A 288,358-nucleotide genomic window follows, 5' to 3' on the forward strand; every position below is an offset into this window, starting at 1 on the left:
GGGCGGGGGAGAGGCGGAGATACGCGCATGGAGGCAGAGCTGCAGCTGAAAGCTCTGCCTCCCGGGTCAGAAAAATCCACGACCAAGAAAGCTGTGGATTTTGCGGGGAGGGGGGGGCAGGATTTAGAGCTCAGCCACGGGGATGCAGCTTTTTGTGGAAAACAATTTTTATTTTTGAAAAACATACAAACTTTACAAGACAAAACATCTATATCTCCCCCCCCCCCCCCCCCCCCATTTCCCCCCTCCCTCAGTTCGGTTCCAATTGTATAAGTAAGAATATTTAGAGTCCATAGACATGAGTACGAAATTAAACATCTGTAGGTAAGCGTAATTTGACAACGTTTGTGATAATAGTAAGTTACACACATCATAATATTCAGTTTACAGTATAATAAAGAACAAAAATGGTAATCATGGAATAAGAGGAGCCTTAGATATCAATCTTGAACTTAGACATCCACTTGGTCCATTTAGTTAGGGCAATCATGTTAGAGATTTTTTTATTATAAAAACATGATTTTTTATGAAACTTCAGAGTCTCTTTAAGGTCTTGTTCAGATTATAAATCGCCAGCGCAGTCCCAAGCGCTGAGCGCTTTTCCTTGCGCTTTCAGAGTGATTTGTGCTTTAAGCACTTTTCTAAGTGCTTTTGTCCAGCAATTTGGGTTTTTCTTCCAGAAAACAATCGGAAAGTGAACTCTTTGACCTGGAGCAGAATGTATCTAATGTACATTGTGGGCAAAATCGCTTTTCAATGTGCTTTTTCAAGCGCTTTGTGATTTCCCTATACTTTGTATTGAAGTGCATTAAACACTCAGGAAATGGTGCAGGACCCACATTTGCGCTCGGAAAGAAAGCTCATCGCGCATGTGAGAACACTCACATAGAGCATCATTGCACAAGTGCTTTTATGCACCAGCACTTAAAAAACGAACAAAACAAAAACTACACTACAAGAGCTTTTTAAGCGCTAGGGTATTCATTTTGTGAATGGCATAAGTAATTTGCACTTGCAGCTGGCTAATTCTAGGTTCACATGAGATAAGTCTTTAGAAAATGAAAGCTCTGAGGCCAATATTACCACCTCCGTGTAGTATGAGAGCGTACTCTACACAACCTGCTCATAGCATTCAAAATCTTTTGGCCCTCTTACTACGTGGAGGTGGTAAAATTGGTCAGTGATTTTCCAATTATAATTGAAAGTGTGTACTTAGCTTAACACTGTAGACTGAAATGGGAAGAGCATTTTAATAAAAATATAAAATGACTTGTTTAGCACCGATAGTTTTTAATATTAATTTTAAAAAGGAAGGTGGAATTAAATTTTTGTAACCATTTACACTGTTCCTGGTTAAAGTGAACCTCCAGACTAAAAATCTACTCAGCAGCACTGAAAAGGCTTGCTGTTAAATCTGTTTCATGGCATCAGAACTTTGTTTTAATTACCTAACCCTGATTATTAGCTATATAGAAGCTAAGCTCCGCCCCATCAAATAAAACTGCCCAGGCTTTTTTCCCCTGATGCTGTGCAAAGCATGATGGGATTTCCTGTTGTTGTTCACGTTGCCTAGCAACTGGGAGGGGTGATCAGGACACAGGACAGTTGAAACTGTGTCTCATGCTCCCTGTCACCTCCTTTCAACCAAAAAGATGGCAGCCCTCATGAAATCAAACATTTGCCTGTTCTTTTAAAACAGGGTGGGTAAGAGATTATATCACCTATCTATTTTAATTAACATAACTAATGTAACTTAATGACAGTATGTTTGTTTAGGCTGAAGTTCCTCTTTAAGTTATGGTGAACCAAACTTAGGCCCAGTGAACACCAAAAACCTCTAGCAGATCTGCAAAACGCTAGAGGTTTTTGAAGCAGATTTCAGAGCGAGAGGTTTTCTAAACATCCCTAGCGGTTTTTGGAGCGTTGTTGTTGTTGTTGTGTAGCAGATTCCTATACTTTACATTGAGGCAGAAACGCATCTGCAAACTGCAAAAATGCTGCAGGAGCCACATTTGTGGTTTGCTAAAAACCTCACACCGCCGGTGTGCACCATCCCATAGAGATACATTAGCCAAGCGTTTTCACAGGCGGCAGCGGTTTTGAAACTGCTACCAAAAACTATTTGTGTGCACCAGCCCTCACTATGATTTTGTGACTAAAAAAAAATAAATCCTAAAAGCCGCCTAAATATAAATCTGACATCTTTTAAAAACAGAAGGCATTTGCAGTTATTCAGCTTTATGTGAGCAAGCAGGAATACCCAGGATGCATCAGTTCTGCACTATGAATTAATCTGCAAATCATTCCTTTACTATAGAGTTGTATTAATCCATGCCTTGCACCGATGAGGGTCAATCTAGCTGAAAACAGCTCTGTGAAATGTAATAGGCTACAGGCACAGTGTACACCAGCATCTCTCTATTTACAGCTTTCAGGGACATAATGGAATGATTTGTATTGTCACTCTTACAGCTGCACTTATAAAGCTGCACACATAATTGCACACACCTTATAGGACTCACAAGGCAAGAAAATAAATGTACTTTTACTGACCTGAGGTTTATTCCATACCCTAGAAGTCAGTTGTGTCCCTCGCCGCAGCTCCTGTCCTCTCCGGGGTCCCACCGGCCGCCTGTAAGGATCGTCGTCCTCATGGGTCAGCGCCTTCTGCACACCCCCGGGAGTGTACTGCGCCTGCACAGATTACCGCACTGGCACAGTATGCTCCCGAGTAACCTGGGTGCTCACCCACGCAAGCGCTGAAGGCGCCAATCCATCGGAGGTCCCCCAGAGAGGACAGGAGCTGCACAGAGGGACACAAATGACTTCTAGGGTCATTTTTCATGTTCTGGTAAACCTTAAGAAAGCAAATTTATATGTAAATGAAAATTGAAAGTATCCACCAGAGGGAAGCATTGAGCTGTGCCTATACAGAAGTGCAAGTTTGTTTGTGAAAACTGGTAGAGCTGATCAGTAAGATGATAATTTTCGGAGTCGATGCAGATTGCTTAGAATTGGGCACGTCAGCTGTAACCAATTTGGATTGTCCCAATTCCAGCCTGCATACAAATTGCAACAAAATATCTATCAAATAGATAAATTAGCTGGTTTGTCTCTGCTGGAGACCATGCAGAAATCAAGGGAAACATGTTTACACTTGAAAGCATTGCAGCAGCCCATTTTTTATGTACATGATTGTAAATGTACATTTATAGGCAGTGCACAGAGTTTTGTGGATTGCAGGTCTGTGCTTTTTGCAATAAATACATATGTAAAATACCCGTCTCTGGCTCCTACAGTCTCAATTGTCAAGTTAAATATCGTATGTCACAAGTGTCTGTATGGATGTGACGGGTTAGGGCCTGAGCCCACTGATGCAGCTGTGTCCGCTTTTCAGTTACACATCAATGTTACAGACGCTGAAAAGCAAAACATTGGTTTGTATTTAAAATGAATTTCAACTGAAAAAAATTCTTACCTGCGCAGTAGAGCAGATACGACCTGGCTCAGCTGTTTTTGCCTTAGCCTAATGAAGAGCTGCTACTGCGCCTGCGCAGGCTCACGGTAGCTAAATCTTTCCATCACTGCTGTTCATGGAGTCGCAGTGCTGGATTGCCAGGAGGCCTCCAACCTCAAACCACACCCCCCGCCCCCCCAATGTTTTTTTTAAGTTACAGGTTTTCTTTAAAGCGGTATAAAACCCTGACATAACATTCAATAAAAACATGTTTTCCTACTTTTTGTATCCCATACGGTTATCATATTTGCATTTGTGCATTAGTATTATTCATTTAGAAATTACAAGTTCCCAAAAGTACAGTTTTTTTGCTTTATAAGCGGACTTTTTGTATTTTATTCATAACTGGTTTTATTAATTTATGTATTGAAGGCAGAAATGCTTTGAGTGCCTGTCTGTGTCCAGCAGCTTCTGCACAGTCAGAGAATGTGTCACATTCCTCACTTGATACAATTAAGTAAACACAAGATAACATTATCTAAACTTCAGATGCATCCAGATTTCTCTGCACTGAACTTTCAAGTCCTGTGTGTAACCCTTTGAATGCTGTTCAGTAAAAAAAAAAAAAAAAGCTGGTTGTATATAATATGCTGTATATAATTTTTTAGAGCAAAGAAGAAATTCTGGGTTTCATTCCTCTTAAGGTGGCGATTAATGATCCAATCTTTTTCATTAAATTTTACCATTTCTATGAAATATAAGGGAACTGCCTAAAGTATGAATTTAATATATTCACTCAGTTTACCCTTAGACTTCTTTCCCACTGAGACGTTGCGTTAGATGCCACGTTAAGGTCACATAACGTGCCCCTAACGCAACGCCTGGTGGTGTTGGACCTGGACGCTACCAAAAGCAGCTCTTAAGCAGACGTTAAAAGCAGCTCTTGGTGCGCCTGCTCTGTCGGAGGCACTGCGGAGACCACGTGAGCGGAGCTCTCCGCATCACGTGGTCCCGCCAGCCAATCAGCGGCCGCTCCTGGAAGTAAACACTGCAAGTGCAGTGAATATAAAGAAGCCATGTGCCAGGCTACATAGGGCCTCTCCCCGCCTCCTCTCCGCCCATAAAATAAAAAAAAAAACACCCATACTGAGCATGTGCAAATAGTCTAACGCGGCTTAAGCCGCTAGAACGCACAGTATGCTGCACTTCAAAAGAACGCAACGTGTAACGCAACGTGGGCACTGTGAACAGCCCATTCATTTTTCATTGCTGTGCGGTGGGCTGCGTTACAGGCTGCTCTAACGTGCGCCTGTAACGTCCCACTGTGAAAGCAGCCTTACACTACATAGATTTGGTAAGATTGGACAATAAGGATTGGATCATTAGTGTGAGATGTGCAATGCAGAGCGAGGGTTATACATCTTCCTTCCATCACCACCCACAACAATCAGACAAAGTACATTCACTGATTTTTTTTTTTTTTTTTAAATATTTTATAATGGTTTAATGCGCTCAGTCAGAGAAGAGGGTGTACCAAGTGATTGATAAAAGATCAGCAGAGTGATCCCATCTAGGGATGGTGAATAAGATTCAAATAATTCTGAGTTAATACAAGATTATGCAAATGTATGCAGGTTCAAAATAGACCAATCATATCTTACCCTAAGGCCTTATTTCCACGAGCAATTGGTAGGCAGTGAAAAGTCTCTCAAACTATCACAACTGCTTGCTGTTGCCTGGCAACTGCTCACTGCCACCTTGTTACTGCTTGCTGAGCACACAGTTCAACTGCCAGTGGAAAGAACACCTGAACTAAGAGGGATGTGGAGGCTGCCATACATTTCCTTGCAATACCAGTTGCCTGGCAGTCCTGTTGATCCTCTGCCTCTAATACTCTCAACCATAGACCCTGAACAAGCATGCAGATGTTTCTGACTGGATTAGCTACGTGCTTGCTTCAAGTGTGATCCAGACAATACTGCAGCCAAATAGATCAGCAGGGCTACTTGGCAACTGGTATTGTTTAACCTCCTTGGCGGTATGGACGAGCTCAGCTCGTCCATGACCGCCGGAGGGCGCCGCTCAGGCCTTGCTGGGCCGATTTACACAATTATTTTTTTTGTAAAACACGCAGCAAGCACTTTGCTTGCTGCGTGTTGATGATGATCGCCGTCGATGCGCCACTACCAGCCGCATAACGGCGCCCCTCCCCCGCCGAGACCCCTGCGCAGCCTGGCCAATCAGTGCCAGGCACCGCTGAGGGGTGGATCAGGACCTCGTCTGACATCATGACGTCTGACGTCATCGCGATCATCGTCATGGCGACGGGGTAAGCCCTAAAGGAAATCCCGTTCAGAACGGGATTTCCTTACGTGGGTACGCGCCGGCGGCGATCGAGCGGACGCAGCAGGGAGGGGGGCATCATGTAGCTAACGCTAGCTACATGATTTTTAAAAAAAAAAAATTTAAAACTGCTGCGCTACCACCCTGGCGCAGTTAATAGAAGGCCAGGGTCGTTAAAAGGAAATAAATATGGCAGTCTCCATATCCTTCTCGCTTCAGGTGTCTTTTAAGCTCCATTCAATTCATCTATTTTCAAGGTGCATAATTCTGCATCAACTCAGAATTATTTGTTTAATATCCAAGTCTCCACCACCCAGGAAGCAGAAGAAGCAGTTAGCAAAAGCTAACTACCTGCTGTTAACCTCCTGAGCGGTATGGACGAGCTCAGCTCGTCCATCACCGCCGGAGGCTGCCGCTCAGGCCCTGCTGGGCCGATTTTCTTCAAATAAAGTGCAGCACACGCAGCCGGCACTTTGCCAGCCGCGTGTGCTGCCTGATCGCCGCCGCTTTGCGGCGATTCGCCGCGAGCAGCGGCGAAAGAGGGTCCCCCCAGCCGCCTGAGCCCAGCGTAGCCGGAACAAAAAGTTCCGGCCAGCGCTAAGGGCTGGATCGGAGTCGGCTGACGTCCATGACGTCACTCCGCTCGTCGCTATGGCGACGATCTAAGCAAAACAAGGAAGGCCGCTCATTGCGGCCTTCCTTGTTTATTCTGGGCGCCGGAGGCGATCGGAAGAACGCCTCCGGAGCGCCCTCTAGTGGGCTTTCATGCAGCCAACTTTCAGTTGGCTGCATGAAATAGTTTTTTTTTAATTAAAAAAAAACCCTCCCGCAGCCTCCCTGGCGATCTCAATAGAACGCCGGGGAGGTTAAAGGGACACTGAGCAGTAACTTAAAATAGCCAAATAAAGTTACCTGGGGTTTACTGCAGCCCCTGGTAGCTTTTGAGGTCCCTGTGCATCCTCCCCCTCACTTTAACGGAGTTGCCGGAGGATGAATTGCACGTACACAGAACACTTATCGCAACAGGCAAGTGAGACAAGTAGCGCATGCACAGTGGCGCACAACGTTAAAGTCACCGCTTTAATGGACCCACCGGAGGCAGAACAGAGGGAGCACGGAGGAAGCCCCAGGTAAGTTAATTTGGCCATTTTAAGTTACTGCTTAGAGTCTCTTTAACCAATCAGCTGCCAGCTAATTGATGACTAGTGGCTTTGATTTGCTAGCCACCTCTTCCTGGCTGATGAAGAGTTGCATATGTACCAAATTTTCAGTGTATCAATGCTGTACAAATAGGCGACACGTGTGGCCAAAAGTCTTTCAGTACTTCTAAAAATTGTGCAATATGCAACCCTACATGTCTACACACTGAGCAGATAAACGTAGCTAAGTCTGACTTAACGATTAATACCCAGTGATTCCAGGACAGCTGGTAGACATTTTACCCTAACAATCTGCTAGGTTGGGCCTCAGGAGACGTAATCACATGGCTGTGACGATCCTAACAGAGACTTGCACATCACTTACATTTGATAGGGTGCTTTATTTTGTACTTCTTTGAATAGCGGTTTGTGATCATGTGATCAAAAGTCTCACATCTGTTTCCTGCGCAGGGAAATAGTGGAAGTAAAAGTAAGACATGATGGTAATCAGATAATTGAATGTACAAATTCATATCGCTCCAGGAATTCAAGCTAATTTTATGTATAACAAATGGAACGGATCAGCACAATGTGTTACTTTACTCGATCAATGGGGTACAAGGTCCGTTAGAGAAATTGAGTCCGGTCCATTATTATCTTTATGTGGATGAGCTGCTTCGGGTCTTTCTTTTTGTTGAATTCTTGAATCTGTCACAAGAACCAGCCCAGGGTTCTGGCCATCAGAGCTGCTCTTATGTGGCACGACTCATGGGCAAGCATTTCATCATGTGACAGTTTGTAAGGCTCTGATTTGCTGAGATCACTGCTTTAGCCCACCTGATACATAATCAAGACCATCAAATCAGAACCTACCACATGATCACCATGATTTTCTTTGAGTCCTGAACCCAAGGCAATCCGAAGGTAAAAAAAAAAACAAAAAACTGATACTGGTACCTAAGAAGAGGGAAGTTTCAGGATCCTCCAGAGGCTTCCTACATCCTCCTCCAGACCACCACCGCTGCCTGGAATTGTGACTGTGCTCCTCTTCATGCACGAGTGCAGCCATGCTACACCCGTGCAAGTACACCTGCCCACGCACGTGCATGAAGAAGAGTGCAGTCATTGTAAGTAACTGATAAGCTCTTGTTGGATTTCTTTTGGGGGTTTGTGCACGGCAATGGTGGGGGCCAGGAGGATGTGGTAGATTTCTGCAGGATCCAGCGGCTTCCTTCTTCTTAGGCAAGTATCTGTTTTGTTTTAACCTTAAGGCTCACTTTGGGTACACAGGTTTACTGATGATACAGTACGATAATGGGGGTGTGAGCCACGACTGTATTTTCCTGTGTCACGGCCGGGCAATCAGTCGTGTTTCTGTGCTTTGTGTAGAAGGCCACCGTTTCCCTGTTACAGTTCCATTCAGGATGGGTCGGTCCAGGAAGCGGAGCACTGGCCAGTCTGGTGCAGCTTCCAGTTCCAGGAGGGTGATGCGGTTCGTGTGGGACATGCTCAGAAAGCTGCTGGGCACATACAGGGTGATCTGCGGCCCTCGGGCGGGCCAGTATCTGCCAACATTAAAACCGTTTATCCACACCTGTCCCTGGGAGGAGAACAACAATAATGAGCCAGAGAACAACAATTTAAGTGTATTTGTTTATATCATTTTACAATAAAATGCTATCCGAGGCTAAGTTAAGAGTTATGTAACTGGGGTGAAATTAATATCCATTCATCTACTTATATCACACTGGTATATTTATTTAAAGTGAACCTACAAGGACACATAAGTGATCTCGCACTGCTGAAGAGCCACTATGGTGAAAATATTGACATACTGCCACGTATAGAACAGCAGCAGAGTGAATTCCTAAGGCTCGGAGCACACTTTGCAGAACTGCATGCTCCCAGCCTCAGCATAACTTACACAGAGAAAAAAATTGAATAAACTGATGTGTATGTAGGGCAGGCCTGCAGAATAACTTGTTCTCCGATGGTATGTAAACCCAAAGAACCTTACAAAGTCCCCGAGCCAAAACTCGGGTACCCATAATTAGATACTTACCTAAAGAGAGGGAAGCCTCAGGATCCTTTTGAGGCTTCCCTCCCTGCTGTGTTGTGCCCAGCTCTGAGCACAGCCCCCCAGAAGATTAGTGACAATGCCTTATCACCAATCCTAACAGGGCCGCGCAGCTCTTCCTGTTACAACGTGGCTGCGCAATAGCTGACCCAGCCCACCCGCACATGTGCAGTAAGCCAAAACTGAGGGCTCCATCCAGGGGTCTAGTCCTGGGAAAAGAAGTGAGTGGACTCAGAGAACTTACGCGCGGCGTGCCAAAAAATGGGCGTGGTCATGGGTGGGGCCAAATATACATGACCTTAGCAGTGATGTAAAAGGTCTGCCGAGGAAGTTTGAGCTCTGCTGTAGTGTATCCCCCCAAAATAGATATAATCTGACAGCATTTCACCAAAAAGACACATAATCTGGTAGAAGTTCCTCCAAAATACAGATAATATGGCAGTGGTTCCCCCAAAATAGACAATGTGGCAGCAGCAGTTCCACCAACATACACATAATTAGGAAGCAGTTCCCCAAAATACGCGAAACCTGGCAGCGGATCACCCAAAATACACGTAACACCCAAAATACATATAATCTGGCAGCAGTGGTCCCCCAAACAAACACAATATGGCAGCATTTCCCCAAAATACATATAATCTGGCAGCAGTGGTCCCCCAAACATACACATAATCTGGCAGCAGCCGTTACCCTAACATACACATAATCTGGCAGCTGTTCCCCAAAATACACGTAATCTGGCAGCAGCCGTTCCCCTAACATACACATAATCTGGCAGCTGTGCCCCAAAACACATAACAGCGGTTCCACAAAAATGCAGATAATCTGACAGCAGTTCCCCCAAAATAGGTACCCCCAGCATAGGTAGCCAGGTCTATAGGTGTCCCCAGTATAAGTAGCCATGAGTATAGTAGTCCCCAGTATATGTAGCCAGGGGTATATGTGCCCAGTATATGTAGCCAGTGGGATATGTCCCCAGTATATGTAGGCAGGGGTATATGTGCCCAGTATATGTAGCTAGGGGTATATATGCCCAGTATATGTAGCTAGGGGTATATATGCCCAGTATATGTAGCCAGGGGTATATGTGCCTAGCATATGTAGCCAGGGGTATATGTGCCCAGTATATGTAGCTAGGGGTATATATGCCCAGTATATGTAGCCAGGGGTATATGTGCCTAGCATATGTAGCCAGGGGTATATGTGCCCAGTATATGTAGCCAGGGGTATATGTGCCTAGCATATGTAGCCAGGGGTATATGTAGCCAGTGGGATATGTCCCCAGTATATATAGCCAGGGGTATATGTGCCCAGTATATATAGCCAGGGGTATATGTGCCCAGTATATATAGCCAGGGGTATATGTGCCCAGTATATATAGCCAGGGGTATATGTGCCCAGTATATATAGCCAGGGGTATATGTGCCCAGTATATATAGGCAGGGGTATATATGCCCAGTATATGTAGCTAGGGGTATATATGCCCAGTATATGTAGCCAGGGGTATATGTGCCCAGTATATGTAGCCAGGGGTATATGTGCCTAGCATATGTAGTCAGGGGTATATGTGCCCAGTATATGTAGCCAGTGGGATATGTCCCCAGTATATGTGCCCAGTATATATAGCCAGGGGTATATGTGCCCAGTATATATAGGCAGGGGTATATGTGCCCAGTATATGTAGCCAGAGGTATATGTGCCCAGTATATATAGGCAGGGGTATATGTGCCCAGTATATGTAGGCAGGGGGTATATGTGCCCAGTATATGTAGCTAAGGGTATATATGCCTAGTATATGTAGGCAGGGGTATATGTGCACAGGTAGCCAGGTGTGCCATCAGCAGGAGGGGAGCAGCGCAGAGAAGGAGAGCTATGGGGACAACAGGGATGGGTGGACATCTCCCCCCCCCCCCATCCCTCACCTTCGTGCTCCCCTTCCTGCCTCTCCCCTCCAGTGTTTTGAAGTGTCGGGCCCGGCGGCGAAAGTGGGCGGAGACTTACCGCTTTCCAGTTGCAAGGGACGCTCCGCTCTGTTTGCGGCTATCTGGTCTTCTAGCCGCACACAGAGCGGAGCGTCCCTTGCGGCCGGAAGAAGGCGGAAAGTCTCCGCCCACTTTCGCCGCCGGGCCCGACACTTCAAAACACTGGAGGGGAGAGGCAGGAAGGGGAGCACGAAGGTGAGGGATGGGGGGGGGGGGGGGAGATGTCCGCCCATCCCCGCTGTCCCCATAGCTCTCCTTCTCTGCTCTGCTCCCCTCCACACAAGCCAGGGTGAACGGCGTCCACGCTGAAGAAAAAGTGGGTGGACGCCGTTCACCCGTGTCCACGCAGGACTCGACCCCTGGCTCCATCCATGGTACTGCGCATGTGCGGGCTTGGCAGCGCTCTGCAACAGGGGACTTTACAGCAGTGTGGGGAGCCTCAGTAGGATCCTGAGGCTTCCCTCTTTTAAGGTATCTATCTGGTTTTGATTCCAAACTTCGCTTGGGATCACTTTAAAGTGGGATAAAACTGGCAAAACATTTAAGTTAAAAGTGTTTTCCTACTTTTTAATTACCGATACAGTTACCATATTTGCTTTTGTGCACAAGTAATATTGTCTCTCTACAAATGCCCAAAGTACAGTTTATCTGCTCTGAAAGCTGCCATTGAAGTTTATTGCATAGCTGCTGTATTTATATATTAAAATCTATCTGGTGATTACTTTTCAGCTCAGTACAGCTCAATTCAGGCGGTTCGCAAATGTTTTCTAAATTTATCCAACGAAGGAATGTAAACAAAAGATATTATCACTTCTTCAGATGCAGCCAAAACATGATCACTGAAGCAAGGAGCTTCCCATTGAAGAACAAAGTGCTGTGTTAACTGTTTGAATGCTGTTCTGCTACAAATTTAGAGTTTGCTACCACTTGCGTCCGGGTTCAGCTGCTGGAGAGTTCAGTCAATCATGTGTGACCAAGAGTAACACACAAAGTAGGAAAATAAACAGTTGCTAGGCTATATAATCCAGCACTCCAACATTACAGGGAGTGCAGAATTATTAGGCAAGTTGTATTTTTGAGGAATCATTTTATTATTGAACAACAACCATGTTCTCAATGAACCCAAAAAACTCATTAATATCAAAGCTGAATATTTTTGAAAGTAGTTTTTAGTTTGTTTTTAGTTTTAGCTATTTTAGGGGGATATCTGTGTGTGCAGGTGACTATTACTGTGCATAATTATTAGGCAACTTAACAAAAAACAAATATATACCCATTTCAATTATTTATTTTTACCAGTGAAACCAATATAACATCTCAACATTCACAAATATACATTTCTGACATTCAAAAACAAATCAGTGACCAATATAGCCACCTTTCTTTGCAAGGACACTCAAAAGCCTGCCATCCATGGATTCTGTCAGTGTTTTGATCTGTTCACCATCAGCATTGCGTACAGCAGCAACCACAGCCTCCCAGACACTGTTCAGAGAGGTGTACTGTTTTCCCTCCTTGTAAATCTCACATTTTATGATGGACCACAGGTTCTCAATGGTGTTCAGATCAGGTGAACAAGGAGGCCATGTCATTAGTTTTTCTTCTTTTATACCCTTTCTTGCCAGCCACGCTGTGGAGTACTTGGACGCGTGTGATGGAGCATTGTCCTGCATGAAAATCATGTTTTTCTTGAAGGATGCAGACTTCGTTCTGTACCACTGCTTTAAGAAGGTGTCTTCCAGAAACTGGCAGTAGGACTGGGAGTTGAGCTTGACTCCATCCTCAACCCGAAAAGGCCCCACAAGCTCATCTTTGATGATACCAGCCCAAACCAGTACTCCACCTCCACCTTGCTGGCGTCTGAGTCGGACTGGAGCTCTCTGCCCTTTACCAATCCAGCCACGGGTCCATCCATCTGGCCCATCAAGACTCACTCTCATTTCATCAGTCCATAAAACCTTAGAAAAATCAGTCTTGAGATATTTCTTGGCCCAGTCTTGACGTTTCAGCTTGTGTCTTGTTCAGTGGTGGTCGTCTTTCAGCCTTCCTTACCTTGGCCATGTCTCTGAGTATTGCACACCTTGTGCTTTTGGGCACTCCAGTGATGTTGCAGCTCTGAAATATGGCCAAACTGGTGGCAAGTGGCATCTTGGCAGCTGCACGCTTGACTTTTCTCAGTTCATGGGCAGTTATTTTGCGCCTTGGTTTTTCCACACGCTTCTTGCGACCCTATTGACTATTTTGAATGAAACGCTTGATTGTTCGATGATCACGCTTCAGAAGCTTTGCAATTTTAAGAGTGCTGCATCTCTCTGCAAGATATCTCACTATTTTTGACTTTTCTGAGCCTGTCAAGTCCTTCTTTTGACCCATTTTGCCAAAGGAAAGGAAGTTGCCTAATAATTATGCACACCTGATATAGGGTGTTGATGTCATTAGACCACACCCCTTCTCATTACAGAGATGCACCTCACCTAATATGCTTAATTGGTAGTAGGCTTTCAAGCCTATACAGCTTGGAGTAAGACAACATGCATAAAGAGGATGATGTGGTCAAAATACTCATTTGCCTAATAATTCTGCACTCCCTGTATTGTAGAAACATGCATGTACATGAGAAGGCGGGACTTGTAGCTCACACAGGAAGTACATGGTAAGCAATGGTAAGACCTCAATGTGCTAACAGAAAACTACCAGACAAGACAGGTCTTAAAGAGAACCTGTACTGAGTAAAAATATTTAAAATAAACACGAGGTAACTTCAAATGAACATTACATAGTTACCTTGCCATCAGTTCCTCTCAGAAGCTCACTATTTTCTTCTGACAATGATCCTTTCCAGTTCTGACAACATTTTGTCAGATCTGAAATATATCAGTTGCTGTCAGTAAAATATCAGTTGCTGTCAGTTATAGCTGAGAGGAAAACTGATGTACCAGGTAATGTCCATGTTTCCCTATGGCTCAAGTGGGCGATGTTACAGTTTAACTGTGTGCTGACCAGGAAGCGGTTATGGGTAATGGCCATTTTCAAAATAGAGGATGGAGAATTCCCTTGATCACAGTGAACAAACAGGACGCGGGACAGGAGAAAGACACTGAGGAGTAGACTCCATGGAAGGTAAGTATGACTTGTGTATGCTTATTTTGAATTTTCAGTTCAGGTTTATGGTTTGGTGCACAACTGCAGGCAAACAGAGTTCCACTATGGGCATTTCACTATGAAAACTTCTGTTGCAAAGGTAAACTTTACAATTTACGGTAAACTATGTGGTGAGAATTTGGGTTGGGTTGGGCTTCAGTAATGGGAATAGCTGTTCTGTTGCCCATTTGTTTCTCATCAGGTAATCAGATCCCATCCCTGACATGTGCTTCTTTACCTTTGTCCAGTTGGGAAGTTTGAGGAACGTGTCCCCCACTGCGCTGGTTGTGAAGGTTCCGCTGTAGAAAACTGGACCCGTTCCAGTGTCTGCCTCTGGCGACTTCCATATATGGTTGTCCGGGGTGTGTGGCCAGCCTTTTGCGATTGGTCCATCTAGATCGAGAGGGTATACCACCCAATCTCTGAGGACATCTCCACCCAGGGTCAGGTTCCCCAACAAGCCCTAGGAAAAAGGGGCAATAGTATGGCATTAAATATCCAAACTACTCCGCACACAGGCTGATGACTGTGCAACCTGCAGCAGCACTACAGTAACCAATGAATCATCATTGCTCTGAGAGTTTTCATCTGATAAAAGAGACACTGAAGCCTTTAGCATTAATGCCCTACCTGAAACGCTGCCTCTCGGCGGCTGAACTCTCAATTAATACCCCCGAAATCCCCGGGGGAAGATTTGGGGATTGCTTCCAGGTAGAGGCAGAGCTTTGTGCAATAGCGCTGCCTCTACTCCCGTCAATCTGTGCTGATCGCCGCCTCTCCCCGCCCCTCTCGGTCTTCTTTCACCAAGAGGGGCGGGGAGAGGTAGCGATGTGCACAGGAGGCAGAGCTACAGCCCAAACCTCTGCCTCCCCCGGGCAGCAAAATCCACGACTTGGAAAGTTTTTTGCCCCAGGATTTCGGGGGTTTTAATTGCGAGTTCAGCCACATGAACATGCAGTGTTTCAGGTAGGGCATTAATGCTAAAGAAGACTTTGAAGGAAAAACTTTTTTTTTTTTTGAGGCTTCAGAGTCTCACTAAAGCTGGCCACTAACGGTCCAATTTCTAGCAAAAAATCGTTTGAGCGATCAGAAATTCTGATCGGATTGGTTGTAAATAATCTCCATTGGTGGGCACAATTGATTACGAACGATTATAAAAATCCGATTGGATTTTGGTCAAACCAAAATTTGGATTTTCTAGTTGGTTGTGATAGATAGGAAGCAAAGATTGGTTCATTGATGGTGTAGTGATTTTTCTTCCGATCAGAATTATCTGATCGCTTGAATGATTTTTGGATAGAAACTGGATCGTTAGTGGCCACCTTAAGATTGGATAGCTTCCATGTAAAACAGAAATTTTAAGGTGGCCATACACTGGCAGATGGCCTCCCAATGTGCCCAAAAGAGAGACCCCTCTCTAAAAATCTGATCAGAGGGGAGTCAATTCCTGCCACACTGCAAATATATTTTTAATAGATTCTAAGCTCGAAATCTATTAAAGATCTACAGAACCACCACAGGGCTGGCTGCTGGCTCACCAGGTCTCCCCCAAAAGTGTTCCCCAGGGCCCTGCTTGCAGCAGATTGCACTCACCAGGTTGGCCAATGCTCTCCCTCCTGTATCCTTCCGTCTCCATCCCAGCCCGCTGCCTGTTCTCCCTGACCTGCATTCTGCGGAGTTTCAGTGTAAATGGGGCTGGTTAGTGTACTGGTTAAGAGTTCTGCCTTTGACATGGGAGACCAGGGTTTGAATCCTGGCTAGAGTCAGTACCTATTCAGTAAGGCGTTCAAGGCAAGAATTCCTAACACTGCAGGGTGGCCTCTTGAACTGCACTTAGCGGCTACAGCTCTTGAGTGCTTTGAGTCCGACAGGAGAAAAGTGCTATACAAATGGTTGGATTATAATTATTATTATACTCTGCATCAATTTGGAATTATTTCCACCTTACCGACCATCCCTACTTGCTGCAGGTGTAATTTGCTGCACAGTGAAGCATCCAGTGATACTAAAGGGGATTTTTTTTTTAACCTCCTTGGCGGTAACCCCGAGTCCGGCTCAGGGTGGAAAAAAAAGAAGCCAGGAGCGGTAAGCCCAAGCCTGACTTGGGGTAGTTGCCGGGAGGTATGGGGAAGCAGTGTGGCAATGTTTCTAACTCGCCTCCCCTGTGATCCAGATGCATTCTTCTTCTGGTTCTCCGAGGCTCTGCATCTCTCAGATGAGATTAGTGTTGGGCGAACACCTAGATGTTCGGGTTCGGGCCGAACATGGCCGCGATGTTCGGGTGTTTGAGCCGAACTCCGAACATAATGGAAGTCAATGGGGACCCGAACTTTTGTGCTTTGTAAAGCCTCCTTACATGCTACATACCCCAAATTTACAGGGTATGTGCACCTTGGGAGTGGGTACAAGAGGAAAAAAAATTAGCAAAAAGAGCTTATAGTTTTTGAGAAAATCGATTTTAAAGTTTCAAAGGGAAAACTGTCTTTTAAATGCGGGAAATGTCTGTTTTCTTTGCACAGGTAACATGCTTTTTGTCGGCATGCAGTCATAAATGTAATACATATAAGAGGTTCCAGGAAAAGGGACCGGTAACGCTAACCCAGCAGCAGCACACGTGATGGAACAGGAGGAGGGTGGCGCAGGAGGAGAAGGCCACGCTTTGAGACACAACAACCCAGGCCTTGCATGAGGACAAGAAGCGTGCGGATAGCAATTTGCGTTTTGTCGCCATGCAGTCATAAATTTAATACAGATGAGAGGTTCAATAAACACGGACCGGAAACGCTAACCCATCACAGATGTTCATTGTTCATGTTACTTGGTTGGGGTCCGGGAGTGTTGCGTAGTCGTTTCCACCGTAGATTTTACCAATTTTGGACCCCTGTAACTCTGGTTTGCAGAGATGTAGGGACCCCATCTTTGGAATCCAAGTCTAACAATATGTCTTCTACCTGCATGAGACATTTCGTGAAATTCAGACGTTGCTAACGGCCATAGCTGAGATTTATGTACGTCACCATCACTACCATTGAAATAGCCCAAATAAACAGGTTTTTGTGACCCTAGGCTATGACCTCTTTGGCCTAGGGGCCCGAAACTCACCAGTCATGTTCCCCCTAAGGGTCCCTACAATGCTAGAAAATTTGGTACTGCTGAGCCATTGCCCTTTGAAAAGATGTGAGATTTTGGAAAGTGAAATAGGGAGGCAATGAAAGTCTATGGGGGATTTTACCAATTTTGGACCCCTGTAACTCTGGTTTGCAGAGATGTAGGGACCCCATCTTTGGAATCCAAGTCTAACAATATGTCTTCTACCTGCATGAGACATTTCGTGAAATTCAGACGTTGCTAACGGCCATGGCTGAGATTTATGTACGTCACCATCACTACCATTGAAATAACCCAAATAAACAGGTTTTTGTGACCCTAGGCTATGACCTCTTTGGCCTAGGGGCCCGAAACTCACCAGTCATGTTCCCCCTTAAGGGTCCCTACAATGCTAGAAAATTTGCCACTGCTGATCAATTGCCCTTTGAAAAGATGTGAGATTTTGGAACTGTAAATAGGAGGCCCAATGAAAGCCTATAGGGGATTTTACCAATTTTGGACCCCTGTAACTCTGGTTTGCAGAGATGTAGGGACCCCATCTTTGGAATCCAAGTCTAACAATATGTCTTCTACCTGCATGAGACATTTCGTGAAATTCAGACGTTGCTAACGGCCATGGCTGAGATTTATGTACGTCACCATCATTACCATTGAAATAGCCCAAATAAACAGGTTTTTGTGACCCTAGGCTATGACCTCTTCGGCCTAGGACTGCATTGAACGCGACCCACGCATTGTGCGCATTCTGGACAACACCAATTACTGGGTTTATACCCTTCTGGATCTACGGTACAAACACAATGTTCCAAAACTGCTTGAAGAAAGAGTCCGACAGGTCAAAATGGAAGAATACCAGCAGGCCCTTGTGGAGACTTTAGAGAGGAGATTGACATCCTCCCCCTCCTCTAGCCAGTTGTTCGCCGACAGACTGACTTCCGCAAACCCAGGACGACCAGGAGGGCAGCAAACAACACAAGCCGCAGCTAGTGCCCAAAAGGGAATGGTATCGGCAGTGTCCTTGGAGTGGGAAAATTTTCTGACACCCATGCAGCAGCACACAGAACAGCAAGCGTGCAGATCCACCTCCAACACCGATCGCCTGGAGAAGATGGTCAAGGACTACATGTCAGATGGCATAGCTGTGTTGAACAATCCATCTGCACCCTTCAACTATTGGGTATCGAAGCTAGACACCTGGCACAAACTGGCAATGTACGCAATAAAGGTGCTGGCTTGCCCGGCAGCCAGCGTTATGTCGGAAACGCTGTTTCAGTGCTGCCGGAGGCATTGTCACAGATCGGCGTATCCGCCTCTCCACAGAAAATGCAGACCGTCTGACTCAAATTAAAATGAATCAATCCTGGATTGGAAACGACTACGCAACACTCCCGGACCCCAACCAAGTAACATGAACAATGAACATCTGTGATGGGTTAGCGTTTCCGGTCCCTGTTTATTGAACCTCTCATCTGTATTACATTTATGACTGCATGGCGACAAAACGCAAATTGCTATCCGCACGCTTCTTGTCCTCATGCAAGGCCTGGGTTGTTGTGTCTCAAAGCGTGGCCTTCTCCTCCTGCGCCACCCTCCTCCTGTTCCATCACGTGTGCTGCTGCTGGGTTAGCGTTACCGGTCCCTTTTCCTGGAACCTCTTAAATGTATTACATTTATGACTGCATGCCGACAAAAAGCATGTTACCTGTGCAAAGAAAACAGACATTTCCCGCATTTAAAAGACAGTTTTCCCTTTGAAACTTTAAAATCGATTTTCTCAAAAACTATAAGCTCTTTTTGCTAATTTTTTTTCCTCTTGTACCCACTCCCAAGGTGCACATACCCTGTAAATTTGGGGTATGTAGCATATAAGGAGGCTTTACAAAGCACGAAAGTTCGGGTCCCCATTGACTTCCATTATGTTTGGAGTTCGGCTCGAACACCCGAACATCGCGGCCATGTTCGGCCCGAACCCGAACATCTAGATGTTCGCCCAACACTACACATGACCCGTTCGGCCAATCACAGCGCTAGCCGAACGTTCGGGTAACGTTCGGCCATGCGCTGTTAGTTCGGCCATATGGCCGAACAGTTTGGCTGAACACCATCAGGTGTTCGGCCGAACATCACCCGAACAGGGTGATGTTCTGCAGAACCCGAACAGTGGCGAACACTGTTCGCCCAACACTAGATGAGATCACCGTTTGCTGTTGTGATGACAGACGGTGACCTCACCATAGTGATACAGCGTCACCTGGAGGACGGAGGCAGAATGGCAGAGCTGGATCCCAGGGAGGAGAGTCTCTGCATGGGGCTGCCGCAGATCTCACTGCTGCGATTTTGTTTCCTGCTTTTAAGATCTAAAAGCATGTGAAAAAATTGTACCACTTTTAGACCCTAAAATCCAGAAATAATCATACCGCCAGGGGGGTTAAGGCACATCTGAACTGAGAGGGATAAGGGGGCTGCCATATTTATTTACTTTCAAACAATGCTAATTACCTGGCTGTCTTCCTGAAGTCTGACTGGATTAGCTGTATGCTTATTTCAGGTGTGTGATTCATATACTACTGCAGCCAAAGGCCAGCAGAACAGCCAGGTAACTAGTATTGATAAAGGAAATAAATATGGCAGCCTCCATATCCCTCTCAGTTCAGATGCCCTTTAACAAAAGCGCTGTCATCAGTGCACATAAGTGTGTACAGAGCGGAAGCAATGTGACGTCACTCATTTACCTTGAAGTCGCTCAGGTCACTCCCAAAATTGATCCTGCCCATATTTTCCACCAGGACATCCAGCCATTCTCCTGTGCTTCCGGTCACATTGACCTCCGGTATGCCGTCTCTCTCCAGCACCCCATAGAATCGCTGTGCAGACGGGAGGGAACACAAAGACACAGGTTAGAAGCAGGACAGGGACGGTCAGCTTGTTCACATTATGAATCGCAAAGCGCTATCGCAAGCACTGAGCGATATATTGCCATTTTTTTAATCGCATTTCCTTGCTTTTTCAGAGGTTTTTTTTATTTCACTTCCTGATGTCAGTCAGGAAGTTAACTCTTTCACCCGGAAATGAATAACTACAATCTATTTATTTATGAAAGCGCTCGGGAAATCGCTATACAAAGCGTTTTTTTTCAAGTTCTTAGCGATTTCCCCATACCTTCCATTATAGGCAAATCGCCCTGAAAATGGTACAAATCGCCCCGTTGCCATTTTGTGTGGCCCTTGAGCATAAAAGGATTATGGTTAAATGGGACTCTAGGCAAGCAACATCAATGAGCTTATCCTCAATGGTCTCCTGGCTTTTTTAGTAAGATTTGTTGGGGCTAGCATAAACTTGAACCCTAGACTCTCTCCAGGCACCTGCCTAAGGTGCCTTGTGGATGATCCGGTTCTGCCCTTGAGAGATTCAAATGTGCATGATTGTAAACAGTAAAGGGAAGTAGGAAGTAGACAGCATCATGACGCTGCAGCCAGGAACTCTGAAAGCAGGGCTCCGCCCACCACTCCACCTGGGCCACAATGTTGCTGGACACAGCTTACGGACTTTGAAGGGAGGAGTTCCGAGAGGGTCTCCTGACAACCATGAGTTGGGTGATATGCTTGCTTAACGCTTATATCTTGTAAGTGCATTTTAATCCTTTTTTAAGTTCATCTAATATACATTAATGCATCATAGAGTGCTCCCGCTTTATCTTTCTCTAGAATGTTCCTTTTCCCACAAGTCATGGAGCCTGCTGATCGGAGTCACAGGGTCTCTGCTCCAGCCGAGTGGAAGGTCCTGAGCTCACTGTCATACTATGGAAAGTGTTGAAGGTTCACCTGTCACATGCCGGCACAAATCCTGGCTTCTGGTGCCACAGCAAGGGCCTGTGTACCACATGACACCAGCGCATAGCACATGTAGTGACATTGCCAGGAGTCGTGCCAGCTGAATTGCTCTTCAAGTCCACAGTTTCACTTCCCGTATGAAAGAGACCTAAGTCACGCCAAGAACAAGCATGCAGCCAATGGAGTCATAACGCTCAATTGGGTTCTTGGCTGCAGGCAGAGGCTCAGCCAAAGCAAACAAGTCGATACGCACACCCACATAAATCAAACATTCAACACACACACACACACACACACACGTCAATATATATATATATGCACACACACACACACACACACCAAACAGTCAATACACAAATACACACAACAAACAGTCAATACACACACACACACAGTCAATATACACACACACACACACACACACACACACACACACAACAGTCAATACACACACACCAAAAAGTTAATACACAAACACACAAAACAAACAGTCAACACACACACATTAAACAAAACAGAAACACACACACACACACACACACACACACACACACACACACAGAATCATTACAAATATGTAAATGAACTATAGGTTCTGTTTTAGCAAAGACTCGTGGTTACCCCGCCAACAGAGACGTATGCCCGGTCATGGACGCCGTTGAACGGTGCTGAAAGTGGCGTGAGGACGGGGATCTCGGCTGGCATGCGGGTCCGGTACAGAACAAACCCAAACACCTGGGAGACAACAGGAAGCACATTAGAGAAGGGTTATTATCAGAGACGCACATGGCCTGCAGATCACCCACACACCAGCCTTACCTGCTTCACATCCTCAAAGCTAATGGGGTCTTGTGTCACAAAGGGGTCCCCCTTAGAGAATATATCCAGAACATCCACAAGAGCAGCAACCTGCATACATAAATAGCTGTGAGGGCTCCGGGTGATCACTGCATGGCCAGGGAGTAACAGTCAGCTAACACTTACCTTATTCACAGACACTAAACCATAGTAATACTTCTGAGTCGGGGGAGGGAAGGGTCCTTCTGGTACCGGCTGGAACTGTGAAGAAAAAACAAAGTTGGTTGGCCATAGGAAGCTTATGGTGCCCATACATGGTACAATTTTTTCATTTTTTTTCCGATTAGATTATTTTGTTCGATTTTTCCATTAGATTGAATATAAAGATTTTTCCAACATGTCCAATCAGATTTTTATTGAAAAAATGGGATAATCGATTCTTTTTTTCTTGATCGAAAAAAGGATCTTTTCAACTTTCATTCAATTCGATCATTTTGGTAAAAAAAACCCGGGAAAAATCGAATGTTTTAATTGTACCGTGTATGGGTACCATTAGACATAACTATCTAATTCATAGCTGTCTAACTTCATAGTCAGGGGTGTGTCTAGCATCAGATTTTTTGTGGGGGTGGCAAAGCATCAATGTCCTGGCTTGGGGCGGAGTAAATTCCAAACAAGAGGCGGGCCTGCCAGATGAGGGGGATTGACACACAAAATTGGCCGGCAAGTGAGTGCGGTTCAGTGGCCACATCCGGCCCTCAGACCGCCACTTGGACAGCCCTGATCTAAACAATGCTGCCTGACTTCTGCACCGATGCTTTGCCTTTAATACTTTAAAGCGGGATTGTCACCATAAAAATCCAATTTCAACAGCAACTGGTCTGAGTGTATTAAGTGATAAAGATGCTAATCCTGCATTCAAAAAGTTTCCTGCGGTTATGGTTTAGAGTTATCACATACTTTAGGAGCACTGGCCCTTTAATAGTCAGTGCCAAACAGTTGAATGCTGGGGGTTCTTTTTATCTATAATATATTCCTCCTCCTCCATTTATTTCCCTGCCTAGCTGCTTATCTGAAACACGATCCTCTGCTCACTTGTGTTTACAAGCAACGCTGAGGTGACTCAGTGATTGGAGGATAAGACAGTGCAGTTCCTTGCGGTCCTCCGTTAAGCGGCTGTGTGACGTGACCAGGGGGCCTTCTGCGCAAGGGAAGTTGGCCCAGGCTGACGTCACTCAGTCAGACTGAGCCCAACTGAGCCATCTACCGGGGTTTCGTTGCTGCTACACGGAGGATTCCGGGCTTACTGTGTGAGGCACCCGTGATGACACCGAGGGACACAGCAATGCTTATAGGGCCGGAGGAAGCCCCGGGAAAGTAAAAAACAGTCTTTGTATTGATCTCTGGGTCTCTTTAAGCATAAGTAGTGAAAGGTGTGCCCCCAGTATAGATAATGAGAGCCGTCCCTAAGTATAAGTACTTCCCCCCCAGTACAAACACCCATGAAGCATCCTTCAGTATTGTGGTGGAGTAGGAGGGAGGAGGTCGCAGCCAAAGCGCCCATGGTGCTGGTGCGCTCATGGCACTAGCTATGTCTGTACCACTCTAGATACGCCTCCGGGTCTAAAAACATCTTCTTGGAGAAAAGTATACGTGAAATGGCCCTGAATCATCTCCTGCCAAAGCTCCTTTTGCTTTTCGAGCGGTCCCATCAGTTTATAAAGAAAAGCTAAACAATTTCCACTAGTCCGGCGAGTTGCAATATACTGAGACATCGCACTGCTGCAGGCATTTCTGTGCATTGCCCCATTCAGTGTAATGAATGGAGTTATTGATGTCACGGTGGGTGGTCGTACATCGTGGTACAACACAAGCTTCTCCTAGTCTGACCACACCCAATCTCTGGGATCGGTAACCATAGAGAAGCATCACATTTACACCAGGGAATACTAGGAAACAACGTAGAGGAAGTATCACCTTACTAATCACAGAACGTATTGCCAGCAGTTTATCTGTGGGGTCGCCGGCTTCAGTCAGAGGGGCGTCATAATCATAGCTGGTTGTAATCGGCTTGAACGTTTTCTTGAAGTCGGCTCCTGAAGAGCAAATCAGAGTTACTACTTTATTTCAGCACTCATGGATAGGGGACTATATACTTTTACTTTCTTTCAGAGTAAAATGAGATAGATTACTTTTCTCCTATGTTGCTGTCACTTACAGTAAGTAGTAGAAATCTGACATTACCGACAAATTTTGGACTAGCCCATCTTCTCATGGTGGTTCTCAGGGTTTTCTTTATTTTTAAAAGCACTTAGTGAATGTCAGTTGCTCCGTCCAACTGCCAAAAAAGTGTGCAGCGAGGAGGGAGGCTGGCCAGCATCTTTGTATAAATCTTTTCCAGGGAATGTCTTTATATAGACTAAAGGCCATGCTGAGAATCCCCCATGAAGAGATGAACTAACCCAAAACCTGTTGGTAATGTCAGATTTCTACCACCTACTGTAAGTGACAGCAACATAGGAGAAAAGTAATGTATGGCTCATTTTACTCTGGAAGAAATGTACTTCTTATATGTATGGTGTTTTAAATTTGAAGGTTTTCGCAACAGCTCCTCTTTTTAGTGAGCAACTGTGGTTACCAATAATGCATCACAACTGAATATGCAAATGATCTATTTATACCCCTAAAGCCCCGCTTCCAAGGCCTAGAGGACAAACTGAAGAGCCTTGTAAAAGAAATAAGCAATTATATTCATTACATTATTTACACTACAGTCCCTCTTTTTGAAACAAAACAAAATCTCTCAATATATAGTAATATCCTCTTTACACTCTTCATTTTAAGAAACACAACTTGTACACATCTGGCCATCTAGGTTAGGCAGAGAGCTTTTTCTTTCATTCATAAGTTCAACAAAGCAGATACTCATTTCACCACCAGATGGCAGACTTGCCCTTTACATCCAAGAATCTGTCTACATACAGTATATTGCTGACTAGGGATGTGCTTTTAGCCTCATCTACACGGGTAGATGAGGCTGCGATCGCCTCTTCCGCGTCCCCGCGCGTGCCCGCCGCGTCCCTGCTTGCTGCGCGTGCGCCGCATTCGATTCCCCGCTCGTCCCCGCCTATCTTCCGCTCGATTCAACAACAACAACAAATACCATTTGTAGAGCGCTTTTCTCCTGTGGGACTCAAAGCGCATAAGCATGGCTCAGGCCATCGTGGTACAGAGGAAGAATTTTATAAGTGGAAATGCCAGGCTAAACAGGTGGCTTTTCAGTCTGGATTTGAATAGCTCCAATGATGGTGCTGTCTTTACTGGGTGTGGCAGGGAGTTCCAAAGAGTAGGGGCAGCATGACAGAAGGCTCTGTCTCCAGATTTTTTGAGGTGTACTCTGGGAGTGACCAGGTTTAAGAACTTGCTGATCTGAGGTTGTGAGAGGTGTGGTGCAGCTTCAGCAAGTCCTTCATGTATCCAGGGCCCAGATTGTGCAGGGATTTGAATGTCAGCAGTCCAATCTTGAAGAGTATTCTCCATTCTACTGGTAGCCAGTGCAGTGAGCGAAGGATCGGTGTAATGTGACAGTGGCGAGGCTGGTTTGTTAGCAATCTGGCAGCAGCATTCTGCACTAATTGCAGGCAACGCAGGTCCTTTTTGGGGAGGCCAGCATAAAGGGCATTGCAGTAGTCCAGCCGTGATGTGATGAAGGCGTGGACTAGGGTTTGAAGATCCTCTGGGGGAATCAGATGTTTAATCTTTGCAATGTTCTTCAGATGAAAGTAGGAAGATTTAACTACAGATGAAATTTGGTTTCTGAAGCTCAATTCCCCATCGATTAGTACGCCAAGGCTGCGCACAAGGTTGGAGCTGTTTATGCCTGAATTCCCAATCCTGATTGGTGTTGCTTTAGGATAGAGCTGTTTTGATGGCGAGTGCTGGCTTTGGACAAACAGGACCTCAGTTTTGTCAGCATTCAGTTTCAGCCAGTTATCATTCATCCATGCCTGTAGCTCAGCTGAGCAAGAGTTTATTTTTGGAGTAGGGTCTGTTCCACCAGGTTTGAAGGACAGGTATAGCTGTGTGTCATCGGCGTAGCAGTGGTACGTCAGGCCATGACGTTGGATAAGTGTACAGAGTGGCAACATGTAGATTGCAAACAGCAGAGGGGATAGGATTGATCCTTGTGGCACTCCGAATTGTAGAGGTGCAGGTTTGGACATTATAGGACCTAGGGATACTCTCTGTGTTCTTGTTGTCAAGATAAAGTAGATATGAATGGCACTCCCTTCACTAACCTGGAGCAGTGTAGGTATATATGGGCAAAAAAAAAAACACCATTCTCACCGGGTCATCGACGCTTCCTGCTGTTGGGACGTGTGCACATCGGGATAGAAGAAGAAAGCCATCAGAACATCCAATACACAGAAAAAGAACAGAGTCTCCGGGCACCTTCCGTCCACTCGTTTTTATTGCAGTGTACAAATCGTGTGTCTACATTGCAGCCATACGACTGTTCCTCAAGTGATGATGTGGTGGAGGTGGGGGGGCACCGAGCACCAGTTGGGGCCTGCGACGGCCGTTTCGCGTCTCAGTGGACGGAACACTCTCTGTGTTCTGTCAGTCAGGAATGATCTGAACCACTAGAGGACTGATCCACTGATGCCACAGTACTCCTGCAGTCTGTTAAGCAGGATTTCGTGGTCAACTGTATCAAAAGCCGCTGAGAGATCCAACAGGATTAGGATGGAGCATTCCCCTCTGTCCCTTGCCATGAGCAGATTGTTGCAGACTTGGATGAGGGCTGTTTCACAGCTGTGGTGTTTCTTAAAGCCAGATTGTAGAGGGTCCAGGATGTTGTTTACTGACAGCCTGGTTTCAAGTTGCAGATAGACAGCCTTTTCAACAACTTTACCTAAGAAGGGGAGGTTGGAGACAGGTCTGTAGCTGCTCATAGCATCTGGATCCATGGAAGGTTTTTTAAGAAGGGGCTTGATGATTCCTTCTTTTAGAGAGGTAGGAAACCTCCCTGCTTGCAGAGAGCAATTTACTATTTTGTGAAATGCTGGACCAAGCAGGTCAGGACATTTCAGCATATGTTTAGTTGGTCCAGGTCGCAGGTTGTCTGGCGGAGGCGGCGGAGGATGTCTGAGATCTCTTCCTCACTAATACTTTTAAAGTCAGTCCAGGGTGTTAGGTTGTTTTTGCAACTATTTCCATGAGTTGAATAAGTCTTAGGTGCTGTGGACTGAATGAACAACAACAACAACAACAACAAATAACATTTGTAAAGCGCTTTTCTCCCGTGGGACTCAAAGCGCATAAGCATGGCTCCGACCATCGTGGTACAGGGGAAGAATTTTATAAATCTGGAAATGCCAGGCTAAACAGGTGGCTTTTCAGTCTGGATTTGAATAGCTCCAGGGATGGTGCTGTCTTTACTGGGTGTGGTAGGGAGTTCCAAAGAGTAGGGGCAGCATGACAGAAGGCTCTGTCTCCAGATTTTTTGAGGTGCACTCTGGGAGTGACCAAGTTTATAGAACTTGCTGATCTGAGGTTGTGAGAGGTGTGGTGCAGCTTCAGCAAGTCCTTCATGTATCCAGGGCCCAGATTGTGCAGGGATTTGAATGTCAGCAGTCCAATCTTGAAGAGTATTCTCCATTCTACTGGTAGCCAGTGCAGTGAGCGAAGGATCGGTGTAATGTGACAGTGGCGAGGCTGGTTTGTTAGCAATCTGGCAGCAGCATTCTGCACTAATTGCAGGCGACGCAAGTCTTTTTTGGGGAGGCCAGCATAAAGGGCATTGCAGTAGTCCAGCCGTGATGTGATGAAGGCGTGGACTAGGGTTTGAAGATCCTCTGGGGGAATCAGATGTTTAATCTTTGCAATGTTCTTCAGATGAAAGAAGGAAGATTTAACTACAGATGAAATTTGGTTTCTGAAACTCAATTCCCCATCGATTAGTACGCCAAGGCTGCGCACAAGGTTGGAGCTGTTTATGTCTGAATTCCCAATCCTGATTGGTGTTGCTTTAGGATAGAGCTGTTTTGATGGCGAGCACTGGCTTTGGACAAACAGGACCTCAGTTTTGTCAGCATTCAGTTTCAACCAGTTATCATTCATGCATGCCTGAAGCTCAGCTAAGCAAGAGTTTATTTTTGGGGTAGGGTCTGTTCCACCAGGTTTGAAGGACAGGTATAGCTGTGTGTCATCGGCGTAGCAGTGGTACGTCAGGCCATGTCGTTGGATAAGTGTACCGAGTGGCAACATGTAGATTGCAAACAGCAGAGGGGATAGGATTGATCCTTGTGGCACTCCGAATTGTAGAGGTGCAGGTTTGGACATTATAGGTCCTAGGGATACTCTCTGTGTTCTGTCAGTCAGGAATGATCTGAACCACTGGAGGACTGATCCACTGATGCCACAGTACTCCTGCAGTCTGTTAAGCAGGATTTCATGGTCAACTGTGTCAAAAGCAGCTGAGAGATCCAACAGGATTAGGATGGAGCATTCCCCTCTGTCCCTTGCCATGAGCAGATCGTTGCAGACTTGGATGAGGGCTGTTTCACAGCTGTGGTGTTTCTTAAAGCCAGATTGTAGAGGGTCCAGGATGTTGTTTACTGACAGCCTGGTTTCAAGTTGCAGATAGACAGCCTTTTCAATAACTTTACCTAAGAAGGGGAGGTTGGAGACAGGTCTGTAGCTGCTCATAGCATCTGGATCCATGGAAGGTTTTTTGAGAAGGGGCTTGATGATTCCTTCTTTTAGAGAGGTAGGAAACCTCCCTGCTTGCAGAGAGCAATTTACTATTTTGTGAAATGCTGGACCAAGCAGGTCAGGGCATTTCAGCATATGTTTAGTTGGTCCAGGGTCCAGGTCGCAGGTTGTCTGGTGGAGACGACAGAGGGTGTCTGAGATCTCTTCCTCACTAATACTTTTGAAATCAGTCCAGGGTGTTAGGTTGTTTTTGCAGCTATTTCCATTAGTTGCATGAGTCTTGGGTGCTGTGGACTGAATGAGAGACCGAATAGAAGATACTTTGTCAGCAAAGTAGCAGGCAAATTTCTCACATAGCTCCTTTGAGGGAGTTATAGTGGGTTTTAGACAGGATGGATTACATAGTCTATCAACTGTGCGGAATAGTTGGGCTGGTCTGTTGGCGGCCTTTGCGATCTCCTGTGATAGGTAGGAGGATTTTTTCTTGGTGATCGCATTTTGGTAGCTTTCCCGGTGAGAGACAAGGGTGTGTTTATCTTTTGAATTCTGAGATTTTCGCCACTTCCTTTCTAGTCTGCGCACTTCTTTCTTTAGGTCCTTTAGTGAGCTGTCAAACCACCGTGCATGGTGAAGTGGTGTAGATCGTTTGATGCGAACTGGAGCGAGGGCGTCATAGGCAGATGACACTGCATGGTTGTAAATCAGGACCATGGAGTCTGGGTCTGCGCAATGATTGGTTAATGCGTCGAAGTTGAGGATATTCTGAACGTGCTGGGGTGAGACATCTTTCAGTGAACGGTATTTTATGAGTTCTTTCCCTCTGTGTTTTATCGCTGGTGCTGTCAGAGAGAAGTGGATGGTGTGGTGGTCTGACCATACCACTGGGTTTATATCCATGTGTGATATTAAAAGTCCGGAATGAAATATAAGATCCAGGGTGTGCCCTTTCGTGTGGGTGGGGAGGTTGATAGCCTGAGAGAAACCCAGTTCATTCATTATGAGAAGTAGTTCACTTCCTAGCTGGGAGTCGTGATCATCCACCCATGCATTGAAGTCTCCCAGGATGATCCATCTAGGGTGTTCCACTGTTACGCAGGATAAGAGTTCAGATATTTCCTTAAGAAAGGCTGGACCATTTTTTGGGGGGCGGTATATGAGCAATATGTTGATGTTTACTTCTGCTGACAGTTGAGCTGCAATACATTCAAAGGTTTCAGTGGGGCCTATGGGCAGGGGCCTTATGTTCAAGGAGGATCTGAAGCATATGGCAACCCCCCCACCCTTGCCGACTTGTCTCTCACAGTGCAAGATTGAATAATTGGCCGGCACGGTTGCTTCAAGAGTTGGGCCTGCATGCTTCCCAAGCCAGGTCTCTGTCAAAAAGGTCAAATCAGAGAGCTCTATTAGGTCATGTATAGTTGCAGTCTTATTATTTATCGATCTGGCATTGCAGAGTGTAGCTGTGATTAAGCTTTTCTGAGGGCAAATATGTTTTTTATACTTGGATCCACTACCTCTCCGCCCCCTTCTGCATTTCCTGAGTATCCCAAAGGATTTTAAGAGTAGAGCCAGAGAGGTGTTAATTTGTAATTGATTCTTGGGAGGGCATGCAGAGAAAAGGTCCTTTGATGAGTATTTGTATGTTGACATTAGAGACAATAGACTTGTTCAGATAGCTTGTACTTCTGGAGTCCTGCTGGGATCAAAGGGGGTCTATGCAAAATCCTTTCATTCCTACACAGAGTTGGATCATAGATTTATTTTAAGTAAAGTTCCTTGTTTTAGAAGATAAATGATAACATAAATGTGGAAAATAGTCACTTGGTGCATATGCCTTGGATAATGTATAAAGGATTACTCACAGGGTGGAGTGAGGGCAATCACAGGCAATCAAGTTTCCAGAGAGGTTGAAGGTCTTGTTTCAGGTCAGCTATTAGAAGGCTTGGTGTGTTCAGCAGAGGTGAGCTTCATGGGGGATTTCAATCCAGTTTAAATCTCTGCCATCCAAAGTAATCCGATTGTTCTGGTTGGTTGTAGTTGTAGCCTTGGTCGTGGTGGGTGGAATTCCTCTGTATTTTGAGTCCAGTTTCAGCACAAATAGGTTTAAAGGTGTAGAAATCTGAGACAAGGTCTGGAGCAGCTTAAGAGAGCTGCAGCCCGGCTGGGCGCGCTCATCAGAGACCGAATAGAGGATACTTTGTCAGCAAAGTAGCAAGCAAATTTCTCGCATAGCTCCTTAAAGGGAGCTATGCCAGAAATTTGCCATTGTCCCCTCGCGGGGAGCGAGCAGGGAATCGGCGGAAGCAAGATCCGTCCTGTCGGATCTTATCAATCAAGCCGCATCAGCGGCTCGATTGATAAGTTAACCCCTCGTCTCCCACAGTCGCAGTTGTATAATTACCATTTTGAATACGAGTAGCTATGAACTCGTAGCTACTCAAAAGCACATCCCTAGTGCTGACCAACAAGTCTCACAGTAGAGCGACATTTCTTACCATTCCAGAAACCAAAGTTGGTGCCTCCATGGAACATATACCTGCAAAGGGTTCAAAGCAAACCGGTTACACTAGAGGTCCTCATATTTCACCAACATGGAGTTTCAATACTAACAGCACAGGAGCCTATAGGCTACAATCCAAGCTCTCACATATTGACGCTGGCTCCGATCTCCAGGATGTCCTGCAGGCCTCGGCTCACTTGGTCGGCAGGACTGCTGGCATGCTTCTCCCCCCAATAATCCAGCCAGCCTGTGTAATACTCAGAGTTCACCTGCAGGACACGCACATGGGGAAGAATCGTCAGAAACCGCATTACACAGAGCAATTTCCTATATGATTTTGTATAACTTAAAGAGAAACCGAGAAACCAAGAATTGAACTTCATCCCAATCAGTAGCTGATACCCCCTTTCCCATGAGAAGTCTATTCCTTTTCTCAAACGGATCATCAGGGGGTCTGTATGGCTGATATTGTGGTGAAACCCCTCCCACAGTGTGATGTCAGGACCAAGGCAAATCTACCAAAGGATACGGAGTAAATGGTGCAAGGAAAAGGAGAGGATGGGAGGGTGAATAGAGGGAACATTGTGGCAAGCTTGCCTCTTTCTGTCTGAAAATTTGACTTTATTCGTAAGTCAAATTTTTCAAGGAGTGATTACTGGGACCCCAGAGAGAGAGGGTTACGGAATGGTCGATCTGGTAGAAGAATGAACAATGTATGGCTGACTATACTATCTGTTCATAACATCCTAGCTTGCCTATGACTGAAAGCAGATATGCCTGTGTGGGAGTTTTCAGCTGAAAAACATGTCATTAGAAATTGTTTTATGTTTTTACAGTCTGAGTCTGCTATAACGGAGGACTGACTACTTGTGTAGCAACTTGGTTTGGAAAGTTTGCAGAGGCTGTTACTGCTGCTGGCACAGTAGCAGCTGCCAGTCAGTGGCTGTTACTGCTGCTGGCATAATGGCAGCTGCTAATCAGTGGCAGTTACTGCTGCTGGCACAGTGGCAGCTGCTAATCAGTGGCTGTTACTGCTGCTGGCATAATGGCAACTGCTAATCAGTGGCTGTTACTGCTGTTGGCACAGTGGCAGCTGCTAATCAGTGGCTGTTTTGCTGCTGGCACAGTGGCAGCTGCTAATCAGTGGCTGTTACTGCTGCTGGCACAGTGGCAGCTGCTAATCAGTGGATGTTACTGCTGCTGGCGCAGTGGCAGCTGCTAATCAGAGGCTGTTACTGCTGCTGGCACAGTGATGGCTGCTAATCAGTGGCTGTTAGGGCCCGTTTTCACTACTTAGTGATGCGAATGCGGCTACCTAGCCGCATCGCATCACTTTCGCATTTCCCGATGCGGAAGTGTATTGGAGGAGATGGGACGCGGCTGCAAGCGGATGCGGCCGTGCGAGAATCTGCAGCATGCTGCAGATTCTCAGATCGCTCCACACAACATGCACGCAGTGGAAACTCTTCCATTGCCGTGCATGTGTTTCATTATACACGTGGTGCGATGCGGCTATGTAGCCGCATCGCACCGCTTCTTGTGGAAATGGGCCCATACTGCTGCTGGCATAGTAGAGGCTGCTAATCAGGGGCTATTACTGCTGCCGGCATAGTGGCAGCTGCTAATCAGCGGCTGTTACTGCTGCTGGCATAGTAGAAGCTGCTAATCAGTGGCTGTTACTGCTGCTGGCACAGTGGTGGCTGGTAATCAGTGGCTATTACTGCTGCTGGCATAGTAGAGGCTGCTAATCAGTGGCTGATACTGCTGCTGGCACAGTGGCAGCTGCACTGCTGCTGACATTATGGCGGCTGGTAATCAGTGGCTGTTACTGCTGCTGGCACAGTGGTGGCTGGTAATCAGTGGCTGTTACTGCTGCTGGCATAGTAGAAGCTGCTAATCAGTGGCTGTTACTACTGCTGGCACAGTGGTGGCTGGTAATCAGTGGCTGTTACTGCTGCTGGCACAGTGGCAGCTGCACTGCTGCTGACATTATGGCGGCTGGTAATCAGTGGCTGTTACTGCTGCTGGCACAGTGGTGGCTGCTAATCAGTGGCTGCTACAGTGGTGGTTGATAACTGCAGGCAAGCAAAGTGGAAGGCAAAGCAGCAACCATGCGTTGGCCCCTGCATGTGTCCCCTGAGCTAAGGCCTGCAGGCTGCATGGAATTAACAACTGTAGAGAGCTGGGGGGCCACCACAAAAGGCTCAGCGGGTCGCATTTGGCCCCCGGGCCAGACTTTGGACATGCCTGACCTATATGATAGGAAGAGAACACTGTACCAGGGGTCCTCTGGGCTGCACCAGGCGTAGAGACTGGAAGGCTTCAGTGGCGTTGTCCCCTGTAACACAACAATAGATAGATTACACCTTGTGAAACAACCAACACGTTACAGTTACAATCATTTCCTTCTGCATTTTGCTGTCATAAGACAAAATCCCGACCAGTCCTATTAATCATCACATAAAACAGCAGAACCGTGACTATTTTCTTCACATGAGTAATCTGGTATAAAAGTCCCGGGTCAACTCCCAGATTATTCCTGGTTAGTCAAGTTGATTCTCTTTGGAAAAGTCAGTCACATGATCCAGAGATCGGTGCTCAAAGAGCAGAGTGGACAGCAGAGTGGACAGCAGAGTGGGAGTTCCTCATATAACTGGCTGATCTCAGCATTTGTGGCAAGCAAACCTGAGCTGATATTCAGGTGGCTCGCTGGATCAGGAGAGTATACCAGGCAAAGTCAAACTAGAACAGTCAGGTGGTCAAAAACGGACAACTAACAGATCTTCAAGCACTACCAAGAGCTGGCCAGTGCCATCAGCTCTAGCTATAGGACAAAGGGGGTATTAAAGAGAAACTGTAACCAAGAATTGACCTTCATTCCAATCAATAGCTGATCTCCCTTTCCCATGAGAAATATTTCCCTTTTCACAAACAGATCATCAGGAGGCTCTGTATGGCTGATATTGTGGTGAAATCCCTCCCACAGTGTGATGTCAGGACCATGGTGCTGACATCACACTGTGGGAGCCTTGTTGCATTGTGGGAAATAACAGCTGTTTATAACTGCCAAAAAAACAAGCAGCCCTCTCCTTCCACTGACATCACCTCCCAGCAGTAAAAATGTCGCCATGGGATAAACGTCATAAAGTAAATCAGGGAGAGGAAAGATTTTACAATGGGCAAACACTGAATAAATCATTTATACATAATTATTGTAAAAATAAGGCACTTTTTTATTACATTATGTTTACTGGAGTTCCTTTTTAAAGGGAACCTAAACTGAGAAGGATATGGATTTTTCCTTTTAAAATAGTATCAGTTGCCTGACTCTCCTGCTGATCCCGTGTGTCTTTTAGCCACAGCCCCTGAACAAGCATGCAGATCAGGTGCTCTGACTGAAGTCAGACTGGATTAGCTGCATGCTTATTTCAGGTGTGTGATTCAGCCACTACTACAGCCAAAGAGATCAGCAGGACTGCCAGGCAACTGGTATTGTTTAAAAGGAAACATTCAGGTTCCCTTTAAGGACAACTAAAGTGAGAAGAAAATGGAGGCTGCCATATTTATTTTCACCTCGAGTGTCCTTTAACAATACCAGTTGCCTGGCAGCCCTGATGGGATATTTGGCTGCAGTAGTGTCTAAATAACACAAGAAAATAAGCAGTGTTCAGTGATTAGAACAGATTTCTATGAGCAGGTGAGGTACAGTTACTGTTACAATAGTGCCCATTCAGAGCCCTTTTCCACTGAATGCCTACCAATCCGAACATCACACTGAACGCAATTTTCAAGCGATCAGGAAATTGCAGGGGCACTGTGATTACCACTGTAACTGCAGAGACCTTTTCCTGCTGCGGCGATCAGGCATGATGTGATTTTTAACTGTCATCCCACCGCTTCCTGCGATTGTGTTTAGGTTGTAGTCAGAGTGCACAAATATTAAATTGCAAGCCCGGTACTACACAATTTACCTATAACGGCATGAAGCCCCGCCCCTTGTCTCCCAAAAATCAGAATCGCGCTGCACATACCAGTGACCTCAAGAAACATTGTGCTGCAATGCACAGGAAATGGTGTTTGGAAAAAGCTGCAAATTGCGAATGCGATCGCAATTTGCGGTGGAAAAAGACCCTGAGGGCTCGTGCACACTAGGGGGCGTTTTCGGCCTTTTTTAAAGCGCAGACGATTTTTAAAATCGCCTACAAAATTCTTGTGCAATGAATCTCTATGAGAAGGTTCATATCGGCGCGGTTTGTGCGCTGTGCGTTCAGCAATGCGGTGCCTGGACCATTTTTGGGGCATTTTTGCTATAATGGAAGGTATAGGATGAGCGCTAAATGCTCACAAAATTGCTTTATACGGCGATTGCGTTTTTTTTTTTAAGAATAAATACATTGTATTTATGCTTTTCCAGGTCAAAGAGTTCACTTCCTGACTTGCGTCAGGGAGTGAATTACAAAACCGCTCTGGAAAATCGATTTTACCAGAAACACAGCGCGCAGTGGAGCGCCGGGAGGGGGAAAGAAAGCGCACAAAAACGCAAAACACTTGCACTTTCAATTTTCAGTGTGAATGAGGCCTTAAAGCGGACCTCAAAACTACCTCTCTGCTCTAAAAGACACGCAACAGCATAATAACTTTTAAAGAAAAAGATTTCTTTGCTACAGTTTATACAAAACCTGCAATTAATCTGCAGTGTGTCTACTGCCTGCTTTCATGGAAGCAGACATAGGGTTAACATCCTGTGTTTACAAATTAGCTGCTGTGCCATGGCAGAGGAGATTCCTGAGCTGACACAGCTGAGAGATCAAATTACGGTTGTGATTAGTCACAGATGAGGGGGAATTAGACAGACTAAACTCTCTACATACAGGGTGCATGTCTCTGTTTTCCTTTTGTCCTGTGCAAGAGTTCAGCTCCACTTGAAACAGATGTGATTGCATCTATAAATTAATGAGTACTATTAAACATTACTAGGCCTGCTGGTCACCTGGTCCAAAGTCCACAGTAGTAAAGAGTCCCTGCAGAGTGCCGCACTTCAGCTCTCGGTTAGTGTTGCCATCTGTAGTGAAGAGTATGACATCATCACCCAGGTAGAGGCGGAATACGGCCTGCAGGTGGCGTAGGTAGCTGTAATCACAGGCGTAGAAGCTGCCATATTCATTTTCCACCTGCAGGACCAGGAGAGGACAGAGGAGGATTACACTAATGTACATTTATTAGCGTCAGGATGTAGCTCTGTAGCTCTGGCACACACAAGGGGGTAATATCAGAGCAGAAATAGAGGAAAGGCCTAACATTCTCAGTACGTATTGCAGCGGCACCCATTCTATTAGATGCTGGGTGGGGGCTGATGGTTAAAATATTGATAATTACGATTACGGATATTTTATTAGGCTTACCTGGCCCGCCGGTACCCTATTTTCACACTAACCCTCCCCCCTTATGTCTAACAATAACCTCCCTCCTAATGCCTAACACTAACTTCCCCTCCTGCTGCCTAACATTAACCCCATCCTAATAGCTAACATTAACCCTCCCCCTTATGCCTAACACTAACCCTCCCCCTTATGCCTAACACTAACGTTCTCCTAATAGCCAACACTAAACCTCCCACCTAATGCCTAACACTAACACCCCTCCTTATGGCTAACACTAACCCCCCTGTTGGTGCCTAACACTAACCCCCCTCCTAATGCCCAACACTAAACCTCCCTCCTTAAGGCTAACAATAACCCTCCTTCATAATGCCTAACATTAACCCTCCCCCTTTATGCCTTACACTACTGCCCCCCCTCTCCTCTCCCTAAACCCAACCTCTCCTTTCTGATCCCCAATACTAACCTCACCTGTTCTATATAATCTGTTGCAAAATAAAGCTCTCTATCCCGATAATGGCTAATCACATTTTGTTAGTTCTGGGCGTAAAGCAGTAAAGGACTAGCTTGGAGGCCCTAAAAAGAGTCACAGACCCTGGGCAGTTGCCCAGCTTGGGGGAGGAGTCACCTGGACGCTGATAATGTTCCCTCCATTGCCGTACAGGCGTGGGCGGATTTTCGGAAGCAGGACGGAAAGCCAGGTATCCACAGCATTCAGGTAATCTGGAATTATAGACAGGGATACAAGAGGTGATTGTGGAGAATATGGATCACTCATATCAGAGGCGGCCTGGGGGGGGGGGGGGGGAGTGAGTGAGTGGAGTGATCACCCCAGGCCCCGCGCTTGAAGGGGGCCCCTCACCTAAATGCCCCCTCCTCAGGCTGACTAAGGGGCTTGCTTTCTTCTTGGTGGTTATCTCAGCCTTAGGTGCTGACCCGGCATGCGTCATTGATTGCGCGCCTGCGGGTGGGAGTGCTCTGCGTATGACGTCACGATTGACGACATGCACAAGGGATGTGCACCGCCATCTCTGACCTGACGAGGAAGACGAGCCTCAGCGTTCAGCCTGCCAGGGGCTCTTTTATGGTGACACTTGACTGGGTGACCTTCCCTCGTCCAACAAGTGACAAGAAGGAACAAATAGGTTTCCAGCAGGCAATCAAACATATCAAACATATGAAGATAAACTGATGGGGCTGGTTGCAGTCCATCATTACTCTTGTCTTTATAGAAAAACATGCTTATGCTTCCGAAGGAATCCTCTGGGGGGCAGTAATGAGCTACTGACTCACTCCTCTCTCTAATAGCAGGGACACTGAGTGACTGTGACCCTGATCCAGACAGCAGGACACAGAGTGTCTGTTTGGGGAGCTCCACACTCAGCACCGGGTTGTTTGCAGAATGTAATCGGAGGTTCAATATATAATATAATACAGCCTCAGATTACATTCTGTAAACCAAAACAGGTTAAAGGCCACTAAACCAATTCCAATATTTTTTATTGAAAGAATTTTTAAAACACATACATACAGAAAAAAAAAAATAATAGTATTACAGTAGTGTACAAATTATGCGAAATAACTGTGTTGCATATACACCATCAGTAGATTACAGAGAATTGCATATCTAAGTATAATAAACAACTTTAATAACAGAAATATAAGTTGAGATAAACAATGTTATGTTGTCATCTTTTCATATACCTACCGATTAAGCAATTGTACAAGACCTTGAATAGTCAGATGGTTTATATGTAAAAGTTTAAATTGTATACACTACTCTAGTTAATAGGGCAGGTCAAGAATATTACTTGACGTATTATGGTGCTAACTATGTCTTTATAAGTGAAGAAAGGAAAGAGAGTTGTTTTAAGAATCTATAATTACCAACAATCAAGAAGTAGAAAAGGGGCATATAGATCCTAAACAGGAGTACTTATGTAAGTTACTCAAATACCGTCTTATTAAGAGTGTTTATGTATCACCTATATGTAATGGGTTATATGGATCTCTCAACTTGGAGAATGGGGGACTAATACCACCCTACAGAGACTCCAAGGAGTGATCTCAGAATATAATATATATCCTAGATGGGCATATAAGGATTATGATTATTGTGGTATCTGAAGAAACTAAGAGTTAGTGGTTGACTTCATATATTTGCTTTGCAGCTGATGTTATTTATCTGTATTGACTATTGAGTATCTAGTTTATTTCGATCTTTCAGGTTTGATTAACGATAGATTAACTTATACTAGGCGGACCTAGAAACCAAACAATCTAATCTACATTAACACTATATAGTGTTGTCCTATAAAGCATAGTACGCGTAGTGTGCGGGTAAGTGGGAACAAATGAATCCACAAACAAGTAAATTGACAATTCACAGTAGTAGTACCATAAGGATCTCCAGGAACAGTCTCGTGAGGACAGACAAGAAAACATACAATCATTCATTCATTCATTCATTCATTCAATCAAACATGAGAGAGAAAACAATCCTCAAAATTTCAGTAGCTTTGAGTTACAGTATAGTGTGGGCCAGAGACAAGCTCTGCTCATAAAGGACTTCAAGTTGTCATTCCTGATTGCCCAGGCTTTTTCCGCAAGGAGATTAGATTCAACAATTCTCAGTATTTGCCCAAGGGTCGGTATAATATCAGACTTCCAATTAATTAACAGCTAGCTGGTTTCTGGTGGTGATGAGAATGTGGTTGTAGAGGAGTTTTTCTTGAGGAGGTAGGTCCCTAACACCCATATGTAGGAGAGCCATGCCAGAAGGGATGGATTGTAATGACATGGGTAATTTTCTCAGGAACCCCTCAATATTACTCCTAAGTGTTACCAATTTCGGGCAATCCCAAAGTAGATGGCCTATAGATCCTAATTGGTTACATCCTCTCCAGCACAAGGGAGAAGTTCCCGACTCAAACTTAGCCAATTTCTCCGGAGTCATGTACCATTGCCATATTGTTTTTAATAGGCCTTCAAGATGGTTCACGCAATGTGAAGACTGTTTGACCGATTTTAGTGTGAGTTCCCATTCTTCTAAATTTATTTCGACTCCCAAGTAATCCTGCCATTTCTTTAATTGTAACATTGGGAATTTTTCTTTCAGGGATAATAAAGTTCTATAAAAGGGTGAAGTACCCTTAATAGAACTACCTTCTGGTTGAAGTAACTTTTTAATTTGGGGAGTTATGGTAATGGGACTGTATGGGTGTTTATTGAAAAATCTACTAATTTTTGCATATGTGGCTAAGTCAGTGGTAGGAATATTAAAGTTTGATTTTAATTGATCAAATGATTTGATCTTGTTGTTTTCTAATAAGTCTTCAATATGTTTAATGCCTGCATCGGTCCAATTTTGTACATCAATACCTCTAATGACCATGTGTAAGGCTATCAAGGGAGTGTCAATCTCTATTGCTAAAGGATCATCTTTGGAGAGTTTTATTATTTCCTTCCATATTCTTACAGTATTGGTCGTAATGGGGTTGTGATTACTATGTCTGATCTGCCAGACCAGCCGAGATACCAGAAATAATCTATAAGAGTTACATGAGAGCTGCTCCTCTTCTATGGAGAACCATTGTTTAGTATTATCTTCCAGCCAAATTGATCTAGACTGGTCTAGCAGGGTTGACTTGTAGTAGAGTTAAAGGCCACTAAACCAATATAATAATAATTACAATATGTAATGTAATCAAATGGCGAATGGTCGTACCATAGGCCGTTTGATTACATTTCGTATTGTAATTGTTCTTACATTGGTTGGCTTAGTGGCCTTTAACAAGCATACCCTATATACTCGAATACAAGACGACCTCGTATATAAGTCGACTCCAATACTCAACCCTCTTAACCTGGAATTTTTATTGATTCAAGTATAAGTCTAACCAACCAGCAAAATTAATGGCTGCACTTGGGGACCAGGAGGGGTTGATGACTGCACATACAGTGGCCTCAATTCACGGAGCATTATCAAACGTTTATCAAACACTTTATCAAACGTTTGATAATTTACCTCATGGGTAAAATCTCATTTTAAATTCACTAAGGTGTTATAGATTTATCGAATGTTTTACTGATAAAACGTTCAACAAATATATAACACCTTAGTGAATTCAAAATGAGATTTTACCCATGATGTAAATTATCAAACGTTTGATAAAGTGTTTGATAAACGTTTGATAATGCTCCGTGAATTGAGGCCAGTATTGCAGCCATTAACCCCTCTTCTCCCTTAAGTGCAGCCAATACCTCCTCCAGGCCCCCAAGTGCTGCAATTATTCACTCCCTTTATGCAGCCCAGTATTTCCCCCCTGTCCCTTTCCTTGTTAATTGTTGTGGCCAGAACTTTTACACCTGTGTTTTCTTGGCATTTTCTTTCCTCAAGTATCACTTACCACAGGGTAAATTGCTGCAAATAGGAATGTTACTATTAGTACACACATTACTCAGTGTGCTTAGTGTTGCCTGCGACTCGTGTACAAGTCGACCCCTATACTTTTATAAAGTGAATCAGACCTAAATTTCTAGACTTATGCTCGAGTATATACAGTAGCTGTTTTTCGAACAATAATAAGACGTTCTGCATTAGAAGTGGACAAGCCCGTGAGCGTGGTGGTACGGTATATGGCCTACACTTATGGCTATAGGCCCGTATATGACACTCGCCCGAGGCCCCGCGTACTCTAAAGCCGCCTCTGCTCATATACAGTACTTGAGTTGATTAAACTATGCAGGAAACTTGGACCAGACTTTTTGTTTTATGAAATGGTCTATCAGGTAGTGGAAGCTTGCAATGGGCGGCTACTGAATGGTTTGCGATCTATAGCTTGCTCTACAGCATTCACGTGTAGCCCCTACAGCCAGAACATATCTTTAGTAAATGAGTGTCACATGACCCAGATTAGGGCTGAAAACTGTGGCCTTCTGATAGCAGTGGTCACTCAAAAACATTTTTAGCGAACAAAAAGCCCAGCTGTTTGATTGAATGCATAGATGCACGGGTTACCTGGATCTGAGGTCCGCAGAGCCATGTTCTTCTTATTCAGGAGCCATGCTGGGAGCCCTCCCTGGGGTAAAACCATAACAAACAACAAATTAGAGTCAAGTTATGTTAATGGATGTATGAAGAAAGATTACACTCTCGGCACACGCTGCTGAGGTCGATCACACACACATGCATTGGGAACCACCAGCTTAAAGAGGAACTGTAACGACAAAACGTCCCCTGGGGGGTACTCACCTCGGGTGGGGGAAGCCTCCAGATCCTAATGAGGCTTCCCACGCCGTCCTCCATCCGTCAGGGGTCTCGCTGCATCCCTCCGTGCAGCGGTGACGTAATATTTACCTTCCCGGCTCCTGCGCAGGCGCTCTGACGGCTGTCAGCTCCGAAGTAGGCGGAAATACCCGATCGCCGTCGGGTCTGCTCTACTGCGCAGGCGCAAGTTTCCGGCGCCTGCGCAGTAGAGCGGACCCGACGGAGATCGGGTATTTCCGTCTATTTCCGTGCCGAAAGCAGCCACAGCGCCCCCGCTGGAGCCAGCAAAGGTAAATATTGAAGCTACAGTCGGCTCTGTCGCCGGCTGTTCGGAGGGCTGCAGCGAGACCCCTGAGGGACGGAGGACGGCGTGGGAAGCCTCATTAGGATCCGGAGGCTTCCCCCACCCGAGGTGAGTACCCCCCCAGGGGAGGTTTTTGTTGTTACAGAGTCTCTTTAAGATCCAAGATAAACTTTTAGGTCGCATTCGCAGTGTGATGTTATTGTCCTATATTATAAAGTCATTATAACGCAGGATAACGCACTGTAATGTTAAGCCTATGCAAAATTCACAGTGGGACTTTAACATCGCGTTGTAAATGTTGCGTTATGGTAACTCACTGCTTGCAGTGCGCTACCTCTAAACGCAGGCGTTAACAGATACAGAGAGACATACTTTTCATTGACTGTATGCTCCACTGTATCTACTGTATGCCATGGAAACGCAGCGTTAATGTGCGTTACCCCCTTTTTTTGCGTTGCGTAGTAATGCTGCGTCCCACTGTGAATATGCCCTAACTCATTGCATAATTGTGCCCCTTACATATAGTTTATAGGCATTCTTCAAGCCAAATACTTGATTGTTTGTTTTTTGTTTTAATACCCTAATTCCCTATAAACTAAACATCCTCGCCCACAGCTTCTCCAGCGCCTAGGCGTGCTGAGTCCCATGTAGCAAGTGCTCATGGGAGCTCAGTCTGGGGAGGAGGAGGCTGTTCCCGGACAAGGAGGAGGCATTACCAGCCAGAGATTTTAGAGGCAAGGGGGCTGAGAGGGGAGGAGATAGGAGGAGAATTTTCACAGGCTGAGGGGTGGAGATGCAGAGCAGCTTGACTGTGTAATGTTTACAAACAACATGGCTGCTGTCATTGTATCACAGGAAGAAATAATCATATACTGTTGAAGCCGTTTGCAGCTAGATTTACTGTGTAAACTATCTTAAAACTTTAGATAAGATATACAGACATGTTACTCGTTATAGTTAGTTTTTCATCTCGGATCCGCTTTAAACAGTGTATAGCACACAAGTCCAATGGTAAGCAGCAGGCCCCATAAAGCCACATACGCTTCTTCAATGCAGCTCTCCAGGAACGATTTTTAGCAATCATTCCTTGGAACATTCACTGGACCCTAAAGCCTGGTACCCTAAAGCCTGGTACACATAATTTTGATTGGCCAATGATCAGCCAATTTTACCATCTCCATGTAGTATGAGAGCTTACCTATACAATCTGTTCAGTGTTGTATCTGTGTGCCCTCAACAGTGGTAAAATTGGTCAGTGGGTGGCCAGTCAAAAATTTGCATATGTGTGTATGCACCCTAAGAATTGGGAGGTTTTTAGTGGATCACTTACTCTCTGTACTCACACTAACTTTAAGGGTACTTGAAGCAAGAAGTATATGGAGCCTGCCACATTTATTTCCTTTTAAACAATACCAGTTGTCTGGCTGTCCTGCTGATCTGTTTGGCTGCAGTAGTGTCTGAATCACACCAGAAACAAGCATGCGGATAATCTTGTTAGATTGGACAATAATGTCATAAACACCTGATCTGCTGCATGCTTGTTCAGGGGCTATGGCTAAAAGTATTAGAGGCAGAGGATCAGCATGATAGCCAGGCAATTTGAATTGTTCATAAGGAAATAAACATGGCAGCCTCCATATCCCTCTCACTTCAAGTTCCCTTTAAAGAAAACCTGTAACTAAAAAAAGTTCCCGTGGGGGGTACTCACCTCGGGTGGGGGAAGCCTCTGGATCCTATCGAGGCTTCCCCCGTCCTCCTGTGTCCCACGGTGGTCTCGCTGTGCCCCTCCGAACAGCGGGGATGTAAATATTTACCTTCCTGGCTCCAGCGCAGGTGCAGTATCGGCTCTCCGCTTGGAGATAGGCGGAAATAGCCGATCGCTGTTGGTCCGCTCTACTGCGCAGGCGTAAGTCTCCTGCACCTGCATAGTAGAGCGGACCCAACAGAGATCGACTATTTTCGCCTAACTTTGTGCTGAGAGCCGCAACAGCGCCCCCGGTGGAGACAGGGAAGGTAAATATATTAGCCTTCTCAGGCTTGTCGAGCCAGGATTGCGGGACCCTTCGGGGGAGCCAGCGCTGGACTGCCTGCAGCTACAGGGATGGGGGAAGCCTCATTGGGACCCTGAGGCTTCACCCTCCCGAGGTAAGTACCCCCCAGGGGACTTTTTTTTTTAGTACAGAGTCTTTTTAATATCAGGGAGTTGTGATCCAAAAAAGGTGGTTCAGCGGTCCCCATTACACACGAAACCATTAATAATGCAATAAGGGCATTTAGAAAACATGTGCTGGCCCCGTACCTCATGGCCATCTTTACTGTAGTATGTGCCATAAAAATAAAAGTGTCTCAAGTTTTGCTGTTGCACCTTTAGCCACTGATTTTGCCTAATCAGCCCGAACAATCCCCTGCCCCTCCTGTATTTACCATGTCCCATTCTGCACAGATGTACGGCCCGGGCCTCAGGATGACCAGCAGCCCAACTTCCACAGTCAAGTTGAGAAAATGCTCCAGATCTCGATCTCCATCAAAGTTATACATCCCCGGCTGAGGCTCATGGAAGTTCCAGGGCACATATCTGCAGTGACAGACATAAAGGGTTAAGTGCATCCAGTGATCGGTTTTCAGCTATGACTGGATGTTCAACAGATCACATTATTTCTCAGCTTTCAGCCATTATAGTTTTAAAATAAAATGTGCTACTGTGGGTAAAACCCACACATTTTATTTGCCAATTTGTCTCGGTTATTACAAGGTTTAAAATATGTCCCTAGTACAATGTATGGCAACAATATTTTATTTGGAAATAAAGGTGTATTTTTTCCTGTGTTTCGTCCGTCACTAATTACAAGACCATATTTGCGAAAAAATAACAGTAACATACCCCCACGACATACATGTTAAAAAAAAAGTTGAGCCCCTAAGGTAACTTTTTTTGGTAAATGTAATTTTTTTTCCAAGTGTTATTTTGGTAACAGGGTGGGGGGTGTCAAGGGGTTTATTAAAGAGAATCTGTATTGTTAAAATCGCACAAAAGTAAACATACCAGTGTGTTAGGGGACATCTCCTATTACCCTCTGTCACAATTTCACCGCTCCCCGCCGCATTAAAAAGTAGTCAAAAACTGTTTTAAAGAGTTTGTTTATAAACAAACAAAATGGCCACCAAAACAGGAAGTAGGTTGATGTACAGCATGTCCACACATAGAAAATACATCCATACACAATCAGGCTGTATACAGCCTTACTTCTGAATCTCAAGAGATCACTTGTGTGTGTTTACCTTCTGTCCCCAGCTTCTCTCATGCACTGAACATTACAGGCTTCCTGCAGACAGCTCTGCCTATGTCGTTAATTCCTCAGTATGTGTCAGCCAGCTACTTTCACAGCCTCCAGAAGAGGATTTTTATCCAGCTCTCTTCTATCACTGATAAGATAGCAGAGAAGCCGCTGGCTTATGTAAATAAAACACACACTGGAGTGTGCATAGAGGAACAGTTCAACACTGAAGAACTTGGCAGCCTTCCAGACACAGGCCGACAAGTCTGACAGGGGAAAGATACATTGATTTATTACAGAGATGGTTATAGTAGAAAGAGCTGCAGTAAGCCAGAACAGATTAGAATAGGTTTAGGAACTTGTAGGATGGTAGAAAAAAACGTTGTAATTTTTGTTACAGAGTCACTTTAATGGGGGATTCATTTAATTTAATGAATGGAGGTGTCTTTTTACTTTTTGGCCACTAGCTGTCTCCCCACTTTATTCCTATGTACTGTGAAGGGTTGTGTGTTTTTACTTTCACTTTGTCAATGACCACCCGCATCTCACTGATGCGGGTGATCATTGATTCCAGGCATTTTGAATGGCTGGTGGAACAGATATTCTCATTCACCACTCAATGTAGTGACGACAAGAATGCGCTCAAAGTGGCGATTGTGAGGAGGTATTATGTCTACGCCGCTGGAGCTAAGATGAATGCTCAAGGGGCGTAGATACGCTGTCACTGCTCCAAAAAGTCAATGGGAGCGCAAGAAAATCGCATACCAAATGCGATGCTACGCATTTTCCTTACCATTTCCCCGTTTAATTTTACTTCATAACAAATCAGAGGAAAAACACAAATGCACAGTGTACAGTGACAATGCACAAATGCACGGAGCTTGCGCCAAAAAGCATGTTGTATAAAATATTGAGATCGCATCACATTGAGGTTGCAATTATTTATCAGTGGGAAAAGAGTCCTAAATGCCTTAACTAGGAGATTAATCAGCCACCAACTGCCACACCACCTCCATTTACTCCACCTACTGTTTCTAATTTCTATCCATTAGCCCTTTAGATTGCAAGCTCTAAAGGGCAGGGCCCTCTCTCCTAATGTTTCCAGGGTTTCACCTCTGCACATTTTACAAGCAGATGGCGGGTGGGGGTGTGTGCGCCCAACCTGATTGCTCCCTTGGTGTCCGTCCTCCACCGCCTGTATCTTCGGTAACGGGCCCGGTATGTTGGCCAGTCGGTGCTTTCTGCGCATGCATGGCCCGGTCGCGCACACCTGCCCCGCTCCCATTGCCAGGAGCTTACTACCGTGCAGCAGAACTCCTACTGGCCGCAGGAGCGAGACAGGGGAGCGTGCGCAGCCACACTGCGCATGCGCCGACTGGCCGAAAATACCTGGACTCGTTACCGGAGATCCAGGAGACGGAGGACAGCGGCATGGGCGCGATCAGGCTGGAGGGGGATGGCGGAAGCCCCAGGTATGTATGAATTTTTTCTAATGTTTCACCTCTGGTAAACTTTAACCGCTGCACTATCCAGCCACTACTTATTAGACAAATGGGAAGTTATGCTTTTTTTGTGTGAACTGTGAATAACCACCCATTAAAGTAAATGTGAAGCAGCAGATGTGAGCGGGATGAGAAGAGAGGTGAACGGATCCCCTTACACTTGGACGGCATTGAGTCCTGTCATGTACATTTTCAGCAGCCGGTCCTTCCAGTAGGCGGGGGGCACCCGGAAATAGTGGAGGCTCCCTGAAATGTATCGGAAGCATCGTCCATCCTTCAGGAAGCAGTCCCTGCTGTAGTCAATAGTGAACGATTGCTCGCCCCAGGCCTGCGGGACAGAAATGGTTACTATTCTTTCATTCAGGACTTTACAAGCCATTGTGTTATTGTTTTTTTCAACAACCAATTTTTATTGATATTCAAAGTTTTAAACTAAGATGACACGCGTAAGGGCCTATCTCCACTCATCAGTTTTTCTGCAGGAGTTGTCTGACAGTTTTGCATTAGGCTACGTTTCCACTGTAGTGTTAATTTTTCGCATCCAAAAAAATCGTACAAGACTTTTCTGATTGGTGAAAATGTGCATGTATATTTGTACGCGTTTTATACAAATTTCTCTACGCATTAGTCAGATGTAACATAATCAGCCTATTAACACCTTAGTCATGACTGCTGACAACTTCCTGTAAATTTAATGCAAATTTTTGCACAAATAACGTGAACATTTGCATTGTTATGCAATGCCACTGCAAAGCATTATACGCGAATCGAGGCCTATACACGTAAAATATCCGTAAAAGTGAAGGACCTTTTTTCCGTGTAAGAATGTTACGAAAATTCGCATTGAATGGAATCGGCCCCATTAACTACCATTAGTTGCTAAACTGATGCAACTTTCCTAAGCGAAAATTTTTAACCAAAATGCACAAGTGGAAACCTAGCCTGAGGGCTCAAACCCACTAGAGCGACTTTATGAGCGTTTAGGGAGCGATTCAAACCGCTAGCGATTTCCCTAAACGCTCAGCTAAAGTTAATGGATGGGCCAAATTCCACTGGAGCGATTGCCAAAATCACAAACGCAGGACATGCAGCATTTTTAGCGTTTATCGTTAGCGGTTAGCGTTTCTTCAATGTAAAGTATATAAAAGCTGGCGTAATCACTCGTCAAAACCTACACAGAGCGATTTTGCTAGCGTTTTGGAATTACTACACACTGTAAAAAAATAAAAATGAATTGAAAGGACCAATTAGAGATAAAAACACTAATCGCTACTCAATCGCTGGCAAAATGCTTACACTTTTTAAAATCGCTACCAAAATCGCCAGACAACGCTTATGAAATCGCTTATAAAGCGTTCATATAAATCGCTAGCGATTGGGATTAGCGATAGCGATTTGTAGTCGGTTCCAGGCCTAACTGTCAATAGTTTTTTCTGCATGTGAAAACTGCATCTGAGTGTGAACTAACCCATTGATTAACATTGGTTGCAGTTTTCCTGTGCAGAAAATGCACATAAAAACCTGACGAATGGAGACAGGCCCTAATAAATAATTGACATACCCAAGCAGGCTAAGCCTGCAACGAACCAACATATGAAAATAACATAAACAGGAATTCAATGAGTTACTAAGAATAAGCATTGTACACATCACATCTAATATCGTGAGACTACTGACCAAAAAATTAGACGCTTAAAGTGGACCTGATCTCTTGCACAGGACAGAAGGAAAACAGAGAAATCTACCCTGTATTTATTAAGAGAGTTTAGCCTGTCTAATTCCCCCTCATCTGTGACTAAGCACAAGTTTTAATTTCATCCCTCATCTGTGACTAAGCACAAGTTATAATTTCATCCCTCAGCTGTGTCAGCTGACTGCCACAACAGAGAGCTAATTGGTAAACACAGGATGTTAACAATACGTCTGCTTCCATGAAAACAGGAAGTAGAAACACTGTAGATTCATTGCAAGATTTGTATCAGCTGTAACAAAGAATTGCTTCTCTTTGAAGGTTATTACGCTGTTGCTTATCTTTCAGTGCAGAGAGGAAGTTCTGAGTTCAGGTCCACTTTAAAGTGAACCCGAGGAGATATGGAGGCTGCCATATATTTCCTTTTAATGAAGGAACGAAAGATCCACTTACCTGGGGCTTCCTCCAGCCCCTGGCAGCCGTCCTGTGCCCTTGCCACAGCTCCCGGTCTCCTCCGCTGGCGCAGCCGACCACGCCAGGTCGGGTTCTGAGTCTGCTTCTTCTGTGCTCCAACATGCGGTCACATGGTCTTGCCGACCTCAGTAGGACGGTACTGCGCAGGCCGGGAGCCACCGGAGCTGCGGCAAGGGCACAGGATGGCTGCCAGGGGCTGGAGGAAGCCCCAGGTAAGTGGATTTTTTTTTAAATGCCTGGACATATCCTTCAAAGGGAAGGTCCAAGCAAAATAAAAAAAATGAGTTTCACTTACCTGGGGCTTCTACCAGCCCCATGCAGCCATCCTGTGCCCTCGTAGTCACTCACTGCTGCTCCAGTCCCCTGCTGGCAGCGGGCCGCATTGCGTACGTTTTTACGCATTCCCACTAGTGCAGGAACATTAACACATACATTTTTATGCATTACTGGTTCAATGCGTTAAAATGTACGCATTGAACCAGTAACGCGTAAAAATGTATGTGTTAATGTTCCTGCACTAGTGGGAATGCGTAAAAACGTACGCAATGCGGCCCGCTGCCAGCAGGGGACTGGAGCAGCAGTGAGTGACTATGAGGGCACAGGATGGCTGCATGGGGCTGGTAGAAGCAGAACTAGCTGGCGGCGGGGGACTGGAGCAGCAGTGAGTGACTACAAGGGCACAGGATGGCTGCATGGGGCTGGTAGAAGCCCCAGGTAAGTGAAACTCATTTTTTTTATTTTGCTTGGACCTTCCCTTTAGGCAATACCAGCTGCCTGGCTATCCAACCGATCCTCTACAATTCTCCGTTCCCCGCCGTTCTCTCGTACTGCGCCTGCGCAGTTAGCTCCCGCAGTTAGAGACGTGAGCGTGAGCAAGGACAAGCGTGCAGGCTCAGTTGCATTTGTCTAGTAAGACGAATAATGGACCGTGACTGGCAGCAAGGAACAGAGGATGGTGCGGGACAGGACAGCTGCAGGGGGCCAGTAGAAGCCCCAGGTATGCGTCAGTTTTTGTTTTTAAAAATATACACAGAACCCCTTTAAAAACACACCAAAATGTATTCTACGACTCGTCCTGGTTCAAATGCTACCACATGTGTCTCATTTAGTGAAAAACTGGTGGTGCACCAGCCACAACTACACTGGACGTGTACACATTAAAGATAATGCCCAGCCTCTGCGTCCTTATAGTGCGACCCCAGCCAACACCCCCCCCCCCCCCCCCCCCCCCCGCCGTGATCTGCTGTCCCCCAATATAAAAACCGCCAGGCTAACGACACACAGATTGTCACTAGTTGGCTGTTTACCTTTCTGCTGTACATCACCGCCGCTCCCCCGCCTCCTCTATAGCGCGGCTCCCTGCCTGTGTCCCTTCCCTCCCCGCCCCGCCTCCGTAAGCTTCCTCCAATCGGCTTACAGAGGCGTGGAGGGAAGGGACACAGGCGGGGAGCCGGGCTATACAGGAGACGGGAGCTGCGGTGAGTGGCAGTAGAAAGGTAAACAGCCGACTAGCGACAATCTGCGTGTCGCTAGCCTGGCGTTTTTTATATTGGGGGACAGCAGAGCGCAGGGGGGTCTGGGAGCACACTGTACAGAAACAGAGGCTGGTGATAGTATGCAGAATGTGCCTCTGTGTCCTAATATTGATGTCAGAAACCCACCTCTGTGCGGGGGGCTCCTGTATGTGCTGCATGTGCTGTTGGATATATCGGGGGGCTCTGCCTGCGGCCACTTCTTGGATGGGAGCTCCTTGCTGGGCTGCGCTTGGCGGTTATGCATGTTGGGACACTTGGTTTTGGGTGTTGCGGGGTCTGGTGGTGAGGGGGTCCCTGTATGCGCTATTGCATTTGATGTATTAGGGGGCTCTACCTGCGGCCACTTCGGGGTCAGGTATCCTTGGCCGGGGTTGCGCTTCGCGGTTGTGCATGTTGGGACACCTGGTTTTGGGTTCTGTGGTGTTTGGTGGTGTAGGGGCCCCTGCACGTGCTGTTGCTTTAAATGGGTCAGAAGGCTCTACCTGCAGCCACTTCTAAGACCGATGCTCTCTGCCGGGGTGCACTTAGCGGTCATGCATGCTGAGACACTTGATTCTGGGCCTTGAGGCATTTGATAGGGCAGGGTTCCCTGCGCATCCATCGCTTTGGATGTGGTGGGGGGGCTCTGCCTGTGGCCATTGCTGGGGCAGGTGCTCTTTGGCGGGGTGCACTTGGCGGTCATGCATGCTGAACATGTGATACTTGGTTCTGGGCCCCGCTGCATCTGATGACGCTGGGATTCCTGCACTTGCTGGCGTTTTGAATTTATTGGGAGGCTTTGCCTGCGGCCACCTCTGAGGCTCGTTCTTTGTAAAGGTGCGCTTAGCAGCTATACATGCTGGAACACTTTATTTTAGGCCTTGCAATATCTGATAATGCAGGGGGGCTCTGGACTGGAGCACACCTTCGAGGGCGGCTGAGTCCCGCGTTGGGAACACGGGGTTCCGATCCATTTCTGCTGCGAGGGGATGGCAATTACGGAATTTTATCGGAATTGCAGGATTCCGGGGCTTGGGGGGGGACGGGGGGGGGGGGGGGGGGGGGGAAGGAGGCGTCTTGTATGCTGGAGGATGCTGTACTTTTCTTCTTCTTTGGTCTGTTTCTCTTTTCCCCTTCTTTATCTAATTCTATGAAATAATTAAATTTGATTGGCAAATTCTGATTAGCAAACATGATGAGACTTTATGCCCAACACCAAGAGCGTGGTGATGAAGCCTATCAATACCGGTATAGTTGGGCCTTCTTTAAAAAAAAAAAAAAAAAAAAGAAACCCACATCGGGTTCTCTTTTAGTGGTTAATGTAGGGCCAGAAAGTATCACTCCCAACAGAAAACCCCAGTTGTGTCATCATAACAAAACAAGAACCGCACAGTGAATCCTAACCCAGTCCCATTTCACATCAGCTAAACACAGCCACTTCCCCAAACTCTGTGCTATGAATAGCTTTCTTATAGCAATATTAGCATCTGAGTGATATGCTTGAGAGGAGCTCCACACTACAGCAACAACTTGCAGCCCGTATATGTTTAATGCTGAAGAAACAATCTGCCCCTATAGCATCAGATCTGCCGCTACAAGCCTATAAAGCTGCCACTGAGGCTAATTTTAGGCCGGTTTTACACTTAAAATGTGCGTTTGCGGTGCGATGCTCTGCACAAAATCACAAACGTATGACCCTGAGGCAGAGTGCACTGACAGGTCCATATGCACAGCGCCATACCCCACCCCTTTCAGTAATGTACTCCATGCTGAACAGGAAGTACATCACTGGGATTCCCCGGGTTTTTCACCGTATTTCTGCTGTTATGCGAATGCGCGCCGCTCAAACATTTTTACAATGTATGCGTCCCTCATTGACTTCAATGCTTTCCAGAACCGTGTCACAGCAAAATTCGGCCAGTAACACGCTGTTTGTGAAGGAATGCACACCGGGGTCTGTTTAGCCTGAACATGGACAGCTGTTTAGCCTGAACATGGACAGCTCCAACACAGTCAGCTCTGAGCCCTATAGAGCCTTCCCGCTCCTCTCCCGGTGCCCTCATTCCAGTGATGTCACCTCCGTTTGAATGCCCTACCGCAGGAGGTTTCAGGAGTCTTTGGGAGCCAGAGTGCTCAGATGATGGGCGGCTCAGTACTGCGCATGCACAAGCAAAAGCGCTCATGCATGGGCAGTACGGAGAGGCCTGTCTTTGGGCCCCGGAAGACTTCCAAAGGCTCCAGTGGCTGCACAAAGCAGTATTCAACCGACCAGTCAAATACTGGTGTGTGTGGGGGGGGGGGTGACAGCATTGGAGCGTGGTGACCGTGAGAGGAACGGGAAGGATCTATAGGACCCAAAAACATGCTTCTCCTTAAAGTTACCCAGAGATAAAATAAAGTAAAGCTTTGATACTTACCTGGGGCTTCCTCCAGCCCCATAAACACATTTTAATCGTCTAAGTCCCACGCCATCCTCCCGCGGTCTGCCGTTCACCGCGGCGAGCCCCGGTAACAGGCTCAGTGATGTCAGTCTGGGTTTACTGCGCATGCACGGAAGGTCTGCGCATGCGCAGTAGACCCAGACTGGCATCGCCTGAGCCAGTTACCGGGGCTCATCGCAGCTGAACGGCAGACCGCGGGAGGACGGCGTGGGACTTAGACGTGTTCATGGGGCGGGAGAAAGCCCCGGGTAATTATCAATGCTTTACTGTATTTCATCTCTGGGTCACTTTAACCTTCTTGCGACCACCTAACACCAATTGGTGGTCGCAATGTGGCTCCCCCGGACCGCGTAACGGCAACTGTTGTTAAGTCCTGGGGGAGTGGTTTTCGGTGGATCGTATGCGCCGATGTGCGTGCATCTCTGCTTGAGGGATGGAGCTCCTCTCTGTCATCAGTCTACCAGCGGCTGCTAGGAGGCTGTTAAACAGCAGTAAATTGTAAAGTGCTGCGATCTACGGCAGTGCTGTACTGGGGACAGCCATGTCACACAGCTGTCCCCTAGTGAGGCTCAAAGAGCGATCCCCTCTCATAGGCTGATGCCTATGAGAGAGGATCGCTAGGATTGGCTGGCGGGGGGAGGGTGGGGATCTATTTAAAAAAAAAAGTGAATGTATTTATAAATAAATAAACATTGCAGCAGCGATCAGAGCCCACCAACAGAAAGCTCTGTTGGTGGTTAGAGGGGGGGGGGGGGGAATCACTCGTGTGCTAAGTTGTACGGCCCTGCAGCGAGCTTTTGAACCTGCAGAGCATTAAATTGTAAAAAAAAATAGCCTGGTCACCAGGGGGAGGGGGGGGGGTTGGGGGGGAGAGGTGTAAGCCTGTGGTCTTGAAGTGGTTAAGTATCTGTTTTATTTTGTTTTTCTTCACTCTAAATTGACTTGGACGTAAAGAGCTTAATTAGGGAGATATTTATTTGCCGCACATGTAAAATGACTATAATTGAAAACTACTGGACAAAATGCTTTATAATTTACTGCTGCAGCTTGTTAGCAACAACACAGTTCTGCTCAGGCAATCTACTGCTCTAAGATGCATTGTGATGGATGCAGGTAAGTGTGAAAGGATTCGTCCTATCACAGTGAATGACTGGCTTGCACAGGCGTGACATGGGTGTGGCTTAGTGCAAGGTGTTTATGGGTAGACATGATTAAAGGCACTAGATTTTTATGTTGTTCAATGATGCCTACTAATGTGTGTTTCTGAAGTGTAATAAATTGGTTCTGTGATCTTTTAAACTTGTGTTAAAGCGGGATTGTCATCAAAAAAATCAAATTTTAACAGCAACTGGTCTGAGTGTATTAAGTGATAAAGATGCAAATCTTGCATTCAAATCTTTTTTTTAAAAATTCTGCTGTTATGGTTTGGAGTTATCACATACCTTAGGAGCACTGGCCCTTTAATTGCCATTGCCATCGGCTGGCAAAACAGGTGCATGCTGGGGGGGTGTCTTTTTTTATCTATAATATATTCCTCCTCTTCCCTTTATTTCCCCCTCCTTCTAATGACATAAGACAGTGCACTTCCTAGTATAGACCTCAGTGGGAGTGTCTGAAGACTCTGGGAGGAAGGCGGGTAACCAATACACAATTAGCAAGAGGAGAAATAAGAGTGAGGGAGGAAATTATGTCAGGATTAGCTTCATTCAAAGTTAACCAAGATGGAAACTGTCTAGAATAGGATTCTCTGCTTTTCCTTTATAAAATTCACAGGAATCATTACGTAGATAGCACAATACATCTGTTATGTATGTATAACTAGTATTTATGTACTTATATATGTGTTCTTTATTTCTAGGTTAGCATGGGTGTCACTTGTTCCTTAATTTGCAATCGCCATGCTTGGCCTGTTGTCTCATTTCATTTACACATCCGATTCTTTGTTATCTTGCTCTCACATGTATTGCCAGTGGACAGTGGGTTTATACAGCACAAGCATCTTCTGTGGCGCTATACACTAGAGAATGCTCAGTGCAAACAATTACAAGGCAAGGCGCTAGTCTCTTTAGAGGACCCAGCAGGAAACCTCATACATCTAATCACAGCACCCTCTACAGCACAGAACATTGTGATTGGCTGAATAGTGTGGGTGTACTTTACTACAACCCAGGGCAGGCCGAGGCAGAGGCAAAAGAGGCTCCAGCCTCAGGGTGCAGTCTAGGAGGAGGAGCACAACTCATTCAGCTATCCTTCCCCTATTGTGTTGGAAGCAGAGAAAAATAGGAAACGGGGATACATGGCAGTGACTGCAAGCCAGATTACTAGAGATTATGGTGTTGGAGGACTTGGGGTGCCTCTTAGTCTAATAGCAATCAGTATGTGACGGTTGGGGTGGCAGGGATGGAGGGGCGCACTTTGGTGTCTGAGCCTTGGCTGCTGGAGGACCTTGTCCCGGCTCTGCTACAACCTATTGGAAAGCTAGCAGTTCAAAAAGGTGCCGTCCTCCCAGTCACGTTAGCTGAATTTCCCTATGAGGATTTCTGCTGGGTCCCCTAAACTAGACGAGCGCCCAAGGCCATCATGGGTTACAGATAAATGACAACTGAACAGGTCAACGATAGATTACATGATGGTGGAAAATATGTAACGACTTTACCCAGCAGTACTATCACATAAGAGGAAATGAAACTACTATGAATTCTCAGGGGATTTTACTGCAATGAGTTTATAAAACTCTCACCCTTTTGTGTCATGGAATGTTATTAATTGAATTGCTTGCACTCTGTTAGACATTTATACATTTTAGTCATCATGTTAAATCAAATTGTAATCAGCAGTGCTGTATCTTGTATCCGTGTTCATATTTGATGTATATCATTGTCTGTATCATTATGTATCCCTTGTTTGTTTTCTTACATTGTACAGCGCCACGGAATATGTTGGCGCTTTATACATAAATAATAATAATAAAACCTCTAGAAAATGATCGGGTCAAATCACCAATGCATTGTAAAAACGCAGGGCTGCCCCCCAGCATTTAAAAGACAACTAACGAGAGGGATATGGAGGCTGCCATATTTATTTCCTTTTACCCAGTACCAGTTACCTGGCTGTCCTGCTGATCTACTTGGCTGCATTAGTGTCTAAATAACCCCAGAAACAAGCATGCAGCTAATCAGGTCAGAAACACCTGATATTCTGCATGCTTGTTCAGGGGCTGTGGCTAAAAGTATTAGAGGTAGAGGATCAGCAGGATAGCCAGGGTACTGGTATTGCTTAAAATAAATTAATATGGCAGCCTCCATATCCCTCACATTACAGTTGTCCTTTAACGCTAGGGATCCACCCCATCATAAACGACATGAACGGCAGCATTCATCTCACAGCGTTTTCCATCGAGTGCTACAGTTGATTGAGTTTTCCCTATAGCTACATGCAGCTTCTGGAGTTGGCTGCGTTCCGGGTTACATTGTCTTCCCCTAGGGCTTCAAACGCAACGTGATGACAACGATGTCAAACGCTATTCTGGATGGCAGCAAAATAGCATTTGAACATGACAAAACGAGCCGCCGGGAGCAGGGCGCTGGCTGGCTGCGCTGTGGGTCCAGAAGAGATAATTTACTTTGACATATGACCTCTTCTCTCTCCAAGTCATGCCGCCCTTCTTATCTTATCACCCTAGGCCGTGGCCTTTCTAGAAATCCGGCCCTGGCCCCGATTGTCAGGCCCATGATGGTGACCACATCTCACCAGTGTCCGTTGCCATGGCACCAGTCCAGCTGCCTCCTCCTCCATTGAACAGGGTTGGCTGAGTGTTTTATTTATTTTTAACTTATGAATAAATAAGAAGCTTCATTTGGACCTGAATAACGTCTCATATAAATGTTACGGCCAGTCTAGCTACTTCGGGTTCTGGCCGGTCAAAACTAGAGGTGGCCATGCCACTGCGGCCAATGCCCGAAATGAATTAAATCCTGGTGGCTCCGTTTCTTCATCTCCGGTTTTGGCTCTTCCCCCAGCCCCCCTCCTATTGGCTTCTGTCAGCCGGGGACACACGTGCAGCCACAGTCGTTCGTCGTGGCGGGGAAGCATTGCTTCTGGCAGCACCCACTCATCACGAATCCCTGCTTCCCCGCCGCGATGTCTCTGGGTGCACACGTGTCCCCGGCTGGCAGAACTCAATAGGAGGTGGGCGGGGGGAGGAGCCGGAGCTGCCAGGATTTGATTCATTTTGGGCATTGTCCGCAGTGGCATGGCCACTTCTAATTTTGACCAGTCAGAACCCGAAGTGGACAGACTTCGGGTTCTGGCAGAAACATTTATAACGTCTCACATATATATATTTATATAATGAATTTGAACAGTATGCAGTCTGAGCCACAAACCGAATTCAGAGCAATCAGGAAATGACTTCAAAAGCAGGAAAATAGGCCAGGCTACATTTGTAAATAGTGGGTTTACATCAAAAGCAAATCAAATGGAATTTAAAGCTAATGGGAACCGGTTAAAAAAAAAAAAAAGTCAGATACTCACCTAAGGAGAGTGAGGCTCTGGGTCCCATAGAGCATTCCCTCTCCTCTCCCGGTGCTTGCTGCTGTCCTGGCTCCCCCGTAGCGGTATTCGACCGTTTCGGTCAAATACCGCTGTCTCCTGGCCGAAGGGAGGCTTCGGGAGCCCGAGTGCTCCTGAAGACGGGCCGCTCTAAACTGCGCACGCCTTCTATGACGCACTCGCATGTGCGCCGCCTGTCTTCGGGAGGACTCGGCTCCCGAAGACTACCAAAGTCCCCTCGGCGTGGGATGAGAACGGAGGAGCCAGCGCAGCACCGGGGCCACCGGGAGAGGAGAGGGATGGCTCATTAGGACCGAGCCTTCCCTCTCCTTAGGTGAGTATCTGCTTTTTTTTTTTTTTTTTTTTTTTTTTTTTATTATTATTAAACCGGGGATACATTAGCTTTAAAGAGAACCCGAGGTGGGTTTGAAGAATATTATCTGCATACAGAGGCTGGATCTGCCTATACAGCCCAGCCTCTGTTGCTATCCCAAACCCCCCTAAGGTCCCCCTGCACTCTGCAATCCCTCATAAATCACAGCCACGTTGCTGACAAACAGCTTGTCAGAGCTGGCTGTGTTTATCTCTATAGTGTCAATCTGCTGCTCTCCCCGCCTCCTGCAGAACTCCAGTCCCCGCCTGCATCCCTTCCCTCCCTGCTGATTGGAGGGAAGGGACAGGGGCAGGGACCGGAGCTATGCAGGAGGCGGGGGAGCAGCTGAGACTGACACTACAGATGTAAATACAGCCTCACAGCATGACTGTGATTTATGAGGCATTTCAGAGTGCAGGGGGACCTTAGTGGGGTTTGGGATAGCAACAGAGGCTGGGCTGTATAGGCAGATCCAGCCTCTGTATGCAGATAACATTCTTTAAACACACCTCGGGTTCTCTTTAAAGCAGCTCTCCAGTCTTCTCCCTCAAAGCCATCCTGAAGACCCGTATTACGCGACTTCCGTTGTGTGGCCTCGCCTCCCCTCCCCTCCCCACCTGGAGAAAAACGCCAAGATGCTTGCTCCAGTAAACATCTTGGCCGGTTTATTCGGGGAGGCGGAGCCACGTTCCAGAAGCCGGATGATTTGGGGTCTTCAGGACAGCTTCAGGGGAGAAGGCAGCGCAGGTAACTATAACTTTCTTTTACAGGTAGGCTGCTGGATTTTCACTAGCAGGCTGGAGATCCATAGGTTACATTGAGTGGATGTTCTAATATAAATTCGCATGCGGTAATACAGTTCATTGTGAGCTCATCCTAAACCTCCGTTGCTCCTCCCTATAGCAGCGCATTGTGCATAGTGTGAAAGCTGTCTAAACAGAGTATGGCATTCACATACAACACTAGAGTATAACATTCACTTAAAGGGAACCTAAACCGAGAAGGATATGGATTTTTCCTTTTAAAATAATACCAGTTGCCTGACTCTCCTGCTGTCTGCTGATCCTGTGTCTCTAATACTTTCAGCCACAGCCCCTGAACAAGCATGCAGATCAGGTGCTCTGGCTGAAGTCAGACTGGATTAGCTGCATGCTTGTTTCAGGTTTGTGATTCAGCCACTACTGCAACCAAATAGATCAGCAGGACTTACCAGCAACTGGTATTAAGGAAATATCCTTTCCCCTCTCAGTTTAGGTTCCTGTTAAAGTACAACTGTAGTGAGAGGTATATGGCGGCTGCCAGATTTATTTCCTTTTAAACAATACCAGTTGCCTGGCCATCCTGCTGATCTATTTGGCTGCAGTAGTCTCTGAATAACACCAGAAACAAGCATGCAGCTAATCTTGTCAGATCAGACAATCAGGATCCCCAGAGCAGGGCGCAGCTTTGGCGAAAGGGGGCATGACCTTGGGCTGGCCCAGAGGTGATCAAGCCTGGAATCCATAGGTTCACAAGGTGTGGATAAAAGGTTAAGTGCCCTGGGCGGCCAGGGTGCAAGATAAGCAGGGGGAGACAGGAAACAGCCTCTTTCAGGACAGGAGCAAAGTAGTCCCACCCTCCCCTTACTGTTGCTTGTCGAATTGTGGCAAGGAACAGATGGGTGTTGGGGCACACAACATTTTGCTTACATATACTCATGCCATCCCTCCACAGTTCGTCACAGCTAGAAGGCTGGTCCTTGCCAATGCCATTCCTTATTGTTCCAATAAGATCAAGGGTGGATATCCTGACTCATCTTTAAATATGTACCCACTGTGCTTGTTTAAAGAGAACCCGAGGTGGGTTTGAAGAATATTATCTGCATATAGAGGCTGGATCTGCCTATACAGCCCAGCCTCTGTTGCTATCCCAAACCCCCCTAAGGTCCCCCTGCACTATGCAATCCCTCATAAATCACAGCCATGCTGCTGACAAACAGCTTGTCAGAGCTTGCTGTGTTTATCTCTATAGTGTCAGTCTGCTGCTCTCCCCGCCTCCTGCAGAACTCCAGTCCCCGCCTGCATCCCTTCCCTCCCTGCTGATTGGAGGGAAGGGACGGGGGCAGGGACCAGAGCTATGCAGAAGGCGGGGGAGCAGCGGAGACTGACACTACAGATGTAAACACAGCCTCACAGCATGGCTGTGATTTATGAGGGATTGCAGAGTGCAGGGGGACCTTAGTGGGGTTTGGGATAGCAACAGAGGCTGGGCTGTATAGGCAGATCCAGATTCTGTATGCAGATAACATTCTTTAAACACACCTCGGGTTCTCTTTAAGAAACAGGACGGCTAGTGGCTGGTACGGCGGTTGTGTAAAGCGGAGGCATTGTCAAAGGACCTGTAGAGCGCGTGCTTATGATTATTCAAAATATGAATGTACTATGTATCGCTGTGTTTTGGAAAAAATAAAAGGTTAATAAAGCTGTGGCCTTTTACGCCAATGGAGTGTCACAGTGTCTTGTTTGGGTGAAGGGTGGAGTCGCCTCATTGGGCCCATGTCAGAAACACCTGATCTGCTGCATGCTTGTTCAGGGTTTATGGCTGAAAGTATTAGAGGCAGAGGCTCAGCAGGGCTGCCAGGTAACTGGTATTGCATAAAATAAAACAGTTATGGCAGCCCCCGTATACCTCTCAATACATTGTCCTTTAAAGTGAACCTGAGACGAGGGGGAACAAAGGTTTTATACATCCCTGGGGCTTCCTCCAGCCCCCTCCACACAGATTGTTCCCACACTGCAGTCTAAAGCCTCCTAGATCCTCCTGTAGCAGCCTGTTCTCCATGGCCAATCAGGCGTACTGCACATGCGCGGCCCAGCCGCAGTCACCCGCTCTCCCGTGGCTGTGAGCATTCTCTGCCTGCGCAGGCGCAGAATGCTCCTAGCCACGGAAGTGACACAGGGGAGCGCGCCAGGTCTGACTTGCCGCAGAGAACAGGCCTGGTGCAACAGGAGGATCTAGGAGGCTTTAGACCGCAGTGTGGGAGCGATCTGCGCGGAGGAGGCTGGAGGAAGCCCCAGGTATGTACAAAACTTTTGTTCCCCCTCGTCTCAGGTTCATTTTAAAGGACTACTGTGGGGGGGGGGGGGGGGGGGTTGGAGGAGAAAGAGTTGAACTTACCTGGGGCTTCTAATGATCACCTGCAGACATCCTGTGCCCACGCAGCCACTCGCAGATGCTCCGGCCCCGCCTCCGGTTCACTTCTGGAATTTCCCACTTTAAAGTCGGAAAACCACTGCGCCTGCTAGGCTGTGTCCTCACTCCCGCTGACATCACCAGGAGCGTACTGCACAGGCACAGACCATACTGGGCCTGCGCAATACACTCCTGATGACGTCAGCGGGAGCGAGGACACGGCAACGCAAGCGCAGTGGTTTTCTGACTTTACAGTCGGAAATTCCAGAAGTGAACCGGAGCATCGGTGGCTGTGCAGGCACAGGATGTCTGCGGGGGACCATTAGAAGCCCCGGGTAAGTTTAACTCTTTTTCCCCCGACCCCCTACAGTAGTCCTTTAACTTAAAGCACTCAAATAAACAGTGTATGGTACTCACAGAAATTGTTCATGTGTTGCAATACTGTCTACATAACAGAACTGCTCAATTACAAAAATAACATCTACAGGCATCTCACTGTGGATACAAGTACAGAGTGCACTGTGATGACCACAGACTCACATGCTGCAGACTGAGTGTTTAAAGTTGTAATATTGTCAGCATACTTACCTGCTCACATAGGCAGCCCAGCAGTAGCCCCAGCAGGCAGCACAGAGTGACGGCACCCATGGGTGGCTCAGCAGACTGCAGCTCTTGTCTGTTCCTCTCTGTTACTTCATGATCTGATCTCAGGTTTTCCTGTAACTTGGTCACAATCATGTGACCACCAGCATGAGTCTGCAGGGTCCTAAGTGCAGCTGTGCAGGGAATGAGGCGGCTGGGCTGATGGGAGAGAGACAGACAGTATATAGGGAGACACAACAAAGGAGTCACAGCACAATCCTGCTGAGCTCACGCGTTCCTGGCAGCATCATGTGGCCGCTTCTGGGGGTCAGCTGTCTCAGCTCGCTGCACCTCACTGGCTGGTAACAGCAACATATAGGAACCTTTTTTTTTTTTTTTTTTTTTTTTAACTTCAATATACAGACTTGATGATTGTAATCATATCAACCTCTGTTCAAAGGACATCACGTTACAACAAACTTTCCATGATGACTCGTGTCGATTAGCAATGCCAGATTACATGCGGTGTGGGTCACACTTTTCTGTTTTCATGCGCGTTTTCTGCACACAAAATGCAAGGCCGCCGTCACACTGGGAATAGCAGAACGCTAGCAACATCACTAGCGAGAGTTCATCAATTTTTCACTGTACAGGAAAGTGATTTTGGAGCCATACTGCTTTGCGATTTTTTAAAACGCAATCGCTCCAAAATCGCAAATAAAATAAAATGCTGCGTGCAGCACTGTTGTTTTCGTCAAATCGCTGGTGATTGCTTAGGGCTCTTTACCATTAGCTGCGATCCGCTTTCTGAAAAGGATTTGCCGTTTGAACCATTTGGCTGATCGCTAGAACACCGCAATTTACATGTAAATCGTGGTGCTCATTTTCCACTGCCGCAAATCGTTTTATGTTGAATTGCAATCGCCGGCTGGTGCGATTATCGCCGAGATCGCAATCCGTTTCCCAACGGCTATACAATGCGAAGGGCAGCGAGTGGGAAAATCAGCCTGCACGATTGCAAAAGCAGCGCAATTGCGCTTGCGATCGCGCTTGCTAGTAGAAAATGTGAACACTACCATACGTATAACATTGCAGTAGCGCTTTTCAAAATGTTAGCTATTGCCAGCGATTGAAAGAGCTGCAGAAGTCGCCAGTGAAACGTTCCAGTGTGAATGAGGCCTCAAACTGGGAACTCATATTAATCAATGGGCTAGTTCACACTTGAGTGCGGTTTTCACATGCCGAAAAAAAAACTAACATCCTGAGGCATACCAGTAATTTTGCACATTGTATGCATTTTCTCTATCAATTACAGCAGTTGCTGACTGTGATAAAAACGCAGGCATTTTTCCACATATAAGTGCAGATGGTGTGCAGAAAAACATGTGTAGTAAAACGCGCACAGTAAAGTGAAAGGCAAGTATAACCCCTTAAAGCCAGATGCATACTACCCCATTGCCCTCATTACCAGGGCTGCTCAAATCCGGATCCGGGAGACATCCGGATAGTTGTATCCGGATATCTCCCAGTTACCTGTGCGGGGTGGGCGGGGTCAATCTTACATGTCTGACGTCTACTTCGTCCGTCCCTCGGCTCCTCCCACGATGCGGTCCAAGCGGCAGTCACGTGATTACAAACTCTTCCTCCTTCCGGGTTGAAGGAGGAAGGGTTTGTAATCACATGACGCGCGTGGAGCGCATCGTGGGAGGCGCCGAGGGACGGACCACGCACAGGTATCTGGGAGATATCCGGATAGCAACTATCCGGGTATCTCCCGGATCCGGATTTGAGCAGCCCTACTCATTACGCTCATCCCTAGTAGAGATGCTACCGAGGAAGTTGGAGCCCCACCGTAGTGTTTCCCCAAAAAGTACACATAATCTGACAGCATTTCACCCAAAATGCAGGTAATCTGGCTGTTTCCCTTCAACATACACATAATCTGGCAGCGGTTTCCCTCCAAAATAAACCAGTAACCACGACAGTTTTAACAATGCGTCCGTGACAGTCACGGACACACAAATGTAACCATATATTTGCGGATAATACGTAAAGGTGGCCATACATAAGGTGACTTGGTGGCCAATCGACCATCCGATTATTATAATCAAATCGAATGAAAATCGGTTTTGCCAAGTGCACAACCGATCTTCGATGGGACCACTTTTGGGCCAAATTGGTGCATGAATTGGGAGGACATGCTGCAAAGTGTAGGGCCGACTTCCTCTATTGGGTGCGTGGCGGTAACGTAGAGTGATGTAACCTCCGGAGCTGTTTCCCCAGTGTATAGATGTACATGTGTGCGTTTATACGTTACCTGTCCTGTGTCTCGGTGCCCTTCCATCATCTGAATCCACTGCTTTTCCATTGGTCCCATACACTATGGGCTATATTCTCAATCAAATATACACTTAAGTTTTTCCTACTGCTGAATTTCCGCCAGCGGTAATTGCCGCAATTATTCCACATTCACAAAAAATGTTTCGCATGCGGGTATATGGCGGTAAAAAAAGTGCGTAAACAGTGAAAAACGGCTGTTAAACGTGCAAAAAATTTGACAAAATGAATGTTTTAAAGTCTTGCAAACACAGCGCTAAAGGCTCTAGTCTAGACATTTAATTTAATGGGAAGTGAAAAATATCACCAGGTACTTGTAGGTGATAAAAAAATTGGTAGTTAAGGAATAATGTGCCCCTTCTTCATTGTGAATTTCATTTTTTTGAAAAAAAAACATGTGAAAAACTTTGTGAATGTCAAGATGGTCCTATTTCTGCCGGAAATTTACCGCAAGTGGATTACCACATGCGGAAAATTATTGAGAATAGAGCCCCATGTAGGGAAAACTTGCTCGATCAGGTGCACGGCAGGAACAGCGAGCAATATTGGGACAAACGATGAAAACCCGGCCATGTTTCTCTAGTGCATAAATATGCATTTATACATTACCTGTCCTGTGTCACGGTGCACATCGTCGCTTTTCCATTAGCCCCATACACATCGGCGACACGTGTGTGACATCACACATGCGCCACGCCGGGGGCATGCATGCGGCTACAGTGCTCTCCCCAGAAATTTTTTCCAGCCGGGTGGCATGAAAAAGTAGCCGGGCGGGGCAAGGTGATAGAAGGCAGAGCTGGTGCTCCTCTGCACAACTCTGCTTATAGTATAGGAGGAGGTGAGCCAATGACAGACGGGTGGTCACTAAAACTAGCCGGGTGGAGCACCCGGCTAAAAGAGCCTTGGGAGAACACTGGGCTAATGGAAGAGCGGCGGATTGGGATGGCGGATGGGCACGGCAACACAGGACAGGAAATGTATAAACGCACACTAGGGAACAGCGGCAAAGCAGTGCACTCAGTTGATTCCCACAAGATTTCTGCGTGAAATTGATCGTGATTCGGCCTGTAGTGAATGGGCAGCTGACAGATCTCTATCTGATCAGATTCGATCAGAGAGCAATCTGTCTCTTGGTCAAATTTGCCCATCATCAGGCAGGCACCTTAAGGGGTTCTGTAGCTCTATATAAAAACAAACAGTGTCACTTACCTGGGGCTTCTAGCGACCTGCAGATATCCTGTCCCGCGCTGTCACTCCAGAATCCTCCGTTCCCCGACGCGGGTCATTGTCCAATTAATCTTTCTAACTAGACGACTGTCACTGCGGCTGCGCGGCCATGGCCTCGCTCCCGCCCGTGTCTGAGGGAGCTTACTGCGCAGTAAGCTCCTGGAGACGCGAGCGGAAGCGCGGACAGTGACATTCGTCTAGTTAGATGAATAATTGGACGATGACCTGCATTAGGGAACGGAGGATTCTGTAAGCACAGCACAGCGTTCAAGGCTGGTTCACACTAGGCGCTTTTTCAGCGCTTTGCTGAAAACGCTGCTCTTAATGTATCCCTATGGATATGTTCACACTGCAACGTTTGCGATTGATCACAAACGAACGGGAATCACAAGTGCAAATCGCGAATGCAAACGCAGTAAAGCGCCCAATGTGAACTAGCCCTCAGAACATTGCCTATACTGGGCTTCCCTAGACATCCACTATGCATTGCAGGGAATGCTCTTTCCCACAGTCCTACAGTCACTCACATAAGATCCTCATTTCTCCTCTTCCTGCTGCTTAGATTGCGAAGTGTGGGGGGCGTGGCCAAATCAGCTGGAAAAGAAACTGGAGACATCATTGGCCAAGGGGAGGGACAAAGGCTGAGGCTGGGTGGCAGTGATTGGCTGGCTGGGCTGAGGGGCGGGACTACCTCGTCTCTGCAGGCTCAGGGAAGTCAGGGACACAAAAAAGTAACACTTTATTTATGGAAAGTCTGTAAACTGAGGGCTGGTGCACACCGAGCGGCTTTTTGGGCGTTTTCAGATCCGCTTGCGGCTGCGGATCTGCTTGGTCAATGTATCTCAATGGGGTGGTGCACACCAGAGCGGCAGGCGTTTTGCAGAAACGAAAAATGCCTGGGTGAGGCATTTTTTGGATTTCGGATGCGTTTCTGCCTCAATGTTAAGTATAGGAAAAACGCAAACCGCTCTGAAAAACGCCTGTTCAGAGCGGTTTTGCAGGCGTTTTTGTTACAGAAGCTGTTCAGTAACAGCTTTACTGTAACAATATATGAAATCTACTATACTGAAAACCGCAGCAGCAATCCGCAAAACGCTAGCAAAACGCCTCATAAAAATAAAAAAAAGCGTTTAAAAATCTGCTAGCATTTTGCGGATCTGCTAGCGGGTTTTGGTGTGCACCGGGCCTCACAGACTGTTGGCAACATATTGTGGGCGGGGCTTGGCGCTCGCATCATCAGCCTGCAGCTATCCCAATGGGCTGAGGCTGAACCTGTCACAATAAAACCCCACGCCCCCTGGCCAATCATCACATGCAGGGGGCGTGGATTTGATGGTTAAAAGGCGGGAGATTGGAAAGAGCTGTGAGTAGTTTCGTTTCCTGCACTGGTTTTAGTTGGTGTGGATCCTGAGGAGTTGCCTGTTTTCAGAAGCCACCATCCTCACTGTAAGTAGCTCACTGGGGAGGGAGAGCGACTCAGCACTGTGCACACAGCAGCAGCCCAGCGCACAGTGAGACGTGGGGGGAGAGAGATTGCAGCAGGGAGGGGAGAGCCGAGTGTAGCTGAGCTAACTGTTCAGGAGCGTTAGGACTGGGCTTGTGTCAGCCAGGTTAGCACAGCAACAATTGCTACCAGCACATCTTCAAGGACACACACATGAAGTGAGAGGCATATGGAGGCTGCCATATTGATTTCCTTTTAAACCATACCAGTTTCTTTGCTGTTCTGCTGATCCTCTAATAACATTTAGCCATTGACCCTTAACAAGCATATCAGGTGTTTCTGACATTGTTAGTTCTGACAAAATTATCTGCATGCTTGTTTCTGGTGTGATTCATACTCTACTGCAACCAAATAGGACAGCCAGGCAACCGGTATTGTTTAAAAGGACATAAACATGGCAGCTCCAATATTCTTTTTACAGTTGTCTTTTAAAATGATATATGAGGAACTAGTGATGGGAATTCCGGTTCTTCTCTGAGAATCGGCTCCCATTAAAGAGCCGGCTCTGAATCGGCTCTTCATTAAATATCACTAGACATAGCCGGCCTTTGATATGAGCGACCGGAGTGGTCGCTCAGGGTGCCGGCTTCCAAGGGGGCGCCTATAGCTGGTTACCTATACTGAGGGCACCTACACCTGATTTCTTATACTGGGGGTGCCTATAGCTGGCTACCTTTACTGAGAGCACCAACACCTGGCTACCTATACTGGAGGCACCTACGCCTGGCTACCTATGGGGGGGGGATGGAGACCTTCAACTGACTTCCTGTACTGGGGGTACCTATGCTTGGCAACCTATATTGAGGGCAGGGCACCTACACCTGGCTACCTACCTATACTGAGTCTGAGGGCATTTTTTTTTGGGGGGGGGGGGGGGGGGACACCGCGGCTATAACATGTGGTGCAAATTGTCTGTCTTTGTCATTCTAAATGGTAGGGGGGGTGGCTGGCTAACTGTCCCACTGTTTTTATTAATATTCCTGAAAGGTTCTAGCCTTCATTTTTAAGTATATTTAAGATAATGCACTCTTTCCATCTATTTGTGGTTAATAGTATTTTTTTCTATTATACATATGTGACGTGTCACAGAGATCTGAGCATTTGGCGTGATGTGTAACAACGTCACAAAATGTTGGGAGCCACTGTCCTATGCGCAAAGAGGATGAAGGGGGCACAAAAATCAGCTTTCGCTCAGGGCGTTGTGAAACCTAAGGCCGGCCCTGTCACTAGACACCACTCAGAATTGGAGTAAAAGCCCTGCCCCATCTCCATGACAGCTCCAGACTGTTTCTCTGACTGGGGCAATCCCTCCTGCTACGGCTCTGCTCCGCCCCATACACTCCTACAAGCTGCAAGAGGACTACATCTCCCAGCATGCCTCAGCACCCTTTATTACACAGCAAATAAGAGCTGTGTGGGGCGGCTGAGGCATCGGCTCTTTGAAAACTGAGAATCGGCTCTTGTCGTTCGCAGCAAAGAGCCGGCTCTTAGAGCTGGCTCATTCGTGAACAACCCATCACTATGAGGAACATTAAGGGGAAGCCAAGGTGTGTAGGATATGGAGGCTTCCCCCCCCCCCCCCCCCCCCCCCCGCTCTACAGTTGCAGTAGAGCGGAACACAGAGAAATGTATTAACTCGGCAGCTTCCTGTGCTTCCGCAAGCCTACCGCCTGCCTAGTTTGGGTAATATCTGCACTGCTATTGCAGCTGGATACGTTTTTATGAATGAGCAGCCAGAAGTGTAAAACACCGACAGCTGTTTTCCCGCACAAATTCTCTTTACTGTCAACACGTTTATGAATGATAGCCATTGTGGGAGTTTCCGCCCCCTGCGCACAGGTGAGCTTAGCCTATAAGCTGTTTTCTGACCACCAGAAGCATCAGTCTGCTTTGAAGTGCATTCCTGACGGTAAGGCCTGTAATCTTTTGGGGATGTTTTGTGGGGGGTGGGTTATTCAGAAGCATACATGGTGAATATACTGTTGTGGGCTTTTGAGTAATTCAGAGTAGCAAGCTACTCTGAATTGTAATGGTAATAAGGCGCTGATTAAACAGCTGTGAAGGGGGTTAAATTACCCAGAAGTCTGTATGATGTGCGCAACTCACTACCGGTGCCGCCTCCTTCAAGCCGGGAGGAAGTGTGATAGTGAGTGGTGGAATGCAGCTATCAGATCGCCCATGATGCGGAATGGAGTGCAGATGATCCGGCAGACTTCTGGGTAATTTGATCCCCTGTCACCTGTGGTCAAATCTGTTTAATCAACACCTCATTACTGTTTCAATTCGGAGTAGCTTTCTACTTGGAATTATGCAAAAGCCCATCACTGATAGTGGATAACCACAGGTGGGTATTAAGTGTATATAGAGATGGTCAATTAGATACAAATGTATGTGGCCTAGATCAATATATACTTTCGTGTAATTTTTTTTTTTTTTTTTTCCGTCCTCCTCAGTTCAAGTGCCGGAGTCCCCCTGAAGTGCGGTGAGGTAAATATTTACTTACCGTGATCCTGTGCAGGTGCGCCAGTCTTCATTCGTAGGTGCAAGTCCTCTTGCGCCTGAGCGGTAAAGCAGATATGATCAGTCTCTGCTATATCTGCCTAGCCTGAACTAGGGGCTCGGTCACATTGCATTCCTTTCGAGTTAGCGTTTGGTTTTGTTTTTCTCTTCCTAGCGCTCAGGTGGATGCGTTTTTTTTTTTTTTTTTTTTTTTTTTTGGAAGTGCTTTTGCAGAGCAATTGTGTTTTTTTCACTCCCTGACGTAAGTCAGGAGGTGAACTCTTTGACCTGGAAAAAAGAAATACAATGTATTAACATTAGCGCAATTGCCTTAAAGCGGATCCGAGATTAAAAACTAACAAGTAACTTGTCTATATATCTTTATCTAAAGTTTTAGTTTACACAGCAAATCTAGCTGCAAACAGCTTCAATAGAATATGATTATTTCTTCCTGTGATACAATGACGGCAGCTCTGTTTGTAAACATTAGAGGCAGGCTTATCTGTATCTTGAGCACTCGGCCTGTGAGAAACCTAATCTCTCCTCCCCTCTGCCTCTGAAATCAATGTCTAGTAACACCATCTCCTCCTCCTGCCCAGACTGAGCTCCCATGAGCCCTTGCTACTGCCAAGGCTCTCTGAAAACCTGTGGGCGTGGTTTATTTAGTTTATAGGGAATTAGAGTATTAAAACAAACGAATTTGGCTTGAGGAATGCCCTACAAACAATAGGAAAGGAACACCATTATGCAATGAGTAAAGGTTCACCTCGGATCCACAATTAATGCACGTTTTTGTATGTGTTTGCCTTGAAAAACCGCAGGCGGGTGGAAAAAAGCCAAAAAACCACCTGCAATGTGAACAAGCCCTAAGGGCTCATTCACACTTGAGCGTTTTGCCGTGATTTCTGCAAAATGCTCAAATGCAAGCCCTTTTCAAAGCGCTAGGGTAATAGTCTATGGGCCCGTTCTCATTTGGCCGATTTACACAAATCGCCCAAAAAAAGCTAAACGCAAATGCATAGCCTGCACCATCTACAGGCGATTTCCAGGTGATCACGTTTTAGTGCTATAGAAGTGCAAAACGCGGTCGCTAAATCGGCAGGTGTGAGTGGTTGTTTTTGGCATTAATCGCCAACGCCAGAGCAAAACGCTAGCAAAATCGCTAGCGTTTTGCAATCAAGTGTGAATGGGGCCCTTAGGGGCTCTTTCCACTGTTTGTTACTTATTTTGAAGGCTACACTTATCAGTAAATGCAGCTGGTGGAGAAGGGCCCTTTACCCGGGGAGCATGTTGAGAATATTTTTCCTCCGGCTACAGCAGTGTGTAATGGCCACTTTGTAATGTTGCTTACAGTATGTTGCGGTATAATGGCGTGTAGCATCCTAACCCATGGCATGAAATGCATTACTGCAAAATGCATGCTGTGGCAGTGAAGCGTACTTTTCATTGACTGTATATGATGCAATGCAACATGGGAGGTCATGTGACACTGCTTGTTATCTGTAACAGTGGGAACACAATGCCCAATGGGAACTAGCTTGAGAGACTGTTTCCCCCATTTAGAAACCAGTGCAATGTAAGGGCCTGAACACATTTAGCGTGCTTATGTCCCCTTTTCAGCAGGCAGAAGTGCATTCGTGTTCGGGCCCTAATGGCTGGGACCCACTACAAAGCCCAACTGCTATCGGTTTAAGGGTTTTTTTTCTTTGTTTTCTCTCCCATTTCCATGCTCAATTCAGACCATTAGAATGAAAACTCTCCCAAGTGCTGCATGTCCTGCAATTGTGATTTCCCTGACAGTGTTCACTCCAGTGGAATCCTCTGCATCATTTTACATTGGCAAAGCGTTTTGGAAAATCGTAAAAGTGATGCCAAAAACCGCCAGTGTTCTCCCCAGGCTCTTTTAGCCGGGTGCTCCACCCGGCTAGTTTAGGTGACCACCCGGCTGTCATCGACTCACCACCTTCTATACTATAAGCAGAGTTGTGCAGAGGAGCACCAGCTCTGCATTCTATCATCTTGCCCCACCCGGCTACTTTTTCATGCCACCCGGCTGGAAAAAAATTCTGGGGAGAACACTGACCGCTGTAGTGGGTCCTAGCCCTTAGGCATTTTTCACACTACCTTAGTCTAGAAAGTAGACTAGAAGTCTAGTCTAGAAACCACATGCCTCAAAATGACCTGTGAAAGCCTAAAGGTACTCATAGGATGTTGGGCACCTTTGCAAAAAATGTCACATGTAGTATCAGTACTCAGGAGAAGTAGTATAATGTCTTTTGGGGGTATTTTTACTATCCTGGAATTCGAGCACCTCATGAAACCTGACAGGTGCTCACAAAAGTCAGATGCTTCAAAATGGAAAAATTCACTTTTGTCATCGTTTGTAAACACTAACTTTTACCCAAACCAATAAATATACACTTAGAATTTTTTTTTATCAAATACATGTAGCACAATAAATTTGGACACATTTTATATAAAAATTTTACTTTATTTGAAAAATGTCAGCACGGGAGTTTGTTTGTTTGTTTGTTTGTTTGTATGTTTGTTTTGTTGCAAAAAAAAAAGATACAGGAGTGTTGGTAAGTGACACTATCTGATCAGTATAGTCATCTGGATCAGTATATTTATAGGTCAGCTCAGGTACTCTTAAGCAGGCCATACACTGGCTCGATTCGCGGCCGTTTTGACAGCAGATTCGATCCTGGGATCGAATCTGCTGCCAATCGTTCGCGGTAAACGCAGCCGCCGATCCGATTTCCTCCCGAAATCGGATCGGTCGATCGTGCCGTGCGGGAAATTACCCTCGCTCGCCCGCGGGTAAAGTGCGCGTCGCTAGCGGTGGCCGATCCGATCAAGTATACATTACCTGAGGCTGGCTCCCGGGCGTCTTCTCCGCGCTGCACCGCTCTGTTCCGGCTCCATCCATCCCGGCGCTTCCTGTGTCACTGCAGTGACCAGGAAGTTCAAATAGAGGGCGCTCTATTTAAACTTCCTGGTCACGGAGTAACACAGGAAGCGCCGGGATGGAGCCGGAACAGAGCCGTGCAATGCGGAGAAGATGCCCGGGAGCCAGCCTCAGGTAATGTATACGGGGGGGGGGGGGGGAGGGGGGGGACAGGCGGCTGGAGCAGCTCAGCAGATGGTGAATCCGTTTCAGGCTGAAATCGATTCACAATCTGTTTGCAGTAAAAGCAGCCCTACGATCCCTCTGATCAGATTCGATCAGATAGGGGATCTGTCAGCTGGTCGATCTAATGGCACATCGACCAGTGTATGGCCACCTTTAGTATAGGCGGCCCCCTACTTACAAGGATTACTAATTTATCTGTGGTGTATTCTCTGCATAGATGTGTACACCACCTTGCTCACCAGAATTGCTATGTACAGAATATAGATCTCTTTCATTCTCCTAAATAGTGGGAGCTTTTGTAAGAGTTCAGATGCAGTCTTCTGCTGGGGAAAAGTCTTCAGTATTGGTTGAATGTCAGTCTGAACACTGTACATAGTATAACAGTAGCTTGTCTTGCATGCAGAGGATTGTGCTCTTTACATAGCCAGTGTGTAACTTTCTCTCTATTTACCAATATTCCAGGAGGAAGCTGGGGAAGAAACTGAAGCTTCCACTACTGGGCCAGATTTCAACTATCTCCTCAATATGCCCATGTGGTATCTGACCAAAGAGAAGGCTGAGCTGTGCAAGCAGAGGGATACAAAGGTCAGCCTCACCTGTAGACATTCATGTAACCTTCATCTATGTTTTGATATCATGTATCTTTTACTCTCTCCTGATCATGAGTGGGTAGTTTGCTTTCAAAGCCTACATAGCAACCATCAGTACTCAGCCCTCTGGCTTGGGGAATGTGGCTACTATATTACCTTTAACTTGTCGCACTTTGTCAGCCAGTAAGTAATTTGATCTCATATAAAGGCCTTGTGCATCATGTGCAGGGATGGTCGTAGTCAGCCAACTTCGCTACGCTGGAACTATGCGTAGTTTTACGCAATTACGCTTCGCCAAACTACGGCTTAGAAATCAAATATTCGCTTCATATGCATTTCGTAGAATCCGCGTTAAAATACGCAATTACGTGTAGTGCGAAGCGTAGTGTATGCGGATGCTTATGCCTGTATGCAGAAAATTCCTCTTTAGATGCTTATCTCGGGAACTCGTCTATGCGTACATTCCCCTTTCCAATGCGTAAATTTGTAAGCATACAATCGTACACGGAAAAATAGACGCGAGTAATGCATACGTTGTTCACTATGCAATACACATGTTAACTACGCATAGTAAGCATAAGCTACGCGCAGCGGTACTTCGCTACGTGTAAATTCGTAAGCGTAGTTCTGCAACTTCACCTACAAACTAGGATGCGTAGATGCAAACTAGGATGTGCAAATTCGCACTGGCGTAGTTTCTGCTCATCCCTGATCATGTGGCTCCAAATTCCATAAAAAAAGTCCCTGCAGGTAACAGTAAGCAAGAAGAGGCACTTTGTTGCTACACATAGGGCTTCATTTGGAGCAACGGGGGGGGGCAGTTGGAACGGCTTTTGAATTTAGTATCTTCAGTTTGCAATTTTTGATCTTGTCGTGCTATGTTGGGTCTTTTGCATCTGGTTTTAAGCATTTTGAGGCTTCAATTCTCGATTTTAGATTGCAGAGCTAGAAGATCTTAAGAAGAAAACCATCTGATTTCAGTAAAACGAATCAAGGTTCTGATTCCACAAGAGTTGGATGGCGGTAAGTCACTAGATTTGTGTGATATAATTGCCAACCCATAGGTGACCCTTTCCATACCAAACAGATCTGGCCCTTTTAGTGCACCTGAACTCCTGCGCAGGATAAAAAGAGAACCTGGAGGAAGGCACCCAGTATGTATTTAGGAAGTCTAGCCTGTCTAATTCTTCCCCCCCCCCCCCCCATCCAATTAATCACAGGTGTAAATTAATCTCTCAGCTGGTAGCTTCAGCAGAGCAGCTGATTTGTAAACTGTCCAATTCCCTGAAAGCAGGAAGTAAACACTGCAGATTTATTGCAGTGTATCAGCTTTAAAAATACATTTTTCTTTAAAGGTTATTTTGCTGTTTATCTTTAAAGGGATACTTAAGTCAGGAGAAAAGTTTCTCACCTAGGGCTTCCCTCAGCCCCCTGCAGCTGATTGGTGCCCTTCTCCAATGCTCCTGGACCCGCCGGCGGCGACCTCCGGTTTTGCCGGCCGACAGGCATGGGAACGCGAGTGACTCTTCGCATTCCCAGCCACAATAGCATCCCCTTTGCTGCTATTGTGGCAAGAAGGCAGCATGGGGGGTGCTATTGTGGCTGGGAACGCAAGCAGTCACTCGCATTCCCATGCCTGCCGGCCGGCGAAACCGGAAGTCGCCACCGGTGGGTCCAGGAGCATCGGAGCGGGGCTACAAGGGCACCGATCAGCTGCAGGGGACTGAGGGAAGCCCCAGGTGAGAAACTTTTTTTTTTTTTTCCTGACTTAAGGTTCCCTTTAAGAGCAGAGGAAGTTCTGTGTTCAGGTCTGCTATAAGGTCCAGAGCAGTCCTTTTTCAGTCTTGCTGCATCATTACTGTGATTGGTTCACTGTAATCTGGTCAGGAGCCATTGACATTGGCTCCTTACCTAGATGCAGAAGCTCTACTGTCAGTGTGACAGCAGATGTGAGTGGGCTTCAGCAACAGAACAGAAAGTGTGACATGGCTGAGTAACATCTACACTCTGGCAAGGATAGTGGGTAGGACTTTCGGTACACATTTTACATATGTATACCTCTTCTTGTTTCCAGGTTTTAACAGGATCGGAGTCATACCCCCACTGTACCAGCATCTGGATGAGCTCGCTCTTTGACTTGTTTTCTAGATACAGATGAAGGAACAGCTTTAGATCACCATCATGAACATTCCAGTCATTAGCATTGTGATGCATTGTTCTGTTACCGATTACTGTTTTGCTCTCAATCTTCTCCAGAATAAAGCAGGCCTGGTTGGCAAGTTTGGAGGCCTTAGCAGTGAGCATGCCCAGCAACCAATCTTTCCTGAGTCCATAGTAGTGGAGACGCAGCTCAAAAATTCCCGCAGGATATTCATAACCGTCTCGTATTTCATCAAGCATCCAGTGTGGTCAAAAGCACCTAAAAATGTAACAGGATTGCCACTCTGAAAACTGTGCATGTGATGAAGTTATCCAAGTTGACTCACATGACATACTGCAAAAGACTGCCCAATCAAAGCAGGCTCTTAGAGACTGGCCTTCAGCAATCTTCTCATGCTTACCAAACTTACCCTCCAGTCTCCTTTCCACATCTCTTTATAATTTTGGTCCCACTGTTTATGTAAAGTTCTACTTGACTTATGTGGTTTCCAGTGCCAAGTTTTTTATCAGTGTGCTGACGACCTTTGTACTCCAACTATAGCAAGTTGGCCTCCAGAGGAAGCCGGCAAATCCAGTTGAGGATGCATGTGCTGCATCCCGGGCTCCATGTTCCGTGTCCTACGGACCTGATCCTTCTGCTCCTCACGCCCACTACCTGCTTCAAGCCATCTCAGCAGCCCAAGTTACCACCTGCAGCGCAGCTCCTCTCCAGCTATCACGTCTGCTTCATTGTGGTCTCAGCACAAAGGAACTGTAAGCAGCCCATTGGGCAATGTTGGGCATATGCATTGCAGGCTATTACAAGTCATATGAACTCCTGGTTACAAGACTTGCTATCCAGTGGCTCTGCACGGATCTTCCAGTATCTGTTATCCTTACCAATATGGAAGATGTGTGCTTGAGTATGGGAGAGTAAAAGCTAACCAGTTCTACCCACATGTGCTTTTGCTAACTGGCTGCATTGAGTGGTCTGCTTTGCATATCCTGTGAACTAACCAGCTTGCATTATGCATTACAATTGTGCCAACTCTTAAAGCTTTGCCTAAAGGTGGGTACATGTGTCAGAAGTCTTTGGAAAATGAAAGATCACAGACCAATTTTACCCCCTTCCATGTAGTATGAGAGCCATACTCTACACAGTCTATTCTATGGAGCTGAACTCTCCATAAGATAAAAATCTTTGCAAGACCCTGCACACAAAAATGCTGTACACATGCAACAGGTCATTATCTGCAAAAGATCCATTCCTGCAAAATGCATTCAAAGTCTGAGATCTGCAGATCTCATACACACCTTGTTTACAGACCATCATCTGAAGATCCAACCTGGTGGATCTGATCTGCAGATAATTGTCAAACAAGGTGTGTATGATCTGCAGATATCATAGACTTTGAATGCATTTTGCAGGAACGGATCTGTTGCAGGAGTACAGCATCTTTGTGTGCAGCATCTTGCAAAGATTTTTATCTGATGGAGTTCAGCTTCATAGAATACTGTGTAGAATATGCTCTCATACTACATGGAAGGGGGTAAAATTGGTCTGATTTTTCATTTTCCAAAGACTTTTATCTGACGTGTGTACCCACCTTTACTTGCTGGAAATATGGAACTTGCTTTCATGACACCAAGTATTACAGCGCTGTGACATTGTTTGTGGTAACCTGGACTATCCACAAACTTGATGTGCTGGCACATTTTTGAATGCCATCTGGTTTTCTGGAACTGTTCTAGGCTTCCTGTTTAATTGATCAATACTTTTTCGTTGATCACAGGTGCAGCTAAGAGTGAAGCAACTAGTATGCTTCACCACTAGTGGTTTTGTACCTTGGAGAGTGTCCAATTACTTGCTTGTGGGGGGACTGTGGGCAGGTCCCATGGGAGGGGTTCATGGTGGGGTGGGGGGGGGGGGGGGGCAAATCTTTTGATTGACTCTTTAGGTTATTTGATGTGATAATAAAGATTATTATTTTTTTGGAATATAAGTTTTCAGATATTTGGTGTTTGTGCTCGGTTGGGTGATACCCACTTCCTCGATCTCATATTTTGATCCACAAATTTAGTATGTGATTTATACTATAACCTAGAAACTTTCTTCTACCAAAATTCTGCCTGTGCTATGGAGGGGAGGGAACATGGCATTTGTGTTGCGTTTGCAAAAAGGACCCAAGCATTGGGGCAAATGCCAAGGGGGAAGGCACCAGGCGGCTTTACCCTGGACTATTACAAAAGGTTTAAGGCGATACTAGAACCACATTGGGTGAAAGCACTAAATTTCATAAAAACAAAAGCTAACCGGGGAGGAAAATTGGGATGGGATTCACCATTATCACAGATCTGTCTTATTGAAAAGAAGGTCCAACATCCTGCACAGGATAAAAGCCAATATCTCTCTATTAAAGACACTGAAGCGAGAATAATTCTCGCTTCAGAGCTCATAGCAGGGGCACATGTGCACCTGCTAAAACACCACTATCCCGCAGCTAAACGGGGGTCCCTCCACCCCCCCCCTGCAAATTCAACGACCAAATTGGTTGTAGATTTTGCTGCTGCTGGAGGCAGGGCTAACGGCTGCAGCCCTGCCTCACAGCGCGTCTATCAGCGGCGCATTGCCACCTCTCCCCGCCCCTCTCAGTGAAGGAAGACTGAGGGGCAGGGGAGAGGTGGAGATACGCGCTGACAGACGCACGTGGGGCAGGGCTGTGGTGGTTAGCCCTGCCCCAATGCGGAAGCGCTTCCCCCCCCCCCCCCTGCTGCACGGAGGGGTATTTGGGGGTGAAGGGACCCTCGTTAAGCCGTGGGATAGAGGCGTTTTAGCAGGGGCACACATGCCCCTGCTAACTATGAGGTCTGAAGCACGATTTATTCTCGCTTCAAACTCTCTTTAAATATTGATCTGAAGATCCTTGCAAACGATTTTGGCTAACAGGTTAATAGACTTGGTGCACTATGATCAGGTGGGATTTATACAAGAGGGAGGCTAGCGATAACACTCTGATCGGTGGATATAATTCAGTGGTTGAGTTCTTCACCTGGCCCTGTAGTATTTGCCCTAACCCTAGAGCCTTTCTTGAACGATACGAATGAATGTAGATATTTCTGGAGTAAAGGGGTGCAACAGAACATAAGATCACGGCGTACGCCACTTTGCTATTCTTCCTGACAAACCGTAAGATATTTCTACCCAACTTGTGGAAGGCATTTGCAGAATTTGGGAAAATCTCTAACCTTAAAATTGGGATACGTGTGAGGCATTAAGTATAGGGCTAAAGGACGAGGCAATAGAACATCTGAAGGCAAATTTCCCGTTTTAGATGGGCAAGACGCCCTAAAGTATCTAGGAATAAAACTGGCTACAGATATTCAGGAGATGACTAGAGTAAATTACTACCCACTCCTAGTGTTGAGCCGAAATTTTCGGAATTTCGCGTTACTATAATTACGCATGCAAAATTTGCTATTACGATGTGAAATTATGGTAGCGTAATTGCCATTAAAATCGTAATTGAAAATGCCATAAGCGTAATTTTCAACGCATAATTTCGCATTTCGTTCATAACATAATTTTGCATTAAACCATAACGTAATTTCATGTTAAAGCATAACGTAATTTTGCATTTCTTCATAATTTCGTAATTACTTGTTAGCAGGGTGGCTCGCGAATTTTCGCCAAAGGCTTTTTCGTCTGCATGGCGAATTTTTTTTTATACGAAATGGCATTCTGTAACGTGAAAAAATGACGCGAAAATTAATGCTTACAGTAATATGAACTATCGCGAAATTACGTTATGTAACTACACTTACTAACGGTTGCATGCAAGGCAAATGTAATTTCACGATACCCACTGTAATGCAAAAATTACGCTTACGTGGAATTTCGCAAAATGCTTCTTCACGATTATGTACTTACGGCCATAATCATAATTACACTAATTACATGAAATTTCGCAAAATCGTAATTAAGTCATTACGCTCATCTCTACCCACTCACCACACTAAAAAAAATACTTGTGGGGTAAGCTAAAGGTCCGTACACACGCCAGACTGGAGGCAACGATGGGTCCGTCGTCACCTCCTGCTGGGTGGGTGTTCCAACGACAGTCCGGCGTGTGTACACACTGTCGGCGGACTGATACGGCTGCTTCTGAGCGATCTGGTTTGGCAGGATTAATGTGCTTAAAATGATCATGCCGAGGCTGTATGTCTTCCAGGCCCTCTCCGACTCCCCCCTCCCCCCCTCCCTATCAAGAAGCTATCTGGATAAGAGATTTTCATGAGATTTATCTGACCGTCTAAAGCAGCAAGGCTTATGCTGGGAATACAGTCAGATAATTCTTATCAATCGAGCCACTGATGGCTTGATAAGATCCAACCTGTCCGATACCTCACCAGATCGATTCTGTGCTCGATACCAGCAGGGAGAACAATGGGAAGAAACGAGTGGTTGATTAGCAGCTCCCGCAGTGACGCGCCGGCTAGATACCAGCGCAAAAACTAACCATGTATGCCCAGCATTAGATTCTGGTAGATTGCTCAAGACCAGTCTTATCAGCTGAACGACGGACTGTACACACGCCCGATTTGACGTCCGAATGATGGGACGTTTTAAAAAAAAAAAACAACTCACGATTAGATTCTTAGATTCTTCTCTAGAGAATGGTTGTCATCTCTGGTGCATTTTCTTCTGTTTATCTCCTGCGTAGAACAATGCCTAATTGCTCGGCAGATACATTACTATCGGATCAGAGAGGGATCGTATGGCTGCCTTTACTGCAAACAGATTGTGAATCGCTTTCAGCATAAAACCAATCACAATCTTTGAAGCTGCTGATGTTGCCCTCTTTCCTGCATACATTACCTGGGCTGGCACGTGTCTCCTGTTTTCTCCATGCTCGACTCCTCCAAACGTCACTGAACTTCCTGCTGGGAAAGTTTCAACTTCTGCCGGGACAGGAAGTTCAGTTAAACTGGAGGAGCCGAGCACAGAGAAGTGACAGTGGGGACTCGCGCCGGCAGAACAGGTAATTTATTGTGTCGGGCATTCGAATGCCGCGATCGAGTGAAATTTTCTGTACTGACAATTGACGGGACCGATTGATTTTGGACAGAAATCTATCATTCTGTCAGCGTTTTCGCAACCATTTCACAGCAGATTTGATCAGTGATTGAATCAGCTGTATAGCGGCAGGAAAATTGTTAGGTGTATGGACCCCTTTACAGAAAATTGCATGAAACGCGCATTTCTTATGCATGGCTCGCTTTATATTATCAATCGAGCCGCTGATGGCTCGATTGATATTCAACCTGTCCGATACCCCGTCGGATCGATTCTGCACTTGATACTGGTGGGGAGAACAATGGGAGCAAACGAAACGTTGATTAGCAGCGCCTGTGGGGACGAGCGGGAATTGATGAGCCGGCATCGAGCCAGATGCAGTGTATGCCCAGCATTAGATTTACCTGCTGGATAGATTTCCAACATGTTGGAAATTTACCTATCTTACCATCTATCTGCTGAGCAATTAGACATTGTTTTACTCAGCAGGAGATAAACAGAAGACAATGCACCAGAGATAATGACCATGCTCTACAGAAAATAATCTCATTATTTATCAGAAAATTGTATGGTGTATTCTGAGCATTACACAATCAAAAGATAGAGGGCTAGCAGTCCCGGACCCTATGCAATACTATCATGCAGCGGTTTGTACTAGGGTAATCGACTGGCACGAAATGGTTAAGCAATGGGTCTCATTAGAAACTGCCTTACTAGAGGGAGAATTAAGAGATGCTTCATGGTTACCTTATGTTCCAACTGCATATTCAATGCCAGGAACCTTGGTGGAGCATACACTGAAAGCTTTTAAAGGGGAACTGAAGTAAGAGGTATACGGAGGCTGCCATATTTCCTTTTAATCCATACCAGTTGCCTGGCAGCCCTGCTGGTCTATTTCTCTACAGTAGTATCTGAATAACACCAGAAACGAGCATGCAGCTAGTCTTGTCAGATCTGACTTTAAAGTCTGAAACGCCTGATCTGCTGCATGCTTGTTCACGGGCTATGTCCTTTAGTATTATGGTGGCCATACACTGGTCGATTTGCCATCAGATTTGACCAACAGATCCCTCTCTGATCAAATGTGATCAGAGAGGGATTGTAAGGCCACCTTTACTGCAAACAGATTGTGAATCGATTTCAGCCTGAAACCAATCATCTGTGGAGCTGAAGCACTTTCACCCCCCCCCCCCCCCCCCTGCATAAATTACCTGCTCTAGCTGGTGTGAGTACCCTGGTTTTCTCGGCTCCACTCCGGCTACTGAACTTCCTGTCCAGGGGAAGTTTAAAGGAATACTGTAGGGGGGGTCAGGGGAAAATTAGTTGAACTTACCCAGGACTTCTAATGGTCCCCCGCAGACATCCTGTGCCCACGCAGCCACTCCCCAATGCTCCGGCCCCGTCTCCGGTTCACTTCTGGAATTTCAGTCTTTAAAGGCTGAAATACCACTGCGCCTGCGTTGCCGTGTCCTTGCTCCCGCTGATGTCACCAGGAGTGTACTGTGCAGGTACAGACCATACTGGGCCTGCGCAGTACACTCCTGGTGACATCAGCAGGAGTGAGGACATGGCAATGCAGGCGCAGTGGTATTTCACACTTTAAAGACTGAAATTCCAGAAGTGAACTGGAGGGGGGGGGGGGTGGAAGCATCGGTGAGTAGCTGCCCGGGCACAGGATGTCTGCAGGGGACCATTGGAAGCCTCAGGTAAGTTCAGCTCATTTTCTCCCAACCCAGGGCGCTTTACTGTTTAAACTTCCTGCCGGGACAGGAAGTTCTGTGTAGCTCTGGACTCCGAAGTGGAGAAGACCAGGGGACTCACTCCGGCTGGAGCAGGTAATGTATTGCGTCGGGCACTCGAACGCCGCACTCCTGACACGCCGGCGACTGAGAAAAATCTTCCGCACAGATGGGTCAATGGGAACTATTTCGAACGGAAATTGATCATTCTGTCAGCGGTGTACGCGGCGATTTCACAGCCGTTTCGATCACTGATCGAAACTGCTGTATATCGGTGGGAAAATCGTTAGGTGTATGGGCCCCTTTAGAGGCAGAGGATTAGCAGGGCTGCCAGGCAACTGGTATTGCTTAAAAGGAAATAAACATGGCAGCCTCCATATACTTCTCTTCGGTTGTCCTTTTTAATAGGGTAAGTAAAAAAGGATATGGCCATAAGGCCTTCCCCATGATGCCTATATTGGGTAATTGTAAATTCCTGCCTGGATGCCAGAAGGGAAGCTATGGAGTATAGAGACAAGGAGGACAATTGCAGATCTGCACCTTGATTAGAAGTAAGGAGTGGATAGATGATAAAGAAATAGAACAAATGCATCTGGAGAAGATGGATGCCTGGAGCCTGATCCTAGTGATAGGAGGAAATATTTCAACTGGAACAAAGGAGGCCCTTTCAAGGGAATTAACCCAATTTGAGAGGCGCAGTTTAGTTGAGGGACCAACAAAGGTTATCTTGGCAAAGATATACAAACTCATAGAGGGAGATGAAGACCATACTAGAAAACAAAATGGGAAAGTGATATTGGGAGGGACCTGTCGCCTGATCAATGGGGGAGGGTAATTAGGATGACACATGGGGCATCGGTGTCGACAAGGATACAGGAGTCTGGCTATAAAATTGTAATGAGATGGTATTATACACCAGAAAGACTGAATAAGATTTGCGGGACTTATCTTTTTCCATTCACTTCTATCAGAAATCGAGTGGCAAAATAATCAAAAGGGAGATTGGACTTGTGGGAAATGATCTATTGAACCATTTAATCGGCTACAAGACGAACCATGTATTCCCAGCATTAGCCCTGCTTTTGGAGGAGAATAAAACTATATTACACTACCAATGACCCTGGGGTGTGCTTGCTACATCTTGCGGTCCTTAAGAACAAAATTAATAGAGGCTCCCTGGGAATGCATTTCATTAATGCAGCGAGGATCTTAATTGCAAGAAATTGCCAAAAGTACCCTCCATAAAGGAATGGACTGCAGGATTTTCTTATGATCTGTGCTGGGTGGGCTCTTCAGCCCCCAGCACAGATCGGATGGCAGGCAGGGCGATCAGACTCTCCCCCTCCCCCCCCCCTCCCACTAGGGGTATGCCCTGCTGGGGGGTCTGATCGCTACCAGCTATCAGAGGCTGGGGAGCGCCGATTTCCTTTACGGCGCTGCTGCGACAGCAGCGCCGCACAATGTAAACACCGGGGATTTCTTCCCCGGGTGTTTAAAATTAGCCGTAAATAGAGGCTCGCAGGCTGTTCAAGGAGCCCCCCACCGTGAACTGACAGCTCGTTCGAGCAGCCGTTTCCATGGAAATCCACAATCGACAAGCCGCCGCCTATCGGCGTTGGCTGGTCGTTAAGTGAGACTCTAATTAAAAGGATTTTTAAGAGGCTGCAAACAATCCTGTTTAACACATTAGCCCTACCTAAACCGCCGCATCCCTGCTGCTGTAAACTATCTAAATTTCCCCCCCCCCCCAACTCGCCCTCCCTCTCCCCTGCAGCATCCACAACTTTCTTGGTCTTGGATTTTGCTGCCCTCTACTCTTCCGTGTGAGGCAGAGCTATGAGCTGCAGCCCTGCCTCACACGCGTCTGTCAGAGGTGGATCTCCGCCTCTCCCCCGCCCCTCTCAGTGAAGGAAGACGCGGGGGAGAGGCGGTGATCCAGCGCTGACAGATATGTGAGGCAGGGCTGCAGCTCATAGCTCTGCCTCACACTGAAGCACTGCCCGGATTGTCCCCCCCCCCCCCCCCCGGGGGAGTTAGGGGGGATTTAGATAGTTTACAGCAGCGCAGATGTGGCGGTTTATGTAGGGCTAACAGGATTGTTTAATAAAAGGATTTTTAAGAGGCTTCAGAGTATCTTCAAGGAAATAGACCATATACATTCCATGGAAGAACTTTCACGGTTAATCTATGGAAAAGAAAAAGGGGGTGGGATAATAAGTCGTTGGAATTTAGAGAAACTTAGGAGTACAGGAGAGAACTAGTGATAGGGGGAGGAAGCGATACCATGGACAGGGAAGCATAAGCTGAATTATCAGCCAATTTAAGGGGATTATATGGTAGAGGAAGAAAGCCCTTAAAAAATAGCACCTCCTACAGGAAAATTTAAAAAACTATAACAAAAATCTTTATTCAACATTGGGTATATTAATAATCACAGTACTGATGATTCAATTAAGAATAAAACCATTTAAAAACCAAGCAAATATTCCAACATGATCCCTGCTGCATATGAAACAATCACTCTAAATGCAATATATTGTATAATGACACAATGCTGCTGTCAGATATAATACCCCACAGTAGGCTCAATACTGAGCCCAACAGGGGGAGAACCCGGGTTCAGTATACAACCTAATGTGATGCAGGACCAATAACCACCTGTGCAATAATAAAAAAAAAAAGAATAAATATCTCATATATAAGATTATGAAATAAAGTGCAAAATTGCTATCCAAGTATACAGTATTACTAGTGATAAGATGCCTAGTAAAAAATTAAGGCAAAGGAGCAGCCCATAGGAAAAAGAGCATAAAGTGGAGTAGTGCAAAAAATAGGAGATACTTAGCCCAGAAATAGTGAAGTCAATCTCAGCAGCACAGCAGGGAACAAGGAATCCCCTCAGAGGACAAGATCCAAGATCCCTAGAAACTATCTACCAATTTAAGGGGATAACGAAAAGTGGGAATTGGAACATGAATAGAGACCAGTGGGAATACAGATCACATATCTTTATGCTGTGGCAGTGAAAGTGGACCTAAATTAAAAATACAAGATTTCAGAAATAAAATCTATTTTCTAAATTATAATAAATAGCAGCCTTTTTTCAGCTGCATGATGACAAATATAAAATATTTTATATTTATTGGAGGAACCCCTCCCTTCCTTTCAAATTGCCGGGATTTTTCCGGCAAACTGGTGGAGTAGATGGTGTCCGGCAATGGAGGAATTGCTAATGGCTGCCCCCAGTATAACTCTGGTTATGAAAAGAGAAGGGTGAAAAGCATGCATGAAATGCTCATAGGCTTGAAGGAGTGTTTATTTATCTTTGTATGTGTCAGAGTGGTGCAACTAAATATTTTTAATTAAAAAAATGTTTGGTTTGGGTCCGCTTGAAGCATACTTTTCATTGACTGTATGTGATGCAACGTGGAGGTGATGTGGCACTGCTTATGTTATCTGTAACAGTGGGAACACAATGCCCAATGGGAACTAGCTTGAGAGACTTTATTTTCCCCGTTTAGAAACCAGTGCAATGTAAGGGCGGCCTGAACACATTAGCGTGCTTATATCCCCTATTCAGCAGGCAGCAGTGCACTAGTGTGTTCGGGCCCTAATGGCTGGGACCCACTACACAGCCCAACTGCTATCGGTTTGAGGGTTTTTTCTTGTCTCTCCCATTTCCATGCTCAATTCACAGACCATTAGAATGGAAACTCTCCCAAGTGCTGCATGTCCTGCAATTGTGATTTCCCTGACAGTGTGCACTCCAGTGAAATCCTCTGCATCATTTTACATTGGCAAAGCGTTTTGGGAAATCACTAGCGACTGAAAGTGATGCCAAAAACCGCTGTAGTGGGTCCCAGCCCTTAGGCATTTTTCACACTACCTCAAGTGTAGCTAAAGGGAGAGCATAAAGTGAGTATTTTATGGAGGCTGCCATATGTATAATTCCCTCCCCCCCGTTGCGTGACAGTGCTGCTAAATGGGGGATGGTCAATGAGAAATGGACCAATTGAATTTTACCTCAGCAGGATTTGATACATTTGCATTCAAAATTTGCATAATGCTGCTTAAACTCAAAATTATTCAGTCCATTGACCATCTGCACTGCTAAGCATTCTGGCATCCGCATGATTCGCATCAGGATGATTATTATAAATAAAATGTAGCCATCAGTTGTGATCTGTACAGCACTGGGGCCCCTGACCTGTCGCCCTATCACTACAGACATACAAGCTGGGGATAATGGTGTGCTGCATGCCCAGCTAGTAGTGAAATGAGGTATCCTTTTAAGCGGGAAGGGCCAAACTGTAGGACTTGTCATGTGAAAACTGAAAGTGTGTTTTCTGCATTTCCTTAACAAAAATACAATAAAATTGAATGTATGGGGTGAAGTGGCTAAAGAATTTGGTGGTATCTGATGGTTTATTGCAGTGCCTGGGAAATGGATGCTGGATGTGATACAGATAGTGATCCTTATACTGACAAGAGGGAAGCCTGTTATGCTGGGTACACACAATGCAATTTCCCTCCAGATCAGCAGGTGATCGGACAGGAAGTTGCACCGTGTGCACCTGATCAATAAAGTGGTTCTATAAATGCCAAGTGCACAAAATTGTTTTATTGATCAGATGATTAGACATGTCAGATATCGCCTGATTCCTATCGATCAGATGGGAAATTGCATTGTGTGTACCCAGTGTTAAACACTTTCAGTTATGTTTGGCAAATCAGACCAATGTTTCCACCTCCATGTAGTATAAGGGCCTGTTTCCACAAGCGCAGTTTTTGTGCCGATTCCTCAGTTTCCCTGCAGGCAAATCGCGTGGGGGAAACTGCCATTGGAAACAATGGCGCCGCTGGCCGAATCGTGTGCGCTAGCTATTCGGCTGACATTGCCATCCATTCCTGCGCAGGCATGGCACGGCTGATGGGACTAGCTTGCGTATACGCAGACCTGGTGCTGCCGCGTGTGGCACAAGTGGAAACTGGCCCTAAGGCCCCATTCACACTCGAGCGGGAGTCATGTGATTCCCGCTCAGAGCAAAACGCTAGCCTATGTAAGCCTATGGCAGTGTTCCTACTGCGGTAATCCTGTTTGCGGTTAGCGTTAACTGCAAACGCGTTACATGCAGCATTTTGCCGGCGAACTGTAATTAGCATACATAGCACCGCTAATCGCGATTGCTCCCAAACGCTGCAGTGTCCAGTGATTTTTTTTTTCCCCCCCTCATGTAAAATCGTGGAGAAATCACTCCCGCAAAACAATGGCGGTAATAGCCAGCGTCTTGTGCTTTTAGGTGTGAATGGGGCCTAAAGGTCATCAGATGAATGCTATGAACAGACTGTGTAGGTAATCACTCAGGTTAGGTGCACACAACATGAAAGGCTGTGTCTTATGTTATGTGTTATATATATATATAAAAAAATTGTAAGCATTTTGCGCATATTTTAATGCATGTGTTTCTCAGACTATAGTATAACCCTCACTGATAAGAAATTACAGCCATAAAACACTTTCCTGTCAGTGTCAATGGCTTCTGAAAGCAGGGTGGAGGATCAATAATACATAGATTTGAGCTCTGGCATACTTCAGTGAAGGTGTCACTGAGTAGACAATGAAGCGGTAAAAGCTAGATTTAAATATAAAATAAAACTGTAGGATATGTAAAAAGTCAATTTTAGGAGGAGGATAGATCGATACAGAGACTGGTCATTATCTCTGTTGCGTTGTCTTCTGGTATCTCCTGCTGAGCAGAACAATGCCTAAAGGTACGTACACACGCACTACTATAAGTAACGACTCACCCGCTGGCTGGGCGTTCCAGCAACAGAGCGTGTGTATAGTCTGTAAGAAATACGATATTGCTAAAAATATTGTATCAACAATGGGATATTAATAAAGACAACAATACTGATTTCTCATAAGTTCTAGGTGGTAGTTTGGCAAAGTAATACACATCAACAACAGTATAAATAAAGTTTATATTGCAAGTGGTATTTGCGATACAGGTACAGACATTGATGAATTACAGATAGCAAGATTTACAGAGCAATTCAATAGTATACAACCATAAACCATGGATATCAATCCTCACAATGAATACATTAATTCCTAGTTTAATGCAGCTTCCCCAAGATCTTATAAGATACATACCATATTACAGAGACCCATACAGTCTTACCCCAGCCATGATCCCGGATAGCAGCCCACCAGCAGATTCCAGAAAAGCCCCCTCAAAGCAGATCCAAGAAGCCCCCTTCTAGCCCTTTCCTTGAGTATTTATTAATGTAGACCCCCTCCCCCTTGACTCTTGCTGTAAGACATCAGTGGCCCTGAATTCTGGGCTTAAGGCCACATGCCCGGGAAAAATGGCGATGCATTGTACACCGCCGATCAAGAGCTCAGAGGGTTGGAGAGCCCTTCTCCCCTTGCCAGCGGCTCGGGGGGCTGGCTTGGGCCCTCTCCTGCCTAAAGGCATGAGAGGACCCCCCTAAGGCACGAGAGGACCCTGCCTAAGGCAAATACCTCTGGCCTCACAATGTGCGTGTCCCCGCCGGCTTTAACTGTGGGTCTTTGGCTCAGAGACAAGGGGAGAAGCCTCCTGGGGGGGAGGTGGAGGGTTAGAGAGGGGGGTGGGAGCGGGGGTGGTCTGGCTATGTGGGGTTTCGGTGACCACGGGGTTTGGGGTAGAGGTCACCCAACCCCATTTGTTTAGCTTTCAGTACTTTCCTTGTTTTTTCTGTTTGCTCATGTTGTGTGAACTGGTTTACAAAAAAAAGAAAAAAAAGTTTTGTTTGTTTTAATGATGGTGTCTATTAACACGCACGCACGCACACACACACCACTTCCTGCTACACTGCAGAAAATATACACCGTTGAGGACCGCCCACTTCCAGAGACTCTGCCCACATCCCAGATTTTACCTCCACAGATGAGGAGAGGAAACTCTACATCCTACTGGGGGAAGAGGAAACAACCGTGCAAATAGCAGCCCGATATATCACTGCCTGCCACCCACTGAGAGGAACATGATACCACATGGACTGTATAACCCCATACTCCCCTCCCCTATGGACTGCATAACTAACCCCCCCCTCCCCTATGGACTATATATCTCATCTCCCCATACCATCCATTACATCCTCCACACTCCTATGGACTGTATACCTATATCCTTCCCTTATTCCCACAACCCCCCCATGTTAATGTTTTGTTTTGCTTTGGCAATGCTAAATGTATTTGGTCCTGCCAATGAAGTTTTTTTGGTTTTGGATTTGGAGATAGAGAGAGACAGAGAGTGAAATAAAGAAAGACTGACAAACAGAGAGAGGGAAGTATAATAACACAGATAGAAAGGAACTTTGAGACATACACATATGCAGTGTGAGAAAGCCACATGTAACGTTACATTAACACATATGATAAGTTTCACTGAAGCAGCTTAATTACTGAGCAGTGAGCACAAGCAATGATTTCTGACTACATACCTTTTTGATAACATCGCATGTATATGTTTTCTGTTGTAGTTTTCCTTCGTGGCCTTTACTGTGTTTTGACTGTGTTTGCTGTCCCTACAAGTGCAAAATAATACAATTATGTAGTATACATTCAACATCCATGGATGTCGAATTAACACATCCGAAACCACAAGACCTTAATGTCCTAAACTTTGTATTTTCAAATTGTGCTTACTTATTACATGTGGGTTACAGACTAGCCAGCGAGCTCATGGTGACCCAGAACTCATTGGAGTGTGTAAGGGACTACAATGGTCCTAAAAGCCCCCTTACTAAGATGTTAAGAAAAACAAAAGTTTGCTTTCCTAAAACAGAAAGAATTTGCGATAATTCAGGTTGGAGTGAGCGCCGAGATGTCTCCCAGGGCAACACTGCTGAATATATGCAAATTAACCATTGTACCCTTAGAAGCTAAACACACCTCCAGAACCGCTGGACTGCAATGATGTGTCAGCTTGTTAATTTGTACAGAGCCATAATAATCCAACATGCATACAGACTGTTTCGGATTGTTTGATCCCCATCAGTGCATGGCATGGATTAATTTGGCTCTATGCAGTAGGGCTTGTAACGCCGAGAGGTACAGACTAACCAGCAAGCTCATGGTGACTCAGAACTCATTGGAGTGTGTAAGGGACTACAATGGTCCTAAAAGCCCCCTTACTATTACATGTGAATCCTTGTATGTATTTCATGAAATACGCCACAGACACATGGGCAAATCAGACGTGGTCCTTCTGGGTACGTACACAGACTCACCAAAGAGGGTACAGGACTCCTATTACACTGGCTATGCTCTGTACATGCAATAGTGTTTACAACCATGAGTGAAGTGTAAATCTGTCAATCACCTTTAGCAAAACTGTTGTTTGCATGCAACTGTTGCAACAGAAGTGGTGTACTAATGTAAAAAATATACGTTACATTATGGAAGTTATGCAGTGGGTACTGATAGTGTTACAGGTCTGTTTTCACATCAATTGTCCTATTAGTACTTTACATGAGGCTGCCCGGTCACACGTAAACTTCTGAAGAGTATTTGTACATATCACTAACTACGGTCATTTGCAGGCCATGTAGTGCACATACCTTTACACTTTGTTGCGATGTGTAAAGTTTTTGCTGTGTTGCTTTTCTATGTTGCTGAGGATTACGTACTTCCTATAACAAAAAAAATACGAGTAAAAGATATTAATGTCATACACTGCACAAATATATGACATCATAGCGCCACTCACAGAATGTTTTGCCGTGCTTATCTGTCTTTTGGTTGATCCTAATAATTTCGATGTTTTTACATTACTGTTAGCACATAAAGATACCTCTTGCAGTTGTGTTTGATTCTACAAAAGTGTGTACAAATAAAAAATCATTGTACACAGAGTGTAGCCTTTCAACAATGTTCAAACTACATTGCCCATTAACATTACCTTAGACTTCACAACTACATGATGCTGTTCAATAAACATATCCTCCTGGGTCTGTTCCATTTCTGTGACATCATCCTTTAAAATACAAGGAAACCAATTTGTTAGGCCAACAATATACCTACGTATGCATACATGGAGTCATGGTTATGTACCATACAAAGGTATACATACATACAAAGGTATACATACGTGTTGTTCATCACTGTCATAGATCTGTGAAGCTTTGATGGGACTATTAACCTGTGAAACATAAACCAATTATTACTTAATTACAATGATGTTGTTGGTATAGTAAAAAACAAAACAAAAATGTATAACATTTACTTGCACAGAGGGGTGGTTGATAACATATCTCACACAAATGCCAAGTGAAAAAAAAACCCACAATTAGGCACCATAAAACACTTTTGATTGCTTAAAGAGAATCTGTATTGTTAAAATCGCTCAAAAGTAAACATACCAGTGCGTTAGGGGACATCTCCTATTACCCTCTGTCACAATTTCGCCGCTCCTCGCCGCATTAAAAGTGGTTAAAAACAGTTTTAAAAAGTTTGTTTGTAAACAAACAAAATGGCCACCAAAACAGGAAGTAGGTTGATGTACAGTATGTCCACACATAGAAAATACATCCATACATAAGCAGGCTGTATACAGCATTCCTTTTGAATCTCAAGAGATCATTTGTGTGTTTCTTTCCCCCATGCACTGAAGTTTCAGGCTGCTCTTTTCTTCCTGCAAACAGCTTTGCCCTTGTTTGTAATTCCGCAGTATGTGAAAGCCCAGCCAGCTCAGAGGACGATTTATCCAGCTGATTAGAGCAGCTTCTCTCTTCTCTCTTATCTAAATAACACACAGGCAGTGTGCATAGAGGGGCCAGGAAGAGTGAGTTCATAGCAGAACCACAACACTGAAGAACTTGGCAGCCTTCCAGACACAGGCCGACAAGTCTGACAGGGGAAAGATACATTGATTTATTACAGAGACTGTCATAGTAGAAAGTGCTGCAGTTAGCCAGAACACATTAGAATAGCTTTTGGAACATGTAGGATGATAAAAAACAGGATGCAATTTTTGTTACGGAGTCTCTTTAACACCACCCCCCTTCTTTAGTGCACATCAGTCTTTAAAACCAATCACAAATGGACATGCAGAAAGGTGGCCACACACTGTACAATGGCACATTGTTGCATGCATTTTATGAAAATTGAAAACATGCAGTATACAGTGGGTTGCAAAAGTATTCGTCCCCTAGAAGTTTTCCACTTTTGTCATATTACTGCCACAAACATGAATCAATTTTATTGGAATTCCACATGAAAGACCAATACAAAGTGGTGTACACGTGAGAAGTGGAACGAAAATCATACATGATTCCAAACATTTTTTACAAATAAATAACTGCAAAATGGGGTGTGCGTAATTATTCGGCCCCCTTTGATCTGAGTGCAGTCAGTTGCCTATAGACATTGCCTGATGAGTGCTAATGATTAAATAGAGTGCACCTGTGTGAAATCTAATGTCAGTACAAATACAGCTGCTCTGTGAGGGCCTCAGAGGTTGTCTAAGAGAATATTGGGAGCAACAACACCGTGAAGTCCAAAGAACACACAAGACAGGTCAGGGATCAAGTTATTGAGAAATTTAAAGCAGGCTTAGGCTACAAAAAGATTTCCAAAGCCTTGAACATCCCAAGGAGCACTGTTCAAGCGATCATTCAGAAATGGAAGGAGTATGGCACAACTGTAAATCTACCAAGACAAGGCCATCCACCTAAACTCACAGGCCGAACAAGGAGAGCGCTGATCAGAAATGCAGTCAAGAGGCCCATGGTGACTCTGGACGAGCTGCACAGATCTACAGCTCAGGTGGGGGAATCTGTCCATAGGACAACTATTAGTCATGCACTGTACAAAGTTGGCCTTTATGGAAGAGTGGCAAGAAGAAAGGCCTTGTTAACAGAAAAGCATAAGAAGTCCCCTTTGCAGTTTGCCACAAGCCATGTGGGGGACACAGCAACCATGTGGAAGAATGAGATGAGACCAAAATGGAACTTTTTGGCCAAAATGCAAAACACTATGTGTGGCAGAAAACTAACACTGCACATCACTCTGAACACACCATCCCCACTGTCAAATATAGTGGTGGCAGCATCATGCTTGGGGGGTTGCATCTCTTCAGCAGGGACAGGGAAGCTGGTCAGAGTTGATGGGAAGATGGATGGAGCCAAATACAGGGCAATCTTGGAAGAAAACCTCTTGGAGACTGCAAAAGACTTGAGACTGAGGCGGAGGTTCACCTTCCAGCAGGACAATGACCCTAAACATAAAGCCAGGGCAACAATGGAATGGTTTAAAACAAAACATATCTATGTGTTAGAATGGCCCAGTCAAAGTCCAGATCTAAATCCAATCGAGAATCTGTGGCAAGATCTGAAAACTGCTGTTCACAAACGCTGTCCATGTAATCTGACTGAGCTGGAGCTGTTTTGCAAAGAAGAATGGGCAAGGATTTCAGTCTCTAGATGTGCAAAGCTGGTAGAGACATACCCTAAAACACTGGCAGCTGTAATGTCAGCAAAAGGTGGTTCTACAAAGTATTGACTCAGGAGGCTGAATAATTAGGCACACCCCACTTTGCAGTTATTGATTTGTAAAAAATGTTTGGAATGATGTATGATTTTCGATCCACTTCTCACATGTACACCACTTTGTATTGGTCTTTCACGTGGAATTAAAATAAAATTGATGCATGTTTGTGGCAGTAATGTGACAAAATGTGGAAAACTTCAAGGGGGCCGAATACTTTTGCAACCCACTGTAACAGAAGTACAGTAAGTGTTATTAGGATATATGTACAAGGAACTCTGTTATACAACATTACAGTGTTACAGAGATACCGTGACCAAGAATTTAACTTCATTACAATCAGTAGCTGATACCCTCTTTAACATGACAAATCTTTTTCCTTACACCAAACGGACCTTCAGGCGTCGCTCTATGGCTGATATTGTGCTGAAACCCCTCCCACCAAAAACCCTGTGGACCATGGCACTCCTGCCAGTTTCATGTCTGTAAACCTTGTTGCATAGTGGCAAACAGCTGTTTTAAGCTGTTTACCACTGGCAAACAAGCAAACGCCACCTACATCACATGCCAGGCAGCTGAAGACATGTCACCATGTACATCAGGAATTGAAAAGATTGCCCTATGGGCAAAAATACATAATTGCTAGATAAATCGATATATGCTTCCAAAAAATAGAATAAAAAATCTTTTGAGTGCAGTTGCTCTTGTGCATTGCTTATAGAGTGTACTGTCATAGTGGATTGTTTGTGCACATCTTTATTTACATTACAGAAAATAATAGCCAATTTAAGTGACCTGTAATTAACTTACTTGGACCGTCCTTAACGCCATAGCACTATTTCCTTATTGACGCTGTGGTCCCATTACATACATACACTTAAAGCGGATCCAAGATGAAAAACGAACTATAACAAGTAATTTGTCTACTGTATATATCTTATCTAAAGTTTAGATAGTTTACACAGCAAATCTAGCTGCAAACAGCTTCAATAGAATATGATTATTTCTTCCTGTGATACAATGACAGCAGCCATGTTGTTTGTAAACATTACACAGAGGCAGGCTTATCTGCACCATCAGCACTCAGGCCCGGTGCACACCAAAACCCGCTAGCAGATCCGCAAAATGCTAGCAGATTTGTAAACGCTTTTTCTTCTTTTTCTGTAGCGTTTCAGCTAGCGTTTTGTGGTTTTGTGAAGGGTTTTTGGTGTAGTAGATTTCATATATTGTTACAGTAAAGCTGTTACTGAACAGCTTCTGTAACAAAAACGCCTGCAAAACCGCTCTGAACTGCCGTTTTTCAGAGCAGTTTGCGTTTTTCTATTCTTTACATTGGAGGCAGAAACGCCTCTGCACACCAAAATCTGCAGCAGCCCGGGAGTATGCATTTCTGCAAAACGCCTCCCGCTCTGGTGTGCACCAGCCCATTGAAATACATTTCCCAAGCGTTTCCACATCTGCAAGCGGATCGAAAAACGCTGCCGTACCGCTCTGGTGTGCACTAGGCCTCAGACTGTGAAAAAAACCTAATCCCTCCTCCCCTCTGCCTCTGAAATCAATGGCTAGTAACACCTTCTCCTCCCCCTGCCCAGACTGAGATCCCATGAGCCCTTGCTACTGCCAAGGCTCTCTGTGGTTTATTTAGTTTATAGGGAATTAGAATATTAAAACAAAAACAAAAACATTTTTTTTGCCCTATAAACAATAGGAAAGGAACACAATTATGCAATGAGTAAAAGTTCACCTCGGATCCACTTTAATCAAATATTACTGCAGTACATGCGAGCACGTGACATTACACAGCAATAAGGACATGATGCACATCACATCTACTATTGACTACAACTTGCCCTACACATTCATAATGTCACTGTCTCATACAGGTATGATAAGATCTTTATTTCAGAAGTGCACAAGAAGCTACGCATAAGGCACCTACAACCACACATACATATACCTGAGTACACTGTGTGAATTATGATACTGCATTACAGCAGTATGTAATAACAATGTTTATATAATTTGTGAGTGCTTGCTGCGTACTGGTAACTGTAATACTACATTACCACTTATGTCTCTTTTGTTATGTACGTTGGAAATTGCTTCATCATAACTTGCCTTCAGTGTAAAACCTATGCTTTTCATTTTCCATAACACCCAGAGACGAATAGATGCAGTCCATTCAACAATGCTATGCAAACACTGTACTTCATGAACACATACCCTGCATTTGCCCATTCAGACAGTTCACCACCATTGCACACCCTGTGGCGTGTGTCAGACCATGAGTACGCATTCCTTGCAGGATATATTGTTACGCCCCTCAACACATGTGCCCACCGTCCCTCCCCAGTACGGGAGCCATGTGCCCTAGACCCTCCATCGCTGCACCATGAATGAGGACCACACCCTTTTTCACCATTACACTATAGTTGTTTCCACAACTTCAATGCGATGGCTGTGTTTTTTTAACAGGCTTGTGAAAGGTTACAAACAATACAACATTCATCAGTATTCACACCCTCTGCTATGCAATACACATGTTCCACACCTTGTATTCCAACACACAGGGCTCTATTCATAAAAAAATTGTGGCGAAAATACTCGTGGAGGGAAAATACCGCATCGGTATTTTAGACTTCTGGGTGGGCATTCATAAAAATGTTGGCAGCTGCAATGCAAGAGCGGAGATCTCCCGCTGAAAGCTGGCGGTAAGCTGTCGGAAGGCATGCGGAAACACTTCAGCCGGCAGAGTCCCTCCGTGCACTGCTCTCTCTGGGAGGTCTGTCCCATTCACTTGTATGAGGAAGCGGTATTTCCCGTCCACATACCGCTTCCTCGAATCTTTATGAATGGCCATTTTGTTACTTTTTTCTAGAGAAATCTAGAAAAACACTGCAGAAGGCAGAAATTTCTCGCTCTGCTGGGGGATTGTAGATTTTCATGCGGGAACAGCTTTTATGAATGCTTACTTTGCTAAATGGTCGGGAAAGTCCACTGTATTGAGCGGAAAACTTGCGGTAACGGTTTATGAATAGATCCCCTTGTGCGGAGATTATCACAACACATGTCACTGAAGGTTAATTCATAAAGATTAGAGCAGGCGGAATGTGTGCGGAGAAACCCGGCTGGGTACTTATCCGTTAGCCGGGCGCATCCGGCAGGTGGCGACAAAACTCCACCAGAGTTACATCTTTCCCTACTATCCATGTCGGCCTGGAGGGGGAATAGTAATTAGCGCCACCTGCCGGATGCGCCCGGCTAACGGATGAGTACCCCCGGCTGTTTAGATAAGGTGATAAGCCAGCGGTAACAGGCAAGATAACAGCAAGTGAATGAGAAAGACCTCCCAGGCAGCTGCAGTGAGAGGAGAGCAGACAAGGCATTCCCGAACACCAAGGCTGTGTATTTTTAACCCCTTGGGTACCTGTTTTCAGGTAAATTTCACATCAAAAAGCCTGCATGTGTAACATTTCTGGAACTTCTTCTAAGCTGCAGCAATTAAATAGGAGAGGCAGAAAAATGCACATGTAAAGGGATGCTGGGGCTGCCTTCTTTATACTAAGGCTGTCTCTGCAGGAGAAAATGTATCAACTCAGCCAGCAAATGTAACAACTCAGCCAGCACTGCCAGTTTAGGGCTGGTGCACACCAAAAACCGCAAGCAGATCCGCAAAACGCTAGCGTTTTTTGAACCGCTTAGTGTCATTTTGATAGCGCGGTTTTGGGGGCGTTTTGCGTTTTTTGCGTGCGTTTTTGCAAGCGTTTTTGGAAGCGTTTTGCGTTTTTCAGGAAAAGAGGTAGAAAGATCTTAAACAAAGGGTTAAAGTGCGATATATTGATGACACATGTGAAGCACATTGAGCAATTGAAGTAAAAAACCCAATATAAAAAGGGTGGGGTCCTTAACAACATTGTGGGTTAGTTCAGGAGAGGTGACACTGTGGTTTGGAGAGAAGAGTGACTTGTTTTTGAAAATGTTTCCTGATGTGCTGTTATTGCTCTGTGTAGCAGCATATATGAGACGTAGGCCAAGGACAAGGAGATACTGGGTGCATCCCATGCTACAAGAGCGGCGCCGGAAGGGTCAATTTAGGACCCTATATAGAGATTTGAGGCACCATCCAGAAAAGTTTTTTGGCTACACCCGCATGTCTGTGTCCAGGTAAGAATACTTGTCACTTATTTTTATCATGGGGCTAAGTATTTTGGGGAGGAATGAAATTGGAAGCACTTTTTGGCCCTTAGTTAACTGTGTTTGACTGTAAACAGAAAAACAACACAATAATCAATCCGGTGTATACATAAGCTAACCAAATAACTGTGATACTTGATCCTGGTGTGTTATGTATTCAATGCCTAAGGCCTCCATCTAATTTTTCTATAGGAGTAACTACTATATTATATATCCATAGTTTACCCAAAACATTTGGAGTATATTATGACCTTACATACTCCTGGTGCATACTTCATTAAGTATATGGCAACAATCAGCATATGGGACACAGTAATGAAGCAATGTTTGAACAAAATCTTTCGTTTTAATGTTTTGTTCTTCTGTGCAAAGAATATTTTGGACATGTGTTGTCCATACTTTGCTTTCAGCAGCAAAAGTAATATGTCACAAATGAAAAATGTTTCTGCAACAAACAACAGTAGATCTAAAGATAAGCATGCTCTTTTTTCCTAGTTTTGATGGCCTTTTAGCCAAACTGAAGGATGCCCTTCGCCGACAAGACACTAACTTTCGCCTAGCAATCACACCAACTGAGCGACTCCTCATAACATTGAGGTAATGTAAACTAAGATCCAAATCTGAGCATTGAACAATAAAATAAAATGTAAAACTACAAAAAACTAGTCATGTTGTGATAGCAAATCACACATACTACCAGGGCCCTGATTGTAAGCATGTGTACCTGATTCAGCATTTGTATGAGGCTGGCTGTGCGATGTTAAATCAGTGTACACTGTAGAGTCACTGTGCATAGATGATGTTTGAAATCGCATACCTTGATCAGGGCGCTGAGGTGGAGGCATAGAGTAATGAGGCTGTTGACCATATGGCATGTTATGCATATGCATTGGTGGGTAGTGGGGTGGGTCATAAATGCGTTGCATATGGTAAGAGAGTTGTGGGTGTGCATTATATTGTTGGCTGGAAGCAGGCAGGTGTGGTTGCTGCAAGTAGTTGTGCACATTGTCATCTGCACGGCTCTCAGGTAGTAAGAATCTCCCCAGGGTCTCAGAGATGGCATGTCTGGCTGCCCATTGCTTATCAGGAGGCACTTTTTGTAATAGTGGCACCAAACTTAAAAGATACTGTGTGCATGGCTCTTTAAGTTGTTTCATTTCATCCTCTCGCTTCTCCATATGATCAACAGCCTTTTCTATTGAAGTAATCAGCTTCTGGTCGTATTCAGCCCTGCTCATACCTCTTCCTATTCTCCTGCCTTGTGTAGCTACCCTCACACATCTACTAGACCTGACAGTTGTGCGTGTCCGACTACTCGCTGGGCTGTGTGGTGTGGGATCTGGGGTAGTAGAGTCACTGTCTTCCAGTGTAGCAGTGTCAACATCCTGTGTAGTGTCTTCTTCAACTTCCACATCACTGGTGGTGGTAGGTGGCACCTCTACATCGTCCTCCTCAGGATCTGGTGGTAGGCTATCTTCAGTCCTTTGGAAAGGGGAAAGCACAACTTTAGTTCATGGAATAGTGACCATGGATGTCACAGCAAATATATGGGCACAATGCGATGCATCTTTCATTGCAAAACAATAGCAGTAGCCTGTCTATTTTTCCCATTATTTGTGTACATAGCTTTTAGGCACAGCCCCTGAGCAAGCATAGAGCAAAACTGGCCTGAGTAAACTAGCACTGATTTTGGTAGATGTGTGTTACAGATGTGTGATGCAGACACTACTGCATCCAAACATATAACCAGCACTGTCAGGCAACTGTTATGTTGGGTAACGAACAGTCCACATTCCTGTCATGTAATAATCATTTTAAACTGGACCTATGCCATCCTTACATTAAGCTACGTCCCCCAATATATTTGGTAGAGCGATGGCAGATTATGCGTTCCACACTACTGAATTGCATTGTGGGCCTACTCCTTCCTTCACTGTTCTATTGGCGAAGTTGACAAACATTGCAATAGGTTAACATTTACGCCATACTTACTCAGCCGGTTCATGATGTTTTCTTAGAAATTCTAATATGCCACAATATTTATATTTTGTTCGCTGCGAACTTCCAGACCCACTTTTGGATTCATGGTATTGCTTTTCAATCTCCTTTTTGTAACTGTCTCTGACCGACTTCCATCTTGTCCGCAGGAGGGCAACTAGGAATAAAAATAAACATACATGTTATTTCTTTTCTTTTGCAGATTTCTGGCAACAGGGCATTCATATGCAGCACTTCACTACCAATTCCTCATGGGAAGAAGTACAATCCGATACTTAGTTTTGGACACCTGCAAATTGATCTGGAAAGTACTTCAACCGGAATTTATGCCAACTCCTGACGTACCTATGTGGGAGGCTAACATGCAGCTTTTTTGGGAGAAACATGATTTCCCTAACTGCCTTGGAGCAGTGGATGGGAAACATGTCAGACTGGTTATGCCTGCATTCACTGGCAGTCTCTATTACAATTTTAAAAAATTCTTTTCACTAGTGCTCATGGCTGTTGTGGATCCTAATTTGAAATTTATCTATGTGGATGTTGGGGCTTACGGAAGTTCCCATGATTCCTCAGTCTTCCAGCACAGTCGATTTGGCGTGAAGCTTCGCACAGGCCAGATGACTTTACCACCACCACGCCCCTGGCCTGACACTGTAGAACCACCTTACCCCTGTGTGTTTGTGGCTGATGAGGCCTTTGCACTGTCTGAGCATGTTATGAGACCGTATGCACAGAGAGATATGACTCATAAGAAAGTAGTCTTTAATAACCGCCTGACCAAAGCCAGACAAGTAGTAGAATGTGCTTTTGGAATTCTGGCAAACAAATGGCGCATTTATCACACTGCTATAAAAATGCAACCAAAGTATGCTATAATAGTGGTGAAGGCAACATGTATTTTGCATAATTATGTGAGAACACTAGATAGCATGACCATAGAGGAGGAAGAGGGGGATCTTTCAAACAGTGCTCTTGTCACTTTACCACCAGCTACTTTACGTGGTCCCATTTCTGCCATTCACAACAGAGACAAATTAGCTGATTATTTTGTGCCATAACTGTAAGAACTAAAAAACCTGCAGGCTGCTATTTACTTACATGACGAGATCAGTATTATTGTGCAAATAAACATTCTTGAAACCGTGTTGTATGTCTATATCATTCATGACACTCTAAAGTGGCAAATAGCGCCCTAATAATACATGTGAGTACATACACACACATGTACCTGCTGTTTATAAGGAGAGATGGCTATAGAGAGAACAGCTTTGCCAGAGACCTGTGATAATGAAATTTCTAATTGTTTAATTACTCATTTAGTGGAGGGGTGATGATATATTGTCTGCAAAGTGCTGCATGAAATCAATAAAATACAACAATTCTGTACACATATACTTACTCTTAGAATCCTTGCCCTTTTGGCTCAAAGTATTCCATTTTTCTCCAAGAAAATCTTTTGCAATGTTGCTCCAGATTTCATGAGCCCTTTGGTGGTCTTTATATCCAGGCAAAGACTTGTCATAAAGTTCTGGGCTGTTTTCAATCTTAATTATCAGGTTTTCTGTGGTAAACCACTTTGCTGCCATCTTCCTCCTGCGCAGTCTAAAATCCCTCATGCAAATCTGCCACACAGGAAGCACACTTTGACCTGGAAGTGCGCATTCTTGAAAAAAACGCATCCGCATCAAAATCCGCTTGATCAAGCGGTTTTACAGGCGTTTTGCGTTTTTCCTATACTTAACATTGGAGGCAGAAACGCATCCGAAATCCAAAAAATGCCTCACCCAGGCATTTTTCGTTTCTGCAAAACGCCTGCCGCTCTGGTGTGCACCACCCCATTGAGATACATTGACCAAGCAGATCCGCAGCCGCAAGCGGATCTGAAAACGCCCAAAAAGCCGCTCGGTGTGCACCAGCCCTTAGTGCGGGAATTCCTGACCTATTATCACAAGTGTAAACATTTATATTAATTAGCACACAAAAGTGTAAAATACGATGCAGTGTTTTCCCTCCAAGATTTTTTTTACCGCAAATGTTTTATGAATAGAGCCCATTAGCTTGCCTGATATCTTGGCTGTTACCGCTGGCTTATCGCCTTATCTAAACAGCGGGGTTTCTCCGCACACATTCCGCCTGCTCTAATCTTTATGGATTAACCTTCAGTGACATGTGTAGTGATCATCTCCGCACAAGGCGGTAATTTCCCGCACTGCACAGAAATGTCAGATTTTCACGCGGAAACAGCTTTTATGAATGGACACTTTGCTCTAATGGTCGGAAAAGTCAGCTGTTTTGAGCATTAACGCATGCGGGAATGCTTTATGAATAGAGGCCCTTGTGCGGAGATTATCACAAGATTAGAGCAGGCGCAATGGGGACGGAAAATACCGGCTGTTTAGAGGATAAGCATGCGGATAACAGCCAAGCTAATAGAGACAGACCTCCCAGACAGCAGCAGTGAGAGCAGAGCAAACAAGGCATCCCAGAATACCAAGGCTGTGTTTTTTAACCCCTTGGGTACCTGTTTTCAGATATATTTCACATCAGAAAGCCTGCATGTGTAACATTTCATGAAGTTCTAAACTGGGGCAATTAAATAGATTGTTTAGAAACACTAATAGACAGATTCAGAGCACATTCTGGGCAAGGAGAGGCAGTTTTAAAAAAAAAAATGCACATCTAAAGGGATGCTGGGGCTTCCTCCTTTATAGTAATTCTGTCTCTGCACAGAGAAAATTATGGAAAGTCTGTAAAGTAACAGACTGTTGGCAACATGTTGTGGGCGGGGCTTGGCGCTCGCATCATCACCCTGCAGCTATCCCAATGGGCTGAGGCTGAGCCTTTCACAAAAAAAAAACCACCGCCCCCTGGCCAATCACATGCAGGGGGCGTGGATTTGATGGTTAAAAGGTGGGCAATGGGAAAAAGCTGTGAGTAGTTTCATCTCCTGCACTTGTTTTAGTTGGTGTGGATCCTCAAGGAGCTGCCTGCCTGCCTGCCTGCCTGCCTGCCTGCCTGCCTGCCTGCCTGCCTGCCTGCCTGCCTGCCTGCCTGCCTGCCTGCCTGCCTGCCTGCCTGCCTGCCGAAGCCACCGTCCTCACTGTAAGTAGCTGAACTCACTCACTGTAAGGGGGAGGGAGAGAGATTCAGCACTGTACACACAGCAGCAGCCCAGCACACAGGGAGATGTGGGGGGAGGGAGATTGCAGAAGGGAGGGGAGAGCTGAGTGTAGCTAAGCTAAGGGCCCATTTCCACTATTGCGAATTCGCATGCGTTTTTTTTTTTTTTTTTTTTTGCATGCAAATTCGCATAGCAATAAAGTGAATGGGACTGTTTCCACTTGTCAGGATTCCTTTGCGTTTTTCTGTACAAAAAAAAATTTGCATGGCAGAGCCATCAGAATTCGCATACCGCTATGCGAATCGCATACAATGTATTTAATAGGAAATTTGCATGAGGTTTGGGTATGCGAATTTTTGTAGAAACAATGGAAAAGCACACCAGCACTGCCATGGTTAAATTCGCATACATCGTCATCCATGTGAATCGCATAGACCTGCATGCGAAATTCGCATCCGCATGTGAATTTTTACCGCATTGATTCGCATCGCACAAGTGGAAATGCAGGAGCATTAGGACTGGGCTTGTGTCAGCCAGTTTAGCACAGCAACAATCGCTACCAGCACATCTTCAAGGACACCTGAAGTGAGAGGCATATGGAGGCTGCCATATTTATTTCCTTTTAAACCATAGCAGTGTCTTGTCTGTTCTGCTGATCCTCTGCCTCTAACGTTTAGCCATTGACCCTGAACAAGCATATGAGGTGTTCCTGACATTGTTAGTTCTGACAAAATTATCTGCCTGCTTGTTTCTGGTGTGATTCATACTCTACTGCAACCAAATAGACCAGCAGGACAGCCAGGCAACTGGTATTGTTTAAAAGGACGTAAACATGGCAGCTCCCATAGTCTTAATAGTCATCTAAAATTATATATGAGGAACATTAAGGGGAAGCCAAGGTGTATATAATATGGAGGCTGATGTGGGTGTTTTTTTTTAATAATGCTTATTGCCTGGCTGACCTGCTGAGCCTCTGACTCTAATACTTTAAGCTTTATACCTTGAAAAAGCATATGCAGATATCTGACAAGATCAGCTACATGCTTGTTTCAGGTGTGTGATTTAGACTCCACTGACCAGAATACTCAGTATGACTGCCAGGCAACTGGCATTGCTTAAAAGGCAATAAACATGGCAGCTTCCATAGGTCTCTCACCTGGGGTTCCTTTTGAATCAAGGATTGAACTACATTACAATCAGTAGCTGATAAACCCCCTTTCCTATGAGAAATATTTACCTTTTCTCAAATAGATCAGGGGGTCTGTATGGCTGACAATGGGCTCTATTCACAAAACCATGTGCGGTAATTTTTTTTTTTTTTTTAAACCACTGTAGGGCAGCCCATATACCTGCCACCCATTACACAGAGACGACCCAGGAAAGCCTGTCACGTTTAAAGTGGGACCTCAACTCTTGCACAGGACAGAAGAGAGATAGATATATAATATATATATATATATATATATATATATATATATATATATATATATATATATATATATATATATATATATATATATATATATATATATATATATATATATATATTCTCCTGTATGTATATAATTTAGCCTGTCTAATTCCCCCTCATCTGTGAATAATCACAACTGTAATTTGAGCTCTCAGCTGTGCCAGCTGGCTGCCTCAGCAGAGCAGCTAATGTGTAAACACAGGATGTTAACCCCATGTCTGCTTCCATGAAAGCTGGAAGTACATACACTGGAGATTGTTTGCTGGATTTGTATCAGCTGTAACAAATGTTTTTCTTTAAAGGTAATTATGCTGTTGCTTAGCTTTTAGAACAGAGAAGCATTTCCTCCTCTGCATCTATTAAATATCTAAAAGACTGTACGAGGTCTGAAAGTGTGCCTTGAGATTAGACACTCATCTTTGCTGCCTTCTGTGTAAAATTGACAAACTCGAGCAAACAAACTGAAAAGGCTCCATCCTGAAGGCCAAAAGCAGAGAAGTGATAATTATCACCTACCATTTGTACCATTTAAATCCTTAATTAACACCAACTTTTTAATTGAGAATCTCAAATTGGAGATAAATTTGAGGGAATTACCACACTTTTACCTCACTTTTACCGCATGAGGTAAAAAAAAAAAAATTGTGAATTTGAAAATGGAGATATTTTGGTCGGTGTTTATCACTACCTAATTTAACTCATTGAGAATAGAGCCCATTGGGCTCTATTTATAAAAAAAAAAAACTTGTGGCGTAAATACTCGTAGAGGTAAAATACCGCAGCGGTATTTTAGACTTCTGGGTGGTAATTCATAAAAATATTGCCAACTGCGATGCAAGTGCGGAGATCTCCCGCTGAAAGCTGGCGGTAAGCTGTCGGAAGACATGCGGAAACACTTCAGCCGGCAGAGTCCCTCCGTGCACTGCTCTCTCTGGGAGGTCTGTCCCATTCACTTGTATGTAATCCGCAAAATCAGAGGAAGCGGTATTTCCCGTCCACATACCGCTTCCTCTAAACTTTATGAATGGCCATTTTGTTACTTTTTTCTAGAGTTTGTTACTTTTTTCTAGATAAATCTAGAAAAACACTGGAGAAGGCGGAAATTTCTCGCTCTGCTGGGGGATTGTAGATTTTCATGCGGGAACAGCTTTTATGAATGCCCACTTTGCTAAATGGTCGGGAAAGTCCGCTGTTTTAAGCGGAAAACTTGCGTAAACAGTTTATGAATAGAGCCCATTGTGGGAGTTTCTGCCCCATGCGCACAGGTGGGCTTAGCCTATAAGCTGTCTTCTGACCACCGGGGAATCGGTCTGCTTTGAAGTGCATTCCTGAAGGTAAGGCTTGGTGTAATCTTGGATGTGTTATTTTGCAGGGGGTGGGTTATTCAGAAGCATACATGGTGGATATACTGTGGTGGGCTTTTGAGTAATTCATAGTAGCAAGCTACTCTGAATTGAAATGGTAATTAGGTGCTGATTAAACAGCTGTAAAGGCAGTTAAATTAGATCCATCTGAAAATGGCGCCTGCGAATAATGGCGCACAATGTTTTCCACTAACTTGTGACAAAAAAATAAAATCTAAACTCACCGTACTACTAAGGGAATACCTTGGGTGTCTTCTTTCTAAAATGGTGTCATTTGTGGGGTTCCTATACTGCCCTGGCATTTTAGGGGCCCTAAACCGTGAGTAGTCTAGAAACCAAATGCCTCAAAATGACCTGTGAAAACCTAAAACCTAAAGGTACTCATAGGATGTTGGGCCCCTTAGTGCACCTAGGCTGCAAAAGTGTCACATGTGGTATCGCAGTACTCCGGAGAAGTAGTATGTGTTTTGGGGTGTATTTTTACACATACCCATGCTGGGTGGGAGAAATCTCTGTAAATGGATATGTGTTGAAAGAAAATAAATAAAAAAAAAAAAATTAGATTTCTCCCACCCAGCATGGGTATGTGTAAAAATACACCACAAAACACATTATACTATGTCTCCTGAGTACGGCGATACCACATGTGACCCCCCCCCCCCCCCCCCCTTCCCTTATAAAAGGCAAGTTCCTTGTACCGTTTTACTCACTAGTCTGCCTGCACTAATTAGTTAAGGGACAGCTGCTGACACTCTGCTAGGGAAAGTTTAGTTAGGCTCTTATAGGCTTGTTCCTAGATAATTGTTACTTTCCTCCCTCTTCCCACATTCCAGGGAATTGAATTTCAAAAGCCAGCTTATATACCTTGGCCGGGAATTGAACCCAGGTCTGAGTGCTTGGTAGTCAGCTCTCTTAACCGCTATACCAACACTACATGCTGAAGGCAGCCTAGCATGTACCATTATGATATATCCTAGAGAAAAATGAGCTTGCTTAAAGATTTGTAGGCTTTTAAAAGCCAGCTTGCATACCTTGGCCGGGAATTGAACCCTATATCTATATCCTAAATTTTCCCCCAAAAGTGGGAGCTTTTGTAAGAGTTCAGATGCAGCCCTCTGCTGGGGAAAAAATGTCTTCAGCATTGCCCTGCAGTGGTTGGAAGTCAGTCTGAACACTGTACATAGTATAACAGTAGCTTGTCTTGCATGCACAGGATTGTGCTCTTTACATAGCCAGTGTGTAACTTTCTCTCTATTTACCAATATTCCAGGAGGAAGCTGGAGAAGAAACTGAAGCTTCCACTACTGGGCCAGATTTCAACTATCTCCTCAATATGCCCATGTGGTGTCTGACCAAAGAGAAGGATGAGCTGTGCAAGCAGAGGGATACAAAGGTCAGCCTCACCTGTAGACATTCATGTAACCTTCATCTGTTTTGATGTCATGTATCTTTTACTCTCTCCTGATCATGAGTGGGTAGTTTGTTTTCAAAACCTACATAGCAACCATCAGTACTCAGCTCTCTAATGGCTTGGGGAATGTGGCTACTATATTACCTTTAAAGGGAAGGTTCAGGGACGCAAAAAAAAAAAAAAAAAAAAATTCACATCCACTTACCTGGGGCTTGTCACGGACAGTTGCGGGGCCACAGACGCGTCCTGGAACCGCCCGTGAAGAAAAAGCGATCGCACTCGATTCTCCATCGATTGAACTTCAGATCCATAGAATCTGGATTGGTTGTATAGGGGCTACCTGTAGCAACCTGGAGTTTCTCTTCCTCCCAGCTGTCACGGAACAGCCGTGAGAAATGTGGGTGAATTGGAAGGATCCGCGCAGTCCAATTTCTGATCGCTTTCTGGCTAAATTTGTGCAGCCATCACAGGAATCAGAACTGACATTCCTGGGTTTTTTTTTTTTTTTTCTCTTTCCCTCCTTCCACCAAAAGGGCCCTAGCCTGCTGCAGTGTCCCTGGCTTCAAGCTGTGCTGATGGCCCATCCATCAGGTATAGTTGATAAACACCATGACAGACTCAATCTAGTTGAGGAAAAATCAGACACTCTGGCTCCTTTCCCCAGCAGGGGAGCCAACATGTGGCTTGCTCCTGCAGGCTTCAAAAGACCCATCACCTAGGGATGACCTGCTGTCAATCCCAGATGTAGATCATATTCCAATGTGTCATATTTTCTGTGTTGCCAGGCTGGAAGACCCTCCAAACTAACAGAGCATGTAGGGCCCTGTCTGGCGCTGGTTCTGAGAACATTTCAGAACATTCTGAGGTAAAGACTGCCAGTTAGGCAGTTCGAAAGTGCCCTGATACCACAGGGGTCTCACCCCTCATGTTTGGTATCAGGCTGCTGGGTAAATCGAGGCAGACCTGAAAATATTAGTAAATCTGCCCTGACCTGTACGGTTCTGTGAGATAGAGCCCCTATGTGGTTAAGACATGATTTCTGGTCCCCAGGACAAGGGGAGGACTCATCTCATGTTCTAAGGGGGTGTGTGGCCCCGCCCTCACTCCCTCGTACTAGATCAGGGGCATAAGATTGGCAGAGGAGACAAACTTAGTGTCCTCCACCCTGAAACATCATCCTGATCTCATCTGTGCCAGCTTGAGGATATGCTGGCATCCACCTGGTCTGAACTTTACAAGTTTTCCCACTAAAGGACATCTTTCCAGGAACTAAGTATTTTTCTCCCTTTATTTTTCATACTGGCTATTACTGTTGATTTTAATAATTGTCTATATATTTATATTGCTTTCAATAAACCAACGCTATTGTCAGTTGTTCTAGCTACCCTATTATTCAGCACACACAGAACTGATCCCAGGTCTCTGAAGAGACACTACTATTGTTTGCTAGACAGAATACAGCATCTTTTAACCGTTCTTATTTGTAGATCTAGGCTCAGACAGTCAACGGGCTCCTCTGTCCCATGGTAACAGAGGTGGTGGCAGATACCCTGGAATCGTGTAAGTTGTAATTACCGTACCTCACAGGCTCCCTTCTGGCACTGTTTGGAAGGCCATTTGCGGTCTGCCCACTAGGGCTCCTGTGACAGGGCTTCCTCCAGCCCGTGGCAGGCAGGAGGTGCCCTCAGCACCGTTCCCAGTGACATGCCTGGCCAGGTCAGGCTTCTTGTGCGCTCCAAAATGTGCCTCATGGCGGTGTGCTGACATCCTCCAGGCTGTACTGCGCAGGCTCAGAACTACTGAGCCTGCGCAGTACAGCCCGGAGGACATCCGATGACGCCAGCGCGCCGCCGTGAGGTGCATTTTGGAGCGCACAAGAAGCCAGGTCGGGCGTGCCACCGGGAGCCTGAGGAGCGGCGCCGAGGCACTTGTTGCTACACATAGGACTTCAATTTGGGGGGGGGGGGGGGGGGGGGAGAGGAATCGGCAGGAACAGCTTTTGAATTTAGTATCTTCAGTTTGCAATTTTTGAACTTGTTGCGCTATGTTGGTCTTTTGCATCTGGTTTTAAGCATTTTGAGGCTTTAATTCTCTATTTTAGATTGCAGAGCTAGAAGATCTTAAGAGAACTCCATCTGATTTGTGGAATCAGGACCTTGCTTCCTTTATTGAAGAGTTGGAAGTAAGTCACTAGACTTGTGTGATATAATTGCCAACCCTTAGTTGACCCTTTCCTTACCAAACAGATCCGGCCCTTTTTAGTGCACCTGAACTCTTGCACAGGTTAAAAGGAAAACCTGGAGGAAGGCACCCAGTATATACTTAGGAAGTCTAGCCTGTCTAATTCCCCCTCATCTGTGATTAATCACAGGTGTAAATCTCTAAGCTGTGTCAGCTTGTGGCTTCAGCAGAGCAGTTTAAACACAGGATTTTAATATTGTCCGATTCCCTGAAAGCAGGAAGTAAACACCGCAGATTTATTGCAGTGTATTTATCAGCTTAAAAAAAAATTACATTTTTCTCTTTAAAGGTTATTTTCCTGCTGCTTATCTTTAAAGGGATACTTAAGTCGGGGGGGCATAGATATTTAAATCACCTGGGGCTTCCCTCAGCCCCCTGCAGCTGATCGGTACCCTCGCAGCCCCGCTCCAATGCTCCTGGACACAGCGACTTCCGGTTTAGCCGTGGCCGACAGGCATGGGAACGCGAGTGATTCGGCCGGTGACGGCAAAACCGGAAGTCTCCACCGGCGGGGTCCAGGAGCATCAGAGCGGGGCTGCGAGGGTACCGATCAGCTGCAGGGGGCTGAGGGAAGCCCCAGGTGAGTTAAACCCAGTGTGACAGCAGATGTGAGCGGGCTTCAGCAACAGAACTGAGTGTGACATGGCTGAGTAACATCTACACCCTGGCAAGGATAGCGGGTAGGGGACATTCGGTACACATTTTACATATGTATACCTCTTCTTGTTTCCAGGTTTTAACAGGATCGGCGTCATACCCCCACTGTACCAGCATCTGGATGAGCTCGCTCTGACTTGTTTTCTAGATACAGATGAAGGCACAGCTTTAGATCACCATCATGAACATTCCAGTCATTCGCATTGTGACGCATTGTTCTGTTACAGATTCCTGTTTTGCTCTCATCTTCTCCAGAATAAAGCAGGCCTGGTTGGCAAGTTTGGAGGCCTCAGCAGTGAGCATGCCCAGCAACCAATCTTTCCTGAGTCTATAGTAGTGGAGACGCAGCTCAAAATTCCTGCAGGATATCCATAACCGTCTCGTATTTCTTCAAGCATCCAGCGTGGTCAAAAAGCACCTAAAAATGTGACAACAGGATTACTACACTCTGGAAACTGTGAATGTGATGATGTTATCCAAGCTGACTCACATGACATACTGCAAAAGGCTGCCTAATCAAAGCAGGCTCTTAGAGACTGGCCTTCAGCAATCTTCTGATGCTTACCAAGTTAGTGACTGCCAAACTTACCCTCCAGTCTCCTTTCGATATCTCTTTATAATTTGGTCCCACTGTTTATGTAAAGTTCTACTTGACTAATGTGGTTTCTGGTGCCCAAGTTTTTATCAGTGTGCTGACTACCTTTGTACTCGGCCTATAGCAAGTTGGCCTCCAGAGGAAGCCAGAAGTCCGGCAAATCCAGTTGAGGATGCATGTGCTGCATCCCGGGCTCCATGTTCCGCGTCCTACGGACCTGATCCTTCTGCTCCTCACACCCACTACCTGCTTTAAGCCATCTCAGCAGCCCAAGTTACCACCTGCAGCGCAGCTCCTCTCCAGCTATCACATCTACCTCGTGGTCTCAGCACAAAGGAACTGTAAGCCGCCCATTGGGCAATGTTGTGCATATGCACTGCAGGCTATTACAAGTCATATGAACTCCTGGTTACAAGACTTGCTATCCAGTGGCTCTGCATGGGTCTTCTAGTATCTGTTATCCTTACCAATATGGAAGATATGTGTGCTTGAGTATGGGAGAGTAAAAGCTAACCAGTTCTACCCATATGTGCTTTTGCTAACTGGCTGCATTAAGTGGTCTGCTTTGCATATCCTGCTAACTGAACGTTTGCACTAACCAGCTTGTATTATGCATTAAAATTGTGCCAACTCTTAAATCTTTGCCTTACTTGCTAGAAATATGGAACTTGCTTTCATGAGACTCAGTATTACAGCGCTGTGACATTGTTTGTGGTAACCTGGACTATCCACAGAAACTTGGTGCCACTTGATGTGCTGGCACCTTATTGAATGCCATCTGGTTTTCTGGAACTGTTCTAGGCTTCCTGTTTAATTGATCAATACTTTTTCTTTGGTGTTTGCAGGTGCAGCTAAGAGTGAAGCAACTAGTATGCTTCACCACAAGTGGTTTTGTACCTTGGAGTGTCCAATTGCTTGCTTGTGGGGGGGGACTGTGGGTGGGTCCCACAAGAGGGGTTCATGTTGGGGTCAGGGGGCAAATCTTTTGACTCTTTAGGTTATTTGATATGTGATAATAAAGATTTTTTTTGGAATATTAGTTTTCATATATTTGGTGTTTGTGCTTGGTTGGGTCATACCTACTTCCTCGATCTCATGAAGTTTTGATCCACAAATTTAGTATGTGATTTATACTATAACCTAGAAACTTTCTTCTACCAAATTTCTGCCTGTGCTATGGAGGGGAGGGAACATGGCATTTGTGTTGAGTTTGCAAAAAGCATTGGGGCAAATGCCAAGGGGGAGGCACCAGTCCCAGATGGCTCTACCCTGGACTATTACAAAAGGTTTAAGGCGTTCCTAGAACCACATTGGGTGAAAGCACTAAATTTCATAAAAACAAAAGCTAACCGGGGAGGAAAATTTTTGGGATGGGATTTACCATTATCACATCTCTTCAAAAAGGGGGTCCAACATCCTGCACAGGATACAGGCCAATATCTCTCTATTAAATATTGATCTGAAGATCCTTGCAAAAGATTTTGGCTAACAGGTTAAGAGACTTGGTGCACTATGATCAGGTGGGATTTATACAAGAGAGGGAGGCTAGTGATAACACTATCAGATTGGTGGATACAATTCAGTGGTCATGTTCCTCACCTGACCCTGTCGTATTACTATCTATAGATTCAGAAAAAGCATTTGACAGGGTCAGGTGGGGATACATCAAGGTGGTATTATAACATATTGGCCTAGAAGAAAATATGATATCCTGGATACTGTCCATGTACAGAGACCTGACAGCAAGGGTCAAAGTAAACGGGATGCTCTCAGATCCACTGGAGATAAAGAGAACCAGACAGGGTTGCCCTTAAAAACGATACGGATGAATGTAGATATTTCTGAGTAAAGATAGGTGCAACAGAACATAAGATCATGGCGTACGCCGATTTGCTATTCTTCCTGACAAACCCTAAGATATCCCTACCCAACTTGTGGAAGGCATCTGCAGAATTTGGGAAAATCTCTAACCTTAAAATTGGTGTGAGGCATTAAGTATAGGGCTAAAGGATGAGGAAACAGAACATCTGAAGGCAAATTTCCCGTTTAGATGGGCCAAGACACCCTAAAGTATCTGGGAATAAAACTGGCTACAGATATTCAGGAGATAATGAGAGTAAATTACTACCCACTCCTTACCACACTAAAAAAGACTTGGAAAAGTGGGGAAAGCTAAGACTTTGCTGGTTTGGCAGGATTAATGTGCTTAAAATGAACATCATGCTGAGTCTGTATGTCTTCCAGGCCCTCTCCGTCCCCCATCATATCTCGATGAAGGTAGGAGTTTTCACAAGATCTATCGGACAATCTAAAGTCGCAAGTATTATGCTGGGAATACATCATACAATTTTCTGTTAGATTCTTCTGTGGGTATACACGGTAAGATAATTCCGGCGGATCGAGCTGCTGGCTTGATGCTGGCGCCTGGATCATGTGGTTTCTTTTTTCCTTCCCTCCCTCCCCTCATGTCACCCACACCCACCCACCCTCGGGAGTGCCTTCCGCTCGATTCCCCGCTATTGTCCGCCCGCGGAGATCGAGCGGGGAATCTACCCGGTGGGTCATCTGACCTGACAGATATTATCAATCGAGCCAACAGCGGCTTGTTTAAGAATTTGTCGACCCATGTATCCCCAACATGAGATTAAAGGTCCGTACACATGCCGGACTGCAGGAAACGATGGGTCCGCCATCTCCTCCCGCTGGGAGGTAACGACAGACCCGTCGTTGCCTGCAGTCCGGCGTGTGTACGGACCTTTACCTGCCGGATAGAGTTCCAACATGTTGGAAATTTATCTTACGATCTGCCCAGCAATTAGACATTGTTTTTACTCAGCAGGAGATGACCATTCTCTACAGAAAATAATCTATTTATGCGTTCTAACAGAAAAGTATGGTGTATTACACAATCAAAAGCTAGAGGGCTAGCAGTTCCGGACCCTAAGTGATGGTATCAGGCAGCGGTTTGTACTAGGGCAGGGGTCTCAAACTCAATTTACCTGGGGGCTGCAGGAGGCAAAGTTAAGATGAGGCTGGGCCGCATAAGGAATTTCACAATTGCGGCGCATCGCCGCCTCTGCCCGCCCCTCTCACTCTTCCTTCACAGAGAGGGGTGGGGAGAGGCAGCGATTGTCAGGAGGGGCAGAGCTGAAGCTGAAAGCTCTGCCCCTTTCAGGAAATGCCGGCAGATTGCCCCACTCCCCCCCCCCCCCCCCCCCCCCGGGCGATTTGAGGGCTCTGCAGCCCTCGTTTAGTGGCGGGGATGCGGCAGATTACTTGGGAGCACTGAAGCGAACTATAAGGAACCTTTTGCCGGTGAGGGCCACAAAATATTGTATTGAGGGCCGCAAATGGGCCGTGAGTTTGAGACCCCTGTACTAGGGTAATCGACTAGAACTAAATGGTTAAGCAATGGGTCTCATTAAAAAAGCGCCTTAAAGGACTTACGAGGCTAAAATCGTTAAACATACTGTCATTAGTTATGTTAATTAGAATAATCTCTTACCCACCCTGTTTTAAAAGAACAGGCAAATGTGTGATTTATGGGGGCAGCCATCTTTTTGGTTGAAAGGAGGTGATAAGGATCAGGCGACACAGTTCCAACTGTCCTGTGTCCTGATAACCCCTCCCAGCTGCATGCGCTAGGCTTCAAATGTCAAATTCAAAATGTGAAAAAATAAAATTGCACCAAAATAGCAGAACGAGAACATCAGAAATCCCATCATGCTTTGCACAGCATCAGAGGAAAAAAGCCCGGGCAGTTTTCTTCTGTACAGGTAAAAATGAGGCTTGTATAAGAGAAACAAAGTTCTGATGCTGTGAAACTGTTAAACACCAGACCTTTTCAGTGCTGCTAAGTAGATTCCCCCCCCCCCCCCCCCCCCCTCCCAGTCCGGGGTTTAACTTTAAAGACAAGTACCTAGAAGATGTTTTAAATGCACGGAGGACGCTGTCCGTGCCCTCCGTGCAGTTCCACCGGATCCCCTTCCTGAAAGCCCCCCCCCCCCCCCCCCCCGTGCCGATCGTGACCCCACAGGCCTGTTTGCTGCAAACGGTTTGGGCCATTTCTAGCCCTCTATGCAGGCCTCCCAAACAAACACTGGTACCGACTGCAATTAGTACAGAACGCTGTAGCCATATTGCTAACAAACCAGCCTCACCACTGTCACATTACACGGATTCTTCGCTCACGGCACTGGCTACCTGTAAGGGCTGATTTACACGGTGAACAGCAAAGCGCTGCTACTATTGTATCCCTATGGATGTATTCACACTGCAGCGTTTGCGATTTCAATCAAACGCGCTGCATGCAGCATTTCAGGGACGATTGTGCTGTGATTCTCGTTCTATTGAATGGAAATTACAAGCGCAAATCAATCGCGAGATTTTCGCCACTAATTGCAATCGCAGAGCCCATCGCGGGCTAACGGTGCTCCAAGCGCTGAGTGTTAACTAGCCTCAAATGGAGTATACTCTTCAAGATTGGACAGTTTAATATTAAAATCCCTACACAATTTGGGTCCTGGATACATGAATGACTTGCTGAAACTGCACCATACCTAACCTCCCTCAACCTCAGATCAGCAGGATCAATAACCTTAGTCACTCCCAGAGTGCACCTAAAAACCTTTGGAGGCAGAGCTTCCTGTCATGCTGCCGCTACCCTTTGGAATTCCCTACCACACTCAGTAAAGACAGCCCCATACCTTGAGTTATTCAATTGCAGACTGAAAAGCAGGCCCGTTTTATGGGCGTGCAAGTGGTGCGGCCGCACGGGGGAGGGGAGGCAAATCATAGCAAAATTTTCAACGCCCCTTCCTCGATCTCTGCACAGCCTCTATCTTCATCCTGTCCCGATGAGTACACCGAGCCATGTTCTCTGTCTAATGACATGGTTATTTTTTAGTCCACCTTAAAACACAGGGAAAAAAATTGTTTAGTAAAATTAGTAACCCTTAACCCCCCTTCTTTACCCCTACCCTTAACCCTAACCCTGCACCACCACCATCCTTAAAGAGGAACTCCAGTGAAAATAATGTAATAAAAAGGCTCCCAGTGTGATGTCAGGACCTCAGAGCTGTGAGATGCTGACATCACACTGTGGGAGGGCTTTCACCACAATATCAGCCATACAGAGCCCCCTAATATTCAGTTTGGGAAAAGGAATAGATATCTCATGGGAAAGGGGGCATCAGGCAATCAGCTACTGATTGGGATGAAGTTCAATTCTTGGTTACGGTTTCTCTTTAACGCCTAACCTTAACCCCAACCCTTAATCCCTCCTCCTTAACCCCTTACCTTAACCACCCTCCTTCCCTTCTTAATTCCTAACCTTAACCTCCCTCCCACTTGACCCCTAACCCTTATTTATTGTATTTATAAAGCGCCAATATATTACGCAGCGCTGAACATTAATTTAGGTTACAGACAATATTTAGGGGTGACATACAGCAATATGACAATACGGGAATACAAGAAAAACAAGGTCACAGCACAGTATGAGTACCAGGTAATGCTTAGTCAGTCACTGAATGGAGCATGGAGATTAGGCAAGTTAGGTTCACTAAGATGCATAGCATGGATGCACAGTAATGGAGGTGCATGATCAGGTAGGACACAAAAGGAGGACCCTGCCCAAAGGCTTACAATCTAGAGGGAGAGGTAAGGACACGAACGGTAGGGGACCAGAGTTCAGCTGTAGGTTTAGAGCACTTGTGAGGGGTAGTAGGCCAGAGTGAAAAGGTGAGTTTTGAGGGCTTTCTTGAAGATGTTGAAGGAGGGGGCTGCCCTAATGGGTGGAGGTAGGGAGTTCCATAGTGTTGGAGCAGCTCTTGAGAAGTCCTGGAGGCGTGCATGGGACTGTGTGATGCGGGGGGAGGTTAGGCGAAGTTCATTGGAAGAGCGGAGTGAGGGGCTAGGTGTGTACCTCTGAGTAAGATCGGAAATGTAGGTTAAACAGGTTTTGTGGACAGATTTGTAGGTCAGACACAGTATCTTGAATCTGATTCTGGACTGGATAGGAAGCCAGTGGAGCGATTCTAGGAGGGGATCTGCCGTGGTGGAGAGATGGGAGCAGTGGATAATTCTGGCTGCCGCATTCATGATGGACTGCAGTGGGGCTGTTTGGGTCATAGGGAGACCAGACAGCAGGGCATTGCAGTAGTCAAGGCGGGAAATTATGAGGGCATGGATGAGGAGTTTGGTGGTGGCAGAGGTCAGGAAAGGGCGAATTTTACAGATGTTACGAAGGTGGAAGTTGCAGGACTTTGTGAGGTTTTGGATGTGGGGAGTGAAGGAGAGTGCGGAGTTCAGGGTGACACCAAGACAGCGGGCTTGAGAGGTAGGGCGAATGGTAGTGTGGTTAACAGTGACATGCACATCCGGGAGGTTCGTGGATGGCCAGGGTGGGAAGATCATAAAACCCTTAACATTAACCCCCTCCTTAACTTCTAACCTTAGTCCTAACCCATAATGCCGCCCCCCCCCCCCTTAACACATAACCTTAACCTCCACCATATTTAACTCCTAGCCTTCCACCCCTCCTTAACCCCTAAGCTTAACCCTTAAGCAACTCTCCCTCTTTAAACTCTAACCTTAACCTCCCTCCTTAACTCCTAACCTTGGGGAGGGGGTTAGGGTTAAGGTTCGGAGTTAAGAAGGGGGTCTTAAGGGTTAAGGTTAGGCATTAAGAAGGGGGGCAAGGAGGTTAGGGATTAAGGTTAAGAAAGGGGAGGTTAAGGTTTAGGGTTAGGCGATAAGGGGGGGGGGGAGTTGAGGTTAGGAGTTGAGGGAGGGTGAAGGGTTAGGGTTAAGGAGGGGGAGGTTAAGGTTAGGAATTAAGGTTAGGGGTTAAGGGGGAGGCAGGTTAAGGTTAGGAGGAAGGTGAAGGGTTAATGTTAGGGGTTAACCGGGGGGGGGGGGGGGGGGGGGTAAGGGTTACTAATTTTACTAAACAATTTTTTCCTATAACTTTTTTAACTATGTAATTTATTATGGAAGTAAAGTAGTTCATTCTGCAATCTGCACAGCCACAGTACCTCCATTGAAAGAGATTCCAGGCTGTAATCTGACACTGATGCTGAAGGGATTGAAACATTGTATACACTTTTTGCTGAGTGTGTAACTGCCTGGACAGCATGATACGTAAGTAACGCCACTGCCACCTGTTTAGTCTGGACTTGTAGAATTCTTCCTGTGTACCAAAATTTACCAATCAACCAATTAATCTGAGCCTTGCTCATGCTTCTTATGATGCTGTTGTTTGTCTTTTCGCCAAAACTGTTTGCTCTAAAAATGTTGCTTTATTTCAGACTGTTATGTATAATAATAAAGCCCTGGACCAACTACAATAGTGGTGCAGTGATATAATAATATTTCCCTACTTCGCTGCTTACACTGGAATTACATACACAGGTAGCGGCAATGGGAAGCCCGGGCAACCAATCGCATCACACAGCAGCAGCTTCAGCTTCCCACTCTTGACTGGTAACTTAGCAACGCTGGTACACCTGTCACGTGATCTCCTGCTGCTGAGCGGCGCCTTTCCGTGACGTCACGCGGCGCGCCCCCAGCTGACTGCAGCGAGGAGGTGTAGTGATGGTTCCGGGCTGAGCTTCCATCACTCGCCGGAGAGACTCGGGACTCGGCGTCACCGGGAGGCTGGATGACGTCACTGCTTCTCTCTGCTGTGCTAGGTACATGTGTGTGTGTGCTGCTGATGTACCCATAATACTGCACGGTGCATGTAACACATGGCTGTATACACCATTATCATATGCAGCTATTTGTGTGATATAACTAATGTCCTCAACACACTGTTATCTAAATGGTATCATTTGTGTCTGTAATGTATTTGTGCATGGCATGTAAATCTATCACCTATAATATTATTATTATTATTATTCATAGCTCCAACTGTCCCTCTTTGGGAGCCCTGTCCCTCTGTCCGGGCTGGAATCCACAAGGGCGATTTTGAGAGCATTTTAGGAGCGTTACAGAACGCTAGCGTTTTGCCAAAACGCTCAGCTAATGTAATTGGTTGGGGCAACTTCCACTGGAGCGTTTGTGATTCCTCAAATCGCAAACGCAGGACATGCAGCATTTTGGGAGCGTTAGCGCTTCAATGTAAAGTATATAAACCCTGGCGTAATCGCTCATCAAAACCTGCATGGAGCGATTTTGCTAGCGTTTTAAAGTGAACACACACTGTAACAAAATTAAAATTAATTGAAAGGACCAATCAGACTTTAAAACGCTAATCGTTACACAATCGATGGCAAATTGATACACTTTGTAAAATCACTTCCTAAACCGCTCATGAAACCGCTGACAAACTGCTCATACAAAATGCTAGCGCTTGCGATTAGCGATAGCGTTTTGCAGTGGATTCCAGGCCTTACTCTTTCCTCCTCATTTGTCCCTCTTTCAGGACTTTGTCCCTCTTTCTATGTAAATGTATGTATTTCTCTACTAAAAAATGTTTTTGACTCTAAACTTCATTCCCATCCTTTAAATTGATATATTACTAATTTTATAATGTTAAGATAAAGAAAAATGGACCAGGCTAGAAAGGACCAGTGTGGTTTGAATTATAAAACATCATCATTTTCTTATGAAATCTTTATGGTATGCGTGACTAAGGGTGTGATATGGGCGTGATCAGGGGTGTGGCTTAAGTGTCCCTCTTTCTCATCTCAAAAAGTTGGGAGGTATTTATATAGCGCCGACATCTTAGCGGCGCTTTACAGAGTATATTGACTTGTCACTAACTGTCCCTCAGAGGGGCTCACAATCGAATCCCTTCCATAGTCATATGTACAAGTATGTATCATGTACTGTATGTATCGTAGTCTTATCTGTATGTTTTTGGGATGTGTGAGGAAACCCACACAGACACGCTGAGAACATACAAACTCCTTGCAGGGATTCAAATCCGGGGACCCATCGCTGCAAAGCGAGAGAGCTAACCACTACGCCACCCTGCTACCTATATACATACATATAGCATATGTTAACATCAGTACACACTCTCGTTTGTGGTTACTGGTTAGCTAAGAAGAACTCATTTACCCATGATTTTGTTTTAAGAGGAGATCCTCACATATACTAACAATATGGGGAGTATCTGTTAAAGGGAACCCAAGGTGAGAGGGATATGGAGGTTGACATGTTTATTTCCTTGTAAATAATGCACATTGCCCAGATGTCCTGCAGAGCCTCTGCCTCTAATACTTTTAGTCATAGACCCTGAACAAGCATGCAGATCAGATGTCTGACAAATCTGACAAGATTAGCTGCATGTGTGATTTAGGCCCTACTGACCAGAAAGATCAGCAGCTATGCCAGGCAACTGGTATTCTTTAAAAGGAAATAAATATGGAAGCTTCCATAGGTCTCAAAACTTGGCTTCCTTTTAAAGAGAACCTCCTTCATTGAGGCTTCCATTCATTTTTCTTTTAAACAATACCATTTGCCTGGCATCCTGCTGATCTTTGACACCAGTAGTGTCTGAATCAAACACCTGGAACAAGCATGCAGCTAATCTTGTCAGATTTTTTTTTGTCAGAAACATGATATGCATGCTTGTTCAGGGGCTATGGCTAAAAGTATTAGAGGCAGAAGATCAGCGGGACAGCCAGGCAGCTAGTAGTGTTTAAACATAAAAATGGCAGCCTCCATATCCCTCCTGCTTTGGGATCCTGTATTGCTTATATTTGCAAGGTAAGAGTAGTAAAATACTTGACCAGCCTTGTTATATACTAGTATTATCAGCCAAGGCATATAAATGGATCTGAGCACCTCATTTTGAAAATATTAAAACCCCTCCCCTTAAAGATAATCTGTACTCTAAAATTCTTACAATAAAAAGCATACTATTCTATGCATTATGTTCTCCTGGGCCCCTCTGTGCTGTTTCTGCCACTCCCTGCTGCAATCCTGGCTTGTAATTGCCAGTTTAAGACAGTGTTTACAAACAAAAGACATGGCTGCTAACCAGAGTGTGATAGGCTCAGATGAGCTCAGTCTGTGACTCATACAGAGCCTGCAGGGGGCGTGGAGAGGGTGTGTATAGCTTCTATCCTATAACAGCAGAGCAGCAAATTCCTGCCTGAGTGCCTGAGCCCGACAAAGCCGTCAAAGGAGAGAAGATTAGATTATATAACAGAGATAATACAGCCACTGTGCAACTAGGAAAGGCTGCAGTAAGACAGACCACATTAGAACAGGTATAGGAAGTTATAGGATAGAAGAAATAAGGCTGAACATTTTGTTACAGAGTCTCTTTAAAGGAAGGTCTGTAGATTGTGTGTTGATTTACTACTTTCACTTTTTTATGTTACAGATATTATTTCATGATTTTCAGGGTGGTGTGCAGTACTCCTCAGCTAATGCAGTATATTTCTTTTTTCAGTGAACGAAGAATGTACCCACAGCAATGGGTTCTACCATCTGTATCTGCTCTCGAGGGGTTCTTACCATTGAAAACAAGCGGTACCTATTTGTAGAGAAGCTGGGTGAGGGGTAAGCCACATTCATCTCCTTCAAAATACATTTTGATTACACGTATCAGAAGTAGTGGTGGGACTTAGTTTATTAATCAGAAATACATAGTAAAGACTACTGTGACAAAACCTCCGCATTCACTAATACAGCAACTCACATACAACAAACAGTTTTTAAATAAATCAAATATATAGTATTTCTTTTATTTTGTAAATGTAAACAGGTTGATAGCTAATGCCCAGATAAAACCAAAACGGGCATAACATTTTGAGAGTAAAGCTATGCTCACAGTGGAGCAACTCTATGGAGGCATCTTAAAGGAAACCAGAAACCATATAAACTAAAAGTTTTATACATACCTGGGGCTTCCTCCAGTCCCATGTGCACAGATCGCTACCATGCTGCCGCTCTCAGTCTTCTGTATCACCTGTCCCGTAACTTCGGCCAGTCTGCGCAAGGACAGTGCACCCTCTACGTATCTGGCGGCTGCCGGAGATATACATAGAGAGCGCACTTCTATCCGGCGATGCAGAAGACTGAGGACGGCGGCATGGGAGTGATCCGTGCACATGGGGCTGGAGGAAGTCCCAGGTAAGTATAGAACTTTTTAGTTTATATCGTCTCTGGTACACTTTAAAGGACACCCGAGGCAAAAATAAACGAAATAAACAAATCTTCCTTCTCCTAAAAATGACTTTTTAAGATATTTCAGTTTTATTTTATGTTTAAATCTACTTTAACCTTCCTGGCGGTAAGCTCGGGCTATGCCGCGCAGGAGGATTTCTCAGGCCCTGCTGGGCCGATTTGCATCTTTTTTATTTATTTTTTTTTGCAACACGCAGCTAGCACTTTGCTAGCTGCATGAGCATTCCGATCGCCGCCGTTCCGCGCAAGATCACTGCTAATTGCCGCGCCGTCACCCCCCCCCCAGACCCCGTGGCACTGCCTGGCCAATCAGTGCCAGGCAGCGCTGAGGGGTGGATCGGGACTCCCTTAGACGTCACGACGTCCATGACATCGATGACGTCATCAGCCCTTCAGGAAATCCCGTTCTTTGAACGGGATTTCCTAATCAAAGATCGCCGGAGGTTAGGCTTGCTACATGATTTAAAAAAAGGCTAGGCTCGCTACATGATTTAACCACTTGAGGACCGTGTGCTTTACCCCCCTTAAGGACCAGACCCTTTTTTTCCATTCCGAACGTCCGGCGGGTTACAGCGCGAGGGGGGCGGAGCCAGTCCCCGGCGGAGGATCGCGTCACGAATGACGTGATCGCTCCGCCCATGCCGTACAAGGACCACCGCCATTTGTACATGCGGCGGTCCTTGCGGGATCCACTTCCCGGGCCGCCATTTGTACATGCGGCGGTCGGGAAGTGGTTAAAATAATTTTTTTTTTTTAAATAGTGCTGCGCTGCCCCCTGGTGGTTTCTAATAGACCGCCAGGAGGGTTAAGTGTTTTTCACTTTAAATCTACTTTAAGCTGTCCTCATGCCCACTGCTCCCCCAGTTCTCCTCTGCCCCCCTCCTTAGTTACCTAAATGCCTCCCCTGACGCCTCTTCTGGGTTGGTGAGTCGCGCAGTAGTGTGCAGGAGCTGACCCAGCTTTGCGCGTCCTAGATCCCAGTCCCCCGGCCCGGAGCGCACTGCGCATGATGTCACGACTGTCATAGGCAGAGCTCTCCCAGCCACGTGATCTAGGACATGCAAAGCCAGGCCAGCGCCTGCACACTGTGAGAGCCTTGTTGCATTGTGGGAAATAACAGCTGTTTACAGCTGTTTCCAACTGCCAAAAAAACAAGCAGCGTCTCCTTCCACTGACATCACCTGTCAACAGTAAAAATGTTGCCATGTGATAAATTTCAGAAGGAAAATAGGGGAGAGGAAATATTTTACAATGGGCAAACACTGACTAAATCATTTATACATAATTATTGTAAAAATGAAGCACTTTTTTTTTTAAATGACATTATTTTCACTGAAGTTCCTGTTATACCACAAAAGGCGGTTAAAAAGGAAGTCTTGTTGTAAAGATGTATTTTTACTTTCTGTCTTTTCACCAGGGGCTTTAGTTATGTAGATCTGGTTGAAGGGGTCCAAGATGGGCGGTTTTACGCCCTGAAACGCATCCTATGCCATGACCGGGAGGATCGGAAGGAGGCGCTGCACGAAGTGGAGATGCATCGGATGTTTAACCACCCGAACATCCTACGTCTGGTGGGGCATTGTATGATCGAGAAGGGACCCAAGTGGGAGGCCTGGCTGCTGCTGCCTTATGTAAAGGTAACAACATGAGTCACATGACCCACGTCCTCCCCCTAAAGCAAATTCCATCACTCGGAGAAGCGGCGGTAGATCGATGGCCCATAGCGTTACGCTGCACAGAGCAATGCTTCTGGTCAGTCGATTTTTATTTTATTCCCACTGAAATGTATTGAAATCCTTTTCTGATCAAATTCAGATTAGAGAGGGATTGATCATTTTGTTACATAGGGTGGAAGTCTGTGTGTGGATTGCCACCTTAAAGTGGACCTGATCTCTTGTACAGGACAGAGAAATGAACCCTGTATCTGTCACTGAGCTGTCCCCAAGAGAGGCTCACAAACTATCATCTCTCATAGGCTAATGCCTATGAGAGACGATCATGCTGATTGGCTCTCGGGGAGGAGAGGGAGGGTGGAAATAAAAAAATAAAATAAAAATTAAACTAATAAAAATACAGCCTGCAGCAGCGGTCAGAGCCCACCAACAGAATTCTCTGTTGGTGGGCAGAAAAGGGGGGGGGGAGATTCATTTGGCTGCTAAGTTGTATGGCCGTGCAGCATACTGTTAAAGCTGCAGTGTGCTGAATTGTTAAAAATAGCCTGGTGACTAGGGGAGTGTAAGCCTGTGGTCCTGCACTGGTTAAAGAGACTCAGAGCTGAAGAAATGTAAAGCTCTGATACTTTCCCGAGGCGTCCTCCCGCCCCATAAACACATCCAAGTCCCACGCCATCCTCCTCGGGAGGTCTGCGCATGCGCAATAGACTCAGACTGGCATCAACTGAGCCTGTTACCGGGGCTCACCGCGTCTTAACGGCAGACTGCGGGAGGACGGCGTGGGACTTGGATGTGTTTATGGCGGCAGGAGGAAGCCCCAGGTAAGTATCAGAGCTTTACATTTATTGATCTCAGAGTCTCTTTAAGCACACTTGTCATTAAACAGTTTGGGCTGCTACTTCAGGTAACTCCTGCATTTCTATACAAGGTTTCTACTGTATTTGGCTTTTAATGAATAGAAGCAAGAGCTTGGGCAACGATTTCACAGCAGATTCGATCACAGTGATCGAATCTGCTGTATATCGGCGGGAAAATCTATAAGTGTATGGGCCCCTTTAGACTATGGTAGGATTCGAGTGTGAGCTCCTCTGAGGACAGTCAGTGACATGACTATGTACTCTGTAAAGTGTTGCAGAAGATGTTAGTGCTATATTACTAACAACTAATAATGCAGGGCCTGCTATGAGACTAAACAGGCTTCTAAAATGATGGTCATGAATAGCAAGCAATTACTCCATTCATGTGAATTGGGTTTCTTACTGCCAGCGGCGGTTGATCCATGGCTTATAGCATTCAGTAGATTTTGGAGGTTGAAAATCTATGTGCAGTGTGTCCCTCTGATCAGATGCAGGTTGGAGAAGTAGCGGTTGTTTTGCCACATCTGGTGGCAATCTACTAGTGTGTGGCCACTATTAGTAAATCACCCCATTGTAAATTCAGTTTAGTAGCAGGTGAGCGTTATGATGTTGCTGTAAAGCAGCTTAATGAGGCAGACATTTCCCACACTGTGCGAGGTGTGGCAAGCCTGTGTGTTTATATAGCACTGTGTACATTAGCAGTGTGACACAGAAGTGTACACATGACCGCTTGCTATTGTGTCTGGGGACATGGCAAAATATAAACAGGATCTGGGAGAGAAAGCTCTGCTGGAGTGTAAGGGCCCTTTTCCACTAGCAGTCGCTAGCGTTCACGCTGAACGCTAGCGATTGCTGAATCGCAATGCCGCCGATTTCCTGACGTTTGCGGCCGCGATTTTGCTATGCTATGCACTGCATAGCAAAATCGCGGCAAATATCGCTCCGCTGCGCGTTCGCGTTCCCGTCAAAATCGAATCGTGGTAGTGGAAATGACCTACCGCGATTCCTATTCAGCGCTGGCCGAATCGTAAAGTACAAACCGCTAGCGATTTTACAATCGCTACGGTTTGCTTTTTAACATTGGAATCGCGGTAGGTCATTTCCACTACCGCAATTCGTTTTTGACGGGAACGCGAACGCGCGACAGAGCGATATTTGCCGCGATTTTGCTATGCAGTGCATAGCATAGCAAAATCGCGGCCGCAAACGTCAGGAAATCGGCGGCATTGCGATTCAGCAATCGCTAGCGTTCAGCATGAACGCTAGCGACTGCTAGTGGAAAAGGGCCCTAAGAAAGAGTTAACGAACAAGAAAGAGTTACAGAACTAGCGATTAGAGGGTCATCTGGACAGCTAGAGAAAGGAGGAACAGCAGAATGGGGTGGGTTGGGTGTCATTTTAACCCTGAGATGTAGGAATATAGTATATGTGTATGTGGATTTTAGCTGTGGTTGGTGGGGAGGAAGTAGGAGGAGCCAAATGACCAGCATGCAGCATCACTCTTCCCTCACAACATGCTTCCTTTTCCAGCTGACATTTTTAGCCTGCTGCCTCTTCCGGCGTCCAACTCCTATTATTAGATTTAGGTAAGATTTGTATTAAAGCGGTATCGTCACCATAAAAATCAAATTTCAACAGCAACTGGTCTGAGTGTATTAAGTGATAAAGATGCTAATCCTGCATTCAAAACTTTCAAAACGTTTTCTGCTGTTATGATTTGGGGTTATCATATACCTTAGGAGCACTGGCTCTTTAGTAGTCGGAGGCAAAGAATTGCATGCTGGGGGTTCTTTTTATCTATAATATATTCCTCCTCTTCCCATTATTTCCCTGTCTGCTGCTTATCTGAAATCTGATCCCCCTACTCACTTGTGTTTACAAGCAAGGCTGAGGTGACTCAGTGATTGGAGGAGACAAGAAAAAAAGTAAAGGGCAGAAATGACATCACGAGTTAACCTTTACTGTGGGCAAAAGACATGGCCCCCTCCAAGAACAGAATTCTCGTAATTTACTATATAACATTCACTGAAATGAAAACGCGGACAGTACAATACACGTGTTATGTAAGTAGATCAAGTATTTATCTACTTATATAGGTGTTTTTTCCTTGGAATAGTATGGCTGATCCTACTGCTTTAATATCTGTTTTGGGTGAAACTGCACTTTTTCTATGATTCTTCCAGTGGCATTCTCGCCCCGCTGATTTCTGTGTTGTCATTTCAGAGGGGGACGTTGTGGAACGAGGTGGAGGCTCTGAGGGACAAGAACTGTTTCCTGTCTGAAGAGAAGATACTGTATATACTACATGGGATATGCCTGGGACTCCGAGCCATCCATGAGCTGAGCTATGCTCATAGGTGGGGCACTGTACATACTACATGGGATATGCCTGGGTCTAAGAGACATCCATGAGCAGGGCTATACTCACAGATAGGGCACTGTACATACTACATGGGATATGCCTGGGACTCTGAGCCATCCATGAGCTGAGCTATGCTCACAGGTGGGGCACTGTACATACTACATGGGATATGCCTGGGGCTCAGAACCATCCATGAGCAGGGCTATGCTCATAGGTGGGGCACTGTACGTACTACATGGGATATGCCTGGGGCTCAGAACCATCCATGAGCATGGCTATGCTCACAGGTAGGACACTGTACATACTACATGGGATATGCCCGGGGCTCAGAACCATCCATGAGCAGGGCTATGCTCACAGATAGGGCACTGTACATACTACATGGGATATGCCTAGGTCTCAGAGCCATCCATGAGCAGGGCTATGCTCATAGGTGGGGCACTGTACATACTACATGGGATATTCCTGGGGCTCAGAGCCATCCATGAGCAGGGCTATGCTCACAGCTAGGGAACTGTACATACTACATGGCATATGCCTGGAACGAGCAGGGCTATGCTCACAGGTGGGGTACTGTACATACTACATGGGATATGCCTGGGGCTCAGAACCATCCATGAGCATGGCTATGCTCACAGGTAGGGCACTGTACATACTACATGGGATATGCCCGGGGCTCAGAACCATCCATGAGCAGGGCTATGCTCACAGATAGGGCACTGTACATACTACATGGGATATGCCTGGGTCTCAGAGCCATCCATGAGCAGGGCTATGCTCATAGGTGGGGCACTGTACGTACTACATGGGATATGCCCGGGGCTCAGAACCATCCATGAGCATGGCTATGCTCACAGGTAGGGCACTGTACATACTACATGGCATATGCCTGGAACGAGCAGGGCTATGCTCACAGGTGGGGTACTGTACATACTACATGGGATATTCCTGGCGCTCAGAGCCATCCATGAGCAGGGCAATGCTCACAGGTGGGGAACTGCACATACTACATGGGATATGCGTGGGACTCATGAGCAGGGCTATGCTCAATTAGGGTACTGTATATACTACATGGGTTATGCCTGGGACTTGTAACCATTCATGAGTAGAGCTATGCTCACAGGTAGGACTCTGGTGTGGATCTGGCGCATTGAGAGTGGATGTGAAACTGGGCACATTTAGCTTGGAAAAAAGATGACTGAGAGGTGACCTGATGCATGCTTGCATGCTTTCCTTGCATTGAAGGACATCCATGGCTTTAAAGACTAAGTCTTTCTAGGCAGTGTTGATCCAGGGAATTTATCTGACTGCCATCTGGAGGCAGGAAGGAATGTTTCCCTTTTCAGTCCAACTGGCCCAAGCCTTGTAAAGGTGACCATACATGAGGTGACTTGATAGCTGACCGACTATCCATTTTCATTATTATAATGGGATTGGATGAAAATCAGTGTCACCAAGAGCAAGCCTGATTAACGATGTGACCAATTTCGGGCCAAAATTTGGCATATGTATCGATCGGACATGCTGCAAGATGTAGAGCCGATATGCTTGATCAGGTGCACGTGTAAAATGTTCCCTCCCGGTGCAGTATACTTTGCCTGCCAGTGTCCGCCGCTGGCTCCACCTGCAATCCGCATACACGCAACGCACGTATACGCTGGCAACCACATGGGGCGCGTGTATGCGGAGACTGAGCCAGCAGCAGAAACGGACAAAGTATACTGCATGGGGGGGAGGGGCATGTATTAGATTGGGGGGACAGGGTGGGGCGGATGTGGCATCGTTTCATGCTGAAATCTACCGATAATCGGCCTGCGGTATATGGACAGGCAACAGATAGATCTCTCTCTGATCAAATCTGTCTCTTGGCCAATCTGCCCATATGTTATCTGATGTATGGCCACCTTAAAGGAGAACTGTAGTGAGAGGTATATGGAGGCTGCAATATTTATTTCCTTTTAAGCAATACTAGTTGCCTGGCAGCCCTGCTGGTCTATTTGGCTGAAGTAGTGTCTGAATAACACCAGAAACAAGCATGCAGCTAATCTTGTCATATCTGTCAAAATTGTCAGAAACACCTGATCTGCTGCATGCTTGTTCAGGGTCTATGGCTGAAAGTACTAGAGGCAGAGGATCAGCAGGATAGCCAGGTAACTGCTATAGCTTAAATGGAAATAAATATGGCAGCCTCCATACACTTCTCTCTACAGTTCTCCTTTAAGGTTTTTTTTTTTTTTGCCTTCACCTGCATATGTGCAGTTTAAAGTGAATCTGAAGCCAAAAAAAACAAACAGATACTTACCTAGGGGAAGGCACTGGGTCCTATAAAACCCTCCCGCTCCTTTCCTTATCCTCTTGTTCCCCTCTACGCTGTGGGAGGCTTCAGAAGTCTGGCTCGGTACTGCGCATGTGCGAGTGAGCGCTCTCACGCGGGAAGGATCGGCCCGTCTCAGACTTACGAAGCCTCCCACAGCAGAAGAGAGAGGTCTCTGACTGATCGGTCGGAGCCAGCCAACGGGGGAGCCAGCGCAGTGGGGGCGGGACCAGGAGAGGAATGGGAAGGTAAGGTACTTAGGTAAGTATCAATTTTTTGGCTTCAGTCTCCCTTTCAGGACAGTGATTTTGTTTAACTCTGTAAGTGTAATTGTTTGCAGTGTGATGTTTAGCACTGAATAGTGATCTTATGGAGGACATTGGTGTAAAATAAGTTTTTGTAATCGATTCTGAGGCAGCTTGGAAAGATGAGATTGCGTACTTTCAAAAGAAACTTTGATCACTGCTACTTGTTTGTTTTTCGGCCATGATTTTTTTTCTTCTTTCTCAGGGACTTGAAGCCCACAAATGTGCTGCTAGAGGATGATGATCGTCCGCTACTAATGGACCTGGGTTCTATGAATCACGGGCGTATCGAGGTGTCGGGGACCAGGCAGGCCATGGCGGTTCAGGTACAGGTTACTTTATGTCTCTGTGATGTGTGGACTTGCCAGGACTGAATACATTCCCGGATCCAAATAGGCAATGCCTTGTCAAGTGATTAAGAGCAAGAAAACCTCTATCATCTGCCTGGGTCTCAATTCACTAAGGGCAGTTTGGTAAAAACAATTTAGGTCTGTAAAATACCACATTCTGTATTTTACACTCCCCTCCCCCCCCCCCCCCCCCCCCCCCAAATTCACTAGGATTTCCCACATGCGATAGAAGTTCGGTAATATACTGAAAAAACATGCTTCAATTCACTAAGCCCTGCTCTGTAAGTGTCACCAGCTGTGGAGCAGGGCAGGCAGGAAGCTGAGTCTTCCCACAAGTGGTGTGCATAAGTCAGTAGGTGTTCTGTCCAGTGCCTCTCTGGCATCACTAGAGGGAGCTCTTCTATATACCAGTATGTGGATAAGTACTTCTAGAAAAGCTTTTTTTTTTTTTTTTTTTTTAATTATATTAAATGTCTCCTTTCCCTGCTCTGCTGTTCTGAAGTTCCAGCCTCCAGAGTATCAGATCAAATGGGGTGAGAAGCAGGGCTGTGGCTGTCTGGCTCTCCCTATTGGCTGAGAGTAGAGAGTGAGAGTTACCGGCTGATCAGAGCTGGAGGTAAATACCGAACACTTTTAATTTATTTACCGAATGCTTTAATCTTTGTGCATTGCAATTTCTTTAGGTATTTACCGCACAAGTCGGTCATTTACCACACTAGTCAGTAATTGTGCTTTTCACTGCGGTAATAGGCTTAGTGAATTGGCATCTGGCAAGGTGATCAGTAAAATCAGCTGTTTTGTGCATTGCCGAATGCGGTATTGCTTAGTGAATTGAGGCCTTAGTGTACTCCATTTCTTTTACAATTTATGTATAATTTTTCACTTGCCCTGCTGTTTCATGAGCAAAAAATGTTTTTATTGTACTGTATGTTCATTTAGTCTGGCCCAGGAGGCAGAAATCTGGTTCAGGAAATCACAGCCTGGCACATTGGCCAATCATAACTAAAAGTGTGTTCCAGGCTTTACAGCTGATTCGATTTACCAGCAACTGTGTTAGTTGTTCTGTGATTTGCTAGCCCAAGCTTCCACCTCCCAGATGAAGTTAATTAACATATTAAGGACATTTTTCATTCTTCACATCCATGCTCCATAGAATCACCTGTTAGCGTGTAGACCGATCTGCCTGTGTGGTCAGAGGCCACAGCCACCGTATACTTACCATGGTGTTCTCTCCTAGGACTGGGCGGCACAACGGTGTACCATCTCCTACCGGGCGCCAGAGCTGTTCAATGTGGAGAGTAACTGTGTGATCGACGAGAGGACCGACATCTGGGTATGAAATATTCATCCTCCTCCTATCATATTTAACCACTTAAGTACCAGCGGTCTCTGCCCCCTTAAGGACCAGAGACCGCTGATACAAGAAACAGTGGAATACCGACGAATAGCCACACATACCCGCTGCAATCGCTGTCCATGCTGGGAACCTCAACCACCCACTCTGCCATCTCTATGACAGCAGAGTTCCTGTGAGCCGGTCAGGAGCCGCTTTCATTGGCTGCTGACCCTGCCTATCAATGTAAGCCAATGGGAGTTGCTTACGTTGATAGACAGGGTCAGGAGCCAATGAAATCGGCCCCTGACCCGCTCACAGGGCTCTGCCGTTATAGAGACAGCAGAGCGAGTGAGCTGCGGCGGGGAGACAGCAGCGAGATCGTCGGGAGCGACGAAAGTGGCGAACGCGCGGCGTCGGTGTATTGCAATCTACGCCCTGGCAGCCAGACAGCCGTCAAAACAGGGCGTAGATTTTAATTAGCGTGGTCCTTATCTGCAGCACTGGCAATCCTCTAAATTGGCTGCTAAAGGGTTAAAGAACAAATTCTTCTGTTACTACTGAGAAAAAGTGACTGAAAGGGGAACTGAAGTAAGAGGTATATGGAGGCTGCCATATTTATTTCCTTTTAATCAATACCAGTTGCCTGCCAGACCTGCTGGTCTATTTCTCTGCAGTAGTATCTGAATAACACCAGAAACAAGCATGCAGCTAGTCTTGTCAGGTCTGACTTTAAAGTCTGAAACACCTGATCTGCTGCATGCTTGTTCAGGGGCTATGGCTAATAGTATTAGAGGCAGATGATCAGCAGGGCTGCCAGGCAACTGATATTGCTTAAAAGGAAATCAACATGGCAGCCTCCGTATATACCTCTCTCTTCAGTTGTCCTTGAAGGATAATTGCATGAAGTGCTATTTTTAGGGACCCACAAGGTCGGGGCTGCAGATGAGCTGCTTTACAGATAGGATTAGGGCATAGGTCTTGGGGGGTAGGCCATCTTGAAGAGGTGCATTTTAAGGGCTTGTTTGGAGGTGGGGGCATGCCTGATGGGCAGTGGAAGGGAGTACTAGAGAGTGGGGGAAGCTCTAGAGAAATCCTGTAGTCAAGCTTGGGAGTGGCAAATGTGCAGGGCGGTCAGGTGACGGTCGCTGGAGGATCGGAGATGGCGGCCAGGTATGTATTTGTAGCAAGAATGCTGACAGGGTTTGTCACCACATACTGTATGTATATTAGAGCTAGTCTTGCCTGAGAAGTGATGTGCTCATATAGTATAAAATCTCACAAATGCAGAGTCAGAATATCCGATGTGCTACTGGGTCAGTGATGCTGGAGGTATGCAGGGCAGAGGATCAGCATAACATCCAGGCATGTAATCCTCAAGTCACCAGCTGCAGCCTGTGCATTCCTTTCATTTCATGTTTCCTTAAAGTGGTATGAAACTCAGCATTTCTTAGATATTACATTTTAACATATAAATACAGTAGCTATGGAATAAAATGCAATGGAAGCTTTCAGAGCAGATAAACTGTACTGTGGAACTTTGTAATTTGTAGACTGACCATATTACTTGTTCACAAAAGCAAATATGGTAACTGAATGGGCAATAAAAAGTAGGAAAACACATTTTTATTGAAAGTTGTGTCAGAGTTTTACTTCACTTTAAAGACCATATATCTGGAAGTGGACAATCACAGATCGTCATTCTTCTGAACGTTCCCACCTATGCTTGTCTTTTTAAAGGATACCCGAGGTGACATGATGAGATAGACATGTGTATGTACGGTGCCAAGCACACAAATAACTAGGCTGTGTTCCTTTTTTTTTTCTTTCTCTGCCTGAAAGAGTTAAACATCAGGTATGTAAGTGGCAGTTCCTGTCTGAGCCAGGACTGGGTCAGACTACAGTGTGACCCTCACTGATAAGGAATGTCAACTATAAAACACTTTCCTAGCAGCAGAAAATGGCTTCTTAGAACAGGAAAGAGATAAACAGGGGCTATAGTTCATAGATTTTAGCTCTGGCATACTTCAATGAATGTGGCATTGTGCAAAAACAATAAAACAGTAAAAACTTAAAAAGTAGATTTAAATATAAAATAAAGCTGTAGAATATCTTAAAATGTCATTTTTAGGAGAAGGAGGGTAGATACAATTGTTTATTTCATTAGTTTATTTTCACCTTTGGTGTCCTTTAACCACTTAATGATATGCTGACTTCATAAAAACGTCCAGCTAGAGCCTCTTAATGTCTCCAGGACGTTTTTATAGGTCAGACAGTGCTGCTGCCGCTGTGCGCGTGCGCGCTCCCGCACGTGAAAATAGTGGGGGAAAAAACCCACTAAAGAAAAAATACACCTTTATTTCCAAATAAAATATTGTCACCATACTTTGTACTAGGGGACGTAATTAAAATCTTGTGATAACCAGGACAAATAGGCAGATAAAATGTGTGGGTTTTATGTACAGTAGCAGTGTTTATATTAAAACCATAGTGGATGAAATTGGAGAAATAGTGTATTTTTTCATTTTTTCCCTTTGTATTTCCCTTTAAAATGCATAGAAAATAATTACTGAAAACAAATATTAACCCCACAAAGCCCAATTGGTGGTGAAAAAAACAAGATATAGATCATTTCATTGTGATTAGTAGTGATTAAGCTATTGGCAAATGACAGGGATGAGCACTGAAAGGTGAAAATCGCTCTTGTCCGTTAGCGTGAAAACCACCTTGGGGTGAAGTGGTTAAAGGGACACTTAAGTCAAAATGAGTTTTGCTCACCTGGGGCTTCCAATAGCCCCCTGCAGCTGTTTCGGTGACAGGAGCTGACAGGCTGGGGACGCGAGTGATTCTTCGCGTTCCTGGCCACAATAGCGCCATCTATGCTGCTATAGCATATATCATATACCATATAGCAGCATAGAGGGTGCTAATGTGTCTGGGAACGCGAAGAATCACTCGCGTCCCCAGCCTGTCAGCTCCTGTCACCGAAACAGGAAGTGGCTGCCGGCAGGGCCAGGAGGATTGGAGGGAGACGGCGAGGGCACCGGACAGCTGCAGGGGGCTATTGGAAGCCCCAGGTGAGTAAAACTCATTTTTTTTGGTTTGACTGAAGTGTCCCTTTAAAGACATTGGACCCTACAAATAGGATTTTCCCAGAAGGGACGCAGCATTTGTGAAGGGCAGGTGTGTTATGTTAGCAGTGCAGATATGAATAGCAGAATGCATTAACAGGTGTTCTATTTCTGATTCACATGAAGCATTCATTCTGATTTGCCCCCTGCAGTCTCTCGGCTGTGTACTGTATTCCATGATGTTTGGCGAGGGACCGTATGACATGATATTCCAGAAGGGAGACAGCGTGGCTCTGGCCGTCCAAAACAACCTCTCCATCCCTGCAAACGACAGGTAAGAAATCCACCATCCAGACTGCTGGAGCCTCGGTTCTTCCAATCTCTTTATTGTATTATTATGAAACTAAGGCCTGGGGCAATAACTAGCAGTAATATTGCTGTGCACAGACAGTGCACCACAATATTACAGTTACTACCGGCCTACCTACCTGCAGTACTTGATTAGCGCAAGCGTTGCTACAGTAACAAGTGTTATAGTAACGCACATTACCATAGCAACAGTTGTGCTACTCCAGTACTGTGGGTCGTACTAATATGTAGCTTGCGGTACATGTTGCTGGTAGTAACTCTAATATTGCCCTGCTCTGTCTGTCTATTACCACACTCTTGTGCACCAACTTTATAGGCCCGGGGCAGACAGGAGTGTTTCAGCCACGATTTGGAATCATCAGTGATCCCAAAAGCGCTAGGCTAGTGAAAATCAATGGAGGTGAACCCACAGGAGCTGTTGTAATTTCCCTAAACTGCAATCACAGGTCCTGCAGCATTTCTGGAATGTTTGTGCTCCGATACAAAGTATAGATTGCTACAAAATCTGTTTTCAGTCACTGTACGAAACAATTTTGCAGCGATTTTACTACCCGAAACAAAGTTTAAGGACAGAAAAAGAGGAATTTGCAGTCGCTGTACAATCACTAGCATTAAATTAAGCCGCTTAAAAAGGGCCGTAAATCTCTCCCAAAAATGCCACAAGAATCACTAACAAAAGTGCTCAGCAGTAGTGATGGGCTTACGAGTAGATAAGTAGCCGAATCCTTGATTCTAATGAGGCCTAATTGCTTTTATTTTCATAATAAAAATACTCCAGTTTTTGATAATTGACTAATCGGGTCTGACTTCCTGGAGGTAAATCCACCTCTGCCTCCTTTTTACCCTGTTTAACAACTTAACGACCGTCGGCAGGTCGTTAGTGGTTTCCCATGGAGCCGTTCCATGTCAGTTCACAGAGGCTGTCTCCGTGAACAGTCTGCAAGCCGCCGATCGCGGCTCGCAGGCTAAATGTAAACACGCGGGGAAGAAATCCCCACTGTTTGCATCATACGGCGCTGCTGCGCAGCAGCGCCGTAAAGGAGATCGGCGATCCCCGGCCTCTGATTGGCCGGGGATCACCGGCATTTGATAGACTGAAGCCTATCCTAAGCAGCGCAGGGCAAATTTCCATCCTGCGCAGCCCAGAGGGAGAGGAAGGGAGGGCAGAAAACGCTGCGGAGGGGGACTTTGAGGAGGCCCCCCCCCCCCCCCCCCCCGCAACACAAACATAGCCGGCGGCGATCAGAAGCCCCCCCCCAGCAAGACATCCCCTAGTGGGGAAAAAAGGGGTGAAGTCTGATCGCCCTGGCTGAAACCTGATCTGTGCTGTGGGCTGGAGAGCCCACGCAGCACAGATCAGAGAATAATAGCCCAGTCCTTAAGTGGTTAACTGATTTTACTCTGTTTGCGCCTCTGTTACATTTTTCATCTCAACTGAATTTCTGCTCAGAATTTCTGCTCACCACAGCTGTTGGCCCCTTACCAGCCACTAGAGGGCGTATGGATATGTCAATTGCCCATACGGTCTATGCTCCCTGTTCCAGTAAGCAGTGCGAATTTGAATATTGATTCTTCTCATGCGATTGGCTCAGGAGCCTGCTGTGTACACTAGGCAAAAGGTTGAAAGTCCTGATTCGCGCTCCAAAGTGAGGTAATGATGCACAATGTTATGCATGGGGCGGGGTTGTGTAGATATCAGTCAAATGCAGGAGGACAGCAAAATGCTGGAGTTTATTTTGAAAGATTCTCTGTGGTAAAATAGTACCTTTTTTTTTTGCTGACTGAGGAAAGCACTTTGCGTGTGTAAAAGGTTAATATGAGTATCTAGTCAAGTTCCTTTTGCACCTTCACTAATTTAGTACATTTTAAAGTGAACTTGAGATGAGCTATTTGGACATATTTATACTTACCTGGGGCTTCCTCTGGCCTCATGAGGTGCGATTGCTCCTTCATCAGCCGCTCGGTTGTCCTGGAATCAGCCCCGGTAATCAAGCTGGTTGTGCTCTTTTGCACATGGGAAGCCCAGCCACGCTCCTGCCTGCGCAGTAATACAGGAGCGCAGCAAGGGCACTCGAGGCAGAGCCGCCCATAAGCCCACGACTGGCCAGATTACCGGGGCTGATTCCAGGACAACCAAGCAGCTGACGAGGACGGTGAAGGAGCGATTGCACCTCATGGGGCAAGTACCAGTATAAATATGTCTGGTGTCCTGATCTCAGGTAAACTTTGAATGGGTTCTGTGGTTCTTTTTAAAAACAAATACTGACACTTACCTGGGGCTTCTACCAGCCCCCTGGAGATGTAATGTCCCGCGCCGTCCTCCTCTGATCCTCCGTTACCCACTGCCGGTTATCATCCAACTATTCTAGATGAATACAACTGCGCCTGTGCGGCCGCCCACATCCTCGCTCCCGCTCGTGTCTCTGGGGGGGCAGCGCTGGATTGGGGGTGCAAAGGACAAGGGAAGCCTCATTAGTATCCAGAGGCTTCCCCCCTCCTGAGGTAAGTACTCCCTAAGAGCACTTTTTTTTTTCACTACAGGTACTCTTTAAAGGAGTAATGTCACAAAAAAATTGTACATTTATCTGTATGTATTTTAAATGTTCTATTTATTTTACTAGAGTAAAATAAAAAAGAAAGTAAAACTATCAATTCCTTTTTTTCCTATGTTACAGTAACGGTAGGCAGTAAAGAAACTAACAGATTTTGGACTAGTCCATCTCCTCATTGGAGATTCTCAGTCTTACTTTTATTACAAAAACACTCCCTGGTAAGCATCTATACAAACATGCCAGCAAGCTTACCTATTCATTTGCACAATGTTTTGGCAGTTGTTTTGAGCAACTGTGGTTTACTACGTGTTTTTATAAATACAGAAATTACTGCTGTAAGTAAGGTTTTGGACTAGCCCATATCCTCATGGGGATTCTCAGTTATTTCTGTATTTATAAAAGCACGTAGTGAACCACAGTTGCTCAAAACAACTGCCAAAACATTGTGCAAATGAATAGGTAGGCTTGCTGGCATGTTTGTATAGATGCTTACCAGGGAGTGTTTTTGTAATAAAAGTAAGACTGAGAATCTCCAATGAGGATATGGGCTAGTCCAAAACCTTACTTACAGCAGTAGAGGAAATCTGACAGATCTGTGACAGTGACATAGGAAAATAATGGATTATCTTTTCTGTATGTAAATCTCTGGTTTTATCCCTCTGTTATGCTCAGTCTCTGCTGCACACATTCCCATTGTTGGCTGCAGTCCTAACTGTTTGATGTCTCAAAATGGTCACAGGTACTCCCAAGGGCTGGAGTCTCTCCTTTCCTCCATGATGGTGGTGAACCACCAGGATAGGCCGCACATCACCAGCATCCTCACCCAGCTGGAGTCTCTGCACCCCATGGTAGATGGGCAAGCCACCACCAGGATATGACATCACAGGAAGTGACCTCACTCAAGTGCTGCTTAACTACCAGACCGGCGTCACACAGCAGATTGCTCCTGTCGGATGTTGCTGTGGAGACGATTGGACAGCGTGACTTAAAGTCTGCAGTTGATATCAAACACGGACTTCTGGTGGCTTTTTAAGAATAGCGGTTTTATTTCTTGTATTCTTTTTAAGGACCTTTTAGAACGCAGTTTACGTGAGATCCTGAAAACACATTCCACGTCGGTGTGTTGCCGGGCGAATGATGCCTTCTGGTATTTTGTAGATCCAGGGAAGCAAAGAAGTACGAACGCATGTGTCCTGTCTTCCAGAGGCCGTTTCTCAGGACGGTGTCCCTTCCCTCCGGCCTCTGGCGCATGTCCCTGCTGTGCTGTGGATGTTACTCTGTCGTGTCATCTCTGTGTGTCTTGAAAGGAAGTCTGTGATTAAACATCATGTTTGGATTGTATATTGCCTCCGTTCCTTACTGAGACTATGGCTTCAATTCACTTAAAGTGCCCATAGACCTAGCAATGGAGAAACCTCCCCCCTGCTCACATTGCAGAGTAGTGTAATACTATTTACCTGCTCCAGTGATGAGTCGGTCTCTTCTGTTCTTCCTAGAAGCTGCACGCTCTATTATTGGTTTCCATACCTCCAGATTCCGATCACGTGACATGCATTTGTGAGCCAGAGGTATGCAGCATAGGGTGTGGGCTAAAAAGTAAATATTAAACTGCTCCACTGCACTACTCTGCAGAAGGGAAAGGAGTGTGCCCCCAACGGTCATTATATTTACGCTACTTAGCTTGAGACAATCAATGTTAAATCTTAACAATTTGGCCCGCATCTTATGCTGGGTGCACACGTTACGTTTTTTCATGCGATTTTGCGACCCGATCATTTTTTCGGCACGATTCCGCTCTAGATTTTGCGATCGATTCTCTTATCTTCATTTGTTTTTCGTATCTTTTCCATTCACCGCTATGAGAAATCGAGCGCCGAAACGATCGGGAGCAACATCGGACATGACAGATTTTATCTATCTGATCCATCTATCGCACGTCAAATCGTACCGTGTGTTCCCAGCATTAGACTGTTTTAGCGTCTTAAGTGATTTGAATTTGATACCCCTGCTCAACAGTATCCAGAGGCTTCTTTCTTAGGTACCGTATTTTTCGCCATATACGACACAACTAGGTTTAGAGGGCAAGAACCAGGGAAAAAAAATATACTAAACCTGGTGCATCCACGTTCCAGGAGCATCTTGTAGATGTTCTCCACCAATTGGTGTCCTTGTGTGTCCTCTTCTGTGCCCAGTGTGCTACCGGCTCCCCCTGTGTGGTCTGCTCCTCCCCTTCACCCTGTGTAGCACCATGTCTTACCTAATACAGTGGCTCCTGTGGGGATCGCAGACCTCTCTTCTCGCCCGCCCTGCTCCTCTGGTGACAGTTTCTGCTGATCACGTCATCGGCAGAAGCCATCACTAGGGGGAAGCCGTGAGAGAGAGGAGAGGTCTGCAATCCCCGCAGGAGTGCTGGATTAGGTAAGACATACCGCTACACTGCTAAGTACACCGGGGGAGCGGAGACACAAGGGAGGAAGCCGGGGAGCTAATGCAGGGAAGTGTCAGCGGTTCATATTGGTGGGCCTTTGTAAGTTGGGGAAAAAGTGTCCGTTACGGTATGCTTTTTTTTTGTTGTTGTGTTTTATGACCTGACGTTAGTCTTGGGTACACTTTAAATTTGCCTGCAATCTGGAATTAATGGCCTCTCGTTGCACATCTCTGCTCTTGGCTGGCCGGGGGCTTCTCTCCTGTTGGGTTAAACACAAGGGCCGAGTTCAGAGCTTCATGTGACTCAGGGCACGCAGCGACTGCTGAGCTCTCCTGTGCTTTGATTGAAGGATTTACTGTGGATTAGGTTCTCGGTAAACCAGCTTGGGTAATTATCCTTCTCATATAATAACAGCGGTGCCACCCACAGCCAAACAATCATTATCACTGTCAGATGTTGTGTGATGCCAACAAGCGTATTTCACCTGATTACCCCACATTCTGCAGGCTACATCACTGGCCACCTGTTACTGCATGTGCCTCTCCTGCAGTCAGTCACACATCAAAGCAAGAGGTCGCCGATTCAAAGCAATTCAGCAACAGCACATCAGGAAAAAAGGGCGCCGCCATAGGCGCCTATTATAAACGTCATGATTTGCGGCAAAGGAGGGAAATTTGTGCGCATGGCGCTGCCTGCTATAGGGCACTTCCGTGTGCCAAAATTTACCTTCTTTGCTGCAAATTAATCTATAATGACAGGCGCCAAGGCATGCATATATGCAAATTGTGGCATTGCATAGCAGGCAAAATGCTACAAATTTTGCATATTTCGGTGCCCACGATTCTATTGGGTGCTGAAATTTACTCTCTGCTAGTGGTGCTCAAATACCCCTTTTTAAAATTCGAGTTTGGACGAATTCGAATAGTAAATTATTCGAGGTCAGTCGAATATTCGAGTCGAATAAATTTTACTATTCGATTCGACCTCGGACTTCGAGCTCACTATTCGAGTCGGTATTCGAGCTCATTATTCGAGCTGACTATTCGAATTGGCCTTAAATAGCTTCCCAACACTTGTTTTGAGGGTGAATGATGCAAGAAACATATTTTTTTCCAAGTAACAACAGCAAGTGATTATGTGGGGATGTTCCTTTAAAAAAAAAAAGGTGAAAAGAGAAGTTGTGTCCAGAATTTTGTTCAGTACTGTATATACTTCTTCTTCTTCTTCTTTATCTTCTATATCTTCTTCTTCTTCTTCTTCTATATCTTCTTCTTCTTCTTCTTCTTCTTCTTCTTCTTCTTCTTCTTCTTCTTCTTCTTCTTCTTCTTCTTCTTCTTCTTCTTCTTCTTCTTCTTCTTCTTCTTCTTCTTCTTCTTCTTCTTCTTCTTCTTCTTCTTCTTCTTCTTCTTCTTCTTCTTCTTCTTCTTCTTCTTCTTCTTCTTCATCTTCTCCTATATCGTCTTCTTCTTCTTCATCTTCTCCTATATCGTCTTCTTCTTCTTCATCTTCTCCTATATCGTCTTCTTCTTCTTCACTTATTTCTCTTTTCATTTTTTTTTTTAAAGAAATGCAGCTATTTTTGAGCGTAACAACAAATAGCTGGTGGCGCACGCATGTTGGAAGCGCCATTGTATGTGCTCCCTGGCAGTGGAAACACACAGACAGCAGGAGGTAAATTCAGCAGCAGGAGGAGGAGGATGAGTGTGTGGCAGCATGCAGTCAATGAGGCAGGCAGCGTGACATAATAGCCCTGGTACCTAGCGGTGATACCAGGGCTGTAAATAAACACAACAGGAGGTCCCAGACAGCGGTCGTGCAGCCCACATTGTGTCCAATACACAACTGGGACAACACAGTTTTCAACCCGGGCACCTCAGAAAAATTAAACCTTTTTTTGTAATGGTTTTGTAGTTTTGGTTTTACAACCAATTACACAGATATATAGCTATTTTTTGACGTAATAGCTGGTGGCAGAGTGGCAGCAGAAGGTGAATCTGTGTACCCTGGCGGTGGGAAACACAGACAGACAGCAGCAGCAGGAGTAATGGAGGAGTAGTGTGAGTGTGGCAGCAGGTAGACAGCGTGACATAATAGCCCTGGTACCTAGCGGTGATACCAGGCCGTAAATAAACACAACAGGAGGTCCCAGACAGCGGTCGTGCAGCCCACATTGTGTCCAATACACAACTGGGACAACACAGTTTTCAACCCGGGCACCTCAGAAAAATAAAAACCTTTTTTTTTTTAATGGTTTTTTGGTTTTGTTTGTAAAAGAAATTACACAGATATATAGCTATTTTTTGACGTAATAGCTGGTGGCAGAGTGGCAGCAGAAGGTAAATCTGTGTACCCTGGCGGTGGGAAACACAGACAGACAGCAGCAGCAGCACACAGCAGCCCACTGTAGGTGTAAAATGTGTGGCTGCAGGCGACGTAATAGTCAAAGTGAACCAGGCTGGCTTAGTGAGCAGGAGCCAGGAGGTGGTAAAGGGTGGTAAGGCACATTAACGATGGTTCTTAGCCAGTTCATGTCCCCCTCTCGCCGACAACAGGGGCCAGGAACTCGCCTTCCACCCACGCCTGGTTCATCTTGAGAAACGTCAGTCTGTCCACAGACTTGTGAGACAGACGTGAGCGTTTCTCGGTGACCACGCCACCAGCTGCACTGAAGCAGCGCTCGGACAGCACGCTGGAAGGGGGGCAGGACAGCACTTCCAGGGCGTACTGCGCCAGCTCGCTCCAGATCTCCAGGCGCTTGACCCAATACTCCATGGGATCAACAGGGGCATCGCTGTCAAGCCCGCTGTAGGACCCCATGTAGTCAGCCACCATGCGGGTCAGGCGCTGGCTGTGACCGGTGGAGGATGCTGCTGCATGCACCTCCTCTCTAGTCACTGCTGCCGGAGCCTCTACAGTCCTGTAGAGCTCGTGGCTGAGAGACAGCAGGTCTGTGGGGCGCTTGCTGCTGGATGCAGGCACCTGCTGCTGCCTCTGTGCTGGCTGCTGGACAGTGGGGGTGGAAGGCTGGGGGAAGGCTTCCTCCAAGCGCTCAACAAGGGCCTGCTGCAAGCTCCTTATTTGTTGCGCTGGGTCTCCTCCTGCAGGCGGCAGGAACTGGCTCAACTTCCCCTTGAGGCGTGGGTCCAACATCATGCTGATCCAGATGTCCTCCCTCTGCTTCATCTGGATCACCCTGGGGTCTCTGCGCAGGCACGTCAGCATGTGCGCTGCCATTGGGAAGAGGCGGGCCACGTCTGCTGGCACATCGACGGCAGTGCTGCTGTCCTCATCCTCCTCCTCTGCCTCGTCAGCCTCATCCTCTCTCCACCCCCGCACCAACTCAGCTGCACTGTGCTGATCCCCCTCATCAGCAGCAAGGTCAGGGACCTCCACCAAGTCCTCCTCCCCCTCAGAGGTGGACTGTGCAGCTGCTTGCCGCTCCTGCTGGTCCAAGGCTGCCGCTCCCTGTTCCAGCAAAGCATCGAGGGCCCTGTTCAGCAGACAAACCAGGGGCACCCACTCGCAGACCATAGCATGGTCCCTGCTCACCATGTTAGTGGCCTGCAGAAAGGGAGCCAGCACTAAGCACACCTGCTGCATGTGCCTCCAGTCATCATCGGGGACGATGGACGGGATGTTGCTGGTCTTGTCCCTTCTCTGAGCGGCGGAAACAGTGGCCAGGGCAATGTACTGTTTGACAGCGCGCTTCTGTTCAACCAGACGCTCCAACATCGCCAGGGTGGAGTTCCAGCGAGTCGGAACGTCAAGGATCAGCCGATGGCGTGGCAGATCCAGCTCCTTTTGCACGTCTTCCAGGCTCGCACAGGCTGCAGCCGAGCGCCGGAAGTGACGCACAACGTTCCTTGCCGTTTCCAGCAGTTCGCCCATCCCCTGGTAGGTGCGCAAGAACTTCTGCACTACCAGGTTCAGCACGTGGGCAAGACAAGGGATGTGGGTCAGGTTTCCCCTGTCTATTGCGGCAACCAGATTGGCCCCATTGTCGGCCACCACCTCTCCGACTCTGAGGCCTCTGGGGGTCAGCCAAATCCTCTCCTGCTCCTGGAGTTTGGCCAACACATGGGTTGCCGTCAGCTTGGTCTTCCCAAGGCTGACCAAGTGCAGCAGCGCTTGGCAGTGGCGGGCCTTCACGCTGCTGCTGAGGCGGGGGGTTTGGCCAGGTGTGCCGGAGGATGGCAGATGATCGGAGGAACCTGCTGCAGTTCCCCTGACCCTGCGGGGTGGCACCACCCACTGTGTTGCTGCTGCTGCTGTGCCCGCTGCTGCTCTCCCATCCTCACCCCCTTCCACCAAGCTGACCCAGTGGACAGTGAAGGACAGGTAGCGGCCTGTCCCGAAGCGGCTGCTCCAGGAGTCCATGGTGACGTGGACCCTTTCACCAACCGCGTGCTCCAGCCCTCGCTCCACATTGGCCATCACAAAGCGGTGCAGTGCAGGAATGGCCTTGCGGGAGAAAAAGTGTCTGCTGGGGAGCTGCCAGTCTGGGGCTGCGCAAGCAAGCAGCGCACGAATGTCGCTCCCCTCCTGCACGAGCGTGTACGGCAGGAGTTATTATTTATTTATTTATTTATTTATTTATTTGTTGTATTTATAAAGCGCCAACATATTACGCAGCGCTGAGTAGGGAGCACATGGCCCGTGCCAGCAAGCCGTTCAGCTGCCGCACGCGACGGCTGCTGGGAGGCAGAGCCCTAACCACCCCCTGGAAGGACTCGCTCAAAAGGCTCTGGCGTGGCCTTTTGCTGGCACGGGAATCAGCAGACACAGCGGAGGAGGCCACTGAGGACTGGCTGCCAGAACAGGCCTCAGTGTCGGCGGCAGGAGTTGCAGAGGGGGGAGGAGCAGTGCGTTTCCGCACTCCTGCTGGTGCTGCTGGAGGAGCAGGAGGGCGGGTGGCTGCTGTTGCTGCTGCTGCTGAAGGCTGTGCAGTGATGGGTGTGGTGCCACTGCCAGCACCAGATGCCTTCAGCCTCTGGAACTCCTGATGCTGGTGGAAATGTTTCGCAGCAAGGTGGTTGATGAGCGAGCTGGTGCAGAACTTTAAGGGGTCTGCACCTCTGCTCAACTTCCGCTGACAGTGGTTGCAAGTGGCGTACTTGCTGTACACTGTGGGCATGGTGAAAAAGCGCCAGATTGGTGACAGAAACATCCCCCTACGGCATGGAAGCGCTGCTGCCTGTCTTCCTGTGGTGGTTGGGGGTGGGGCTTGGGGGGCTTGGGTGCGGCTGGTGGTGGTACTGGCAGATGCTGCTGCTGCTGCTGCTGAGCCTGAGACACCAGCAGGCTGTGGGACCTGCCTACTGCTGCTGCCAATGCTTGCAATGATGCGCCTCCTTGCAAGGCCCACAAGAGCATCCTCCTCCTCAGAGCTGCTGAGGACGACATCCCCTGGAGGTGGTGGCACCCAGTCTCTGTCTGTCACCGGGTCATCAACATCCTCCCCCTCCTGAAACATGACTGTCGCCACAGTCTTGCTGTCCAATCCCTCATCCCCCAAAGTGCCCATCAGCATCTCCTCCTCAAGATCGCCAACAACAGCAGACAATTTACTCATGATGCCTGGGGTCAAAAGACTGCTGAATGACAGGTCGGCGAGTGACGGTGAACTGGCCTCCTCCCCAGACCCTGCTGGGCGGCTGCTGCGAACAGGGGTGGTGGTGGTGGTGGTGGTGAGGGTGGAGGCCTCAGATGCAGAGCTGATGGCGGGCTGCTCATCCTCCGTCATGAGTTGCACCACAGTGTCTGCATGCTTTTCCTCAATGGGACGTTTCCAACCCGGCTGGAGGAAAATCGGAGCAGGTGCTACACGCTGCTGCTGCTGTGTCTCTGCAGCGTGAGTTGCAGATGCTCCTGCTGGGCGGCGCCCAAGGCGTCCACGGCCAGTGGCTATGGGAGGAATGTTAGCCACTGACGCTGCTGCGGAACTGTGCATGGTGGCGCGCCCGCGGCTTGCCACAATGCTGCTCCCTCTCCTCCTGATTCCCTTGCTGCCCTTCCCCTTGCCCAAACCGCGCTGGCTGCCACTTCCAGACATCGATGTTTTGGGCGTATAGACAAAAGTTTTTTAAAAGGGCGGGTGAAAAGTGGGGTACTTTAATGGAGTGGGTTGGTGGGTGAGGTGACTGAGTGAGTGTCCCTAGTACAGTAAGTAAGTAGTAACAGTCAGGAAGTACAACTAGCAGTTACAATAATCAGTAATCACAAGTAAATTTAGTGTGTGTACACTACAGACAGTGAGTGCACGCACGCGCAAACACGCGCAGGAGCTAGCCTATGAACAGTGACTGAGTGAGTGTCCCTAGTACAGTAAGTAAGTAGTAACAGTCAGTAAGTACAACTAACTAATTACAATAATCAATCAGTTATCAGAAGGAAATAGAGTGTGTGTAGTGTGTACACAGACAGTGAGTGCACACACGCAGGAGCTAGTAGCCTATGAACAGTGACTGAGTGTCCTAGACTCCTAGTACAGTAAGTAGTAACAGTAAGTACAACTAACTAATTACAATAATCAATCAGTTATCAGAAGGAAATAGAGTGTGTGTAGTGTGTACACAGACAGTGAGTGCACACACGCAGGAGCTAGTAGCCTATGAACAGTGACTGAGTGTCCTAGACTCCTAGTACAGTAAGTAGTAACAGTGAGTACAACTAACTAATTACAATAATCAATCAGTTATCAGAACTTGGAAATAGAGTGTGTGTAGTGTGTACACAGACAGTGAGTGCACACATGCAGGAGCAGCTAGTAGCCTATGAACAGTGACAGTGAGTGTCCTAGTACAGTTACAGTATATAACTACAATACTAATACAATCAGTAGTAAAGGACAGCAGAAATACTGGTATAGAATAGAGAGAAATAAACAGAGGACAGGAGGACAGCTGCCCACACAGGCAGGCCCTGAGGCCTAAAGCTGTAAGCCTGCAGCAGCTGGCCTGTCTCTATGTAACACAAAAGCCTACTAACTAAAATACAATGTCTAACTAACTAACAACAATATAGGTGTGTATAGGAGGTGTATGTGAGCAAAAACGCTAGGTAAATGACCACAATAAAGCTCTTGCTAAGCCAAAGCACAAAGGAGCAACTCTCTCTCTATGCAAGTCTCAGGCAAGGACGGAGAAACGTAACATGGCGGCCGCTATTTATAGGGTAGGGGCTGGCCAGGGTCCCCCTCTGTGATTGGCTGCCGTCAGAGGGCCTGGGAGCCCTCTGATTGGCTCTAAGGACATCAATCTGGGCTATGACGCTATTCGAGCTCGGTACCGAGCTCGAATAGCGCCGTTTGCTCGAATAGCTCGAATAGTGAATGGGCTATTCGAGTGTACGCGAATAGCCCATTCGAATAGCTACAGCTATTCGGAGCTCGAATACCGAGCTCGAATAGCTGGAAAAGAGCTCGAATATTCGAGCTACTCGAATATTCGAGCTCTGCTGAGCACCACTGCTCTCTGCCGCAAATCGTGGCAGTGCCTCCGGGCGCCCATATTTTCTTTACTGCGAATCACGGCTCTGCAGTGGGGGGGTTAAAGTGGGTCTGAGAAACTTTTTTTACTTATTTGCATATTTGTGTTCTGTTTATAGGGCATTCCTCAAGCCATATACTTTTGTTTTAATACTCTAATTCCCTATAAACTAAACAAGCCTCGCCCACAGCTCCTTTTGTGCCTTAGCACTATAGCAAGGGCTTATGGGAGCTCAGTCTGGGCAGGAGGAGGAGGTTACTAGCCATTGACTGCAGAGGGGGAGGAGGGAAGGGGAGTGAATTTACACACAGACAAGCCGATAGCATCTCCAGCCCTCAGCATGTGACAAACAGAACATGGCTGCCCTCATTGTTTCACAGAAATAAATGATCATAACCTTTTTGAAGTTGTTTGCAGCTGTGTAAACTATCTAAACTTCAGATAAGATATGAGACAAGTTACTTGTTAGAGATAGTTTTTCATCTTGGATCCGCTTTAAGGTTTAGGCACGGGTGTGGGAATAGGGTTATGTGGGGGTGGGGGGGGGGGGGGGGAGATATTGGTAGTGGAGTGTTCTGTGTGAGAGTAGGGTTAGATTTAACCCCATAGTAAAATATTGGTAAAGATTACCTATATATTACTTTTGGAATCCAGCAAGATTTTATAATTATTATTTAGTATTTATATAGCGCCAATATCAGCAGCAGTAGTGTGCAGAGTATATTGTCTTGTCACTAACTGTCCCTCAGATTGGCTCACAATCTAATCTCTACCATAGTCATACATCTATATTGGCTATCATTCATAAAGCGTTCCCGCCGCATGCGGAAATGCTTAAACTAGCGGACTTTACCGACAACTTAGGAAAATGTGTATTCATAAAGGCTGTTTCTGCATGCGAAGCTGACATTCCCGTGCAGAGCGATAAATTACCGCATTGTGCGGTGATTCTCTAGATTTATCTGGAAAAAGTACCAAAATGTCAATTCATAAAATATTAGCGCAAGCGGTATGCGGATGGGGATTACCGCTCCCTTGGCGGTAGTGATAAGCATGCGGAGTACATGTAAGTGAATGGGACAGACCTCCCAAGCAGCAGCAGAGAGAGCAGCGCACGGAGGGACTCGGGCAGTTTCTCCGTTTCCGCAAGCCTACCGCCAGCCTTTTCCGGAAAAACTCTGCACTTGTATCGCAACAGGCAAAATTTTTATGAATGACCTCCCAGAAGTGTACACCACCGACAGCGGTGTTTTCCCGCGCTGATTCTCCTTACCGACAGCACTTTTATGACTGATAGCCAATGTGTATGTATCATACTTTAGGGGAAAGCCAATTAACTTATCTGTATTTTTTGGGATGTTGGAGGATACCCGATTGCATGGAGGAAACCCATGCAGACATGGGGAGAACATACAAACTGTGCAGATAGTGCCCACGTAGGGATTTCAACTGGAGACCCACCACTGCAAGGAGAGTGCTAACCACTATGCCACTTTGCTGCCCAGGATTAAAATTAGAGATATTTTACTAGTGGTAATCCCCTGTACCCTTTTTTTCCATGTGCCTTTATTTCATGTATGCAGCCTAACTATGCCTGAAATCATGTCCCTCAAAGAAAAATTCTCATGGCATCCCCAAGACTTAAACGAACCAGTGAGGTTTGTGAAGGCCACATGGAGATACTTGCCTGAGGAGGGGTAAGCCTCAGTCTAGTGCTGGGACCCCAGAAGATCAGCCTCCCTGTGCCTGCAGAGTAGCACCGCCCCACTCGGGCTCTGGCAGAAATAGCCGATAGGGTCCGTACTACTCTGCAGGTGTCGATGGTTCATGCTTGCACAGTAGTTTGGACCTAATCCTGCAAGTCTTTTTTTTCAAAGTCGAGCAGGGTGGTGCGCCTGCGCAAGCTGTCGATAAGCTCTTTTTCCTGGTTCACAGCGCTGGAATGGGCCTGCAGAGAATGAAGGAAGCCTATTTAGGATCCAGAAGCTCCCCTCTCCTGAGGTAAGTACCCCCTCTAGGAGCACTTTTTTTTCCCACAGAGCTCAAAAATGTCACAATGCAGAGCTGTGATGACAGACAAAGCGACGCTGGAATGGGAGAGAGAGGTGAGTTATAACTTACCTTGCAGTGCTGCCTGTGCCCATCTCTGTATAGGAGGGAGGGATAGGGGAACATTAGGACACCTGGAATGGCTGCATCAAATATGAAAATTGTGTAATTGCATGGAATAGTAATTCCCTATTTATCTTTACTGGCAAGGGAAAAAAATCTGGGCACATGAAGAGCTTTGTCTCATATGTTAGTAGCAATGTATGAACATGGGTCAATCTATTATTTACAGAATACATGCACATAACACAAGAGTCTTTCTCATCTTAGAAATGTGAGGGGTTGTATAGGGTTAATGACCATGTGCTAAAAATTAACCCCATCTACAGGTGTCAGTGTTGTTACTGTAGTACTCCTTTTACAATTTTGCCTTCTTGGCATCTAGGATCATTTAGTGTGGTTTCCCATGATGCATCACTTCCAAATAGGCAGCTCTTTATATGCTCCCGAAAGCCAGGCTCACATCCGCTGGTGTATAAGTGAGCCAATTCCTTATATATTTTACAGTGCCACATTAACTCAGCCTGTTTCAGACTCTCTGGTCCTCATTAGTGCATGGCATGGGTTGATATGGAGTACTCTTGTGTCCCCACTCCCCAGTCTATCTGCTGTATGCAGCAGGAATGTAGTTAATATGAATGATTCTTTATCTTCTACAACTTTATTCACAGTGGTGTCGCTGTGGAGTTCTCACAGTTCTCTCCGAGAAGTGAAAGCAGAAATAGGTTTTAACAGGTTGTCTCTTAAAATAGAAGCTGATCTCCCCCTCCTGTGTCAGGGAAATTCATTTCCCAGAGAGAGAGAGAGCTGCAGCTGTTGTGTGGCTATGTATACACACTGAGGTGCCTCACTGCAGGGGGGGGGGGGGGGGGGTCTCTGATCACAGAAGTCATTGCTTATGCCAAAACAACTCCCTGTTCTGATGTAGCACAACCCCACTACCCACCCCAATCATTACTTAATGCACAACTCCAGGAAAACAAAACAAAGAAAAAGACTTTGGAGAGGACAGAGAAATCAAGCAACACTATCCAGTCTTGACAGGAAATGGGTAAATCTCTCCAAAAAAGACAAACGGTAACAAACTTGTCTTCATAGAGGAGGGGAAGTGGTCATCACTGTAATTTCCTGTCCCTGAGACCACTGTGCTTCATGAGAAGGACATTACATTAACTTCACTGCAGTTCCTCTAACTACTTGACCGATGAGGGTTTTATCCCCTTTAGGACCAGAGCAATTTTCACCTTTCTTTCACCAATAATTCACAACGACATGATCTATATCTTGTTTTTTGCGCCACCAATTAGGCTTTCTTTGGGAAGTACTTTATGCTAAGAATTATTTTATTCTTAACACATTTTAATTGGAATAAGGAAAAAAAATATTTCTCAGTTTTCGGCCATTATAGTGTTGAAATAAAACGTTCTACTGTGAATAAAACGCACACATTTTATTTGCCCATTTTTCCCGGTTGTTGCAATGTTTAAAAATGTTCCCTAGTACAGTGTATGGTGCGAATGTTTTATTTGGAAATAAAGGTGCATTTTTTTCAGTTTTGTGTCCATCACCATTTATAAGCCCACAAATTAATAGGTATATCAAGGAGGTATATTACTGTAATTTTTAAAGTTCAGACCCTAAGGCAACTATTTATGTGGGAGGGAAATAGTTAAATTTAGATGTAAGTGTAGGTATTTTTATTAAATATGTGTTGTGGTGTAGTTTTACTATTAGGTCACAAAATGTCCTCAGTCATTTCCGATTCGCGTACATAAGGACGTAAATAGGAAATAATGCGTGGCAGTGTAACAGCCGGAAGATACAATGACGCAGGCATCTAATAGATGCCAGCACTCATTGACTCGGGGACTCAGATTTATGGAATGGGAACTGTGTTTCCATTCATTACCGTAATTTCCCTGTTAACCGGTGGTAACGGTAGCCGCCCGCTCCCATTGACTCATTTTCACGGCCCTGGGACTTCAAATGAAGTTTCCCAGGGCGTGATTATACTGCACCTGGTGCAGTAAGTAGTTAAGGGACAACCGAATTGGGATATATGGAGATTACCATATTTATTTCCTTTTAAGCAATCACAGTTGCCTGGCAGCCCTGCTGATCTATTTGGCTGAAGTAATGTCTGAATCACACCAGAAACAAGCATGCAGCTATAATCCAGTCAGATCTGCCAATGTCAGAAACACCTGATCTGCTGCATGCTTGTTCAGGGGCTATGGCTAAAAGTATTAGAGGCAGATGATCAGCAGGACTTCCAAGAAACTGGTATTGCTTAAAAGGAAATAAATATAGCAGCCTCCATATCCCTCTCGCTTAGGGTTCCCTTTAACCTTTGTGAAACAAAACTCTTCTCACGCAAGCTTGCAGCCTCCAGTGTTTTAAACCAGACATGACTTGGCAATTCAGGTTAAAAAGGAATTGTATGGTGCTGCCATCCACATTAGATCAATGTACTTTCTTACACTGCTCTAGTTCTCCGTTCTTGACTGTTTTTATCCATTTTTCTGGGAGACTCACTGTTCAGCAAGGCTCCTGCAGCACAGACCAGGATACTTTTACTGAGTGTGCGCAAGTTCACAAACCGCACATGCCCAGTACAGTATTAGGAACTGCTTATGCATGCCTTCTTTTTCCTCCTTGCACGAGCAGGTCCTTCTACCAGGCATGCTCAGTTTGTGAACTCGTGCATGCTCAGTAAAGGTATGCTCGTTCATGGCTGTGTCTGTGCTGCAGGAGTGCAGATCAAGACAAAGAGACTTCTAGCCAGAAATAATCAACCAGCTTTCCAGCTGAATAACAGAACCAGAGAGATGCTGAACAAACCTGGAGCGCAGGAAAGCAATTTCATCTAAAGGGCGCAGCACCATACGGTTACATTTTAGAAGCAATTTCACTTCAGGTATCTGTCAAAGCGCCTGGATGCTCAAAGAGCAATTTGTCAAAGAAAGAAATGCTCCCTGTAAAGCAAAAATTACCCAGCAATGCCTCTCTTCCTGCATATGTCATTAACTGCACAGAGCAGGATACATTGCAACTCTGGTAGTGTATCACCTGCACTGATGAAACAACTGACAAACCCTGTACATGCCAAACGCTGCCTTTCCAGCAACACATTTGGGTCAGCGTTTACCAAATCCCTCAGGATGTTTCGATCTGAACTGAGGAGACATTTTTATAATATAGGTGTGTACTATTACTTATCCATCACCCAATCTAAAGCCCACAGCCTAGTGACAGGATAGTGTGCATGCGCGCCTCCTCCATCACTCGCCCATTACCGGGAGCATTCTGCACATGCGCATAACGCTGCTGGCCACAGGAAAGTAATCTAGGAGACACATGCAGCTGGGAGTGACAGCAGCACAACCAGGAGGACTTTACAGACTGCGGGAAGCTGGAAGAAGTCCCACATAAGTAAAAGAAAACTTCTTAAGTGTGGTTTCCTTAAAGAGAAACCGTAACCAAGGATTGAACTTCATCCCAATCAGTAGCTGATACCTCCTTTCCCATGAGAAATCTTTTCCTTTTTACAAACGGATCATCAGGGGGCTCTGTATGGCTGATATTGTGGTGAAACCCCTCCCACAGTGTGATGTCAGGACCCAGGTACTGACATCACACTGTGGGAGCCTTGTTGCATTGTGGGAAATAACAGCGTTTTACAACTGCCAAAAATGCATCATCTCTTTCCACAGACATCACCTGCCAGCAGTAAAAATGTCGCCACGTGATAAATGTCAGAATGTAAATCAGGGAGAGGAAAGATTTTACAATGGGCAAACAAAGGCCTCAATTCACTAAGCAGTTTAGACTAGTCTACAGATGGTTTTTAGTCTACTGAGGATTTAGTGTAATGTTTTAGACCCGTTTTAAGACCTGGTTTAACATTCAGTAATGACACAATTCACAAAGGCAAACAAGGAGTAACCACACCCACTTTTCCTGACAGAGATTAGACCAGCTGATTTCATGTCAGTAAAGTAATTCTGTGAGGTATTTTAGATATGAGGATGGAACCTTTTGAATTAATTATGCAGGAGTTCAATTGTATGCAGAGGAGAGCTCATCAGAGGAGAAGGATGTCAGTCATAGCTACTTGTTTGTGAATTGTATCTTTTGATCATTTCCCCTGCTTTACCCACCTAATTACCAAATGGTTTAAACCAGGTCTAAAACATTTGGCAATAATGAATTCCCCCTTTGATGCAACTGACCAAACCATCAGTAGACTAAAAACCACCAGTAGACTAGTCTAAACAGCTTAGTAAATTGAGGCCATTAATGGCTAAATCATTTATACATTATTGTAAAAATTAAGCACTTTGTTCATTACATTTTCTCTGGAGTTCCTCTTTAAAGGCTCCGTGTTCACACTATGTTTGCTGCTATAATCACATCATGGCGCAATACAATTGTATTCCAACAGGGGCTTTGACGCTGGTTCTTTAGCTTAGCAGTGCAATGATTTTCAAAGGAAAACAAGCAGCCTGCAGTGGATGGATGGACTGTATGCTGCACTGTTCGAGGTCGTGTTGCAGTGGTAGATTGCGTTACGACTTTACATCACTGTTACGCTCCTATTGTTCAGGATGCGCGACGTGTGTGTATATAGTGTGAAAATAGCCTAAAACCCTCCCACAAGGGTAGGTAGTTGAAAACTCCCAGCTACGCTTTATACCACCAGGAGTAATGTAAGCTGCAAAATTTGGGAATTTTAGACAAGACAATTAGACAAACAAGACAATTAGACAATTGTAGACAAGACAAATAACATTTATATTGCACTTTTCTTCTAATGGACTCTCAGCGCTTGGGCAGCAGCCACTAGTAGGGCTGCTCAAATCCAGATCCGGGAGATACCTGGATAGTTGCTATCCGGATATCTCCCAGTAAACCAGTGCGGGGTGGGCGTCAATCTTACCTGTCTGACGTCTTCTTCGTCCGTCCCTCGGCGCCTCCCACGATGCGCTACACGCGCGTCACGTGCTTACAAACACTACCTCCTTCAACCCGGGAGGAGGAAGTGTTTGTAATCACGTGACCGCCGCGTGGACCGCATCATGGGAGGTGCCGAGGGACGGACCGAAGAAGACGTCAGACAGGTAAGATTGAATCCCCCCCCCAGGTAACTGGGAGATATCTGGATAGAACTATCCGGATGTCTCCCGGATCTGGATTTGAGCAGCCCTGGCCACTAGGGCACACTCTATAGGCAATAGCAGTGTTAGGGAGTCTAGCACAAGGACTCCTTACTGAATAGGTGCTGAACAGGAAGAGCCGAGATTTAAACTCAGGTCTCCTTAAGAGCCCTCAACTAGTACACTGTCCAGCCACATGACCTGAAGGTTCTACAGCCTCCTCTTATTAGATCAATACACAAATAAAGGCATTTCCAAGAACCTTAAAATAAAAGTAGGAAGAAGGATGTAAAATTTCAACATAGATCTTTATTATTGAAAAGGCCCACAGTGAAAGACAGAAGAATGTCCTTAGGCTTTGGCAGTAAAAATAAAATTTTCATTCCTCTCCTTCATCCTCCTCTTCGTAAGAGTCTATCCCAACCTCTTCATAATCCTTCTCCAGGGCAGCCATGTCCTCCCGGGCCTCAGAGAACTCACCCTCCTCCATACCCTCACCCACATACCAGTGCACAAAGGCACGCTTGGCATACATCAGATCAAACTTGTGGTCCAGGCGGGCCCAGGCCTCGGCAATGGCGGTGGTGTTGCTCAACATGCACACGGCACGCTGTACCTTGGCCAGGTCACCACCAGGAACTGCTGTTGGTGGCTGGTAGTTGATACCAACCTTGAACCCTGTGGGGCACCAGTCCACAAACTGGATGGTGCGCTTGGTCTTGATGGCAGCAATAGCAGCATTGACATCCTTGGGCACCACATCACCACGGTACAGCAGGCAGCAAGCCATGTACTTACCATGTCTGGGGTCACATTTCACCATTTGGTTGGCTGGCTCAAAGCAAGCATTGGTAATCTCGGACACAGAGAGTTGCTCATGGTAGGCTTTCTCTGCAGAGATCACAGGAGCGTAGGTGGCCAGTGGGAAGTGGATACGGGGGTAGGGCACCAAGTTGGTTTGGAACTCTGTCAAGTCCACATTCAGAGCTCCGTCGAACCTGAGGGAGGCAGTGATAGAGGACACGATTTGGCTTATCAGCCTGTTCAGGTTGGTGTAGGATGGGCGCTCAATGTCCAGATTCCTACGGCAGATATCGTAAATGGCCTCATTGTCCACCATAAAGGCACAGTCTGAGTGCTCCAGGGTGGTGTGGGTGGTGAGGATGGAGTTGTAGGGCTCCACCACAGCTGTGGAAACCTGAGGGGCTGGGTAGATGGAGAACTCCAGCTTGGACTTCTTGCCGTAGTCAACAGACAGACGTTCCATCAGGAGAGAGGTGAAACCAGAGCCAGTGCCACCACCAAAGCTGTGGAAGACCAAGAATCCCTGCAGACCCGTGCACTGGTCAGACTGGAGAAAAGAAAATACAACAAATGTTAACTATTATGAATAGTTATTTTTAATTAAAATACGTCCAAACATCAACAAGGCTGCACAACTTATTTCATGGTTATCGGATATCCCTATAGCTTCTACAAACTATTCAAACCATTTAAAGAAACTTACTGGTAGTAAAATTGGTGAAAATTTTTTCAACAGGGATGGTAAACCCTTTTTTTGTAGAGTGGAGAAGAACCCCAGAAAAGTTTTAGTTTTCTCATTTCTAGCCCTAGGGCTTGTATTAAGGCACTGGGTCCATTGAAGACGCTGTTCTGTTTTGTACAATAATTTTTGTCAGGGGCTTTGCTTTTGTAATCAAAGACTCTCTGTTGTCTCAGTGCTGATGCGCAAGTTTTCCAAGATTCTGTGTTTAGAGAGTTAATGGTTAGGGGGGCTAGGGGTGGTCTTATTAATATGTTGGCTAGATTTATTAGTTAGGGTGAGGATAAACTGGGGCATAGGTTAGGGCCATACACTGTTGAAGGGAAGAGTGTGGTGTAGCAAAAAAGGATGCAGAGGTACGACACAGAGTCCGGCAAGGTCACCACGCTCTGCACATTGCCGGACGCAGTGACGTTTGGATACCTGCAGTTACTATTCTGAGCACACCACTAGCAGCGGGGACTACAGCTTGCCAGCACACACTGGATTACTTATAGCGGTTTGCCAGCGTCGGGTTAACCTAGGACCACCCGCTGCTTGTGAGCCCTTAAAACTTTTAAAAGGGTACACTGGCCATGGTTTATTTGCCTACTTTGTATTTTTTTTTCCCAATAAACTTGGACTAACTTTTTTACACTCTCGTGCTATGTGAGTGGATTTTAATTTTGGAGGATACTAACAACAGAGATCTGGATTAAAGAGCTATGCAGTGTGTCAGAGGAGCTGAGGGGTGGGGCTATATCCTGACATGTGCTTGGGCCTTGATTTGGCCGCCGGATCCGTTGAGTTGGGTGTTCAAGGGGGGACCTTTGTGCCATCAGCAGAACCTCCATGCCTGTCTGAAGTATCTGTCCATGCATAAACTTAACCTAGGAGCGCTTTATTTTATTTAACCTGATCTACATCAGCTGGGCAGCGCTCCACATATTAGAGACTGATCTGTCCTCTTTTTAAAGGGAACCCGAGGTGAGAGGTATATGGAGGCTGTCATATTTATTTCCTTTTAAACAATACCAGTTGCCTGGCAGCCTTACAGATCCCCAGTCTCTAATAATTTTAGCCATAGACCCTGAAAAGGCATGCAGCAGATCAGGTACTCTGATTCAGGTGTTATTGGATTAGCCATATGCTTGTTCCAGGGTTTTGACACTACTTATGCCAGATGATCAACAGGCAAATGGCATGGTTTACAAGGTAATAAATATGGAGGCCTCCATATACCTCTCACCTCGAGTATCCTTTATTGTGTTTCTAATCACTTGCATGTAACCGATTTTACGATATTGGATTCTTACAAACTGACTTATGCGTATGTGCTTGACTCTCCAGATATTCAACACAAACTCGAGAATATTTCACGGGTTCCTACTAATCTGTGTATACTTTTGGAATGTGAGCGGTTAATACAATTTTGCTTATAGTAAAACCACACAAAACAAAAAGAAAAAAGTTTTATCCACAGTCCACCTCATCTCAATCTAAAATACTTATTTTTTTTTTTTTTACTTGAAGATAACCTTTAAAGAGTAACTGGAACCCAATGGATTGAACGTCATCCCAATCAGTAGCCGATACCCCCTTTCCCACAGGAAATCTTTAAAGGAGAACTGCAGTGAGAGGTATATGGAGGCTGCTATATTTATTTCCATTTAAAGGATACCCGAACTGACATGTGGAGATAGACATGGGTATTTACAGTGCCTAGCGCATAAATAACTATGCTGTGTTCCTTTTTTTTTTTCTTTCTCTGCCTGAAAGAGTTAAATATCAGGTATGTAAGTCCTGACTCAGAAAGGAAGTGACTACAGTGTGACCCTCACTGATAAGAAATTCCAACTATAAAACACTTTCCTAGCAGAAAATGGCTTCTGAGAGCAAGAAAGAGGTAAAAAGGGGAATTCCTTATCAATGAGGGTCACACTGTAGTCACTTCCTGTCTGAGTCAGGACTGAGTCAGCCACTTACATACCTGATATTTAAGAGAAAGAAAAAAAGGAACACAGCATAGTTATTTGTGTGCTTGGCACTGTACATACACATGTCTATCTCATCATGTCACATGCCAGTTCCGGTATCCTTTAACCTGCCTGGCGTTCTATTAAGATCGCCAGGGAGGCTGCGGGAGGGTTTTTTTTTAATAAAAAAAAAACTATTTCATGCAGCCAACTGAAAGTTGGCTGCATGAAAGCCCACTAGAGGGCGCTCCGGAGGCGTTCTTACGATCGCCTCCGGCGCCCAGAATAAACAAGGAAGGCCGCAATGAGCAGCCTTCCTTGTTTTGCTTACATCGTCGCCATAGCGACAAGCGGAGTGACGTCATCGACGTCAGCCGCCTCCGATCCAGCCCTTAGCGCTGGCCGGAACTTTTTGTTCCGGCTGCGCTGGGCTCAGGCGGCTGGGGGGACCCTCTTTCGCCGCTGCTCGCGGCGGATCGCCGCAGAGCGGCGGCGATCAGGCAGCACACGCGGCTGGCAAAGTGCCGGCTGCGTGTGCTGCTTTTTATTTGAGCCAAATCGGCCCAGCAGGGCCTGAGCGGCAGGCTCCGGCGGTACTGGACGAGCTGAGCTCGTCCAGACCGCCCAGCAGGTTAAGTCTGAGCATGTTGGACACTTCTGATGCACAGAAGTAATCAAAGATCAAAGTCACACAGTTTACATAAATAAAGACATAAAATGACGCACCAGCTTGCGGATTCTGTCCAGGACCTGGTCGATGATCTCCTTGCCGATGGTGTAGTGACCTCGGGCATAATTATTGGCAGCGTCCTCTTTGCCACTGATAAGCTGCTCCGGATGGAAAAGTTGTCGGTACACGCCAGACCGGACCTCATCTGCAATACAGCACAAAGTGGTAAGTGGCAGGTGACAAGACAACCATGCTGGTGTCCCCCAGGCGACATGATGAGATAAACATGTGTATGTACAGTGCAAAACTTAAACTTTAAATTGTTTTATTTTGCTGCCTATCCATTTCTAGCCATGGAAGTTCTGTCTTGTTGGTACCTGTACATTTTAGCAGTAGGAGGATACATACAATTATGTTCTCTTTAAAGAGTAACTGTCAGGCTGCAAAAACTAATTTAAACCTCTATTCTCCTGTGTTTAACAGTTTAGAAGGAAGCCAAAAAGGCAATACTGAAGTTAAAAATCTCTCTTACTTTGATGTTTGCTGAACAGCAAGGCTCTTTATTCCCAAGCTCCTAAGGAGGCCGGCAGAACGCATAACAGATACTGCAAAGCATTCTGGGGCTGCTTCTTCTCCCCACTGCACTCCCTTGGTCCTCCCCTTCATTTCCCTATCCCGCCCTAAGGCTGCTTTCACAGTGAGAAGTTACAGGCTCATGTTACAGCAGTTTGTAATTTGCAGCCCAGCTCATAGCACTGAAAAATCAATGTGCTGTTCACAGGGCACATGTTCTGTTAGAGTATACTGCATGAGTCCTCTATTGTTCCTAGCCACATGGCTAATTAATATTCACTGCACAGTAGTGTTGTCTGGATCATGAACTAATATGATTTCACAAACCCACCGCGGGTATCCTTTAAGAAATCAAAAGACAGGTATAGAACTCAACGAAAAAAATTGCTATGACTACCAGTACGAAACCATTGGTTAGTTCATGCAAAACTCAATCTACACTGGTTCCTCTTGGAACACAACCCTTGCATAAACCAAGTAACCTCCTTCCCCCCCCCCCCCCCCTTTCCGTAGAAGGCTTTTCTGAGGTCACCCCCCTCTTCTGATGACCATGTGCTCTCTGCTCATGTGTTTGTGTAAGCAGAACCCGATCTCCTGTGAAAGCATCATTTTCTATTACAGGAATAGCAGGAAGTCAGAAAGCAAGAAGTGTTGGCGGGGCAGACTCTCTAAGGTCTCTTTCAGAACTGCACATTATGGTCACTGGGATGAAAAGAATTCCAAGCTGGTGTAAGTGTCATGGTCATTTTATGCTGCTTGAAAACAGACCACAGTGGCTGTATTAAAAGAGACCCAAAAATGGCATAATGAACTTGCCCTGTGGCTTCCTCCAGCTCCTCGTAGTCTGTGAGGTCCCTCAGCACCCTCTGGACTGCCTACATTTTTCCCATGGCGGATCCATTAGCCTGCCGACTTTGCGAAGAGTCGTACCCAACTGTGCATGCGTGGTTGTGGACCGCTCAGGCTCATTGCAAAGGGCTAATGAAGCCACCAGCGGGAACCCAGAGGACCCTGAGGGACCTCATGGACTATGAGGAGCTGGAGGAAGCCCCAGGTAAGTTACTTATGCAATTTTTAGGTCCTGCTAAGGGTCCCTTTAAAGTGAACCCTAACTAGAAAAACCAGTTTCACTTACCTGGGGCTTCTACCAGCCCCCTGCAGCTGCCCTGTGCCTGCGCCGTGACAAAGTGATCCTCCAGCCCCCTGCAGCGACCCCGTCACTGGGATGCAAGGCCCTGGTTCGGGAGCCTCCTAATTGTGCTCCTGTGGATGGAAGCGCTCTGCACAGAACACAAAACTCTACTGCGCATTTGCAGAACGCTCCTTGCGACAGGAGTTTGATTGAGGATGCACACGGCTACGCATGCGCAGTGGGCCAGTCGGCTGGCCGGGAGAGGGTCGCTACGGGGGACTGGAGGGTCATTTAGTGACAGCGTGGGCACAGGGCGGCTGCAGTTAAGGTTCCCTTTAATTAGTCCATTCTTCAGGCTGCATAAAACTCACATCAACTGGGAACTATTTGCATCTAGTTGACCATCTCTGCAGCATAGTATGGTCAAGGATTCCAAACTCACCGATCACAGTGGGCTCCAGGTCCACAAACACGGCCCGAGGAACGTGCTTGCCAGCCCCGGTCTCACTGAAGAACGTGGTGAAGGAGTCATCTCCTCCGCCGATGGTCTTGTCACTGGGCATCTGTCCGTCCGGCTGGATACCATGCTCCAGGCAGTACAGCTCCCAGCATGCATTGCCCATCTGGACTCCAGCCTGGCCAACGTGAACTGAAATACATTCCCTCTGTAATGAAAATAAATGGAAAATAAATGTACCAAAGACTGGACATAATGGATAGTATCAGGATGAGGCAAATTTCATACAAAGGTATGCAGCTTTGGTGGTCAGAATACAGACGCAATCCTGTGTATCAGGGTTAAATTCTTACAGCAAAAATCAAAGCAACTGCTCTAGGGTTTCCCAATTCAAAAATTAGCCTTTATTAAGTAACAATCTCCAAGTGCACAAAGTTCCAAAACACCATAAAATCACTTAAAGAGACACTGAAGCGGAAACATTTTTTTATATAGTGAATTGGTTGTGTACTATGAATAATTACTAGAAGATTAGCAGCAAAGAAAATATTCTCATACTTTTATTTTCAGGTATATAGTGTTTTTTCTAACATTGCATCATTCTATAATATGTGCAGATTACACAACACTCAGCATTCAAAATGAGTCTTTCAGAGCAGTCTGTGAAGTAATGACCTCTCCTCTAACAGAGAAAAAGTAAACAGTTCACTTACAGTTGAGATAATAAAAGTCAGATAACAGCCCTCTCCACGACTAGTCGGAGAGCTTAATGGCTTGTTTGCATAGAGAGAACAACTGGAGTTTCTCAACTCTTCCTGTACTGGAAACAATTAGACTGATGTATCTGATCTTAATGTTTTATTTCTTAGCTGTGCTACACATACAAATCATAATATCATCATTTTTTTTTCGCTTCAGTGTCTCTTTAACAACGTGTGGAGCGCTCCTCACACATGACCAAGCAAACCATCACCCAATCACATCCACACTGGTACTGGTACCACATAATCCGGGTTTTCTTCAGAGTGGTGGAGAGGGGATTGGCTAATGCTACAGTCAGTAAGATGGTAAAGCCGACAATGCAATGCGGTTAGTTCCGGTCTAAGCGCAGACATATAAAGCCAAGCAAGCCTCAATTGCACAGTTAGCAGCGCTGCCAGTCCAGTGTCTCACCAATCCCTGGGCGCCCAGTGCTGTTCCTTCAGCTCTTTGTTCTAGCTACGTGTCCAGACTGCTGTTTACTCTCGCTGCACTCAACCACGCTGCAGGCATCAGCGGGGAGCGGAGATTCAGCGTCCACTCGGTCCTTCCAGCAGTTGTCAGCATGGAGTGAGGTGCTCAATACACAGGACAGGACGTGACCCCGCCCATCGACATGTTGCGCCCGCCCACTGCGAGCTTCGTCAGGGTTAAATTCTTACCTGACCCAAGAATGCAGTCGTGGCCATGCTTTTGAAGTGGGCGAAGTTGTTCGGAAACCTCCACCTGTGTTGCCTCAGCCCTGCCCGCAGCTTAGCAGCTACCAATCAGGCCGCGGCTTCCGAGCTGGAGGCAGGCCCGTGGCAACACAGATGGGTGGCCAAAGCCGCAGTAAAAATTTGAAAACATCATGGCATGGCCAGGGGGGGGCGCGGATCGAATAGCTGACAGGATGAATTAAGTCAGATCGGACAAGTGTTTAACCCTAAAACCCCCCTCACATCATTAAGGGCACGTTTCCAGACTAAGGCTTTTTTACGAAGAGATCTGAATTCCCAGCAGATGGTGTAAACAGCATTGATTACAGACTAGGTCAGTTATTGTCATTCACTGTTTTAAACGATTTAAATATTCTTTGAAGATAGATTTTTTTTTTTTTTTTTACTTTTTCCCCCTAGGCTATGGCATTAGATTGTGAACCCCTTTAAGGGGCATTTAGTAACATGAATTATTCAGAGTAAACAGTAAAAGCGCGGCAAGAAACACCAGCCACACATAAAACGCACAATAATGATGTTTGAATTGCTGAAATAACAAACACAGGCTAACAGATGTGACAGGTGAGTTTCTAGTATATCCGCCTCCACCTTAAACCTGCAGAACTTGCTGGGACAGGAACGCACACCCTCTGCCTGGGGCGCCTCACATAATTGTACCTGCAGCTTGCTACCCCGCCCTACATTCTCTGAAGAAAGCCAGCATCCCACGAGACTGCAAAGCCCACCGCCAGGCGTCCCCACAGAGCGGCTCCCGTCTACGCACTGCGCAAACTGAAAGTAACCACTATCCACAGGAGGAATCATGGGCAGAGCTCATAACTGCAATGGGGCCCATGGTAAGACAGCAATGGGGCCCATGGTAAACCCAGACCACTCCCCCCCCTTCACCCCCCAATCATAGCTGCAGTACAATGATTCATCCCTAAATTTTATTTAAAGGATACCCGAACTGACATGTGACATGATGAGATAGACATGTGTATGTACAGTGCCTAGCACACAAATAACTATGCTGTGTTCCTTTTTTATTTCTCTGCCTGAAAGAGTTAAATATCAGGTATGTAAGTGGCTGACTCCGTCCTGACTCAGACAGGAAGTGACTACAGCATAACCCTCACTGATAAGAAATTCCAACTATAAAACACTTTCCTAGCAGAAAATGGCTTCTGAGAGCAAGTTAGAGGCAAAAAGGTGAAATTTTTTTATCAGTGAGGGTCACACTGTAGTCACTTCCTGTCTGAGTCAGGACTGAGTCAGCCACTTGCATACCTGATATTTAACATTTTCAGGCAGAGAAAGAAAAAAAGGAACACAGCATAGTTATTTGTGTGCTAGACACTGTACATACCCATGTCTATCTCATTATGTCACGTCAGTTCGGGTATCCTTTAAGGACCCTTTTACACTTGTGGTCTGCGTCGCCCGCTTTAGGCTTCCCCGCCGCATCCCCACCACAAGGGCCATGCAAGTCTATGGAGACTTGCACACTTAACGCAATGCGCCGCAAGTATCCAAACCTCTGCATTCTGCTGTTTTTCAGGATGGGCCACACAATGCGCAAAGTGTGTCAGTACCCCGAAGCCGCGTTCACAGCGGTCGTTGCATACCCTGTGACAGCAGGAACGCAATGCATCGGATTTGCTCATGTTGCGTCGGGTGCAATGAAGCATAGAGTCAATGAAAAGTATGCTTCACAACAACTGTAACGCATACAGGGCTTGATTCACAAAAGCGTGATAACTGATAGCACGGCCGTGCTATGCAGTTACCAAGCGATGTGACGTGCGCAAAGGTTTTCGCACATAAAGGCTTACGCCTGCATGCTAACAAAGATTTTGTGCGTGATCGCGTTCAAATCTTCGTTTAGCATGCGGTGTAAGCCTTTATGCGCGTAAGATATCAGCGCTATATGTTACATAGTTATTTTGGTTGAAAAAAGACATACATCCGTCGAGTTCAACCAGAGAACAAAGTACAACTCCAGCCTGCTCCCTCACATATCCCTGTTGATCCAGAGGAAGGCGAAAAAACCCTTACAAGGCATGGTCCAATTAGCCCCAAAAGGGAAAATTCCTTCCCGACTCCAGATGGCAATCAGATAAAATCCCTGGATCAACATCATTAGGCATTACCTAGTAATTGTAGCCATGGATGTCTTTCAACGCAAGGAAAGCATCTAAGCCGCCTTTAAATGCAGGTATAGAGTTTGCCATAACGAATTCCTGTGGAAATGCATTCCACATCTTAATCACTCTTACTGTAAAGAACCCTTTCCTAAATAAATGGCTAAAACGCTTTTCCTCCATGCGCAGGAATGGAGGATATGATTACTTAATAATAATAACTTGACCTGAGGCCAGACCAGTGCAGCAAGAGCCACTTGGCAGCACGTAGCAGCTGAGGTGCAAATAATCCTGGCTTGTATGCAAATTTTATGCAATGTAAAGTGTACCAGGGACGTCCGCTATTAAAGACTTTTACTAACCCGGCCTCATAAGCACGGATGCGTCCCTCGTTGTCCTCCCACAGTCCTCCGTTAAGCAGCAATCTGCTCCGGTATTCGGCTCAGTGACGTCAGCAGGGGGCCTTCTGCGCATGCGCAGACCTTTTGCTGCGCAAGCGCAGAAAACCTCCGCTGACGTCACTGAGTCAGACTGGGCCCATCTGAGCCGAATGCTGAGAGCTGATCGCAGCAAGTTAACATCTTTCATAGCTGACATCTCTGGGTCTCTTTAAAAATTGGGGCAATCAAATGCACTTCCTGTCAGATTTGGTTGGTCCTGTGATAAGCAGCTCACAATTTGCATACAAACAAGAATTATTTGCATCTCACTGACTACCAGCCTTTCCGTAATGGCTTGTACACACTTGGAACTTTTCCATCCAACTATTGTCCAAACTTGGACGACAAATCAGGTGTGTGTACATGTGGCAAACGAAAAGACGAGTGACTGATAACAGGCGGTTTGCCCGATCCAACCGGTAAATCAACTCACATGGCTGTTGGGCTGACATTGTGCAGTTGGACATGTGTGTACAATGTCGTTTGAACGACTTGTACTTGTTTTGAATGCGACCATGTTGTGCAATCAGTCATTCCGTATGCGTGCGCAGTATGAAAAGGAGTCGGCTGTTCAGTTGGTTGGTACACAGATAACACAAGTTGGGCAATTGTTTGGTCTCGTAGTCGGTCATGTCGTTGGGTTGGTCGCGCACTTTGCAGGACGTGTGTACGAGTCTTAGGAGATACTCCCCTGCCTTACCAGCGAGTACCAAAAGGGGAGGGACTGCACTGGATACTGGAACGTCACTTATTGCACAGGTGCACTTTAATAACAGTTATGATTTATCTCCCTTTATTGCTATTAAAGAGTATTTTATATTTTATTTGTTGCAGCAATCAGTTGGGTTTACTTATTTGTGGGCCGGCCAGGCGTTCTTTATTGTGCTGATATAACAGCTGTTATTGAAAGGAGGGGAAATGCTTTGTTTGTTATTGTTGTTTTTGTCCTCCTCCTCCCGTGACATTTGTATTTATCATCTGCCTGTGTGTGGCGAGCTCCTCTGCCCAAGCCGTTAGCGAACTGGCATTTATGGCTACTTCCGGTTTATGAAAAATCCTTCCTGGCCAGACTAATGTGTCTTTTTTTTTTTTTTTTTTACAAAGGGAATGATATGAATTCACTTTTCAAAACAAACGTTTGACTTCTTAAAACAGAAGGTATTTGTGATTATTCAGGTTGGAGTGAGCTCTGAGGCATCCCACAATGCATCACTTCTGAATATGCAAATAATCCCTTTGTTGTTCCTGATAGCTAGCCACACCTCCAGAACAGCAGGAGTACAATGATGTGTCAGCTTGTTAATTTACAGAGCCACAATAATCCAACATGTATACAGACTGATTCAGATTAGTTAATCTTCATTAGTGCATGACATGGATTAATGTGGCTCTATGGAGTAGGACGTAAAACATCCAGAGTTAAAGATTGCCCAGAAAGCTCATGGTGAACCAGAACTCATACGAGTGTGTAAGGGGCTGAAAGAGACCAAAAAGCCCTCTTCCTAAAATGTTATGTAAAACAGAAGTTCTGGTTGCTGGGTAATCTGGAATTCACATTTGTGTGACTTTACTATTTCCGGTGACAGGCTTAGGGGGAGTATGTACAGCTGGATCTAGCAGATGTACATCGGCTGTGATAGTCATGGTGGGGTAAAACTAACTTCCCCACTTTTCACGCTAGAGTTGCCAAGTACCTGAGCCAAAGTTGGGATACAAAAATCACAGTGAAGCCTCTGGATCCCAATGAGCCTTTCCACAGCATCCTCTGGTCCCCAGCTACTGCTCAAGGACCCTCCAAAGATTACAGACAAGTGCTGGTCGGTAATGTGATCAGGGTCGCGCGACTCTTCCAAGCACACCATACTCTCAGCCCTGCTGTGCCTGCGCGAGTATCGTCAGCAGTAAGCAGGAGAAGGAGTTAGGTGGTATCATGGATGCAACAAACATGCTCTTGAACAAGTTACATGAGACAGTAAAGTCATGTAACAAGATGCACTTATAACGGTAAGTTCACATCAGCACGTCAGTGCGGCGCTTGGAATAATGTGATGCATACACTGCAGTAGCACATAACGTGCATGCGTTAAGACTTGCAGTGAAGCTTAAACTGAACGTACTGTATGCTTCACATCGCACGCATAATGCGCTATGCAACTTTACCCCTCCGTTGCGATCCTTTTACAGGCTACGCACTGCAACACGTCCTTGTGAACGTAGCCTTCCGACAGCCACTAAAGGCTCATACACATGTCCAAACAATCTGCCCATCTACTGTATCATCTAAACTTCGTCTGTTGGATGATAGTTGGGCGTGTGTATGGTTGGCAAACAACCAGACGACCAACTGATTACAGGCTGTTTGCCAGATCCCACCGGTGGATCAACCTACTCAACTAACTTGCAGGTTGGCCAAGTGTGTACAAGTCGTTTGAACAACTGTCATTTCTGAGTGCGGACATGTTGTGCTGTTTGTCGTTTTGCTTGCGTGCGCAGTATTTAAAGGACAACTGTAGAGAAAGGTATGTGGAGGCTGCCATATTTTTTTTTTTAAAACCATACCAGTTGCCTGGCAGCCCTGCTGCTCTATTTGGCTGCAGTAGTGCCTGAATCACACCAACGAGCATGCAGCTAATCTTGTCAGATCTGACAATGTCAGAAACACCAGATCTGCTGCATGCAGGTTATTATTATTACTTTTAGTATTAATATAGCGGCGACATCTTACGCAGCACTGTACAGTATATAAGTGTGTATATAAATATATATATATATATATATATATATATATTTATTTTGTCTTGTCACTAACTCAGCGTCTGCGGCTGAAAGTATTAGAGGCAGAGGATCAGCAGGACTGCCGGGCAACTGATATTGCTTAAAGCCAATGGGTATCGTTTCTAAAAACAAAAAGTCGGATACTCACCTGAGGAGAGGGAAGGCTCGGTCCTAATGAGCCTTCCCTCTCCTCTCCCGGTGCCCTCGGTGCTGCGCTGGCTCCCCCGTTCGCGTCCGCCGCCGCAGGGACTTCGGAAGGCTTCGGGAGCACTCGGGCTTCCGAAGACGGGCCGCTTCATACTACGTACGCGCGAGCGCGTCATAGAGGGCGCTCACGCATGCATAGTATGGAGCGGCCGCGTCATCGGGAGCCCGAGTGCTCCCAAAGGCTTCCGAAAGCTCCCTTCGGCATGCGGAAGTGGCAGTATTTGACCGAACTGGTCGAATACTGCCACGGGGGATCCTGCGCGGGACCGGGCACCGGGAGAGGAGAGGGAAGGCTCATTAGGACCGAGCCTTCCCTCTCCTTAGGTGAGTATCCGACTTTTTGTTTTTAGAATCGGTAAACATTCACTTTAAAAGGGAATAAATATGGCAGCCTCCATATACTTCTCACTTCAGTTGTCATTTTAAGTGAGTTGGCTGTTTAGTTGGTTGGTGTGTGTGTGTGTGTGTGTGTGCGTACTTGTCCTGCGGTCGGTCATGTTGTGTGGTTGGTTGTGCATTATGCAGGACGTGCGTATGATCCTTTAGTCATGAGATGTGGCTGCTGCAATGTTACAGGCATGTTTATGACTGCAGTAAATGAAGATAACTTCCTGCTTTCACAATTTGCCAGTGTATGCGGAAGGTGGAGCTCCCCCACAAAAAAACATTCATGTGTAATGCTTTTTATTTCCCTCATGTATAAAAGAACCCTATACGGTACATTCTCCCTCACTACAAGTTGCTCGAGCCTGTCCGTCCGCAGTCCCAGCAATAAGCACCTCTCTGCAGGGTTCCGGGAGCAGATCTTATCGTTTTGGCGCCATTGATCTGTGACCGGGAGTGGAGATGACATTGCAGTTCACTGGGAGCCTTTGTGAGCGGCTGAATGAGGCTGACGACAAACACGAGGTGGACTTGGGACTTTTAATAACCTCAGTGAGCAGAGCGGGATTATAGCTATAATCTGAGTGTGGAATGTAGGACAGGGCTGCTGGTTACTGCTGGCTGCTGTCCCCTCCAGCGTTACAGGAAGACCGCTGCCACAATAGCCAATTTATAAAGCTGCCTACATTCCTGAAATCAGTGCGGTGTGAAACAATCTGTCCTTATCACTATGGGTGACAGGCTACCACCGATTGTACAGATGTGATGCTACGTTTTGCGGCATCGTCACACAAATTAGGAGCCGGGTGGTGCCGCTAGTACTAAAAGATTGGTAGTAGAAATTAGTGATACTTTATTATGCACAATCCACCACCCATTCTCACTTGAACCCTTCACAATACACCGAGTGGCCAAGAAGTTAGACACACCCCTTATTTGTAAGTAAACCAGGCCAACAGTGACAGAGAGACATAACACAGAGTTGCTTATATAAGTAATGCTCAGCTTCGGACGACAGTTATCACAGAAGTTAATGTCAGAATTAAGGTAGCCATACACTGGTCGATTTGCCATCAGATTCGACCAACAGATAGATCCCTCTGTGATCGAATCTGATCAGAGAGGGATCGTATGGCTGCCTTTACTGCAAACCGATTGTGAATCGATTTCAGCATGAAACCGATCACAATCTGTGGTGGTGCTGCCGCTGCCTTCCCCCGCCCGCATACATTACCCGATCCGGCCGGCACAAGTCCTCCTGGTCACCGCTGTCTCTTCTCCGCTGGGCTCCGAGTCCGGCTGGCTTCACTTCTTTCTGTCCTGGGAAGTTTAAACAGTAGAGGGCGCTCTACTGTTTAAACTTCCTGCAGGGACAGGAAGAAGTGAAGCCAGCCGGACTCGGAGCCCAGCGCGGAGACGGAGCAGCGGTGACAGTGGGGATACGCGCCGGCCGGATCAGGTAATGTAGTGCCGCTGTATTGCGTCAGTCCTCGGGCATTCGAACGCCGCTATCGACGCACTCCCAACCCGCCGGCAATCGAGAAAAATCTTCCACACGGATGGCTCGACAGGAACTATTTATTTAGGACGGAAATCAATCTTTTGCGTTTACGCAACGATTTCACAGCAGATTCGATCACAGTGATCTAATCTGCTGTATATCGGCGGGAAAATCATTAGGTGTATGGGCCCCTTAAGTAAGACAAAAGATTTAAGTGGCTTTGAATGAGGTATGATCGTCGGGACAATAAGAGCCGGTGCTAGCATCTCTGCAACGACGACTCTTTTAGGATTTTCTCGCCCAACAGTACCTCCAGTTTTAGAGAGTTGAAGAGATAGAAAACGTCAAGCGATAAGGACTATTCTGGTCGAAAAAGGCTGGTGAACGAGAGAGGAAGGCCAGTAGTACGCATAGTCCACAGCAAGAGAAGGGCAACAACATGACAAAAGTACAGCTGAATTCAATGCAGGTGCATCACAAAGTATATCCCAACGCACAACAAGACGGACTTTGCAAAGGATGGGCTTTAGCAGCAGGAGACCATCAAGAGTGCCTTTGGTATCACAGAAAAATAGGAAGACACGCCTGTTGTGAGCCTCTGCCACCGTACTCGATCGGTCTCAAATTAGTTTGAGGAACATCAGAGTTTTACTTGCTTCCATGGCCAGCTCAGTCCCCTGACCTCAATCCTATTGAGATTTGTGGGACAAAGTTAAAAGATCACTTCAAAGCCAGGAAAATCCACCATCCAATCTGACCCAAGTTAGAGCTGCCATTATGTCAGCATGGGCCAACATTCCTCAGCAACGGTATCAGCATCTTGTTGAGTCTAAGAATATTGGCTGTGATCAGAGCTAAAGGTGGACCAACTTATTATTAGAGGGTGGCACTCATTTTTGCCTAAAAAGAAACCCCCACCTATTGCCCAACCCTCTCTCCATGCCTAACCCTAACCCCCCAGTAAGTGCCAAAAACTAACCTTGAAACCCAGAGCCCCAAACACCTGATAGTTGTAGCTGGTCATCTACAACCATTAATTACAATATGTTAGCCAATCACCCACTAGCTGCTTAGTACTGGCAGATGCACCACTGCGGAATGTTTGTATACTGAAAGTAACCAAGAGTTCTCAGACAAGCTTAATGCAGTAAGTGAACACATAGCTTAAAGCGGATCTGAGATGCAAAACTAACTATAACAAGTAACTTGTCTATATATCTTATCTAAAGTTTAGATAGTTTACACAGCAAATCTAGCTGCAAACAGCTTTAATAGAATATGATTATTTCTTCCTGTGATACGACAGCAGCCATGTTGTTTGTAAACATTACACAGAGGCAGGCTTATCTGCATCTTGAGCAAAAAGCCTAATCCCCCTCCTTCTCCCTCCTCCTCTCTGCCTCTGAAATCTCTGGCTAGTAATACCTCCCCCTCCTCCTGCCCAGTCTGAGCTCCCATAAGCCCTTGCTACTGTCTGAAAGTGCCTTGGCTCTCTGAAAACCTGTGGGAGTGGCTTGATTAGTTTATAGAGAATTAGAGTATTAAAACAAAAACAAAAAAGTATTTGGCTTGAGGAATGCCCTATAAACAATAGGAAAGGAACACAATTATGCAATGAGTAAAAGTTCATCTCGGATCCACTTTAACAAAACCTTTGACCACTCTGCTGCTCTCAATACAGAAGGGGTCACTTTGTCACAGGACTATATTCTTGACCACTTTATCTGATGTTAGTTTTGCACCAAAAGTTTCTGAACTGTAGTCCTCAGACAACTTGCAATGAGCCCAAAGGAGATTCAGTGTCTGCTGTCTCATCTGTTGTATTTAGTGTCTTGCATAGCACATTGTATGTAGTAAGCGGTGGGGACAGGGCAGCACATGTGACACTCCCGGAAGGGAGGCAAGCGATGATCCTACTCACTATTTATAACCCGAGACTGCTACAGACTCAGCCAGCCGTGTCATACTCTAATAAAGTCACACAAATACACCTGCAGACAAGAGTGGGCGTAGCTCTGACTACAGCAAATGGGCCATTTACACTCTACGCCCCGATGCTGCAGTCACGGCACTGACAACGCACAAAACACTGAGCAACACTCAAACACAATAAGACCCTGAAAGCAACAGTGTCATGCCGCACCTATGCATTCATCTACATTTACATTCCAATGTGGCTCCGTAATATGTATTCGCTATAGGCTTGCTAGACACCAGCGCTTCTGGATGTAAGCCTGGATTCAAGGGCATAGAGATAATTAGCATATCCAGGAGTAATGCATTGTGGGAGACCACAGTCACGCACAGCTGAATTATCACAAATACCTTCTGTTTTAAGAAGGCAAACTACTGTTTATTTTTAGTAGGAGGGCTTTTCGGTCTCTTTAGGTCTCTTCTACTTTTCTAGTAGTGTTGGCTTGCCCCGAGCTGCTTGGGTATTCTGTTGTACTGGTCCAAGCCCTATCCCATACAGCCATGTCAATCCCTGCCATGCACTGATGAGAACCAAAAGTCTGAAACAGGCTGTCTACATATGGGGTTGAAGTGGCTCTGTAAAATGTAAAGCTATAGGCTTGCTATACACCAGCAATTCTGGATGTAAGCCTGGCTTTCAGGGGCATGAAGAGAAAATTTGCATATTTAGTAGCGGTGCATTGTGGGTAACCACAGTTGTACACTTAAAGCTGAATTATCGCAAATATCTTCTGTTATAAGAAGGCAAATCCCACCAAGCATTGCTTTTTACTAGGAGGGTTTTTCAGTTTTTTGTTCCCCTATAGTTTCCTAGTGGTTTTGGGTCACCCCGAGCTGCTTGGTTACTCTGTCATTCCAGATTAGTAAACTTTGCTAGTTCTTTTAGTAGTATGTTAGTAGTATGGCGGCCTAGGCTCTTGGTTTTCGGACATGTCCCCCCCCTTAAAGGGAAAGTCTGAGCAATGTAAAAATAAACAATCCACTTACCTGGGGCTTCCTCCAGCACCCTGCAACCATCCTGTACCCTTGCCTCAGCTCCGGTGGAGATGCCAACCTCGCTAGGTCAGCATCTCCTACGCTCCAGCATGCAGCTCACTGGTCGCGCTGACGTCATCCGGACTGTACAACGCAGGCGCAGTGCGACTCAGAGCCGCTCGCGCAGGTGCAGTGGACATCCTGCGCTGGAGGGGACCCCAGGCAACCGGCGGTGAGCAAAGCAGCGGCGAGGACACAGGACGGCTGGAGGAAACGACCACTCAGCACAAAAAAAGAAAAATTGCCGGAAGAATCGTGAGGTGTGTAAAGGCCTTTACCCTCCCATCCAACCCCCCCCCCTCCCCGAAGCTGTATGAGCCAAAAACAATTCCAGGTACAACCCCCTTACCTCACTCCCCTTTGTACTTGGCAAAATAAATGACTCGGATTCTATTAGGACGGGAGTGTCTTCAACATCTTTTATCATCAAACTAAAAGGCCGGTTCATCATCCTTCCCCAGACAGTTTAAAGGCAATTGAATAAATTGGGCATTTAGGAAATTATCATCCACATAATGAGGGTTGTCCGGTTTTTGTTGCCCGGAGTAAGTGGACGATCTATACTTATATTTGTAGAGAAGCGTCTGAGTATTTATTACTTGGTTCATTTGGAAGGAAACACTTGCTGATGCTGAGCGATAAAACGACTCAACGTCTTATTTTGTCCATTCCAAAGTCTGGAAGTATGAAAAGCTGACAGAGGAACTGTAGTCAAAATAGCAGTTTTTTTTTTTTTACAATACTCATTTGTAAATTATTTAGCCTGTCCGTGCCCATTGTAAAATCTTTACTTGCCTTGATTTACTTTCTGAAATTTATCACAGCAACAGATTTAGTACTGGCAGGTGATCTCTGTGGAATGTTCATTTACTGAGCGTTCTAAAGCCAGTGAAAATAGTGCCTGGTCTCCCGGGATGCTCTGGTAGGGGAAGGGGGATTCCGCATAATAAACCTGCTAGGCTAAGGTCAGAGTTAGAGCAGGGCTACATGCCAATAGACAACAATACAGCACAATGATTGGCAGCGCTCAATCAGGCCGCAACTGAAATCAAGAGGCAATTGTCGGGAGCTGTGCGATCATTCCAAATCATCGGGGGGGGGGGGGGGGGGGGACGACGACGACGACGACAAATGGGGATGGGCAAACATAAGTTTGCCTTAGGCAGCAGAAAGTCTAGGACCGGACCTGCTCCCGCACACCAGCCAGGGGTGCTGGGGTCACATCTGAGAGTCCCTGTGGCCGTCAGCCTTAACTACCCCACCGGCGCTCCTATGACAATTACAGAGGTGGCCGGCTGCAGTGCAGAAGAGAGGCCCGGTGCTGGAGAACAGCGCTATTCTGCACTGGGGAGATGGACGGTGACTACTGTGTAAGGGCCAGGGGCGACCCTTGGATCAAAGGAGGGGAGGGAAGAAGTGGGTGGCATCAAGGTTTGCACATTATAGGGTCAGATCAGTGGCACAGCTACAGAACAATGGACCCCAGTGCAAATTTTACACCAGATGCCCAGGGCTGTGGAGTCAATGCAAAAATCATCCAACTTCTCAGTTTATGAAACCACAGACTGACTTCAGGTACCCAAAATGTCTCTTCCCAGCCATGAGACCCCACACCAGCACTATGTATGGTAATCACAAACTAAGGCCTCTTGCACACTGCAAGCGATTCCGATTCCGCTTTTTAATCAGTTTTTACATCCAATTCAGATTCGGATTTGAAGTTTGCTCCCTGCACACTGCAAATCGGAATCTGAATCAGATGTAAAAACTGATTAAAGAGCGGAATCTGAATCGGAATCACTTGCAGTGTGCAAGAGGCCTAAAACCAGCTTCCCGAGGACAGCCACTGCGAGAAAGAGGTGTAAGCAGAGAAATACTTTGTTAAAGGAAACCTGAGATTAAAGAGGTCACAGTTTTCATACTTACCTGGAGCTTCCTCCAGCCCCCTCGGACCTCCCCATCTCCCCAGATAGCTCCCGTCTCTCACTGGACAGCCCATTACTGTGTCCGAGTCGCACTTCGTCACGCATGCACGGCCCAGCCGCGTGCGCTCCTGTTGCCGGGAGCGTTCTACGCCTCACTTGGCAAGGGTCAAAACGGGCTCAAGGGGGCTGGAGGAAGCCCCAGTTAAGTATAAGACCTCTTTGGTCTCAGTTACACTTTAAGGATTACTAGTATTCAAATCATATACGGAAATGAAATGCGAGAGCCCAATACTGCAGTACGTCGATGTACAAGTGGATAATGAAAATGAAAAAATGCTACTCATAAGGGGGGCTGCAAAGGACAACCGACCGTATGAAGCAGGTGGAGACCATGAACCCGACTCCACTCTGGGTAGTCCCGGCCGGGACCTGGATGTGGTCGCTCTCTTTGGAAAAATTAGGGACAGTCGTCCACTGTGGTAAAAAACACCAGTGGTCTGTCACCACCCCTCAGACACTACATGTGTGGGGGTAAACTAAGTACAATAGGAGTAAAGAGACGTCCTGGTTGCATAAAAGCGTCTAAAAACAGCTTAAAGAGTAACTGTTAGCGCCAAAAATGAAATTTAAATCTCTATTGCAATGTTTTATTTACTTTTTAAGGGAGCCAAAAAGGCAATGCAGACGTTAAAAATCAATCTAATTTTTTTACTATGTAGCCTTTTCCCCAGGACGCAAAGCCGCATAACAGATACTGCTGAGCATGCAGAGCATGCCCATGTCTGCCCGACCCCCCTCTCCCCCCCAGGACCAGGTGCCGATATATTCTCACCCCAAACAGCTGACCGCTCTGACACAGAGAGAGAGCGGGAGCACTTCCAGCGCCGCCACCGCAGAGCAGCCGCCGCCGAGTCACATGTGAGAGAATCACGAGCAGGAGAGAGATGCACGGCGGCGGCTGCTCTGCGGTGGCGGCGCTGGAAGTGCTCCCGCTCTCTCTCTGTGTCAGAGCGGTCAGCTGTTTGGGGTGAGAATATATCGGCACCTGGTCCTGGGGGGGAGAGGGGGGTCGGGCAGACATGGGCATGCTCTGCATGCTCAGCAGTATCTGTTATGCGGCTTTGCGTCCTGGGGAAAAGGCTACATAGTAAAAAAATTAGATTGATTTTTAACTTCTGCATTGCCTTTTTGGCTCCCTTAAAAAGTAAATAAAACATTGCAATAGAGATTTAAATTTCATTTTTGGGGCTAACAGTTACTCTTTAAAACGATAAGAGAATATAAGGTGGCTTACCTCAATGACGAAATCCTTGTATAGCACAAAAGATTTTTATTTAGCACAGGCAACGCGTTTCGCAGGTCTGAGCCCGCTTCATCAGGCCAATAAAAGATGCCTACAGTAGTAAGCCCTCCTCAGTATAACAGTATAGACCAAGCTATGTAGTAGAACTACATAGCTTGGTTATACTGAGGAGCTCTTTTACTACTGTAGGCACCTTTTATTGGCCTGATGAAGTGGGCTCAGACCCGCAAAACGCGTTGCCTGTGCTAAATAAAAATCTTTTGTGATATACAAGGATTTCGTCATTGAGGTAAGCCACCTCATATTCTCTTATCGTTTTTAAGCTGTTTTTAGACGCTTTTATGCAACCAGGGCGCCTCTTTACACCTATTGTGCATATACGGAAATGATAATTACCACTACAGAACCAATAAAATGCTATTCCCACAACTGGAGTAAAGCCCCATGTGGGCCCCTCAGAGGCAGGGGTCCTGGTGCAGTCGTAACCTCTGCATTCCCTATTGCTACGCCACTTCCTTATATCCATGTTTTACTAAGGTTTTGTGGGTTGAATGTAAAGTTCTGATACTTCCAGTAGTTAATGCTTTTATCAACACAGAGCTATTCATAATACCTGAAAGAAGGACAACTGAGAACAATAGCTTGAAAAAGAGGGATGAGAGGGGAAGGTGATCCTCTGAAAGATATACATGTGTTGCACAGGGCCGTTTTTAGGCATAGACAAGACCAGGCAGATGCCTGGGGTGAGAACAACTGTAGGAGGGAGCGCTACAGAGCTAGTGTTAGAACACTGTACTTTATACAGTAGATACATAGTATACATATTTACACCTAAATGGGCACAGCTGTGTGGATTGTTGCAACTCTAATTGGATTTTCAATTCGGTCTTTAAAAGACCCAGGCTGTACATAAACAGTATAATGTGTATAAAGTTGATACACATCCCTCAAAACCATTATTGGAAGGATTTGTTATATGGGTTCAATGAGACGTATGTGGCCTGGTTATAGTTTGTGTATCCATTACAAATGTATTTTGCCAAACAACATTATTTCTATGTAAACTATTCATTTTTTATTGGTGCCCACAAAACTAATTGTCGTTGGTTATGATCTTTCTGTTCTCTAGATTGGGGTGGGGAGACACAAAGGCCCATATCCAATTACATGTTTCACTTGCATTATCTCCTAGGAGAACATTTTCATCTTCTCTTTAACCTCCTGGGCGCCGCCGCTCGCTGATACGCCGCAAAAGAGGGCGCCCCCCCCTGCAGACCCCTTGCGCAGCCTGGCCAATCACTGCCAGGCTGCGCTATGGGGTGGATCGGGACTCCCCCTAATGTCATGACGTCATTTCGCCGTGCGCCGCAATTAATCGGGAACGCCAGGGAGGTTAAAGCAGAAGGATTAGCCATACTGTGCCGGGGGAGGGGGTGGATCTACTTATATAACACATGTATTGTACCGTCCACGTTTTGATTTTAGTGATTTTCATATAGTAAATGAAGAGAATTCTGTTCCTGGTGGGAACCATGTCTTTTGCCCACAGTTTAGGCTAAATCCTGATGTCATTTCTGCCCTTCACTTTTTTTTCTTTTCTCCTTCAATCGCTGAGTCACCTCAGCCTTGCTTGTAAACACAAGTGAGCAGAGGATCATGTTTTAGATAGGCAGCTAGGCAGGGAAATAAAGGAAAGAGGAGGAATATATTATAGATAAAAAGAGCCCCCAGCATGCAACTGTTTGGCAATGGCTATTAAAGGGCCAGTGTTCCTTAAGTATGTGATAACTCCAAACCATAACAGCAGAAAAAGTTTTGAATGCAGGATTAGCATCTTTATCACTTAATACACTCAGACTAGTTGCTGTTGAAATTTTTTTTTTTTATGGTGACGATACCGCTTTAAAATAACTTTTCAGAATTTTACAGTTGAAAAAGTACCCAAAAGTTGATCAAAAAAGTTATCAAATTTATTTTGAGTTTTTTCTTGCTTGCCGGTGGGTTAAAAGGCATATTATGACAATGGGTGAAAATATCACCGTGGAGAAAACTTGGGGCGATAAAGTGAATTGCATATGCCTGGGCCCTCACAATGAGCAGAAGTATCCTCAGGGATGCATGTTTCAAGCTGTTCACTCTGCTGAGCCAGTCCAGCCTAATACGTCAGGATCACACATGAGCTAAAACAGGAAATACAGGCAACACTTGTGACCTTTTGGAAGAGTAAATAAAGCCAGCATTTATTGTACACGTCCTCCTCCTCCTCTATAGAGCAGCTCTCACAGCGGGGACACAGCTACACAGCTGGAAGAGCGGGTGGAGGAGGCTGTGCTAAGGTTCACTGGACAGTGCCAGCCTCTGTACACTAATGCCTGCAGGCTCAGTGTGTGCTGGAATATCACTGTGCATGTAATCAGCATTTCCCTCTAGTGCTATATAGAGGTCAATGAGATGCAAATAGCTCTGATATGCATGCAAGGTGAGAGGGATATGGAGGATGCCATGTTTATTTTCTTTTAAAAGAGGAGCTTTCAGCCATACTATCTCAGAACCCCCCCCCCCCCCACACACATATATATATATATATATATATATATATATATATATATATATATATATATATATATATATATATATAGATAAATACTTACTCTACTTACATAACATATGTATTGCACTGTCCAAGTTTTGATTTTAGTGATTTTTCTACAATAAAAAAAAAAGAGAAAATCCTTCGCATTTCCCATTTTAACTGTGGCTATTTTGAAGCCAATCCTGATGTCATTTCTTCCCTTACTCCCCTCTGCCTGATTGTGTATGCAGTGCCCACTGCCCACCCTCCACTATAGAAAGTGCATTGTCTCAGCATGAGACATTTTGGCCAATCAGAGAGGAACAGAGGTGTGGGAGGGGAAAACAGGAGGGAAAGAGGCTTCAGCCAATCAGGCTGCATTAGTGAAGTCTGAGGGGAAGTAGAGAAGCAAAAAAGGACAACCCAGCAAGCCCTGCAACTTCCTTTTTGTGTACCAAATTTTGTGTGTACCAAATAAGAGTCAGGTAAACTGGGGAATGATCTTTTATCAACAAGAAAAGTAATAGTGATTTTAACTTTTGCATTGCCTGGTTAGCATCCTTATTACTTGTTTACCAGATAAAAATAAAGAATTGATTTTTGATTTTATGCCCGACAGTTACACTTTAAGCAATACCAGTTGCCTGGCTGTTCTGCTGATCCTCTGCCTCCCTGTCATTTTCCCCTGGGTTTTATCAGACCATAGCGGGGTGGTGCTGAGTGGGGAGGTCACAGTCACACACTTGGCTTAGAAAAGCTACAGACCTTTATAAGAAAAGACTAGCAAGTAGTTATCATCCATTTTAGCTTATTAAGCTGCAACATAAGCATGTTACCCAGAAACAACATAAGTAGTCAGCACATACCCCCTTCAAACATAATTACGCATCATACAACCTCTCATACAACATAATTATGCAGTGTACACCCCCCCAAAAAATAAACACACTTTCACAGGCTCCTCCCCCCTAATTTTTTTTTTTATCATACTTAGGAAGCATGCACCCTAAAATATGTACCTCCTTAAAACAAAACAAAAACAAAAAAAAAGAACGAGGCAGCTAATGTGTAAAGCATGGAGGTATAGCATTTTATTTTGAAGGAGTTTTGGTTGGGGAATTACCAGGTCATGGAGAGGGCAGGGGTTTAGATGGGGCATTATGGCCGGGGTGTGTGCCATGATTAGCTGGCTATTGCTGGCATACGCTGCAGTGCAGCACAGTGCAGTAAAGAACACACAGTGCAGTGCTGACTGTGTACTCAGTGCTCTCTCTCCTGTGCAGTTACAGCACACAGCTGCACCATACATGTTCTCTGCAGGCACAGGCTCTGTCTCCTGTGCAGTTACAGGGCACGGCTGCACCATACATGTTCTCTGCAGGCACAGGCTCTGTCTCTCCTGTGCAGTTACAGCACACGGCTGCACCATACATGTTCTCTGCAGGCACAGGCTCTGTCTCTCCTGTGCAGTTACAGCACACGGCTGCACCATACATGTTCTCTGCAGGCACAGGCTCTGTCTCTCCTGTGCAGTTACAGCACACAGCTGCGCCATACATGTTCTCTGCAAGCATAGGCTCTGTCTCTCCTGTGCAGTTACAGCACACGGCTGCACCATACATGTTCTCTGCAGGCACAGGCTCTGTCTCCTGTGCAGTTACAGGACACGGCTGCACCATACATGCTCTCTGCAGGCACAGGCTCTCTCTCCTGCGCAGTTACAGCACACGGCTGCACCATACGTGTTCTCTGCAGGCACAGGCTCTGTCTCTCCTGTGCAGTTACAGCACACTGCACCATACATGCTCTCTGCAGGCACAGGCTCTCTCTCCTGTGCAGTTACAGCACACGGCTGCACCATACATGCTCTCTGCAGGCACAGATTGTCTCTCCTGTGAAGTTACAGCACACGGCTGCACCATACATGTTCTCTGCAGGCACAGGCTCTGTCTCCTGTGCAGTTACAGCACACGGCTGCACCATACATGTTCTCTGCAGGCACAGGCTCTCTCTCCTGTGCAGTTACAGCACACGGCTGCACCATACATGTTCTCTGCAGGCACAGGCTCTGTCTCCTGTGCAGTTACAGGACACGGCTGCACCATACATGCTCTCTGCAGGCACAGGCTCTCTCTCCTGTGCAGTTACAGCACATGGCTGCACCATACATGCTCTCTGCAGGCACAGATTGTCTCTCCTGTGCAGTTACAGCACACGGCTGCACCATACATGTTCTCTGCAGGCACAGATTGTCTCTCCTGTGCAGTTACAGCACACGGCTGCACCATACATGCTCTCTGCAGGCACAGATTGTCTCTCCTGTGCAGTTACAACACATGGCTGCACCATACATGTTCTTTGCAGGCACAGGCTGTCTCTCCTGTGCAGTTACAGCACACGGCTGCACCATACATGCTCTCTGCAGGCACAGGCTCTGTCTCAAGCAGGCGCTGGGAACTGTCCATATGACAGGCTCAACATAAACACCCTGAAGGAGGAATCTCCCCGCATGCAGCATGTGGAGGCCGCAGTAATTGCCTAGTTAGGAAAGAGCCCTGAACTGACACAAGCAGCTGTGCCCCTGCAGAGTAGGGTGGGAGACCCCCCAGCGACAGGTGACCCCTGACGTCACTGGCTACTGAGGCTGCTGGAATGTTACACAGCCTGGAGGGACTCCTGTGACATAACTCACATCGCTGCCAAATAGCTTCCACCAGTGTGTGGAAAACTTCAGGGAAAGCGCAGTCATAGTAAAAACAACACAGGCCTGAGAGAAGCAGCTCTCTACCTAGAGCACAACAGAAGGCGTAAAACTCCTTTATGCCTCTAGTATACAGCCTGCCACACACTATGCGATACTTTCAGATTTGAAGCTAGATTTAAAGGATACCCGAAGTGACATGTGACATGATGAGATAGACATGTGTATGTAGAGTGCGAAGCACACAAATAACTATGCTGTGTTCCTTTTTTTCTTTCTCTGCCTGAAAGATTTAAATATCAGGTATGTAAGTGGCTGACTCAGTCCTGACTCAGACAGGAAGTGACTACAGTGTGACCCTTACTGATAAGAAATTCCCCTTTTTATCTCTGCCCTGCTCTCCGAAGCCATTTTCTGCTAGGAAAGTGTTTTATAGTTGGAATTTATTATCAGTGAGGGTCACACTGTAGTCACTTCCTGTCTTATTCAGCCACTTACATACCTGATACCTTTCAGACAAAGAAAAAAAGGAACACAGCATAGTTATTTGTGTGCTAGGCACTGTACATATACATGCCTATCTCATGTCACTTCGGGTATCCTTTAAAGCGGACCTGACTCAGAACTTAGTGTCTGCTCTGAAAGATAAGCAGCAGCATAATAACCTTTAAAGAAAAAACATTTCTGTGTTACAGCTGATAGAAATCCTGCAATAAGTCTGCAGTGTGTCTACTTCCTGCTTTCATGGAAGCAGACATATTGTTATCATCCTGTGTTTACAAATTAGTCGCTCTGCCCAGGCAGCCAGCTGACACAGCAGAGAGATCAAATCAAACTTGTGATTAGACACAAATGAGGGGGGATTAGACAGGCTAAACTCTCTAAATACATACAGGGTGCATTTCTCTAGGCTTCCTTTCTGTCCTGTTCAAGAGTTCAGGTCCACTTTAATAAAAACACAGGGGGACATTTATCAAGAGTGTCTGAGACAAAATATTGGTAGGTTTCTAGAAATCCGTGCAGAATCGTCTCAGACATCCTGAGAAATCACTAAATTGTGCTTCTTAGGCCTCTTGTACACTGCAAGCGATTCCGATTCAGATTCCGCTTTTTAATCGGTTTTTACATCCGATTCCAATTTGCAGTTTGCTCCCTGCACACTGCAAATCGGAATTGGATGTAAAAACCGATTAAAAAGCGGAATCTAAATCGGAATCGCTTGCAGTGTGCAAGAGGCCTGTAACTGTTAGGAATAGAAGGAGTTAGGAAGGTCTCTCAGACAATGCAGTGTGTGAGGGAAATTGCTGTTGCTGAGGTAACCAATACATCTGTTGTACTGCATCCATGCCCAGCACTGGAAGGGTAAAACACAGAATTGCTCACAGCATTCAGCAGGGGGGAGGAGCCCGTCACAAATTATGCCTAGTCTGCACTGCTGGACTATCTGTAGAACTGCTATTAAGCACTTCTTAATATGCAGCAGTTTAGGGACGGATTTGCACTTTTCTTAACTGTAGTGCAGCTCTAGAAATCCATGCTAAACTGCCGCTATTATGTAGGATTTGGGAAGTTTCTTATCATGCAGAACAGTTCCTCTGCTTTTTAGAACAGTTTAAGGAGAAAGAACTGTCGGTAATGCTTTGATACATCTGGCCCACAGAACCCAGCAAAAAATCTATGGAAGAGAAACTTGTGGCTTAGATAAATACTTTCCTCAATAGAAGAAAGCCTCTGAATGGGAGGAAAGCCTCTCCTCTAATAAGGTTTACTCTAAAACTTGAAAAACTTTTAACACAATTGAAGTGAGAGGCATATGGAGACTGAAATATTTATTTCCTTTTAACGTGTATCTGAAGACGTAAAAAACTGCCCCTAGGAAGTACTTACCTACAGAGGGGGAAGCCTCGGGACCCTAAAGAGGCTTCTCACGCCGCCGTCCTCAGCAGAGGGGATCCAGTGCTGGCTCCCCCGAAAGTCCGCTTGTTGCCGCTTCTGCGCAGGCAGCACTAGCGTCTTTCCCTCGGGCTCAGGCCCGATCAGGTCCGCTATACTGTGCAGATGTGAGCGCCAGCGTAGTAGAGCACACCCAGTCGTTTCCGCCAGAGGGCCACTAGTGCGTCTGCGCAGGCAGGCCTCTGGTATTGTTAATGTATTGCTTTGTGTGGAGGTCCCAGCGCTGGATCAGTCTGGCTGAAGAGGACGAGGGAGCCTTATTAGGATTCAGAGGCTTTCCCCTCTTCAGGCAAGTATAATTTTTTTAAAATTTGTATTATTTTACCCTTTCACGTTTACATCCATCAATGCACATGGCCTGGTTTTCCAGCTGATCATCTGCTTCTAATACTGTTACCCATAGACCCTAAACAAGCATGCAGATCAGGGGTTGTTGGCTTAACCACTTGAGGACCTAGGGCTTTCTACCCCTTAAGGACCGGCCACTTTTTTTCCATTCAGACCACTGCAGCTTTCACGGTTTATTGCTCGCTCATACAACCTACCACCTAAATGAATTTTGGCTCCTTTTCTTGTCACTAATAAAGCTTTCTTTTGATGCTATTTGATTGCTCCTGCGATTTTTACTTTTTATTATATTCATCAAAAAAGACATGAATTTTGGCAAAAAAATGATTTTTTTAACTTTCTGTGCTGACATTTTTCAAATAAAGTAAAATTTCTGTATACATGCAGCGCGAAAAATGTGGACAAACATGTTTTTGATAAAAAAAAAACCATTCAGTGTATATTTATTGGTTTGGGTAAAAGTTATAGCGTTTACAAACTATGGTGCCAAAAGTGAATTTTCCCATTTTCAAGCATCTCTGACTTTTCTGACCCCCTGTCATGTTTCATGAGGGGCTAGAATTCCAGGATAGTATAAATACCCCCCAAATGACCCCATTTTGGAAAGAAGACATCCCAAAGTATTCACTGAGAGGCATAGTGAGTTCATAGAAGATATTATTTTTTGTCACAAGTAAGCGGAAAATGACACTTTGTGAGAAAAAAAAAAAAAAAAAAAGTTTCCATTTCTTCTAACTTGCGACAAAAAAAAAATGAAATCTGCCACGGACTCACCATGCCCCTCTCTGAATACCTTGAAGGGTCTACTTTCCAAAATGGGATCATTTGTGGGGTGTGTTTACTGTCCTGACATTTTGGGGGGTGCTAAATTGTAAGCACCCCTGTAAAGCCTAAAGGTGCTCATTGGACTTTGGACCCCTTAGCGCAGTTAGGCTGCAAAAAAGTGCCACACATGTGGTATTGCCGTACTCAGGAGAAGTAGTATAATGTGTTTTGGGGTGTATTTTTACACATACCCATGCTGGGTGGGAGAAATATCTCTGTAAATGACAATTTGTTAATTTTTTTTACACACAATTGTCCATTTACAGAGATATTTCTCCCACTCAGCATGGGTATGTGTAAAAATACACCACAAAACACATTATACTACTTCTCCTGAGTACGGCGATACCACATGTGTGGCACTTTTTTGCACCCTAACTGCGCTAAAGGGCCCAAAGTCCAATGAGTACCTTTAGGATTTCACAGGTCATTTTGAGAAATTTCGTTTCAAGACTACTCCTCACGGTTTAGGGCCCCTAAAATGCCAGGGCAGTATAGGAACCCCACAAATGACCCCATTTTAGAAAGAAGACACCCCAAGGTATTCCGTTAGGAGTATGGCGAGTTCATAGAAGATTTTATTTTTTGTCACAAGTTAGCGGAAAATGACACTTTGTGAAAAAACACAATTAAAATCAATTTCCGCTAACTTTTGACAAAAAATAAAATCTTCTATGAACTCACCATACTCCTAACGGAATACCTTGGGGTGTCTTCTTTCTAAAATGGGGTCATTTGTGGGGTTCCTATACTGCCCTGGCATTTTAGGGGCCCTAAACCGTGAGGAGTAGTCTTGAAACGAAATTTCTCAAAATGACCTGTGAAATCCTAAAGGTACTCATTGGACTTTGGGCCCTTTAGCGCAGTTAGGGTGCAAAAAAGTGCCACACATGTGGTATCGCCATACTCGGGAGAAGTAGTACAATGTGTTTTGGGGTGTATTTTTACACATACCCATGCTGGGTGGGAGAAATACCTCTGTAAATGGACAATTGTGTGTAAAAAAATCAAAAGATTGTCATTTACAGAGGTATTTCTCCCACCCAGCATGGGTATGTGTAAAAATACACCCCAAAACACATTGTACTACTTCTCCCGAGTACGGCGATACCACATGTGTGGCACTTTTTTGCACCCTAACTGCACTAAGGGGCCCAAAGTCCAATGAGTACCTTTAGGATTTCACAGGTCATTTTTGTTTCAAGACTACTCCTCACGGTTTAGGGCCCCTAAAATGCCAGGGCAGTATAGGAACCCCACTAATGACCCCATTTTAGAAAGAAGACACCCCAAGGTATTCCGTTAGGAGTATGGTGAGTTCATAGAAGATTTTATTTTTTTGTCACAAGTTAGCGGAAATTGATTTTAATAGTTTTTTTTCACAAAGTGTCATTTTCCGCTAACTTGTGACAAAAAATAAAATCTTCTATGAACTCACCATACTCCGTACGGAATACCTTTGGGTGTCTTCTTTCTAGAATGGGGTCATTTGTGGGGTTCCTATACTGCCCTGGCATTTTAGGGGCCCTAAACCGTGAGGAGTAGTCTTGAAACCAAATGTCGCAAAATGACCTGTGAAATCCTAAATTGGACTTTGGGCCCCTTAGCGTACTTAGGGTGTAAAAAAGTGCCACACATGTGGTACCGCTGTACTCAGGAGAAGTAGTATAATGCGTTTTGGGGTGTATTTTTACACATACCCATGCTAAGTGGGAGAAATATCTCTGTAAATGACAATTGTTTGATTTTTTTACACACAATTGTCCATTTACATAGAAATTTCTCCCACCCAGCATGGGTATGTGTAAAAATACACCCCAAAACACATTATACTACTTTTCCTGAGTACGGCGGTACCACATGTGTGACACTTTTTTGCAGCCTAGGTGCGCTAAGGGGCCCAACGTCCTATTCACAGGTCATTTTGAAGCATTTGTTTTCTAGACTACTCCTCGCGGTTTAGGGCCCCTAAAATGCCAGGGCAGTATAGGAACCCCACAAGTGACCCCATTTTAGAAAGAAGACACCCCAAGGTATTCCGTTAGGTGTATGGCGAGTTCATAGAAGATTTTATTTTTTGTCACAAGTTAGTGAAAAATGACACTTTGTGAAAAAAAACCAATAAAAATTAATTTCCGCTAACTTTTGACAAAAAATTAAATCTTCTATGAACTCGTCATACACCTAACATAATACCTTGGGGTGTCTTTTTTTTCTAAAATGGGGTCACTTGTGGGGTTCCTATACCGCCCTGGCATTTTACAGGCCCAAAACCGTGAGTAGTCTGGAAACCAAATGTCTCAAAATGACTGTTCAGGGGTATAAGCATCTGCAAATTTTGATGACAGGTGGTCTATGAGGGGGCGAATTTTGTGGAACCGGTCATAAGCAGGGTGGCCTTTTAGATGACAGGTTGTATTGGGCCTGATCTGATGGATAGGAGTGCTAGGGGGGTGACAGGAGGTGATTGATGGGTGTCTCAGGGGGTGGTTAGAGGGGAAAATAGATGCAATCCATGCACTGGGGAGGTGATCGGAAGGGGGTCTGAGGGTTTGGCCGAGTGATCAGGAGCCCACACGGGGCAAATTGGGGCCTGATCTGATGGGTAGGTGTGCTAGGGGGTGACAGGAGGTGATTGATGGGTGTCTCAAGGTGTGATTAGAGGGGGGAATGGATGCAAGCAATGCACTGGCGAGGTGATCAGGGCTGGGGTCTGAGGGCATTCTGAGGGTGTGGGCGGGTGATTGAGTGCCCTAGGGGCAGATAGGGGTCTAATCTGATAGGTAGCAGTGACAGGGGGTGATTGATGGGTAATTAGTGGGTGTTTAGGGTAGAGAATAGATGGAAACACTGCGCTTGGGTGGTGATCTGATGTCGGATCTGCGGGCGATCTATTGGTGTGGGTGGGTGATCAGTTTGCCCGCAAGGGGCAGGTTAGGGGCTGATTGATGGGTGGCAGTGACAGCGGGTGATTGATGGGTGGCAGTGACAGGGGGTGATTGATGGGTGGCAGTGACAGGGGGTGATTGATGGGTGATTGATAGGTGATTGACAGGTAATCAGTGGGTTATTACAGGGGAGAACAGATGTAAATATTGCACTGGCGAATTGATAAGGGGGGTCTGAGGGCAATCTGAGCGTGTAGGCGGTCGATTGGGTGCCCGCAAGGGGCAGATTAGGGTCTGATCTGATAGGTAACAGTGACAGGTGGTGATAGGGAGTGATTGATGGGTGATTGATGGGTAATTAGTGGGTGTTTAGAGGAGAGAATAGATGGAAACACTGCGCTTGGGTGGTGATCTGATGTCGGATCTGCGGGCGATCTATTGGTGTGGGTGATCAGATTGCCCGCAAGGGGCAGGTTAGGGGCTGATTGTTGGGTGGCAGTGACAGGGGGTGATTGATGGGTGATAGGTGATTGGCAGGTGATTGACAGGTGATCAGTGGGTTATTACAGGGAAGGACAGATGTAATTAATGCACTGGCGAATTGATAAGGGGGGGGGGGGGGGTCTGAGGGCAATCTGAGCGTGTGGGCGGGTGATTGGGTGCCCGCAAGGGGCAGATTAGGGTCTGATCTGATAGGTAACAGTGACAGGTGGTGATAGGGGGTGATTGATGGGTAATTAGTGGGTGTTTAGAGAAGATAACAGATGTAAACGATACATTTGGGAGGTAATCTGACGGCGGGTTTGCGGGCGATCTAATGGTGTGGGTGGGTGATCAGATTGCCCGCAAGGGGCAGGTTAGGGGCTGATTGATGGGTGGCAGTGACAGGGGGTGACAGGGGGTGATTGATGGGTGATAGGTGATTGGCAGGTGATTGACAGGTGATCAGTGGGTTATTACAGGGAAGAACAGATGTAATTAATGCACTGGTGAATTGATAAGGGGGGGTCAGAGGGCAATCTGAGCGTGTGGGCGGGTGATTGGGTGCCCGCAAGGGGCAGATTAGGGTCTGATCTGATAGGTAAAAGTGACAAGTGGTGATAGGGGGTGATTGATGGGTGATTGATGGGTAATTAGTGGGTGTTTAGAGGAGAGAATAGATGTAAACAATGGATTTGGGAGGTGATCTGATGTCGGATCTGTGGGCGATCTATTGGTGTGGGTGGGTGATCAGATTGCCCGCAAGGGGCAGGTTAGGGGCTGATTGATGGGTGGCAGTGTCAGGGGGTGATTGACGGGTGATTGACGGGTGATTGACAGGTGATTGACAGGTGATTGACAGGTGATCAGGGGGATAGATGCATACAGTAAACAGGGGGGGGTGGTCTGGGGGGGGGTCTGGGGAGAATCTGAGGGGTGGGGGGTGATCAGGAGGGGGCAGGGAGCAGGGGGGGGGGATAAAAAAAAAAATAGCGTTGACAGATAGTGACAGGGAGTGATTGATGGGTGATTAGGGGGGTGATTGGGTGCAAACAGGGGTCTGGGGGGTGGGCAGGGGGGGGTCTGATGGGTGCTGTGGGCGATCTGGGGCAGGGGGGGGAGAAATCAGTGTGCTTGGGTGCAGACTAGGGTGGCTGCAGCCTGCCCTGGTGGTCCCTCGGACACTGGGACCACCAGGGCAGGAGGCAGCCTGTATAATACACTTTGTAAACATTACAAAGTGTATTATACACTTTGTATGCGGCGATCGCGGGGTTAACATCCCGCCGGCGCTTCCGTATAGCCGGCGGGATGTTGCGGCGAGCGAGCGGTGACAGGCGCCGGCGGAGGATCGCGTCACGGATGACGCGATCGCTCCGCCCATGCCCTTAAATGGACCGCCGCCTCTGTGGGTGAGGCCGTCCTGCAGGGCTCCACTTCCCCGCCGCCCCTGTGTAGTGGGCGGTCGGGAAGTGGTTAAAGGGAACCAGAGACGAAGCACCCTTGTGTATTTTACCATAGAAATTAGTGGGAACATTAGAGAAAACACCTACCCTGCTCTCTGTTTCATCCTCACTGCTAAAAGTGTCTGTTATCAGCAGTCATAAGCATCCCAGACTGAGCATTCAATCTGGCTTTGCTGGGAATGATTATTGCTGAGTCATTATAGCAGAGCCACAAGGGGGCAGGCTTGGGCTTGAAAAGACACCACAGAAGACAGACTCAGCTATAATCTTTCTGTAGCAAAGCTAGACTGAGTGCTCAGTCTGGGATTCTTATCAGAGGTGATAACAGTCAGATTAAACAGAGAACAATGAAACAAAGAGCAGATTAGGTGTATACTGTCATGTTCCCACTGATTTATAAGGTAAAATACAAGAGGTTGCTTTATCTCTGGTTCTCTTTAAAGAGACTCTGTAAAGAAAAAAAAACCCTCTGGGGGATACTTACCTCGGGAGGGGGAAGGCTAAGGGAGGTCCCTTGTAGGTTCAGGGAATTCAACGCTGGCTCCCCAGACAAGCTTGACTTATTGACCTCTTCGCGATGCTGTTCAGGCTAGACAGAAATGGCCGAGCCTGATCGTATCCGCTCCACTGCACAGGTGCAAAAGGACTGGCGCCCGCGCAGTAGAGCGGATCGATCTGGGTCAGCTATTTCCACCTTAACTCGAATGAAGAGCAGCTAGTGTACCTGCGAAGGACTGCGGTAGGTAAATATTTACCTTGCCGCATTCCGGGGGAGCCTTGAACGGAGGGACGGGGGAAGCCTCATTAGGTTACAGAGGCTTCCGCCTCCCAAGGTAAGTACCCCCAGAGGGATTTTTTTTAATTACAGATTCTCTAAGTCTGACTGCATTTGCGGCATGTTTGTGTGATTCAGACACTACTCATGCCAGGCAACTGGTATTGTTTACAAGGAAATAAATATGGCAGCCATGTTTATTTCCTTTTAAGCAATACAAGTTGCCTGGCAGTCCTGCTGATCCTCTGCCTCTAATACTATTAGCCATAGCCCCTGAACAAGCATGCAGCAGATCAGGTGTTTCAGACTTTAAAGAGAATCTGTAGTGTTAAAATCGCACAAAAGTAAACATGCCAGCGCGTTAGGGGACATCTATTACCCTCTGTCACAATTTCACCGCTCCCCGCCGCATTAAAAGTGGTTAAAAACAGTTTCAAAAAGTTTGTTTATAAACAAACAAAATGGCCACCAAAACAGGAAGTAGGTTGATGTACAGTATGTCCACACATAGAAAATACATTCATACACAAGCAGGCTGTATACACCCTTCCTTTTGAATCTCAAGAGATCATTTGTGTGTTTCTTTCCCCCTGCATCTCTCATGCACTGAGTTTCAGGCTGCTCGTTTCGTCCTGCAAACAGCTTTGCCCTTGTCTGAATTTCCTCAGTATGTGAAAGCCCAGCCAGCTCAGAGGACGATTTATCCAGCTTGTAAAAGATAAGAGAGAAGAGAGAAGCTGCCCTAATCTAAATAATACACAGGCAGTGTGCATAGAGGGGCCTGGAAGGGGGAGTTCATAGCAGAACCACAACACTGAAGAACTTGGCAGCCTTCCAGACACAGGCCGACAAGTCTGACAGGGGAAAGATACATTGATTTATTACAGAGACTGTGATAGCAGAAAGTGCTGCAGTAAGCCAGAACACATTAGAATAGCTTTTGGAACTTGTAGGATGATAAAAAACAGGATGCAATTTTTGTTACGGAGTCTCTTTAAAGTCAGATCTGACAAGACTAGTTGCATGCTTGTTTCTGGTGTTATTCAGATACTACTTCAGAGAAATAGACCAGCAGGGCTGCCTGGCAACTGGTATTGATTAAAAGGAAATAAATATGGCAGCCTCCGTATACCTCTTACTTCAGTTCCCCTTTAAACTGCCCTTTCAAATACTTTTGAATATCCCTATGTCATCACTATGCTGCTCCCAATCTGCACTAACATTACTGGTAGGATTTATTTCGAGAGGAAGAGATTTCCAGGGCTTCAAGCTTCTCAAACACCCCCCCCCCCCCCCCCCAAAAGCCCTATGAAGGTAAACCAAGAAGCCACAGAGCCTGGTATTAACTCCTCCATCTGGGCTGCTTCCGTTCCGACAAACAGTACAACAGGTGATGAACTGCAAAAGACTTATTTATAGTCCAGCTCCAGAGAATAAAAAGGCTGTATGTAGAGCACGGTAAGGGGTTAGTTAGTTTTTTTTTTTTAGATTGTTATTGCCGTATTGTGTCCCCAGCTATGAGAATTACTGTCATTTCCTGACCAGAGAAAAAGTGGAGAAATCTGCCCGGGAGTGACAGCAACTAATAAAGTATGTTGTGTATGGTAGTTTGTTTAGCAAGTTTCTATTGCTGTTCCTCATTTCCTGACTCTTGGGCTGCTAGTTGTCATTTTGCAGCCACACAGCTCCATTGAGGTCTGAGACACAGCAGGAAGTGAGGTGAAATCTCTCCACAGGAAGTGAGGTAAAATCTCCCCACTGATTACACAGATAGCAAGAAACCAATCCGCACCATCCAAGACAAAAGTAAAACGTTTTCTTAGAGGAAAAAACCCGCTTGGCACTCAGAACCATCGAGATGTATGTTTTGGGCTATACATAGCATATACTGCACTTTCAGTTTTGGGTGGCAGACCCTTTAAGTTTCACTCCCCTGCTGTGTGCTGGAATAGACGTTGTGATGCAAGAGGTGGTGTAACACAAGATTATGAAATATTGCACTGACTGGTGGAGAGAGAGAGCTGTTCTGTGTGCAAAGCCTGTATACTGGGTATAGATGAGGGACAGCAGCTACCCTGCCAGTGTGTCTGTATACTGGGCATAGATCAGGGACAGCAGCTACCCTGCCAGTGTGCCTGTATACTGGGCCTAGATCAGGGACAGCAGCTACCCTGCCAGTGTACCATGAGGCCTGTATACCGGGCATAGATCAGAGACAGCAGCTACCCTGCCAGTGTGCCTGTATACTGGGCATAGATCAGGGACAGCAGTTACCCTGCCAGTGTGTCTGTATACTGGGCATAGATCAGGGACAGCACCTACCCTGCCAGTGTGCCATGAGGCCCCTATACTGGGCATAGATCAGGGACAGCAGCTACCCTGCCAGTGTACCATGAGGCCCCTATACTGGGCATAGATCAGGGACAGCAGCTACCCTGCCAGTATGGCATGAGGCCCCTATACTGGGCATAGATCAGGGACAGCAGCTACCCTGCCAGTGTACCATGAGGCCCCTATACTGGGCATAGATCAGGGACAGCAGCTACCCTGCCAGTGTACCATGAGGCCCCTATACTGGGCATAGATCAGGGACAGCAGCTACCCTGCCAGTATGGCATGAGGCCCCTATACTGGGCATAGATCAGGGACAGCAGCTACCCTGCCAGTGTGCCTGTATACCGGGTATAGATCAGGGACAGCAGCTACCCTGCCAGTGTGCCTGTATACCGGGTAAAGATCAGGGACAGCAGCTACCCTGCCAGTGTGCCTGTATACCGGGTAAAGATCAGGGACAGCAGCTACCCTGCCAGTGTGCCTGTATACCGGGTATAGATCAGGGACAGCAGCTACCCTGCCAGTGTGTCTATACTGGGCATAGATCAGGGACAGCAGCTACCCTGCCAGTATGGCATGAGGCCCCTATACTGGGCATAGATCAGGACAGCAGCTACCCTGCCAGTGTACCATGAGGCCTGTATACCGGGCATAGATCAGGGACAGCAGCTACCCTGCCAGTATGGCATGAGGCCCCTATACTGGGCATAGATCAGGGACAGCAGCTACCCTGCCAGTGTACCATGAGGCCTGTATACTGGGCATAGATCAGGGACAGCACCTACCCTGCCAGTGTGCCATGAGGCCTGTATACCGGGCATAGATCAGGGACAGCAGCTACCCTGCCAGTGTGTCTGTATACTGGGCATAGAACAGGGACAGCAGTTACCCTGCCAGTGTGTCTGTATACTGGGCATAGATCAGGGACAGCAGCTACCCTGCCAGTGTGTCTGTATACTGGGTATAGATCAGGGACAGCAGCTGCCCTGCCAGTGTGCCATGAGGCCTGTATACCGGGCATAGATCAGGGACAGCAGCTACCCTGCCAGTGTGTCTGTATACCGGGCATAGATCAGGGACAGCAGCTACCCTGCCAGTGTGTCTGTATACTGGGCATAGATCAGGGACAGCAGCTACCCTGCCAGTGTGCCATGAGGCCTGTATACCGGGCATAGATCAGGGACAGCAGCTACCCTGCCAGTGTGTCTGTATACTGGGCATAGATCAGGGACAGCAGCTACCCTGCCAGAGTTCCATGAGGCCTGTATACCGGGCATAGATCAGGGACAGCAGCTACCCTGCCAGTGTACCATGAGGCCTGTATACCGGGCATAGATCAGGGACAGCAGCTACCCTGCCAGTGTGCCATGAGGCCTGTACACCAGGCATAGATCAGGGACAGCAGCTGCCCTGCCAGTGTGCCATGAGGCCCCTATACTGGGCATAGATCAGGGACAGCAGCTACCCTGCCAGTGTGCCATGAGGACTGTATACTGGGCATAGATCAGGGATAGCAGCTGCCCTGCCAGTGTGCCATGAGGCCCCTATACTGGGCATAGATCAGGGACAGCAGCAACCCTGCCAGTGTACCATGAGGCCTGTATACCGGGCATAGATCAGGGACAGCAGTTACCCTGCCAGAGTGCCATGAGGCCTGTATACCGGGCATAGATCAGGGACAGCAGCTACCCTGCCAGTGTGACATGAGGCCTGTATACTGGGCATAGATCAGGGACAGCAGCTACCCTGCCAGTGTGCCATGAGGCCTGTATACCGGGCATAGATCAGGGACAGCAGCTACCCTGCCAGTGTGCCATGAGGCCTGTATACCGGGCATAGATCAGGGACAGCAGCTACCCTGCCAGTGTGTCTGTATACTGGGCATAGATCAGGGACAGCAGCTGCCCTGCCAGTGTGCCATGAGGCCTGTATACCGGGCATAGATCAGGGACAGCAGCTACCCTGCCAGTGTGCCATGAGGCCTGTATACCGGGCATAGATCAGGGACAGCAGCTACCCTGCCAGTGTGCCATGAGGCCTGTATACTGGGCATAGATCAGGGACAGCAGCTACCCTGCCAGTGTACCATGAGGCCTGTATACCGGGCATAGATCAGGGACCGCAGCTACCCTGCCAGTGTGCCATGAGGCCTGTATACCGGGCATAGATCAGGGACAGCAGCTACCCTGCCAGTGTACCATGAGGCCTGTATACCGGGCATAGATCAGGGACAGCAGTTACCCTGCCAGTGTGCCATGAGGCCTGTATACCGGGCATAGATCAGGGACAGCAGCTACCCTGCCAGTGTGCCATGAGGCCTGTATACTTCGCATAGATCAGGGACAGCAGCTACCCTGCCAGTGTGCCATGAGGCCTGTATACTTCGCATAGATCAGGGACAGCAGCTACCCTGCCAGTGAGTGTGCCATGAGGCCTGTATACCGGGCATAGATCAGGGACAGCTGCTACCCTGCCAGTGTGCCATGAGGCCTGTATACCGGGCATAGATCAGGGACAGCTGCTACCCTGCCAGTGTGTCTGTATACTGGGCATAGATCAGGGACAGCAGCTACCCTGCCAGTGTGCCATGAGGCCTGTATACCGGGCATAGATCAGGGACAGCTGCTACCCTGCCAGTGTGTCTGTATACTGGGCATAGATCAGGGACAGCAGCTACCCTGCCAGTGTGCCATGAGGCCTGCATACCGGGCATAGATCAGGGACAGCAGTTACCCTGCCAGTGTGCCATGAGGACTGTATACTGGGCATAGATCAGGGACAGCAGCTACCCTGCCAGTGTGCCATGAGGCCTGTATACCGGGCATAGATCAGGGACAGCAGCTACCCTGCCAGTGTGCCATGAGGCCTGTATACCGGGCATAGATCAGGGACAGCAGCTACCCTGCCAGTGTGCCATGAGGCCTGTATACCGGGCATAGATCAGGGACAGCAGCTACCCTGCCAGTGTGTCTGTATACTGGGCATAGATCAGGGACAGCAGCTACCCTGCCAGTGTGCCATGAGGTCTGTATACCGGGCATAGATCAGGGACAGCAGCTACCCTGCCAGTGTGTCTGTATACTGGGCATAGATCAGGGACAGCAGCTACCCTGCCAGTGTGCCGTGAGGCCTATATACCAGGCATAGATCAGGGACAGCAGCTGCCCTGCCAGTGTGCCATGAGGCCCCTATACCGGGCATAGATCAGGGACAGCAGCTACACTTCCAGCAGTCAGCTGATTGTCGGCAATGTAAATCACATGTGCGAAAGTGTGTGCAGCCACCGTTTTTTCATCTGTTCGCGGTAACTGCACTAATGTGAGCTAACGTAGACGGTCACATCTGGAGCCTTTCTGCATGCTGGACCCCCCCCCCAACAACTGTGATCCCTGCCTTACGACTGCATTCAAACAACACCAACTCCTCTCCCCGCCACTACAGAGACACGCCTACACCTATAACCACGCAGCCCTTGTGCCACAAGTCACACAATGATCATCTATTACACACATATGTGACAGGAGTATAGAAAAGTGCTGCAAAAGAGGTCGGCAGCAGCGCTATATCAATACTAAATAATAATATTAGATAGTAAGCTCATTTGAGAAAGAGTGATATTAATAACTCAGCTGGAAAATATGTTAACACTCTAAAAATAATAAAGTCCCAGGATCAGGATCTGTATACCAGTGATGATTACATAGACATATGCCTGCTGAAGTTTGTATTTTTCCATGCTTGCTAACAGATACCAGCTTGGAGCAAACAGCTTACAAACAAACTTATAAGGAACAGTCTGAAAGAGAAAAAGTGGGTAGGGAGATTCTGAATTGTTGGTGTATCTGGACCCATTCTGAAAGCCAGGTAAAGTTTGCTAAAACTAAGTACTGTCTTAAGAAACGTGTCAAAACTTTATCCAGAGGAGGCAAGATACTACAGACAGATGGCAGAATGCATCTTATATGTGTATTAGCTATAAATGGCTTTTCAGCTGCAGTAGAGCATGCTGGGATTTGTAGTTCAGCTATGACAGAGCTCTAAAAGCAGCATGCTGGGTTTTGTAGTTCAGCTATGGCAGAGCTTTAGGAGCAGCATGCTGGGATTTGTAGTTCAGCTATGGCAGAGCTTTAGGAGCAGCATGCTGGGATTTGTAGTTCAGCTATGGCAGAGCTTTAGGAGCAGCATGCTGGGATTTGTAGTTCAGCTATGGCAGAGCTTTAGGAGCAGCATGCTGGGATTTGAAGTTCAGCTACAGCAGAGATCGAACTACAGCGAGCTCGAAGAGCAGCATGCTGGGATTTGTAGTTCAGCTACAGCAGAGCTCGAAGAGCAGCATGCTGGGATTTGTAGTTCAGCTGTGGCAGAGTTCTAAGATCAGCATGCTAGGATTTGTAGTTCAGTTAGATTTCTAAGAGCAGCATGCTGGGATGTGTAGTTCAGTTATGGCTCTAAGAGCAGCATGCTGGGATGTGTAGTTCAGTTATGGCTCTAAGAGCAGCATGCTGGGATTTGTAGTTCAGTTATGGCTCTAAGAGCAGCATGCTGGGATTTGTAGTTCAGCTACAGCAGAGCTCGAAGAACAGCATGTTGGGATTTGTAGTTCAGCTATGGCAGAGCTTTAGGAGCAGCATGCTGGGATTTGAAGTTTAGCTACAGCAGAGCTCGAACTACAGCAGAGCTGGAAGAGCTGCATGCTGAGATTTGTAGTTCAGCTACAGCAGAGCTCGAAGAGCAGCATGCTGGGATTTGTAGTTCAGCTGTGGCAGAGTTCTAAGATCAGCATGCTGGGATTTGTAGTTCAGTTAGATTTCTAAGAGCAGCATGCTGGGATTTGTAGTTCAGTTATGGCTCTAAGAGCAGCATGGTGGGATTTGTAGTTCAGTTAGAGCTCTAAGAACAGCATGCTGGGATTTGTAGTTCAGTTAGATTTCTAAGAGCAGCATGCTGGGATTTGTAGTTCAGTTAGAGCTCTAAGAGCGGGATCTGTAGTCCCACAGCAGCTGCAGAGCGATAATGTGTATCCAAGGAAGGAGGAGTCAGAGTCTCCGCAGTGCTCACCATGGTGTCGGTTGTATCCGGTGTCGGTAGAGAGGAGGCGGTGAAGGGAGGAGGATCTCACCGGAGCCTGTGCGACGGGATCTCTGTGAGAAGTGGCCGCCAGGTAGCGCTGATAGCAGTCTTATATATGGGGGCGTGGCCGAAGGCAGTAAGAGGGCGGAGTTTCGCGCTCATTTTCTCATGGGGTAATTCGCGTAAGAAGAGGGAGGAGCTGAGCGGGGAGGGGTGTGACCACGCCCACCAGGCTGAAAGTTGCTGCTCTGGTCAGGTGGCTTTTGCTCCTGCTGATACTTCCTATAGAGGCTGGGATAGAAGCGTACCTGTCACACACACAGGCCTCTATCATAAGCTCTTCCAGGTGTGTCCTTGTATGAAAAAAAATCAGTGGAAAGATTTTGAATCTGTAACTTTTTTTTTCAACTGTTTTTAAAACTTTCTTCAACTTCTTGTGGAGTGGGAAAACTGGATAGACACTGAGGCTGGACAAATAACAATTGTGCTTTTCTTGTGGTGGACTCAAAGCGCCAGAGCTAAAGCCACTAGGGCACACTCAGTAGACAAGTAGTGTCAGGGAGTCTTGCCCAAGGTCTTCTTACCAAATAGGTGCTGGCTTACTGAACTGGAAGAGCCAAGATTTGAACCCTGGTCCCCTGTGTCAGAGCCCCTATTCCTCTATCTAGCCTCATCCTATGGTGACTGTGGGCATTATGGTGTGTTGCATCGCAGTGCAGGACAATAAGCTCGCTATGTAATCTATTGTAACTAGCCAATTAGCTCCGATTATTAACGGGTGCTAGATTGCGCATGCCATGTTGTGGCCATGTGCACATGCTCGCACCTCCCCCGTGTGCACGCAGCCATGCGGCTGCACAGTACGGCTGTCACAGGTGAAGGCAGACACCTGCACTTTCATTAGGTAGGATGGTACACGCACATAGGCGTGCAAGAGCAATTACCACCGGGAGACTTGGCGGCGTTAATTACTGTTCCCCCTCCAGGTCCTTGTGGATGTTGGGGAATGATGTAATTCGGCTTCCAGCTATTGCTGGCGGCCGAATTAGTGTTTTAAAAGTAACTTCAGCTCTGTCTTCTGTCGGCGCCGAAGTTACTCACTGTGTGCTGCTATAACCATAATTCCTATTACGGCCTATGGTGGCGCCAGCTGCGCCCAAATCTCCTGTGCTGGATTCCTTGTGTTCAGCACGTTAGCTAGCAGTGGGAGGTAGTGGAATCTGTAACATGGTGTGTGCAGTGCCATACTGCCCAAGTAGAGACTGGACTGGTCACTGGAGTGTGCGCTACCTACCGGCTACCGCCGCCGCCAGCCTGGCCGCCTCAATTTGCCTGCGCTGCAGTGAAGTCTCCCTGCCTGGCAGCGGCAGCACGCACCGAATCGGTGAGTGACCCTGTGACGCCAGCCCTGCCACTTATGTGACGTGCCGCCCACGCCCACCCACCATGCCAGACTTCCGAGTCCAAGGCGAGCTCTGCTGCCTACTAGGCCTCTATGAGGCTGTCCTGGCTGCTCCGCTGCCTCCGCCTGCAGAATCCGGGACCGGAAGTGACTGGAGGAGTCACACTGCCTGCCGCCCGCCATGATAGTCACGGTCACTGAGTGCTGCTGTGACCGTGACAATGATGAGCCCGCTGTTGCGCCCCAGCCTTGCCTGCCAGGCCAGCGAGAGATGGAGGAGCAAGCTCGCTGCCCTCTGCCCGCCGGCGCAAGATGCATGCTGGCTCATGCCCGACGCTTGGCCTGCCCTCCGCCATAGTCGTCGCCTGACCCCACCATCCCCGGTGAGTCACTTTGCTGCGGCTGCCCCAGGCTCGGGCTCTGGCTGCTCTTCACAGTCGGGTCGGATTCCTTTTTTGTATTTCTTAGTTATGACACGTGCAAATTGACCCGCACAAGTTGTGAAATAACCCTAAAGTAACTTCTCAGCACTTGGCAATTGAAAGTTCCAAAAAGTAGGTGAAAAACTGCAATCAAAATTATTCTAAAAAACTTCTTGATTACTGGTGGTTAATAAGGCATTTTACAAGATAGGAAAATATCACCTAGTAGAAAGTTAATTTGATATGGGCCCTGTTCTTTTTGAGCAGAGCCCAAAAACCAAGCAAGGTCTTATGGAGTCTGTTAGCCCTCCCAATAACTGTACTAAGATGAGGGATAACTTTAGCAGCGCATGCGGTACCAGGAAAGCCATAGAGCGCCACTGCTAGATGCAGATATGGCTGAGATCCTGGCTGGACATTGTAGGACTTGTAGTTCTCCAGCGGCTGCGGAGGGGGGGGGGCGTCTTCACGATCTTTGCCTCAGGCAGCAGGAAGTCCAGGACCGGCCCTGGCTCCATGTGATGGGAACACGGTGGGGGCGCATGCGCAGTGGTACATCTCTGGTACACTTTAACTCTTCCTGTTCTGGAAACAATATTAGTCTCATATATTTGCTACTAATGTGTCCTATTTCAAATTCTTAGCTGTACTACACATACAATTCATTATATCATAAGATTATTTTCACTTCATATTCCCTTTAAATGAATTTGCAGGGAGAGAAAATATCAGCATATCATAAGATTATTTTCACTTCATATTCCCATTAAATGAATTAGCAGGGAGAGAAAATATCAGCAGCAGTTTCTTTTGAACTCCTTCACAAGTAGCATCAAAAATGAATATTTTGCCTGTTTGCAGAACATTGCACAGTTCTTTGCTGAATATTGTGCTAGGAGTCTAGAGGTGGCAAGATCATTAATAAGGAAGAAACCTAGAACAATTACTAGCTGTCAGTACGTGAATAGCATGTGTGATACGCCGCTGTTACCATAATTAGGTCGCCATCATTATAGTAATTAGTCAAGCTCATTTAGGTGCTAATAAATTAATAGGCTCAGTGTTACAGAACTTGCTGCGAACATTTTGTCCCAAACTTACACACTGGTTCTATGCCAGCCCTTTTATCACGTAACCAGTACCTGTATATTGTCTCCTTCAAGGACAACTGAAGTGAGAGAAATATGGAGGCTGCCACATTTATTTCCTTTCAAGCAATACCAATTGCCTGGCAGCCCTGCTGATCTATTTGGCTGCAGTAGTGTCTGAATCACACCAGAAACAAGCATGCAGCTAATCTTGTCAGATCTCCTCTGACAATGTTGTCAGAAACACCTGATCTGCTGCATGCTCGTTCAGGGGCTATGGCTGAGGCAGGGAACACACTTAGCAGAATTTCATGCGATTTCCCCATAGCACATAGTGGAAAACGCATGAGATTCTGCTAAGTGTGCTCTCTGCCTAAAAGTATAAGGCAGTTCCCACTTGAGCAGAAAACTGACATTATTTATCCGTTCTCTGCTCATCGCTAAGGCTCACATTATAAATCGCCAGCGCTATTTCAAGAGCTGAGCAGTTTTTCCCTAGGCTTTATAAGTGCTTTTGCAGAGCAATTTTTTTTTTCTCACTATCTGACATCAGTCAGGAAGTGAACACTTTCACCTGGAAATTAATAAATACAATGGGCTTGATTTACAAAGCGGTGCTAACTGTTAGCACGCCTGTGAAAACCTCCTTAGCACGTCTAAACGCAAAACTTTATGCGTGTAAAACTTTACGCGCGCATTGCACAGAGCGCAGGGCGCTCCGCGCGAAGTGCCCATTAAAGCCTATGGGACTTAGCGCGCGATCTGATTGAGAGATCCGGTGCTAACCTACTTAGCACCCTGGTTAGCACGTCTAAAGACTTTAGATGTGCTAAGTAGGTTAGCACCGGTTTGTGAATCAAGCCCAATGTATTTATTCTTACAGGAATTGTCCAAGCAAAATACAAAAAAAAAAAAGATCCACTTACCTGGGGCTTCCTCCAGCCCGTGGCAGCCGTCCTGTGCCCTCGCCGAAGCTCCGGAGGCTTCCGGTCTTCTCTGCTGCAGAACCCAACCTCGCCAGGTTCCGGGTTGGCCTATTCTGCGCTCCACTGCGCGGGTCACGTGGTCTGGCTGACGTCATCAGGAGGGTACTGTGCATGTGCGGTCCTGAGCCTCAAGCATTCCTTTAACATGTATCCAAGCCGAAGCTTGAGTACACAAAACCAGATACTTACCTAAAGAGAGGGAAGCCTTAGGATCCTATTCTACTGTCCCCCATCTCTGAAAGTGGCCCCACCCTCCCAGAAGATAATTGACAATGCATTGTCGCTAATCACACCGGGGCCCATAGCTCCACATCCGTGTACATGGCCGCACAATAGCCGACTGAGTCGTGGGCTCCGTGCTGCTGCGCATGAGCGGGTGGGTTCGCAAGGCTACAGCGTGGCCATTAATGCTGAAGAAAACTTGCGCGTCCCTGATTTGGCCTGCGCTCTGCAACGGGAGGCTGTGGGCAAGGAAGAGAAGCCGCAACAGGATCCTGAGGCTTCCTTCAGGGTAAGAACTTCTTATGAACCCGAGCTAAAAAAAAAGATCAGTGGCATAACTAGAAATCACCGGGCCCCCTGCAAAGACTACTTCCCCCCCCCCCCCGGGCTCAGGGCCGTTTTGGGGGGCAGGAGGGGTCCCAGCATGAGGGGAGAGCATGGCCACACATCGGCAGGGAGGGGGACATTTCCCCCCCCCCCCCTCCTTCACCTCGGGCTCTCCCCTACAATATCTGGCCTAGTGCACACCATAACGGCTAGCAGATCCACAAAACGCTAGCGGTTTGGGGTGCGGATGAGTGAGTTTAGTCCCAGTGCACACCAGGCGGATCTTGATACGATTGGCCGGGTGTTCACCGGCCGCATCAGCATCCGCATGGCTAATGTATCTCTATGGGCTGGTGCACACCGGCGGTTTGAGGTTTTTAGCAAACCGCAAACGTGCAGCAAGAGGCACGTTTGCGGCTTGCTAAAAACCTCAAACCGCCGGTGTGCACAAGCCCATAGAAATACATTAGCCATGCGGATTTTCAGGCGGATTCGGCCGGCGGATCCGCCCGGTGTGCACTGGGCCTCAGTCAGTGGCAGCGGGCAGGAACACATTCCTCCATCCACAGCGGAGTCCGATCTCTAATTGCCTCGGGGTACTTCCTGTCCCCCCTCCCCACCAATGTGTGGCCATGCTCTCTCCTCATGCTGTGACCCCCCGGCCCCCCAAAACGGCCCTGAGCAGCTGCAGGGGCTGCAGCCCCTATTGTTGCGCCACTGCCCAAGATCTCCTTCCCTGGGACTTCCTCCAGCCCCTGGCAGCCGATCTACAGCCGAGTAGTTCTGCGCCTGCGCAGAAGATGCCAACCTAGCGAGGTCAGCATCTCCAACAGAGGGGGCCACCGGCTGGGAGCAAAGCTGCGGCGAGGGCACAGGACAGCTGCCAGGGGCTGGAGGAAGCAGCCGGCTGACTAGAACTTTTTTTTTTTTACCTCGGATCTTCCCTTTAAACTTAAATCTTACTATCCCAGCAAGCTGCACTGTTATCTAGCTTGCTTTGTAAACACGTGAGCACAGCATAGATCGTATTTCAGCAGCTGCTGCAGAGGGGTGAGGTGTATTTTCCATCTCAGCCTTATTTCACACTGAGCTTCCCTCAGCCAATCAGTAAGGAGCAGGAATGTGGGAGGAGAGATAACAAGCTTCCCTCTCCCCAGCAATGTACCAGAAAGGAGCCAAGATGACTGAGATAAGATTCCTTACAGCAGAAACATTTAGGCCTAAGTCACACTTAGCAGAATTACATGCGTTTTCCCCATAGCACATAATGGAAAATGCATGCGATTCTGTTAAGTGTGACCCTGGCCTTATAATTATATTGGGATGCTTGCAATGCAGGGTCAGGATGTAGACTACATAACAAACACAGAACAGTGGGTAAAAGGAATGTGATTGCTTTTTGCAATTTTCACTGGATTAAATAGAAAAAAAAGCATTTTTAACTTTTTTTTTTTTTTTTACGGAAAATTGCTAAAAAGTCACAATGCGCAGCATTTCGTCTGGGATTTTTCTGCGCTTCTATACTTTCTATGTCAGCGCAAACGCTCAAAAAAATGCAACATGATTGGTGTTTGAAATCAGGTCAAATTGGATTAAGGTCAGATTGAACTAGTGGAAAGCGCACACAGTGGAAAACAGCCCTAAAGCCCTGTTCACACCTGAGCGGGAATCGCGCGATTCCCGCTCACCGCTAGCGTTTTTTAAAACCGTTTAGCAGCTGTTATCCTATGGCAGTGTTCTCACTGCCGAGATCGCAGGCGTTTTGAGATTAGCGATAATCACAAACACGTTACATGCTGCGTTTTGGCAACGATTCTGGAGCGATCGCGATTAGCATGTATAGAACCGCTGATCGCGATTGCTCCCAAAACGCTACTTTGTGCAGTGATTTCACCACGTTAATCGCTAGCGTTTTGTGATTTTAGATGTGAACGTGGCCTTAGGGAGGGTTTACACTTGTGGGTGTGGGTAACGTGCTTGTGATTTTCCTGTACACTGTGTGGGTTTGTCTCTTACAACGCCCACAGTTAGACAAAATAGCTAATGGTAATAAAGTCTGCTACGTGTGGGAAAATACACAGCTGCCAAAAGTTTCTTTTTCCATAAAGAAATTACATTAGATGCAACTTGATTCTGATTAATATAGACTGTCTCATATAATGTGTATTTGCATGCGCAGAAGTCTAACGTGATCCCCAAAAATGTGAACCCTGCCTTAAAGAGGAACTGTAATGAAAATAATATAATGAATAAAATTGCCCCCTTTTTTATTTTTTTATTTTATTTTTTTACAATATTCATTTATAGATTATTTAAGCTGGCCACCAACGGTCCAATTTCTAGCGAAAAATCGTTCGAGCGATCAGAAATTCTGATTGGACGAAAAATCGTTCACTACACCATCAACTAACCAATCTTTGCTTCCTATCTATCACGACCACCAAGAAAATTCAAATTTTTCGTTCGACGAAAATTCATTCGGGCGACTTTTTTCACTCGTTCATAATCGATTGTGTCCACCAATGGAGATTATTTCCAACCAATCCGATCAGAATTTCTGATCGCTCGAACAATTTTTCGCTAGAAATTGGACCATTAGTGGCCAGCTTTAGTCAGTGTTTACCCATTGTAAAATGTTTCCTCTCCCAGATTTACATTCTGAAATTTATCACAGGTGGTGACATCTTTAGTTCTGCCAGGTAATCTGTGCGGAATGTTCGTTACTGAGAGTTCTATGCACCGAGGGAGATACTGGTTGTTTGGCAGTTGACAAAAGCCGTTCCTTCCCACAATGCAATGAGGTTCACAGACAACAAACTGTCAGGGCCATGGTCATGGCATCACACTGTGGGAGGAGTTTCACTGCAATATCAGCCATACAGACTCCCCTGATGATCTATTTGTGAAGAGGCAAATATTTCCTGTGGGAAAGGGGGTATTAGCTACTGATTGGGATGAAGTTCAATCTTTGGTTCCTCTTTAATTCCCATATACACTTGCAATTACTATCGCTCGGATGGGATTGGGACGTGATCCCTCAAGCGACAGGGTGAGGCTGAGGTTGTACAGACATGTCGCTAGCCTCCAGGCTGTTGTTGTGGAGGGGGGCACAGAGCATGCAGGATAAGTGTGGAGAGCAGTGCTCTTGGCTGAGTCGCTCCACTTAACTGATTGATTGCCAAGGCACCGAGGGAGGTCAGAGCTGCTATACGCACGCTAGATTTGTCTAGCATGTGTACAAAGCTAGGGCGCCTTCCACAGGGGTGCTAAGCCCGTTTCCAAGAGGAACATGGCGCACATGCTGATGCAAATTCATGTCCAAATCACTATAGCCGTTCCATGCATGACTATGAGGATTCGGATGCTCCCTGCTGAAATCTCCAGCATGCAACCCCGCCCCCCCCCCCCCCCCCCCCCCCCCCCCCATTCGGATGCATCCTATTGATTTTAAAAGGCTGTGTTTCTGCATCAAAAATCGCGTGTGAGAAACAGCCATGATTCCAGTCTAGTGGAAGTGGGCCCTTAGTGTTTTGACTTGCAGTTTTTAGATAAGATAATCTGAATACTTTCTTGCTTAGCATCGGTAGTCAAGGCAAGACAAATAACATTTATATGGCGCTTTTCTCCTGGCATTAAAAGCACCAGAGCTGCAGCCAGTAGAGCATGCTCTATAGGCAGTAGCATTGTTAGTGAGTCTTGCACAAGGTCTCCTTACTGAATAGGTGCTGGCTTACTGAACAGGAAGAGCCGAGATTCAAACCCTGGTCTCCGGTGTCAAGTACACTATCCAGCTATAGAAAACAAAAATTTTCTTAAAACAGAAAGTATTTGCGATAATTCAGGTTGGAATGAGCTCCGACATGTCTCCCAGTGCATCACTGCTGAATATGCAAATTATCCATTGTCGTCCAGCCGATCTGTAGGTGTGGCTAGCTTCCAAGGACAACAATGGATAATTTGCATATATTCAGCAGTGATGCACTGGGAGACATCTCAGAGCTCACTCCAACCTGAATTATCGCAAATTCTTTCTGTTTTAAAACACTGTTTTGTGTTTTTCCTATAGCTTCCATTGTAGCAAAATCCCCCCTCCGAAAATGGTACATGCAGCGCTTTTGTGAACGGATAGCAGACGAAACGCGCTGATATGAACTATCCCATTCGGATTCATTGTACAAGCGATTTTAGGGAGTTTTTCAAAGTCGCCGACGCTCAAAAAAGACCGCAAAACACCCTAGGTGTGGACACGCCCTAACAGGGCTTTTAGGTGTATTGTAGCCCCTTACACACTCCTAGGAGTTCTGGATCATCATGAGCTTGCTGGGTACTTTGTATCTAGCCATAAAGATAATAGTAAATAGGCACTTTGTATAGAAGACCACTACTGGGGAATGCAATAAGCCGAGAAGAATATGAGAGATAGAGCCTGCTAGTAGTGGCATGCAGACATGATGACTTGTTACGGCAGAACACAGGCTGGCAGTTGCAAGGGGCTCAGTCCCCTCAGGCCAGCAAGCCAGTAATAGAAACACTATTCAGATCTGCCTCAAGAACACCTGGCTGCCAAATCAGTCTTGGGAATTTTCAGCTCCCCCAAAATCCCACAGAACGGCCTCAATTCACTAAACTTAACTCCTGTCTTTAATAACTCTTCTGAGCTGTTTTACAGTTATCACCATGGTGATATAATTGTGATAACTGTAAAACAGCTCAGAGTTATTAAAGACAGGAGTTAAGTTTAGTGAATTGAAGTTGTCAGTTATTTCCTGGATCAAATGCTGCTCAGTTGACACCTTCAGCATTATGTATTCAAGCTGAATGCTGATCGATCTCCGCAGTACTTCACTGCTGGTAAGATTGCCCAGATTATAGCTCGATCCAAGATATATATATATATATATATATATATATATATATATATATATATATATATATATATATATATATACACATACACAGTCGCCTGGCTGTCCTGCTGATCATCTGCCTCTAATACATTTAGCCATAGATCCTGAACAAGCATGCAGCAGATCAGGTACAGTGGGCTGCGAAAGTTTGGGCAACCTTGTTAATCGTCATGATTTTCCTGGATAAATCGTTGGTTGTTATGATAAAAAATGTCCGTTAAATATATCATATAGGAGACACACACATTGATATTTGAGAAGCGAAATAAAGTGTATGTTTATTGGATTTACAGAAAGTGCACAATAATTGTTTAAACAAAATTAGGCAGGTGCATACATTTGGGCACTGTTGTCATTTTATTGAATCCAAAACCTTTAGAACTAATTATTGGAACTCAAATTGGCTTGGTAAGCTCAGTGACCCCTGACCTACATACACAGGTGAGTCCAGTTATGAGAAAGAGTTTTCAAGGGCGTCAATTGTAAGTTTCCCTCCTCTTTTAATCTTCTCTGAAGAGTAGCAACATGGGGGTCTCAAAACAACTCTCAAATGACCTGAAGACAAAGATTGTTCACCATCATGGTTTAGGGGAAGGACACAGTAAGCTGTCTCAGAGATTTCAGCTGTCTGTTTCCAAAGTTAGGAACATATTGAGGAAATGGAAGACTACAGGCTCAGTTCAAGTTAAGGCTCGAAGTGGCAGACCAAGAAAAATCTCAGGTAGACAGAAGTGACGAATGGTGAGAACAGTCAACCCACTTCTCAAATATCATTGTGCGTGTCTCCTATATGATATATTTAACTGACATTTTTAATTGTAACAACCAGCGATTTATACAGGAAAATCATGACAATTATCAAGGTTGCCCAAACTTTCACATCCCACCGTATGTGTGCATTTATACATTACATGCTGCTAGTGTGGTTCCTGTGTGACGTCACACACGCTCGTACCAATATTGTTCACTGTTACCACCGCACTCCCGATTGACCATGGTGTCCCAACATCTTGCAGCATGTCCGACTGATGCTCGGCCAAAAATTGACCGCGTTATCGATCAGGCATGCACATGGCGGTACCGATTTTCATCCGATTCGATAACTATCAAATCGGATGTCCGATAGGCCACCAAGTCGCTTGATGTATGGGTACCATAAGACAAATAATCATATTAACTGCCCCTGGGACACTCTTTTCTTGTGAAACACAGTAACCAAGCAGCTTGGGGTGACCCAAAACCTCAAGGAGAGTATAGAGGACTAAAAGAGACCAAAAAGCCCTCCTACTAAAAAGTAATTAGGTTGGATTGCCTTATTAAAACAGAAGGAATTTACAATAATTCCCCTTTACAGGGGCAACCCCAGGATTTTCAAGGTGGGGATTCCTGAAAGGTCTCCCTCAGCCACGCACAATGCAGTATAATAATAAGGTAGGACATCATGCTGGGTACACATAATGCAATTTCCCGTCAGACCGACAATGGGACCGATCAAGAGCAGTTTGGATACAGATAATAATGAGGACAGCTGACATTGCTAATTAAGGGTAAAGTGAAGCATTCACACAGCAATGCACAGGGCTGTGCTCATACCTGACTCTGTTAAGTTCCCCAGAGCTGTTCCATGCTCTGTACACACACTGCTGCTGCTCTGTCCAAAGTCAACTGTAGCAAGGAAAGAAAGGGAGCAGTGCTGTAGATATTCTGGTGTCTCCAGACACTGGTCTGAAGGGGGACTCTGGGCAGCTGTAATCCCCCCCCCCCCTTGCGTTTGCTTTAAGTGAACATCTGTGGTTACCCACAATGCACTGCTACCAAATATGCAAATTACCTCTTTATGCCCCTGAAAGCAAGGCAAGCATCCAGAACCACTGGTGTCTAGCAAGTGTATAGCTCTAAATTTTACACAGCCACATCAACCCCACATGCAGACAGCCTGTTTCGGACTGTTGGTCCTCTTTAGTGCATGGCAGGGATTGATATTTGCTGTATGGGATAGGGCTTGGACCAGTACAACAGAGTAACCAAGCAGCTCGGGGTGACCCAAAACCACAAGGAGAGTAAGAGTATAGGGGACTAAAAGAGCCCAAAAAGCCCTCCTACTAAAAAAAAATGCTTAGGTTGGTTTGCCTTCTTAAAGAGAACTTCCCTATTTAATGTCCAGCGCTGCGTAATATGTTGGCGCTTTATAAATACAATAAATAAATAAACCTGTAACAAACAAAAAACATCCCCTGGGGGTACTCACCTCGGGAGGGGGAAGTCTCAGGGTCCCAATGAGGCTTCCCCCTCCCCTGTAGCTTCAGGCAGTCCAGCACTGGCTCCCCTGAAGTGTCCCGGAATCCTCCCTCGACAAGCGCTGATTTATTTACCTTTCCTGGCTCCGGCGGGGGCGCTGTTGTGGCTCTCAGCACAGAGATAGGCGGAAATAGCCAATCTCCGTCGGGTTGGCTCTACTGCGCAGGTGCAGGAGACTTGCGCCTGCGCAGTAGAGCTGCCCGACACTGATCGGCTATTTCCGCAGTGCGGAGAGCCGGTACTGCGCTGGAGCCGGGAAGGTAAATATTTTCATCCCTGCTGTTCGGGGAACTTTATCGCCACCGCCGTGGGACAAAATAGGACGGGGGAAGCCTCAATAGGATCCGGAGGCTTCCCCCATCCGAGGTGAGTACCCCCTAGGTGAGTTTTTTTCCTTACAGGTTTTCTTTAAAACAGAAAGAATTTACAATAATTCGGCTTCTTGTGAAGTGGCACATACAGTGGGTTGCAAAAGTATTCGGCCCCCTTGAAGTTTTCCACATTTTGTCACATTACTGCCACAAACATGAATCAATTTTATTGGAATTCCACATGAAAGACCAACACAAAGTGGTGTACACGTGAGAAGCGGAACGAAAATCATACATCATTCCAAACATTTTTTTTTACACATAACTGCAAAATGGTGTGTGCATAATTATTCAGCCCCCTTTGTTCTGAGTGCAGTCAGTTGCCTATAGACATTGCCTGATGAGTGCTAATGACTAAATAGAGTGCACCTGTGTGTAATCTAATGTCAGCTGCTCTGTGAGGACCTCAGAGGTTGTCTAAGAGAATATTGGGAGCAACAACACCATTAAGTCCAAAGAACACACCAGACAGGTCAGGGATCAAGTTATTGAGAAATTTAAAGCAGGCTTAGGCTACAAAAAGATTTCCAAAGCCTTGAACATCCCACAGAGCACTGTTCAAGCGATCATTCAGAAATGGAAGGAGTATGGCACAACTGTAAACCTACCAAGACAAGGCCACCCACCTAAACTCACAGGCCGAACAAGGAGAGCGCTGATCAGAAATGCAGTCAAGAGGCCCATGGTGACTCTGGCCGAGCTGCAGAGATCTACAGCTCAGATGGGAGACTCTGTCCATAGGACAACTATTAGTCATGCACTGTACAAAGTTGGCCTTTATGGAAGAGTGGCAAGAAGAAAGGCATTGTTAACAGAAAGCATAAGAAGTCCTATTTGCAGTTTGCCACAAGCCATGTGGGGGACACAGCAACCATGTGGAAGAAGGTGCTCTGGTCAGATGAGACCAAAATGGAACTTTTTGGCCAAAATGCAAAACGCTATGTGTGGCGGAAAACTAACACTGCACATCACTCTGAACACACTATCCCCACTGTCAAATATGGTGGTGGCAGCTTCATGCTCGGGGGGTGCGTCTCTTCAGCAGGGACAGGGAAGCTGGTCAGAGTTGATGGGAAGATGGATGGAGCCAAATACAGGGCAAACTTGTAAGAAAACCTCTTGGAGACGGCAAAAGACTTGAGACTGGGGCGGAGGTTCACCTTCCAGCAGGACAATGACCCTAAACGTAAAGCCAGGGCAACAATGGAATGGTTTAAAACAAAACATATCTTTGTGTTAGAATGGCCCACTCAAAGTCCAGATCTAAATCCAATCAAGAATCTGTGGCAAGATCTGAAAACTGCTGTTCACAAACGCTGTCCATCTAATCTGACTGAGCTGGAGCTGTTTTGCAAAGAAGAATGGGCAAGGATTTCAGTCTCTAGATGTGCAAAGCTGGTAGAGACATACCCTAAAAGACTGGCAGCTGTAATTGAAGTAAAAGGTGGTTCTACAAAGTATTGACTCAGGGGGCCGAAAAATTACGCACACCCCACTTTGCAGTTATTTATTTGTAAAAAATGTTTGGAATGATGTATGATTTTCGATCCACTTCTCACATGTACACCACTTTGTATTGGTCTTTCACGTGGAATTCCAATAAAATTGATGCATGTTTGTGGCAGTAATGTGACAAAATGTGGAAAACTTCAAGGGGGCCGAATACTTTTGCAACCCACTGTACATGGAGGTGATGGGCTGTGGCTATTCAGTGCCTCTCTTGAGATATCTGCGCCCTCCCCAGTGATTTGACTGCTGGTCACCAGAATGACGTGACTGGGGCCTCTATGTAACCTGAGCTGTGCAGCTGCCTGTGGGCTGCACCTTGTCTCACCTCAGCTCCAAGGACCGAAATAACATAGAATACATTACATTGTGCAAACAGGTCAGATGATGTGCTGGTTGTTTGCATTCCTGACAGCATTTGCATGTTACTGCCAGGCACACAAATACTGCACTGCACTGACATTTCAACTGATCACACCCGAGTGTGTGGCTAGGAAGAAGAGCTGTCTGTATTATGTTGCAGATCAATCGTACTTTGCACCACCAATCAACAATGTTCACCTTACACTGAAAGGTTATAAAATGAACGTCCTACTGAATATGTATAATGTGGCCAGTTACTTACCTGGGGGTACTTCGCCCCACGTCCATCCTCCTAGAGTTCTTGTTGTGGCCTGTTGGCCACTTGTTCTTTCACTCCTTCTCCCACCCATCCCGGTGTAGTGAAAAATGTTGCTACCCATCATATTTTGCAACTTGCCATAGAGGACAGTGTATGACTGTAATTTTTTGCAACCACAGATCCCATTGAGCTAGAAGGGGGATTGTTCCCTCCAGGGGGGGTTATTAGTTGAGCAAGAGGGGGGATTGTACCCCCGGGGGGTGGGGGGTTATTAGTTGAGCAAGAGGGGGGATTGTTCCCTCCAGGGGGGGGGGGGGGGTATTAGTTGAGCAAGAGGGGGGATTGTTCCCTCCAGGGGGGATTATTAGTTGAGCAAGAGGGGAGGGTTCTGTGTGAGAATAGGGTTTGTTTGGGTTGCATTTTCTGATACAGATAGGTTAAAGTCAATGGTTAGGTTGCACTTTCTGATAGCTATACCTATAAATAAGTGCAACCGGTTGCAATATTCACCCCCAGGGTTCCAAAATGTGGAACGGCAGCGGAGCGATCTCACCCTCCCGCCGGGACAGCTATAACCGAATGATTGAATGTCTGCACACTAATACTATGCAAACAGATTTATTAACCTGTCAAGATGATATTCCAATGTAAAGGTGCGTACACACCTATGATGTATGTCGCCCGTTGAGGACCGGGACCTGACAATGCGTACTGTTGCTATGCGGGCGGGGGCAAAGGGATGACAATGTAGCAAGTGTGAACAAAGGCATGTGGTGGGCAAGGGAGGGGCGTCTTCAAAGTAGTTGCCCGGCTGTCGGGCAGATCTGCCAGGAGATTGTCGGTGGAGGTGGCCGTTATCGGCCGGCTTTAGTCAAACGTGTGTACGAGCCTTAAAACTAGACTTGATAACTATGCGCATATCTAGAGGTCCTGCCTAGTCATTCAGAGTCTATGGAGGGACATTGAGCTGTTGCTCCAGAGGAAAACTAGCCTTAACCTTAACTTTGATAAACCTTTAGTAATTTTCGCCTCCAATCAACTCATCCTCAGATCCATCCACTGACTTTTTTTTCACTAGTCTGGCCACAAAAAGAGAGAGAACTGGAGGACAGGCATGACTCCTAATCTGGCCATATGGAAAAAGAGATTCTCAAATTAGGTGGCAAAAGCTGCAAAAACTTTGGCTAAAAAACTTTCAATAGCAAATCATTTCTGGCAAAAACTCCCTCTTTCTCTCTGTTTTTCCCTTCTACTCTTCCTTTCTCAGCAACTATTCGTGTGAATATCTTTCGTTTCTTTTTCTGTTATTGACTGTTGCCCTGAGGCTGGAGCCTCTCTCGCCTCTGCCTCAGCCCAGCCCTAATGCTGGGAATACACTGTTCGTTTTGTAGCTGGTTAGATGGTGCGATAGATAATTTCTGACATGTCAGATCTCCCTTTCGATTGTTTTGCTGCTCGATTTCTGTTAGAAGTCAATGGAAAAAGATAAGAAAACGAGAGGAAGAATTAAGAGCTGAAATCGCGCAGCAAAAAACTATCGAGAGCAAAAACACACGGCAGAAACAAACCGTGTATTCCCAGCATACTAGCAAGACCAACGCATAGAGCATGGTGATGAAGCCTGGGCTGGATTTACCACGGAGGTGGTGAAATTGGCCAATCATTGATTGATGTGGTGTGTATGCACCCTAAGTGAAGGGGATTAACCACTTTATTAGCTAAAATGGAGGAAAGTTATACCAGACTGACTCTTCAGAACGGAAAAAGTCCTACTATGAAGCTTACCAGTTGGTTTAGCCTCTTCAGTGTAGATGAGGTAGAATCTGTATGTTTTCTAACACAAAAGTTAATGCATTTGTTATAAAAAGTGAAGATATATATCTGTAAATGTTCTGTATCATGTCAAGTGTAGGCTGCATGCTTTCCAGCAGCTCCTGTGTCCTGTAGATCATACAGAGCAGAGTTAATGATGAAAATATGGAGGCATATGTATAAAATCGCCGCCGGGAGACTTGGGCGCAGGATACAGCCGGTATATGGGTTATCCTGCTGCTGCACAACTCCCGGCGGTGTTAATTGCTATTCCCCCTCCAGGTCCATGTGGATAGTGGGGAATGATGTAATTCGGCTTCCAGCTATTGCTGGAGACCGAATTACAGTGTTTTAAAAGTAAATTCGGCGCCGAAGTAACTCACTGTGTGCCGCTATAGCCATAATTCCAATTACGGTCTAGGGTGGCCCAAATCTCCTGCGCTGTTATTACAGCGCTCGAATATGGAGAGCCATGTGCTTTTCCATAGCTGCTGTGTGTAAGACAGGCTATCAGGGATTGGTAGCCTCTAGCCACAAAAGTGCTAATACCCCAAACAGGGCCAGATTTTGACATTTTACCACCCAAGGCCCACTGTCGCCAACCCCGCCCTTGGAGGGAGCCCAGCACAAGATGGGGGGAGCACAGGCCCAGTGCTCTACTGCTCGCTACTGTAGAAGCAAGGCAGCCATGGACTGGGTTTGTGATTGCTGCGGTTTACATGTTTGGCGGTTTAATTGCCTTAGTGTGCCAGCCCACTGCCTGACCGTTTAACAGAAATGTTATGCAGTTAGGGCCAGTCAGATTCACTTCCTGATGATTTCCATTGGCCTAGTTCCAAGCTGCATATTATTTGCATGCAAGTCAGAACCAGAAAGCTTAGCCCAACCACCTCAGACGATTCACTTGATTCACGAAGACCTGTTAAGTAAAAAATATTAGGTCAGTAAAATACCCAATTTGGTATTTTAGACTTTTTTAGTTTTTTACAAATTCACTAAGCTTTTCACACCTGTTGAAGTAGTTCGGTAATGTTACGAAAAACATGGCTTCAGTTCGCTAGGGCCCTTTCACACGGCCAGCTGACAAGCGGTGAAGACACTGCCTATCAGCTGCTCTCCTGCATCAGCCTGGTGCTTGTTAGTGCCCAATACCGGAACTGTACAGGCGCCCCTCACGAAGTGAGATCTCAGCGCCGCTGCAGCCACACTCAGACAGACTCATCATGTCGCGTTCCTCCGCCGCCCAGTAACCCCACCACGAGTCAGTGCTTGACATGTATTGTGTTACAACTGCTGCAATTCGGATGCATTTAAATTGCACCTGAATTACACTGGCAGGAGGCTGACCTGCTTGGCAAACAGGCAGTTCAGCCGTCCTTCTAAAAGGATCTGTTCAGTAAACAGTAGATGTCTAAGCAGCTGTGGAGCAGATCTCTGCAGCAAGTTGTGATCTGCTATGTTGATGATCTCCCATTACTGATAGCAATACAATAGTAAGAGGCATCCCTGGCATCCTTTTAGATCTGCACGCCCCCTCAAGACTCTGAATATATCACTCTTTCTTCAGAAAAAAAATTGAATAGCCCAAGTTTAGATTGATTTTCAAAAAAACATAAGATACGCAGTGTTTAAATGAATTTTACCAGTTGCTCCTCAGCATCTTGGCGCAAGGGTTATCCTCTACATGGCTGCAGGGGAAACCATTTCCCGTGCCTGCTCTCATTTTACTAAATGCTGATCTTTGGTTATCGACAGCTCAGAGCTAAAGATAAATACCGAACATCTCACTTGGTTTTGCCAAATCCTTTAATCTTTCTTGACATTTAGGGCCAGCGCACACCAAAAACCTCTAGCAGATCCGCAAAACGCTAGAGGTTTTTGGAGCAGATTTCAGAGAGATTCTAGGCATGTTTAGAGACGTTTTCTAAACATGCTTAGCGTTCTTTGGAGAGTTTTTGTGTAGCAGATTACATATATTGTTACAGTAAAGCTGTTACTGAACAGCTTCTGTAACAAAAATGCCTGGAAAACTGCTCTGATCTAGCGTTTTTCAGAGCAGTTTTCCACTTTCCTGTACTTTAACATTGAGGCAGAAACACCTCAGAAATCTAAAAAAATGCTGCAGCCCCCGAGTTTGCGTTTGTGGAAAAATTGAACCGCTCTGATGTGCACCAGCCCATTGAAATACGTTACCTAAGTGTTTTTCTGTCCCCAAGTGTAAAACGCTCCAGAACCGCTCTGGTGTGCACCAGCCCTAACTGAGGTATTTAGCACACAAGTCAGTAATTTACCCCACTAGCCTGTAATTTCAGCTTGCCATGCGGCAACAGCCTTAGCAAACTGAGAATTGATAAGATGTTCGGTAAAATCAGCTGTTTTCTGCATTACCGAATGCGGTAATGCTCAGTGAATTGAGCACCATATCTAGCCAGTAAGTGCTAAAGAAAGAGTAAACATTCAGCTGGTACTTATTCCGAGGTTGATACTCTATTTTTTATTTGGATGCAAACAATAGACCATTGCACCAGTGAGATAACACAACTCCATTTCGCTCATGGTTCTCATGCATTTGTATGAAATATACTGGGATGAGTTCAGGGGTGTAACTACAGGGGGGCAGCCCATGTGACTGCAGGGGACCCCAACTACTACCTCATTCCCTCTGCTAAAGGGGTCCATCCTTTAGATCAGGTGTTTTTGTGGCTACACTTGTTATGCGTGCAGGGCCGAATTTGCACTCTTTACCACCCTAGGCCACTGTCACCAGCCGCCCCCCTTGAGTATAAGTAGCGAGATGACCCCTATTCCCTTCCCTCCAGTATAGGTAGCCAGATGACACCACCAGTATAGGTAGGCAGATGACTCCTCCCCTTTCCTTCCAGTATAGGTAACCAGATGACCCCTCCCCTCTAGTATACGTAGCCAAATGACTCCTCCTCCTTTCCCTCCAGTATAGGTAGCCAGATAACTCCCTTAATCCCTCCTTCCCCCCCCCCCCCCTCCCCTTTTCAGTATAGATAGCCAGCTCGCCTTCACACTGCAGAAGCTATCAGTGTCACTCATTTCTCCGCTCGTCTCCAGTGCCCAAGCTTCCTCTTCTTTTCCGTCTCCAATGCTGCCCAAGTCCACAATGCAAACATGCACAGAGAGCAAGGTGGCTGCTGCACAGGCAGCGGAGTACTGCAGTCAGGGACTCGCCTGATCTCCCTGCATAGCAGCATTTGCAAGCTTACAAATTCTGCACCAGTTTAGCCTGCTGCTTTGGTGCCCTCTGGCCCTGTATGCGTGTGAATATTATTGTGTAATGAGCCCCAAGGCTGTGAGGGTCACCAGGGGTAGGCAAGAGAAAGGGTGTAAACATTTATAGGCCCATCAAAGATTTCCCCCTGGATGAGTTGGGCCGGGAGAAGGAGTTGTAACATCACAATGCATCTCAGAAGTCCAGTCGTCGGCATTCGAAGATTAACTCTCTCCGTGATGCACCGTTCTCTATGCCCATCCTATGGGCAATAGCTAATGTCAACCAATCACAACCATTATTAACTTAGCATCCTCACTGTAATCATATTTTAGACCATTACTTTAATTAATATGTGAATAAAGTGTGTATTGTTCTGTGCTTTTCCTCTTATATCTAGCCAAGGTCAGGCGTACAATGACCATGTCTTCTCATCTAGAGTTTCTACTTTTCCTAAAATGAGAATTCACTAGAGAAGGTCAATGAGATGCGAATAATTCCAACATGTTAATGTCATGTAAACTGTATGCACCTTGGAACTGGGCATCTGGAGGTGCATCTGATCTGCCCCCTTTCAATCTGTAGACAATTTGCAATACATGCGCATAGTAACCAAAATTACCAGCATCTCACTGACCATCTGTAGGCTTTTTCAAGACCTAGCTGAAGCCAGTTTACTGCGAAGGATTCAATCAAACAATGGTGGACCTAGGAGGCGTGGTTTCCAGGAACTTATCTCACCCACAATGCACATGTGCAATAAGCCATATTTCAGCTAAATGAAACTCACCCTTGCAGCAGCTGAAACAAGGTTATTACCACAAAGCAGTGCAGCTTTAAACCGCTCTGTAGGACGGTAAGCTCCGCCTGACTCTTCCAGGAGTCTACAGTTGTGGCCACCATCCTGTGCAATCAGTGCTGGATTTTTGGAAAGGCTACAAAGGCCATGGTCTTGGTTGGCCTCTGCTGAAGGTAGTAGAGGGACGTGTAAGAGGGGTTGCCGCATATGGAAGAAAAGGCTGCAAATGGAACAGTGAGGGTACAAGTGGGGAGTAACATATGAAAGCGGGCAGCTGTTCCCCAAGGTAGTTGAACATGATGGTCACTACTCATGGAGGAGTGCACTGAACATTGAAGAGGAGGGGTGCTGTTGCACATAAAAGGGGAGCCGTTTCATTGTTGAAAAAAATAAAAGGGGAGCCGCAACAAAGTTGGCCTGGAGTGGAAAAAGTATAAATCCAGCCTTGCGTGCAATCAGAGCCACACCCTCCATTGACTGCAACAGGGAAGGTTAAGGAGCAGCTCAGCCAGGTTGGAGGGTTTCAGCATAATCTTGCCTCTCCCAGAAGGCATCACCCTTCCCAGTAACCAAGTATGGTGCTTCAGGTCCTAAAATTAAAGCGTATAAAACTCTGACATACTATTCAATAAAAACATGTTTTCCTACTTTGTATATCTCATACAGTCATCATATTTGCTTTTGTGCATAAGTATTATTATTCATTTAGAAATTACAAGTTCCCAAAGTACATTTTTTTTTTTGCTCTGAGAGCTGACATTGCATTTTATTCATAACTGGTGTATTCATATTGTAATGTACCCAGAAATGCTTTCTGAGTGTCTGAATTGCCAGAGAATGTTTACATTCCTCACTTGATACAATTAAGTAAACACAAGATAATGTTATCTCCAGTTCGGATAATGTTATCTCCAGTTCGGATGTGTCCAGCTTTCCCTGCAGAGAGCTTGTAAGTCCTGTGTTTAACTAGTTAAATGCTGTTCTAGTAAAAAAAAATGGTGGTAGTATGTAAAATGCTGTAAATAATCTTTTAGAGCAAAGAAGAAATTGCTGGGTTTCATACCACTTTAATGTAGGTATGAGGGAAGGAGACTTGTATTAAAATCTGAGCCTATAGAAGGTCTTTACATTTACAATCAAAACGTGGACATCTTCTAATGTATGTGGGCAGCCTGTGAGGCAGAAAAAGAGGACAGAAATATATCAGGTTTCTAGAGGACACAAATGTCTGTAGTGAACTGATTACATGGGTACATGGTTCAGGCTGCCTCCAGAATAGGCAACCATTGTAAGAACTTGGCGGTATTTTTGTTTGGACTGTCCCTTGAATATGATCACTGTTTTGGGTTGTTCTCTGGTGTTCTGGTGCACCCATGGTGGACCTGTATTTCCCTTTTCAAAAGTGACTAGATCAGGAACAATAACTATGAACTAGTTCAGTGCTGTCCAACTTCTTGGACATGGAGGGCCGAGCACCCAGGAGTCTTGGTCTGGAGGGGTGGAGAAGAAATGTTCCCGGTTTGATTCGCAGAGCCAAGTGGAGTGAAAGAGGTGGGCGTGGCAGAAGTAGTGAAAGGAGGGGGATGACAGTACAGAACAGACCGGCCACAGCATGAGCTCTTGAGTGGGACAGCCCTGAACTGGTTTACATTTAGTACCATAATAATGACTTTAGCATCACCGAGAATATTGTTAGTCTTTCTTCACATGAAGAAACTTTCCCAAAGCTTTGTGATTCTTAAAAGCTGGTAGGAGCAGATTTCCTATGTATGAACCTCAGGTTTATCTTATCTCCTGGACACAGGATGATACGAACAACTGGTTTGACGTTGCCCATCTTGGGATCCGGCTTCAGCTCAAAGGCCCTGATTATCTGCAAGAAGCAAAACAAAGGAGGTTAAAAGGTGGTCCTAACTTTATTACACCCATCGGTGTAAATGTAAAGCGGGAAACCCCTACAGTTACTGGGGGAGCAAGGGTTGTGGGTGCCCCATCTTCACACCCACCTCCTTCCTGTACAGGGGCCACCCCTTCAGAGCCAGCATTATAGTGGCTACACTTGTTATGGGTGGGAGAGTCATGGCGGCTGCGCGGTTATGGTAGAGGTCATAGTCATGACACTTGTTCTGATTCCTGGCAGATCCTGGCCACGGAAGTCACAACTTGAACAAGGGTAAAGAACTTTGAGGTGCTTCCATAAACGTTTTGCATGTGAGCTCTACAATATGTAGCTATGCCCCAATTATATCCTGCAAACTGTGAAGCAGGGTGGGGTGGTGAAATCTGTTTATTTTATTAGAAAACTGCAACCATCTTTTTTTTTTTTTTTGTAAATTATAATTTGGTGCTGGGTCTCATAGTTTGGTACCAAAAAGAATGATTAAAAAGCCTAATAAAGAAAGGAACTTATCCTTATCCTACATAATTATGTCATTATGTAATCATTTTCAGGCTTCTACCAAAGTGAGAATTTTTGTGAAAATTCAAGCCCAATTTCCAGAAAAATGCATAGTTGGGCTAGGTTCACACTTGCCCATTGCAGATCGGATCTGTTTCAAACAGATCCGTTTTTGTAAACAATTTTTTTTCTCCATTTTAAGAGAAAATGTTTTTCTGTGCAGCTACGTTTCCTGTCCGTGGAAACATCCCCAGTCTTGGCCGTGGGTGGTGGTGGTGGTGGTGGGGGGGGGGGGGGGGGGGGGTACACCATGCTGGAGGGGGTAGCAGGCAGGAAGGGGGGCAGCGGAGGGGAAGGAGTCGCCCCCCCCCTCCCTCACCTGGGTCCCCCCTTCCCCGATCACCAGCTACTTTCATTAATTAAATCATTTAAATCAATGTAATAAAATGTATAAGCCAAGCGGTGAGCGGGTAACTTACTTCCTTGTGTTCCCCCGCTAGCCGTCACTTCCTGCAATACTGCCCTCTGTTGTTCATTGGACGGCACTGCAGGAAATTCCAACTATAAAACACTTTCCTAGCAGAAAATGGCTTCTGAGAGCAAGTTAGAGATAAAAAGGGGAAAATCGTATCACTGAGGGTCACACTGCAGTCACTTCCTGTCTGAGTCAGGACTAAGTCAGCCACTTACATACCTGATATTTAACTCTCTCAGGCAGAGGAAGAACCAAAGGAACACAGCATAGTTATTTGTGTGCTAGGCACTGTACATATCCAGGTCTATCTCATCATGTCACTTCGGGTATCCTTTAAATCTAGACGGCTGCTATTTTTAACCTTGGTATCTGAGGCTCCGGTTTTGATCCGGGCTAAAAACCGGAGCCACCCACGGATATGTTTTTAGAACAAGTGTGAACCTACTCTTACAGTATATCATAGTTAGAGGCAGTTCTTAGTTCACACTTATCAGGATATGTATTTCAATGGCATCACTTATTTTTCCCAACTACTGCACCAGCTGACATGCTTCTCACTACACAGGCAGCGGCACCAGGTACTACAGCGCTCAACCTGTGGGGCATCTGACCATGGGAAGTGGGCTGCCGTAAACTGGGGGCCATCTGGCTAGAGGGAGGGGGGCTGCTTTAAACTGAGGGGCAGGAAGGGGACATCTGGCTATAGGGAAGGTGCTGCCTTGAACTGGGGGCCATCTGGCTATAGGGAGGGGGGCTACCTTGAAGTGGGGGGCACATCTGGCTATTAGGAGGATGCCTCATACTTGGGACACATCTGGCTATTTATACTGTAGAGGGGATTATACTGGGGAGGGAGCTTATACGCAAGTCAATTACCTTTTTCTGTTTTTTGAGGCGGGTACCTCAGCTTATACACGGGTCAGCTTATACAGGAGTAAATACGGTAAGTAATGCTTGCCATCCCCCATTACGGCACACTCCATTTACAAACCTCTCTTAGGGGATGGTCCGTTATGTATATTTTGATACGTAGGTGTTTGGATTTCTTTTACTGGCTCTGGATGTAGGTTTTTGAAATATACATCCTATTTGGAGCCTCTTAACTCTGCCAGGGTGTAGATTTCTACATTCAAGCTCCGTGCGCTGACCCTGTGATCACTGTGAGCCAATCACAGCTCCGTGCGCTGACCCTGTGATCACTGTGAGCCAATCACAGCTCCGTGCGCTGACCCTGTGATCACTGTGAGCCAATCATAGCTCCGTGCGCTGACCCTATGATCACTGTGAGCCAATCACAGCTCCGTGCGCTGACCCTGTGATCACTGTGAGCCAACCACAGTGATCACACTATTAAAATAAGAAAAAATATGTTTTTTTTTTTAAAGGGCCAGAGAGGCTGCCTCTCATATTATCTATCTTTACCTGCATAAGGTTACACCAAATCTTAGGGGAAAAAATACTTTAAAGCAACGCACCCGTGAAAGTGCCAGATGCATCTCCAGCTCAGCGATCCTCTTCCCGACACAGGCACGGATACCGTAGCCGAACGGTATGGAGCTGAAGGGGTGGTGTTTCATCCCCCCATCCCGCAGCCAGCGCTGAGGATAAAACTTCTCTGCGTCCGGGAAGTTGGCTCCGTCTCTGGAGATGGCGTAATGGAAGAGGACAAAGAGTGTCTGGAAGGGAGACAAAAAAAGAAAACAAGAGACATGATTCTCATCTCTGTAATTCCCAAAGCATGGGTGGTTTTAGGTAGAATAGGCAAAGAACAAATGTGGGTTCTTACGATTTTAGTAATGTACTGACAGTTAAGTTGATGTGTTAGTCCTTGAGTAGGGAACCTCAAAAGAGCACGGGACCCTGTGCAGTCTCCCAGTTTACTCCTACTGAAACACTGGCCCTACTGAAAAGTGCCCATCTGTATTACAGCACCATACTATACTGGTAGCAAATGGGGTGTTAACATGTTGCACTAGCAGCATCCGCCTGAATTAAAAGACACATTGCTTAAAAGTACACCTAATTTATTTGAATCCTAGATGTAACTACTAGAGTTGCAACTCGTAAACATCCAAAGCTAAAATCCATGCTCAACTTCATTCTAAGGGACTTACACCCTTTCCCAAACTTTTTCAAAATTGGGCACATTTCAATCCCCCCCCCCCCCTTCCGTCCACAGTAACCGCAGTGCAGCTACATACTTTACTCCACAAGTATTTTTGGATATGTATGATACTAAAAATGAATGTTAGCATGTAGCTAGCTGTTGCACACCTGGATGCTGAATATCTTACAATCAGCCCAGAAACTGCCTTTCCTACTGCTGGAGTATTTAGCAGCTCAGAGTAGAAGCTCTCGTTTCTCATTTTCCACACCTCTTGTAATCTACTGACAGACAGGAAACTCAAACACTACCATATCACAGTCTCTGTGAGGAGCACCGTGGAATAATTGTCCTTTACATGCACATGAGTACATTTATGCAAGCTATACTCACATTTGCGGGGAACTTGTAGCCTTTGATGATCACTTCTTTGTCGATGATTCTTGCATTGGTTGGAACAACAGGATAGAGACTGCAGACGAGAGAAGAGAGAAGAGTCAGTACACACTACCAGTTTGCAGATGCACTATAGGGTGATGGCTGTGGTGTTCGTACATCTGGCCTGTAGATGGCACTATGAACTGTCTGATGGACATATATGGAACGGCAGTCATCTTGCACCGGTTAGGCAGGACTTGCTCGATGTTTCATTTGGTAAAGAATATGGTCATATTGTGGATGATGATCAAACCAGAGAACAGGAAACAAAACTGCTCTACTCTCCTCCAGAAAGGTGCTTTTAGCTGCGGAAGCTCACTGACCCAGACCGGGTCATGGGCTTCTACGCATGTTTGGCCGTGATTGCGCAAGTGCAGAAGCTCACGGCGGTTAGCACATGATTGTGGTAGGCACGCTCCATCGCTTGCGCAGAAGCCCATGACCCTGCTTGGGTTGGCGAGGAGTATGGAGCATCAGCGTGGGACCTGATAGACTTCAAGGGGCTGGAAGAAGCCCAAGCCGAGTAAAGATGAGTAAAGCTGAATTATTGCAAATACCTTCTGTTGCAAGATGGCAAAATTATACTCAACGTTGCTTTTTAGTAGGAGAGCTTTTCGGTCTCTTTTAGCCCCTTATGGAACCCTAGTGGTTCCAGGTCACCATAAGCTATCTGGATATTCTGTCATCTATACTTGATACTCTCTAATTAAAATGTCAAACTGGAAAGACGGGATTGGCTCACCACACTGCACCTTTATGTCCAATCACACAGCAAAACTACAGCTAAGTGTCAACCAATGTGAGCCTGCACTTACCGCAGCGCTTCCTTGATGACGCTCCTCAGGAGGGGCATGTGAGTGACGTCTTCAGCGACGGGGATCCGGTCCATGGGGACGGCTTTCATGACCTCCTCATACACGGCTTGCTGGAGTTCTGGGTCCTTCGCCAAGTGATAGAGAGACCACGATAATGTGTTTGATGTCTGCAACATGATAGGAAACATGACAGATATTACTGTATAATGCTACTTTACAAAGAATTTAGCAAAATGAGGATAGTGTATCAACAGAAATGTATAGATCATTTAGATGTGATAAGTAGTGGCAAAATTATTGCCAAATGAAAGGGAGCAGCGCTGAGAGGGGAAAATTGCTCTTGGCGGTAAGTGTAAAACAGCTCAAGAAGTGGTTAATGTGGCTTATTGCAAATAAAGCAAACCTGTGTAAAAAAAAAAAAAAAAAAAAAAAAAAAAAAACCCTCTGGGGGATACTTACCTGGGAAAGGGGAAGCCTCTGAATCCTAATGAGGCTTCCCCATCCTCCTCCGCCCTAGCAATCCAGCACTGCGACCCCCCCCCCCAAACAACGCTGGATTGCAGTAGGTAAATATTGCGCCTCCGCAGTACTTGTCAGCCCTTTTCGGGGAAGTTTTTGGGGAGCCAGCGCTGTATCCACCAGGCTACAGAGGATGGGAAAGCCTCATTGGGACCCTGAGGCTTCCCCCTACTAAGGTAAATACCCTATAGGGGATGTTTTTTTTTTTGTTTTTTTTATTTCAGGTGTACTTTAAATCATTCTTCAGTCACAACTGTGTTAACACATGTTATTTTCCCAGCTTGCCACAAGGTGGCACTGGTTGCTCAAAAGTTTAGCTGTTTTTTAATCCTCCGCTTGTGGCTCTGTAAATAACCATGGGGGACAGTGGGGAACAGTGGAGACTGAGAGAGGACTGAGGACAGCGGGGAATCGAGGAGATGAAGAGAGAACCGGGAAGGCTCTATGGGGGACAGCGGGGGAATGGAGGAGACCGAGAGAGGACCAGGAAGGCTCTATAGGATCCAGAGCCTTCCCTCATCTAAGGCGAGAATGCAACTTTTTTTTTTTAAGGTGGCTGAAGGTATCCTTTAATTAAATGAGGACCCTAGTTATGGTTGCACTACAAAACAACAGCTGCTCTTTGGAAGAGCAGAAAGTATAAGAGGTATATTGGCTACATACAGTGTCCACTCCAGCCAGCAGCAGCTCGGACACACTGCCGTACACCTCAGACATGGTCAGCTTCCCATTGGACAGCAGGTAGGTCAGATATTCCCCTTGCACCTCCTCCCCCTTCTCCAGTCTGGCCTGGATCTCACTCATCTTCTTGTCAATCAACTTTGTTCCTGGTATAAGAAAAACAAATCAGAGAATTGGGATGGCAATGTCCTGCTGCTTTGTTAGAAACTGGAAGGAAGGAGGAAGTCTATTAGATGTGTTTTAATGAAGACATTATACACTGCTCAAAAAAATAAAGGGAACACTTAAACAACACAATGTAACTCCAAGTCAATCCCACTTCTGTGAAATCAAACTGTCCATAAACTGGCAAACCTGATTGACAATTTCACATGTTAACTTTATCAGTTAGCCATTAAAAGGTATTACTTTTACAAGACTTTGTTTTTTTCTACCTACATAACATGTTGTTGTGCAAATGGAGTAGACAACAGGTGGAAATTATAGGCAATTAGCAAGCCATCCCTAATAAAGGAGTGGTTCTGCAGGTGGTGACCACAGACCACGTCTCAGTTCCTATGCTTCCTGACTGATGTTTTGGTCACATTTGAATGCTGGTGGTGCTTTCACTCTAGTGGTAGGATGAGACGGAGTCTACAACCTGCACGAGTGGCTCAGGTAGTGCAGCTCATCCAGGATGGCACATCAGTGTGAGCTGTGGCAAGAAGGTTTGCTGTGTCTGTCAGCGTAGTGTCCAGAGCATGGAGGCGCTACCAGGAGACAGGCCAATACATCAGGAGACGTGGAAGAGGCTGTAGGAGGGAAACAACCAAGCAGCAGGACTGCTACTTCCGCCTTTGTGCAAGAAGGAACAGGAGGAGCAGAGCCAGAGTCCTGCGAAATGACCTCCAGTGGGCCAAAAATGTGCATGTTGTGTCTGCTCAAACGGTCAGAAACAGACTCCATGAAGGCGGTATGAGGGCCCGCTGTCCACAGGTGGGGGTTGTGCTTACAGCCCAACACCATTTAGGACGTTTGGCATTTGCGCTGTTCACAGATGAAAGTAGGTTCACACTGAGCACATGTGACAGAGTCTGGTGATGCAGTGGAGAACGTTCTGCTGCCTGCAACATCCTCCAATTTTGGTTCGGCAATGGGTCAGTAATGGTGTGGGGTGGCATTTCTTTGAGGGAGGGGAAGCACAACCCTATGTACTCACCAGAGGTAGCCTGTCTGCCATTAGGTACCAAGATGTGATCCTCAGAACCCTTGTGAGATCATGTGATGGTGCGGTTGGCTCTGGGTTCCTCCTAATGCAAGACAATGTTAGACCTCCTCATGTGGCTGGGGTGTGTCAGCAGCTCCTGCAAGACGAAGGCATTGATGCTATGGACTGGCCCGCCCGTTTCCCAGACCTGAATCCAATTGAGCACATCTGGGACATCAGGTCTCGCTCCATCCACCAACGCCACATTGCATCACATATTGTCCAGGAGTTGGTGGATGCTTTAGTCTGGGAGGAGATCCCTCAGGAGACCATCTGCAACCTCATCAGGAGCATGCCCAGGCATTGCAGGGAGGTCATAGAGGCACGTGGAGGCCACACACACTACTGAGCCTCATTTTGTCTTGTTTTAAGGACATTACAAAAAAAGTTGGATCAGCTGTAGTGTTTTTTTTTTCCACTTTAATTTTTAGTGTGACTCAAATCCAGACCTTCAAAGGTTGATAAATTTGATTTCCATTGATAATTTTTGTATGATTTTGTTGTTGGCACATTTAACAATGTAAAGAATGAAGTATTTAATAAGAATATTTCATTCATTCATTCATATCTAGGATATCTTATTTTTGTTTTCCCTTTGTTTTTTTGAGCAGTGTATATTATGTTGACTGGGAATGACAACCAGGCAAGCCAGGAAGTAGCCATATGGGCTTAGTGAATCTAAGTGGATCGGTAAGTATACTTGAATTTTTGCATGTACTGTAAATGGGTGCAGGATATTGGGGACAAAGAACAGAACTATACAAGCGCTTCACAGTTATAAAGTTGATCAAGCTGCCAGAGGTTCCTTTATGCAAAGGGTTTCAGACAATAGTTTGTAATCCTCAGCGCTGCTTATCAAAGACCTGCAGCCATCCCGTGCACAGTAAACTGACAAGTGGCCGAAATAACAGATGTAAACTTGCTTACTTCTCCAAATCCCCACCAGGTTTCGGCCTTACGCTTTCGTCAGGTGATATTTTCATGTTTCCCCTAATGACGGCCAAAACCTGGTCGGGATTTGGAGAAGTGGGCAAGTTTATATCTGTGATTTCTACTGTGTTGCACTGACCACTTTATGTGCACTGTGCTGAAGGGTATTGGGTAAGCAGTGGAACTTCGCTGTCCTGATATCATGTGCCACTCAGATACAGAGGCGTATCTAGAGGGGTGCAGGCAGGGCTCATGCCATGGGCGCCACAATACCATGGGCGCCATGCCTGCCCCTGTACTGCATCACCATGCCTGCTCCTGTGCCTCCCTGTCACTCAGACCTCAGATCAGATTAATTCTGTTATCTAGCAAGCATAAACTTAACTTATATAAGTAGGGCACACTTGGCTTAGTGTTAAAAAAGAGGACAGGCAGGGAATAAGAAGAGATATTTCCCAAAAATTCAAGCAATATCACAAGACCAAAAGCACAGGCAACCATAACACATGTACACGGGGAAGGATGCTATTTTTAGAGGGGAGGGAGGCTCGGACCCAGAGGGCGCAATTTCAGTGTTTGCCATAGGCTCTATATTACCCAGATACGCCCCTGCTCAGATAACATAACCCTAACCTCCCCACTCTCACATGTCTAACACAACTTGCACATCTCCCTCTCTGGTTCCTAACCCTGACTCTCTCTCTGGTGCCCAACTGTAACCTCCCCTTCTCTTGTACCAAGTCTAAAGGCCGTGCTCACCTAGCAATACACATACTGCAGACTGACCCACACAGGAGGCGCCCAAGTCTGCACCCCTCTACCAGCAAGATAACTAGAGGAATACCTACCCTTGGCACTTACCAAAAGCAAAGATGTTATCCCAGCCACGTATGAAGCCATTCCAAAACGGCAGGATTTTTCGGGTCCAGATTGGCAAGTGGGTGGCATAGACAGAATTTCTCAGCATCTCACCAATGGAATTGATGAACACCTGGGTCTCCTGAGGGATCTGTTTCTCCAGACAGCCAATCCGCTTCTCAAACAAAATATAGGAGATTCCTGAGAAGAAATGAGGCCTTGTTACAGTCACAGCAACACCAGACAATGGCCTCAATTCACTAAACTTATCTCCTGTCTTTAATAACTCTTCTAGAGTTGTTACCATGGTGATAAGGCATGTAGTATTCAGGAAACATTTTACCTCAGGCAAGCCTAAAGTTAACTCTTCTGTCTTTAAATTAACTCTCCAATCCTTAAAATAACTCCAGAGTTAAAGACAGGCTGTTAATTAACTGCATGTGAAAATAACTACAGAGGAGGTAAATTAACTACAGAGGAGGTAACTTAACTACAGAGGGGTAACTTAAGGAATGAAGAGATAAAATAACTCTCTCACTGTGTGGAGGTAAGTTTTCTCTTGCCTTATTATCTCCAGCATGATCTTAGTGAATTGAGGCCAATGCTTGTAAAAGAGGAAAATACAGGAGGACACAAAGGCTCCGTGGTCAATGCTCTGGCCTGCAGCACTGGTGCCCTAGGCCAGTGAACTGCAAACTTGGCTCTCCAGCTGTTAAGGAACCACAAGTCCCACAATGCATTGCAGGAGTCTGACAGCCACAGTCATGATTCAAATGCATTGTAGGACTTGTAGTTCCTTAACAGCTGGAGAGCCATGTTTGCAGATCACTGCCCTAGGCCAGTGATGGCTAACCTTGGCACTCCAGCTGTGGTGGAGCTACAAGTCCCATGAGACATTGCAATACTCTGACAGCTCTAAGCATAACTCAGGGAGGCAGAGGCATGATGGGATTTGTAGTTTTGTCACAGTTGGAGTGCCAAGGTTAGCCATCACTGGCCTAGGGCAGTGATCTGCAAACATGGCTCTCCAGCTGTTAAGGAACTACAAGTCCTACAATGCATTTGAATCATGACTGTGGCTGTCAGACTCCTGCAATGCATTGTGGGACTTGTGGTTCCTTAACAGCTGGAGAGCAAAGTTTGCAGTTCACTGGCCTAGGGCACCAGTGCTGCAGGCCAGAGCATTGACCACGGAGCCTTTGTGTCCTCCTGTATTTTCCTCTTTTACAAGCATTGGCCTCAATTCACTAAGATCATGCTGGAGATAATAAGGCAAGAGAAAACTTACCTCCACTGCTCTAGGCTAATTTCCAGCCAGGGGACTGTATGTGAGGAATTTCCCTTTGAAATCTTCTTAGTAGGGAAACAGAAAACAATAAAACCAACAGAGAAGTTCTGATCATTCCTTATTCCATTTACAAGTAAAAAAAAAAATGGGTGCCTAATCTACAAAGTTTTTGAATAGCCAATAAAGCTAAACTAGACATTCTTCCGCCTAGGTTTTTTCTTTTATCCATGGAACGCTGGCTCTTCTGTCTCTGGTGCCGCCCCTTCTTCTAAAACCAGCTTTAAAGGACAACTGTAGCGAGAGTTATGTGGAGGCTGCCATATTTATTTCCTTTTAAAGAGACTCCGTAACAAAAAATGCATCCTGTTTTTTATCATCCTACAAGTTCCAAAAGCTATTCTAATGTGTTCTGGCTTACTGCAGCACGTTCTACTATCACCATCTCTGTAATAAATCAACTTATCTCTTCTCTTGTCAGACTTGTCGGCCTGTGTCTGGAAGGATGCCAAGTTCTTCAGTGTTGTGGTTCTGCTATGAACTGCCCCTTCCAGGCCCCTCTATGCACACGGCCTGTGTATTATTTAGATTAGGGCAGCTTCACTCTTCTCTCATCTTTTACAAGCTGGATAAATCCTCCTCTGAGCTGGCTGGGCTTTCACATACTGAAAAATTACATACAGGCAGAGCTGTCTGCATTCTGCAGGAAGAAACAGCCTGACACGTGAGTGGAAGATAGCTGCAGGGGGAAAGGAACACGCAAATGATCTCTTGAGATTCAAAAGGAAGGGTGTATACAGCCTGCTTGTGTATGAATGTATTTTCTATGTGTGGACATACTGTACATCAACCTACTTCCTGTTTTTGTGGCCATTTTGTTTATAAACAAACTTTTTAAAACTGTTTTCAACCACTTTTAATGCGGCGAGGAGCGGCGAAATTGTGACAGACGGTAATAGGAGATGTCCCCTAACGCACTGGTATGTTTACTTTTGTGCGATTTTAACAATACAGATTCTCTTTAAGCAATACTAGTTGCCTGGCAGCCCTGCTGATTCTCTGCCTCTAATACTATTAGCCATAGCCCCTGAACAAGCATATGGAGATCAGATGTTTCTGACATTATTGTCAGATCTGACTAGATTAGCTGCAAGCTTGTTTCTGGTGTGATTCCGTCACTACTGCAGCCAAATAGACCAGCAGGGCTGTCAGGCAATTGGCATTTTTTAAAAGGCAATAAATATGGCACCCCCCACATACCTCTCACTACAGTTGTCCTTTAAAGCGTACCTGAAATCAGAACGTCCTATCTGCTCTAAAAGATACGCAACAGCATAATGACCTTAAAGAGAAACATATTTGTTACAGCTGATACAAATCCTGCAATAAATCTGCAGTGCCTACTTCCTGCTTTCATGGAAGCAGACATATTGTTAACATCCTGTGCTTTCAAATAAGCTTATCTGCTGTGGCAGTCAGGTGATATAAGGGAGGTTGTGGCAGTCAGCTGACACAGAGGAGAGATCAAATTATTAGACACAGATGATGGGAAATGAGACAGGCTAAACTCTCTAAATAAAAACAGTGTACATTTCTCGCTTTTTTTCCTTCTGTCCTGTGCAAGAGTTCAGGTCCACTTAAAACACCTGTCAGCTTTCGCTCCATTTGTTGCTGTACTCTAGCTATTAGAATTCCGAGCATTACCTTGCTAGCGTGTGACATACGTGCTATTGCAGTTCCTCAGTTTGAATACTAGGTGCTGCTTAACCTCAGTGATTTGGTCGAGCTGTTATCAGACTCTCAATTCATAAAACCAGCAGCAGCACTGCACATGTAATAATAAGGATGGTGATGATGATCAGGACCGTTTGAAAAGTTTTTTTGTGCACTACTAAAACACAATCAGATACAATGTATACTCGGTATTCCGGAATACTCTTAAAGCGGTATCGTCACCATAAAAATCAGATTTCAACAGCAACTGGTTTGAGTATATTAAGTGATAAAGGTGCTAATCCTGCATTCAAAACTTTTTTCTGCTGTTCTGATTTAGGGCCCTTTTCCACCTGCAATCGCTAGCGTTCACGCTGAACGCTAGCGATTGCTGAATCGCAAAACCGGCGATTCCCCCGACGTTTGCGGCCGCGATTTTGCTATGCTATGCACTGCATAGCAAAATCGCGGCAATTATCGCTCCGCCGCGCGTTCGCGTTCCCGACAAAAGCGAATCGCGGTAGTGGAAATGACCTACCGCGATTCCTATGTTAAAAAGCAAACCGTAGCGATTGTAAAATCGCTAGCGGTTTGCGGTTTTGCGATTCAGCCAGCGCAAACGCGCTGGTGGAAAAGGGCCCTTAGAGTTATCACATACTTAACCACTTCAGGATTCTGCTTACGCATATATACGCCCCTGAATCCTGAAGTGGATTCCATGGAAACGGCCGCTCGCAGGAGCAGCCGTTCCATGTCAGCTCACGGAGGGTGTCTCCATGAACACCCTGCGAGCCGATCGGCGGCTCGCAGGGTAAATGTAAACACAAGAGGAGATCGGCGATCCCCGGCCTCTGATTGGCCGGGGATCGCCGGCATCTGATAGGCTAAAGCCTATCCCATCAGGCGCAGGACGGAAATCCGTCCTGCGCCGCTCACAGTGGGAGGGAGAGGGAGGGAAGGAGGCCAGGAAGCGCTGCGGAGGGGGGCTTTCAAGAGCCCCCCCCCGCAAGCGCAAGCAGCCGGCGGCGATCAGACCCTCCCAACAGGACATCCCCCTAGTGGGGAAAAAAGGGGGGAAGTCTGATCGGCCAGGCTACAACCTGATCTGTGCTGTGGGCTGGAGAGCCCACGCAGCACAGATCAGCACAAAATAGCGTAGTACAGAAGTGGTTAAGGAGCACTGGCCCTTTAGTAGTCGTTGCCAAAGAATTGCATGCTGGGGGTTCTTATCTATAATCTATTCCTCCTCTTCCCTTTATTTCCCTGCCAGCTCCTTATCTGAAACCTAATCCCCTACTCACTTGTGTTTACAAGCAAGGCTGAGGCGACTCAGCGATTGGAGGAGACAAGAAAAAAAGTAAAGGGCAGAAATGACATCATGAGTTAGCCTTCACTGTGGGCAAAAGACATGGCCCCCACCAGGAACAGAATTCTCGTCATTTACTTACTAACATATACTGAAATCAAAACGTGGACAGTATAATACATGTGTTATGTAAGTAGATCAAGTATTTATCTACTTATATATATGTTTTTTTTCCCTGGCATAGTATGGCTGATGCTACTGCTTTAAAGAACCCCAGTCTGTGTTCATTTTCTATTTACACACCCATTACAAGTGACAGCACCATTCCATTTCCAATCCTCAAACGCCAGCTACTGACAGAGAACTGTAGCTCTTATCACACAGTGTGGCTTTTATGTCTTATCCTGCACTGACATCTAGTGACCATTTTACATAATTGCAATCCTATAATGGTGTAAAATCATTCTTAATCCTATAGCGACATCTAGTGGATAAAAATAAGAATACAGAAAAACTTTTTTTTTGTTTGCCAAAAGAAAAACAGAGCACATAAAACCGAGAAGAAAGTAATATATATGGATAGCAGGATAGATTTACATGATAAAAGAAAGGTGTTGATCAGTCACTTTAGCATATCGGCATAGAGGGAGTCTGCACTGACAAATATACATGCCTGGGGCTTCCTCCAGCCCCCTTCAGGCTTAAAGCTCCTCCGCCATCCTGCTTCGCCTCCTCGTTCTTCTGCAATTGGCCCTGGAAAGGCCTCTGTTCCGAGGCCAACTGCTCGTGTGCAGTCTGGCTGGATGCGCACTCCCGTCGCTGAGAGCATTCAGCGTCTGTGCAGTACTACTGCGCCGACTGGCTCCTGAAGTATTTTCCAGGGTCAGTTTCGGACAAACCAGGAGGTGGAGGAGGACGGAGAGAGAGGGATCAGTCTGGAGTGGGCTGGAGGGAGCCCTAGTTATCTATATATTTTTTTTTATTCCCATCTCAGGTACACTTTAAAAATCAAACATAACCAGTGCTACCAAAATTCTTAGTTTCACAGATGTCTCCCTGCACCACTGTCACCCCACATGTGCACATCTCACTCACCGGATACTCTGACCAACAGAAAATGAGAAGTCGTACCAGTCGGCACCTCTGGTTCCCTTAAAGAGAACCCGAGGTGTGTTTAAAGAATGTTATCTGCATACAGAGGCTGGATCTGCCTATACAGCCCAGCCTCTGTTGCTATCCCAAACCCCACTAAGGTCCCCCTGCACTCTGCAATCCCCCATAAATCACAGCCGTGCTGTGAGGCTGTGTTTACATCTGTAGTGTCAGTCTCAGCTGCTCCCCCGCCTCCTGCATAGCTCCGGTCCCTGCCCCTGTGTCTTCCCTCCAATCAGCAGGGAGGGAAGGGATGCAGGCGGGGACTGGAGTTCTGCAGGAGGCGGGGAGAGCAGCAGACTGACACTATAGAGATAAACACAGCCAGCTCTGACAAGCTGTTTGTCAGCAGCTTGGCTGTGATTTATGAGGGATTGCAGAGTGCAGGGGGACCTTAGGGGGGTTTGGGATAGCAACAGAGGCTGGGCTGTATAGGCAGATCCAGCCTCTGTATGCAGATAACATTCTTTAAACACACCTTGGGGTCTCTTTAACCACTTCAGTACCACAGGCTTTACCCCCCTAAAGACCAGTCCATTTTTCACAAAAATGGCCACTGCAGCTTTAAGGGCTTGCTGCAGGGCCGCACAACACAGCACACAAGTGATTCCTCCCCCCCTTTTCTCCCCACCAACAGAGCTCTCTGTTGGTGGGGTCTGATCTCCCCCCCAGGTGTTTGTTTGTTTTGATAAATATTTATGTCTTTTTATTTTGCTAATATTTTTTGACTATTTTTTTTTCTTCTCCCTCCCTCCCTCCCCCCGCCATCCAATCAGCACGATCGGCTGTGCTAGGCTTCAGCCTATCACAGTGGATCGCTTTTGTCCCTGTGGAGGGGACAGCCGAGTGACATGGCTGTCCTATGTACAGCGCTGCCTTAGATCGCAGCGCGGTACGTAGTAAATAGACGGCGGTTTTACGGTCTCCAAGCGGCGATCGTCACGCAGCGTGCACACGATCTCCTGCAAAAGCCAGTCCCAGGACTTTACGGCGATCGGAATTAGGCGGTCCTGGGGCTGCCACCGCATGACGTGGTCCTCAACAAGTTAAAGAGAACCCAGGTTGGTTCTTGGGGAGGCAGATGGGACAAGATGGGGCATGTTATCTGCCTCATAACATACCTCTGTGTCCCCCCACCGCCACTCTCTGCCCCTCCACTGCTGCGCTATAGCCCCCCAAGATTGGTGACATTATTTGTCACCATCCCGGAGGCAAGCACAGGGGAGAGGGTTTCCCTGCTCAAAACGCTTGCCAGGAGCATTCCTACATTGTTTCCAGAGCAGCCGTCGGGCAGCTCTCTCCCTGGCCACACCTCCTGCCGCTCCCCCACCTCCCTGCACGCTGTGACTGAGAGACAGTCTCTCCTTCCAGCGTTGTTACCCAGGGGTCACGAAAGTGAAAGTGGGCCCACAGGAGCAGTGTTTTTTGTGGCTACCTGATCTGTGCAGCCCCATGGATCAGGTAGCCTACTTTTCTTTTAATTTTGTGAGCCCACCTCGGGCTCTCTTTAACCTCCGCGTGACTAGTTGAGATGGCATCGGGTTTCAAATTCATAAAACCAGCAACAACACACGTGTAATAATAAGGACTCTTCTGAGGGTGATCAGTACCATTAAAAAGGTTTAGTTCCCACAATTGAAACTTTCTTACACAGATACTATGTATGTCCACAAGACACATAAAAAAGGCTCATTGGCACTGAGGGAGTCTGCACTGTCTTACCTCTGTGCCAGTCCCCGGTGCACACTAGAATCCTCCAATCCACTTAAGCCAAAACCAACCAATTGTGTCACAAGGTGACATTGTCAGGAGCCAATCATGTGTGTTTACGCTGACTGGCTAATGTATACCAGCCATCTGCCACTTCCACATAATATATTCCAAATGTACATTTATTAACATTTTAAAGTGGATCCGAGATAAACTTTTACTCCCTGCATAATTGTGTTCCTTTCATATAGTTTATAGGGCATTCCTCAAGCCAAATACTTTTTTTGTTTTGTTTTAATACTCTAATTCCCTATAAACTAAACAAGCCTCGCCCACAGCTCCTTTTGTGCCTTAGCACTGTAGCAAGGGCTTATGGGAGCTCAGTCTGGGCAGGAGGAGGGGGAGGTGTTGGAGGGAGGAGGAGAGGGGACTGAATTTACACACAGACAAGCTGATAGCATCTCCAGCCCTCAGCCTGTGACAAACAGAACATGGCTGCCCTCATTGTATCACAGGAATAAATAATCATATACTGTTGAAGCTGTTTGCAGCTAGATTTTCTGTGCAAACTATCTAAACTTTAGATAAGATATATAGACAAGATACTTGTTCTAGTTAGTTTTTCATCTCGGATTCACTTTAAAGACAAAACACCATAACTATCACAGCAGCCATATGCTTCAATGCAAACACCCGCACCCTTCTGTCAGGCCTCCCCCTGAACCGCATCTTCCCACTACAATCCACCATTCGGTCTCCATGTCTCCCCTAAGCAAATCCCCCCCCACTGGCATCCAATCCATTTCAGAATCAGCTTCATCCTATACCTGGCCTACTAATCCTATACACAAGTCCTGCCTGACCTACATCTCTGACCCGCCTACTTCCCTCCTCCAACAACCTCCTTCTAACCACCACACGCATCTCACACTCCCATGCACGACTACAGGACTTCACTAGAGCAGTCCTCATCCTGTGGAACTCTCTTCCAATGCCCATTGTGTGTCTTACTGCTTATTACCTGTGTTGTGTTGTCTGTCACCCCTATTATCATTGTCTGTAACTTTTATTGCCCAGCGCTGCGTAAAATGTTGGCGCTATATAAATCCAATAAATAATAATAACACTAGCAGAGCTATGTTCCCCTGAATGTATGCAAGATGTTATTTACAAACATCTGTTCAGTTTCAATATGTTACAAAAATGAATCTAACTAAAACGACTTATACTCTTTATAAAACCTTAGGCAATATCTCATATTAGTTCTATTTCTTATCCTGCCCTGACATCTAGTGATCATTTAAAATCATTGCACTGGTCTAGTCATGTAAAATCATTGCTAATCCCAAGGTGACATCTAGTGGAAAAAAATAAAAATACAGAAATGCAAAAAAATATTCTAACATTTTAATAAAAATTAGAATAACACAGATATGAAAGGAGTAAAATAAATGAACATGATTAAAAAGCAGCCAAACTTTATCTACTCCCCACACCACCCTGTCTCCACAACTCCACTATGCAAATCCATTACTGGCTCCTGATCCGCTGCAGAATCAGCTTCAAGATCCTATACTTGCCCGGTTTGAATCCCAGTCAGTCACTATCTGCACAGAGTTTGCATGTTCTCCCATGTGTCTGTGTGGGTTTCCTCCAGACACTCTGGTTTCCTCCCACAACCCCCAAAAAATACAGATAAGTTAATTAGCTTCCCCCTTAAAAAAATTGCCTCTAGACTACAATACATACACTACACGATACATACATAAACATAGTAGGGATTAGATTGTGAGCCCCTCTGAGGAACAATTAAGTGACAAGACAATATACTCTGTACAGCGCTGTGGAAGATGTCAGCACTATATAAATACTAAATCATAATAACCTCCATCTCTGACATGGTCAGCAAATGCATACCTTACCACCCACTCCCCTCCTCCAACAACCTCCTCCTAACCATCCCACGCATGATCTTGCACTTCCATGCATGACTACAGGACTTTACTAGAGCAGTTCCCATCCTCTGGAATGCTCTCCCACTGTCCATCAGGCTTGCCCCCTCCATCAGCACCTTCAAAAAAAACCCTCAAGAATGACCTCTTCGAGAAGGACTACCCCACCTCACCAATGCCCTAACTCCCTCTGCTGAGAAGTTTTCAATGCAGCCCCCTCCCATCATGTCACCACCTCCTCCCTTTAGATTGTAAGCCTTTGGAAAGGTCCTTCCTTCTTGTGTATTCTACCTGTTTGTGCTCTACTTCTCCAGTGTATGATCTGGCATTGTGTGTCTTACTGCTTATTACCTCTGTTGTGTTGTCTGTCACCCGATTATCATTGTCTGTAACCTTATTTATTGTCCAGCGCTATATAAATCCAATAAATAATAATACTACCAGAACTATGTTCCCCTGAATGTATGCAATATGTTATTTACAAAGATCTGTTTTAATAGTTTCAATATGTTACAAAAATGAATAAAATTAACACTTCTTATACCCTGTATAAAACACTAGACAATACCTAATATTACTTAGTGTAGCTTCTATTTCTTATCCTGCCCTGACATCTGGTGATAATTTAAAATCATTGCACCGGTCTAGTAATATAAAATAATTGTTAATCCCAAGGCGACATCTAGTTGGGAAAAAAATAACATAATGCAAAATGTTTTTTTCAAGAAAAATTGGAATAACACATACAGTGCAGCCCATAATTATTCATACCCCATGGCAAATTTTGACTCAAAGTTACTTTTATTCAACCAGCAAGTCATTTTTTGACATAAATTAACATAGGTGTCTCCCAAAAGATAATAAGATGATGTACAAGAGGCATTATTGTGGGAACAAAAAACATTTCTCAGCTTTTATTTACATTTGAGCAAAAAGTGTCCAGTCCAAAATTATTCATACCCTTCTCAATAATCAATAGAAAAACCTTTATTGGCTATTACAGCAATCAAACACTTCCTATAATTGCAGACCAGCTTTTTGCATGTTTTTCACAGGTATTTTTGCCCATTCATCTTTAGCAATGAGCTCCAATCTTTCAGGATGGGGATAATATAGGGTGACTTCTTCCGCAGTGGCTTTACAGAGTACATATTCATGTCACAGGCTGTCCTCAGAGGAGATCGCAATATAATTCCTATTATAATCGTATGTCTAGGGAAAATTTGGGGAAGCCAAATAACTTATCTGTATAGATTTGGGATAATATATATGAACAAAATGAAGGAAGATGTTTGGAATAACAAAATTAATAATTAGCATAAAATGAATACATAATAAAATAAAATTCTACATCTAAACCTCTGAGGATCATTACATTCTAACTGATTGTGCATCCTGCTCACAGAACAACGTGAACTTGAATTACTTGGACTACTACTCCAGTGAATGATCTGGCATTGTGTGTCTTACTGCTTATTACCTGTATTGTACACCCCTATTATCATTGTCTGTAACCTTATTTGTTGTTCAGTACTGCGTAATATGTTGACGCTATATAAATCCAATAAATGATACTACTACTAATAATAATAACTAGCTATGTGTTCAAGAATTTGTCTACAAAAATATGTTTTAATAGTTTCAATGGGCTCTATTCACAAAAAGTCTTCTTATACATTACTTATTTATCACCTACTGTAATTGAAAAAATAACGTTTTAGTACATTTACAATAAAAAAAGTTGTTCCTGATTAAAGGGATACTGTAGGGGGGTCGGGGGAAAATGAGCTGAACTTACCCGGGGCTTCTAATGGTCCCCCGCAGACATCCTGTGCTCGCGCAGCCACTCCCCAATGCTCCGGCCCCGCCTCCAGTTCACTTCTGGAATTTCTGACTTTAAAGTCAGAAAACCACTGTACCTGCGTTGCCATGTCCTCGCTCCCGCTGATGTCACCAGGAGTGCACGGCGCAGGCACAGACCATACTGGGCCTGCGCTGTGCGCTTTTGATGACATCAGCGGGATCGAGGACACGGCAATGCAGGCGCAGTGGTTTTCTGACTTTAAAGTCTGAAATTGCAGAAGTGAACCGGAGGCGGGGCCGGAGCATTGGTGAGTGGCTGCGCCAACACAGGATGTCTGCGGGGGACCGTTAGAAGCTCCGGGTAAGTTCAACTCATTTTCCCCCGACCCCCTACAGTAGTCCTTTAACTCCTTTTCAATATTACTTTTCTTACCTTAATTATATTATATTTTTGCTCTTTGGAAGCTTAAAAATGTAACATAGATAAGGTGAAAACAGAGGAAAACAGGTGAAAAAGCTTTGTGAATTATGCCCAATATATTACAAAAATGAATAGAACTAAAACCAACCGTCTTCTACCAAATACCGATAAAAAAATACTATATGCAATGTTCTACTTTGTTCTTTATTTGTATTTTTCACTGAATGTTTGATGTTAAGGAAATTCTACCGGAACAATATAACGCATATGTTGTAATTGTCTTCTAACAAGTACCAATAAAAAGTTATATTTGAAATAAAACTGTAGACAATATTTCAGATTACTCAGTGTAGCGTCTATTTCTTATCCTGCCCTGCCATCTAGTGATCATGAAAAATCATTGCGCCTCTCTAGTCATGTAAAATCATTCTTAATCCCAAGGCGACATCTAGTGGAAAAAAATAAAAATACAGAAATGCAAAAAAATATTTAAAAGATTTTAATAAAAACTGGAATAACACACAGATATTAAATGAGTAAAATAAATGAAAGTGTTTAAAAAGCCGCAAAACTCATCTACTCCTCCTACAGCTCAGTCTCCATGAGTCCAGTATGCAAACCAACCCCCCCCACACACACACACACACTGGCTCCTGACCCACTTCGGAATCAGCTTCAAGATCCTATGCCTGGCCTACAGATCTATACACAAGTTCTGTCTGACTTACATCTCTGATCTGATGAGTAGATGCATACCTGGCCACCCAATCCCTTCCTCCAACAACCTCCTCCTAACCACCCCATGCATCTTACACTCCTATGCACAGGACTTCACTAGAACAGTCCCCATGCTGTGGAACTCTTTTCCACTGCCCACCAGGGTTGCCTCCTCCTTCAGCACCTTCAAACAGGCCCTCAAAACTCACCTCTTCAAGGTCTACCCCACCTCACCGAAGCCCTAAGTCCCTCTGCCAAGAACCTCTCGATGCAGCACCCCCCCCCCCCCCATGTCACCACCTCTTTTAGATATTAAGCCTTGGGCAGGACCCTTCCTTCTTGTGCATTCTAACTGATCGTGTTTCCTGCTTACAGAACAACGTGAGCTTGAATTACTTAGACTACTACTCCAGTGTATGATCTGGCATTGTGTGTCTTGCTGCTTATTACCTGTATTGTGTTGTCGGTCACCCCTATTATCATTGTCTGTAACCTTATATATTGTCCAGCACTGTATAATATGTTAGCGCTATATGTAGTGGCTGAATAGTTTACTGGTTAAGGGCTTTGCCCTTGACATGGGAGACCAGGGTTTGAATCCTAGTAACAGCCGACACTGGTAGTACCTATTCAGTAATCCTTCCAAACACTGCAGGGTGGCCCCTCTTAGTGGCTGCAGCTCTTGGGCGCTTTGAGTCCAACAGGAGAAAAGCGCTATACAAATATTATTATTATATAAATCCAATAAATAACAATAATACTAAGAGAGCTATGCTCCCCTAAATGTACGCAAGATATTATTTATGGTCTGTTTTAATAGTTTCAATATTTTGCAAAAATGAATAAAACTACTTATACGCTTTCAAAAACCCCAGACTATAGCATATTAGCTTCTATTTCTTATCCTGCCCTGACATCTAGTGATCATTTAAAATTATTGCACTAGTCTAGTCATGTAAAATCATCGCTAATCCCAAGGTGACATCTAGTGGTAAAAAATAAAAATACAGAACTGCCAAAAATAAAAATTAGAACAACACATAGATACGAAAGCAGTAAAATAAATGAGCAAGTTAAAGATACAAAATTAATCATATCAATTAATTGTATTTAAAAAAAAATACAGTAATTCAAGACTACTCATCCAAAACAATACAACAACTATACTAAAACAAAAATGAACAATAAAATAAAACCACAAACATTAATAAAATGAAACTCCCTAATACTCTTTAAAACACTCTAAACAACATTCTTTATCTATTTACATCCATCATCAATGATGTGGTCACCTTACATCCAATTCTCATGTGCCATGCTATATATATCACATTATACAGTGCAATGTCTATTTTTTATCCTGCATTCAACTCTTGTGACCATTTGATGTCATTGCACTCATTTCGCCATGTAAAATCATTGGCAACATCTAGAGGGTAAGAGTAAAAGGGTAGAAATGCAAAAAAAAAAAAAAAATCAAAACAAAAATCTTTTTTTGTAGAGTAATTATTTCGCTGTATGGCCCATATGCAGTTAAAGGGACTCCGAGCAGTGCAGTAACTATGGAAAGATGCATACCATTTTTAAGCTCTCTTTTTCCTCTTTCCAATGATATATAAACCGCCACCCTACGCCTTTTAATTTTCGTTATTTTCGCGATCGAAATTGCGGCTGTCATCTTGGATTCCTTATTCAGCATTGTATTACACAGGACGACACTTTCCCCAGTGTCGGCAGCTCCATTCAGTGCAATGCAATGAAATAGAAGGAACCCAGGGGGATATAATTACAAACATCATGCTGGTAGGTGTGAGGATATAATTCATTAGTTGTGTGTATGCTTGAAGGCATACCCACAGGCACTGCTGAGTCCCTTTAACTTTTTCTCCTAAGTTTTTTTCTCTTCGAGGAGATAATTTTCATGTTCTCTTTCAAATAACTTTTCAGCATTTTACAGCTGAAAAAGTACCCAAAAGTTGGTGAAAAAGTACTATTAAAATTATTTGGAGTGTTTCCTTGCTTGCTGGTGGTTAATGACATTTTATATTATAACAAGGTGTGAAAATATACACATTGGTCGCCATACACTAGGCGACCAACCAACCAATCGACCATCCAATTTGATTATTATAATCAAATTGGATGAAAATTGGTGCTGCCAAGTGCATGCCTGACCGACAAAGCGACCAATTTCGGGACACAAATTGGCCGCACAGTCGATCACGCATGTTGGAAAATGTCGGGCCGAGGTTGGTTGGTCAGGTACGCAGCGGTACAGCGGCCGAAATACGAACGAGCGTCAAGACGACGAAACTCCCGCCGCTGCCGCCGCAATGTATAAATGTATGTAGTGTGTAGTGCATTTATACAACATTACCTGTCCGGTGTCAGCCTCCACGCGGTTTCCGTCCACCTCCGGGTTCTGCATACCGGCCGGCGGCGCTCTGACGTCACGAAGGCGCATAGCGGATGATGTCAGACGCTATGTGCCCCTAGCATGTATGCGGCTTACCCGGCGAGATGGACGGGTGGACCCGGCGAGATGCTACAGGACAGGTAATGTATAAATGCACTACATTACATACATTTCTACATTTTGGGGGCAGCGGCGGGGAGGATGCGGCGGCTCAGCCGACTCCCTGATGATTTCATGCTGAAATTGGACGGGAATCGGCCTGTAGTGTATGGGCAGATTGGATTAGAGACAAATTTATCTCAGGAGAAAAAGACAATTGCATATGGGCCCATGTTTGATGTAAAAGAAATTCTATTGGTGCAATGTAGTGCTTATGTTGTAATTGTCTTCCAATAAGTATAAAATAAAAAGTTAAATATGAAAATAAAAAAATATATATAATATAATTTAATATCTATTCATATAATCAATATGAATACATTTGTTTGGAGTACCAATAAATAAATAAATCGATAAATTCTGCATTCAGACCTTTGGGATCATTGTCTCCAAAGTAAAAAATCCATTTAGTTTCAGTTTCAAATTCTTTGGTTATGATTATGAATATAAATAATGTAGTATCGGCCCTTCCTGTTCAGTAAGCCAGCACCTATTCAGTAGGAGACCTTGGGCAACCCTCCCTAACACTGCTACTGCCTACAGAGAGCGCCCCTAGTGGCTGCAGCTCTCTGGCGTTTTGAGTCCACCAGGAGAAAAGTGCAATATAAATGTTATTTGTCTTGTCTTGTTAACGAATGCTGTTTGAAATGTTTTAAAGACTATGAATGCTTTTAATTTTATGAATTTAATAATTTAACCACTTCACTCCCCCAGTGCTAAATTTCTCCGTCCCTCTGCGCTCCGCTTCACCCCCAGGGACGGAGAAAGGCGCACTTGTTTGTTTCCTAGCTGGGAGTGGGTGGGGAACTCTCGCTCACACTCCAGCCAGCCCGCACAGCAGGTGACTAATTGGTCGTTAGGAACAAGTGTTCCTAAATCCAATTAGGCTCGCCGATTGCGAGTAGAATGAAGCCGTCTTCATTCAAAACAATGTAAGATAAACAAACGTGCAGTGCGCGATTGCGCACCCCCGCGACCCGCGCGCGCGCACACACACCCCGGCTCTGCAGTACAATGATTGGTTATGGGGACTCCAGTCCCCAAAACCAATCATAGTACATAAATACTGGAATGGAAGCAGCGCTGAAAGGGAAAAATTGCGCTGGTGTTTCAGGGGTAAAACCCCTCAGTTGTGAAATGGTTAAAGAGACACTGAAGCGAGAATAAACGCCGCTATCCCGCGGCTAAACGGGGGTCCCTTCACCCCCAACCCCCCCCCCCCCGCAAAATCAACGACCAAATTGGTCGTAGATTTTGCTGCTGCTGAAGGCAGGGCTAACTGCTGCAGCCCTGCCTCTCAGCGCCGTCTATCAGTGGCGCATCGCCGCCTCTCCCCCGCCCCTCTCAGTGAAGGAAGACTGAGAGGGGCGGGGGAGAGGCGGAGATACGCGCTGACAGACGCACGTGGGAGAGGGCTGCGGCGATTAGCCCTGCCCCAATGCGGAAGTGCTCCCCCGCTGCACCGAGGGGGATTTGGGGGTAAAGGGACCCCCGTTAAGCCGCGGGATAGCGGCGTTTTAGCAGGGGCACACATGCCCCTGCTATCTATGAGGTCTGAAGCGAGATTTATTCTGATATCCAAAGTCAGTTAAAAAAAAACTGATTAAAATGTACAATCATTAATAAATCAAAAATTGCTAAAAGGCATTAAAACACTTTTTACACAGCATTTTATCAAATCTATTTACATCTATTATCAATAGTGCTGTCTGGCCATTTGCAATCCTCAAGTGCCATTTTATTTATATGTTTGGAGTATTAAATCAATCATTAGCAAATAAAAAAAAATGCATTTCTGCATTTAGTCCTTTGAGGATCATTGTATTCGGCATAACATCAGCCTTAAAGAGAATCTGTATTGTTAAAATCGCTCAAAAGTAAACATACCAGTGCGTTAGGGGACATCTCCTATTACCCTCTGTCACAATTTCGCCGCTCCTCGACACATTAAAAGTGGTTAAAAACAGTTTTAAAATGGCCACCAAAACAGGAAGTAGGTTGGTGTACAGTATGTCCACACATAGAAAATACATCCATACACAAGCAGGCTGTATACAGCCTTCCTTTTGAATCTCAAGAGATCATTTGTGTGTTTCTTTCCCCCTGCAGTTCTCATGCACTGAAGTTTCAGGCTGCTCTTTTCTTCCTGCAAACAGCTTTGCCCTTGTTTGTAATTCCTCAGTATGTGAAAGCCCAGCCAGCTCAGAGGACGATTTATCCAGCTTGTAAAAGAAAAGAGAGAAGAGAGAAGCTGCCCTAATCTAAATAATACACAGGCAGTGTGCATAGAGGGGCCTGGAAGGGGGAGTTCATAGCAGAACCACAACACTGAAGAACTAGGCAGCCTTCCAGACACAGGCCGACAAGTCTGACAGGGGAAAGATACATTGATTTATTACAGAGACTGTGATAGTAGAAAGTGCTGCAGTAAGCCAGAACACATTAGAATAGCTTTTGGAACTTGTAGGATGATAAAAAACAGGATGCAATTTTTGTTACGGAGTCTCTTTAAAACACCCTAAACAGTGTTCTTTATCTATTCACACCCATTGTGAATGATGCTGTCAGCCTATTTCTAATCCTCAAATAACAGCTACCTACTGTCATTAGAAAACAATATATGGTTTTACTTAGTGCTACTTATTTAGCCATATTAAATCATTAATCCCATGGCGACATGTAATGTATGAAGAGAAAAAAAGAAACCAAAAAAATATTCAAAATAATCTTAATAAAAATAGGAATAAAAAATAGATATGACAGCGTAAAATAAATAAGCGTTAAATTGTTACGCGTTGCACTACTAACGCGTAAAAATGTATGTGTTAATGTTCCTGCACTAGCGGGAATGCGTAAAAATGTACACAATGCGGCCCGCCGACCTCCGAGGTCGGCAAGCTGCCAGCGGGGGCCTAGAGCAGCAGTGAGTGACTACGAGGGCACAGGATGGCTGCATGGGGCTGGTAGAAGCCCCGGGTAAGTGAAACTCATTTTTTTTATTTTGCTTGGACCTTCTTAGGAATAAATACTCCTTCAAACTTACTCTGGTGTGCTAACCAAACCTTGGAGTGTGCAGGAGAGTAGTGGTGAAGCATTGCTGCACTTGGCCCTTTGCACTTGACCCTTTGCACTTGACCCTTTGCACTTGGCCCTTTGCACTTGGCCCTTTGCACTTGCACTTGGCCCTTTGCACTGGCACTTGGCCCTTTGCACTTGGCCCTTTGCACTTGTCCCTTTGCACTTGGCCCGTTGCACTTGCACTTGGCCCTTTGCACTGGCACTTGGCCCTTTGCACTTGCATACTGCACTTTGCATGGCACTTTGCACTTTGCATGGCCCTTTGCACTTGACCCTTTGCACCTGGCACTTGGCCCTTTGCTCTTGCACTTGACCCTTTGCACTTGGCCCTTTGCACTTGCACTTGACCCTTAGCACTTGCACTTGGCCTTTTGCACTGGCACTTGGCCCTATGTACTTGGCCCTTGGCACTTGTGCCAACTTGGCCCTTTGCACTTGCACTTGGCCCTTTGCACTTGGCCCTTTGCATGTGGCCCTTTGCATTTAACACTTTGCACTTGGCCCTTTGCACTTGGCCCTTTGCACTTTACATTTGACACTTTGCACTTGGCACTTTACATTTGGCCCTTTCTTTTGATATTAGTAAATTTACACTACCGCTAGGTTTGCTACAGTAACTGTCATTTACTGCATTTAAATGTATACTTTTTTCCTTTGAAACTTTAAAATCGATTTTCTCAAAAACAATAAGGTCTTTTTGCAATTTTTTCCCCTCTTGTACCCACATATCTCCTTAATATACCCTGAAAATTTCGCCTTTTGAAACAAAAATAGTACTTATTTTCGCAAAAATTCAGCGAAATCGAAAATGGGATTTTCGATGCGAAATTTTGGCGAAAATTTGCAAGCAACACCGTCTCCAACCTTTGAGATCTTTAAGCGCTCCCACAAAACTTACTTTTCCCGACTAGCATATACTCTAACTTTGATGATTCCCCTTTCAACCTCCGGCCAAGTTGTATTACTTACATGATAACCTAAAAATACACTGCCTCTAGGTATGCATATTGTTTACTACCCCAACTCTTACTTACACACACACACACACACACACACACACTACACACGACACACTACACACTACACACGACACACTACACACGACACACGACACACTACACAGACACAGACACACACACACACACACTTATCAACGATGCCGGCAAATCCACTTGTAATCCTCAAATGCCATCTAGTGTCTCTAATAAAACATGTAATTTTACACTCGGTCAATGTAAAAAATGTTTACACTAACCCAAAAAGATAAGCCATAATTAAGCTCAGACAGGCATTGAAGTATGGAAATCTAAGATAAGCTCACACAACATTGTCAATTACTATTATATGGTATTGCTGTTAATGGTCTGGTCTATACAGTTTTAAATGTTATTTTGATTTTTTTTTTTGTCATATGTTCTAGTGACTTGCCTCTAATTATTTTGCATTGTTCCAAAGACATTAGCAACGTATTGATCTTATAACAATGATTAATAAGAATTGTGATAAGCTAAAATGAAATTACTTTGCATTAACAAAGCTACGTGTAAAAGCTTTACTATTTAGCTACAATAATGTAATATTGTGAATACTGTATGCAATGTTTTACTTTGTTCGTTATTTGTATTATATATTTTTTACTGAATGTTTGATGTAAAGATAATTTTCTGGTTTCCTCTTGCATCCCCAAAACATAAAAATAAGTTAGGATACGTTAATTGGCTTCCCCCTAAATTGGCCCTAAATTGCGACACATATACTACAGAATACGTAGACATGACTCTGGTAGGGATTAGATTGCGAGCCCCTCTGAGGGATGGTAAAGTGACAAGACAATATACTCTGTACAGCGCTGCGTAATATGTCGGTGCTATATAAATACTAAGTAATAATAATACAGTAATAATTATAGTGTATATATATATATATAAAGATTGCATATTTTATTGTAGATCTTGTATAATAGTAATAAAAATGTATATATATAAATATAAATATATATATATATATATATATATATATATATATATATATATATATATATATATATATATATATATATATAATTAATTAAAAGTAGATCAACCAAAACAATGCAACAACTTTACTATTATACAAGATCTACAATAAGATATGCAATCTTTAATAAAATTAAAGTCACAAAAACACTGTAAACTACGTTCTTTATTTATATCTATTACCTATAGCACCATCTATCTTTTGATTACTCTTATAGCAGAGATACACTCAGTCAATGTAAAAAATGTATATATTAGCCTACAAATATAAGCCATAATTAGACTGAGTCAAAACAGGCAATTAAGTATGGAAATCTAAGATAAGCCCACAAAGAATTATCAGTTACTAATATATATATTGTGCCGCTGTTAATGATCTGGTCTTTATGGTTAGCTTTGTTGTTTTTATATTAGTTCCTTAATGCTAATTCTCGTGCAATTGTTCAGAGACTTTAGCAAAGTAATGATCTTATAGCAATCTTATATAATAATTGGCAAGTGTTGCTGCGTCCTCCTTTCTCCCTGTGTCTGTGCATTTGCGCTACTGCGCATGTGCTGCACAGACAGCTGTTGGGCCAGGGGGGCGGCGGGCGTGTTTGCAGGCGTGTGTGCATGCGTGCCGGGCGCATGTGCGCGCTGACATGCGGCGGTGCAGACCTAGAGCCCGTTTTTAAACAGGTTTAGGCCAACTAGTAATTAATAAGTAACGTGATAAGCTAACATTGAATTATTTTACAGTACATGAACAAAGCTATGATTAAAAGTCTTACTATTTAGCAAAAACAAAGTTATGCTGCTCATATTATGGGCAATGTTCTTTTTTTTTTTTGTAATGTTAATCTTTTTCTGCACAAGTATGATCAATGTAAAGGAAATTCTACTGGTACAATCTAACACTTATGTTGTAATTGTCTAATAACAAGTACCAAATAAAGTTGAATTTGAAGGTACAATATAACGCATATATTGTAATTGTCTTCTAACAAGTACCAATAAAAAGTTAAATTTGAAAACAAAACATATTACTAACTTCAATTTCTTATCCTGCCCTGACATCTAGCGACCATTTAACATTACTGCACTCCTTCAGTCACATAGAATCATTTGTAATCTCATGGTGACATCTTGTGGATAAAAAGGATAATACAAATCTAAGATAAACCAACACAAGATTGTCAGTTACTAATATGTATTGTACCACTATTAATTATCTGGTCTTTCAACTTTATTTTATTTATTGTTTTATATATTTTAATGTCTTGCTTTTATTCTTGTGCATTTGTTTCAAAGACATTAGAAAAATATATGCCTTATAACAATAACTACCAAGAGATATGATCAGCTAAAGCTATAGTGCGGTGCGAATCGCTGGGATTCCACCGCTGACAAAATCGGAAGGCGATTTCGCATGCGATTTCGCATAGGCAGGCTATCAGCGATTTTAACCATGTCACTGCCTGGCTCAATGTACATTAGTTTTAGTGCGAATTCGCACGCGAAATCGCGGCAAAAAACGCATGTGCGATTTCCCCTATTAAATACATTGCCTGCGAATCGCCTGCATTCCACACGCAGGCGAAATCTGCAGGCCCTACCGTGCAGAAAAATCCTGCACAGAAAAACGCACCAAAAAACTGACAAGTGGAAACAGTCTCATCCACTTGTATTGGTTATGCGAATCCGCATGCAGACAACGCATGCGGATTCGCTCTTGTGGAAACGGGCCCTAAAGGTCTAGCTATTTAGCAACAACAATGTTATATAGCGAATACTATATGCAATGTTCTACATTGTTCTTTATTTGTATTTTTTACCGAATGTTTGATGTTAAAGAGTAACTGTTAGCCCCCAAAGTGAAATTTAAATCTCTACAGCAATGTTTTATTTAGTATTAAAGTGATCCAAAAAGCCAATACAGAACTTAAAAATCAATATAATTTTGTTACTATGTAGCCTTTTGCCCAAGCTAAGGACGCAAAGCCGCATATCAGATACTGATGAGCATGCAGAGCATGCCTATGTCTGCCCGACCCCCCTCTCCTCCCCAGGACCAGGGATCCTGGGGAAATACTGCCACTTCTGCTGCATTTTGGCATTTCCTTTATCAAGTGTCACTTACCGCTGGGTAAATTAGTACACATGGGAATGTCACTGATAGTGCACACATTACTCAGTGTTGCACAAGACTCGTGTATAAGTTGACCCCTATACATTTATTTAGTGAGTCAGGCTTACATTTCTAGACTTATACTCGAGTATATATGTTATTTCACATGAACAATCTATTAGTAAAAGCCTTACTATTTAGCTAAAACAATATTTTATTGATAATACTATGTGCAATGTTCTTTTTGTTGTTGTTGTAGTGTTACTCTTTTATTGTATGTTACATGTAAAGGACATTCTACTGGTACAATGTAACGCTTATGTCGTAATTGTCTAATAATTAGCACCAAATAAAAGTTGAATATGAAGAAAAAAAGTAAACAACAAAGCATGATATTACTAGTTTCAATTTCTTATCCTGCCCTGACATCTAGTGACCATTTAACATTACTGCACTCCTTCAGTCACATAAAATCATTTGTAATCTCATGGTGACATCTTGTGGATAAAAAGGAGAATACAAATCTAAGATAAGCCCACACAAGGTTGTGAGTTACTAATATGTATTGTACCACTATTAATGATCTGGTCTTTACAGTTTTTTTTTTATATTAGTGCCTTCTAATTGTAATTCTTGTGCATTGGTTCAGACACATTTTCAAAGTATTGATCTTATACCAATGAGTAATAAGAGATGTAATAAGCTAAGATGGAATTACTTCACATGAACAAAGCTATGAGTAAAAGTTTTACTATTTAGCTATAACAATGTTATATTGCTAATACTACGTGCAATGTTCTTCTTTGTTCTTTTTTATAGTCAATTTTTCAATGCACTATATACTCGCTATAAAGGAAACACTTTTTACGTGTTACTGGTTCAATGAGTACATTTTTACGCATTGAACCAGTAATGCGTAAAAATGTATATGTTAATGTTCCTGCACTAGCGGGAATGCGTAAAAATGTACGCAATGCATCCCACCGACCTCCGAGGTCGGCAAGCTGCCAGCGGGGGACTGGAGCAGCAGTGAGTGACTACGAGGGCACAAGATGGCTGCATGGGGCTGGTAGAAGCCCCAGGTAAGTGAAATTCATTTTTTTATTTTGCTTGGACCTTCCCTTTAAGTGTTCTCTGCTTCCGACATAGCCAGGGGCAAACCCAGGATTTTCAAGGGGGGATTCCTAAAAGGTCTCCCTCAGTGATGCACAATACAGTATAATAAGGTAGGGCATCATGCTGGGTACACACAATGCAATTTCCCATCCAACTGACAGGATCTGACAATTATTTCCCAAATGTCCGATCTGCTCCCGATCGACAACAGGATCGAGCAGTTTGGAAACAGATAATAATGAGGACAGCCGAAACATTGGTAAGGAAGTGTCCACTGGTCCCCAGACACTGCACCAGCCCTGGTCTGAGGGGGGATTCTGGGCAGCTGTAATTCCCCCCCCCCCCCCCCCCCCTGCGTATGCCTATGATAGCATTCCATTTTTAGGTTAAAATGTTATAATGAATGTTATTTATTAATTTAGGCATCAACAGTATGTCATTTGTTTTCCACTTTTTGCATAATAAAAAAACAAAAAGTATATGACACTCAAGTTGGCTTCAATTTATCCTTATCCTGCACTGACATCTAGTGACCATTTAAACATCATTGCACTCATTTAGCCAAATAAAATCCTATTCTCTTGGTGACATCTAGTGAATAAAAATACAAGCACAGAAATGCAAAAACTAAGCTAAAAAAAATCTTAATAAAAAGTTATAGTATAAAATAATGATATCTATAAATAATATTCATAGATAATACATTTAAATAACATATATTTTCTTTTTTGTTAAGCATTTTTAGCTTTGATTTTGCATTCCTGCACTTTTATTTTCATCCACCAGATGTCACCATTGGATTAAAAATGATTTTATATCACTATATGCATGCAATGATTTAACTGGTCACCAGATGTCAGTGCTGGATAAGAAACAGATGCTGTACTGAGTAATTTTTTTTTAAATTATTATTGATGTTAAATGGCGTTCATGGATTCAAAATCTTGTTTTTATAGATGGCACTAGAGGAATAGAAAAGGGTTGATGATGTAGTTGATAGAAATAAGGACCACTGTTTAGTATTTTAAAGACTATTCTATTTTTCCACTTGGGCTACAGGAGCCTGCTAGGCCTCTCTCCCACCTTTCAGGGTAGCACAGGAAGCATTGTAATGTTTGCATGTTCCATGTTCCGTAGGGTTTCCTCTTCCTCCCAGCAGTCGCACGCTCTACGCTGCCATCCTCTGGCTCCTGATGAATGTTATGTAATTAGGAGTCAGAGGATGGCTGCATATAGAGAGTGACTGCCGGAAGGAAGAGGAGACCCGTCACAGTGCGGACTAGGTTAATATTGCAGCGCTCCCTACGCTACGCTGCAAGGGGGAAGTGGGGTGGAATTACTGGCCACTGTAGGTGGTGGTGTTCATAATGACTGGCCCACTATGCGAGGGGTTGGAGAAAGTGCATGGGGATCCATGATTGCTTTACTTGGTGGCTGGATGGTGTAATGGTTAAGGGCTCTGCCTCTGACACAGGAGACCAGGGTTCAAATCTCGGCTCTGCCTAATCAGTAAGCCAGCACCTATTCAGTAGGAGACCTTTGGCAAGTCTCCTTAACACTGCTACTGCCTATAGAGCGCGTCCTAGTGGCTGCTGCTCTGGCGCTTTGAGTCCGCCAGGAGAAAAGCGCGATATAAATGTTATTTGTCTTGTCTTGTCTACTTGTGAGCCCAAGGGGCAGTTGTTATGCCTGTGGGTCAGCTGCCAGGTTTTGTGATGAAATGATGACTCACAGATTAAACTAAGGATCCCTCTCCTAGTACACAGGATACCAAACTATGGCAGATGCAGGACAAAGGATGTAAAGGTTACCTTCAAGAGCAAATCGGTAGAGTTCATTGGACAAATCACTGACTGTATCACCCGTTGGACTTTCTTTGCGCAAGTCTTCAATTTTGACCATGAAATCTGAAACAACTTCATTGATGCTCCCTGTGTAGCTCCTGGCATCAGCCGGTTTCAGCAGCCTCTGGTTGAGGATAGTCCGCAAGGAACGCCACCTCAAACCGACCCTACAAGGTGATAAGACAGCCTCAGGAATCTTTTAAGATATAGATTAGCGGAGAGTAATAGGACATTGGCACTGTAGCCGGGGGAGTAGACCGCTTTAGGATGTGTCTAAAAGCTGTGGATGGTGATGACCAGCGCGCTCTGATGTTCAGGATACAGTCTATGAGCACAAGTAATAGCGTGAGAGTATGGCAAGCTTATTTATTATGTAATCATCACAGTGCCTTATGGTAAATCCGGCCTTGCGCTATGCGCTCCTACAGAGGCTATGGCCAAAGGAAACTGAGGAGTAGCAAAGTTAAAAACGTGAAGGCGTACCCAAGGAGAGGGGAGCCTCTGGATCTTCCAGAGGCTTTCTACGTTGTCCACCAGGCCCCGATGCTCACCGGGACCCTCCTTAACATCCAGGCTGTGATCCTTTCTTCTGGCATGAGTGCGGCTGCACCTGCACAGTATCATATATGGCCCTGGCTTCCTGCACAGGCAAGGCCATACTCGTGGTATGGTGGCACTCGAGCCTGAAGAGGCACAGACCCGATGTGTGTTATGATCATGTCTGCAGCATGTACTGCTGGCTGCAGTTTTACTGAAGACAAGCAGTTTTTGATGTCATTACATGCATTTGCTTGCATAGTTTGGGTTGCACTCAAACTAGTTGCTGATTCCATCTGTAGTGGCTCTGCAGTTCTGGCCAGCTCAGGATTGAATGATTACCATTCACCTGTGTGGGAATCTGCATGTCTGCTCCCATTGGATGACCTCAGTATAAAGATCTGCTTCCTGCAGGGCTCCTTGGGCTATCATAGTTTCAGATCAGTCTGTTACTCTGTCTGGGCCCCCCTCGCTCCTAGATCTCGTGTGGACTGCACTGACTCCTGCAAAGGGGTCAGTGAGTCCTTCTAAGTCCTGTTCTGTTTATTCAGTATTTGTTACTTGCTAGTCTTGCATCATATATCGGTTCATCACCAATATATACACATACTAGCGTGTTTGTTATTTTCCTTGTATTTGTGTTACGTTAATACATCAGTGTCGCTGATATATACGTACACGAACTGTTTATATCCTGTGTTCAGTCAGTCAGCTTTCAGCACGTTTTGGTAGGTTGCGCGTATCGTGATCACCCGTGCTTAGCTAGTCAGTCCTGTTCCTGTTGCCTTGCGTGGATTGCGCTCGCTTCTGCGTAGAAGTAGCGAATCCTTCCTAGTCCTGCTCCAGTTCTTAGTTAGTCTTCCTTGCTTATGTCATATATCGGTTTATCGCCGATATATACATATGTCAGTTAGTCGTTGTAGTTCATTGATAGCTGTAATCGTAATACGCTAGGAAATCTTACCTATTGTATATTTGTATGTACTACGTCTGCCTTCTTTGACTCTATTTCACGACTATTCTGTCCTGTCCTTGTGAGGCACGCCACAGCTGCAATCTCATTGGCTGCCTCATTCCAGTCTGTCTTGTTATGGACGCTTGCTGTCACTTAAGCAGTGACTAGTTAAGCAAGCGTTCATTCTGTTACCTGTCCTGATCTTCTGAGGTCTGGTTTATGCTCTCAGCGCTACCTTGCACTGAGCCACTATAGTGGAAGGATTGTTTGTGGCTGTTCGGATCTACGCCTGCTCTGTGCGCCACATCTCCTGTTGGAGTCAGTCCTCTCCTCCACTAAACTGGGGATATCCTGGTTCCTTGTGCTAGCGTGTGTACCTCCTTCACGTCAGGATATACACCACATGCTGACTGTGGAGAATATACCACCAAGCGTAACATTGTGATTACCGACAAGCCTTTGTGGGTATTTTTCTGGGGGTCCACTCTCCGCAACAGGGGACTGGGAGACGGTGTGCAAAGCCTCTAAGGAATCCAGAGGCTTCTGTCTTCTTAGGTTCTTTTAGGACTTAGGCCTCAATTCACTAAGATCATGCTTAAAATAATAAGGCAAGAGAAAACTTACCACAGTGAGAGAGTTATCTTATCCCTTCATTCCTTAAGTTACCTCCTCTGTAGTTAAGTTACCTCCTCTGTAGTTATTTTCACCTGCAGTTAATTAAAGCGGAATATAACCCTGCATTTCAACTTTGCTCTAAAACATTATTTACAGCACATTCTATGCAAAAAGCATTTTTTTTTTTACTAGACCAGCATTGGAAGGGTTAAACACAGAGGTTTAAAGTTCCGTGGAGAGATATGCAGAAGTTCAGATTGTTACATTCTATTTAGTTAAATGTATCTATTGAGAAATGTTACACACTCTTTGGCTGTCCTCCAGCTCCTTCTCAGTCAGAGACAGCGAGTCACATTCAACACTTAGATACATTTATGTAAACAAAATGTATCTATGTCAGCTTTGGATGCGTCTGCAGAAATCTCCAGGAACTTTAAAGCCCTCTGTAACCCTTCCAATGCTGGTCTAGTAAAAAAAAAAAATGCTGGTTGCATATAATATACTGTAAATAATGTTTTAGAGCAAAGTTGAAATGCAGGGTTATATTCCGCTTTAACAGCCTGTCTTTAACTTTAGAATTTTGGAGTTATTTTAAGGATTGAAGAGTTAACTTTAGGTTTGCCTGAGGTAAAATGTTTCCTGAATACTACATGCCTCGTCACCATGGTGATCACTCTAGAAACATTATTAAAGACAGGAGATAAGCTTAGTGAATTGAGGCCTTTGTGACGCCTCGGGTACACTTTAAGGGCTCGTTTCCACTATCGCGAATCTGCATGCGTCCAACGCATGCAGATTCGCACATGTAATGCAAGTGGATGGGCCTGTTTCCACTGTAGCGTTGTTGAGGTGCGTTTTTTTCAGCGGTGAAAAAACGCACAAAAGAGCCAACGAATTCGCCTGCGAGTGGAATGCATGCGAATCGCCGCTAATGTATTTAATAGGAAATTCGCATGCGGCTATGGTATGCGAATTTTCATGCGAATTCGCATAGGTACCAATGTAATTCAAACAGGCAGTGACATGGTTAATTTCGCATATACCCTCACCTATGCGAATTCGCATGCGAATTCGCGGTAAAGAACGCGTAAAAATTCGCATCCGCATGCTAATTCATGGAATTTCAACAGCGGTGGAATCCAGGCGATTCTGCACCGCAATAGTGGAAACGAGCCCTAAAGGGAACTCTGTCGGCTATACCTCTCAGTTGAGACAGGAGTGACATCAAAGCTCTGCTGATACAAGTCATACTTTATTGGTGTGACATCACACATCTCCAGATAGAAGAGATATGTTATAGGGGTGACAGCACAGGTGCACTGTAAGATATTCTTTACATAGGCCATGTAACAAGTCTGTAGATATAAACTATAATTTATGGCAGTGACATCACAGTTCTGCAGATATACATTTTGTTTACAGGAGTGACATCAGCACGTGATCGCCGTACGCAGGCAAGGTGATTTGTGTAACTCACTCGCTGAAAGGTCCGCAGGCCACATTGCGCATTGCTCGATCCTCCCTCCATAGGTCATGTGGATTCCTCAGAGGATATCGGCCTTCCTGCCGCAATACCAATTCCAAAATCTCTGGATCAGCTATTTGCACCATTTTGTATCTAGCGATTGATGCTTTCCACCACGGGCCATAGCGCTTCTGGTAGAGTCGCTGCAAGAAAAAAAAATACATAAGAGCTAATAGCCAGAAGTTATAGACGAGGTGAGTATAGTGGGTGATTTGGGCATGGGTGTATATTGTTCTCATTACTCTGCTGGTACAATTCATGTGATAACCACGCAACAGGAGTGCAATGAAGGAGGATTGCGGACTGGACCGCACATGCTCAGTAGCCTGGGACTGGCGCTCAGCAGCAGAACACAGGGGACTCAGAGGACAGTGAGGAACCTGACAGAGGTCAGAAGGCTGCAACAAGCCTAACGTACTGTATATTCCTGCGTATAAGACTACTTTTTAACCCTTGAAAATCTTCTGAAAAGTTGGGGGTCGTCTTATACGCCGGGTGTCATTGATGCGGGGTGAAACGCCCTATCCTGTTACCGAATCTCAGATCTCCCTGCTGAGGGAGCGCAATCTATTCTTCCATACCGCTCTGATAAACAGGTAGACAAGGAGAGCTGACCAGTCTACTTAAAGAGAGTTGACCAATGCAACAAGTCAATTGACTATACACTGTTATATACTGGGTACCACATACAGTACAGCACCAGTATCTGTTCATACACAGCACCAGTACAGGATTTTTTAATATTTATTTTAATGTGGTGTGCGTTGGAAGAGGGGTAGTCTTATACGGCGAGTATATCCCAAACTATATTTTAACTGGAAAAGTTGGGAGGTCGTCTTGTACGCTGGAATATACGGTGAGTAAAAAAGTTTTCCCCAATTCTGGTGTGTTTTAAAGGAGTGCTGTAATACTGATGATGATGATGATGATTATGACGATACAGACAAAGAACTGTGCTGCATTTCATTAGACAACCAGGACTAACTGGTGGGCTACTGGAACAAACCAAACACGAACAAGAAAAGAAAACCTAGATTTGATGGAATGCTACAACAACAGTAAACCAACCTAATGAAAAACGATACATGAAAAATGAGTGAAGATCCTCTGATGGAAAGAAGACCTACATCTGCACTAACTGAAAAACAGGTCATCACCGCTTCAACGCTATGTTTAACACTGGAGAGAGACCAGTTACAACATACAGTCCAAGTGCAAGAAAATCCAGACAGGCCAGAAAGATTCACAGCCAACACCAGAAGCAGCTAATAGGAGATGTAAAATCATAACTAAGCTCACTACACTCAACCACCAAAACAGATTACAAAGAATCAGCAGAGAAGTACAACATACTGTATATGCTGTTATAATACTAGAAAAGCTTGGCTACATTATCAAGAAGAAGAGCAGTGTACAACCTCCTTGAAAGATGAGATTAGAGACCGAGATCAAGACAACAAAAAAGAAGTCAGCTAGCTGGTGAAACTACAGAAAGCTGTGGAAATCAAGAGGTTTCCTCTTACGCAGTCAGTGGGAGCGAACAGTATAATGTCCGCTCCGATGGTCCGGCTGTAGCCCAGGGCAGATGTGTTACTATATATGGGGGAATGCATCTGTCTGCCCTAAATTATTGCGGACTGCACAGAAGTGCGGCCCGCTTACCGCAACAGATCTCACAGAACCATTGCAGAGTGTAAATGGCTTCTATTTATAAAATCCATGGGTTGCGATCGCAGAGAACCGCAAACTTTTCCGGAAGTTCGATTCGCCCCTTTAGTACATCATTAGGGTCAACTTTGAACCTCTACATCACAGTCAGCAGGCACATTGTAGCCAATCAGGCTACACTCCCTCCTGGAGCCCCACACCCCCTTATAAAAGGCAAGCAGCGTCGGGCATTTCACTCACTCATGTGCCTGCAGTAATTAGAGAAGGGAGAGCTGCTGCAGAGAGAGATATAGGGAAAGCTTAGTTAGGCTCTTGTAGGCGTGTTAGCTTGCTCCTTGCTGATTCTTATTGCTAAAAAAGCACCCCTCAACAGCTCTTTTGAGAGCTAATCTTGTTCTTGTGATCTATTTTTTTTTTTTTTGTGTGTGTGGCCCACTCGCATTATATTCAGCCCTGTCAGTCAGTCGCAGCTGGCCTTTGACCCCTTGGTGGTAATTCCTACTGTGCCTCTGCCAGGCCCAGCACATTCAGTGACTACCTGTGTGTGTGACAGGCAGCTGCACATTTGTAATCCCAATCACTGCACCTGTTCACTGTTCAGTGCACCTACCTACCTACCTACGTGAGCGCACGCATTGTTAATACCACAAGTCTTTGCACCTGTTCGTGGTACCTGTGTGTGTGTGTGTGACAGCTGCACATTTGTGATACCAATCACTGCAGTGCATACCTGTAACCTTTTCAGTGCACCTACGTGACCACACGCAGTGTAATATACCACCAGTCACTGCACCTGTTCACAGTACCTGTGTGTGACAGCTGCACATTTGTAATACCAATCACTGCAGAGCATACCGGTAACCTGTTCAGTGCACCTCCGTGACCACACGCAGTGTAATATACCACCAGTCACAGCACCTGTTCACGGTACCTGTGTGTGACAGCTGCACATTTGTAATACCAATCCCTGCAAAACCTGTTCACTGCACCTGTGTGACCGCACGCTGTTTAGTATATCAGTCCTTGCATACCTGTTAACTGCACATGGATGACAGCTGCACTTTGTATTGTAATACCAGTCACTGCATACCTTTCACTGCACCTGTGTGACTGCACATTGTATTAGTCAAGTCAGTGTATACCTTTCACTTCATCCCCCCGATATGGACAAAACAACAGGCAGAGGCAGACCCAGAGGCAGGCCACCCGGCAGGTCTGTTCGAGGTCATGCTGACGTGATTTCGTGCGGCCCTAGACCAAAGTACAGTGCTCAGAAGAAGGCACGTCCCATCAACTTCCAAGATTGTCAGGAAGTGGTTGACTATTTAACACAGAACACCTCATCTTCCGCAGCCACCAGCGCTACTCCAAGTACCACATCCGCTACATTTGACACTTCGCTGGAGTTATTTGGTGGGGAAATCACTGATTCACAGCCATTGTTGTTACAACAAGATGAAGGTGCTAAGCAAGTTACACCACCTCATATCTCGGAGTTAGGCGATGTGAGGATATGGTGTGAGGATATGGATGATATATGTGGTGATGACGATATGTACAGTAATACGCAGGACATGGCGACTATTTATGATATTGTCATGATATTAGAGGTAACTGCCATCTTGTTTGTCTGCTATGTCTCACATGTGTATTCTGCTTTGAAGCGATTGTCATCTGGCTGTACTACATTTGTATCTAAAGCTGACTTCAGTGAATAGAGCTGGGGTGTTAGCTTCTAGCAAGGACATGGTTAATCAGACAATGGCAGAAGTGAAGGGTTTTGTTCCACCTTATCTGGAGTTGAAGCTTTGAAGTCATTGACAACTGAAACATTTACACTTCTGTTGATGAAGGCTGTTAAAGCATTGTGAAGAACTCTAGACTAGCCAGGAAGAGCCTCCTCACCAAACATTTGACATGCGTGTTAAACACTATTTCATTGTGAGGAAATTAAATTATTGGTGGAGGTGCAAACTATATCCTGTAAATTACATCTATTGGGAGATGGGAAATCTCTGCAATTAGGGACTGTCTACCCAGCCTCTAATTAGGAGATGGCTAATCAGGCCAATAGCAGCCGTATCCTTACCTTTGATCGGCTAGGAAATACTGTCAACAATGTGTTTGTCACCTGTAACTTGGACTAGGGAAGTCTTTTCATGTATGTGCTAAAATACACTTTTACCTGTGGAAATTAGAGATGGGGAGAGGAGAATTGTCTGGAAAGTTTAAAAAAATTAAAATTAGTTTCTCCCCTTCCAAAGGAAGTTGCAGCCTCCAGGCGTATATCCCAGTATAAAAAGCAGGGCCAGATACCTAAAAATTATCTTCCTCCGAGAGTAGCTCATCGCTAGAGATGATCCCGAGGAAATCGGTAAATCCGTGTCTCTCCACGGTTGGACATTTGTGATGGTAAAAGTTCACTTTACGTTTATTCCATCTTTATTTTTGGCAACTTGTCTTGTGTGTATTTTGTAACTTTTACTTTGTAACTTGTTTATTTTGTTTTTTGTAATCTTTTGTATATATCCTTTTCTGCATTGTTCCACTTTTTTTTCTGGAATATTAAATTGTTATTTAATAAGCTTGACTTCTGCTGTACTAAACTAACACTCATAGCCTAGAAGAGACTGAAGTGCAACTGTGTATAAGTCCATGCCTAAGTGTATGTTTGAGCAACCCTACCGTATAAGATTGTGATTGCATTGTGTGTGGGGCGTTGGCCTAAAGCGCGCAGCTGACCCAACGTACGAAAACGCCAGTGCGAGTAGATCGACAGCAGAGTGGCTAACAGTATCATTCTGGACGACTGTTAGTGGTCTTGCTTCACTACAGTGTAAGATTGCAATTGTGCGTGTGCGTGCGTGGCGTTCCCGTATTCGGCCTAAGCGCCAGGCTGACCTGAATACGAAAACACGGATTGCATGAGCACTCGACCGCAGAGTGAACGTTTCTAGCAACAGCTAGTGGTGGCAGTAAGGAGCGTTTGAGGGGTCCCAGCCTTGTCTGTAGCTTGAATAAGGCTGCTCCCCGCTTGATCTGGTCAAACCCGCAGTCGGGAACCGTATACGCAGGCGTGCCAGTTCCTGACAGGCGACACTATGGACGTAAGGTGTGAGGAGAAGGATGATGAAGTACCTGCTGTTGGTGCAGTTCTGGAGGTGTTTGATACAAGCAAAGCTGGGGAGGATGATTATGATGACTATGATGATACGGATGCCACGTGGGTTCCCAATAGAGGAGATAAACAGGGGGACAGTTCAGAGGGTGAGTCAGAGGAGTAGGAGGAGACGAGTTCCTGAAAGAAGCAGGGGGAGCTCGTCGGCAGAAACAGCTGGTGGCAGTGTCCGGCGTTGTGGACATTTGTGTGTATGCCAAAGATCAGAGCACTGCCATCTGTACTCTCTGCCACCAAAAATTGAGCCGTGGAAAGGCCAACACCCACGTAGGGACAACTGCCTTACTAAGGCACATGCAGAAAAGGCACAAACTGCAATAGGAAGACCACCTGAGCAAAAGCAGCACACAAAAGCAAAGCCACCCTCCTTCTCCTATTCCTCCTTCAAGTGCATCATCTTCAGCCGCTTTCTCCCTTGCACCTTCACAATCACAGCCAACCTCCTCCACTCCGCCTCTCACCCTGAGCGGCTCCTGCGCCTCTGCCCACAGCAGCAGCCAGGTGTCAGTGAGGGAAATCTTTGACCGGAAGAAGCCAATGTCTGCCAGTCACTCCCTTGTCCGGCGTCTGACAGCTGGCTTGGCGGAACTGTTATCCCTCCAGCTGTTACCATACCAGCTGGTGGACTCCGAAGCCTTCCAAAAATTTGTGGCCATTGGGACACCGCAGTGGGAGATTCCAGGCCGCAATTATTTCTCAAAAAAGGCGATACCCAAACTGTACCGTGAAGTAGAAAGGCAAGTGGTATCATCTCTGGCACACAGCATTAAGTCCAGGGTCCATCTGACCATGGATGCCTGGTCTGCCAAGCATGGTCAGGGCAGGTACATTACTTACACAGCCCATTGGGTCAACCTGGTGACTGATGGCAAGCAGGGAGTACGTGGCTGTGCAGCGAATCTAGTTGTGACACCTCCACGGCTTGCAGGAAGGCCTGCTGCCACCTCCTCTCCTCCTGCTACATCCTCTTCGCTGTCGTCGTCCTCCTCCTCCTTGGCTGAGTGGCAGTTCAACTCTACTGGTGCTGCGATCTCCTCTCCAGCTACACAGCCCCAGCTCCCCAGGGCCTATGCTGCATGCCAGGTACGACGGTGTCACGCCATCTTAGACATGTCTTGCCTCAAAGCGGAGAGTCACACTGGAGCAGCTCTCCTGGCTGCCCTTAACAAACAGGTGGATCAGTGGCTGACCCCGCACCAACTGGAGATCGGCAACGTGGTGTGTGACAACGGCAGCAATCTTATTTCGGCTTTGAATTTGGGAAAGTTGACACATGTACCCTGCATGGCACATGTGCTAAATCTCGTAATCCAGAAATTTGTGTGTAAGTACCCAGGCTTACAGGACGTCCTGAAGCAGGCCAGGAAGTTGTGTGGGCATTTCAGGTGGTCTTACACGGCCATGGCACGCTTGGCCGATATTCAGCGGAGAAACAACTTGCCGGTGAGGCACTTGATTTGCGATAGACCGACTCACTGGAATTCGACCCTCCTGATGTTCGACCGCCTGCTACAACAGGAGGAAGCCGTCACCCAGTATCTCTACAACTACAGTAGAAGGACATGCTCTGGGGAGAAGGGGATGTTCTGGCCGAAGAACTGGACACTCATCCGAAATGCCTGCAGGCTCATGCGGCCATTTGAGGAGGTGACAAACATGGTGCGTTGCAGTGAAGGCGCCATCAGCGACTTGATCCCGTATGTCTTCTTCCTGGAGCATGCTGTGCGTAGAGTGGTGGATCAAGCTGTGGATGAGCGTGAACAGGAACAGTTACAGGAGGAAGAGTTGTGGGATCAATTCTCATCAGAACCAGATGTTTCCTCAACACCTGTGGCAGCACAGAGGGGGGAGGAGGAAGAGTCGTGTGGGGAAGAGGAGTCAGATGAGGAAGGTGTTTTTTTTTTGGAGGAAGAGGAGGTGGAAGAACAACCCCAGCAAGCGTCGCAGGGGGCTTGTGCTGCTCAACTTTCCCATGGTATTGTTCGTGGCTGGGGGGAGGAGGAGAACTTACCTAACATCACTGAGGAAGAGCAAGAGGAGATGGATAGTACGTCTGCATCCAAATTTGTGCAGATGGCGTCTTTCATGCTGTCCAGCCTGTTGAGGGACCCCTGTATAAAAAAACCTCAAAGGGAATGAGCTGTACTGGGTGGCCATGCTACTAGACCCACGGTATAAATACAAAGTGGCGGAGATGTTTCCAAATCACCAGAAGGCAGAAAGAATGCAGCACTTGCAGAACAAGCTGGCAACTATGCTTTACAGTGCGTTTAAGGGTGATATCACAGCAACGGAATAAAGGTAATACTGCCAGTAATCCTTCTCCCATGTCCATGCAGGCAAGGACAGGACGCTCTAGCGATCTCATGGTGATGTCGGACATGCGGACATTCTTTAGACCAACGCCTCGCCTTAGTCCTTCCGGATCCACCCTCCACCAACGCCTCGACCGGCAGGTAGCCGACTATCTGGCCTTAAGTGTGGATGTAGACACTGTGAACAGCGATGAACACCTGGACTACTGGGTGCGCAGGCTTGACCTGTGGCCAGAGCTGTCACAATTTGCCATCCAACTTCTGTCTTGCCCTGCCTCAAGCTTCCTGTCAGAAAGGACCTTCAGCTCAGCTGGAGGCATTGTCACTGAGAAGAGACTTCGCCTAGATCACAAAAGTGTTCAGTACCTCACCTTTATCAAAATTAATGAGGCATGGATCCCGGAGGGCTACTGTCCGCCCGAAGACTAAGTCCGTCCCCACACACAGCATCTCTGCCTGCATGCTGTGTGATTGGCTGCCTGCCCCAGGACTAAGTTGGTCCCCACACAGCATCTCTGCCTGCAGGCTGCTTGACTGCCACCACCAACAGGGTCCACCAGGACTACAGGCGGATTCCGCTGCTATACTAATTTTTCTGGTGCGTGTACATGCCTGCCTAATTTTTCTGGCTGCATTGCAGCTGAAACAACAAAACAAAAGGCATGTACATGTGTCAGTCAATTCCCTTTCGTGATCGTTACCTTGCTGCGGTGAAAGGGCTTGCGTATCACAATGAAGTAATGACCGCCGGCTATATGAGTGTGTTGGGGGCACACCTGACCCAAGAAGATAGATAAAAAGGTTGTTGCTTCATTGTGGACAGACCAAATTCGATCAGCTGGACAGTCATTGTTGTTCTGTCATTGAGCTACCTCAGCCCGGCGACCATATGGGCTTGAAAACCGCTATTGCCTGCACTCTAGCCATGTTGCGCACCAGTCCAGCACGGCCGTCACTACGCAAACAGCTGTTTGCGGTGCGTTACACAGTGAGTTTGGTGTGTCAGTGTGAAGCAGTACACTAATTACACTACCTGATAGATGTATACACATGCAAGATGTTTTAAAGCAGTTTAGGCCTCCAATTTAGCATGCAATGTGATTTCTGCCCTTAAAACACTGCTTTGCGTCAAATCCGGATTTTTCCCGGGGACTTTTTGCCGTGTATCTCACTCCGCCATGGAAAAACTCAGGTTTTAGACCCCTTGAAACATATTTTCCATCACTTTTGTGGCCAGCATAAATGTTTGTAGTTTTCAAAGTTTGCCTCCCCATTGAAGTCTATTGCGGTTCAAGAAAGTTCGCGCAAACCGAACTTTTGCGGAAGTTCGCGTTCAAAGTTCGCGAACCGAAAATCGGAGGTTCGAGCCATCTCTACTTGCATGTAGAGTAAGGATTAAAGCATGCCAGCCAACTTGCCAAGTACGTCTGTAGGTAACTTTTTATCTATAACAGCACCATCATATGGTTGTTCATGCAATCATCTTCTCAGTCAATCATGGATCCGCAGTGCGATGCATACATTTTACTACATTTTTACAGAATGAAATCAGTGCACTGACAACAAATACCAGAATGAGAGGATAATGCGATTTTGACTGTGACATAAATGCTGGCACCAGATAGGCTGCTTTGCTGTATTTCTACAACTGCTGATTTCCTAGGATTTTCACATACAACAGTCCCTAGAGTTTACACAAAATGGTATAAAAAACATAGTGTTGTTCAATGAATCTCAGTTTGTGACGAGACTCGCAGATGGTAGTCGTAATCTGCAGAATAAATAAATGGACTCAAGCTGCCGCCTGTCAGCAGGTGGTGTTTTGGGGTCTCTAAAAAAATACTTGTAGTGTGGATGTGCAACTAACGCAGAAATTACATGATACAACTAGAAATCCCTGCGCTCCCCTGCAAAACTTTGGATGCCCCCCTCAAAACAAAAATTAGAAAGGCAGGTAGCCTGGTATAGGTGCCCCCAGTATAGGTAGCCAGCAATAGGTGCCCCCAGTATAGGTAGCCAGCTATAGGTGCCCCCTGTATAGGTAGCCAGGTATAGGAAGCCTGGTATAGGTGCCCTAAGTATAGGTAGCCAGTTATCGGTGCCCCCAGTATAGGTAGCCTGGTATAGGTGCCTCCTGTATAGGTAGTCTGGTATAGGTGCCCTAAGTATAGGTAGCCAGCTATAGGTTCCCCCAATATAGGTAGCCTGGTATAGGTGCTTCCCAGTATAGGTTGTATGGTATAGGTGCCTCCTGTCTAGGCAGCCTAGTATCGGTGCCCCCAATATAGGTAGGCTTGTATTGGTGCTCCAGGATTATAGCGCAGGAAGGGGGAGCAGTGGGGACACACAGCTGTGAGGAGGGGGGGGGGGGTCCGGCTCCGCCTCCATCATCTCAGGCCCCCCTTCAGTGCTCCCCCCACCAGAAATGCACAGAGCTCCATCGCATGGAACCCAGAAGAGGTGAGTCCATGTTCCCTGTCCGGCCGCAGCTTTAACTTCTGGAGGGGGGGGGGGGGGAGTGCTAAAGCGGGGCCCCAGGTGAGGGAGGGGGGAGTCTGGCTCCCTTCACCACAGCTGTGTGTGCCCACTGCTCCCCTCTGCTGCCCCTAAAAACTCCACCACTTCGGTCGCAGCCATTGCAGGGGGGGGGGGGATTGTTATGCCCGTCTGGTGCTGGCTGCCTCCTCTTCCTGGCATGCTCAGTCTTGGAGCTGCGCCCGGCCTCACCGCCGCGAAGTGTCGAGAGGTGGATGTCCAGTCCCACTCAGCCAGTCCATCCAGCTCTCTATGATCCAGGAACTGTGAATGTTGCCTCTCAGCACACTGGTGCCTTTAGGCTTGTGCCTAATGTGCCTAGTACCGAATTCAGGCTCTTAGCTTATACTATATCTTTCCCAGAGATGTAAATAATACCTTTATGTAACCAGATGAGTGCACAGGTTGTGAAGAGGAGACACAGCTGCAGAAGTAAAGAGACAGAAGGATTTGGGTACATAAGTGACAGGGCAGGGAGCTCTGCTTACCTGTAGCTCATGCAGGTGCAGTGCATATCCTCTGATGAAGAACATGTAGAAGGTGGTGAACAGTGACGGTCCAGGCAAATCATCATATGTTTTTAACTTTTTCTCTCTTTCTGTTAATCCGGCTGTTGCAGTCCCTGTCACTACCCTGTGCTGCGACCCCCCAACGGCGCCCGCCTGCAGCAGAGGGACCCCCGGCCTGATGGAGGAGAGGAAACAGCGCTTCAGCAAGGGGGACACCATATCTGAGCACTGTGCTCTGCTGTGCACAAGGGAATGAGTGAACTCTCTGCTAGACAAACAGAAGTCACCTCTGCAGCAGCAGCAGCCAATGAGGAGCGAGTGTGTTTATACTGTCTAGCTGCAGCTCAGAGGTCAGTATTACAGAAATCTTTACAGTACTGACTTCAATGTAAACAACATGAAGACTGCAACTGCATGGGAAGACGACACACATAGTTATCATTACATTTCACAAATTCTTAAAGTGAGCCCGAGGCGAAAGTGATATAGAGGCTGCCATATTTATTTCTTTTTAAGCAATAAAACTTTCCTGGCAGCCCTGCTGATCTATTTGGCTGCAGTAGCTTCTGAATTACACCAGAATCAAGCATGCAGCTAATCTAGTCAGTTCTGACAAGAATGTCAGAAACACCGGATCTGCTGCATGCTTGTTCAGGGTCTATGGCTAAACGTATTAGAGGCTGCAGTTCAGCATGATAGCCAGGAAACTAGTATTGCTCAAAGGGGAACTTCAGCCTAAACAAACATACTGTCATTAAGTTACATTAGTTATGTTAATTAGAATAGATAGGTAATATAATCTCTTACCCACCCTGTTTTAAAAGAACAGGCAAATGTTTGTGATTCATGGGGGCTGCCATCTTTGTCATGGGGGCAGCCATCTTTTTGGTTGAAAGGAGGTGACAGGGAGCAGGAGACACAGTTCCAACTGTCCTGTGTCCTGATTACCCCTCCCAGCTGCACACGCTAGGCTTCAAATGTCAAATTCAAAATGTAAAAAATAAAATAAAAAATTGCACAAAAACAGCAGAAAGAGAACAACATCATCAGAAATCCCATCATGCTTTGCACAGCGTTAGGGGAAAAATGCCCAGGCAGTTTTTTTCTGTGCAGCTAAAAATGAGGCTTGTATAAGAGAAAAAAAGTTCTGATGCTGTGAAACAGTTAAAGAAACACCAGGCCTTTCCAGTGCTGCTGAGTCAATTTTTAGTCTGGAGGTTTACTTTAAAAGGAAATAAATATGGCAGCCTCCATATAATTCTTACCTCCGGTTACCTTTAAAGTGATCCTTAACTTGCCTGGCAGTCCTGCTGACCTCTTTGGCTGCAGTAGTGGCTGAATCAAACACCTGAAACAAGCTGCAGCTAATCCAGTCTGACTCTAGTCAGAGCACCTGATCTGCATGCTTGTTCAGGGGCTGTGGCTAAAAGTATTAGATACACAGGATAAGCAGGAGAGTCAGGCAACTGGTATTATTTTAAAAGTAAAAATCTGTATCTTTCTCAGTTTAGGTTCCCTTGAAGATGATAAACAAAGGGGGGGGGGGGGGGAGGTGTTACTGCAGTCATGTGACTTCTAACTTGTATTTAATTTTTTTCTGTATACTTCTACTGCAGTGGAGATTATAGTATTATTATTTAGTATTTATGTGGTGCTGAAATCATCCGCAGCGCTTTTACAGAGTACAGGGGGCTCAGTTCACTAAGGCCTCAATTCACTAAGGGCAGTTTGGTAAAATAATTTGGGTCTGTAAAATACTGCATTCGGTACTCTACACTTTTTTTTCCAAATTCACTAACATTTCCCGCATGCAGTGGAAGTTTAATAATATACAGAAAAAACATGCTTAAAGGGATACTGTAGTGGGGTCGGGGGAAAATGAGTTGAAGTTACCCAGGGCTTCTAATGGTCCCCCGCAGACATCCTGTGCCTGCGCAGCCACTCCCCAATGCTCCGGCCCCGCCTCCGGTTCACTTCTGGAATTTCAGACTTTAAAGAGGAACTCCAGTGAAAATAATGTAGTAAAAAAAGTGCTTCATTTTTTACCATAATTATGTATAAATGATTTAGTCAGTGTTTGCTCATTGTAAAATCTTTCCTCTCCCTGATTTGCATTCTGACATTTATTACATGGTGACATTTTTACTGTGAGCAGGTTATGTAGCTGCTGCTAGCTGTTTTGGCTGTTAGAGACAGCTGTAAGCAGCTATTCCCTGTCTGTGAACATTGTTACATTGTGGCAGTTTGCCCAGAGTACCGCGGTACTCAGATCTTCTTGTGGGAGGGGTTTCAGCACAAAATCAGTCACACAGCGCCCCCTGATGGCCTGTTTGTGAAAATCATTATATTTCTCATGTAAAAGGGGGTATCAGCTACTGATTGGGATAAAGTTCAATTCTAGGTTGGAGTTTCTCTTTAAAGTCTGAAAACCACTGCGCCTGCGTTACCGTGTCCTCTCTTCCCCTGATGTCACCAGGAGCGCACGGCGCAGACACATACCATACAGGCGCAATGGTTTTCAGACTTTAAAGTCTGAAATTCCAGAAGTAAACCAGAGGCGGGGCCGGAGCATTGGGGAGTGGCTGCGCAGGCACAGGATGTCTGTGGGGGACCATTAGAAGCCCCGGGTAACTTCAACTCATTTTCCCCTGACCCCCCTACAGTGTCCCTTTAATCACCTCACCCAAGTGGTCTTTACCGTAACGGCGCCAGAGCAATTTTTACTTGGCAGCGCTCCTCCCTTTTATTCGCCAATAACTTTATTACTACTTGTCTATTTCTTGTTTGTTTGTTTTTTCGCCACCAATTAGACTTTCTTTGGGTAGTACATTTTGCTAAAAATTATTTTATTCTACATGCATTTTTACGGTATTAATAAGAAAACATTTTCAGCCATTATACTTTTAAAATAAAACATACTACCATAATTAAAACCCACCTATTTTATTTGCACATCTGTCTTGGTTATTACGCCGTTTAAGTTATGACCTTATCACAATGTATGGCAACAATATTTTATTTGGAAATATAGGTGTAATTTTTCTGCTTTTTTTTTTTTTTTTTTTTTTTTTTTGTCCGTTCTATAATTACAAGCCCTTACAAAGTAAAATAACAGTAATATACCCTCATGACATACATACTATTTGTGTATTTTTCTAAACATTTTTTTTCTTTTTGGGGGGGAAGCTTTGGAAGTGGAAGGGATTAATTATATTAATCTTAATTATAAATGTATGGTGTGTGTGTGTGTGTGTAATTTTACTTTGTCACCACTAGATGGCTCTGCAAACACTATCCTGGTTTACCAGAACTGTTCATTTTTTTTTTACACATTGGTTCAACAGGAAGTGTTCATTTTTTTTTTTTTTTTTTTAGGATTGGGTGGTTCCTCCTATTGGCTGTCTCCTTTGCCTGTCCAGTGTACCAAATGACTGATTGTTAGTTACTGACAGCTCCAGGCTGGAGGTAAAGTACCAAACATCTCAAATGTTTTACCAAAGCTCTCATCTTTGTGAATTGACATTTATTAAGGTATTTACTGTGTAAGTCGGTAATTTATTTCATTAGTCTGCAATTTTACTTTTCCATGCAGCAATATGCCTTAGTGAATTAAAATGAAGAAGAGAAGAACCGAGAGCCCGATATGGTGTAGTATGTCAAGGTAATTGGATAATTAGAAAGAGTATGAATTGTATACTCACAAACCAGGGTTACCTCCAGGCAACCACTGTATAGGCAGGTGAGGAGATTAGCCTGTCCTCACTCAGGAATAAGAAGTCGCTCTCTGTAGGCTTGAAAAACAAGAAGGGGTATCCCCCTCCACCAAAGGTGGATACAATCAGTATTATGGTAGAGAACAGAGGCGCCAAAAGGATAAAAACAATATTTAAAAGTTTTAAAATTATTGCTTAGGAGGCAGTGGTGGACTCACCTCCCACAAGCAGACACAACAACTGTGTATTCACAAAAGGGACATTTATTGGTATACTCCAAATAAGGTCGCAACGCGTTTCGCAGGTCAAACCCGCTTCATCAGGCAATTATAGGAAGGAGCACACAACAGCAGTATGTCCAGATAGCACCTGGCGCCTCAGGGTAGTCAGACTCAATCTAGTTTCGTAAACAACTTTTATTTTCACATTCAAAAAGACTCCAATAGCGAAAGTAATCCACACTATTCATCACTAGAGGCGTGTCTGGTGGTCCTCCTTCTTGAAGCATCTTCGCTGCTGCCACTCTATTAGGTGAGCACTAGTAGAGAGAAGTCCTAGGAGAGGAAAGATGCCCCACCTCCCTGCATCCTCTCTACACTGATCCAAGGCCGGATTTATAACTTTTGTGCCCCTAGGCCAGCAATAGGGAAACTTGGCTCTTCATCTGTTAAGGAACTACAAGTCCCACAAGGCATTGCAGGAGTCTGACAGCCACAGTTATAATTCATAAAGGCAAATGCATTGTGGGACTTGTAGTTCCTGAACAGCTGGAGAGCCAAGTTTGCCTATCACTGCCCTAGGCAAAGTATGTTGTGACCCCACCCTTTCTTGTGCTGCAGCCCCCCTCCCATCGCATGTGCAGCCCCCTCTTCCACGTGTATCATCCATGCACTGCAGCCCCTTTCTTTCATGAACAGCTCCCTTGAGCATCAGTTTCCTTTTCCTGCGTTGCTCTCCATTTTCACCCTCCTCTTTCATATGTAGTAACACCTCTTCCATGTCCAGGTGCCCGTTGGCCTGCAGCCGCCCAAGACCCGGGCCTATGTGGCATTTCCAGAAATTCAGCTCTGCTCTGATCAGCTGAGTCGCCCCTGGCTTGGCTTCTAGGTGGAGGCAGCAGCTCCAATACACAGGCGGGCAAGGGTGATAGTTATGCCACTGCCCAAATGATACACATGCATAATCTCCAAAGGAGGTCTGCAGGATCACTGTCGGACTTAATGTAGCCTAATGTAACCCTATGGGGTTCAGAAGTGCCCAATTTAACGCTAGCACAGAACTACGTTACCATGTGGGACCCACGGTGATCTGCATTGGCCCAGTTAGTCTATGGCGATGCAAGTTTTTTTTTTTTTTTTTTAAAGTTGGTGTTGCAATGTCGCGGCACGCATGTGCGGAAGCGTATTTTAATAATACGCTTCCATGCAGTTTCGCATACCTGAAGCAGGAAGTGACCGCAAGCGTGTGTCACTTCCTGGAAGATTGCCAGACAGGGAACACCACGTACTAACGCAGTGTTCCCTGAAGGCCTGTTTTTAGCGGCGCGATGCATTGCGGCGCGCCCGCTGCACCACAACGCTACCGCCAGTTTGGAATGTGAAATCAGCCTCAGGATTTACAAAGGTGAGGAAAGAATTAAAAAAAAAAAAGTCTAAATAAGAAAATAAAGGAAAAGGATTACCAGACAGTAATCAATTGAAAGAATGCTCTTTAACTAAGCAGCTGGACTTTGAGCACAAGTTACATGCACTATCCCGAGACTGTGGAAGATTACCCCGAGGTTATTGACCCAAGATGACAACTGGCCATAGTCCATCTACTCCAGCAAACATCTCCTCCCTGCTGGACGCCGTTATCACATGCAGAGCTGAGAGGCAGGAGGGCTCATGGGTGGCCAGGGGAGTAACAAGGGCCAGTAAGAGGGCCCATCACTCTGTCTCCCCCTTTATGCAGAACAGTGCAGAATGCCCATACTCAACTCACTGTAGCTCCGCTCCCTCCTCTTAACTCTGCAGCGCCGTGCGTACATTAAATAAAGGCGTCTGGAAACTTGGGCTCCCACAAAAGGCCAATAGCAAAATATCGGTATTCACACAGAACAGCCCCACTCTTGATGCCTAACCTTAACCCCGTCCCCTACACACACTACCTGCCTAATGCCTAAAACTAACCCCCCCCCCTCCTCACACACTACCTGCCTAATGCCTAAACTCCACCCCTCCACGCCTAATGCCTAAAACTACCTCCCCCCCCCACACACACAACCTGCCAAATGCCTAACTCCTCCCCCCACACACACTACCTGCCTAATGCCTAAAACTAACACCCCCCCCCACACACACACTACCTGCCTAATGCCTAAACTCCACCCCCTCCACGCCTAATGCCTTAAAATACCTCCCCCCCACACACACCCACAACCTGCCAAATGCCTAACTCCCCCCCACACACACTACCTGCCTAATGCCTAAAACTAACACCCCCCCCCTCACACACACGCACACAGTACCTGCCTAATACCCCCTCCCCGCCTAATGCCTAAAACTACCCCCCCACACACCCACAACCTGCCAAATGCCTAACCCCCCCCCCCACACACACTACCTGCCTAATGCCTAAACTCCACCCTCCTCCCCGCACACTACCTGCCTAATGCCTAAAACTACCCCCCCCTGCACACACTACCTACCTAATGCCTAAACGTAAGTTTCCCCACATGCATATACGCTACCTATCGGCGAACCCCCCACTAGCCACGGTGCAATGCCATGAAAAAAAAAAAAAAAAATCTTGGGCGTTGAGAGACAGCAATTGCCACACAGAAAGACTCCCTGATCGTTGAACAGCTGACAATGTTGCTTGCCCGTTCTGCTCCACAAGCACGGGGACACAGGTAGTCTTGGGCAGCGCACTCTGCACACCATGTTACAGGGGATGGGGGGCACAGAAACAGCAAGGAGCCAGATGGCAAGAGCAGGATTACTAGTGCATGATCCTTTCGCTCCTCTGTGTAATGAATAGCGGAGATATCGCCGCATGGGCAAGCGGCATGGCGGCTATCTCCGCGTCTCAGCCAGCGGCTGCTGCCGCACAGCAGCGTGGTGTTGCTTTGCCTGGTCCTTCTAGTTCACACAGATGGAGAGCTACGCGCGCGCGCGCCAGGCAACAGGACCTTTATGCTGCTAGAAGAGGAGTCAGCTGATCATGCCGATCAGCTGACTCCAGCTATGCTCTGCATTGGCTGAGTGACTGGGGCGGCACTGTGGAGCGCTTTTAGTATATATAGGACTTGCCTGTCACTTGTAAGTTGTCTGCTGTTGCGAACAGTTACGTGTTATCGCTCAGACCAGAGTCAGATCCCACAGTGTGTTAGAACCAACCGGAGCTGGGAATTCACACTGAGTCAGATTCTTTTGATAGCCTAAAGTACTATTGCTTACTACTGTTTATGTGTTAGACTAGTTCCAGGGTGTTGAGACCAAGGACCTCACACCTAAGACTAGGAGATTACCGCATTGCTACTGTTTATGTCTTAGACTAGTTCCGGGGTGTTGAGACCAAGGACCTCACACCTTAGTCTAGGACTGTGACATATCATTTGTTACCTGTTATGACCTTTGGCTTTCTTGTCTACTCTCCTGTACTCTGATTCGGTACTTCTGCCCATCTGATTACCTGTTGCCAACCCTGCCTGTACCTGGATACCGAATCAGTACCTTCTGTACCTTGTCTGTCCGTGTGTTGCCGACCTGGCGTGTCTGACCTTTCTGGCTGTCACCTCGCTCTTAGGTGAGCAGCCTTACTGTACATCTGAGACACCTGCCCTGCAGGTGGTTACTTGCTGCTATTACTATCCTATGGTCACCAGCCCCTCTGAAGGCCATCAGGCAGCATAGCCAGTGGATCTCTATCTCTTTAGGTCCACTGGCTGCAGTACAGTCTGATTCCCGGCCTTCAGGTAATCCTTGGCTGCAGTATAGTCTGATTCCTTGCTCATCCAGGAATCTCTAGCTGCAGACCAATCTTCACCACATATCTCCAATCAGTGGTCCCTGCCCCTCAGGTGTCCACTGGCTGCAGTACAGTCTGATTCCCTGCTTCTCAGGGAATCCTTGGCTGCAGTAGTGTCTGTATCTCCCGCTCCTCGGGAGATAACTTCTCCATTTACTGTTTCACCAAACACAATACCACATTGGGTGTCCTGTGTCTAGCTATACTAGTATTATTGGTGATTCTGCAGATCACCACATAATCAGGTATAGCATCTGTATTATTGGTGATACTGCAGATCACCAATAATCAGAAAAATCTGTGTTGCTGACACCAATCGTTACACTCTGCCAGTAACAAAACCTGCTCCACCATCCGTTCTGCTCCACTGACTCGCATATAAGCCCAGGGGGTAAAAATGAAGCTTATATGCAAGTATATAAGGTAATCTAGTGCTGACTTACATACATGCTGTCATCACCAAAATTGCTGCGTATGTTAAGGGAAATAGTGGGAACAAGTCAAAAATTTTTTTTTAAATACCTTGTAGCTTTTGAGAAAACTGATTTTAAAGTGCAAAGAAAAAAATGTTTTTTAAACTCAGAAAAATGACAATTTAAAAAAACATTTTTCCTTTGCATTTTTTTTTTTAACTCGTACCCACTAATCCTCCTAACATACGTAGCAATTTTGGTGATAATAGCCTGTAGGGGGATTTGCTATTAACCCCCCCCCCCTCTAATTCCTATTGTCATAAATGTGGAACCACAAATTAAAGAGGAACTATAGTGAAAACTGGTTAACCTAAGCCAGTTTAAAAATGGGCTCTAGGTGTCACACCGCGCACCCACCCGTCACATGCGCGCAACCCCCATCACATGCACGCACCCGACTCCCTGGCCCCAACCTCCTGTCCCAATGGCTGTCCATGCAGCACATGCGCAGTAGCAGAACCGCACGGACACAGGGACAGGATGACGCAGGGACAGGTTTAGGTTTTTTTATATAGGATAATGTAGTGAATAAAATTGCTTAATTGTTTTGCAATCTTAATTTATAAATGTTTGCCCATTGTAAAATCTTTCCCGCCCCGATTTACATTCTGACATTTATCACTGGTGGTGACATCTTTAGTACTGCCAGGTGATCTGTGCATAGAACTCTTAAGCTATGTACCCACGTTGCGATTTTCCCGGCGATCAACAATTTATTTGAATGCCGAGCGGTCGTTTCCGTAATATTGCGATGTGGGTACAGGCGCACGACCATGGGAATGTCACTTAGCGTCGTGTCGCAATGACAACCATTACGGCAGATCGGATCGCTAAGATCCCAGACGACTCCCGCGCAAAGTAATGCGACTGCTTGAAATCTCGTTCGCTTTAGACGTGTAGTGCTGCGTGACGTCGTGCACATCCGCCGGCAGGTAAAGGCATCACTGACGATTGTTGTCAAGGAGGCATCGCAGGAGCTTGCTTGACAGTTGGACATTATTTCCCACAATACAACGAGATTCGCAGACAGAAACTGTCAGGACCATGGCCATGACATCACACTGTGAGAGGGGTTTCACCACAATATAAGGTGAGGTAAGTATGTAATATTCATTTGCAGGTACTTTATGTTGCATGTGTTTATTTTAAATAATTTTACTCAGTTCAGGTTCACTTTAAGGAATTTTATATTAATGAAAGTTACATACAGATTCTGTTACAAATAATTTTTGTACTTAACTGTGTGGGACAGCATTATATTTTACACCTTATTTTGTGACAGAGCCGGTATTTAGTTGTGACTGAACTGAACGACCAGTATTTATGGTGATTTTGACTTTAACCTGAATTTGAACAGCGACGCTAATCTCATCTTGTCAAGGTCTCAGTAGAGATCAACCTTCAGCCCTTCACTGCAGACCTGCCTATTAATCTGTGCAGGGCTCACCTGCAAATACCATGATTCTCTCTCAGTATATTTATCAATGTATGCTGACTCTGATGGTAATGAGGCATTGACAAGGCCACGAGATAACGCGTGGCCTATACTCTCTGCACAAGATTAGCTGATACAGAAATCTCAGAGATTAGACAGTATTATACACAGATAAAGGTTATCATAGGTTATGGCTAGAGCAACTTGCGGACACGAGTGTGTGTGTGTGTGGGGGTGTGGGGGGGGGGGGGTGTCCTCAGTCTTGGTGGTGATCATCTGTCATAAGCCTATATAAATCATACCTCCCAACATTTTAAAATTAGAAATCGGGACACAGGCCACACCCCTAACCACACCCCAAGTCACGCCTACCATAACGTTTTTGAAGATTTTTTTTTTAAATATTGATGCCCTTATATTTTTTAATAAACATACCCCTCATACAAACAGCCAGTTGTCCCCAGTATATGTAGCCAGGGATATATGTGCCCAGTATATGTAGCCAGAGGTATATGTCCCCAGTATATGTAGTCAGGGGTATATGTGCCCAGTATATGTAGTCAGGGGGTATATGTCCCAGTAAATGTAGGCAGGGGTATATGTGCCCAGTATATGTAGCCAGGTGCATATGTCCCAGTATATATAGACAGGGGTATATGTGCCCAGTATATGTAGCCAGGGGTATATGTGCCAGGTATATGTAGCCAGGGGGATATGTGCCCAGTATATGTAGCCAGGGTGTATATGTCCCAGTATATAGGCAGGTGTATATGTAGCCAGTATATGTAGGCAGGGTTATATGTCCCAGTATATGTAGGCAGGTGTATATGTAGCCAGTATATGTAGGCAGGTTTATATGTGCCCAGAATAGGTAGCCAGGTGTCCCCCCCCCCAAGGAGGGGAGCAGCGCAGAGAAGAGGGAGAGCGGTGGGCAGCGATGGAGAATGGGGGCCATCTCCCCCCTCTCCCTCACCTTAGAGTGCTCTCCCTCCCTCGCTGTCCCCTCCGGAACTAAGTGCGGTGGCTGGCAGAGGGGCGGAACTTACCTTCCGTGTCTCCTCCGTCTGGTCTCATCTCGTCGCCGGCGCGGGATGATTTGCCACTACTCTGGTCTGATCCAGACCAGAGCAGCGGCTGCAGAACCTTAACTTCCGGCCGGCGCATGGAGCGACATGGAAGGTAAGTCCCACCCGCTGCCAAGTGCCAAACGCTGCCACACTTAGTTTCGGAGGGGAGAGCGAGGGAGGCAGAGCACCCTAAGGTGAGGGAAGGGGGGGAGATGGCCCCCTTCTCCGCCGCTGCCCACCGCTCTCCCTCCACTGCGCTGCTCCCCTCCTGTAATGGGCGGCTGTCAACACTGACAGCCGCCCGGGACTTGGGGGGCTCATACCGGGATAGCGGGAGAGTCCCACAAAATCGGGAGAATCCCAACGAAAACGGGACGGTTGGGGACTATGTATATAAATATAAAAAAAAAAAAGACAAATAAACAAACAAACAAACATCGGGGGGGGGGGGCGATCTGACCCCACCAACAGAGAACTCTGTTGGTGGGGAGAAAATGGGGGGAAATCACTTGTGTGTTGTGTTGTGCGGCCCTGCAGCTTGGCCTTAAACTGCAGTGGCCTAATTCACAAAAAATAGCCTGGTCTTTTGGGGGGGGGGGGGGGGGGGGTAAAGCCTGTGGTCCTGAAGGAGTTAAATAAAAATTATCAACATGTTTACAATTTTTATTCACCCCCCCCCCCCTCCTGTAAATTGACCCTACACTACAAAAATATGGCTCTGGTAGAGATTAGATTGTGAGCCCATCAGAGGGACAGTTAGTGACAAGACAATATACTCTGTGCAGTGCTGCGTTAGATGTCTGCTCTATATAAATATTTATTTGCTTTATAAATACGACACACAGCCGGCCAGCGCTAATCAGCCGCTGGCAGACTGATCGATGCAGCCGTTTGTTTACAAAGACAGGAGCTCGCGCCATATGGCGTGACTGAGGAACTGTTTCAGCATTTTGTATCAGGGCTGTTGAGTCATCCGATTTTCACTTAAAATATACACTGATCCCTTCACTGAAAGGGTGAGTTCACATGCTGTGTCATTGCTGCATGTAACTCGCTAAAACAGAAAAAGTATGGCAATACAACTGCACTTTCTGTTGACATAATATGTCAGAATACACTCTATTTCATATCAATCAAAAACATTGCAACCATTTAAAACCCCATTTACTGTATTAAGACCTATTTCACCATGAAGGTATATTATTATTATTATTTAGTATTTATATAGCGGCGACATCTTACGCAGCACTGTACAGTATATATATATATATATATATATATATATATATGATAAATATGCAAATAATGTATAAATTGATCACATTGGTAGGTTAATTAACCTCCTTAGCGACTCTGCAGCCACCATCCTGCGGCAAAAATGAAAAAAAAAGTTCAGATACTTACCTGACAAAAGGGAAGCCACTGGATGAAGCAGAGGCTTATCTGATCCTCAAGGAACCCACTGCTGCTCGCCGGGATCCACTTCTTCCTGGTGGCCATAATCTGGAGTATGTACGAGCAGGGTCACACTGTGCAGGCGCAAGTACAGCCTGTGCAATAACACAGAGCCGCTTGTGTGCGGAGGAAAAAGTCGTACCATGACTCCATGCTATTGTGCAGGCACAGGCTGTACTTGCAGACAAGAGTGTGGCCGTGAGAACATATCCCACAAGCCCTTGCTGATTATGTTCAGAGGGTCCCAGCGCTGGATCAGTGGAGTCGAGGAGGATGAGGGAAGCCTCTGGGTTCTCCCACTACTGAGGTAAGTATTTAATTTTTCTTCTTTTTTTCCCCTTCAGGTTCCCTTTATAGTGGACCTGAACTCTTACACAGGACAGAAGGAAAACATAGAGAAATGCACCCTGTATCTATTTCGAGAGTTTAGCCTGTCTAATTCCCCCTCATCTGTGACTAATAACAACTGTAAATTGATTTCTTAGCTGTGTCAGCTGGCTGCCTCGGTCGAGCAGTTTATTTGTAAACACAGGCTGTTAACCCTATGTCTACTTCCATGAAAGCAGAAAGTATACACATAGCAAATTTATTGCATTTCTATCAGCTGTAACAAAGAAATGTTTTTCTTTAAAGAGGGATTGTCAGCCACAAAATCAAATTCCATTTACCCACTGCTGTATGTATAATGCAGCCTGCAACCTCACCTTGCATTGCAAGCATTCCAATATATTAAGAAATGTTTCTGTTGTATTAAATCTTATCTCAGTCAACCTGGTTATATTTTTGCCATTGCCTAAAAGCAGGAAGCTTGTCATCACCCCTCCCACATACATGCTCCTCATTGATTGGCTGAAGGCAGTTCAGTGAGCTGCTGAAATCTGATACGTATGTAGAACAAGTAGTCATCTACTTATATACTGTATGTGTTTTTTTTCCCATAGGTTAGTATGGCTGTTCCTGCTGCTTTGAAGATTATGGTGCTGTTGCTTAACATTTAGAGCACAGAGGAAGTTCAGGTCCGCTTTAATGGAATAATAAATGTTATGATTTATATGATATATTAGCAGTGGGCTGAATAGGAAGAGATCCTGATGTAGTGCTCTAAAGTGCCCATACATCAGATGAGACTAATCTCTCTCGAATCTGATCAGGGTTTTTTTTATTTTTTAAAAGGACTTAGTGAACATCAGTTGCTCCGTCCAACTGCCAAAAAAGTGTGCAGCGAGCAGGGAGGCTGTATACATCTTTTTCAGGAAATGTCTTTATAAAGAATAAAGGCCATGCTGAGAATCTCCTATGGAGAGATGGACTTGTTAAGATTTTCGCAGCAGTTCCTCTTTAACCTCCTGAGCGTTATGCCACTCAGGAGGGTTTGCAGCCGAGGGTACCCCAGTATAATTTTAAGAGATTGCATAGCTTGCACTAGGCCAGCTAGTAGTGGTGGCCGGCATCCCCCCGATTACTTTTGATCCCCCGCTAAATACATTACCCAGCCTGGATTCAGCGATCGGCGCAGCCTCCCCAGACAGCTCCGCTCTTCTGTATAAGGGAGGTTCGGCGACGTCATGCGCAGACCCGATCCTCCCCATAGAGAGGCCCGCAGGGAGGCTGCGCCGATCGCTGGATCCAGGCTGGGTAATGTATTTAGCGGGGGATCAAAAGTAATCAGGGGGGGGGGGGGATGCCGGCCACCTACTAGCTAGCCTAGTGCAAGCTATGCAATCTCTTAAAATTATACTAGGGGACTCCTGGGGACTAGTGATGGGCGAACACCTGGATGTTCGGGTTCGGGAAAGTTCGCCGAACATGGCCGAGATGTTCGGCATGTTCGGGCCGAACCCCGAACTTCCCGAACATCCCTATTTTGGGGGCCCTATGGGGTCGCAGGCATAAGGGGGGAGCATGCCCCGATCGCGGGGGGGGTCGGAAATTCCCCCCACCCCCTCCGCTAGCGCTCCCCCCTCTGCCCGCTTCCCCATTCAAAAGTTTCAAGAAGTACCTGTATAGCGGATGGCCTGGCAGTGGGCGGCACTGTGGAGTGAGGAGGAGGAGGAGTCCGGAGAGTGACGAGTTGAGGGAGGCCGGGCAGCGGGCGTGAGGTCAGAGAAAGGGCGGAAGTTCCGCCCTTTCTCTGACCTCACGCCCGCTGCCCGGCCTCCCTCAACTCGTCACTCTCCGGACTCCTCCTCCTCCTCACTCCACAGTGCCGCCCACTGCCAGGCCATCCGCTATACAGGTACTTCTTGAAACTTTTGAATGGGGAAGCGGGCAGAGGGGGGAGCGCTAGCGGAGGGGGTGGGGGGAATTTCCGACCCCCCCCGCGATCGGGGCATGCTCCCCCCTTATGCCTGCGACCCCATAGGGCCCCCAAAATAGGGATGTTCGGGAAGTTCGGGGTTCGGCCCGAACATGCCGAACATCTCGGCCATGTTCGGCGAACTTTCCCGAACCCGAACATCCAGGTGTTCGCCCATCACTAGTCCCCAGGAGTCCCCTAGTATAATTTTAAGAGATTGCATAGCTTGCACTAGGCTAGCTAGTAAGTTCCGCCCTTTCTCTGACCTCACGCCCGCTGCCCGGCCTCCCTCAACTCGTCACTCTCCGGACTCCTCCTCCTCCTCACTCCACAGTGCCGCCCACTGCCAGGCCATCCGCTATACAGGTACTTCTTGAAACTTTTGAATGGGGAAGCGGGCAGAGGGGGGAGCGCTAGCGGAGGGGGTGGGGGGAATTTCCGACCCCCCCCGCGATCGGGGCATGCTCCCCCCTTATGCCTGCGACCCCATAGGGGGGCCGTATTGCGGCCTGTTCGGCCGAACAGGGCCCTGTTCGCCCAAACAGGGGCCCTGTTCGGCCCTGTTCGGGGGCATACAGAAGTTCGGGGCGAACCCGAACTTAAAAGGCCGAACACCATGAGGTGTTCGGCCGAACTCGAACATCACCCGAACAGGGTGATGTTCTGCAGAACCCGAACAGTGGCGAACACTGTTCGCCCAACACTACTGGGGACAGCCGGCGGTATGCCCGACACAGTGTTGGGCATACCGCTAAGGAGGTTAATTAACCTACCAATGTGATCAGTGTATACATTATTTGCATATTTATCATATACCTTCATGGTGGAATAGGTCTTAATACAGTAAATGGGGTTTTAAATGGTTGCAATGTTTTTGATTGATATGAAATAGAGTGTATTTTGACATATTATGTCAACAGGAAGTGCAGTTGTATTTTATTATTATTATTTATTTGCAAAAGCACTTAGTGAATGGCAGTTGCTCTGTACAACTACCAAAAGACTGTGCAGCGAGCAGGGAAGCTGGCCAGCATCATTGATTAAATCCTTTTTAGGGTATATCTTTGTAAAGAATAAAAGCCTTGCTGAGTATCCCCTATGAAGAGATGGATTAGTCCAAAACCTGCCACTTCTGTCAGATGTCTACTACTTACTGTAAGTAACAGCAACATAGGAGAAAAGTCATTTATGGCTCATTTTACTATGGGAAAAATGTACTTCTTAATTGTCTGTTTGCACATATTTTACAATTTTTCGCCATAGTGCCCCTTTTAGTGAAAATCGGATGACTCAACAGCCCTGATACAAAATGCTGAAACAGTTCTGCAGACCGCATGTTGTCAATGGATTTGGAGTGTCTGACACTATAAAGGGAAGTGGATGTTTGTCTGCCTGTCCCTATATGGGGGAGTTATTGAATATACGTATATTTCAGTCATTTTTCAGGTGTGGCGGAGGGTGAGGTGGCAACATCATCATCTCTGCCTTCAGCTTCAGGAACTGCTGTTTGGTAACCATGGTTACACATTCCATATCTTTTCTCACTGAGCACACACTGAATGCCAGTATCTGATAGCTGTTAACCTTGTCTGTGCTGTCATTTTATAGATGCCTTATGCTGGGCATACACGGTTGGTTTCTGCCGCTCGATTCTCCCGGTCGATCTTTTCGCTGCTTGATTCTGCAGCTGATTCTCTTCCGCTCGTTTTTCTTTTCTTTTTCCATTCACTGCTATCACAAATTGATGAAACGATCGGAAACGTCGGAAATGATCTATTGAGCCTTCTATCTGGCTCGAAAACAAACCGTGTATTCCCAGCATAATACCTCGTACACAGGCTACATATCTCCATATCTCGCCCAAAGGTGGAGAGTCGAGGCCGTCTCCACAGAGACTCGTGTGCAGGTGTCCCCCAAAGTCACTTAATGATCCGGCATGCCTGATCTTTAAGCGACAATCAGCAGCAGAATCCTTTATTCCCCTCCTCCACCTTCCACAGAGAGAGACTGCATCACTCGGCTGTTGCCTCTGTACAGCATTGCTATTGCTGTGCAGTATCATTTGCAGGAACGAGTAAGTCTCTAGGACCGGGCTATGTTCTTCTGATCTGTGCTGGGTGGGCTCTGCAGCCCACAGCACAGATCATGTTTGAGGCAGGGCAATCAGACTTCCCCCCCTTTTTTCCCCACTAGGGTGATGTCCTACTGGGGGGGGGGGGGGGGTCTGATCACCGCCGCTCACTTTCACCTAGTGGGGGGGTCCTCAAAGCCCCCCTCCGCAGCGATTTTCCGCCTCCCTCTGTTTCCCTCACTCCCCTCCTTCCCCTGGGCGGCACAGGACGGCGATCCGTCCTGCACCGCCTCTGATAGGCTACAGCCTATCAGATGCTGGCGATCCCCGGCCAATAAGAGGCCTTTAGCAGCGCCGTGCGACGTAAACATCTGTGATTTCTTCCCTGCATGATTACATTTAGCCTGCAAGCCGCGATCGGAGGCTCGCAGGCTGTTTACGGAGACACCCTCCGTGGAACTGACATGGAAAGGCCACTCGAACGAGTGGCCGTTTCCATGGGAAACCACATACGACCTGCCGCCGCCTATCGGCGTTAGGTGGTCGTTATGTGGTTTTAAAGAGGTAGTGAAAAGAACGTAATTAATTTTTTTGCTACAATTAGCATTTATAGATTACTAGTTACCTTAGCCCGTTTAAAAATGGGCTAGGTCTGTCATTACTTTGCCGAGCGCGCCCGCCCACACACGCCCGCCCCTTCTGGCCCTGTCCTCCTCCGGCTCTCGGCAGTGTCTCTGCGTCTTGTCCCTGCACATGCGCAGTGCAAAAAAACACCGACACAGGGACACTTGCATATTATTATAGAGGATTTAGTCAGTGTTTGCCCATTGTAAAACATGACCTCACCCTGATTTACATTCTGACATGCATCAATAAATAAAAAAAATCTGTGTGCAGTGTATGAGCAGCCAATAGATCCCTCACTTTTGATCAGAGAGGGATCTATCTGTTGGTCGATCTGGTGGCTATCCAGGGCCGGATTTAGGCCTAGGCCATGGCCTAGGGTACCACAGGAGGAAGGGCACCAAAACAGCAGGCTAAACTTATGCAGCATTTGCAAGCTTGCAAATGCTGCAGTGCAGGGAGATCAGGTGAGCGCCTGACTGCAGTACTCTGCTGCCAGCCGCCTGTGCAGCAGCCACCTTGCTCTCTGTACACGTTTGCATTGTGACCGGTGGCTATGGACTTGGGCAGCATTGGAGACGGAAAGGAAGAGGAAGCTATTGCACTGGAGTCGAGTGGAGAAATAAGTGACACAGATGGCTGTTGTGGTGTGAAGGCGAGCTGGCTACCCATACTGAAATGTAAGGGGGTGGGAAAAGGAGGGATTAACCTCCTTGGCGGTAAGGATGAGCTCAGCTCGTCCATGACCACCGGAGGGCGCTGCTCAGGCCCCGCCGGGCCGATTTTCACAATTTTTTTTTTTAAACTTTGCTTGCTGCGTGTTGGTGACGATCGCCGCCGATGCGCCGCTACCCGCCGCATAACGCCTTCCCGCCGAGACCCCTGCGCAGCCCGGCCAATCAGTGCCAGGCAGCGCTTAGGGGTGGATCGGGACTCCGCCTGACGTCACAACGTCGATGACGTCATCACGATTGTCGTCATGGCGACGGGGGAAGCCCTCAAAGAAATCCCGTTCAGAACGGGATTTCCTTAGGAGAGTACACGCCGGCGGCAATCGAACATAATGGGCGGACGCCGCAGGGGGGGGCACCCTGGCGCAGTTAATAGAACGCCAGGGTGGTTAAGGGAGTCATCTGGCTTTCTATATTGGATGGAATGGGGGAGGAGTCATCTGGATACCTATACTCGAGGTAAAAGGGGGAGGAGTCATCAGGCTACCTATACTAGAGGGAAGGGGTAATCTCACTATCTATACTGAAGCGGGGTAGCTGGTGACAGTGGCCTAGGGAGTTAAAGAGTACAAATCGGCCCTGTGGCTATCGACTGGTGTATAGGTCAGAACCTATACATGGACATGGCTAGTGTAGCTATATTGTTCGCTCCTCTATAGAAGTATAACAATAGGATATTTTCCATACCTTTGTCTTTCACAAGTTAGCTCTCATTTTTTTTTCAAGTCTCTTTAACCCATTAGCATTTGAGATAAGTGCCCTGCTTTTGACCTCAGTCAGCAGAATTTGTTGTGCTGTAAATTCTTGAAATGCTTTGATCTCTCTCTACTAGCAGCAAATATAGAACTTGAAAGCAGAAGTCCTCTGTTGTTGTCTCACACTGCCCCCTAGTGACAAGTAGCCATAAATACACATTACAGCGGAACTAATTAGAAGCAGGGAAATGTAACAAATAAGAAATAAAAAAGTGCTAAAATAAATTGGCTTGGAGCACCTGCAAGCCTCTAAATAAATTGGCTGCTAAGGGGTTAATCATTTTTCAATACATAATTGTACAATAAAAATGTATTTTAAATGATGTGAAAAGGACAATATAAAGATTTAGATAACTGCGGGTTTTTTTTTAATATATTTTGTTTTAAATAATGTGGAAAGCACAGTTGTGTCGGGAAAACAGAGGCTGCCAGAGACAACCACTGTATTAAAGCAAACCTGAAGTGAAAAAAAAGTATGAGATAAATGTTTGTATGTGTTCTACTAATAGTAAATGGAACATTAGTAACATAGATCCCAGTCTCATATTTTTATTTTCATCTTATGGACTTCATTTTTAAGACTATATTCTAAACAGCAGCCATGACAGTCCGTTGTAAAATCTGCTTTGCTGAGCAGCAAAACTAACAGAAGTAATGACCCTTTGAACTCTCCAGGTTTAAAATGTTATCAGCTATCAGATAAAACTCTTGCCTTCGATTTATTAGGCAGCTGGATTTGACAATCTGTTCCACAAGCTCATTTGCATAGATAACATAACTAGTTGCTTTCCATGAATACAGAAATGGACAATTTCTTAGTAGGACTTGCATTTTATGTACCTATGAGTTTTATCTGATCATGTCACTTCAGGTATGTTTTAAGACTTCACTGGAGGTAATTATTGACAATATATTCCCCTCTCCTGTTTCTCTGAAAAAGTCCCCTCCCTGATTTCCACCTCTCTGACATTGCAGTTATCCCCTCCCATACTTACACCTCTCTGACACTGCAGCTGTCCCCTCCCTTGCTTACAGCTTTTTTTGAGACTGTGGCAATCCCCTCCCCCACTCTCTGACACTGCATCTGTCCCCTCCCCTGCTTATACCTCTGACACTGCATCTGTCCCCTTCCCTGCTTACACCTCCCTGACACTGCGGCTGTCCCCTACCCTGCTTACACCTCTCTCTGACACTGCGGCTGTCCCCTCCCCTGCTTACACCTCTCTCTGGCACTGCGGCTGTCCCCTCCCCGGCTTACACCTTTCTCTAACACTGCAGATGCCTCCTCCCCTCCTTACACCTCTCTGGCACGGCAGCTGTCCCCTCCCCTGCTTACACCTCTCTAATACTGCAGCTGTCCCCTCCCCTGCTTACACCTCTGACACTGCGGCTGTCCCCTCCCCTGCTTACACCTCTGACACTGCGGCTGTCCCCTCTCCTACGACACTGCAGCTGTCCCCTCCCCTGCTTACACCTATCTGACACTGCAGCTGTCCCCTTCCCTGCTTACACCTCTCTAATACTGCAGCTGTCCCCTCCACTGCTTAAACCTCTCTGATACTGCTGCTGTCCCCTCCCCTCCTTACACCTCTCTCCCTTTGTTTCCTTGCTTTTAACCAGCCCCTGGTAAGGGATGTTGATGGTGATAGTCTCAGGGATGGTAACTGCACTGCAAAAAAGTGTGGTCTCCCAGGTGATAAGAAGATGGCTGACATGTTGATCCAGGACTACACTCTGAACTTAATTTTACAAATCCTCAACAATCCTGGTGATAAAAATGTCCTTTTAATACCGGTAATACAGATGATATCCATATGTGAAAAGTAGAATACGTGTGCCAGGAATCCAGCTTTAAGCATTCAGATGCAGAAGAAGGATGTCTTGTAAAACCATCTTTACATTTTTTTCTATAAAAGTAAAATGGCTACCTTGGTGTCACAAATAATATTGTAGAGAGAGTCTTTTCAGAAATATTCCAGAACTTTCCTCAGAGTTGATTGGCGTCACTTTATTCTGTGGGCTGTTTTCATCCAGACCTCCTCTCTATGAACCTCAGGTTTATTGGTTGCCCTGGACACAGGATGATACGAGTAATTGGTTTCACATTCCCCAGTTTGGGGTCTGGCATCACCTCAAAGATCCGAATTATCTGTAAGAAGGTAAACAAAGGGGATAAAGGGCATTGTAACATCCAAAAATAAAAAAATGCCTAAAAATAGCTAGCGTCCAAATATATATGTAACCCCATTTTTTTTCTAAAATAGGCCCATAAGTTTCTTTTTTCACCTGCTCTGCAGGGGCGTAGCAATAGGGGGTGCAGAGGTAGCGACCGCATCGGGGCCCTTGGGCCAGAGGGGCCCCGAAAGGGCCCTCCCTTAACTGCAGAATTAGCTCTCTATTGCTCCTGTGCTCATAATAATCAATTCTATAGATATTTTGAATAGTGGTAATCATTAACAAACTATTCCCCATCCCCTTCTTGCACCTCTGACACTGTAGTTGCCATTGGTAGGTTTTGGTGCGCCATAATAATTGTTATGTATAGAGTGCTTGGGGGGGCCCCATTGTAAAACTTGCATCGGGGCCCACAGCTCCTTAGCTACGCCACTGCTGCTCTGCGTGCCTTTGCTGAACAGTGCCGAAACGGTGCAGTTCCAGCGGGATTGTGAGAAGTCTTTATTTTTTGTAGCTGTAGTAACAAGCTTATCTCAAAATACAAATAACAGAAACTTCCCATTACAGATAAGATAATGACACTCTGACCAGAAAGCGCTATGGAAGGGACAAGGGCGACCCGCTGAGAGCAGAGCTGCGGCGGGGGACACACAAGATTCCAGGGGCTGGAGGAAGCACCAGGTAAGTAAATCTGTTTTTATTAATTGGCCTTTAAAGCAACGCACCCGTGAAAGTGCCAGATGCATCTCCAGCTCAGCGATCCTCTTCCCGACACAGGCGCGGATCCCGTAGCCGAACGGTATGGAGCTGAAGGGGTGGTGCTTCATCCCTCCGTCCCGCAGCCAGCGCTGAGGATAAAACTTCTCCGGATCCTGGAAATTGGCTTCGTCTCTGGAGATGGTGAAATGGTTCAGAACAAAAAGTGTCTGGAAGGCAAAATGATAAGAGTCAGAGGCGGGATGATTTCCATTTTTGACAACCTGATTGTCATTAAAGTGAACCAGAGACGAAGCAACCTCATGTATTTTACCATATATATCAGTGGGAACATTATAGAAAACACCTACCCTGCTCTCTGTTTCATTCACTGCTCAGCCTGCTTGTTATCAGCCCTGATAAAATCCCCCACTGAGCATTCAGTCTGAATTTGTTCAGGAATCTTTATAGCTGAGTCTGTCTTCTGTGCTGTTTTTTCAAGCCCAAGCCTGCCCCCTAGTGGCTCTGCTCAGGAATCATTATAGCTGAGTCATTATAGCAAAGCCAGACTCAATGCTCAGACGGTGATTTTATCTGGGCTGATAACAAGCAATCTGAACAGTAAATAATGAAACAGAGAGCAGGGTAGGTGTTTTCTCTAATGCTCCCACTGATATATATGGTAAAATACATTAGGGTGCTTCATCTCTGGTTCAATTTAACCTCCCTAGTGGTAAGCCCGACACAGGGCATCACATGGCCCTGGGAGGATTTTTTAAAATAAAAGTTGCTCTATATGCTTCAGCTAGCTAATTATGTCCCCCAAGTCCCCCCGGTCCCCACCGATCGCTGCCGTAATACGTACCCCCCAGGGATCCTGCGATGGCGCAGCCTCCCAATCAGCTCCAGGCTTCG

At 45.8% G+C, this 288,358-nt stretch overlaps 7 protein-coding genes and 1 long non-coding RNA gene across 14 annotated transcripts in view; 3 read left to right on the top strand and 5 right to left on the bottom strand.

The window, feature by feature from the left end:
• Positions 1 to 7,320: 7,320 nt before the first annotated feature.
• On the bottom strand, positions 7,321 to 117,931 carry GLB1L (galactosidase beta 1 like). Of its 4 annotated transcripts, none has more exons than XM_068245976.1 (20): positions 117,856 to 117,931; positions 109,912 to 110,269; positions 90,999 to 91,049; positions 90,810 to 90,884; positions 61,623 to 61,835; positions 46,979 to 47,148; positions 44,468 to 44,618; positions 41,491 to 41,551; positions 37,099 to 37,193; positions 36,083 to 36,263; positions 33,372 to 33,430; positions 31,240 to 31,361; positions 31,088 to 31,128; positions 23,853 to 23,971; positions 22,062 to 22,136; positions 21,897 to 21,986; positions 21,699 to 21,812; positions 19,980 to 20,111; positions 14,378 to 14,602; positions 7,321 to 8,539 (listed from the first exon to the last, which is right to left on the bottom strand). In XM_068245976.1, the coding sequence occupies exons 2-20, from the start codon at positions 109,966 to 109,968 to the stop codon at positions 8,288 to 8,290; spliced, it is 2,283 nt and encodes a 760-aa protein (XP_068102077.1). In that variant the 5' UTR covers positions 109,969 to 110,269; positions 117,856 to 117,931; the 3' UTR covers positions 7,321 to 8,287. The 4 variants fall into 4 exon arrangements, with proteins under 4 accessions (XP_068102077.1, XP_068102078.1, XP_068102076.1 ...); XM_068245977.1 differs by having other exon boundaries at positions 117,841 to 117,893; XM_068245975.1 differs by lacking the exon at positions 117,856 to 117,931 and adding an exon at positions 115,153 to 115,318.
• LOC137525130 (uncharacterized) lies at positions 66,466 to 75,507 on the top strand. 2 transcript variants are annotated; one of them, XR_011022867.1, is made up of 5 exons: positions 66,466 to 66,626; positions 69,138 to 69,171; positions 72,779 to 72,901; positions 73,843 to 73,929; positions 74,981 to 75,507. It is a non-coding gene; the product is annotated as an uncharacterized lncRNA (long non-coding RNA). The 2 variants fall into 2 exon arrangements; XR_011022868.1 differs by lacking the exon at positions 69,138 to 69,171 and having other exon boundaries at positions 66,475 to 66,626.
• Positions 97,242 to 100,730, top strand: LOC137525128 (uncharacterized). The gene is made up of 3 exons (XM_068245974.1): positions 97,242 to 97,558; positions 98,084 to 98,185; positions 99,789 to 100,730. Exons 1-3 carry the CDS (start codon positions 97,371 to 97,373, stop codon positions 100,642 to 100,644), a joined length of 1,146 nt encoding a protein of 381 aa, XP_068102075.1. The 5' UTR covers positions 97,242 to 97,370; the 3' UTR covers positions 100,645 to 100,730.
• On the bottom strand, positions 97,245 to 101,394 carry LOC137525127 (uncharacterized). The gene is made up of 3 exons (XM_068245972.1): positions 100,986 to 101,394; positions 99,581 to 99,743; positions 97,245 to 99,070 (listed from the first exon to the last, which is right to left on the bottom strand). Exons 1-3 carry the CDS (start codon positions 101,269 to 101,271, stop codon positions 98,251 to 98,253), a joined length of 1,269 nt encoding a protein of 422 aa, XP_068102073.1. The 5' UTR covers positions 101,272 to 101,394; the 3' UTR covers positions 97,245 to 98,250.
• A 69-nt stretch (positions 117,932 to 118,000) lies between the features above and the next one.
• STK16 (serine/threonine kinase 16) lies at positions 118,001 to 138,120 on the top strand. The gene is made up of 8 exons (XM_068247095.1): positions 118,001 to 118,140; positions 120,858 to 120,967; positions 123,012 to 123,231; positions 126,347 to 126,480; positions 129,310 to 129,430; positions 130,692 to 130,787; positions 134,071 to 134,192; positions 137,519 to 138,120. Exons 2-8 carry the CDS (start codon positions 120,882 to 120,884, stop codon positions 137,655 to 137,657), a joined length of 918 nt encoding a protein of 305 aa, XP_068103196.1. The 5' UTR covers positions 118,001 to 118,140; positions 120,858 to 120,881; the 3' UTR covers positions 137,658 to 138,120.
• Positions 138,121 to 154,248: 16,128 nt separating this feature from the next.
• On the bottom strand, positions 154,249 to 196,945 carry LOC137525131 (tubulin alpha chain). Its single transcript, XM_068245979.1, has 4 exons — positions 196,835 to 196,945; positions 160,275 to 160,497; positions 158,184 to 158,332; positions 154,249 to 155,310 (listed from the first exon to the last, which is right to left on the bottom strand). The coding sequence occupies exons 1-4, from the start codon at positions 196,835 to 196,837 to the stop codon at positions 154,339 to 154,341; spliced, it is 1,347 nt and encodes a 448-aa protein (XP_068102080.1). The 5' UTR covers positions 196,838 to 196,945; the 3' UTR covers positions 154,249 to 154,338.
• Positions 196,946 to 217,520: 20,575 nt separating this feature from the next.
• LOC137525879 (sterol 26-hydroxylase, mitochondrial-like) lies at positions 217,521 to 266,218 on the bottom strand. 2 transcript variants are annotated; one of them, XM_068247097.1, is made up of 10 exons: positions 265,921 to 266,218; positions 255,689 to 255,879; positions 252,072 to 252,271; positions 227,314 to 227,511; positions 224,259 to 224,422; positions 223,077 to 223,243; positions 222,217 to 222,295; positions 221,195 to 221,395; positions 219,724 to 219,837; positions 218,658 to 218,719 (listed from the first exon to the last, which is right to left on the bottom strand). In XM_068247097.1, the coding sequence occupies exons 1-9, from the start codon at positions 266,158 to 266,160 to the stop codon at positions 219,748 to 219,750; spliced, it is 1,530 nt and encodes a 509-aa protein (XP_068103198.1). In that variant the 5' UTR covers positions 266,161 to 266,218; the 3' UTR covers positions 218,658 to 218,719; positions 219,724 to 219,747. The 2 variants fall into 2 exon arrangements, with proteins under 2 accessions (XP_068103197.1, XP_068103198.1); XM_068247096.1 differs by lacking the exon at positions 219,724 to 219,837 and having other exon boundaries at positions 217,521 to 218,719.
• An 18,887-nt stretch (positions 266,219 to 285,105) lies between these two features.
• LOC137525132 (sterol 26-hydroxylase, mitochondrial-like) overlaps positions 285,106 to 288,358 on the bottom strand; it is a 225,375-nt gene continuing 222,122 nt past the window's right edge. For both annotated transcript variants that reach the window (XM_068245981.1, XM_068245980.1), the window contains exons 8-9: positions 287,473 to 287,673; positions 285,106 to 286,721 (exon numbers count right to left, since the gene is read on the bottom strand). In XM_068245981.1, coding sequence (XP_068102082.1) covers positions 286,599 to 286,721; positions 287,473 to 287,673 — 324 coding nt within the window. In that variant the 3' untranslated portion in view covers positions 285,106 to 286,598. The remainder of the gene's footprint in view (positions 286,722 to 287,472; positions 287,674 to 288,358) is intronic.

Source organism: Hyperolius riggenbachi, chromosome 7 (genome assembly GCF_040937935.1).
Source record: "Hyperolius riggenbachi isolate aHypRig1 chromosome 7, aHypRig1.pri, whole genome shotgun sequence".
NCBI classification, from domain to species: domain Eukaryota; kingdom Metazoa; phylum Chordata; class Amphibia; order Anura; family Hyperoliidae; genus Hyperolius; species Hyperolius riggenbachi.

Excerpts from the sequence above, each read along its gene's own strand:
- LOC137525128 (XM_068245974.1), top strand. The coding sequence starts at position 97,371 with ATGTTTCCTGATGTGCTGTTATTGCTCTGTGTAGCAGCATATATGAGA. Across the intron at positions 97,559-98,083 it reads ACCCGCATGTCTGTGTCCAG|TTTTGATGGCCTTTTAGCCA; the intron begins GTAAGAATACTT and ends CTTTTTTCCTAG. Across the intron at positions 98,186-99,788 it reads CGACTCCTCATAACATTGAG|ATTTCTGGCAACAGGGCATT; the intron begins GTAATGTAAACT and ends TTTCTTTTGCAG.
- LOC137525127 (XM_068245972.1), bottom strand. The coding sequence starts at position 101,271 with ATGCGGATGCGTTTTTTTCAAGAATGCGCACTTCCAGGTCAAAGTGTG. Across the intron at positions 99,744-100,985 it reads AAAGGGCAAGGATTCTAAGA|TTGCCCTCCTGCGGACAAGA; the intron begins GTAAGTATATGT and ends TTTTATTCCTAG. Across the intron at positions 99,071-99,580 it reads AAACATCATGAACCGGCTGA|GACTGAAGATAGCCTACCAC; the intron begins GTAAGTATGGCG and ends CCCTTTCCAAAG.
- GLB1L (XM_068245976.1), bottom strand. The coding sequence starts at position 109,968 with ATGCTGGTACAGTGGGGGTATGACGCCGATCCTGTTAAAACCTGGAAA. Across the intron at positions 61,836-90,809 it reads ATGTAGTTGTGAAGTCTAAG|CCCAGCCGCCTCATTCCCTG; the intron begins GTAATGTTAATG and ends CTCTCCCATCAG. Across the intron at positions 44,619-46,978 it reads GGACTCAATGCCGTCCAAGT|ATATGTGCCCTGGAACTTCC; the intron begins GTAAGGGGATCC and ends CTGTCACTGCAG.
- STK16 (XM_068247095.1), top strand. The coding sequence starts at position 120,882 with ATGGGTTCTACCATCTGTATCTGCTCTCGAGGGGTTCTTACCATTGAA. Across the intron at positions 123,232-126,346 it reads TGCTGCTGCCTTATGTAAAG|AGGGGGACGTTGTGGAACGA; the intron begins GTAACAACATGA and ends TTGTCATTTCAG. Across the intron at positions 126,481-129,309 it reads GAGCTGAGCTATGCTCATAG|GGACTTGAAGCCCACAAATG; the intron begins GTGGGGCACTGT and ends CTTCTTTCTCAG.
- LOC137525131 (XM_068245979.1), bottom strand. Across the intron at positions 158,333-160,274 it reads CCTGGAGCCCACTGTGATCG|ATGAGGTCCGGTCTGGCGTG; the intron begins GTGAGTTTGGAA and ends GCTGTATTGCAG. Across the intron at positions 155,311-158,183 it reads TGGACAGAATCCGCAAGCTG|TCTGACCAGTGCACGGGTCT; the intron begins GTGCGTCATTTT and ends TCTTTTCTCCAG.
- LOC137525879 (XM_068247096.1), bottom strand. The coding sequence starts at position 266,160 with ATGGTGTCCCCCTTGCTGAAGCGCTGTTTCCTCTCCTCCATCAGGCCG. Across the intron at positions 223,244-224,258 it reads TGCTGGCTGGAGTGGACACT|ACATCAAACACATTATCGTG; the intron begins GTATGTAGCCAA and ends ATCATGTTGCAG. Across the intron at positions 218,720-221,194 it reads TGCATCTGGCACTTTCACGG|ATAATCAGGGCCTTTGAGCT; the intron begins GTGCGTTGCTTT and ends TGCTTCTTGCAG.